This window comes from Erpetoichthys calabaricus, chromosome 3 (genome assembly GCF_900747795.2).
Source record: "Erpetoichthys calabaricus chromosome 3, fErpCal1.3, whole genome shotgun sequence".
Classification (NCBI taxonomy): domain Eukaryota; kingdom Metazoa; phylum Chordata; class Cladistia; order Polypteriformes; family Polypteridae; genus Erpetoichthys; species Erpetoichthys calabaricus.
The window spans coordinates 249,025,769-249,300,245 of record NC_041396.2 but is presented as its reverse complement, the minus strand read 5'-3'; the positions used below and the strand labels follow the sequence as shown (position 1 = coordinate 249,300,245).

Below are 274,477 nucleotides of genomic sequence, written 5' to 3'. Positions count from 1 at the left end.
CCATTTCTCTAAATACAGACAAGATAACACGTCTGTGTCTTTAATGAGCAGAGGGGCTTGAAGAAGAAGAACAATAAAATGTATTCTAAAACACAGCTTCATACAAAACATGTAGCTCAAAGTGCTTTACTAAATGTTAAAGAAAAAAATTGCAAGTAAAAGGAAACAATTAGAAATAAAAAATATATGGATGAATAAATAAAATACCAAAAACAGTAAATAAGAATAAATCAATCTGCACTTACTTAAAGATTAACAAATTGAGTCCTTAATTATGGATTAAATTAATCTCTGAAGATTACAATCAACCTGATGCTATGATCATATGGCCACGGAGGACAGGAAAATAAAAACTCCAGCTGGTGAGATGCTGGTGAAAATAAACATGTGAGGGGTTCCAAGACCAAAATGCTGCCCAGCCCTCATTGGGCATTCTTTAAACCCTAAATGTGCTAAAGTAATTTATTATTGTTTTCATGCTTTATCCTGGAAGATTCAATGCAGTGGATCTCACCAACAGCTGGAGGGTCCACATTTATTCCAGAATCACAGGTGGTCACAGAATACTTGGATTAAATGGCAAAACGGCAAGAAAAAATGGAAGAGAAAACAGAGAATAGTTGAAGTTAATGATTGCAAATCAATAAAGTATACGCATTTCCAGTACATGTATAATTAATGTGGAGGTATGAAAAAGCCAGCATTAAAAAAGTGGATTTTAGGATTTTTTTTTAATGTTCCACAGTGTTAGACTATTGTATCTTTATTAGTAAAGCATTCCAGATTGTTGTTGCATAACAACAAAGCACTTGAATCACCACTTTGTTTCTCCTTAGCTCTTGGAATAAGAAGCAGGGGACAGGGACTACAAAATATAAGGAGGGCTAAGATTTTCCAGAGCTATATATACAATTAAAGATTTTTTTTAAATTAGTGCTAAAGAGAACAGATAACCAATTTAATGATGCTAAGGCTGGTGAAAAGTGCTCAGATTTTCTTTTCCTGGTTAAAATTTTTGTTTCTGTATTCTGAGCTAATGGCAACTGATTGTTGTCTTTCTTATGCAATCTACTTAGAAGTGTATTACAGTAATCTAGTCACAATACAAGAGCGCAAATTATTTTTTCAGAATCTTGTGTTGTTAAAGGAGGTCTAACTTTTGCAATATTTGTTAAATAAAAAATTCAGCCCTATTCATATGGTTAATTATGCAATTTGAGGTTTAGGTCTGAGTCCAAAATAACATCTAAATTCTTTACTTCTTTACTTATTCTTTAGTTTAATTTGACTTGTACTGCCAAAGCAATAAAGTTTATCTCTAAGACTTTAATTTTTTATACTTCCAACAACCAACAACTAAGGTTTCAGTTTTTTCTTTGTTCAGCATCTATTCTGAAATGCAATTGAGTTCCCATATTTTATAAAAAGATCGTTAAACCAGAACTAAGATGACATTTGTATCAAATGATCTTGAAACTCATTCTACTGGGTCATTATGTCCTATTTTTACACACAAGAGCCATGTGAGATACTAAAAGCACCCTCATGAAGGTAGAAGAGCGTTCACCATCTCATACTGATAAGCATGGCTACCCTACCACAGAAAGACTGCCCACTACCATCAGTAATGTTGTCACAGCAATAACTAGGATGGACCATTCTTTCCTTTTTTGATCATTACTTTGTGCAGCGCCTTTCACAGTTGCTTTCATGTATTGCACAGTATCTGGCTAATATTTGTTGTAAATCCTATTGATCTCTGCCTCCTTTTTCACTTTGTGCTGGTCAAACATTATGAAACTCAATTCAATTATTGCTATATGCTGCCTTTTATTGAAGTCAGACTTATGACACATGCATTCATTTCTCACCATAAAGTTAAAGAAAAGGAGAAAACTATCCAACATTTACACACAGTATACACTCACTTCAATAGCAACCTAATTTTTTGTGTGCATGTCACTCGTATGAAAGCCATCTTGAGATCAGCTAATGGGGTTTGTGGAGAGCCACTTCCTAACATGCGTATTTCCTTCACTTTTGTCTATTTTTTTAAGCACATAAGTGAACTGTCCCACTTCTTGACTTACATTTTTTGCAACACTCAGACCACAGAACTAAAAAATGATTTTAAGAAGCTAGACCTTCAAGGTTATCCCAAGAGAATGGATCTGCCAGCTTTGATAGTGTTCCTTTAATTTTTTTGAGCAGTTTATTTTCGTACACAGAATGATCTCAAAATGTTTTATAGGATGCCCAAAGCAAAAGTTACAAGAAAGAAAATGAAATTAGTTAAGAATAAAAATCTGCAGGGCTTCCAAGGCCAAAAGGCTATCCTGTTCCCACTATGCATAAATATTCTTAAGTTGCTCCTCATTGTTTCCAGACTTCATTCCGGAACATTCAATGGAGAGGGCCTTGTGGGGCACTTGCATTCATCTTAGCATCATAGGTGGCAGCACAGTACTTTGACCAGGTTTTGGTGGGGCTGAATGCCACCACAGAAAAACTGGAAAAGAAAGCAGAGAAAAGGAGTGATTAGAAAAGAATGCAAATCCATGAAGAATGATAATTTTATGCAAGTATCGTCTATTAGGAGTACAACTAAAATGTAGTTACGAAATAGCCAAATTAAAAAAGGTGCTTTTTTAAAAACGTTGCATACTCTTATCCTGGTTATCGGTAAAGTATAACAGATTTTTGGTGCATACCAGGAAAAATCCACCTCACCACTTCTTTAATGCTGACCTCTAGGAAAAATAAGTAGGCCACTAATAGAGGATCCAAGGTTACAACTTGGAGTGTAGGGAGACAGGAACTCCAAAATACAGGAAGAAGTGTGACTGAGCAGGTTAGCTCCACTCTCCTGAAACCATATTGAGCGTCTCTTGTTCCCACACCGTCAATAACGTAACCAACAGAAGGGTCTTGGCAAATGAGGACACACATAGCCAGCAAGATGGGTGTAGACGTACAGGTATTTTCATTAAAACAAACCAAATAAACAGTGTCCCAGATAAACAGTGCAAGTGAAATTCTTCCTTAATAAACAAATAATCCAATAAATGTCATCTTGGTGTCCACGGTAAAGGATAAAAACCAGAGGCAAAAGCAATGTCAGGATTCCTTTCTAAAATCCCTGATGCAAGACATCCATGCTACAAATCTCTTGTCCTTTCCTCCAGCCACTCCCTGTGGCAGTCCTGTCTCTCACCCGTTTTACCTCCATTCTCTACCTCCCTCTCACCTTCAGCCCATCACGTCTTCCCCAACTCATCTCATTTCAGGTCACGCAGCCAGCAAATGTGGTTGCTTCCGCCTATGGTTTCAGACATGGCTGCCTCCATCAGCAAGTCTGTCGTAACTCCCCATTGTGTAAATATCTTACATTTTGCAGAAAAAAGTGGGGCAATATTTTTTCTAGAATAAGAGATACTTTTGTAGTCACAAATTTTTTTTGTTTTAATTTTTGAGACAACTTTCAAGGTGTTTAAAATTATTCTTATGTTCTTTTGTATATGAAAAGTATGTTCACGATAACAATGAATAGAAGTAGGACCTGAAGCACAATGGCACTGAATTGCAGTCACACGTGCTACCAACTGTGCTGTTCTTTAACCACAACAGACCACTACTAAAATTGCCCTTTCTGACTATTGAATGCAAAGCATCGCTGTGGTTTCCTTGAAACTTTACACAGAATGAGTCTACAGTGATGTCTGTAACTGACATTTTAGATGCTTCCTACAGTTCATCGACTAAATTATTCAACAAGTCATCGAGAATATTAATTCAGGATTAAACATCTGTTGGCGAAAGCACAGTAAATCAGGAAATCAAAAGAGGTTTAATTCAAAGTTCAAACAAAGCCAAAGAGTTACTGCAATTATGGAATCCAATCATACAAATTCTCAACTCATGAGGGTAGAGACATTGATAGAGGGGTAGTGTTGATGATGGTTTGGACACTTGTATTTCAGCCAGCAATGACAAAAGGGTTAACATTTAAAAAACACTGAAATATTTGTTTTCTTATTTCAACCCATTAAACAAATATATACTCTGACTAGTACAATATAAAGACATGCTTGTCAGGTTAATTGGAAGTTCTAAACTGTTCCGTTGTGTTGGTGTGTCTTATGAACTGAAGCCTTGCCCTGGGTTGATTCCTGCCTTGGACCCAATGCTATCAAGATAGGCTCCAACCCTCCACAGTATATTGTGAAACAGCTTTGGTCTATCCTGTATGCACTCATTTGTTTGATACAGAGAAGCCTAGAATCTAACAATAATAATTATAAATAGAAATATGGGGAAATATATTTATAAAAACTGTTAGGTACCTTTTGAACGATTCAAATCGATTTGATTGGAAGAACTGAGTTTCTTGTTGGTCAGCCTGTCAACATCTGAGGGCAGGACATTGAGGTGGTGCAGACTTATAAATGTCTAGGTGTCCACCTTGATGTCAGACTGGACTCGTCTGTGAACACAGATGTCCTCTACAGGAAGGTGCAGAGAAGGCTGTATTTCCTCTGAAGACTCAGATCATTCAATGTATGTAGTGAAATACTATCTGCGTCCAATAAGACAGTTGTTGCCAGCATCCTATTTTTGCTGTAGTTTGTTGGGGAGGCAGAATGACAGATAAGAACATGAAGAGGCTGGACAAGCTGGTGAAGAAGGCTGGCTTGGTGCTGGGTAGGACTGTAGACTCACTAGGAATTGAGGTGGAAAGGTGTGTGGAGAGGAAAGTACTGGCCATCCTTGACAATAGCAGTTACTCGTTCCACAAAATTTTGGCAGGTCAGAGAATTTACATAGCAGTCGTCTTATGTCACTGCACAGTAGAAGAGAATGCTTTAGAAGATCATTTGTTCCTACTGCCGTGAGATTTTATAATACTGTTGTCAATAGAAGTGATCCATGACCTGGTCACCACTCTACCTTAAAACACTGTAACAGCTGACCATTTGTACTTTTATCTATTTAATTATGTTTTGTTCTCTTTGCCTTTTTTCAATAATCTGTAACAATTTTTATTGATGTGCTTGAGCTACTGGACACCTGAATTTCCCCGAGGGGATGAATAAAGTGTCTATCTATCTATCTATCTATCTATCTATCTATCTATCTATCTATCTATCTATCTATCTATCTATCTATCTATCTATCTATCTAGACTTGCCTGCAATAAATTGCCAGTACTCCAATGACACTAATCAATGATTAACCTCCTTGATGTTAACTCAGAGAGTCTTTTGGGCTCAGAATTCTCAGAAGCTGAAGCCTTTTTGGGGTTTGTGAGTTATGATCCTTTGTAAAGTGTTAAGCCCAAATAACACTTCCAGCTGTATTCTATTGCCAACTGGAAAGAGAAATAACACCATGATGGAAAATAATAATAATAATAATAATAATAATAATAATAATAATAATAATAATAATAATAATAATAATAATGAATATTTCTGTTTGTTTTGCCACTTTATGGTAACTCATCATTTTTCATGAGTGGGGAGAGGCCTTCAAGTGAAACACACAATGGCTTGTAAACAGGAATCTGTAAAGTCAGTTTTAGAACAAACTGAAACTGAACCATTAGCTGAATCAAGTGATAGTGATGACAATGTGAAATGCTCATCAGACAACAATAACATTTATTTCTATAGCACATTTTTATACATTAGATGTAGCTTTACATGATTTCAAAGAAGTAGTTACAAGCAAATAAAAGCAAAAGAAATTAGATAAAAATAATAATGCATAAATAGTATCTAAAAATAAATACTGCACATTTACATAATAGAGATATATAATTAAGAGAAACAGAGTCCTTAAAAATAGATTTTTTTAAGTCTCTAAATGACAGTCCAATGATAAGGTCAGCTGGCCAGACAGAACCGAAAATTTTTATAAAAATCCTAGTGAAACTAAAGGAAAAAAATAAAATCTGTCGTGATTATAGGGCAAAAGACCACCCAGCCCCCAGTGGGCCTTCTGCCTAACATAAATGTTCTTAAGTAATTCCTTATTGTTTTTTTTAAGGCTTCATCTCAGGCATCACAGGTGGCTGCACATGACTTTAATCGCCACCACAGAGAAACTGAAAGAGATAACAGGGAAAAGTAAAAATTAATAAAGATTGCAGGTTCATTGAAGAGTATGATCATTCTAAGCATATCTCATTTATTAAGAGTAGAAGTAAATTGTAGTTATAAAAAGATCAAATTCAAAAAAGTGCGTTTTTAAGAGTTTTATTTTAAATGATCTATGCTGTTAGCCTTGCGTATCTTTAATGGTAAAGTATTCCTGATTTTTGGTGTATATACCAACACAATGCCACCTCACCACTACTTTCATGCTTAATTCTTTAAATAATAAGAAGGTCACCATTAGAAAAGCTAAGGCTACAACATGGAATGGAGGATAGGCACTCCAAAAACTATGAAGGAGCAAGATTAATGAAAGCTTTATATACTATTATTAGCATTTTAAGGTCAGTTCTAAAAGACACAGGTAACCAATGGAATGATGCTAAAACTAGTCAGAGGTGCTCACACTTTTCTTTTTCTAGTTAAGATTCTTGCTTCTGCATTCTAAACTAACAGCACCCGATTGATGTGTCTTTCTTGGGTAGTCAAGTTAGGACTGCATTACAGTAATCTAACTGACTAAAATGAAAGTGTGGATTAATTTCTCAGAATCTTGCAGCATTATAAATGTCTAACTTTTGCATTGTTCCTTAATTGGAAAAATGCAGCCCTATAGTAATGTGGTAAACATGTGATTTAAAGTTTATGTCAGTGTCCATGATTACACCTAAATTCTTTACTTCCACCTTGACTTTTAATACTAAGGGATCAAGTTTATTTCTAATTATTTCCATTTTTACTAATGGCTAAGAATTCAGTTTTTTTCCCTTATTTAGCTTGAGGAAATTACTGATCATCCATTCAGAAACACACGACAGACATTCGGTCAGAGAATGCTGGGGATATCAGGTAGTCTACAAAAACACAATGGGCATGTCCATCATGCAGATTATGCCATGACGCTCTACACCCTCATGCACAAGCAACAGAACAAATCTAAGTACAGTGTGCAAAGAAACACATTTCTACTGTCCTGAGTGTGACGTTGGGCTGTGTGTTGGTGACTGTTTCAAAACATATCTCATGAAAGACTTGAACTAAATCTACATCAGTACAGCAGTGCACACTATGCATACCTTTCATACTGAATTTAGGCTGACGCTTTTGGTATTTACATATTTTTGTTACATGTAATAACATTTTTTCTTGCTGAAGAAAGTTCCATTTTTTGGCGTATTTTTCCAGAAGTAAGCATAACACTAAGGAGGCTACACTTTAAGGCTGCCATTCATTGGTTAAAGAGGTTTGTTGACAATGCTGAAAATAAGAGAGCTACCCAAGGCCATCTTAAAGCTATTACCTCAAAAATGTACTTGATCATCTCCAGAGACCTTGGCATCCTTGGGTTCCTGAGAACATGGTGGAAAACAGAAATGTCATTAAAGACATCTTTGAACATTGGTGTGAACTGTTGAAAAAACATGATGTAAAGCACCCCTAGAGCTTAAAGCTGACCTGGAGTCATCTCAAGAGCTGAACAATCGCACCAAGTGCTCTGGACTAATGAGATAAAACTTGAATTATTGTGGCTCAAGTTTGTCTGCAGAAGAGCTAGAAAGTGCTACAGGGATGAACGTCTGCAGTCAACAGTGAAATATGGCAGAGAATTCCTGAAGATTAGGGATTGCATTTCTCTAAACAGAATAAGTAGTCTATATTAGAAATGATAAAATCGTAAATGTGTGGGATACAACACAATGAGGTGTCTAAACACTTCCATTTTCATTCTGCATTAGGACAATCTCCACAAACTCATGGCCAAGGCCACAAAGAATTAACTACAGCAAAAAGAAGAATGGGTAGTTCTGTAACAGATATAATGGCCTCCACAGAGCTTTGATCTCAGTATCATCGGGACTGACTGGGATTTGAAGAAAATGAAGCAAGAGAGATGGCTGAAGTGTGTAGAAGAGCTGTGACAACTTCTCCAAGATTCATGGAACAAATGACCAGCTGATTTTCTTACAAAGTTGCATGACAGTGGACCTAAGAGAACAGTTTTAAAGGCAAAGGGTTGTCACATCAGATATTGATTCTAGTTTTATTACTGTTTGCTTCTCTTTGCAGTGCATTCTGTGACATTTGGAAACTTTTATTTTATTATTTATTCTTCTAGTTTATTTTTTAAGAGATTTTTTACACACTTTTTATGTAGTATGTATGATTTTATGTAAGGGCGAAAATGGTCAGACCGTTTGTTTGACCCAGAGGACATCTTCTACATATGACGCATGCTGTGGATTGTTTTCATAATGTTAATGTAAAAGCCAGTTTCTCTGCATTTCTCTCACAGTGTTTTAATAGAAAAGAAACCGTGAGAGCCTAAATCTATCCAACACACTCATTCTATATCCTATAATATTATCTAGCGGCAGAGCTAGTGCTCATCTCCATCCTGTAGTATATGGAAAATTCCCTCCTGGCACAAAATCAGCATCGTGATCCGGAGCTCGGTGTTGTCATCTGAAGGATGAGACGAGGTTTATTTTCCAGCGTTGTAATCATTTTGATTGGTCGCTAGAGGGAGCGCACGGCCTGACTGCCCGACCCATCGGGTGTACAAGCAGTCGAAGAAGCCGCTTACTCTTATTAGAACTACAGTGGCGCAGAGCTGGGACACGAATTTGTCACCTCAGTTTTTTTTTAATGGTTTGCCTTTTCGTCGTAAGTTAGCATCGTTGCTTTTCGTTTGTTTTAAAATTTATATTTGAAGACTGGTTTAAGTTCACGACCTGTAGAAAGACGTTGCATTGTTCTTTATGTAGCTGGTGTGTTTTATCTTTCGAAAAACAAATGAGAATTGTGACATTGAAAACTGGATGAACGGGAGTGAACTGAGAGGAAAAGAAAAAAAGAGCAGAAATTTCCATTGCCGCTCTGAATCCGGTTGAGTCATCCTGTAGAGGAAATGATTACAAATATAGAGCAGAAATTCGGATTAATTTACGTGTCTACCCACAACTCATTTCCAACGTATATTTAAAGAGATTTTTTTTATTATTATTACTTAATTTTGCACAAAAGATTAATGTATTATTGGATAAATCATTTCCAGAGTAAAATCAGGAGACAGGCCTGCAAAGATTTAGTATCCCTTTGTGGTCTAGTCCTGCATGCGCCATTAAATGAGGTTAAGTCCAAATTCAATTTCCCGTCAGATGGCTGTGTTGCAAGGTAAGAGGATCATAACGTTTAAAACCATTACAGTTTCAGGTTCGTGTCTAACAAGGATTCTGACGTCAAATATTGCACTTCTTCTTTTTCCTTAATTTATCATTTCCAGGGCTTGCTTTCTACAGAGCATCAAAGGTAACTTTCCAAGTAAATATGGACGTCCTGCAAGCCTGTCTCCCACGTTCACTGTATGTGTTGTTTAGTGCCTGTATAATCCAAATAAATGCCCACTGTCCACCTTATCAAACTGATTTGACCCAACAAAATGAAAGGAAGCATGGCGGCACAGAGCTTAGCACTGCTCTATGGGGTTGGACTTAGATTTTGTGTGAGGACACATACCTCCCTGTGTGCCCATGGGTTTCTCTTCTGGCACTCCATTTTTCATCCTGCGTTCTAAAGATATGAATGTTAGGTGGACTAATCACTCTAAACTGGCCCAGTATGCGTGAGCATGCGTGTATGCATGAGTATGCCCTGTGGTGGACTGGCACCCTGTCTGGGACTGTTCTCTGTGTGGCACCCAGTGTTGTTGGGACCGGTTTCAGACCCCAGTATCTCTAATAAGGATTAAACAGATTTGTAATGTATTGAATACTCAAAACATAGCCTTATACTGCCCCCTCTTGAATGGGAAAACAATATTTGAGAGTTCCTTAAATTTAGAAAAATTATTAACAAAAAAGACTTTATTTATTGAGGGATCTTAAAACATATACACACTATTGGGCAAAGGTCTGGACACACCCAGACATTTTCAGTTTTTTAAATAGAAATTGGTATAAATAATAAGTAAGACATTATTAGCCCTCGTGTGTGGTTGGATGTGTGTGTGTGTGTGTGTGGCCTGCGATGAATTGATGTCCCATACTGTGTTTGTTCCTACCTTGCACCCTATACTAGCTAGGTTAGGCTCCAGCACCCCCTATGACTCTGTTCATGGCTAAATGGATTCAAAAATGACTGACTGAATGACATTATTAATTAATATTTCTAATGGCTATTACTGCTTGTAATGAATGACTTTTAATTATTTATTCACATATGACAGCAAAGCTCAGTTTTCAGTGATGCTAATGCAATTAGAACGGTTTCTCTAATAATCAACTAGCATTTGAACATGACTGATTTAGAATAAGCTAAGGAAGTTGACCAAGGACACTGAAGGAATGGCAGCTGAAAATGGGGCTTTGCACTCATCAGTCATTTCAAGCAGCAGTAGTCATTAGCAACGCAAGAAATGTGTTGGCTGTTTTTCAGCGGTGTCTTGATTAAAAAAGGTTTTGATTTGTGTTAAGATCTTCCACATTTCTGGGTTCATACAGACCTTTGACTGGTAGTGTACATGTATTGTCGCTATGGAATTTTTCCATGCTCTGGTACACACCATCTGAAAGGATTTCATGGCTTTCTCACATGCTCTTATGGGTGCTGGTTTTGTCGAGCGTGATGCACCACAGATCTAGCAATGACTGTTTAGAGGTTATGTTTGAATGGCTTTGAGTCAGTGGTCTCTGGGCTCCTTCATGCGTGTTGCATTGTACTCATATCTGTATCTCAGGACTATAATGTGGTCCACCAACTCAAAATCACTAAGTCTGTTGTAGAGTTTCAAATTGCAGGATTGTGGTTGTAAGTCTAGTGCTTTATCCCCAAGGCCACAGCACCTACTATTCATCTGCTGCAGCTTCTGTTGCCTTGGATATGATTAATTTCATAAAGTGAGGCTTAATCTTGAAAAATCATTTAATCCCCAAATGTCTAGTTCTGGGACAAGCGAGTAACAACAGCTCCCTTGAGCTCCCAAAAATATCCCAAAATTGCCCTAGACCTTGATGAGGAATGTCTGAACAACCAGAGGAACAAGAATCTGGGACACTGCAGCATACTGCTTGGGAAAGTGGAATTTGCGCAAACAACCTGTTGAACTGTCAGGTTATTATTTTGAAGTTTATTGTGAATGAGTCAGGCTTATATTGAAATAGAGATTAAAATTATAAATATGCATTACTGAGTAGGTCAAGTAATTTTTAAAATGTACTGACATGAAAGTTAGCACTAATGGGTGACTCTGAAATGACAGAGTGACTGAGGCCCTCTCTATTATATTATATTGTGAATTCAATCTGTCATTTTGCTGCATGAGTTTCATTTAATGGTAGGTCTTGGGAATATGGAAACTGTCCAGATAGTACCAGTTGTTACGCACGTGTGTTTTGGAGACAACCAAAGGGCTTGAATACATGTAATTCCATGCCAGACCAGGGGGTGGCGAAGTGCACTAACTTTCCCTCTCGATCTTTTGCAGACCAGTCTAGGGAAATCCCGTCCGGCTATTGGGCAGCCAATGACGTCCCTACCGGTTCCGGTGCTGATGACATCACTTCCTTTGCTGGCCTTTAAAGCCGCCATATTGCCTGAAGAGAGTCAGTTCTGTTGTGGACTCTGTTGAATAAACATGTCGCTACTTTTGAATCAGTTTTGCAGCCGGGAACTATTAAATGGGTGGCTGCCCCAAACCTTCGCAATGTCTCATGGTCGTTATTGCGACACAGTGTAATGCAGGAATCAACCTTGGAGAGAATGCCAGTCAAAAGAAGAACATTTTCACACTCACGCACCCACCCACAGTCACCCAGTTAATTTGGAGTTGCCCCTCACTGTTAACTATCATGTCAGTACTGTGGAAATGCATGGGATGTGAAAACTCTGCTCTGATTGAAGTTACTTTTTACAATTTAGTAAGTCGGAATTAATGTAAGATTCCCTAATTTGGGGTGTTCATAAGAAATGTAATGATTTACTTACTGAGGTAGAAGAACATAACTAACAAGAACAGTTGCATCATGTAGTTAAAATATTATATTGCGTGCTTCGGTTTAAATGTTTTAAGTCTAAATAGTCTCGAATGTAAAAGAAACTTGCCATTTTTCACTGTCTTATACAGTAGGGGTCCATAGAGGGATAGATCAGTAGTAAAGGATCAGAAATCAAAAATAACATCAAACTCATAATCACTGACCTTGAAATAGCCTAAAATGATACCCCACATGCTTATGGATGAAATATGTCATTTTTAGCCTTTTGGGTGTGGTGTTGAGATGTTAGGACCACCGGTAAAGACCCAAATATCAGAAATATTATCATATTCATGATCAGCAATCTCGAAATGGCATAAAATAACACTACACATGACTTTATTACTGATCTCAGTTTTTTTTTTAAATTAGGTGGTGAACACCTAGGATCACTTGATGTGGTCTGCACAACTTCAAGTCCTTCTTATCATTTTTCCAGAAGAAAACTGTTTTTCTCTTTAGGCCCAAAATGGCCTAAAAATTAGGGTTCATTGAATCTAGAGGGTCAAAAATAGGGTGGAACCCCTAAAAGCACAACATATTGTATTACAGTATGTGGAGGTTTTCTTGTACCTGTAAGTCTGGAGGCACAAGATGAAAAAAAACCTGAAGTGGTTTCAAAGCATTCACAAGTAATTCTTATGAACACAATTTCATTTTTCCTTATGTTGTAGTTAGTTGGGGAATGAGTAGTAAAAATGAACGTTCTCTCAGGTGTCACTCAGACCTCTACCCCCATGCTGTTTCCTTTTATGAGGACTTTCCCTTTCTCGTTGTTCAGCTCAGGTTAGTTTTCAGCAAAACCTATAGCAGTCCCACATTTCCTGTAGGTGACATTAGGAGTTGAGCTTTTCATCTACTAATTTTGAAACAAAAAACATTTGAAGCAGCAGCACTGTGGTTGTCATTAGCTAAGCTATTGCTTTTCTGCAGCTTGTGCTTTGAATTTTACATTGTAAGTGCTTTTTGTTTGTGGAGGTATAAAGGAAGTTATGGCCTAATTCTGCTACAGGATTTGGGTAGAACGTAACAAAAACATGTTGAGTAAATGGAAGCTTCATGTTTTCAAAACTTGTCCAGATGGTGTAGTAAAATGATGATTATAAATTATACACGTAGGTTATGTTAAATCGGGCTGTCAGTTAATTCTCGTGAGGGACCATGAGTACTTTTTAGATCATTTACAGAAAGATTATATGTTGTAACAAGCTGGGGGAAAGCAAGAAATGGAGGAATGTAATTAGCACTCAAGGCAATGCTAGTAGTAGTTGGCTTTTATGACCAATTTCTCCACGTGTCTCCGCCTTTTCTAACAGCAATGGACCACCTGAAAATAGTGTCCATCTCAGGTCTGATCCACAAATGTTCACTATGTATGATTAACAGCCAATCATGAAGAGACAATAGACAAGAAAGAAGAAAGTGTGAACAGATAGAAATGCGCACAAAATGAAAGAAACAAGTGCAAGTTATAAGCAAAACAAAATAGGAAGAAACACATTCATTCATAAACATTCAGGACAACAAAAAGCTAGAACTATCCATGCAAAATCAGGCTTAAATCAGAAGGCATTCCTGGCTGCCAGTTCAAGAAGTGCTGACTCACCAACACTTTCCTGGCTGCCAGTTCAAGAAGTGCTCACTAACCCACACTACACAGCCTGCAAAAAGGTAATGGACAACAGGGATTTTGTGAAGCCCAGAGTGGAGTGGATTATGTTACTGTATGTATTGTACATCTGTACATCATCAGACTGGCTAAAAGTATTTAGGGAACTATGAAGAAAAAGCACACATACACACATTAAGATAACTTTTATGACTAGTTTCCAGGATAATCCAGGTTGGCCATTTTAAGTTCCTCTTCTGCATCAACTTCGGTCATGCTTATCAGCCTCTTTAAGATGTGATTTTCTCATATCTCTCATTACCTCCTCAGTCTAACATCTCTTCGGCATACCTCTAGGTCTCTTACCATTCATCAACATATTAAGAGTTGCTTCACCCAGTCATCATTATAGGCTCAACATGGACTCTTCTGCATAGATCTACATTCTTCTGTCTTTCAGTGACACATCACGCATCCATCCTATCACACACATCTCGAATATCCCTAGCTTCATCAGGTGTTGGGTTTTATTTCACATGTCTCACTGCCTTACAGAATACGGGCACACATACAAGTGGAATAATTTCTCCATTTTATTTTTAGCAAAGGTACCTTGGACTTTAGTAATAGTTTTACTTCTCTAAACCTTTGGCAACCACACCTCAGTCTGGTGGTCACTGCTAAATCTGCCCCACTAGTAGATCCCAGCATACTGCCAAAATAACAAAACATATCAAGCCACTCTAAGTTTGTATCACCTTCAACCACAAAGTCTGCTGCATAACTTACTGTCTGTGGGGCATCTTCTGCACATAAAGTAGATAGATAGATAGATAGATAGATAGATAGATAGATAGATAGATAGATAGATAGATAGATAGATAGATAGATAGATAGATAGATAGATAGATAGATAGATAGATAGATAGATAGATAGATAGATAGATAGATAGATAGATAGATAGATAGATAGATAGATAGATAGATAGATAGATAGATAGATAGATGCTGATCTTTGTCAGCTTCATTTTTATGCCCCTGCACTTTCCCTGAACCCATTTCTCACATTCTTTGCAGTTGATAGAGTTTCACCCTGCGCCTCTACTACATACACTGTATGGGTAGATTCTTCTGCAGTTCCCTGTTTGGTACCTTCCATTATTGCCAACCTGAAGAAAGAGCACCAAAAGAAAAGAAAATCCTTTGCCTGGTCATTGTCCAAGTTGCAGTGATTCATACTTCCAAACTGGCCATGAGAGGGTATGCGTATAAGTGGAACATACAATGGACTAGTGCCCCAGCCAGGTTTGATTTGTGACTTTCACCCGATGTTGCAGGACCACTGTGACCCTAAATAGTTTGAGTGTCTTTCAGAATGTATGTATAAGTAAAAATGTTGCATTACTTCCAATGTTATGCCAAGGTGGTCAGCTCCTTAACAGCTGACTTTTAAGGCAAAGTATTAAACGGTGTTCCAATGACATATGGAAAATCCCCACGTTAAGTGATCTCATACTTTTTCTGTGATTATTTTGTAAATATTTTCAAAATGATGGACTAAATTAAAATTAAAATTGGTGAAATGTGCATTTATTTATTTTGTCAAAATCATGTAGAATTGTTTCAGACCATCAGTTGACCTTATGCACTCCATTCTGTAATTCTAGTGTATCCTAAATGACTGTAGCCTAAGAGGGATTTGAACTAGAATTTCTCACTCTGCACTGTTTCCTTTAAAAAGAAGTTAATCATCTGGAGCACAGTCATAAAGTGTTATATAAAAAGGTTGTTTTATATTTTTATGAAGCACATGAAAAGTAAACCCAAAGCAGTACAAGTCAACTCAAATTTAAAACAAATCAAAATGAAATTCTGAGACAATGGGAAAAGGTTGCAAATGTCCACACATAACATCCATTTTCTGAATTCACATATTCTGATATTTGGTTGTTAAGGGGTATTGCACATAACCGCAACGTCACAAACCAAGTAGGAACCAAATCTCCAGCACACACTGGTGCAGTAGTTAGTGCTGCTGCTTCATGACCTCCAGGTCCTGGGTTCAAAGCCCAGCCCAGACACTGCTTGTAGAGTCATACATAACGGCTTCTTTTCAGAAATCTGTTCTTTTCCTATGTCCTAAAAAGGGACAGGATAGTGTGGATGTGGACAGACTGTCACGTATTGGAGTTCTGTTTAAAGGTTGTTTTCTAAGTTATGTCTAATGTTGCCAGGACCGTTTTTATCTTCTCAGAGAGTTCAAAAACTGCTTTATTTTAAAAAAAATGGACAGGTTATTAATTTTATTGTCTGTCTGCCTATGTCCTAAGTTCAAATCCAAACCTAGTTACTGTTTGTGTAGGGCTCTCATAGCTCTCCACGTCTGCTGGGGGCTTTGTCCATACTCTTGCTTTCTTCCACAACCCAAAGGCATTTTGGTTAGTCTGATTGTCAACTCTAAATATGTCTGCTATGAATGACTGTGAGGGTGCAAGTGTGTGCCTCCTGCAATGGTGTTTTTCCCTCCAGTCCAGGGATAGTTCATGTATTATATATATAAATGTCCTGGTATGAAATTGGATTATAAAGTAATGAAGCAAAGAAATTGTATAAAGTAAGAATCAGCAAGCAGAATGTCAGAATGTTATGATTTAAATAAAACAATATCATTGTTGTTTAATTCTCAAAGCAATATGATCCAATTATGAGTCTTATCAAGCTCAATGTTAGAAGCAGCTCTAGACAGGGCACCAGTCTGACGGGTCCATATGTACATCTCCACAGTTAGAATTAGTAATTAACCTAAGAAACATATGGATATGGAATGGAGAGGAATGCTAGTGCATCTGGAGAAAACACAGAACATACACTGGGGAGAACATGCCATCTCCAATCAGACAATGACCAGGTATTGGATTCAAACTCAGAATCCATTAGACAACAGTGTTAATGCAGCATATAATTTATATGGCCTATGCCTGCAAATGATCTTGCCAGAACTGACCTGGACCTTGAATTTCGTTGACTTTGGAGAATCACTATGCTTTCATTGTGTAAATTGTTATTTGGACACTGGGACGCTGTGGTGTATCCAAGTTTCACCTTCAGTTATGAAATGCCCCTTAAATTTCCCTCCATCTGTATTTATTAGCTCAGTTCTTCTTGGGACATCAGATGTGGTGATCTTTCATTTCAAGAGTTAATTTTCAAGGCATCCAATGTGTACAGAATCTGCTCATTAAGAATTAATGTAGCTGACCCATAAGTACCCCCAATCCCTGCTATCCCTGCTACATTATTCACTGTCACTCCTTAATCATCCATTATGACTTACCCCATGCTGACAAGATTTTCTTTTGTCATTGCGGCTGATGGCCTTGACCTAGTTTGACTTCAAAAGATGTCCTGCCAAGACAGAAATCTTGACTGTGGCATATTAAAGGAGCTGCTCCTGGAAAACATTCACAAGGCGACATTTCATATACAAACACATTGTTCTCTAGTGTTGGAAGTTCTTTGATGGAATGATGATTGATTTAGTGTTGTTTTGGCATCCATACTGACTTGGTTCTGAAACAAATATATGCTATAAACCAGAAATAGTACAAATTGTAATTCACATAGCTAATTATTGGTCATTTTAAAAAAAAAATTAGTGCTGCTCAATATCTCTTTTAGGTGTAGACCAAAATATTTTTGATCTTCCCATAACTTTGTGTTCATTTCTACATTATTATACTTCAAATATGGTATACATTTGTGAGATATTTTACACATCTCTTCTTTGAACATCATTTTCAGAACCTGTTCTGCATGTGCCTCTTGGTATTTTTGAATAGTTCATTTATACTGCCATTACTACAACATTTTGCTTCATAAACACAACCCTCCTTAACAAATTTTGTTACAGATTTTTCTATTCTACTGCTTTGCTCTTTTATAATGTACAGTTGTACCAGGAATATTCTACTTTGGCATCATAAAATTATAATTCTCCTCCTAATTCTGTTTCAGTTCACTCTCAAATCTGAAGTCCCCTACTTATAGCCATTTATGCTAGAAATGTTATTCATCTGTCGTAGAAACTGAAAACTGACTTCTTTTCTCATTAAAAAAAAACAGAAAATAACTTGTATTCTGATTTTCCTTTTGTTATTATAGCTGCTTTAAAAATAACTTTTAGAGTTATGCAGTCTGCACTTCAATTGGCTGCTGCTTTGGTACAGATTGCCTAAAATAATGAGGTGTAATATAAGAATATATGGTCGCCTGCATTACATTTTTGCTGCAACCATAAAGGAGGAATAAAGAAAGATTCTTTTGAATTTAGTCCAATATGTTATGCTTTGGCCATCTGTTAATGCCAGCAGCACTCAACTGGCATCCTATGCTGCAAATTATCAAGTCGGGTACCACAAATCCAGTCTGTTGTCCTCAATACACAAGCTGTGTGGTTTTTTTTTTTTGGATGGCTAGTTTTCATCTAGCTATAAATCACACTATAGCCTGTGCTTCTTGTGCTTTAATTTAAAAGTTTGGTCTGTATTGTTATTCTTCCACCAAGAAAAGATGGTAGCAGCATAGTAGCAAGTGGACCAGAATATGAAACAAATGAGTTAAGTCATGCAAAGTTATAACCAGGAAGTCAAAACTACTTGTCATCAAGCCAAATTAAGAGAACCAAAAGTCAAAGTGAAAAGGAAACTACACTACAGAGTCAAGCAAACTTGAACAATAAGTATCTTGCAGTGTTGACTTATACTGTATATCATCATGACCTTGATGTCACATGACATGACTTCTGGTGACACCCCCTAGCAATGGCAATAGTTAGCCAGAAAAACAGCAAAACCTATATGATGAACAAAATGGTGTAATGGAAGATTCAAAACATTATGGAAAACAAAATTAGCCAGGCTATAATAGACAATTTGAAAACCACAGAAAAAAATTATACAAGCACCAATAAATAAGTTATTAAATCTCCATATCATAATATTTGGTTATTAACTTAATAATCTCTCAAATACATTTTATAGATTTTTTCTTAGATTCAGTGAATATAGGTGCCTGCTAAATAAATATTCATAATGAACAGGAAATAGTAGAAGAAGAATTTTAGCACATTAACTTTGTTTCGTCTATAAAAGACTGTCAGGTGTCTAATTTTAAATAAATAAATTTAAATAGATTCAGTGAATATAGGTACCTGCTAAATAAATATTCATAATGAACAGGAAATACTAGAAGAAGAATTTTAGCACATTAACTTTGTTTCGTCTATAAAAGACTGTCAGGTGTCTAATTTTAAATAAAACAGAGACGAGTAACCTGAGCGCATTACATCTTCAGGCCTATAGGAGTTAAAAGAAGAAAAACTGGAAAAAAAATTGACTAGTGAAGATCTTTAACATATTTGAGCAATCACAGGCCATTTCATGAGCATTTCTTATGTGCATTACAAGTACAAATTACCAGTGCTAAGTGTGTCTGGCTCTGCTTTCTTTTTGATTTCATCAGTTTGAGCAGAGAATTCCATTTTCATGAAGAGCTGTGTTTTCACATGTAACAGTCAATGAAAAGCTGTGTTTTTTTAAAAAAAAAACAACAGTGTTCACGTTTTAAGCACTTGATGCTTCACAAACATACTGCAAGTAAAATAGTAAAATAATAAAGGTAATAAATGTAAAAAACAGTACATACAGTATAAATGTACATATAGCATCCATTTATTCTTCTCGATGTCAAAGGGGAACATATTTTGTACAATGGGTGATTATTTTTTCTCTTAGGCAAAGAAACATGTAAATATTAAATTTAAAAGTCAGTAGATGAAGGGGCAATAGGCACCCATTATTGGGAAAGGGGTGATAAATTGAAACGCAAATTTCCTGAATAATCCTGTTACTGATTATTGTGATGATTGTCTACAGGACATAGATAATTGCTGTCTTGCAAAAGAGTCACCTGCTTTGAAGTTTGAACTGCTTAAACATACATACAATGTAATATTGTGATAACAGAACTGCCTCCTTCCTTGGAAAATGTTTGTATTTACCTGGCTTGAAAATGACTCCTTGACAGTTGGCAACAATACTTTTTGATTAACCTGTGTTTCTATTGGGAAATGAGCGTCTAGTGAACAGAGTGCATCTGTGGGCAGTTGGATGATTGTTGGGGTAATACAACACGCAAAATGGACTCCCACTAAAGGTTTATGTTTTTAACAGACTTTTAGAGTGTGGACTGTGTGCTTTTCTTTTTAATAAAGGGTTTTTGTTTCTGATATTGTTAGATTCTTAAGTTTTTTTATCTTTTTGGTGTACTTTATATTGTCTTGTGTAATACAAGTTAAGTTTGCTTTTCCTGAAATTGCTTTTGTGTCTTTCGTTACATGTTTACTCACTGCCCAATTTAAAGAAACCTGTGTGCTATTATCTGTAAATCTCAAGAGTTCCCAGTTTCTTAATAAAAACTTGGTGGCATAGTCAGATATTTTAACGGTGTCTAGGTTAGATTACCTGTAAGTGTGACCAGACACCTGTCACTTCAATTTAACCTACAGTAAGTCAAAGAGAAAAGAAAACTGTCCATTAAATCAAAAAACAACAGCAATTTATTTCTTGTACAGCCAAAAATCACACAAAGAATGTCTCAATGGGCTTTAACAGGCCCTGTTTTTTGACAGCCACCCAGACTTAATTCCCAAAGCAGACAACAAAATAAAAACTCTAATAAGGGAAGCCTACTAGAAGGCTATATAAATCACAAATTCTGTAGACAATTACATGGTACCCCAGAAACGTCAGAGCAAGACTCCCTTCCAGGTATGCTGGGCGTGTAATAGGTGTCAAAAAATGGGGTACAGTAAACACAATACACAAAACAGAATGGTTTTTAACCATTTTAATGTTTTAAGTAAAGGGCCATTGCAGCGTTACTGTTTGTGCTTGTGTTTTGGTCCCATATTTCAAACCAAAGTGGGAATAATAGGGTGAAGAAAGTTGCGCCCATTATCTCACTAGGTGACCTCCCTTATAGGTGACATAAATTTGGCGTAAGTCTGGTATCTGGCATTCTTTAATATAGGACACACAATGAACGTTGCAAGGGCAGAGGGAGAGGCAATGACAATGATGCCAGTATTTAAGGTATACTATTGTATACTGAAGTTTACTTGGTTTAGAAGTGAAATTACGTTGGGGGATTGGCAGTGGCAGATATAAGCTATGTTTAGGTTACAAGGGTTAACAGAATCTCAGAAGGCTGATATGATACTGCGTGATTTAGATGGGGATGCAAAGATGGAGATTCTTAATTTTTCATTTGTAGAGAGGTCACTGAGCTTGCAGGTTTTTAAAGTTTTACAAAATTTCTATGGAGTGAGCCAGTAGCTGTGTTAAGAGTGGATTTGTTTAATTGTCGTCAGGCAGCAAGGGGAAAAGGTGGGTTCCTTTGCTGTTAAGCTACAAGAGTTGGCACTTAGGTTACAGCAGCGGGATCAAACCTGAACAATTGTGTTTTAAGTGATCAGTTCCTGGATGGCCTACTATATAAATCAAGAATTCTATAGACAAGTATGTTGTACACCAGAAACGTCATTTAGAGACTTGTTGGAAGAGGGGAGGCATTTAGAGGAAGAAACATCATCTATTATAAGTCAAAAAGGCCTTTGTTGGTCTATAAAATCTAACCCCCAAGGTTCAGATAGCAATGCCCTAAAAAAGTAGAAGCAAGATTAACGTGCTGAGATCCTTCAAGAAATGCAAAATCAGACAAGTTTGCTTAGTAAAACTGTTGTGTAAGAAGTACGGAATCAATTTAATCTTGCCTAACTAATTGCCATAAAGGCCACCTGTATTATTCATTTCTAAGTAGAAGTGGAATGGCCAGGGAAGACCAATCTGTTATCATTGTCAAGGGCCTAGCCACATAAGTAGACATTGTCCTCAGAATAGTAATCAGGAGCAGTCTTTAAACTGTTAAATCTAGGCACTGTAGGGCAAGTGAACGGGAACATTGCCTAAGGTGGTATAAGATTAAAGCCCACAATAGTTGGAAGTTGCCGAACAATAGATGTTATCATTAACGGGCATGAAGTACAATGTACATTAGATACTAGGTCACAGTTGACATTATTTAATGAACATTTCTTTAAGAATTTTTTAGAGAATTGTCAGATGGAAACTTCAAAACTTAAATGGCTGTCCCTACAGACTGCAAACGGGTTAAAAATCCCCTGTGTGGGCTACGTTATCCTTAATTTTATTATTGGAGATGTAAGAGTCCTAGAAAAAGGTGCCCTGATAATTAAGGATCATTGTTTGGGAAATGATAAGGTAATATTGGGGATGAATGTATTGACTGATTGCAGAGATAAAATCTTCCAGCAGGAGTTGGGCACAGATGTAAGTGGAGCCATGCGATCTCATCCTGTAAGAGCTCTCAAAGAGGTGCTGTAATTTCAGACATATTTGGAATAAATTTTCCAAGATAGGTCACCATTCCTAAGAATCTTTCTAGATCTTTCTTGCAGTTTGACAGTGGCATATCTACTATTGTCATTACTTTGTCTGGATCTGGCTTTATTCCTTCACCAGTCAGTATATGCCCCGGTACTTAATTTCTTGGAGACCCATTTTGCACTTTTCCTTTTTCAAATTTCAAATTATTTTCTCTTGCTTTTTCTGGGACTTGGCACAGCCTGTCGTGTTCATCTTTGGAGGCAGTATTCAGATGACTAACTAAGTATGGGTTAAAACGTAAGCCAGCCAAGTGTTGTCTCTTTCAGAGACATGTGAAATATCTGGGACATGTTGTGAGTCAAGCAGGGGTTTCCCCAGATCCTGGAAAATTAGCTGCAATAAGAGAGTGGTCAGCACCCACTACTGTCGGGCAAGTCTGCTCTTTTGGGGTTTGCTGGATATTGCAGACAATTTATCCCCTTTTTTGTAAAGGTTGCTGCCCCATTACATGCCCTGCTTGCAGGCACAGCAGGGAAGATAAAGACTGCATCCATAGAGTGGACTCCAGATAGTCAAGTTGCTATTGAAGCTATAAAAAGTGTTCTGACATCTTCATCACTTTTGGCCATCACACGTTTTATTAAACCTTTTAAGTTGTATATAGATGCCTGTTTGGGGTGACTGGATGCTGTTCTTTCCCAGAAGCAAGAACGGAAAGAAGATGTAATTGCCTATGCCAGTCACATTTTACATCTTATTGAACAAAATGATTAGAACTATAACTCTTTCATGCTGGAACTATTGGCACAAAATGGGCCGTGACAGAGGAATTTAAAGAGTATCTATTGGGTGCTAAGTTCATAGCTTTCACTGATAATAACCCCTTGGTGCACCTTAATACTGCTTAGCTGGGGTCTGTAGAGCAACAATGGCTTGCTCAATTAGCTAATGTCACACATGAGCGCTTAGGAGGCAAACAACAAGTCCTGAGGCAAGTGAAATATCGCAAGATGAAGGGTCTATTTCAAGCATTAACACCTCTCTCCTTCTTTCACCAGAGTCACAGAAGAGAAAAAATGAATTAACTTACTCACGTTTATCATTTCCGGCTTCCCAAAATGGCGTTTCAAACAGGACATCACTTCCACTTCTGACTCCCAAAGATGATGTCACTTTCTGGTCCCATCCTGATGATGTCACCTTCCGAACCCTTCCTGATGACGTCACATCCGGTCTCATTCTGATGATGTCACTTTCGTCTCTCTGTTGTGACATCACTTCCTTCCGGTCGCCATTTTCAATAAAACGCCAGATCCAACCTCTGTCTGTTGTCAAATGCTTGTGTTTTTTGACCCATTGCATCATCTATTTTTTGCAAATTTGCTGGACATTATAAGGGGGCGATTCCTCAACTCTTCTGGAGTTTCCTTTTTCACTTATTTTGTCAGACTAACTACAATTTCAAGATAAAGTATAACCCAGGATTGGTGAATAAGAATGCTGATGTTTTGTCTTGATTTGCTCAAGAATTACAAGCCACCTGTGTAGCAGTATCTACCAGTGCTGGGGAAACAGTCAGGGCAGGCTACTGCTGTGAGAGCTAGATTGAGACAACACAGTTGGAAAGAATGGCAAGATGACCTCGAGGAACTGTGGTGGATGAAAGTACAGGTGATGCAGTGAAGTTTGCCTTCAAGGTTGGAGCGGAAAGCCAAGTCTCTGGGCTGTCAGAGACTATTGCGAGAATGGAAGAGGTTGCGTGTGGTGGAGGATGTGCTGGTAAGAGGTTGGCAAGATCCTTTAACCAGAGAACTACATGTCCAAGTTATTGTTCCATTGAACCTGGGGAAGAAGTCATAGATCAGTAGGCCATCTGGGAGGAGAAAAGACTTTGTCCATTTTATGAAGAAATTACTTTTGGCCAGGATTGGAGAAGGATGTTGGACACTGGATAAAAGTGTGCCTGAGCAAACCATACACAGTAAGGCATAGGCCCCCTTCCGCCCAATTGTCTGTTTTGCTCCAATGAAAGTTGTAGCAATTAATTATTTATCTTTGGGAAGAGAGGGTGATCCAAGGCCTAATATTTTGGCAATAACCTTTGTGAGAACCGCCTATCATCTGCTGGTAAATGGGTCTAGTGAGAGATTTAATAAGATCTTTTTGGGGCTTTTGGCCACCTTAGAGGAGGATCAGCAGGATAGGTGGGAACAGTTTTGTGAACATTGGTTCATGCCTATAATACTATAAATACTAGTACCAGGGTCACCCCTTTCATGCAATGTTTGGGCGACAAGCAAGATTTGGTGCTGGGAACTTTTCCAGCACTGAGAGAAGGCGTGAGGGATGTAGATACGTGGGTGACTGAGCATAGACAGAACTTGTTTAAAGCCTACGGGAAAGTAAAGAAGTTTGGGGGACAGAACAGAGATAAGGATAAGAAACATTACAATCAGCATGTAAAGGGAAGTCCTCTGTTACCAGGCACCCAGGTGTTGATTTACAATTTTCGTCAAAAGGATAAGTTGGCTCCTTTTTGGCCTAAACAACCTTGAATTGTGATTGGCCCTTTGTGGAACATGCATCTAGTTTATGGGATCTGACCAGAAGTTAGAGATTGGACAGTGAATCAGAAAGGATGGACTGTTCTGGGTGGCAAGTTCTTTGAACCTGGCCTATATTTCCAGTTGCCTCCATAGACCCTACATAGGAATATAGCGCTCAAACTATCCAGGCAGAAATATGAGTTGAGGATGTGACATAGACAAAAAAGAGGAATTCTTCCTTTAAGATATCATGAGAAATTTTGATAGTCAGGACAACTATCATTTAGTGGCATGGGAAATGTCACAGTATTATGCACAGAGGATTATTTTGTATTTTTAAAGTGTGTTTTATTGTTTGATAAGGTAGATTTGTACTTTGTGGTATTTTTTCTCTGGTTTGATTGAACACTTGGTTAATTGATTTCCCTTGTTTGTAATTGTTGCACTGTTCAATTGATTGGGTATTTTTCAAGTGTTTGTAATTGTTGTATTTAATTGGGTAGGATATGGATTGAAGTGGGTGCAGTTAACAAAATAGACAGAGGACTCTTTGTGGCAGAGAGGAAGACGGAAGGCTGCTGGATTTAGTTCAATGAAAGCAAAAGAACCAAAGTAAAAAACACATATATGGTTGCAGAACATCCTTGAAGAGCTGTGCGTTGTTACAAGGGAGCCAACAACACAACTTCAATTTCCAGAGGATTGCTAACAAGTGATCTGTGAAATTAAACTGGTGTGGTTTTCCATGTGAAAGCAAGAAGTCACTGGTTGAAAAGTTAAGTATTATTAAATCCTGGGGTTGAACCACATACATGGGCAAACTGGCACCCCGTTCGATCGGGTACTGGCGGCTCTGATTCAGCTATTTAGGCACTCCCTTTATGTTGCAGTTTTATCCTGGACAGGAGGATGATTTTTGAGTGGATGGCAGGAACATCAGAGTGGGAGGATCAGGCTAAAGTGATTAAATGTTTCTTGGGAACAGACATAAAAAAACACGATAATTTTTGCTTGGAATGGCTGTACAGCTTTCCCTGGGCACATGTAGAAACATGTTGTGTCTGTAAATAAGGAGACAACAGAAATCTTGGCAAAAATGAATATAGTGAGGGTATTAGAAATAAACTTGATCCATTAGGCTTTTAAACCAGAAGTCAAGATAGAGGTAATGAAGTTAGGGGTAACTATTTTATAAATATTACATAAAATTGAAATCATGTATTAATCAAATTACTAGGACAGCATTTTTTCACTTATGAAATATAGCAAAAGTTAGATCCATTATAACTTTGCAAGATGCTGAAAAATTAGTTCACGCTTTTGTTTTTATTCGACTAGATTACTGTACTGCACTTCTCTCAGAACTACCAAAAAAAACATCAATCGGTTACAACTAGGGCAGAATGCAGCTGCAAGAATCTTAACTAGGAAAAGAAAATCCAAACACATCTCTCCAGTTTTGATGTCACTACATTGGTTACCTGTGCTATTTAGAACTTTTAAATACTACTTATGGTTTACACAGCCTTAAATGATCTCGCTCCATCTTATATTTCGGAATGTCTTTCACCTTACACTCCAAATCGTAACCTTAGATCTTCAAATGAGTGTCTGCTTAGAATTCCAACAGCTAAACTTAAAAGAAGTGGTGAGGCAGCTTTCTGCTGTTATGCATCTAAAATCTAATACTAAAAGGCTAATAGAGTGGAGCACTTTAAAAAACTGCTAAAACCCCATTATTTTAACATGGCTTTCTCATAGCTACATTTTAGTGTAACCCTGATATTCTGTATATGCATTTAATTATCATTATCATTCATGGTGGCTCCACAATTCGTACTAAACCCTACTTTCTCTGCTGTTTTTTTTTCCGGTTTTCTGTGGTGGCAATCTGCCCCACCAATACCTGCTTAAGGCACCATGCAGTCCCTACATTCATGGATTGAAGGCTAGAGGTCCACATGACCACCATCATCAAATTCTTCCATGTGAAGCCTGAAAACCATGAGGACTGATTGAGATCATTTATTTTAGGTAGAATGCCCAGTGGGGGCTGGGAGGTCTCGTGGCCTTGCTTTTTTCTGTCCTCCCAGCCATCGGACTTTATTCTTTGCTATTTAGTATTACCTAGTCTTCTTTTTATATTTTTATTTTTTATAAACTTTTCTTTCTTCATCTTGTAAAGAACTTTGAGCTACATCATTTGTATGAAAATGTGCTATACAAATAAATGTTGTTGCTGTAATCACAGTAATAAAGTTTTGACCTTGAACAGTCAGTATCTTTTGTTGTTTTCTAGGAGTAAACAAGGCTGTATGTTTGCAACAAAGAAGAGCAGTGACTGAACATTTTCCAGGGGCCAAAATCTTAATTGGCTAAAGTCATGGTATAGACCTTCTCAATGTTGTTGTTGCTAGTGAAAGTGGATGAGTGTCTCACTCCTTCTTTGTGCTTGACATTTGTCCAAACTTTTTTTGAACTTTTCAATTCATTCATAAACACTCCACCATGGTAAAACACTGTTTCAATATTGTGCAGAAAGCCTTCTGAGGATTTTGGCCCCAAGTACACCTCCAAGAAAACAACAAGAGAAACTGAATGATTATGGTTGAAATTTTGCTACTGTGACCACAGATACACCATGTTTCCATATGTGCATGGGGAAAGCTGTATGGCCGGCCAAAAACAAAATGATCACAAATGTGTGGATAATTATTGATTTACCCTAGTGTAATAACTTACAACAATGCAGTTTCTCTAGGGTGCTTTACAGTTCACATGTGAGTATGAGTCTTGGTCAGACAAGAGAGTTTAAAGCCTCCTAAAAGCAAAAGAGTAATTAAGTTTAGAGGTTAGACATAATGAACAGCAAAGGGTCAAGTGCCAACAAGAAGTGACAAGAAGGAAGAGAGAGAAAGAAACGGGAGGTGGTACTTTGAAGTGGACGCTTGGCAAAGCCACCACACTAAGTTAACAGGAGTTCAAGAGCTACTGGTGTAGCATTAGAAAGACATCAGATTGTTTTCTTCTTGGTTTATTTTTGTACTTTATAATGTCTATTTTATATACTCCTCAGTTGCATGTTTTATAATAAATACAACATAATTCAAGACTTTTGACTTCCTTGGTGTAATTCTGGGTGCAAAAGCAGCCTCAGTGACTGTTTCCTATAACATATTATAATAATCCTTTCTAATGGTTACAGTGGCTCAGAAATTACCTTTTGTTTCTGTTCTTATTTACTATCAGAAAATGGGAGCCAAATTACATAAACTGCAATGTGAGGCTGTCCACAACAGATCCTCAGTGGTGAGCGAGAGAGCAAAAGGAAGATGTGGCAGATGGCACATAGCAGAGCTGGCATACAGTACAGCCTATGATAGAGCTCTCCCATCTCTTTTTATTGAAATCAGCATGCCCTTGGGGTTACTGAAAAAGGCATCATTCCTTGGAAAGAAGAATGAACCCCACTGACTGTGAAGATACAGTGCCAGCATGTGATTCCATAGACATGGTTTGTTATCTGAGAAAGAAGGTTGCTAATATACAAGATCTGTCCAGATAACCAACAGTTAAAGATACAGAAGAAGGTGAGAGCCATTGAAGACATGGTTATTGTGAGCCAGAAATAATCATCAAAGACCCCAAGAGAGGTGTCAGGTGCTCTCCCATGCAGGCATGAGTGCATAAGGCTTGTTGCAGCAGCAGCAGAGACTGTACATCAGAAGAAGACAGCTTCTAAATACTTGAGCTCAAAGTTGTATGTAGAAATGGAAAAGGTGGATTCAGAAAAATGATAAATAACTGGATATCAGCATGTAAACAATATATTTTGTAAAGTGCTTACTAAAATAGTCAAACTATAATGGTCACACTATCTTTACATTGAATTGAGTATGTAAAGGGATAACTTAGTTATATCTTTTTATATAAACATCTTGTTTTTTTTTTAATTGCCCCTGAAATCAATTTAAAAACACTGATAATGATATGTTTTACATATAGTCATTGATTTGTACCTTACACTGCCTTTGAGGAATCCTCACCTGCTCCTCCTTGCAGAACTGCTTTACCACATTGACATTTATGTGTTTCTGAGCCAGAACTGTCTGATTCATGCTCTGTTCCAATGTTTAAATGGTATTTAAGACTGAAGTTGAATAAGGCCTGGTGCCTTTACCTAGTCCTCTCACTGTGACAGTCCTTCTAGTAAATGGGACTTTGTGAGAACTGGTGACTTTAGATGTTATACAATGCATGATAACATTCTGGAAATTAATTTTTCATTTGATTTGATACACTTTATGTAAGACCATTTCTAATGAATTAGACCAGCCAGACATGAGAAAAAGAATGGATGTGAGCTTCCATAGTCAATAAGAACCCAGAAGACCACCTTTCAGCAGGACAGATTAGGACAATACATTTTGCCTGGAATGCGCTGATGTTAATGTCCCACTGGACATAAGCCAAAGAAGGTAAGACACTTCTGTTTAAACACAGATCTGATCAGTCTATATGCCATTATGTACAGAAACACTCCACGTGGAAAGTAATCAAATACTGTAACAAGGGTTCATGAATGCAGTGTAAACTAAATTCATACATTCATGTCTTAGTTCTCAGCATAAGCATTACTACAACATAATACAGAAGGTGAAAACAAACTATACCTTCCATGGTGAGTATGGCAACTCTAGTAAATAACTGTCATAGTGTGCATAATCACAAAACGTACAACTCTACCTTTCTCAACACAGTGAGCCTGATGCCTACCTGCAACTTTAAACCCAAGCAAATCTCATATCTAGTAAAGCCACACACAGGTATGACAAAAAGATTAGTCTTACATTTAAACTGTCACAAGTGGACAGTTAGGGCGGAGTGGTGACTCTGAGGCTAAGGATCTGTGCTGGTATCCAGAAGGTTGCCAGTTTGAATCCCCCTTACTGCCAAAAGAGATCCTAGTCTGCTGGGCCCTTGAGCAAGGCCCTTAACCTGCAATTGCTCCAGGAGTGCTGTACAATGACTGACACTGCGCTCTGACCCCAAGGGGTATGCAAAAACTAACATATTCCTAATACAAGAATTTGTATAAGGTGAAATAAAGAACAAAACAAGCTTTCCATGTAGACCACTATTCTCTGTGTCCTGGTTAATCACCTGCTCTGTGTTGGGAGGATGCAATAACTTAAATGCTCCCTTAGATACCTGTCTTCCATCTTGATTTTCAATGCAGAGACATAATCAAGGTCACACAAACAGTGAAATAACATTAGCTGGGGAGTGTGCAACATTTCCAAAAAATTCCAATTCATATGTTCAAATGCGGGTCACATTCATGTTCAGATTTAATGTAAGAAACAAAGTGGCCTAAGTCTAATCTGAAAAACTGCAGCACTGGAATTAGATCTGTACACATCCATACAGACTCCATGTGCATTGCCTCTCAGTAGTACCAGCCGACAAATATGCAGATGAAGAAGGTGAATAGGTCAGTTATTTTTGTACATTTTTGATGCAGCTAACTACAGATGTTATCTTTATAATTTTTAAGCTATTGCTTTTCCACACCATCTTCATATTTCTCTATTAGCTCTCTGAAGTTTTAAGTTACAAATAAAGAGGTGATATTATAATCTTAACAAGACATGTACTTTTTATCTTCAAAAGTAAATATATTCATATTTTAACACATACATAAAATTTCTTTAATAAATTAAACTTTGCTTTACTGTTTAAACCTCTATTTTTAATTCATTTTTATACTGTATAATACAGTGCAATGGCCCATGGCAGCTGCCGGCCCACTGGGAAAAATCCTGCTTCTCTTAAAAATCAATTCTCCCGCCTTGCACTAAATATTTTGGATTTAAAATTAAACACTTGCAAACAGCAGCTTTTATTTTCCCAACGAGATATTAAATATCCTTTCTTTTCAAAACTGTTCAAGGTTAGCACTGAGTTAGAGGTAATCAATGAAGCTGTAATCTTTCCTAAGAACACATGATATTTTACAGACAAGAGGTGAAAACCATTTTGTCTACCTGTTATGGATTAGCCAGGGTTCCTCCCCTGGCTGTTGTTCAGATTACTGTTTAATCTTTTTTTTTGATAATTTTTGTATTCTTTTGCCTCTGCTAATATTGTTATTATTGTTGTTTATTTGCATTACTCTGTTTTATTAGTTTTGCTTATTATATATTTTCTCTGTGTTTATGCTTGTTCTACTAGGTGTTTTGTGGTTGGTTTCCCAAAAAGGTAAGGCAGGCACCTTTCTGTCAAGGGACTGTCCTCAACTCTATATAGACTGGAGAAAACCCACAGTCCCTTGATGTTCATTGAATGCAGTGGTATTGGTGAGTTTCTCTTCCAAATAAACATATGTTCTTGTGGAATTGCAGGATTTTGTTGAGCTCTATGCTGTTATTGACTTCACCTTCTGTATTTGTGTGTTTGGGACTTGTTTGCCATGGATTGCCTTTGTTGTTTAAGGCAACTCCTTCTGAGCCTTTTGTGCTCTTCAGGGGTTCCTTGTTTCAGAGCATTTTTGAAAATATATATTTTTTATTTATACAGATTTTTCATCTGCTCTTTATGTTTTACGGGCAGATGGTTGACAGATCCTTAAACTTGTGAGACTTTTTGAAACAATTTATGGGACTTTTGTTTAGGCACTCCTATTTCATGATTCTACCAAGGTTCGATTGGCAGATAGATAGATAGATAGATAGATAGATAGATAGATAGATAGATAGATAGATAGATAGATAGATAGATAGATAGATAGATAGATAGATAGATAGATAGATAGATAGATAGATAGATAGATAGATAGATAGATAGATAGATAGATAGATAGATAGTGTCACGCACGTGCGCTTAGGGAGCAGCGTAAGGACCCAAACTGTAGCGTGAAATCGCATGCCAGAAGGAAATGGCGGGGTACTAACCTTTCTCTCTTTGTTCCTGCGGAAAGAAAGAAGCACTGACGCCATGAATCTGTCACGACTACCTAACCACGCACTGCATCTCCGCCTTCCCTCTGTCGACTCTTGATGACATCAGCATCCCAGCATCCATCTGGGTTCCTTCCCAGCATCCCTCTCTACCTATTTCCGGTCCCTCTCCATAAATGATCCCCCATTACGCCATTTTGACTGTCTGTTGTGATTTTAATTTTTACACTGATTTTTACTGGCAGGACAGAAAAGAGTACGAGATGTCTGAAGGACAGTACCTGAACGCTGTACTGACGAGAATGGTAACTCAGATCCAGACCCTGCAGCTTGAGCAAGCCTCAACGAAGCACGAGTTGGAGGAAACCAAAGCTCACCTGACTACAGCTGAAGCGGTAAGACCGGAGCCCGCCCGACCTCCGCCTCCTCCGATCGTCCCGCTCTCGGAGGCGGATGACATAGAGTCCTATCTGGGCATTTTCGAGAGGACAGCCTCCCGGAACCAGTGGCAGCGGGCGGAGTGGGCGTCCATATTGGCGCCGTACTTGAAGGGTGCCGTGCAGCGGGCCTATTACGACCTCCCCGAGGAGGAGACCGCAAGCTATGACCTCCTGAAAGTGGAAATACTCAGTCGCTATGGCATCATGTCGGATCAGCAGGCGAGTGAGTGGAGAAACTGGCAGTTCAACCCTGATCACCCTGCCCGAGCACAGGCTTTTGATTTCTGGGGTAAGATGGGTCGCTGGCTACGGCCAGAAGGTCCCCAGGCACGCCGAGTGGTCGAACATTTGGCATGTGAGGGCTTAGTGAATGCCATGCCAGGTTATCTCGCCCAGCAGGTCCGACAACACTCTTATAAAGATATGAAGGGCCTCCTAGACGTCCTGGAGCATCAGCTCGTGGTACACCAAACCGGGGGGCCGGAAAAGCCGGCTCGCGGAGCTCGACAGGGACAGACCGTCACCCCCGAGCCCACCCATCGCGCTGCGGAAGCTCCGATGAAGCCCAAGGAAAAGCCAGCCCCACTGCGCTGTTTCAAGTGTGTTGAGGTCGGCCACCTCTTGCCAACATGTCCTTTAAACCTAGAACCGATGGACTGCAGTTGGGCCGCCAGTTAGAGGTACTGTGCCTTGCCTAATCCCTTGGTAGTTCCAAATACGGGAGTGGTTTTGGTAAATGGACATTCTGTGCTTGCCTTTTTCAATACCGGGAGCAACATAACTATTGTTGCTCGCCGTTATATTCTACCACGACAGTGGTTTCAGCAACATGTGAATGTTACATGTGTGCATGGGGAGAGCAGATCTTATAGGTCCGCGAAGTGCTATATTTCCTGGAAAGGGGACTTAAGTCTAGTGTCGGTGGCTGTGTTACCCGAGCCCCCCTTCCCGGTAATTTTGGGACACGACTGGTCAGAAATTAAAAGCGGTAGAATAAAAACCACTCCTATAGCCAAGCTGGGTCTTATTATGGGTGGGCAGGGCGCCCTCCCCACAGCTCCCACACCATGCTCCTCGGCAAACCATGATGACGTAAGCGGCCTGGGGGAAGATTCTCAAGCAACGGACCCTGACCCAGAAACTCCAGGTGAGGGCCCGAGCCGAGTAAACAACATCCCCCCTGAGCAAGCCGATCCTTTAGACAACATGGACCACCAATTTAGGTCTACACCAGCCTCGTTTAAAAGGGAACAGTGGAACGACGATTCCCTAAAGTTTGCCCGGAATGCGATTGTTTCCGGTGATGGCCAGTTGTCAGACAGTCCCCTGCCACCGGAGCTGTACTTTGTACTGGAAAACAATCTGTTGTATTGGGTTGCAAATCACGAAGGCGAGGTGCGGAAATTGTTACTTGTGCCGCGGACCTTCCGGCGGGAGGTTTGCGAACTAGCCCATGCCCACTTCCTAGGCGCCCATCTCGGGGCCGAAAAAACTCTAGAGAGAATAAAACTCTGTTTCTATTGGCCTGGAATAAATGTGGCGGTCAGATGTTTCTGTCAGTCCTGTCCAGAATGCCAAATACGTCAGATACCTAGGAGGGACTGTGCTCCTCTTGTTCCTATCCACCTAATTGATATTCCTTTTGAAAGGATCGGAGTGGATCTTGTTGGACTCCTGGAGCCTTCGAGCCGTGGCCATAAATATATATTAGTCATGGTCGATTATGCAACCTGGTACCCAGAGGCGGTTCCGTTGCGCTCCGCCAATACAAAAAATATTGCACGGGAATTGGTCAACGTTTTTTCCCGAGTGGGAATACCTAAAGAAGTCCTCACAGACCAAGGTACTCCCTTTACCTCGGATACGTTCAGGGAGGTGGCCAAGTTACTCCGCATTAAGCATCTTAAAGCGTCTGTCTACCATCCGCAAACAGATGGATTGGTAGAGCATTTCAATCAGATACTTAAACAGATGCTGCGCAAAGTAGTCAGTGCAGATGGTAGGAACTGGGATCAGCTGTTGCCCCTTGTACTTTTTGCTTACCGGGAGGTGCCCCAAGCCTCCACGGGCTTTTCCCCTTTTGAACTCCTCCCATTCCAAATTACTAGCCCATTGGCAGGGCCCTTATGAGGTGAAGGAGAGAAAAGGGCTCGTCGACTATTTGGTGAAACAACCAAATCGTCGAGCAAGCGAGAGGGTGTATCATGTGAACTTATTAAAGCCATGGAGAGACCGGGAAGACCACCCGACCTCCGGTACAGCCCTCTCCCTTTTCTCAGACAAGTCGAACCTTAACCTCGGCCTGAATTTGACCCCATATCAACGGCAGAAGCTGGAACGAGCGGTCCTGGCCATCCCCGAAGTGGTCAGCGAGTCACCTGGCCGTACCTCCCTGATTGAGCATGATATCATCACCGAACCGGGGGTGGTAGTCCGGGAACGGCCCTATCACCTCCCTGAGGCAAAACGTGCAGAGGTGGAGCTGGAAATCCAGCAGATGTTGGACATGGACATTATTGAGGAGAGTCATAGTCCTTGGTCCAGTCCTATCGTCCTTGTTTCCAAGCCAGACGGCTCCTGGAGATTCTGCAACAACTTTAGATGTCTTAACCAGGTCTCTAAGTTTGATGCCTACCCTATGCCTAGAGTAGATGACCTCATTGAACATTTCAGTATGGCTCAGTATCTGACTACTCTTGACATGACCAAAGGGTACTGGCAAATTCCCTTAATGGCATCCGCAAAAGAGAAAACTGCCTTTAGTACCCCTAGTGGACATTGGCAGTATAAGGTCCTTCCATTTGGGCTGCACGGGGCACCAGCAACCTTCCAATGTCTGGTAGACAGAGTGCTAAGGCCCCACCAGTCCTATTGTGCCGCCTACCTAGATGACGTGGTCATCTATTCCGGCACTTGGGAGGAGCATATACTGCAGGTGTACGCCGTCCTCGCATCAATCCCCGCAGATGTTTCTTTGGCTTGAAGGAGGCCAAGTATTTAGGCTACCTAGTGGGGTGGGGACAGGTGAAGCCACAATGTTCCAAAGTGAAAGACATTCTTGAATGGCCCCGTCCAAGTACCAAGAGACAGGTGCAAGCCTTCTTGGGGTTAGCGTGGTGTTACCGCCGGTTCGTACCTCATTTCTCTGAGAGAGCAGCACCCTTGACTAACCTAACAAAGAAACGGGCTCCTCTGTATGTGGTATGGGATGACCAAACGAAACAAGCATTCAGTGACCTAAAGAAGGCCCTGACGATGGCACCAATATTGAAAACCCCTGACTTTTCTCTACCCTTTATTCTCCACACCGATGCTTCGGACACAGGCTTGGGTGCCGTGTTAAGCCAAAGTGTCGATGGTGTCGAACACCCCGTGATCTACCTGAGCCGGAAACTGTTGGACCGGGAGACCAGGTATGCGGCAGTGGAGAGGGAAGCCTTGGCTATCAAGTGGGCGGTGACTCATCTGCGGTACTATCTGTTGGGTCGCAAGTTCACTCTGGTGACGGAACATGTCGCTCTTTAGTGGATGGCCCTTCATAAAGAGTCGAACCTCTGAGTTACCAGATGGTTTTTGGACCTGCAGCCATACAAGTTTACCGTTACTTATCATCGGGGCAACCTTCAAGCCAATGCCGATGCCTTCTCCCGGGTTCACGACGCCTCGGTCCGGTGCGCCCGACCTGATGGGTCTGGGCTGAGGGGGGGGGGTCATGTCACACACGTGCGCTTAGGGAGCTGCGTAAAGACCCAAACTGTAGCGTGAAATCGCATGCCAGAAGGGAATGGGGAGTACTAACCTCTCTCTCTTTGTTCCTGCAGAAAGAAAGAATCACCGCCGCCATGAATCCATCATGACTACCTAACCACACACTGCGTCTTCCGCCTTCCCTCTGTCGACTCTTGATGACGTCAGCATCCCAGCATCCATCTGGGATCCTACCCAGCATCCCTCTCTACCTATTTCTGGTCCCTCTCCATAAATGATCCCCCATTACGCCATTTTGACTGCCTGTTGTAACTTTAATTTTTTACATTGACTCATTTAACTGATTTTTTACAGTATACGGGGCCAGAAAACCCCATACCTTTATGACATGTTTGTCTTTCTTTAACAATAGATAGATAGATACTTTATTAATCCCCAAGGGGAAATTCACATACTCAAGCAGCAGCATACTGATATAAATAATAATAGACAATAATCTTGTATAGTGTTAACATTTACCCCCCCCCCCCCCAAGGTGGAATTGAAGAGTCACATAGTGTGGGTAGGAACAATCTCCTCAGTCTGTCAGCGGAGCTGGACAGTGACAGCAGTCTGTTGCTGAAGCTGCTCTTCTGTCTGGAAATGAAAGTGTTCAGTGGATGCAGTGGATTCTCCATGATTGACAGGAGCCTGCTCAGCACCCGTCGCTCTGCCACAAATGTCAAACTGTCCAGCTCCATGCCTACAATAGAGCCCATCTTCCTCACCAGTTTGTCCAGGCGTGAGGTGTCCCTCTTCTTTATGCTGCCTCCCCATCACACCACCCTGTAGAAGAGGGCACTCGCCACAACCGTCTGATAGAACATCTGCAGCATCTTATTGCAGATATTGAGGGACGCCGTCCTTCTAAGGAAGTATAGTCAGCTCTGTCCTCTCTTGCACAGAGCATCAGTATTGGCAGTCCAGTCCAATTTATGGTCCAGCTGCACTACCAGGTATTTATAGGTCTGCACCATCTGCACACAGTCACCTCTGATAATCACAGGGTCTGGGACTGGCCTGGGCCTCCTAAAATCCACCACCAGCTCCTTGGTTTTGCTGGTGTTCAGGTGTAGGTGATTTGAGTCGCACCATTTAACAAAGTCCTTGATTAGTTTCCTATATTCCTCCTCCTGCCCACTCCTGATGCAGCCCACGATAGCAGTGTTGTCAGCGAACTTTTGCACTTGGCAGGACTCCGAGTTGTATTGGAAGTCCGACGTATATAGGCTGAACAGGACCGGAGAAAGTACAGTCCCCTGCAGCGCTCCTGTGCTGCTGACCACAATGTCAGACCTGCAGTTCCTGAGACGCACATACTGAGGTCTGTCTGTAAGATAGTCCACGATCCATGCCACCAGGTATGAATCTACTCCCATCTCTGTCAGCTTGTCACTAAGGAGCCGAGGTTGGATGGTGTTGAAGGAGCTAGAGAAGTCCAGAAACATAATTCTTACACCACCACTGCCTCTGTCCAAGTGGGAGAGGGATTGGTGTAGCATGTAGATGATGGTATCATCCGCTCCCACATTCTCCGGGTATGGTATGGTATGTTATGGTAGTTAGTTAGAAGCAAAGAAAATATGGTAAAGGTTAAAACATTTAAAACAATGACTTAAAAAATTACACTCTAAATCACACTGAACAGGATAAACCAATCATTTGTGGGGAAGAATATGGTTAAAATTATTGTTTGAATCATTCTTTTTGGGGGTATATTTATTACATGGCCAAAACGTTTAATCATTTATAATGATTAATAACATCATTAATGTAGAATAATTAAGAAAGGTCCTTAAAATATTTGCTTCAATGTCCATTCAAGTACTTATTTTGGAGTTGTAGACTTGGGATAAGATTGGGTTGAGGTGGGCAGAACTTGAGGTTTGTTATGATGTCTGAAAAGTTTTCATTATGTTAGTGGACAGCTAATATTAGGCTCTGAGGTACTGGAATGTGTCATATACTACTCAGTCTATGCAGATGTGGATTATTATGGAAAAGAAAAAGCAATTATCTCACTTTTTCTGTGTACATCAAAATCTGAAAATTAATCTTATAATGGCAGAAATACAAATGTATAGAAAAAGGGTGGTATCCCCAGGGAGAGAGCCATCATGAATACTACACATGCAGTATGATAAATACAATACAATATAATTTATTTTGTCACCCAAAATCACACAAGAAGTGTCGCAATAGGCTTTAACAGGCCTTGCCTTTTGACAGCCCCCCAGCTTTGACTCTCTAAGAAGACAAGGAAAAATTCCTTAAAAAAACCTTTGTAGGGAAAAAATGGAAGATAGATAGATAGATAGATAGATAGATAGATAGATAGATAGATAGATAGATAGATAGATAGATAGATAGATAGATAGATAGATAGATAGATAGATAGATAGATAGATAGATAGATAGATAGATAGATAGATAGAGGAGGGGTGTTTTAAATTTTAAATGATTTTTGAAATTTTTTTGAAATTTCAATAGCCAATTAAAATCAAATTAAAATGAAATACAATACCTAACATGTAGATGATGTTTTATTAAACAAGAAGAAAAGTTCCAATAATGCATTAAATGGCATTGTATAATTTATATACATTTTAAGTGACACCTATGCCACTTCTGTACTTCTGCTCAGCAATTCAAAAATAAAAAACATCCATAATAACAGCTTTGATAAAAATTATTATGATGCTACACAACTCATTTTCCTCAATTATGTGAAACAATGGAAAAAATAAAATTTTCAATGCCTACTACACTTCTATTTCCAAAAATGTTGTAGCAATAAATAGCACATTACCTTTCAGATCTTCCTCATCAATTGAGCACAGCATGCCTTCTACCCCCAAACATTTGATCAGCTTTCTTCAGAACAGGTCACATGCTATTGCTCAATATGGCTGCCAATCTGTGCTCTTCATTGTGTTGTCCTTTTCAGTTCATGGTGTGTGAGATGGTCTTTCATCAGTTTGGTAAGAGAGAGAGAGCGAGGTAAAGCAAGGAAATTTATCGGTTTTCTGTCCACCTTATACAGCCAATAGGGCATCATGGTACTTAAAGGCTTCTAATACAAGCCAATTCCAAACAGCCATACTTCAGACAAATGGGACCGAGAACATCTTCACACCTGCTCAGTGAAGTTTGCCAGTTAGGCAGTCTGGCTTTCCTGTGGAGGTTGATTGAGAGAATCCAGCAGAGAAACATTTGCCAAACTTGTTTGAGGCACGTCCCCCAACTCTGTCGTAAAAATTACAAAGGACTGGTTCTTAAAAGGGGGAAGGGGTTCTTAACCATCTTACCATTGCTGTTCTTATCAATGATAAACATTAGTGTTACAAGTTACCAATAAAGACATACAAAATATTTATCAACTTATATGCAAAATTTCACACCACAACAAATACATTGCTAGAATAAATGGAAAATCATTGCCTTTCGCCCATAAAAGTTACAGTTATTGTTATATAGCTCCCTCCAAGCAGATGCTGTCTTCCCTTACAATGTCTCTCCCCATGTTGTATCAATAAGAGCCATTATTGTATTACTTTTCATGCAATATTTTTAAAGATCCTTCTTAAACAGAGACATAAAATCCACAATTGTCCCTTTATGAAATGTTACAATTGTATATTCTGCGAGTGAATGAATATCAACAGTGGGGCAAACCTCCATTTCTGTACCCACAGTCCTGATGAAGTTGTTCAGCCTGTGGTAGCCTTTGGCCATAAATCAAAGAAGGCCCTGAATCACCCTGATTGACTTAACTTCCAAAACTGAAGCTAATACTAAGGATTCAATAAAAGACTTTCTGATGTCATCATAAATTGTGACACTTTTAGTATTCAATGTTTAATGAGTTCTTTAGCAACACTATTACTAAATAAGAAAAGACACGAAAAAGAGAATTAAAAATTAAAGGCTCAATAAGAAACCTTTCTGAAGTAATAAAGTTCTCCTTAAAAGCAGACTGCCATGGTAATAAAACAACCAGTAAAACTCGTGTAAACTGGAAAGGTTCATGTATATTCATGTCTAAGACTTCAAAATCTAAACTTCCATCAAGGAGAGACCTTAATGTCAGATCTCTCCAACTCAGGGGTTAAAAAACAATAAAGAGTCCCTGCAATAACTGAAGTGTAAATTGGGCGACTTTTTAAATGACTTCAATGAGGCCCAGACAACCTTCTTCCAAAGGTAAAAAGAGAAACCTTTGCTTTATCCAATGTACACCATCTCAAAAGAAACTAACCAGAAGTTTCTGAATCCTGTGTAAAAGACCAGGGGGAAGATCCCTACTCATAAGTTTGTACCAAATAATCGAGGCTATCAAATTATTGATGACAATCACCTGCCCCTTAAATGAAAGTTTAGCTACAATCCACTTCTATTTATTTAGTCAAGTGGCTACTTTATTTAATAGTCTCTCGGAGACTAATCATTAGGTTCATTAATCATTAGGTTCCTGTCCAGGAGGTTGCCTTGAAATACTTTTATGTAATGAACTACATACACAAGTGTATATGATTTTACATTATCTGAAGTGCCTATATTATATATTAAAACAAATTTCAGAAGAACTGTACTCCTAATTTAAAGACCACCTGAGACATTTTCATTGTTCATGAATGAATTTGGATTTTTTTTTTTTGTATATGACTTGGTGTATTAATTAAAATAATATTTTATTGGATGGGTGATTGTAATATTTATATAGACATAGAAATGGACCAATGTGTATGTTGTACACACCTGATAAACTTAGTAGGGTTTTGCTAAACTGTTAAATGTCCACCTCATTATTATAACCACACATTGGATCTAACTGAAAATTTTAAGAGTTTTATGGGGGAGGAGAGAAAGAGAACAAGCTGTTTCTGATCTATCCTTTTCATCCCCACAATTGTAAATGCCAACACATTAGGCTTCATAGCCATAACTCCTTGCAATATTGGAAATTAAGGTTAAAGCTATCATATGTAATAATGCACAATCTTAATTCACGATTATAAAATGAAAACAAAATATCAGAAGCAATGTCTGTATGACCAAACAGTAAACTTTGTGAGCTGGAAAGTCAAAGTATTCTCTCACCTAACAGATCTAAATGCCAAGATAGTATTTTTACAGGAGATTAATTTAATCAACAAAGATAAGTTTTGGTTGCAAAGAGACCATACTTGCCAAATTTTCCACTCCAGCTATACAAAGAAAACTAGAGGTGTGGGAATCTTAATTCAAAGAACAATTTCATTTGTGGTATCAGATGTAGTATCCAGACCCCAAAGGGAGATATGTGATGGTTATGGGTAATTTATTTATTTACTATCTATGCACCCAATGTGGATGATAGAGACTTCATCCAAAACGTTTTTGCATCCTTTCCTAACTTGAACACTCACACAAATAATAATAATAATAATAATAATAATAAATTTTATTTATATTGCACTTTATATTTTAGCAATCCCAAAGTATAATGGCCAGAGACTTTAATTGTGTTTTAAATCCAGACCTGGATAGGTCTTCAGCTACAGGGGTTACAACATCTAACACTGCAAAAATAATCACACAGTTTTTAATTCATCATAATTTATCAGACCCATGGAGATTGCTAAATCCATACTTAAGAGCACATTCCCTCTTCTCACCAGTACATCATTTTTACTCAAGAATTGATTATTTCTTTATAGATAATAATTTCTTTCCCACGATTAAATCTTGCAAATGCAATGTTATTGTTATCTCCGACCATGCCTGTCTGATCATGGGGTCCACATCACTATACCCCACATACTCATCTCGCAGCTGGGGTCTTAAACCCTTGTCATTAGCTGATGAGAATTGTACAGAATTTATATCCAAGCAAATTGATATTTTTACAGATAAATGCATCCTCTGAGGTTTCTGCAGGAATACTTTAGGAAACTCTGAAGGCATTTTTAAGAGGACAGATTATCTCATATCTTTCCCACAAAAATGAATTGGAAACCAAGAAGGCCTCAGAGTTAAACAGTGAAATTACCAGAATAGATTAAGAACACACTAGGTCTCTAAATAAAGTACATTTTAGGAAAAGACAGGATCAGATCTAATTGATAACAAAAGAAACAGAACAACTAATTTTTAAATCACGACATCATTACTATGAACACAGAGAAAAGGTTAACAAGCAACAAATCCATAAGCAGAAAGTTCACAATGCAATTTCAGTAATCACCAACACAGACGGAGATAGAATCATTGGCTATGAATCAGGCGGAGTGGTGGCTCTGAGGCTAGGGATCTGCACTGGCAATTGGAAAGTTTCCGGTTCGAATTCCGTAAATGCCAATAGGGACTGTGCTCTGTTGGGCCCTTGAGCAAGGCCCTTAACTTGCAATTGATGAGCGCTTTGAGTAGCTTGAAAAGCGCTATATAAATGCAAAGAATTGTTATAATGCACACATTTAGAGACTACTATAAGTCCTTATATTCTAGTCAGTTTAAAGAACACAAGACACAATCTAATGTTTTTTCATACATTACTGATACCACAGCTAAATACTCTATGTGCAGAGGAACTGGATAGGCCTCTGACACTATTAGAATTACTAGATGCTATATACTCATTTTAGAGTTGTTGTGATGTGAAAGTTTGCATACAAGTTGATAAATATTTTGTATGTCTTTATTTGTAACTTAGACAAAGCAATGTAATATTAGTGTTACATTATTGATAATAACAGCAATGGTTTGATGGTTTAAGAACACCTTCCCCCCTTTTTTGAGTAATTTTACGACAGGGTTGGGGGGAAGTGCCTCAAACATGCTTGGTAACTGTTTCTCTGCTAAAGTCTCTCTCTCAACCCCCACAGGAAAGCCAAGCTGCCTAACTGCCAAAATTTACCTTAACATATGGCTTGGAGAGCAGGTGTGAAGGTGTTCTATTCCCCCATTGGTCTGAAGTATGGCTGTTTGGAACTGGCTTGTATCAAAAGCCTTTAAGTACCACAACACCCTACTGGCTCTATGGGTTGGACAGAAAACCTATAAATGTGCTTGCTTTACCTCACCCTCTCTCTCTCTTACCAAACTGATGAAAGACTATCTCACACCATGAACTGAAAAGGACAACACAATGAAGAGCACAGCTCGGCAGCCATATTGATACAGGCATGCGGCCTGTTCTGAAGAAAGCTGACCAAAAATGAAGTCTTAACTAGAGACATTTTTAAGTAACTAACAAGTCTGTGTGCTGCCTGAAACTACACATTACCATTTATCAGGTTGTATGGTTGCCAATATTCAAATGTACTTTGCATATTATTATTATTTATTAATATTATCAACAATACATTATTTTATGTGTAACTTAACTCCTGCTTGTCTTTTACTAGACCTAATTGCCTGAGGTTATACATGTAGAAGGGAAGGTGGGGAGAAGTTATATGGTACAATACCTTAAAAGCAGTGGTAAGTCTACGAGATTTGAGGCATTCTGGCTACATATTAATAATACAAAAGGGGAAAGCAGAGTAATATATTACTCTATCTAACCTAGACAAAACAAGAGTGGGAAAGGACCAGGTCCTGATTGCTACCCTGGTAAATTTTATAAAAAATTTCAGTTAAGTTAGTTCCCCTCTTATTAGCAACATTTATAGAAACCAGAGACAAAAAATTCTACCTCAAACTTTTCACCAAGCATTAATGACTGTTTTTCCCAAGAAAAGTAAGGACTTATTACAATGTGTATCATACAGACCAATGTCACTTCTGAATAATGATGCTAAGATACTTTTTAAAGCACTAGTTTGAAGGACTGTGAGAATGATCCCTTCAGTAATATCACAAGACCAACCCGAATTTATTAAAGGTAGACATTTGGCTTCCAGTCTTTGACACCTATTTAACGTAATACATTCACCCATAAAGTCTAACACTCCAGAGATCATATTATCTTTGGATGCAGAAAAAGGATTTGATATGATTGAATGGGGTTACCTAAACCTAAATTGTTCACAAATTTGCATAAATTTGGATTTGGCCAGAACATATTTGCATGGATTAAACTACTGTATACCAGTCCAGAAGCTTCAGTTTGTATTAACAACATAATTTCAGACTACTTTAAATTAGAATGTGGTACTAGACAAGGATGCCCCTTGTCACCACTGATATTTGCAATCACTATTCAGTAATTAGCTGTTCACTTTCGAAATGCATCAGAGATAAAGGGGATTTTCAGAGAAGGACTTGAACAGAAAATATCATTATGTGCAGATGATATGGTACTGTATATATCAGACCCAGAAAATGGTGTGCCTATAGCCCTAAATGTACTAGCAGAATTTCAAAAGATATCTGGACTCAAAATTAATTAAAAAAAAAGTGTGCTTTTCCAATGAATTCTCTGGCAAACAACACTAGATTGAATAACTTCCCTTTTATCATTTCAGATCAGTTTAAATACACTAATGGTCAACATCAAAAGTAAATATAATGCTCTTTTTTAACAAAATTTTGCTGTTTGCATGGACAAAATTAAATAGGACCTGCATAGATGGTCTACCCTCCATCTTACTTTAGCAGGCAGAATTAACATTGTCAAGATGAATATCCTCCTTAAGTTTCTGTTCCTATTTCAAAACATTCCCATATACATTAACAAATCTTTTTTAAGAAATTAGATTCAATCATAACCTTGTTTATTTGGGATTCAAAAAACCCATGCATTGAAAAGGTGACTCTAAAATGACCTAAATCAGAAGGCATGGCTCTACCACATTTTTAATTTTATTAAAAATCCTGCAGTACTTCTTTATATTCCTTGCTTTCTACACCAGTAAATACAAGTTATCATTAATATACTAACAACCCAATTGTCCTTCATTCACTCAGAATATGGAACCAATGTGGGAAGCATTTCAAGTTAGAGAATATTTTATCTGTGGCACGTCTACATGATTACCACCTTTTCCACCCTCTCGCACGTACACAGTTTTTAATGTTTGGAAAACAAATGGGATTAAATCATTTATAGATTTGTATATAAATAATGTCTTTGCATCTTATAAACAATTACACTCCAAATTTAGTCTCCCATTAACACAATTTTTCTACTATCTCCAAATTAGAAACTTTGCTAAACAAAATCTGCCCAATTTTACTCACCTCCCACCTAATTCTATTCCAGAAGAGATATTGATCAGTCTTGGGGACTCAGATAGTGTGGAAGCGTAAAATATGCCAAAGATTCTCAGCTTGAAAGAAGGCCCTAGGAGTCGAAGGATAGGCAAACAGAGTAATTAGTTTATTGCAATAATCAATAACACAGACTCAACTCAATTAAGTCAAACTGAGCTGAGCCCTTAACAAGCCAAAATTTACAGTTTATATAATCATTTTTTATTATCCTGACCTTGCTCAAGACCTCTCATTCGCTGCTTATTTGATGCCCTTCTGCAGCTGGCCTTTTCAAGTTTTTATGGAAACCACCAATATTCTCTGTGGTTTGAGATTCACCTCCACCTCTTGCTTCGCTTATTTTCTGGCCAGCTTTCAACCCTCCTTGCTCCAGTCTCGGGCTGTCTCTATCTATCCTTTTCCCCCTTCTCTGTTCTTTGGGTCGATAAGATATTGGTGGTTTCAGCCAAGTTTTAATTAAAGAAGAAATATGGTGTGTGCCTTTATTTAACTATTTGCTTGGCATACCTAATTTGTGTCAATGCTTGCACTAAGTTTAATACTTATAAAGTTTCATATCTATTAATACTAATACAAGAATATAATAACTTTCATTTTCCATAAATCCCCTCTTTCAAGCTTAATCAAGCCTCACCATCTAACCTGAAATTCCAAAAGAAAGGTAGAGGATATCGGCTTAAATCTTCCTCGGAGCCTAATACGGGCCCCTTACTGTTCTTCTTAACCTTCCAACACTCATACTCCTCCTCTGGTGGCACAGGAGCCAAAATCTCCCCCCATTAATCAACAGAGAAGAGTAAAAGACTTCCTGGCTGTTGTGATGTGAGATTTTACATATAACTTGATGAATATTTTATATGTCTTTATTTGATTTTTAGGCAGAGCAATGTAATTTAGTGTTACTTTGGTGAGAGGCATTCGTGTTTGCCCCCCCTTTAACGGCTGAGCCTCTTTGAATTTTACAACAGGATTTGGGGGAAGATGTGCCTTAAACTGGTTTGGTTAGTGTTTCTTTGCTTAATTCATTTTTAACCCCCGCAAGAAAGACTTAAAGATATATGGTCTTGAGGGTGGCAGGTATTAAGATATTCTTATCCCCCATTGGTCTGAGGTATGGCTGTTTGGAATTGGCTTGTCTCAGAGGCCTTTAAGTACCATGATGTCCTATTGGCTTTCGGGGTTGGACAGAATATCTATAAATGTATGTGTTTAACCTCACAATCTCTCTCTTACTAACCAACATCTGAAAGAAGCATCTCTCTTGCTAACCTGATGATGAAGACAACACAATGAAGAGCACAGCTCAGCAGCCATTTTGAACAGATATGTGGCTGAAAGCTGAGCACCAATGATGCCTTAACTAGAGACATTTAACTACAAGACTGTGTGCCGCCTGAACTACATATCACCATTTAATCAGGTTGTATGGTTGCCAATATTCAAATGTACTTTGCATTTTGTTATTATTTATGAATATTATCAATAATACATTATTTTATGAGTAACTTAACTTCTGCTTGTCTTTTTACTACATCTAATTGCCTGAGGTTATAGATATAGAAGGGAAGGTGGGGATAAGTTATATACAATAATACCTTATAAACAGTGGCAAGTCTGTGAGATTAGACATTCTAAGGCTACATATTAATAATACAATAGGGGAAAGTAGAGCAATATATATTACTCTACCAAGACAAAACAATTGGCATAGTCGGCAGAATTTTGGGGTAACTATTGTTTTGCACCTTGTTAGACAAAACAATTGGCGTAGTCGGGCAGGATTTTGGGTAACCATGTTTTGCACCCTGTTTGCAAATACTGTTGATGTATATGTGTGTTTATGTATGTGAATTTTAGGGCATCCAGTGTACAAATGCAGTGGAAGTAAACATTGTTTGGTTGCTGAATGGAATATAACCAACAAAGTGTAGAGACTTCATGTGTGTCACGAGGACACCCGCATGTTTGTTAGTGCTGGTGGTAGTGAGTCCCAAATTAAAGTGCTAGAGAGTGGTGGAACATTGCATGCGTCATTCATACGGCATTTAAGTGGTTAAAGTGCTAGGGAGTGATGGGACATGCATACATCATTCATATGGCACTTATTTGTTTAGAATCTTGGTGTATGTATGTGTATGTTTGCTTACTGGGGCAAAAGTAGGCCAACCCATAATGAAGGTGGCAAATTGTATTAGAGTAAAATTGTAGACTCAGAAATGCCTAAATTTATATTAAAGTCAGCCATCTTCCAGTGGAGTGGCAGAGGTAAGCAGGCCAAAGCTAGGAAATGCAAACCTGTAGTGCAGGTAGAGAAAGCAGAAGCTGAGCTGAGCATGCCACAAAATGGTAGGGGGCTGGAAGGATTAAAAGCAGGAAAACAGAGATCAGGTATAAATAAGACAGCTGCTGTTATAAGAGGTTTACTATCTTGTATTACTGGTAATAAGGAAGATCAGTATGATAAAGAAAGTGAAAATGGAATGTGTGAAAGTTTTGAAAGACGTAACAGTTGGTGTGAAAATTGTGAAGTGCTAGCATGTAGAACACCCACTTCTGAAGTGGAAAGCACAGAAAGCAGGAGGAACAAGGAGAGAAAACCACCCATGGTGAAAGTTAGGGCAATAGTAACGGGATCTTACTGGAACCCTAAAACATGGGTGGGTGACTTACCTTAGACAGACGGGTGCTTAGAAAAAGAGTGGGAATGTGAGTGCAAGGAGATGGAGAGAGATGAAAGGAAGGGAAAACAGAAAGGGTGTTACCTTCCATTATTATTCTCCACTGCACCACAATCTCCAGGTAATTCTGAGGTCTGTCCAGTAGTTAAAGAACATGCTACACTGATAGATATTTCACCACTGTTAGGAAAAGTAACCAGTGCTGCACTGAAATTTGATTTGGGACAAAGAAATCAGATAGAAGGCAGAGGAGCTGGTGAGTGTGAATGGCAATTGTTGACTAGAGGGCATGAAATAGATAATGGCATAATGGTACTGAGTAAAGAAAGTGAGGAATTAAAACAAAGAACAATGGAAATTAAGGCAATTCAAGTGTTTGTGTGTGAAAGGTCTGAATGTATTAGTGCAAGAATGACTGAGTTGGAAAAAAAGTGCACCAGTTTAGGAGTTGGTTTGAATGAACCAAGACAAGCCAAAGAACAAAGGATGGGGGATGGTGCAGCAGGAAGGTTTCCAAGCTCAGGCAACAAGCCAGGAATGCACAGGTGTGTGAAGGTCCTAACAGCTGTGCTGGGGCCAGCAGCAATTAAAAAGCACACACACTTTGGTTCAGTAATTCGAAACCTGACTGACCAGTTGTTTAAAAAGACAGCCTATGAATCTCCCTGTAATAAAATGGAGAAAAGTGAGCTGGTCTTGGGTAAAGAACACAGGTCAGTTTTAGGAGAGATGCTGGATCTGGCACTGGGATTTTGGAGAGGTTTTAGTCCACACTTTCAGGTAGCAGTTACCGTACAATAAAATAAAAAAAGGACACACAGGCAATGAAAAAAATAGAAGGGTAACGCAGGAAGATAGGAAAGGGAAAATAATTATTTCTGTTTCAATTTCCTGGCCTTTTGTAATAATGCAACTTCTGTTATTTGAGGTTTTACAGACTTTGGGTTGGTGCAGGTAATAAATAGTGAAGGCAATTAGCAGAGTAAAATCCATGCAGGAGATTGGGTTACCATTAGCACATTGGAGCAGAGTGGCACTAGTGGCCAAGCTGTTCCAATGAATGCCAGGAAGCAAAGTTTGAGTGTTGGTACCAGGTTTAACAACTAAAAGGATGAGATGGACAGAAACATCTATAAATGTATGTGTTTAACCTCACAATCTCTCTCTTATTAACCAACATCTGAAGAAGCATCTCTCTTGCTAACCTGTGATGAAGACCACACAATGAAGAGCACAGCTCAGCAGCCATTTTGAACAGACATGTGGGTGAAAGCTGAGCACCAATGATGCCTTAACTAGAGACATTTAAGTAACTAGAAGACTATGTGCCACCTGAACTACATATCACCATTTAATCAGGTTGTATGGTTGCCAATATTGAAATATACTTTGCATTTTGTTATTATTTATGAATATTATCAATAATACATTATTTTATGTGTAACTTAACTTCTGCTTGTCTTTTTACTACATCTAATTGCCTAAGGTAATAGATATAGAAGGGAAGGTGGGGATAAGTTATATACAATAATACCTTATAAACAGTGGTAAGTCTTTGAGATTAGGCATTCTGACAAAGGCTACATATTAATAATACAATAGGGGAAAGTAGAGCAATATATATTACTCTACCAAGACAAAACACTGCCCCTATCCTAACAGTCAAAATATGCATAATCAATCATGAGTACATATAAAATTGAATAACATAGTACTTGAAGTTTACAGGGGAATAATGCTCATAAGGAATGATAAAGTAATAGTCCATACTAAATGCTTTCTGTTGATTTTGGAGAAAGTGTTTTTCCACAGAAATGACATTTTTCTTCAACCCAAGTACTTTGCGCACCATAGAGGGTCACATCACTGGGGAGCAGTTACCAGCACTTTACCCAGGGAACCTTTGGTTTAGTATTTCATTATCCACATTGTCATCAAGAAGACAATCAAAATCTGTAGTTGAAGATGTCCATGGTTCAAGAACTTGGATGTACATTTGTTTGACAGCAATTCTGGCAACAATTAATCTGAAAATTGGCAATAAGCAGCAAAAAACTATTCAAGGACATGATCCAATCAAGAGAATAATTCCTGCTTCGGCAAACATAGCTCCCTATGTCCCTAGGTTTAAATGAAGCCAATCCTAAGTGTACTGGTCTTACCTTTTGCTTCTAAGATTAATTTATACTAAACACATAATGTCAGAATTGTCCCAATTCCTAAATATAGTGAAATAACTATTTAATATACCTAGCTCTGTGTGTTCATCTACAATCAGACCTGTTAATAATACTGTTGGTGGCGACATAGATAACACAAATATTTATCTTAAAAACTGAAGAGTTCCCAATTTTATGTTGCCACTGATGTGCACAGTAATGATCAGAGATAAAGTCCTTACAGACATATCACTATGCTCACATTCTAATGCTTTCATTCATAAAGTTTCCCAAATTTACACCCAGCTGTGGTCTTAAACGTGAACCACCTTTGTCACATCAATGCAAACAGTTATTTTGTGGACAGTAGGTGTCAATCCTCCCTTCAGAAGATGTCAGCACCACTTTCCAAAATGCAAGTCACTGCACTGCACTGTTTTTTTTTCTTTTTAACAATATTTTCATCTTGATTTCTATTCTGCTTTTCTAGGTGTTCTAATTGTTTAATTAATCCATTATTTACTAATTAGTGGGTCTAGTGCTAAAGTGGTTGCAGCCTTTGATGATTCACTGTTGTTTACCTGCGTGTCTACTCTACTCATTTTTAATTGTCATTAATAAGATTCAACAAAGGGGAAAAACTGCACAGAGAAAGGGAAAAATATAATGAAATCAACAAAATAGAGTTAAGCATTTAAATCTATAGCAAAAGCAGATATATTTCTAAATGTCTTATAAATGTAAAAATCATGCTGCTGTGCATTTCTGAATGTAGAATAAAAGAAAAATAATACCAGCTAATTAAATAAGATCAGTGTTATCAAGTGTTGTCACTGATTAGAAATCTGGTTGGAACAAAAACCTGCAGTCACAGAGGGGCCACAGGACCGAGGTTGGAAACACTGGTCTAAATGGACATCAATGTATACCAGCAACCTCCAGAGAACATCTCTCAGTTAGCATAGCATAGCAAGCAGAAGTCAAGAAAGAAATCCAAACAGTCTGGACAGATAAATTCTTAATTATTTTTAGACATTAAATATAGCTAAAACAGTTAGGCACCACATCTCCTTTCCCATGTACTGTATCTAATTAAAAGGCATTGTTCAAATATGTCTTAAAAACATTTTTCCTTTTATGCAGACATTTATACTTGACTATATCTAAGATTAATAAGGTAAATGGTATAAAATACCTTATTTCTTCCAACTCAAAGTCCCTTAAATTAATTCATAGGTCACTTAAATCAGTAATAATTATCTTGGAACTCATCTATTAACATCTCGTAACATGCCATAGTTCATATGCATTATTTATTTCCTCTTTCTTCACTAAATGTTGTACTAATTGAAGTACCACATACAATTCTATTTTAAGGGTTAAAGGCTTAATAAAAATTGTCTTGAATGTTTCATGTAAGCATCAAATTATAAAAAAGAACCATTCGCAAGCTTTGTGATCATATAAATACCAGAATTAGTTCTCCTTCATATTTTAAAATGTACAAATAAGAAAGGGATGAGAAAAGAAGTTAATAAATCAAAATGCCTTTTAATGCAAAATCTGTGGGGGGTTTTTTTAAGCAGCAATTAAGCAGTGCATTGGAAGCCACTGATTGTCTGCAGCTCCCTCACTGTTGTAAAGAATGTCTCCTTCCATTTAATTTTACCCTTTCATTTATTTATTTATTTATTAATTAAAAATCCCCTCTCCATTTGAGCCTGGCTCAAAGGAAAAGGGTGCTCAGACATTATCATGCCTAATCTGGTGACCTTTTACACTACCTGTTCTTATCTTTTTAGAGATAAGAGCTCGTTTAATTTTGAACAAACATACATATTTCCATTTTTGCACACATGTTTATCAATCGTCTTATCTTTCAAACAGCAGTACATATGTTGACACAAACATGTCAAACACAGGGATCCCTTCAACATACATACACAAAATCACCCAAACCGTTTTAACACAATCAGACTCATCCTAGTATTATTACTATGGTATTTATATCATTAACTCGCCCTTTATCTCTCAGGCTTCTATTTGCTCTTGCTCAAATCACCACACATTAAGACATCTGTTTACTCACACACTATATTTAAAAGCAAACAAGAAACTGTGCAGTACGATACCACAGCAAGAAAGCACCCTCAGAGAAAGCTACACGGGCACAGAGAATACACCAACTCAACACAAAGAACATACAAGCTAAAACCTTCACTTTCCATTGTCAAACAAGTATGCTAGCCACTGCGCCCCCACGCGCTCCACCTTAATAGTTCATAAAATACACAACTTCACACACACACACACACACACATCAGAGACAAGAAAAGAAAGAAAATAAATTATCTCCCTTTTGTTTTGTACTTATCAAAAGAACATCTTTCCCTAAGACTTGATCAGGATCTAAATGAAAGATGCGTTGCTTATTTAGAAACATTTTAAAACCAAACGTGGACACGTATTTATTTTATCAAATTTTACTCAAAACTTATTTTAACCCAAATTTGCTCAGGGCTCTGGAAATTTATATGCACAAGGTAGTTTCAGCAAATTACAATTGAAATACATTACCCATAGGTCTCCATGTTTCGCTTCCATCCATCCATTTCCCCACCCGCTGAATCCGAACACAGGATCACGGGGGTCTGCTGGAGCCAATCCCAGCCAACACAATGCATAAGGCAGGAACCAATCCTGGGCAGGGCGCCAACCCACCACAGGACACACACCCACACATCAAGCACACACTGCATGTCTTTGGACTGTGGGAGGAAACCGGAGCACCCAGAGGAAACCCACACAGACAAGGGGAGAACATGCAAACTGCATGCAGGGAAGCGAACCTGGGTCTCCTTACAGCAGCGCTACCACTGCGCCACTGTGCTGCCCCGAGCTCATAACTAACATTGCTCAAATTAAAATCTATAATCTTGGACAGAGAGCTGAAGCATTGTATTGAGTTTTACTGTGGAGCATTCATGATGATGACTCCTGGGAGGCTTTCCTTAGCAACGGTGCAGTGTGTGTCCTAGCAACTTGTAAATGAAATGCTTACACTCTAAAATGGCTACATATCACACTTAAAATTAAATAACATAAATACTAATTTCTTTCTGAAATTAAAGGTGTAATTGAAAATATACAATAAAATTTTTAAAATATTCACAACAAATAACTAGAAAAATATTACAGTAAGATATACAAGGTTTACTGATTCTTCACAAAAACAGAAAAGGAAATCGCTAATAATTTCAAAAATTGCATCTAATATCTGTCGTACAGTTGCAGTCCCAAAACACGAAAAAAATACAATTGGTATCCAGACAGTGCCCTTTGTGAACATTACTAATAGGTATTGAGTGACAGTTTAGGCATAGCTCCTGCTGAAATAAAAGTGACAGTTATCAGGCAATTGCTGAAAAAATCTAAGCCAGACCCAAATATGATTAAAAATTACAGACTTGTTTCAAATTTCCCTTTTTTTCTGAAGTACATGAAAAAGTAGTTGCTGTACTGCAGCATCAATATTGTCTTACAAATCATAGTTGATTTAACAAATTCCAGTTTGGTTTTTATCAGTCACTGTAGAGAAACATGCTAACACATGTTGTACAGTAAAATACATTTTAATATCTTCTAATGAAGAAAATGCTACAATGACTATGTTGTTAGATTGAACTTCAGCCTTTGACACCATTGGCCAGTCTATTCTTTTACATGGGATTGGATATTACTTTGTGCGCTCAGTCACAGTCCTTGCATGGTGCAGTTAATTTATATCAAATGGATACTTTATCATTATCTTCTGAAATCAGATATGGTAGGCAGGGCTCAGTATCAGTATCAGATATGGCAGGGCTCAGTACTCAGACCGTTACTGTTTTTACTTTACCACTCCACCTGTGGCAGATGTAAATGGATAATCTATTATTTACTTTTACTTGTATGCAGATCGGACCTGGGTTCGATTCCCGGGTCCTCCCTGCGTGGAGTTTGCATGTTCTCCCCGTGTCTGCGTGGGTTTCCTCCGGGCGCTCCGGTTTCCTCCCACAGTCCAAAGACATGCAGGTTAGGTGGATTGGTGATTCTAAATTGGCCCTAGTGTGTGCTTGGTGTGTGGGTGTGTTTGTGTGTGTCCTGCGGTGGGTTGGCACCCTGCCCGGGATTGGTTCCTGCCTTGTGCCCTGTGTTGGCTGGGATTGGCTCCAGCAGACCCCCGTGACCCTGTGTTCGGATTCAGCGGGTTGGAAAATGGATGGATGGATGTATGCAGATCATACTTAATTATATAATTCTTTCAGAACAAATTATGTTTCTCCAATTGTGTCCTTAATTAATTGTGTCAGTGAGTTAAAAGAGTGAAACAATGGTTACAACTTGTTCTTGAGCACAAAAATTGCATAAATGTTATAAACTGTAAGGAACGATACAGTTTGCAACAATATTCTGTCACTTTTTAACTCATTTGGTTGAAACATTAATTTTACTAAATTAGCATGGTATTGTGAGGAGGAGTACCAGACAGAGATCTGCCCTGAACAGTCTAACTTTAAGTCCACTAGACCCAAACTAATACTTGCTGGCTTCAACCAAAGCAGGCCCAAAGCAAAACTATGAAACTCTCACTGGTAAAGTCACTTTCAACAATAAATCCTTATAAATTGAGAGATTTATTTAACAAAAATAGATCAAACACATAAAAAAGCAAAAAGGAATTGCCTAAAAGGTAATCCAAAGCAAACAAGTCCAAAATCACTGTCCAAAGGCAGAATCCAATAAAAACAAGAAAATCACAGAAAAACAGTAAAAACAATACATTCAACACAATAGAAATACTGATAACTGTACAATCTCAATGCTCTACTAGTTTCTCTTTCCTGGCTGAATATAAAGGTAGGAAGAGGACACAGCAATACTTATACCATGGTGGCCCTGATGTCAGGGGTTCCACTCACAAAGAACTGTACACAGAATGGCCATACATTAAAAGAAACAATTTCTAAATCATAGAAAAATACCTAAGAAATAATATTAAACCATTAAAAATAAAAATTCAAAAATGACAATAAAACAACAAATAAATACAAGCCAGAAAAAAAGTCCCTGGCTGTACCATAACATTCACAGGTTAAGTGTTATCTTTGACACCCATATTTTTTTCAGTTTAAAAATATTACAAAATTAAAATGTTTTATTATTCATTTTGTACTTGAAGTTTTGTTGAAGCTTGTGCTTCAATTGTAGATGTGAAAAACAAAATAAACCCTGTTTCAATTGTATGGTTTTGTCAATCAAGTGTCACACGTGTGCACACAGGGGTCAGTTTAAGGGCTCTGGTGACAGAAATTCCCCAGCGTACCAGGGGTTGGCACTAATTGATGACTCCTTTTCTTTTCCACCCTCTTCAGACTGGATGACTGATGCCTTTTCCTCCACTAATGTCACTTCCAGTGTCCCTCCATCTGGACCCAGACTCCCGTTTGAAAAGACGTCTCTTAACGCTGTTAACCACATTAATTATATGGGGTTTGCCTAAGGGTGCCTCAAAATGTCTTACTGCTTCTGCTTGTTTATTACACAAGACATAGCTAATAATCTTAAAATCTGATTATTCTAAATGTAGGTGCCAAACACTGTATGCAAGATTTGACTTTGTCATTATTTATTAAGCAAAAAAATTGCCAATATAGCAGGTTTTACTTCCACCATTAGCAGTAGTTTTTGCATTTATAAAAAGCTGCATTGTGCCTGAAATAAGCTTTTGGTGCACAATTTTACAAGTATTATTTTTTTAACGGGAGCTAATTAGGAATTTGCAAAAATAAATTAAAAAATATAAAGATACATGAGTTCCTCTTACTATTCCAAAAGACCTGTTTGGCCACGTTTCACAACAGTCATTTCACTTTAAAGCTCTGTTAGTATTCTCTCTTTATTACCTGCCATTTTAATCACCTGTGCTTCATCCATCCATCTCCTAAGTTGCTTATTCATTTCGGGTTTGTGAGAGGTCAGCATCTATCTTGGTAGCATTAGAAAAAGGGTGGAATCCTGCCCTGGACAGAAAGTGCATGAATGGATACTCTCACACACACCCACACTCACTGGACAGGGTCTATAAAGAGTCAATAATTAAACTAACTCTCCTGTCTTTAGGATGGGGGATTTGTGAGATATTACTAGTTTGGTCTATTCTTTCACCTTAAGAGTAACACACACAGAGATGCACATCCTCACACTCAGAGGTCTTGTGTAAACAACTATGTTTGAGTGATACCCTAGTGCCAGTCACTTTGTAGTATTCCACAAAGGACCACAACCCTCTCCCTCCCACAAACACACAGATCCAAGTCACACAATAACATATGAATGATGCTCTACTGCCAGTCATTTTGTAGTATTCCACATAGGATCCCTACCTCATAAGTACGTAAGAGTGATGCCTCAAGCATATCACTTCTCAGTACTCCTCATAGGGACTGACTATCACCAGCATAACATACATATGAGGCACACAAAAGCTAAACACTCTTTCTTTATATGCCACGTATCAACCAATGGGTCTTACTACTGCTGCACTTGTTCATCTGTTGAGATGCAGCCGTTCAGCCTTGATAACCCTTTAGGGCAAGAAAGCGGCAATCATCCCACACCAGGTGCCCTAATATTCCTTTATTGCTTAATTCATTCTAGAGATAAAGACAAAGTATAAAAACGTAAAAGGAGCATGGTATTTGTTGAAGTATAATGCCAACAGAATAAAGTACAATAGAAAATAAAACAGATAGCAAGAGTCAGGATATAGTCTTAGAAAAGCTTGCTGAAAATTAACATTGTCAAGTATGGATGTTGTCCTGAACAGCTTTTTAATTTAGCAACCAGCGTAATACATAAGTTTAAGTTCACCAAAGTTCAGATGAAATGGTCTCTTTTTCTCTGTCTGACATGTCTTTTGTTCTTTGACGTTAATTCCTATGTCATTCCACTCCTTCACCTCAGTCCTTCAGATGGGTTTAAATTCCACATAGGGGCTCCAGGATATGTGATATTCTATATATTTGATTGGTTACTTCTCATAGAGATTGATGTGATGATTTTGATAATGAAATTCTTTCTTCCTGTGCAAATCCATTTTACTATTAAATTGTAAACTGACTTAAATAGCTGCAATCCTGTGGCAACTGCACTGTTTTTCATTCCTTCTACAATTAAGTTATAAGCTGACTGAAACAGATGCATTAAAGTTATAAAATACTGGTGCAGCACCAGATCAATATATAAGAGAATGCTTTCAATGTGAATTGCCCCTGTAGTTAAATTGTTTTGTAGTTCATCCTGATTAGTTTGAGCAAACTAAAATTTAACATATGCAGCCTATAATTTCAATTTGTAATGATTTTGCATTCCAGAACATGGAGTAAAAATGGAGTACCTGAAGAAAAGAACACACAAACTGCTCATGCACTCTACAGGATTCAATTCCAGGACCCTCATCTGCAACTACTGACTCTTTTGTGCCCCCAGATTGATTCTGATTCTATTGGACTATGACTTCATTCTGTCAGTCTCCTTATTTCTGTTCATGTTTAATTTTCAAATCTCTTCAAAATGTCTTTCTAAAACTGCCTTTTGTGGTCTTCTCCATGAAAGACAATTTGGAAAATCAGTCAAACAAACCTTATTTTCTTCATCTGTTTATTAATAATAAAATAGTTAAATGAGGGATGGTTTGAAATATTAGCCCATGGCATTTTAAATTTGAAATTTCCGGTCATACTTATTCTTTACCAAAGGATGAAATTCCTATGTCGGAATTAAGTTTTAAAATTTTACATAAAGGAGCTGTGAAGAGATTTCATGTAGACTTTCATGGAAATTCAGTTTTAAAATTGTTTTGGCATTTTATGATCAAACACAATAAAGTGGGCATTAACTGTTGAAATTGAACTGACAGTCAGTTTTCTAATAAACTTAATTATTTAGGATGCTAACAATCCATACATTCTCCAAAAGCAATATGTGTCAAAGGAAACTTTCCTCCACGTTTTCAGTATTTTGGAAAAGAGAAAGGAAAGCCTGCTTTTTTTGCCACTGTAATAGTACATTTTAAATAAACTTTAGCAAAAACATACTGCACGCTGTCAGTATACATACATTGAGTTACCAGTTTATTATGTACATTTTCCTAATAGTATGTTACTCCTCCTTTGCTCTCCAGAACGTCATGAATTCATCTAGGCCTGATTTCAATTAAATGTGGAAAACATTATTCAGAAATACTGTATCATGTGAAAATGAATTCATTGTGCAATTGCTATAAAAGTGGACTGCTGCAGAGACTTGCTTCAAACAGCCCTCTCCACCTCATCCCAAACATGCTTGATAGGGTTGAGATCTGAGAACTTTAAAGGCCACTGAAGCAATGAAAACTCTTTGCCATATTACAACTGAACTATACAGTGATGATGCATTCCTTGCAGTAGTGTTTATGACAAGAAAATTCTATTAGACATAGGTGTGTTGTCAGAAGAGGCAGAGCCATTGTGAGAACCCAGCAGTGTGTGTGTGAGTGTGAGAGAGATAGAGATGATTAGGCACATGTGTCACCCAACTGAATACTCAACTGATCCTGAAACACTGGTCTGGCTGATTTATACAACACATCTACATCATGTGAGTGACATATGACATATTAAAGGTGGGAAGTGTACCTAACAAGCTTTCAGCAAACATTATGCAAATAATTCAGTTGCTTAACATGAAGTAAAGTGAAAGACAAAGATTGACAAACAAATTATTCAGAATGAGTCTAAAGTCAAGACCAGGGGTGGGCAGATTCAGTCCTGGAGGGCCGCAGTGGCTGCAGGTTTTTGCTCCAACCCAATTGCTTAATAAGAAGCACTTATTGCTCAAGTAACACTTCAGCTTCACTTTAGTGGTCTCGCTCGTTAAGATTTTGAACCCTTATTGCTTATTTTAGTCTTAAACAGCTGTATTCTTGGTTTTTAATGGCTCCTAATTAGCAATACCATGCAAATGACAAAAGAGACCAGCATTTCTCCATTTAGCTTGTTACCATTTACACCTGTGTGTATTTATCATGTACTATTGGGTTTAATTAAATACTTGGAAGGAAAGTGAAGAGAAAAAAGTGAAGCACTGAGAATTACTCATCTGTTTTAGACTTCAAATCATTTGGATGATATCCTTAGAAAGGAAAATAAATCTAGGATATGAGAATGACCTGACATGGCAGAGTTAAAGCACTAGCAAGCCATGAAATTAAATAATTGACAAGGATTGGTTTTTAATCAAGCAACTGGGTTGGAACAAAAACCTGCAACCACTGCGGCCCTCCAGGACTGAATTTGCCCACCCCTGGTCAAGACTACGCTTCCAAATGGACACCCATCAGTCTGAGTACAACAAAAACATTGTAGTTAACTACGACTTCACTGGTTACCTGGCTGGAAGACCCACAGATGGCTGGTGATGGAGATGATATTCAATAAGGTGCACACAGTAGGCCACACAACCAATTGTGCATTGAAGGAAATGTCATCAACACCATCTTTTTGTGAAGAGTCCCAATAAAATGAGTTGGTGACTGTCACATAAAAAATAAATAGCTGATCTCAACTTGTGTTGCACGGAATGTATAAAGATTTGATGACACTCTGTCCGTGTCTGGGTTGGTGCTCTAATTTCCTACTATATTCCATAGGGAAATATTTGCAGTGGAAAGGAGGATGCAGATGGACAGGCCTCCAGGTCTGGCTGGTTAGTGGTATGTTTCCTGGTTGGCAGATCATTATACTGGGACAACAGAGAGGGACTGCCTTCCAGGGCTATGTTTTTCCCCATTACACTGGGTGGCAGCATCCTTCTGGTATTGCTCCCATTTGGACACCTGTAGGGCTGCATTGAAGTTGTAGTTCTGGTGGGCAACCCTCTTGGCATCCTCAGGGGCTCCTAGAGTTAACTGTTGGGGCAGAAGTGCTTCCAGGTATTAATCTCGTTGCATAGGAAGTACTCCTAGGTCTATTTTGTAAAGGAACCGCTCCACATTCCCCAAGTAAGTCAGGGTTGGAAGTATAGCTCACCAGGGAGGAGTGGAGGTGAATACAATAAAAAAAAAGAATTGTGTATTATGAATCCTGGAAGGAGAAAAATGTGTGTAAAGTATCTGAAAATAAATAAAAAGTAATTATTTGAACCCAGGACTGTGTTAGTCTACTTCTTTCTGGAGTTTTGGGGCCTCTACAGGCCACAACTAATGAATGAGTGACTGTGGGTCTATGGATGGCTGAGCTCTACAGCAGACTGACTAGACGTCCAGGGATATTTCTACATTGAGCCCTTAGCTTTCAGGACAAGATAAGAATCGTATGGCACTTTGAAATTAAAATTATATAATTAATAAAATTCTATATGTAAAATATTAGATGTGTTCATTCAGGTAAAATACCTTTAAATCTGATTTAATATTATTATACATCCTCAAGCTGTGGTTTTATTCATTAAAAGGGTAAAAACAATCGTTCCATTTCTAGAAAGAAGCATCTTTATCTTATTGAGGATACACCCATATCATGAGCTGTATTATTCTTAGTCTCAGAAATGTATCTTTTTGTAAAGTAGTATTAACCTTTGAAAAACTGAGAATGGGCTTTTAAACCCCAGTTCGGGGGTACTCCAATGTTTTCTGGTTAATCTTTTTGCTTTATTTCTGCCCTTTTTCTTGTATTATGCTGAATGTGAATCACAGACACCTTGTTAAATATGACTACAATTATGAGGTGGAATACTGCTGCACTGGTTACTACTGCTGCCTCACACCTGCATAATCTAGGTTCAGATTTTCAGGACTGGTCATTGTCTTTGTGCGTTTTTCCATATTCCTTATGATTGCAAGGCTTTTCTCCAAGAAGTCTTGATTGAAGAAGGGGCCTGAGTTGCCTCGAAAGCTTGCATATTGTAATCTTTTTAGTCAGTCAATAAAAGGTGTCATTTTGCTTGACGTCTCATTACATCCATAATGGCTAACACAGTACAACACCCTAGTACTACAGGTTTGCATTCTAAACTCATGTCTGTTCAGTTAATAGATGACCCCAGGTTGGGCTGGTTTAAGTGAGTAAATGAATCTCCAGTGGATAGGTGCTCCTCTAGTGTTGCCTCCTACCTTGTGCTTCTGCTGCTGGCAGGATAGCCTCTGGCCTTCTATAACTCTAAATTTGAGTTAAACAGGTTCAAAAAATGGATGGATACTTCAACAAATGTAACGCTTTAATCAGAAAGTTAAAAATGAAGGGCAAGAATGGAACAGTGTCTACTTTAAATATTGACTTTCAAAGGGAAATTAAAATCCCATTACATTAGAACATAAAAGTTTCGACAAACAAGAGGAGCCCATTCAGTCCATTGTGGACACTATAAGGCACTGCAGCTCCTCAAACCCTGAACACAAGTGCAGTCACACAGTCAAAAGGCTTCAATAAACAGGGTTTTATTAAATCCATCCATCCATCCATTTTCCAACCATCTGAATCCGAACACAGGGTCACGGGGGTCTGCTGGAGCCAATCCCAGCCAACACAGGGCGCAAGGCAGGGAACCAATCCCGGGCAGGGCGCCAACCATTTTATTAAATCCAGTATATTATACAGGTTTCAGGAATCCTTAAATAGACTTTTCCTCCATTCCTCCAAGTGGCATTCCATACTTCTATTTCTACAAAACAAAAATGCAAATATGATTTCTTTTATTCTCTTTGTTTTACTTTCTTGACTTCAAAGTTCCATTACAATGCATCAGAAAGACAAACAGTACTGCATCTTATTCAAATCAGATACTCCTTTCTCTACTGATACAATGAGCACATAAAGAAAATTATTTAATATGAAGTAACTGACTAGATGTTCTGAACTAGTTTAGCAATGGCTCATGTGTGTTTAATTGAGGATATCACTGATTAATGTTCACCATGTTCTTAAGAACTTCAAACTGTTATTTACAAAGTAAATAAACTTTTTTCCCTATTTTTATTCAAAACAGAACAACCTGTTCTTATTGTGCTATGGTAGAGGAGTCAGGATTCTTCAACTTAGCAAAAAAAGATGGCATGTCAGCAGTGTAGGTTTTTTATTAAGAATTAAGTAAATAACTGAGTATTAGGAATTACTGTAATTCCAAACAAATGTTCAATTCCAATAAAGCCAGACATTTCCAAAACATGTTAGTGAAGCAGGTACCTGACCACTTTTCTCAGAAGTCGACTCTTTACACACACTGAGGATGTGTTTTATTGAACACTAACTTTCATCCATTATCTAAATATCAAATTGAAACTCCAAACAGTCCCAGAATATCTAAACAGTGGCTTCATTTGGAAATGCTGCTTTATCACAGAAAATTATGACCTGTAATTTGTACAGTTAATACTTAAGTTTGTTGTCTTTCACTGAACAAAGTCTCTAATGTAATAAAACAAATGTTTTAATGTAAGATCACATTTGAAGCAGTTAAATAAAATATACAGTACAGTTGTTCATCTATGCATGATCTCTGTGATGATTTGTACAGTAAGTACATGTATATGCCTTATATTAAATAATAGCCAAGGTACCCGGCATTGCAACACTATGTTTGTTTATTGGTTTATGGTAAGAAAGCAAATATTTTTGTGTTTTTTAAATGTTGACTCTTCTGTCATTGCTAATTGAAATGTAAGTGTGTCATTCATCAACTACACTGCCTCTCTATCAATGTCTCATCTCACAAGTCAAGAAATTATTCTTTTTGTGTGTGATTGGAATCTATAATTACAGTAGCTTCTTGTTGGACTGGAACCAGGAAGGCTACTTCTTTGTATTTCCAGGTTTAGTGTGTCTTCACAAATAGATGTTTAATCCCACATTAATAAACTGGAGGGCTTGTTGAATAACTGCATTATTCATGTGGCAGGTGATCTGGGCAAAGCTAATTTGTGTTATCCCATCTATTGAACCATTATTCATGAAGAAACTTTTCAAAACTTCATAAACTCTGTATGTTAAGTTGAGTTAACTGTAATATACAGTACATGCAAAATTTCATTAACATCGACTCAGCTGATTTGCAGTAATGTATGATTTTTGTGATTTTCACCTTCCCATTACAGCTCTCCAATGAAATTCAGGAAACTCCATGATGCCTACATTTTAATTTGCATGAACAATAATGTAAATACAAAACTATCTGGTTTTGAGTGATGCACCATTTTTATTTTGTTCCCCCCACACACACCATAGCAACCCATACACTCTCACAGTCATTTACATTGAACCACTGACATGGAAGTTGCCTTCACTGTAAGGGCCAAACCTAAACAATATGCCAAATTCATTACCATCAGCTGAAATATTTTAGAGTGACAGCGTGGTTTTAGTTTTTACTCCATTGCCCATTAGATCTCTGTTTCTTTATGTAACTTTTGAAAGACCTGAGAGTCTACATTTTAAGTTTTATCAACAGTGATGTGCAAGCAAAATTTCAAGAACTCCACTGGTGTGATGCATTTTTTGACCCTGATTTTCAACTGTCCTTTCCAGTGAAATGTTTGAAATGCCATTACACGGTTCTTCAAAGTAATTCCATAAGGGAACCATTTCTGGTCCCTAAAAGAACCATCCAGATGAAGGTTCCAGAAAGAACCTTTATTTATTTATTTATTTACCAGTAATGGCACACTGTACACACTTGACTTGAGCATTCATAGTTTTCATCCCCTTTCTCTGTACGTTTGGTATTCGTTTGCTCAGAGGTTGATGTGCTTGCTGCTCCTGACCAGCTCTTCTTTTCTTCACCCTAGCAGCCCGCTTCTTCTCTTCTTTCCTAGGCATCTTTTCATGTTAAAACTGATTAAGTCAGTGTTTTTGTTGCAGTTACTTAGTATGTTTTCCTTAATTTTTCACATAAGCTTGTACTTAAGTCTTCAATCTGCATCAATAATGATTTAAGATATGAAGAGATAGCGGAAGTGACAGCGAAGGTGGAAGGGATGAGAATGGTGCCCCTACACATGCACCACATGGCCTCCCTGCTGGCCACTGCTGAGAGTTTATTCTACAATAAAATAAAATAAGAATAAAATGAGGAATAATCTTGGAGGTCAATCATCACCCTGAAAGTTGATAGTAGACATCACGTAGTATATGTGTACCAAATTTCAGGTCAATAGTTCAAATGGTTTGCGAGCTACAGGTGATTTAAAATCCTGGACAGACAAAAGGACAGTGTATTATATAAGAAGATTTTCATGTTCCATAAATAACCATGAATAGATGATTAAAGTTTTGTGGAACACCAAGCTGGCGAGTTTAAGAGGACTCTTTCTACATACAATAACAAACAAAGTTCAAGTGTTCTTGATCCATCAGTATCTATTAGCTAGCTTAAAGATTTCTGTTTTATCCACATATTTGGGAGCTTTTCATAGTTCAAAGGACACATTTTTTACATGTCAAGCATTGGCTTTATGAGGAACCTAAGTCATTCCACTCCTTCACCTCAGTCCTTCAGATGGATTGAAATTCCATATGTGGGCTCCAGGACATGTGATATTTTATATATTTGACTGGCTATCTGTCATAGAGATTGATGTGATGATTATGATGATGAAATTGTTTCTTCCTGTACATATTATTTTACTATTAAATTGTAAACTGACTTAAACAGCTGTAATCCTGTGGCATCTGCACTGTTTTTCGTTCCTTCTACCATTACATTATAGACTGACTGAAACAGACACATTAATGTTATAAAATACTGGTGCAGTACAAGATCAATATATAAGATAGAATACCTTTAATGTGAATTTCCCCTGTAGTTAAATTGTTTTGTAGTTCATTCTGATTAAATTTAACATATGCAGTCTACAGTTTCAAATTGTAATGATTTTGCATTCCAGAACATGGAGTAAAAATGGAGTACCTGAAGAAAAGCCCACACAAAGTTAACACACAAACTGCTCATGCACTCTACAGGATTCAATTCCAGGACCCTCATCTGCAACTACAGACTCTTTTGTGCCCCCAGATTGATTCTGATTCTACTGGACTATGACTTCATTCTGTCAGTCTGCTTACTTTGCTTCATGTTTAATTTTCCAATCTCTTCAAAATGTCTTTCTAAAACTGCTTTTTGTGGTCTTCTCCATGAAAGACAATTTGGAAAATCAGTCAAACAAACCTTATTTTCACCATCTGTTTATTAAAAATAAAATAGTGAAATGAGGGACGGTTTGAAATATCAGCCCATGTCATATTAAATTTGAAATCCGTGGTCATACTTATTCTTTACCAAAGGATGAAATTCCTATGCAGGAATTAAGATTTAAAATTTTACATAAAGGCGCTGTGAAGAGATTTCATGCAGATTTTCTTGGAAAATTCAGCTTTAAAATTGTTTTGGCATTTTATGATCAATGAACACTCAAGGGCAATAAAGTGGGCATCAGCTGTTGAAATTGAATTGACAGTCTATTTTCTAATAAACGTAATTATTTAGGATGCTAACAATCCACACATTCTCTAAAAGCAATATGTGCCAAATACGTGTCTTCAGGAAACTTTCCTCCACACTTCCAGTATTACGGAAAAGAGAAAGGATAGTACTGGTCAGTTTTTACTGTGTCATCTGCCTGCTATTGCTGCCACTATAATAGTACATTTTAAATAAACTTTAACGGTAACACACTGCTCCCGGTGAGTATAAATACATTGAATCACCAGTTTATTACGTACTGTGACCGCTGCCACCTTAGGACACACTGGCACTTCAGAAACCCACTCTTAAACAATTTTTCAAAGGAAAAGAAACACTCTTTCAGTACCTCTTTGCGGGAGCAGCTGCTGGCTTGCTGGCTTGTCGCACGACTTGCTCATCGCACAGGGCTACGAACTTCTTGAGGTCTCTCACTCTCCTGTCTCTCTTCCCCAAGACTCCTTCCGCTCCAGCTGCAGGTACTGGCCTGTTGGATCCTCTTGGTGAAGAAAACTTTGTGTTCTTATGAGCAGGTGTCAGGGCTGATGCATCACATTTGACAGCTGTTCCTTGTGAGGCCAGATCGCCTCTGTAAGAGACTTGTGTTTATAACTAGCAGAACAGCAGTGCTTGGAAAAAAAAAACATAGACATGGACACAGGATAAACATGCAAGGTAGGAATTAACTTCTTCTTCTTACTCTTCATCTTTTCACAATCTATGAGGTGTCAAGGTTCTTGATCAATCATCTCCAAACAGATCAGTCCCGCACCTCTTTGCCTGTTAAGCCCTTTTCCTTCAGATCTTCTTTTACTTTATCAAGCCACCTCTACTTTGGCCTCCGTCACGTTCTCTTCCCTGTACTTCCATTCCCATCACTCTTTTGCCTACATATTCATTGTCTCTCCTTATCATATATCCATACCGCTTCAACCCACTTTCCTGTATTTTCTTAGATATCTCTTCTATTTTTGTTGTACCTCTGATTGTCTCATTTGTTATTCTGTCCTTTTTTTCAACTCCACACATCCACCTCAACATGCTTATTTCTACCATATCTTACTTCTTCTCCTGTACTCCCTTTACTGCCCATGTCTCAGCTACATACATAGTTGCTGGTCTTACCACTGTCTTAAAAAGTTTACTTTAACCTTTACCTATCACACAATACTCCTGATACCTTCTTCCAATTGTTCCATCAATGCTGCACTCTATGGGTTATCTCTGCATCTAGTTTTCCATATTGGACTACCACTGATCCTAGATTTTTCAATTTATCCACTCTTTTCAATAGTTCTCCCTGCAGGCTGCCTTCTGAATTCTTATCATTATTAAACCATTGTCACACACGTGACACGGACAGCTAAAGGGCCTAAATGAGAGTAATTTCACACCAGACCTGGGGGTGGCGGAGTGCACTGACTATTTATGTGACTTCTCTGTAGACCAGTTGCAAGAAATTCTGCCTGGCCCTGATCACTTCTTGTCGCGGGCCCAATGTTGCCACTTCTGGTTCCAGGCCCATTAACAACATCACTTCCAGTTCCAGTCCTGATGACACCACTTCTCATGCTTGCCCTTAACACTAGAATTACCAAAGCCTACAAAAAATCTTGTAATCCCGGCCCACCTTTAATCCCTTCGCACCACTACATCAGTGTCTTTTGTTTTGTAAATGTGTTGATCAGCACAAGCAGCAAGCAGCCTGCTATCCCATCCCCACCTTGAAGGAAGGGTGGTGTGCTCTGACAAATCCCCTGACGATTTCACATACAGGAGTGGTAATTGTAAATTAATTTAAAACCAAGGTCTTATTGGATTCCGGCAGCAACATTTCCATTGTTGCCCACCGATTTGTGCTACCGCGACAGTGGTTAAAAGTTAAGACTAGTTTAACCTGCATCCACGGAAAAACCCAATGATACAGTTCCACCACCTGTGTCATCAACTACAAAGGATTGCTTAAAAAGTTGTCTGTAGCGGTCCCTCCAAATCCACCATTACCGGTGATACTGGGGTGGGACTGGTCTAAAATTAAAAGTGGTTGTGCACCTTCCACTCCTAAAGCAAATTTGGGCCTAATTATAGATGGGGATGATCCTTCTCAAGCTGCCACAACGCCATGTAAACAGCCGGCAGAGAGAGACGATGCAGTCACTCAGTGTGACGTGGCAATTCTCAGGCCATCAGGGGCAGAAATGTCATGAACCTATGCTGCGATGGAACTGTTGGAAAACACACCCCTTGAGGTTGGTCCTGCCCTCTCTCCATATTACTGTATCAGTTTAGAGCTTCTTTTAAAGGGAACAGTTGAATGACCATTCCCTGAAATTGGTTAAAAATGCAGTTGTTCTTGTCAATGGCCAGCGCACTCATCAGCCCATGCCACAGGGTCCTCACTTTGTTTTAGAAAATGACCTTTTGTATTGGGTAGTGGAACATGAGGGGGAGGTGTAGAAGATGCTGAAAATTCCATGGACTTTCCGGCGGCAGGTTTGTGAATTAGCACATGCCCACCTCCTAGGAAGCCATTTGGGCACCGAAAAAACTTTAGAACTGATTGCAGTAATTCAAAAGGTGAGAAGCTCCAATTTTATTGGCCGGGAATCAATGAGAAGGTTCTTCGCTTTTGTACATCCTGTCCGGAATGTCAGTTTGCAACAAATTCCTAAGAAGGACCGTGCTCCACTCGTTGCCATTCCACTGATTTGAAAGAATTAGGGTCAAATTAGTAGGAACCCTGGAGCCCTCCGCTCAAGAACACAAATATATTTTAGTCCTTGTGGATTATGCTACTCAATATCCGTTGTTCCATTGCGCTCAGCCACTTCTAAAGCCATTGCAAATTACTTAAAATAAAGCACTTGAAGACCGCGGTGTATTATCTTCAAATTGATAGTCTAGTAGTGAGGTTTAATTAGACTCTCAAACAAATGCTTCACAAGATGGTCAGCAAGGATGGAAGGAACTGGGATAAGTCCTTTTTACATATCGAGAAGTCCCACAAGCCTCTACGGGCTTCTCACCTTTTGAATTACTGTATGGATAAAAACCCAAGGCATACTGGATATTTTAAAAGAAGGATGGGAAGAAGAGGCTCTCTCCTCCAAAAACATATTAGAATATATCGCCCAATGACACGATAGATTTGGAAAGATTTGTCCATTACTCAAAAGTCACATGGAAGAGGTGCAAGCAGCACAGGCCCGATATTATGAGAGAGGCACATCTCTCTGGGAATTCCACCTGGGAGATCAGATCATGGTTCTTGTTTTTACTTCCCATTCTTAACTGCTAACCCATTGGCAAGGCCCATATGAAGTTAAGGAGAGGAAAGGACTCGTTGATTATTTGGTAAAACAACCCAATCGTCGACCGAGCGAGCGAGTATATCATGTGAATCTACTGAAGCCGTGGAAGGACAGTGATCCCAATCCTTCCTCCACTCAGCCCCGGTCACTCTATGCTCACAAAAATAACCTTAACTTTGGATTTCAGTCCCCGACAAAGCTGGAAGCAGTTATCCTGTCCGTCCCAGAGGTAGTGAGTGAAACACCTGGAAGGACCTCTTTGATTGCACACGATATTGTGACAGAACCCAGGGTTATAGTTTGAGAATGCCCATATCAATTTTCTGAAGCAAAAGGAACTGAAGTGGAACTTGAGATCTTGCGCACGCTGGAACTAGGAATGATAGAAGAAAGTCATAGTCCCTGGTCCAGCCCCATCGTCTTGGTCAGTAGGCCTGAAGATGAAGGTTTTGCAATGACTTCCGTCAACTTGATCAAGTTTCCCAGTTTGATGCCTATCCAATGTCACGAGTGGACAACCTCCTTGAGATGCTAGGACCACACTTGACATGACAAAGGGGTACTGGCAGGTTCCTTTAACCGTTTCCGCAAAGGTTAAGACTGCGTTTAGCACCCCTAGCGGTCACTGGCAGTATTGTGTCCTTCCATTTGGGTTACATGGGGCACCTGCGACTTTCCAGCGCCTAGTGAATAAAGTACTCTGGCCTCATAACTCATAAAGTGCTGCCTACCTGGATGACGTGGTCATCTATTCCAGCACGTGGAAGGAACACCTACAGCAAGTCCGAGCGGTATTACGGACACTGGGTGAGGCCAGACTTCGGATTAATCCCAAGAAATGTTTCTTTGGATTAAACAAAATCAAGTGTTTAGGCTAGCTGGTGGGTCAGAGTACAGGGAAACCACAGTGCTCCAAACTAGATGCCATACTGAAATGGCCCCGCCCATGAACCAAGCAGCAGGTCAAAGCCTTTCTCGGTTTAGCGGGATACTACCACCAGTTTGTGCCCTGATTCTCAGAGAGAGTAGCACCCTTGACTGATTTGACAAAGAAGAGGGCCAAAACAATGTGGTATGGATTGTTAAGACAGACACTGCATTTAGTGACTTGGAGTAGACCTCACATCCGCATCAGTTTTGAAAGCACCTAACTTTCTTTACCGTTCATTCTCCAGACGGACGCTTCTGACACAGGCCTGCATGCCATGCTGAGCCAGAGCATTGATGATGTTGAACACCCCATTATGTTCCTGAGTCAGAAACTATTGGAGCAAGAGACCAGGTATGCGGCAGTGGAGAGGGTGGCCTTGGAGATCAAATGGGCAATTATGCAGCTGAGGCACTACCTCTTCGGCTGGGAGCTCACCCTTGTTACAGATCATTCGCCCTTACAGTGGATGACCCTACACAAGGAGTTGAACCCGTGGGTCACCAGGTGGTTTCTTGACCTACAGCCTTACAAGTTTTTGCTCATTCATTGTTGAGGTTCTCTTCATGCCAACGCTGATGCTCTTTCTCGGGTTTACAACCTCTTGGTCAGGAACACCCGACCCAATGAGTCTGGGCTGAGGGGGAGGCCTTGTCACACACGTGCACATGGAAGGCAGCTAAAGGGCCTAAATGAGAGTAACTTCATGCCACATCAGGCGGTGGCAGAGTGCACTGACTCTTTATCTGACTTCTTTGCAGACCAGTTATGGGAAATTGCACCTGTCCCTGATGATGTCACTTTTGGTCCTGGCCAGGATGATGCCACTTTCAGTTCCGGCCCCATTAATGACGTCACTTCTGGTTCCAACTCTGATGACACCACTACCTCTGCTTGCCCTAAAAACCGCCATGTTGACCATCTCAAATCAGTTCTATTCTGGACTCCAACCTGTACACTTCAGTACAATTATTTTCTAAATTTGCAACTGGGAACTAATATATGGGTGGCTGCCACAAACCTTTATGTGACTCATTGTCAAGTTTGTGACACCATATATATTCATATATTCTGTTTTATTCCTATTTATCTTCAATCTTCTGTCTTTGAAAACTCTTCTCAATTCTTCCAACTTTCTTTCCACATCACTTTTTTGTGCTACACAACACAGCATCATCAGCAAAACACATGCACCACACGGATTGGAATTTTATCCCATGACTCAAAATATCCATAACCCAAGTTCTCCAAAAGTGCTAAACAGCAGTCCATACCTCTATTTCTACAAAATAAAAATACAAATATGATTTACTTTATTCTCTTTGTTTTTCTTTCTTGAGTTAAAGGTTCCATTACACTGCATCCATTACCTATCAGAAAGACAAACAGTACTGCATCTTATTCAAATCAGATAATTCTTTCTCTACTGATATAAAGAGCACATAAAGAAAATTATTTTAGATTAAGTAACTGACTAGATGTTCTGAAATATTCAAAGTTTAGCAATGGCTCGTGTTTATTTAATTAAGGATAGCACTCATCAATGTCCACCATGTTCTTAAGCACTTTGAACTGTTCCTCACAAAGTAAATAAACCTTTTTTCCCTAATTTTATTCACAACAGAACAACCTGTTCTCATTGTGGTATGGTAGAGGAGTCAGGATTATTCAGTTTAGCAAAATAAGATGGCATTTCAGCAGTGTAGGATTTTTATTAAGAAGTAAGTAAATAACTGAGAGTTAGGAATTATTGTAATTTCAAACAAATGTTCAATTCCAATAAAGCCAGACATTTCCAAAACATATTAGTGAAGCAGGTACCTGACCACTTTTCTCAGAAGTCGACTTTTTACACACACTGAGGGTGTGTTTTATTGAACACTAAAATCCATCCATTATCTAAAAATCAAATTGAAACTCCAAAAAGTCCCAGAATATCTAAACAGTGACTTCATTTGGAAATGCTGCTTTATCACAGAAAAGTATGACCTGTAATTTGCCCAGTTAATAGTTAAAGAATTTTTGTAGTCTTTCACTGAACAAAGTCTCTAATGTAATAAAGCAAATGTTTTAATGAAAGGACACATTTGAAGCAGTTATATAAAATATAAAGTTGTTCATCTATGCACATCTCTGATGATTTGTACACTAAGTACATGTATATGCCTTCAATTAAATACTAGCCAAGGTACCCGCCATTGCCACGGTATGTTTATTTAATGGTTTAAAGTAAGAAAGCAAATATTTTTGTGTTTTTTGAATGTTGACTCTTCTGTCATTGCTAGTTGCAATGTAAGTGTGCCATCCATAATCTTCATTGTCTCTCTATCAATGTCTCACCTCACAAGTCAAGAATTTGTTCTTTTTGTGTGTGATTGGAATCTATAATTAGAGTATCTTCTTGTTAGACTGCAACCATGAAGGCTACTTCTTTGTATTTCCAGGTTTAGTGTGGCTTCACAAATAGATGTTTAATTTCACATTAATAAACAGAGGACTTGTTGAATAACTGCATCATTGATATAGCAGATGACCTGGACAAACTTGTGTTATCCCCACTATTGAACCATTATTCATGATGAAACTTTTCAAAACTCCATAAACTCTGTATGTCAAGTTGAGTTAACTGTAATATACAGTACATGCAAAATTTTATGAACATCGACTCAGCTGATTTGCAGTAATGTATGATTTTTGTGATTTTTGCCTTCCCGTTACAACTCTCCAATGACATTCGGGAAACTCCATGATGCCTACATTTTAATTTGCATGAAAAATAATACAAATACAAAATTTCATGAAAGTACACATATCTGGTTTTGAGTGATGTACAATTTTTATATTGTTGACCCCACGCACACCATAGCAACCCATCCACTCTCACCATCATTTCCATTGAACCACTGACATGGAAGTCGTCTTCACTGTAAGGGCCAAACCTAAACAATATGCCAAGTTCATTACCATCAGCTGAAACATTTTAGAGTGACAGCGTGGTTTTAGTTTTTACTCCATTGCTTATTAGATCTCTGTTTCTTTATGTAACTTTTGAAAGACCTGAGAGGCTACATTTTAAGTTTTATCAACAGTGATGTGCAAGCAAAATTCCAACAACTCCACTGGTGTGATGCATGTTTTGACCCTGGTTTTCAACTGTCCTTTCCAGTGAAATGTTTGAAATGCCATTACATGCTTCTTCAAAGTAATTCGATAAGGGAACCATTTCTGGTCCCTAAAAGAACCATCCAGATGAAGGTTCCAGAAAGAACCTTGAATTATTTATCCATAACTGGTTCCTAAATAACCATGATGATAAAAGGATTTGTTGTAAACCAAGTTGGTGAGTTCACGAGGACTGTTTCTACATATAATGACACCCAAGGCGGCACGGTGGCGCAGTAGGTAGTGCTGCTGCCTCGCAGTTGGGAGACCTGGGGACCCGGGTTCGCTTCCCGGGCCCTCCCTGCGTGGAGTTTGCATGTTCTCCCCGTGTCTGCGTGGGTTTCCTCCGGGCGCTCCGGTTTCCTCCCACAGTCCAAAGACATGCAGGTTAGGTGGATTGGCAATTCTAAATTGGCCCTAGTGTGTGCTTGGTGTGTGGGTGTGTTTGTGTGTGTCCTGTGGTGGGTTGGCACCCTGCCCTGGATTGGTTCCTGCCTTGTGCCCTGTGTTGGCTGGGATTGGCTCCAGCAGACCCCCGTGACCCTGTGTTCGGATTCAGCGGGTTGGAAAATGGATGGATGGATGACACCCAAACTTCAGGTGATCTTGATTCATCGGTATCTAGTAGGCAGCTAAAAGATTTGTTTTATCCACATATTTGGGAGCTTTTCATAGTTCAAAGGACAATTTTTTACATGTCAAACATCGACAGGAGGAACCACACAAGCCAGAAAAGTGTCACTAAAGAGCCATTCTTTTCAAGAGCAAAGTTGGTACAGCTTTACTATACACTCTTAGAAAAAAGCCAAGCAAAATGACACCTTTTATTGGCTAACTAAAAAGATTACAATATGTAAGCTTTCAAGGCAACTCAGGCCCCTTCTTCAGGATCTTGCCTGAAGAAGGGGCCTGAGTTGCCTCGAAAGCTTGCATATTGTAATCTTTTTAGTTAGCCAATAAAAGGTGTCATTTTGCTTGGCTTTTCTCTACATTCATAATGGCTAACACGGTACAACACCCTAGTACTATACACTCTTAAAAACACTGGTTCTTAAATGGCATTTTAGGGATCTTTACTACAGTAGGTTGTGTGGCTTCTCGTGGAGCCGTTGCTTGACAAAGCACCATTTCATTCTGGGAAGGGTTCTTTACATGTGAAGTTGGTTCTTAGTTCTTTGAAAAGCTTCTTAATATGTATAGAAAAAACTGTCATAATGTTTGATAGGCTATAGCATGATATTAACTGATTAAGAAAACCTGGACATAGCCTGTGTTATTGTATGCAGCAAAAGTTATTTTAAAATAATGAGCTATTTGTTTTTCACAGCTTTGTTACTATCTATTCATGGTTATTTTGTATGAGCCTCTTACGGATCTAAATAAAGGTTGTTTCCGGAACCTTCTTGTGGATGGATCTTTTATGGGAAGCAAAAATGCTTCCCCTATGGCATTGCTCTGAAGAACCACTCTGGCACCTTTATTTACATGCTAAATTCCACTAAGATTGACTCCCGTTTAGGGAGTTAAGATCGATCGCCAATTTGGAATACTGCACAATTATTGGACTGCAAGACCCCAACCCCCCCGACTTCGATTACATTTTTGAAACGTCATATAGCCTGTATTTTATATTATTCCAACAGCAACTTACTTGCAAAATTTTCCTGAAAATCATTTTAGCCATTTTTCCGTGATTGGTGAGCAAACAAACAGACAAAATCAACAGACCAGGTGTGGTCTGAGGGTTGAAATGACGCCCTTAGAGTGCAAAAAGGATAAATAACATTAAAAGATAACCTGAAACACAAACAGGGAGAGGTTGAAATGTTATTTACATAGATTATATGTTTCTGGGATGGTCAATATATGATTTTCTCACAAGGGTACAACTTGTAGCGGTTGGAAGCGCTGTGCCGATGTAAAGACTCAATTCACACGCACTGCAGTGTGGGAGGAGGCGGGGTGATGAGTAGAGAGGTAACAGTTATGTTTATAGATGTATATAGTTTAAGCACGTTCAGTAATAAAGTCATTTCTTTTTGCCTGCATCGAGAAACCGTTATCTTGCGTGTTTTCTTACCTCGCAGGGCGCTACAAAGTGACGACAACTCAGTCAGCCTTCATGTATCCGTCACTGATTCCGCATTCAAAATGACTAATTTCTGCTTAGCAATCACTGGTGCCGAGAGTAAAGCATAATGAAAGGAATTACGTTAGGGTCAACCCCCCGTGGAAATTCACATGTCTGATTAATTTTAGGGCAAATAAAATATGCCGGCCACTTGTACCAAACAAAACATAACCTTGAGCTTAACTTTGACAAAAATGCGACTTAAATGTCACCATCTGCTAATATATGGAAAATTCTCCGACAACGTCGTTTTTTTACATTTTAAATCCTCAATATTCAGATTGCGGGGACAACGCTTGTGGAGCTCCGTCTGTGTATACACCAAGGAAATACATATCTACTGGAAAATGCTGTCACAACGACCAAGTTATTCGGTCTCCAAAGCCTTTTACATTCTTGTTTAAACAACCCTGTTGCTAATTTCTGCATGTGTTCAAAAGTGTGACATTCGTTCATCCACTTATTATCCAGATCCAGACAGCACTGCACTCAAGGCAGAAACCTGACTTGACGGACACATGGGACACTAACAGCGCTAAACCCGCACACTCGGATTTCCTATAAGCCATGTGTTCTGCATACGGATAATCAAAACGACACAATGCTCCTAATTTAAAAATGATTAAGAATATTACCTTAAAAAACTGTCAATCTCATGTTTCACTACTTGCACAACAGAAACGATCAGTATTTGTAATTTAACATTAATGTCTGACATGTAGCCTCCATTAATCTTCTCTGCTATATCGAGTCGCGCGCTGTCCAGGGTTGCTTTCTGACGCGACGCTGAAACATGTAATTTAAGTTTGTAAAGTATGGCCGTGGCGGAAATTGAACATGCCAGTTTTTTTTTTTTTTTTGGTTTAAAGCCAAGTGCTGGATCCACCTGGCCACACTGTCACTAAACGTGTAAATGTTATAGCGTGTGTAGCGAGTATAACAGAACGGTTGGTGTCTCGGACTGATTGGAATGAACCCCTCAGAGAGTTGACACCGAACGAGCAGTACAGTACAGTATAGTGTCAAAGGTTTCACATAGCAAGAACTAGCCATCAGAATTTGAAATTGAACAGTAGTGGTTACCAATCAAGGATCACGTTAGTGAAAACAACTGAGACTTTCACTGCGTATACATGACACGAAACTTAAATATTAAACACACGCGCAGATGAAGACACGAATCACGTCGCTAGGGCTGCGCGTAGTTTCAACACACGGTATATGAGCTAATGCAGTAGGTCAAGTTCAGACATTTGCGCGGGTGTACCTTGCGATAGACTGGCGTCTAGTTCAGGTCTGCATTCGATGTTTCCGAGGATAGGCTCTGCCTCCCCGAGACCAGAGTTAGAATAATCGGATCGGATAATGTATAAGAAGGGTCTAGCTGCAGCCCGCTCTCTGTTAGGAGCGTATGGAAAGATGGAAGAAATGTGCGATACACTGACAGCGGTCATTATGCGTGTTCAGTACATCAGTTTGTTTCAAGTACGGCAATAAATTTATAGATCTAGTTTACTGCGAGTGGCTCGATGAAACACTATTATTATTATTATTATTATTATTATTATTATTATTATTATTATACGTGCTTGTCGTTGTCAAATTAAACCAAATAGTTCTCTATCTGACGTTCTGAATTTGAAGCACTTGCATCTGCTTGCCACCCCCCTGCCCCCATCACGCGTATATACAGACACAAATATATATCGCTACATTACCACCACCCTAAGCTCGCCTTTTAAGGCACGACTCTCCCGGTGGGGCGGAGGAGGGGCTTGCGCCCCCCTCATTTATTGGAGTGAAGAGACTCCCGTTGACGGAGAGCCCGCGGTTCACAGCACAGCGGCCGACGGAGTGGAGCTGATCACACCTGCAGCAGGTACAGCCCTCGGTGGTACTCGGTGGTGGACAAATGGGTTTGGAATGACAGTAGAGCAAACCTGGGGGTTTGTGAGCTTTTTTGTTGTTCTTGTTGTAATTTCTGAGCACGGATCCTTGCAACCCTCTTATCTTTTGTCTTATTTCTAATGCATGATGAACCCCCTCCCCCACAGAAGATTCATTTCCCTAATTCCACTGTCATTACCCCGCCGTTATCAGCCATTTTACGCGTTATATATAAAAAAACGATTTAAAAAATCGCGGGGGTCATCGCTTCTCTTTAGCATAATTAATTACTTGAATGATGCTTGGATAAGTATGACCTCCTTTTTGGAGTCGCGGTATCAAACGATGTCTATTTAGCGACACTCCGAATTTAAATCAATATTAACGTGTTCTGATGCCCAACCGGTGCTTCGACCTTCTGCCTCTCCCACCTTCCAGCCTTCCATGTCTTATTTTCTTTCTGGCCTGATCCAATTTCTTCTGCCTGAATCGAAATCGCGATCGCGGTAAGCTTGCATCCATTTATCTAAACCCGTTAGAAGCTTCGAAGGGCAAGAAGCACTGCCGGTTGTCATGTCGCCCATCTCGTGCCACCGTCTTTTAGGAAATAGTGAAATTAAATGGTGTGGAGACGGCAAGCATCAAAGAGCCGCGCTGCATGTCAGAAATAAGTTATGTGATAAGGAGACATATCAGAATAGAGGACATCTGCCCACGTACTCACGAAGAGGTGAGGGTGTTGGGGGCATTTAATTTTCTATCTATCTATCTATCTATCTATCTATCTATCTATCTATCTATCTATCTATCTATCTATCTATCTATCTATCTATCTATCTATCTATCTATCTCCAGTTTAACATGTGATACCCACCAAGTCCATAGTCCAGATATTTAGGTGAGGATTCAGGCAATGCAGCATGCTGTTGTGAAATACCTTTAAACATAACTACCTGCAATGACAATCATTAGAATAAAGATTCCTACTTTTAATTTCACAGTGTGCACGCATTCTGATTTCCCAAATAAAAAAAATATGATTTGCTTCTTTATAAATGCAAGTGGGTCACTCACCCTGGAGAACTGCCACTGGAGTCCTTTCTATTAGGCTAGAAATTGCCAATTTCTTTGAATTCACAAATGACCTCATTCAGTTGGTACTTCTCTCACAATGAGATTTAATCCTTATAAATTCACATGGGATTTGGCTCATTGAATCCCATTCCAAAAACTTCCAGAAACCAATTACTGTTTGAATTTGAAATTTTAAACTTTAGGTGCAAACTGATATGTCAGGAAAGCTAAATATCCAGAGATTCATAACCTTCTAGCTCAGTCCTATCTGAGTGTCAATCCCCCAACCCCCCTCCCTCCTCCTCACTGTTTCTGAAGCTGTTGGTATTTTTCCATTTCAGCTCAATACAATAAAGTAGGTCATCTATAGGTCAGCTTCACCATCAATATAGGGTGTTTGCTAATCATTGTGACACTCAAGAATATGACCCATTGAATTGGGAATGAGGTCTGAAGTTTTTAATATTACCAGTAGTGTTAATTTTGGTTGAATTACCCATAGAAGCATTCTACTATTGCTTTGACAGTTTTATATAACATAGCCCTAGGGGGGTGCTGTAATATCATTTAGATCACATGTATTGCTGAAACAGTATGACTTGTCTGATTGGATGAATAAGAGAGTGCTGCTGTTCCAGTTTCTGTCTTTAAAAATCTGTCAAATAGTTGCTTCCAAAATAAGCCTCATGTAGGCACTGGGGGGTGGGTAGAGTCTTAGATTTAAGGGGATTACTTCATTTATTCTGTCTGAGAAAAGGAAAAAAGAAAAAAATGCAATGAAATTTTTATATTTATTGTGATAGGACATCTCAGAAAGCAGTATTTACAAGAAGGTACATCAGAACTATATCTGGACAGGGCTGTTCAAGTTCAATTTTGTGTTCACCACTGACAAGAAGATAGAAAAGCTGTGCCCTACTTCTGAACGTCCTGTAGTACATGAAAACAAGGTGGGTAAATATTTAGCAAAGGTGAAGAAGAAGAATAGAGACACATGAATATGTTTAAAGAAGGAGTTAATAAGGAATTGTTCTGCTTTTGTTAGTTCAAAATCTTTTCTACTGTCCCTCAGTTACAAGATTTATCTTAACAGGGCTTGTAAAAATCTTAATGCAGTAAAAGTCACAATTTTCAGGTTTTCTTTCTAAATGGTGTATTTATATGAGACACATTCTTGTTGTATGTGTTACATATACAGCTTGCTTCTGCTGTTTGTTCAGATATTTTCAAAGGTGTGGATGTTATATCTCTACTATCTTAAAAGTTCAGGTGTTCAAATTTATTGTGATATGTACATTGTGCAAGGAAAATACAACTTGCATGTCTTTCACAGAACAGTGAGAGTAATAAAGGAACACGAAAAAAAGGACAATGAATGTAGCACCATATATAAGTTGCTTAATTCAGTGTTATGCTATAGTGCATGGAATTTGATTCAAACAGTTTTTATTAATTTTCGGGTTTCGTTACTTGCTCATATGAATAGTTCTTTGTGTTTGATGTATTGTGCTTGTTATACTATTTTTCTTGAGCTTGTGAAAAGTTTTAATCTATCTATCTATCTATCTATCTATCTATCTATCTATCTATCTATCTATCTATCTATCTATCTATCTATCTATCTATCTATCTATCTATCTATCTATCTATCTATCTATCTATCTATCTATCTATCTATCTATCTATCTATCTAAATTCTTTATAACAACCCTTTGATTATAAGGGTTAGGGTCGGGGTTAGGGTTTGGAATGAGATGCAATTGAAGGGCATGCAAAACTAAAGTATCATCTGAACCTTTGTGTGTATGTTTACCAAAAAGGAGCTTTAAATGCATAACACTCAAACAGTTACAAGTGCAAAAAACAGTTATAGAATTGTATACTAATCCACTCCATTCCACAAAGTTGTTTGACTTACTTTGTCATAAAGTAAAGTATACACAATTAAAAGATTTTCTGTTTGGCAGAACAACAGCAGGAACCATCTTTCCAATTGACACCTTAAGGAGAAACAACTAGAACTGGTATTTGTTAATGAAATTGTCTGAAACAGAAACATGGAGCCATTCCAACCTTCCAGCAAATTAGTTTTTATTAGACTGAAACATCACAAAGACCTTTCTTTTCTGTCTTACATGAGAAAAATAATTTGCAATATTGCTGTCAGTGACAAACAGGGTTGCTTGGATGTAAATTTCTCAACTAAGATATTTCTGATGTGAATGATTTCATAAATGAAGGGATTTGTAGATGTGAATAAATAATTACAAAACAAGTAAAAATCCTAGTTAAGTTAAGCAAACACTGCAAAGAAAGTCTTATTGGAAGAAATAGTGAGCAATTCATTGCATTTTAGGTAATAATTAAAATATTAAATGAAGTCAACAGATCTCCACATTAGAGAAAAGATTGTTATTTTGTGTCATTATGCACATTATGTTTTTGTTATGAAATTCTAAATTTTAGGTTGAACCCTTCACCTTGAATTTCCCTGAATTCAGAGAGCCTGTAGAAATCAGAGAAATTGCTAATGCATAGATTACATGAACATGCACATCATACATATGAGAGACAAGACAAAAAATCAAGGCAGCACAAAACTTTAAAAGATATTTTAAAGTTGACAGAAATCATGAAAGCAAAACCATTTAGTAACTATGAACTGGGAAGTTAAAGGCCATAAATGTGTAGTTCTGTCTTGTTGGCTTCCTATAGTGATGTTCAGAGGAACACATTTCAACCTGTGTCTGCATACCAATATATACCCTGATTAGAAACTTGAGGCCATTTTTTTAATGAATATATATCTGAATGACTTCACTTTTGCATGATAATGAAAGCTGCATTACTAAAGAGAGCTGTCTTTAAAGACACTAAAAACAGTTGGATGTAGGAATTTATAAACTGAAAAAGTACCAGTGGTATAGGTCACTGTCACTATTACAATGTGTTTGAATAATTAAGACTAATACATAGAGAAAAGTAGGTATGAACTACTGTGTTTTGAAGAGTTCAAACCAATTGCAGAGAAGCAAAATTGACTGTGTTTATCCAGCAACTTTGTATCTTTAGAAAAGCAAGGATTTGTGGGAAAATGTGGCATCCATGGTCAGTGACTTAGAGGTTCCCTTTCAAATTTTTGTTCTTTGTTTTGTCTTAAATGAAACATAAGTGTCTCAGGTCAGAAAATTCTGCAAAAAAATCCAAATGCTGTTTTAAACTTGTACTCTCTGACAATTATCCTACAGTTTCGACTATTTAGCTCATTTACCGAAAATCAAGAAGTAGCCTTGTATTTCAAATTGCTTGTGTGATGGAATGTGTTCCTGTAATGGAAGTGTGGCTAATAATACAGTATTGTTTTTAATACAAAACAATATATTTCTTTCCTTCCATTAATTTTATCCAGTTTAGGTTCAAGGGGAGCCATAACACCTCCTGGCAGCAATTAACACAAAACAGAAACCAAATCTGGATGGAGCACCAGTCCATTACAGAGCTGATTCAAGCACTCATCTATACTAACTCACATTGAACCATTTTAGAGTTGCCAGTTAGATTAATCTGCACATCTTTAGGATAGGGCGGTACGGTGGCGCAGTGGGTAGCGCTGCTGCCTCGCAGTTGGGAGATCTGGGGACCTGCGTTCGCTTCCCGGGTCCTCCCTGCGTGGAGTTTGCATGTTCTCCCCGTGTCTGCGTGGGTTTCCTCCGGGTGCTCCGGTTTCCTCCCACAGTCCAAAGACATGCAGGTTAGGTGGATTGGCGATTCTAAATTGGCCCTAGTGTTTTCTTGGTGTGTGGGTGTGTTTGTGTGTGTCCTGCGGTGGGTTGGCACCCTGCCCAGGATTGGTTCCCTGCCTTGTGCCCTGTGTTGGCTGGGATTGGCTCCAGCAGACCCCCGTGACCCTGTGTTTGGATTCAGCGGGTTGGAAAATGGATGGATGGATGGATCTTTAGGATATGGGTTTGAAGAAGAGTCATTGGAGAAAAACCCACCAGAACACTTATTGTTTTACTTTTATTTTCAAGATAACAATAGTACCACATAGTACTGCAATGTAAATATTTATTCCCCAGTTGTTTGTGCCTTTATTACAAATTGTTATTTGTACAATGATCGGGACTGCTATAACAAGATCTTAAGTGTCCTCTGAAACTATAAATCCCGTTCAACCTTGTGATTGTCCAAACTGGGGCTATATTCCAAAGGAGCACCACCACCTATCCTACTGGGGGATGAAATTTTATTGATAGTTTCTCCCAGTCCACTCATTATTTCTTCTCCCTGACTAGGAACCATCCTAGCTGGGATGCACCTCTACCTGTGCCATCTTTCCGTAATGGCTTCCCAGCCAGTTAAGGCTCCACTCTGTATCCCAGTCAGGATTCCAGTCCATTCATTATGTCTCTCACACCTGTTCTGTTTTGCTTTTTAGCCTTGTGATTGATGTTTTCAGCATAGGCTGTGAGCAATCCATCAAACCTATGTTAAGAAAAAAACGTGGTTTAGAAAGTGGAACAGTTTTAAAAATTAGAAAACATTAACACAGAAGACAGAAAAGCATTGGTGATTTTTAATGCCTTATGTATCATAACAACCTAGAAATGTACACAACCATTATAGGCTGTTACTGACTTTGAACATCTTTCCCTTCCGATATTTTAAAATCCCTCATCTCTCAGTTTAGTCAATATATTTCTATGAATATGTGCATGTGTGTGTACATGAGTTTATTGCATAAATACCTCAGCCTAAAAGGTGACTTGAATGTGTGAAATGAGGTGGAGAATGGTGCAAAAGGAAACAGAGTGAGATAGAGGTGATAAAACTCCACAAATGAATCGGTACAATAATCTCCCTCTTCGTTTGACAAACAGAGGACAGATGGGCTTTGCACCACAGTAGGCAAAAGTAAATAAAGTGAGGTCCCAGCACCTGACAAAACCACATGCCGGAGGCCAGTCTGTGCAGTTGAAAGAGCCAGGAAGTAGTTAGTCATATGCTGATATGAAGGGTGCCAGAGACTGAGAGTGGCAAGAGGCCATGAGAGGGAGCACATGCCATTCAGTGGTCAGGAGAGGGGCTGGGATGAAATGTGGGAATAGACAAAGAATATATATCCTGCATTTGGCATTCACATACTCCAGTTCTTGTAGATGGACTTGCCAAGTAAGGAAAAAAGGCTGTGATTTCAAAAATAATTACAACATTTGAAAGGGCACCTTTAAATGAAAGTAGGCTCTGCTTGTCTTTTATTACATGCAGAGCTCTTTCCAATATACAACTACATTCTCAAAATACATGATTAGGAATGAGCAACAAAGAAAAAGGCAGGATGTTAACCAAATAAAAGAACGAGTGGAAAAGAGAGATGAAAGCAGTCATTCAGCACCTGGACAGCTCCCACATTTTAAACCATTTTTCTATGGCATATCATAAGCTCTTTTACTTCATCCTTAAGTGACTTGAGTAATATGAGAACTTTTAATAACTGAACATCTTTGTGAAATGCCTAAAACTTTTAACAAGCATCTATGTGAAAAGATGCTGCAGATGGGTCTTGGGGGCCTCTATGTTATTCACCAGTCCATTCATCCATTTTCTTCTACATCATGTTCAGTCTAAAATTCAGGAGATCAGCAGTATCTGTCAGCAGACTGATCCCACCTAAGTGGATGCATTGCAGTTTGCCCACGATAATGTTTATGGTTTTGGCATTTATAGAACTTAAGCTGTGATTACTGACGTCTGGCTTAAAGTCAGACTAATAGCTTGGGAGGTAGAAAGTAGAAAGGACTTCCCAGAGAATACCACCTATATGAATGCTGGGAAAGAACACTGCAGTCTATCCAAGAACTGAGCTCAGTCTATTACCATCCATTGTGCCACATTAACACCTCCAAAAATGTAACTAACCAGTCCAGAAAAGTCTTGAAATCTCAAATAACTCCATTACAACTGAGCCCCGGGCTCGTCCTTTTCAAGCTGCATGATTATCCCTCAGTCTGGAGGGACAACAACAAGAATGCCAATAGCTTCTATTCCAGAAAGCTTGTGAGCTTCATTAACGTTTTCGATCTTTTACCTAAAGAATATCTCAACTAAAGTTGAAGATTAGTAGCAGCTAATGCTGGTTCTGAGGTGCCTATTTTTGAAAATGCAAATCTGCCCTGCTGTTCAGCACTAACACCCACTTTCTTCTCCCTTTTAATTAAGGCATGCCAAATCACATGCCTCCTGGCATCTGACATCATTTACAGTCATCTTCACAGGATGTGTGGAAAGCTGCAGCTGCTTTTGGGAAGAACAAAAAGTCTGCATTATCAAATGGCAGATCTGGTATAGTCTGTATGTAGAAGAAATTAATTCAAATGCCTTACTTTTTCTTTAGAATTTCTTGGTTGCCTTGCATATTACTTTTCTTTCTCAATTTTTAATTATGTAGGTTACATGCATTTAACTTCATCAGTAGGACAAGTTATATGTGGAGCTTTCTATATACAATTTACAATGAATCCGCATTATAGCAAATGATAATTCTTTATTAGATAATCCTTGTGGACATATCAGTTAATTACAGTAGTCATTCCCAAACCTGAGAACAGTATGCCCATATCTGTAGAGTTTGTGGCCACTAAGGGGCACTCCAGCTCCCCAAATACCGAAAACAATCAGGCTTGAACACAAATGTAAAATGAATAAAGAGATTTTGTTCATGGGAAACTCTTCTTGGGCAAGTGTTTCCTACCATAGCCACAAGTACAATTAAGCACAAGCACAGCACTTTGTCTTCTTCCTGTCTCTGTCACTGGTCACTGCCTCCTCCACTCCCCCTCTCAAGCTTCGTCCACTTTCCTCCCAACTCTGGCTCCAACCAAGGGAGGCAGCAAGCTTCCTTTTAAACCAGACTCTGGAATAGTTTCCGGACTTCTGTCCAGGTCGTCACGAGCATTGTGTGCTTGTGTGAAAACCAGGGTAGTTTGTTCCTTGGCATTCGCCGTCTGGTGGTCCTCAAAAACAACATGACAGGGCTGCATTTCTTGGCTCTAACTCCCATGCCACCCTGCAGGTGTCCTTTTCATGTTTAGCTTGGAGGGACATTGCCATCTGTTATGTTGGGGAATGATCTGTTCCTGGTAAGTTCATTTACTGGCTCCTTCCATCATGGCCTCCTGGCTGGGCATGCAATCTTCCTTTATTTTGGCCAGGATGCCTGTCCTTCCTCTCAGGCACTTATAATGTACAACTGAATATAAACTGTGTAACGTACCTCAACCTGAACTTGTTCTAATTTCTAATTTAATCTCACCTAAATAACTCTGCATCTTCCTTTTCAGTCCACATATAAAATCTGTGGCTGTTAAGTTTAATTGCATTCTTAGCCTAGCTATTGATCTCTCATCCTCTGTTTCCTACTCAAGACTTAAAGTGTTAGACAGATTTTTTTTTTTCATGTTGAAGGTAGCTGAGTTCAAAGCAGTTACTTGGAAAAAATTTCCTCTGTGCAACTCACAAGATGACAATGCCTTCTTTGATGCATTGTCAACGCATCTTCAATGCCATCTTTCAGTGTTGCCTTAATCAAGTGTAAGACAAAACACAAACAATGATGAAGTGTTGGGGCACCCAAAGGCAACCCCATATAATATGAACAAAAGACGGGTATAAGCGTGGTGAAAAATGAAAAGAAAACATTGTGTAGATATGAGTCTCCAAATAGACTGCCTCAAGATGGCAGAGCTACGGGAAATAAAGACTCCTGACAGGAAGAGGCAGATCTAAGTAGGCAGACACCGGAAGTGATATCAATGGTGTTAAAGCCATCAGTTTTTTGGTCTACAGGAAGAAGAAGAGAAATGGTATCAGTTAACAGTGGTCACTTGTGTTCTCATTGGAAATAGACATTATCTGAGCTTTTAAGCTGTCCCCATTGTGCACATATGTGACAGAAGCTATTGTAAGCTTGTATCTTCTGCCTCTTCTTAAAAAATTGGCAAATACAGACAAATGTTTCTAACACTGCTCTTGGTGTTTTAATTGTCTACTACTCAAAAGTGACCACTTTGTGAAATTTGTGCCCCTACAGAGAAACTGAGATCAGTTCCACTTTGGATGCTTCATATGTGTCATTACTGGAATCTTTTAAGAAGTTCCTAAGAGGGCAAATAATGTCCTACTCCATGCATAACAGAAAGTAATACACAAGCAGGGAAGAATAATTTTAGAGGTGACATTGTCAAGGTATAAAAAGGAACATGCACAGCATAATTGAATACCACTGATCTTTACAAGGAAGTGGATGTGGTCCAGACCTTTTACTGTATAAAAATACTGAATAACCAATATTTTAGGAAATTTTATTCATATTAGGAATGGAGGAAAAGTCAGCTACAGTATGTGCTTTCACACAAGTATAATGGAAAGGTACATATGAAAGTTATTACAATGATTATAGCCATTTAATTGAGCATAAGGTTAGAACTAATAAGTTGGCATAATTAATACCATAGGAAACAATCAAAATCACTTACCAGTGCTGTTTCTAAGTATATGCAATGCATTTTATAGAGCTATAGTTAAAAAAAATATTTTAAAATTAAAAATAAAACTTCAAACTTGTTCAATCCGCAGCTCTGAATAAATATCTACTGCAAAGTCATATAGTCAGCCTGTACTGCATTTGTAAAAAAAGAAAAAAATATTACTATAGCTCTGTGCTAATAAAGTGCTTTGACATGGTGTTCACTATCGAAGAACTCTATATAACATAATATTTGTTTAGTACATGTTTCTGAAGCAACTCAACAAAAAAGGAATATGGTTGTGTTGTAACCAGGGTCTTATGTGCCTTGCTCAACAAACCTTTCAGACTGCAACACAACTAAGGTACTGGTGACCTTGAAGTGCTGTCAAGCTGCAGGACATCTGCAAATGACTTAGCACTTGATTCCTAATGAACAAGTCGCATAAAAGAGGAAGAGGAAGCGGCTACTCATTTGGGCCATTCCCCCGCCTTGTCTTAAATAATCTATTAGCTATTCTTGGCCCACCAAAACTCCACAGCACTCATTCAATCATAATTGGACATTCTGTAGTTTCAATCCATTAGTTCCTCAGCCAAACATAAATACTAAATGTCTGGACCTGTGCTTTCTCTTTGCTCTTTGACTACTGTGACAATAAATCATCAGTGGAGTAAAACTAACCTGCCTTACAACAGTTATCCCTGTGACAATCTTTCTAACACCTCCTGATTAAAATTCAAAAAGCCTGAAAGATCATGGTGTCCAGCCTTCATAATCTGTACACATACCAAAAGTCAAGATCATGTGGGCTTTTCCCCCACTGCTTCACCTCCCTGAGCTCACCTTAGGACACTTATGTTACGCCTTGACATATATAGAACCTGCATTAAACTCTCCACTTGCCATTGTCCTTAAAAACAAGAGTACCACAGCAACCCCACCTGACTGGCTGAGTGAAAAAACAATAAGACCTTTACATTCTTAACAATCAAGTTACTTCTGCCTTTGTGTCTGAGAGTAGCCGATGCTTGATTACTTATGTTGTGATGACCTCTGATCCCTAAACGGTTTCACATTACTTGCTATGCCAAGCCTGCCGTTTTATGTCAGTCTGTTCACAGCTCAGTTATCTCTTGTCAAGTGTTGCCCATCTCCTGGTGTACAAGCTTTAGAGGAGCTGGACTCCAGTGTTATCTTTCAGTCTGTATTGCTGATAACTGAAAAGAATTACACAGTCATGCAGGCAGGTCCACTCCATTTTCTTATGAATTTCATTGGATTAACCTATTCACCGGTGACATCCACCTTAACCACCATGGTAAACACAGTCGCCCTAAAATTAAAAAGTAAATGAGGAAAATGAGTGACTCTTAACAATTGAAAAAGATATTTTTAATAATGTATTGTGCAAATAAAAGCAATGAACTACTCGTTTAATGAAAAAAAGTATGGCTCTGCACTATTAGAGATTTAGTTGTTTATCTTGGCTCTGAGTCCAGTCACCATCATCATACAAAACAGACCCCTGATCAAACCCACAATTAACACCTTTTTCAAAATCATGTTTTGTACCGTATGTATCACTTTTCTTAAATAAGTCATCTGTTAATTCAATTACAGCTACGTATATTAAAGCAAATTATATTGCCCTACTAAAATTATACTCACATCCTTGTTACTGGCCAGTGTACCTTGATGCATATGGGATGATGATAACACATAAATCAAATATTTCAAACCCTGACCGTACAAGGCAATAATGGTTAAGCAGACTATGGCTTGAAATCAGTAACCCCAATTTTGCAGGTTGCATAAAAGAATAAGAAACAACAACTCTCATAAGGTGGGGGATTTTTAGACTATTCTTGTGGATATATTACTTGATACTAATGGTCATATTCCCAAGTGTTGAGGCGAGTGTGTCCTACTTTATAGGTGTACAAATTACTGCAGACTTTATACCACAGCTCACTCTGACTATTTTTATAAGCTGTTACCAGAAGTTTTTGTTTGACCCAAAGAAGTCTGTATCTTTGTAACCTGCACAGTATTTAAGATCTGTGATTTGTAAGTTTAATTACATTCTTAATCTAGTCACTGGTTACTCATCATGGAAGCAATTGTCTTTTCAAGTATGCTCTGGTAATTCAAAAATATTGAGATTTTTTGCATCCATATTCACACAGTACTGTGAAACACAGTTATTTACAAACTGACAATGTTTTCCATTGTACAGTTTTGCCATTATCGAATTATTGTAAGTTTGACTCAGGCTCCTGTTGTTATACAACTGACAATAACAGACAACGGGTTTTAAAGCAACTCCTGCTCAAAGATGACAACTGTGTTAAATACAGAGAGACTGTTTCATTTAGGTCAGTTCCATTCTGGATATTTCATGCAAGACTTTTTAGAAATATTTCAAGATGCACCCAAGAAGCCAAATAATATCCTACTTTATGCTTAAGAGGAATAACCAGAAATAGGCAAGGAGAGTTTGGAGCTGACAAACTTAATTGCAGGGCTTAGTAAACAACATGTTAAGACTGAATAGTACTCAACTATACAAAAAGCAATTTTCACTCCAGACTGAGTCTGACCTTTCATTCTGTAAAAATACTGAATAGAAGCTCTTTAAATAACTTAATTTCTGTTATGAATAGAGAAAGGCTAGCTATGTTCTAACCACAACAGATAGATATGAGCTGGAAAGCTTCAAAAATTATTTTAGTCTTGTGACTGTTATTACCACAGATAGCATGCAAACTGCTAAATAACATTTAAATGTTTTTTTAAGAATTAATGTATTACACCATATTAATCAGAAATAAATAACTAAGTGAAATAGTTTTCTCAATGAGCCTGACATCCTGGATCATTAATTATTAAGAATCTCTGGAACTGTATGTGCTCTAATATTTACACAGAGTAGGAAATCCCAAGGACTATACCTAGGCAGAAAAATGCCTGGCAGCTTTTACATAAAAGTTGTATCAAAACGAACACCGCTGGTGCTTCAAGGTACTCTACAGAACAAGGCATTACCAAAAAAAAATTTCATCAGGATTCTGTATTTGATTTTCTGCCCAAAATTAAATGTTACAAATGTATACATGATGTAACATTAACACATCATGAGAGTGTTAAATGAACATTGTGAAAGTTGGAGCATTTAAAATTTTTTTTTATTTAATTTATCTATCCATCCATCCATCCATCCATCCATCCATCCATCCATCCTCTTCCACTTATCCGAGGTCGGGTCGCGGGGGCAGCAGCTTGAGCAGAGATGCCCAGACTTCCCTCTCCCCAGCCACTTCTTTTAGCTCTTCCGGGGGAATTCCGAGGTGTTCCCAGGCCAGCCGGGAGACATAGTCCCTACAGCGTGTCCTGGGTCTTCCCTAGGGCCTCCTCCTGGTTAGACGTGCCCGGAACACCTCACCAGGGAGGCATCCAGGAGGCATCCTGATCAGATGCCCAAACCACCTCATCTGACTCCTCTCGATGCGGAGGAGTAGCGGCTCTACTCTGACCCCCTCCCGGATGACTGAGCTTCTCACCCTATCTTTAAGGGAAAGCCCAGACACCCTGCGGAGGAAACTCATTTCAGCTGCTTGTATTCGCGATCTCATTCTTTCGGTCACTACCCATAGCTCATGACCATAGGTGAGGATAGGAACATAGATCGACTGGTAAATTGAGAGCTTTGCCTTACGGCTCAGCTCCTCTTTCACCATGACAGACCGATGCAGAGCCCGCATCACTGCGGACGCCAAACTGCTCCGCCTGTCGATCTCACACTCCATTCTTCCCTCACTCGTGAACAAGACCCCGAGATACTTGAACTCCTCCACTTGGGGCAGGATCTCGCCCCCAACCCTAAGAGGGCACTCCACCCTTTTCCGGCTGAGGACCATGGTCTTGGATTTGGAGGTGCTGATTCCCATCCCAGCCGCTTCACACTCAGCTGTGAACCAATCCAGAGAGAGTTGAAGATCACGGCCTGATGAAGCAAAAAGGACAACATCATCTGCAAAAAGCAGTGACCCAATCCTGAGTCCACCAGACTGGACCCCCTCAACGCCCTGGCTGCGCCTAGAAATTCTGTCCATAAAAGTTATGAACAAAATCGGCGACAAAGGGCAGCCCTGGCGGAGTCCAACTCTCACTGGAAACGGGTTCAACTTACTGCCAGCAATGCGGACCAAGCTCTGACACTGGTTGTACAGGAACCGAACAGCCCTTATCAGGGGGTCCGGTACCCCATACTCCCAGAGCACCCCCCACAGGATTCCCCGAGGGACACAGTTGAATGCCTTTTCCAAGTCCACAAAATACATGTAGACTGGTTGGGCAAACTCCCATGCACCCTCCAGGACCCTGCTAAGGGTGTAGAGCTGGTCCACTGTTCCGCGACCAAGACGAAAACCACACTGTTCCTCCTGAATCAGAGGTTCGACTATCTGACGGACCCTACTCTCCAGGACCCCCAAATAGGTTTTTCCAGGGAGGCTGAGGAGTGTGATCCCTCTGTAGTTGGAACACACCCTCCGGTCCCCCTTCTTAAAGTGAGGGACCACCACCCCGGTCTGCCAATCCAGAGGCACTGTCCCCGATGTCCATGTGATGTTGCAGAGGCGTGTCAACCAAGACAGTCCTACAACATCCAGAACCTTGAGGAACTCCGGGCGTATCTCATCCACCCCCGGGGGCCCTGCCACCAAGGAGTTTTTTGACCACATCGGTGACCTCAGTCCCAGAGATGGGGGAGCCCACCTCCAAGTCCCCAGGCTCTACTTCCTCATTGGAAGGCATGTTAGTGGGATTGAGGAGGTCTTCGAAGTACTCCCCCCACCGACCCACAATGTCCCAAGTCGAGGTCAGCAGCGCACCATCCCTACCATATACAGTGTTGACACTGCACTGCTTCCCCCTCCTGAGATGCCGGATGATGGACCAGAATCTCCTCGAAGCTGTCCAAAAGTTGTTCTCCATGGCCTCCCCAAACTCCTCCCACGCCTGACTTTTTGCCTCAGCAACCACCGAAGCCACATTCCACTTGGCCTGCCAGTACCTATTAGCTGCCTCCAGAGTCCCACAGGCACGACAGGCACTGACCACCTTACGGCCACATTTCCAGTCAGCTGCCTCAACAATAGAGGCACGGAACATGGCCCATTCGGACTCAATGTCCCCTACCTCCCTCGGGATGTGGTCGAAGTTCTGCCGGAGGTGGGAGTTGAAGCTACCTCTGACAGGGGACTCTGCCAGATGTTCCCAGCAGACCCTCACAACACGTTTGGGCCTACCAGGCCTTACCAGCATCCTCCCCCACCATCGAAGCCAACTCACCACCAGGTGGTGATCAGTTGACAGCTCCTTCTCTCTCTTCACCCGAGTGTCCAAGATATGTGCCCGCAAGTCCGACGACGCGACCACAAAGTCGATCATCGAACTGAGGCCTAGGGTGTCCTGGTGCCAAATGCACATATGAACACCCGTATGCTTGAACATGGTGCTCGTTATGGATAATCCGTGACAAGCACAGAAGTCCAATCACAAAACACAGCTCGGGTTCAGATCGGGGGGGCCATTCCTCCCAATCACGCCCTTCCAGGTCTCACTGTCATTGCCCACGTGAGCATTGAAGTCTCCCAGCAGTATGAGGGAGTCCCCAGAAGGTCTGCCCTCTAGCACCTCCTCCAGGGACTCCAAAAAGGGTGGGTACTCTAAACTGCTGTTCGGTGCATAGACACAAACAACAGTTAGGACCTGTCCACCCAACCAAAGGCAGAGGGAGGCTACCCTCTCGTCCACCGGGGTAAACCCCAATGAACAGGCTCCAAGTCGGGGGCAACAAGTATGCCTACACCCGCTCGGCACCTCTTACCGGGGGCAACTCCAGAGTGGTAGAGAGTCCAGCCCCTCTCAAGGAGATTGGTTCCAGAGTCCAAGCTGTGCATCGAGGTGAGTCCGACTATATCTAGCCGGAACCTCTTGACCTCGTGCACTAGCTCAGGCTCCTTCCCCTTCAGAGAGGTGACATTCCACGTCCCAAGAGCCAGCTTCTGTAGCCAAGGATCGGACCGCCAAGGTCCCCGCCTTTGGCCACCACCCAACTCACACTGCACCCGACCTCCTTGGCCCCTCCCATAGGTGGTGAGCCCATGGAAAGGGGGACCCACATTGCTTCTTTGGGCTGTGCCCGGCCGAGCCCCATGGGTGCAGGCCTGGCCACTAGGCGCTCGCCATCGAGCCCCACCTCCAGGCCTGGCTCCAGAGGGGGGCCCCGGTGACCTGCGTCCGGGCGAGGGAAAACACCGTCCATATTTTTTCTTCTTCATACGAGGTTTTGTTGAACCTTAATTTATCAAAGACACAAATATAATATTCTTTGTATATTAAGAGTTTTTGGTGATAGAAGGTAATCACATGTATTGTGATCAACATACTATTTCTTGTTCATGTCAATGACTCACAGTTCACACTCACCTATACCTATATAACTACAGATGAGCAAGTGCAACTCTAGGGAGATGGCAAGTTGAAGTGGAACTTCAAATATCAAAGAAAATTAATTTATTTCATTAATGAAAAACCCCTTCATAAATCATATACTTGAAGAAAAAAAGAAAATAAAGGAACTTGGACCAGGCTCACTTGACCTAAGAATTCAGCAGTAGGCAAGTGATTGGGGCAGAGCTTACATGTGAGTGGTCGAGACCTGTCTGAGAAGAATAGGGCAACCCGGAGAAACTGGCAAAGAAGCAGCTCCGTGATCGCCATGTTAGAGCACTTTGGATGTTCTCCTGGCTGCTAGAGTCATTCTGCCCTGAGTGTGTGGTTACCAGTGAGTCTCACTGAGCTAGTGGATAGTGGGTATATGAGTTGCCTCTGAGGCAGAGAGGGATGGGCAAAGGAGCCAAGCAGCTTGGAGATGCTACAAAACTGCTCACTAACTGCCTTGTCTGCAAACACTTTTCTTAAGTTCCGTTTTTACCAGCTTCTCCGGTAGTCCCACCCCTTTGGGCAGTTAAGCAAGTGTATGAAATATATATCTGTTTGTGGTTAGTAAAATAATGGTGTGCCTTAGGATGATTTTGGTTACAAAAAGTGTGCCACTGCAGAAAAAAAGGTTGGGAAATACTGATCTAGACAAAGTACAGGCTACATTTTTTGACAAGCTTAGTGTAATGCCTCAATTTAATCAGAAAATAACCGAGAAATTTTCAGGCCTGAAGGAAAGGAGAGCAAAAATTATATTCATGGAAATATATGTATCCTGATTGTAAAAGCAGAATAAGATATAGGTTGGACGTGTCCTGTGGGTGTAGTGCAAGTCAGATTGGGAGGGCAAGTTATGTCTTAAGATGTGGGATTCTGTTGCTCTTACAATGTGAATTCATGCCCAGGTGACATAAGCCTGACAAACTTGCATAGGACTAGGCAGATTGGCAATATGTGTAGAATAAAATTAGGGTGGGAATGACTCTGTGGAAGTCCATCCATCCATCCATTTTCCAACCCGCTGAATCCGAACACAGGGTCACGGGGGTCTGCTGGAGCCAATCCCAGCCAACACAGGGCACAAGGCAGGAACCAATCCTGGGCAGGGTGCCAATCAACCGCAGGACACACACAAACACACCCACACACCAAGCACACACTAGGGCCAATTTAGAATCGCCAGTCCACCTAACCTGCATGTCTTTGGACTGTGGGAGGAAACCAGAGCGCCCGGAGGAAACCCACGCAGACACGGGGAGAACATGCAAACTCCACGCAGGGAGGACCCGGGAAGTGAACCCAGGTCCCCAGGTCTCCCAACTGCGAGGCAGCAGTGCTACCCACTGCGCCACCGTGCCGCCCTCTGTGGAAGTGATAAATGATAAACTGGGATGCAAGACTTGAGAGAAATCAGAGGACTAGTGATTGTATGATTAGAATTTATGAAATACAGTGGAAATGGCCAAGGACTGGACACTCTATTAGCAGAGGCAGCATAAGATTTCGATTGGACGTATGCTGTAGATGTGTTATAGGACAGATGGAAGTAGATATTATTGGAAGATTACGGAGGTGGCAGTGCTGACATTATAGTGTGAGTTTTGGCAAAATGGGGAACTGGACAAGTTGGCAGAGAATTGGGCAATTTAGAGACATGTGTAATATAAAATTGAAGTGGCAGATGCACCTGTTCCTTTTCACATCTATAGGACAAGTTATGGGAAGAATAAGGGGGCTGTGGATGTCACAGACAAAGCTTTGGAGCACAGTAGAAATGGCAAAGCAGCCTTTGTCTTATGGGTCTGGTACTAGACAGGCCATGATGTGCATTGACATCATGATGAGGACCTCAAGAGAATGTGGAATGACCAGATAGATAGATAGATAGATAGATAGATAGATAGATAGATAGATAGATAGATAGATAGATAGATAGATAGATAGATAGATAGATAGATAGATAGATAGATAGATATGAAAGGCAATATACAGGGTGGTCCAGATCTAATTATGCAGATCCAGATCATCTGGATGACTTTGATTTATGCGGGGACGATTCCAGTTCAGCACAGAGACAATTCTTCATGTCGTCAGTTCACACACTTCTCGATGGTCCGGGATTTTTCGGGTGATTTTCTATGTAATAAACTTAAGTTATAGCGTAATGAAAATTGCATAATTAGATCTGGACCACCCTATATAATACATTGATGAGAAACACACTATATAACAGATAACTGCTGCTTCAGTTTGTCCCCCCAGAAAATGTGGCAACACCCAAAATTATTCATCATTTGCCACAGTTTATTTTTAAATAAATTTGCAAAAATTACTCAAATCCTGTTTTTGCTTTGTTATTCCGTTGTATTGAGTATTCTTTGATGTGGTCAAATAAGGAATTTAAAAGATTTTAACACAAGGCTGCAACATAGCTAAATGTGAAAAAGTGAGGTAGTCTGAATACTTTCTTACCCAATGTATGTTTGATCATCTGAACTATTTGGTTAACCTAACCAACCTCCTATTTTGGGTGGCACAGTGACATAGTAAATACCAAATGGATCCAACAGTCTAGAATTCCAATTAAATGCCTGATCATTGTCTACTGTACACTATGTGAATGCATGCATTCTTAACACATCTTTGTGTGTGTTTGTCCTGGTAGTCCAGTTTTCCTCCTACATTCTCAAAGAGGTATCTGTTAAGTTCATTGGAGAGTTCAGATTTGCTTTAAATGAGTTTGAGTGGAGTTCTGTGCCTTATTGGGCCCTGTGATGGATTAATGCCCTGTCCAGGACTGGCTCCAACCTTATGCCCAATGATTCCGAGTGGGCTTCAGTCCTACTTCAACCCTAAAGTGGATTAAGAGGGTTTGACAAAGTTATGTAGTTCTATTTTTTCATTGTATACATTTTTATATAAGTAAATTTATCTTTAGATTTTACATGGCATAATAAATGGCCTTATATGGGAGAACTGCTGCTTTATAGTTCTAAGACAAAGGAATGATTAGCACTGCCAGACTTTTAAGAGTCTTACTGGACAATGAATGCTTATGTAATTGTACTGTGGTGTGAATTTTACTGTGTATGTATCAGCTTGTGTTAATATGCTGTGCCTGGGTGGGGGTACCCTGACCACCAAGAAGAAAACAGAAAAACCAAGAAAATACTTTTTATTAAAGGCATTTTTAGTCAACGTAAGCCTATTAAACAGACTACAAGGCTTAGTAAGCTTTTCAAAGTCTTTAGAGCTAATCCTTTTAGAACTTTATCCAATGAAATGTAGCTGTTACATTCACCAAAATGTGGAGTTTTTTTTGGCTGCAATTCTATGTGAATGTCCGTGCCCATTCTTGGTTTCTCTTTTTATTCATTTGGTCTGATCAAATGCATAGAAGAGGTACACCCAGAAGCATCTCTATTTGACTGCATGGATCATGGCATATTCCTGGATATCTATTTGACAGTCTGTGGTGTGGTCTACATATGATAACTTCTAGTCTTCACCTGGGATAAGACAAAGAATACACTTTGAGGCATCTAGAACTCCTCCACATATGCCTTTGTTATTTCCCAGTGAACCTGACCTGGATTTAACAGGGAGGCATAGAAAATTGTGACAATGGGTTAATATGAAAAGGATACATGTTGTATGCTCACCTTTGCGCACCACTATCCAAAATGTTTCATAGTTTGAACAAAAAACAGTGCTCCGGTCTCTTTGAAACTTTAATACACATAGAGACAGCACTCTGACTTTGCATCATTATTATTCACTGCACCAGTAAATCAATATCATGGTACATGGCCATGGAGCATGGTACAATGCAATACAATACAATACAATACAATACAATACAATACAATACAATACAATACAATACAATACAATACAATTTATTTTTGTATAGCCCAAAATCACACAAGAAGTGCCGCAATGGGCTTTAATAGCCCCTGCCTCTTGACAGCCCCCCAGCCTTGACTCTCTAAGAAGATAAGGAAAAACTCCCCAAAATAAAACCTTGTAGGGAACAAATGGAAGAAACCTTAGGAAAGGCAGTTCAAGGAGAGACCCCTTTCCAGGTAGGTTGGGTGTGCAGTAGGTGTCAAAAGAAGGGGATCAATACAATACAATACAATACAATACAATACAATACACAGAACAGAACACATCCTCAATACAGTATAAAAATAAAAATTTTAGAAGTACGGAGCAGAATTTAACAGTAGATGATATCCCATAATATGATTTGGATTTGTTTAGAGTCCTGGAGACCTCATCCATCAAGCTGCCTCCCCCATTTGGCCATTCCATGGCTGAAACAGCGCTGGGCCAGCCAATCCGATGAAAGGACCCCTCTTTCCCATGATTCCTGCGATCCTCCTTCAGGGATGACTTTACCTTAGGCAGGCAAAACAACCTGGCAGGTGGGCCGTGGCACCAAGTGCCACATTTGAGTACCGAGAAGAGAAACAGAATAGGTGAGGGTTGGTAACAAATTATAACTATCATGTTACTTATGTTTTAGTGCTAATGACTAACAACAGAGATACAGTATGTACAGTTAATCAGCAGCTCTAGTCAGGATATGCTAAACTGAAGTAGTGAGTCTTCAGCAGGGATTTAAAAGCTGAGACCAAAGGGGCATCTCTTATAGTAACAGGCAGACCATTTCACAGTTTAAGGGCCCTGTAACTAAAAGCTCGACCTCCCACTGTTATTTTATTAATCCTTGGAACCATAAGCAGACCGGCATCTTGAGATCTTAATGTGCACTCTGGTTTGTAAGTCATGATAAGTTCAGACAAGTAAGCCGGACCTTGGCCATTTAATGCTTTATATGTTAAAAGGAGGACTTTGAAATCTGCCGTAAACTTAACCGGGAGCCAGTGTAAGGATTTAAGAACTGGAGTTATGTGGTCATATTTTCTTGTTCTTGTAAAAATTCTTGCAGCAGCATTTTGGATTAACTCCCACAGTCCAAAAACATGCAGGTTAGGTGTATTTGTGAATTTCCCATTGGGATTAATAAAGTATCTATCTATCTATCTATCTATCTATCTATCTATCTATCTATCTATCTATCTATCTATCTATCTATCTATCTATCTATCTATCTATCTATCTATCTATCTATCTATCTATCTATCTATTGGCGATTCTAAATTGGCCCTAGTGTGTGCTTGGTGTGTGGGTGTGTTTGTGTGTGTCCTGCGGTGGGTTGGCACCCTGCCCGGGATTGGTTCCTGCCTTGTGCCCTGTGTTGGCTGGGATTGGCTCCAGCAGATCCCCGTGACCCTGTGTTCGGATTCAGTGGGTTGGAAAATGGATGGATGGATGGAGGCTGTATAAAGAACAGTTTGAACATCCAGTGAACACCGCATTGCAGTAGTCAATCCTACTAGAAATAAATGCATGAATTAATTTCTCAGAATCCTGTTTATTTAGAAAGCACCTTAGTTTCCTAACATTTTTAAGATGGAAGAAACATGTTTTGGACAATGTTGTAATATGCACTTTAAATGACATGCTAGATTCAAAGATAACTCCTAGATTGCGGGCTGATTCAGTAAAATTAATGGGGATTCCAAATGAGTTACAGTAAATGATGACAAAATAGTGTTGTGATCAGCGTCATTCCCTCCAACAATTAATCAATACACTCTACAAACAAGAAAAATAAATGGTACAAGAAATATAGTAAGCAAGTGAGAAATAGAAATTAAAATAAATAAAATCAATGTTAAAGTGAATAATAATACAATTTGTCATCATGTTATGGGATGATAAAAATGATAATGATAAAAAAAATGTTTAAGCATTTAAGAGAATGTTTCAAGATGATAGACATCACCTGAATTCTAAGGCAGCTTGTAATGAAGGGAGTTAAGGAGTTAAGGTAAGCTTTCAGTCTTGATTTAAAAATATCAACTGAATGTGCTTCTCTAACACATAATGGAAGACCATTCCAAAGATAAGGTGCATGACAGGCAAATGCTCTGTGACCAAGTGATTTTTTTAGAACTGGGGGAATGACCAAGAGACCAGCATTAAAAGAATGAAAAGAATGTACCTGAGCGTATGGTGTAATTAGCTTAGCTAAATAAGGTGCAAGTCAATTTCAGTGACAGTGATTGGAAAGCCACTCTCCAGAGTATTTACACCTCTTCAATCTGTATTTATTTAAATCTCTACAAAATGTTTTATTTTGTTAGCTCATGTCTTTTCTTAGCTCACAGGATTAGACCCAGCCTACAAGAGATGTGCCCAAGTGCCAGCCTTCAACTCTACTACCTATTCATTTTATACTTTGCTGTCAGTTGCCTGTGGAGTCCCTAGAAACCTTCATCCTCTTACCACCCTCTTTAGAATTGTCCCAAATTGAACACTCTCCATTAATAATCACTTTATTGTAGTTGCCATTTTTTCTATTAAATATTTTCTGCCAAGTTTTTCTCCACTAGAATAGTTGAAATGGCTTATAAATTTAATTGAGTGGAACTGAAAGTGTCATTGTTTCAAATTGGAAGTATTACTATTTCCTGACTTGGAACAAACCTTGCTTTTCTACAAAATATGGCGTCCTTTCAGCTATTCAGCTATTTCTTTTCAGCTTGCAGAATAATTAAGAACTTTTTCTCTTTTTGCTTCATAACTTCTCACTTACTTTGAGAGGAATACTTTCTGGCATGGCTGCACTCAGGTCCAAATTTGGGTGGTTTGTCGTGTGGTGGGTGCAGCAATATGCTGTAATCAGCGTATGCTCCAACCTTGGAGTAATATCTTAAGGAAAGAAAGAAAGAAAGAAAGAAAGAAAGAAAGAAAGAAAGAAAGAAAGAAAGAAAGAAAGAAAGAAAGAAAGAAAGAAAGAAAAAGATATTGTTTTAAGTATACAATTTTAACGTTCTGTTTTATTGCTTTACTTTCAAAAACCAGTTAAGCCATCACTTGCCTCTGTAGTTACAGCCTTCATGGTGACAAGTGAATGGTCCACAATGCAACTGGACTCTGGAAACATTACCTTCACTAGGGGTGTTGGGGATGTTATGGAGCTGGTGGTGATAAGGCAAGTTCATTGAAAACAATGTTTCCCAATCCAATCAAAGTAGCTGAAAATTTACAAAAAATATATAGAGAGAAAAGAAACTTATTATTTGTTTTTTTCATTATGTTTTCTTTAGACATCTGCAAAAAAAATGAAGATCGAAAACACTTTAGCAATGCCTGTCCCGTCAGCCTCAGATTTAGAACAGCACTCGGACCTGGAGTTCTACATAGCCACCAAGGATGACTTTGAGGAGATAATGTCCATAAGCAAAGATATTTATGGTGGGTTAGACTATCTGCCCAGCCGCTTTGAATCGTGGCTGAAGGATCATAACCGAACAATCATTTTGGCCCGAAAGGAGGGCAAAGTGGTAAGTGGTTTCTTTGCACAAAGAACCATACACACATGAAATAAGTTACAAAATAGTGTGGTAGTATTTGGAGAACCTTCAAAGCTTGCTTTGATGTTATTTTTGAGAAATTAAGGTGAACTGGACTGGTGGACTTGGTTGGGTGAGTGGTTTGTTCACATCAAACGTTTTCTAATGTTCTTCAGCACAATGTTGTAGGCTTTACATAGGAACCTGATGAATAAACCCAAAACATGTTGTCAATCCTTCCGAATGCTTGCTCAGCATTTGGCATGTAAACAGGATCTTCTACTTTGCACTGTCCCCAGCATATGTATGTGCTTGGACTTAAGAAAGCCAAACTGAATTAGTCCTCAGAGGGCATGGGGAGCTGGTTTGAACCACCACAGGATGACATATCGGGATGTTGTTAATCATAGGCAAACTGACATGAATACTACCGGATGAGGTGAATGCCAGGTCTGAGAAAGGTGATCTAGGTAAAACTTGTTGAAAGACATCAGCCATCATACTTACTCACCAGTTCAGATTTCGAGAGGGAGGATTGAGTTTAATAAGAGTATAATAAGAAATTTAGCTATTCAGCTTCACATAGCTAATCAACCCCTTACTCACTTAAATATTATAAACAAGCATCATTTTCAGATTTGAATTTCAAAATACTCAGTAACTTATTGCACATGTCTATGATATGTCATGGGTCATAGAAAGGAGTTTTTGAAGAGGTTTTCCTTTTGAAATTTATTTCGTAGTAATTCCTACTGCTATCACTTTTTGTGCATTATTTATTAGATTGGTGGACCTATATATGCCCTACTCATCCTAATCACCTCACATTTACATTTTATAAACTAGAGTGCCATTCTTAAACTGTTCTCATTGTTATGTAGATTGCCTTGGAGTCTGTGTGCATAATTGATGAAGGAGAGACTGTGCTGGTCGAGGGGCTGCGCGTCGCTCCTGGAGAACGGGGAAAAGGAGTCGCAAGGGTTCTGCTAAGATTTTGCTCCCAGTACATTAAGTCCAAATACCCTGAAGTCAAGGTGACACGCCTGACCCGAGATGACAAGCTGGGGCCTAGGGATTTCCAAAAGTATCGGCTTATTACCAAGCAGGTGAGTTTTAACTGTCATAAGTATATTTTCATAATATATACTATAAGAGCCCAACTGGCTCATGGGTACAAAGTGCACTGGCATATGAGATGCTGAACTATTGCTCTCTCATTTGGTTCCTGCTGTCAAGTTTCAATTTCCTTTTTTGCGGCATCTGTGTCATTATTGCAGGGCATTTTGCTTATGCGTTTCTGTGCTGAGGATCTCAAGCAGCGCCTCCAGCAAATACTCAGTGGCCTGATTGACATGGATGCCAAGTTGAACCCTCCTCCAGTTCTTCTAGACCCTAATGAAGTCCATCGTATTTTCCTCAATAAGACGGTCATCAATGAGGTGCTTGCCAACAAGACTATTGTCCAAGACTGGCAGCCATTCAAACCCATCCATAGCAACCTGGAGGTTCTGCTAAAGAAGGACATCGACTGGATGGTGGACAGCATGAAGCACACCAGTGTAGCCAGCCTGTGCACCTTCCCCTTTCACATCCCCATTGGCGAGGATTGGTACTATCTCAATATTGATATTTTTGGAAAGGATGTATCTCTGGTGCGTAGCCAGTTCCTAGCACATCTGAAGCGGCACATTGAGAATCTGCATGGCCATGTGATGTGCCAAGTGTGCATGGATCCAGCCCTCTGGGAGACCATGGCTGATTTTTGCAAGCGGTTGCTTGAAGTAGAGCTGGTGAAAGGTTACACTGAGCAGTGTGTGGTGGAGGCTGATATGGTGTAGAGAGAAGAATATAGCAAGGTTGCAAATTTTGCAGAAATATTAATATTGTGTGAAATCTATTCGTATAGCATTGTGTTTTAAGTGGCAGTGCTCTGTAAACCTTATATTCCCCTTCCGCCACTTGCAGACCTTGCGTACGACTGACATATTGCACAGGAGAATTTTGGAACATTTATTTTTGTTCCACTTTCATTGTAGATGGGCAGTGGCACTTTAAACCTGCTTGTGTCCTACCCAAATATATCTATAAAAGCCTAATATATATATATATATATATATATATATATATATATATATATATATATATATATATATATATATATCAATCTCATTTAGAGTGGCTTGCAATTTTCATCTTTATTATTCTTATTGTTGATGTTGTTCTTAATATTCCCTGTTGTAAAGAAATCAGGGCCATTCAGCACTTTTACTGAGACAATTTGGCCTCCGCCGAGTTGGTCTGAATGAATGGTGAAGTGTTTTAGATTGTCTTTTCCTTTTGGAGAAGAAATGCACACAGATGGTAATTATAGCCATACTATGGATTTGTGTGGTTAATATTTAACTAGGCACTTGAAGCTGACAACTTGAAAGCTTTAAATAGTTTAATTACACTGTACACCTAGATGTGTAAGTTGTGTAGTTAATATTTTGGTTCATGCTGAATTGCAATGCAGCTTAATGCCACTTAAAACAATGTGTGTAGCTGGACTCCTCAGTTTAAGCACTCTCCCTCTTGTCCTATTGCTGAAGACGTAGTGTGAATATATTTACCCAAATTCTGTCCCAGAGTCAAGTGTGTGACCCTTGTAAATAATAAGTGTTAATCTGTAATGATATAATTAACAATACTAGTGAGCATAACCAATGGCAAAAAAGAGGGAGGAGCGTTAGGTTGCTTCAGGAGGTGTCTTAATATGTACATTGTGGTATGATCACTACAAGCACAGATAAGAGAAAAAGATTTTGTGTTCTACTAGAGGCCAAAGGCTTGTGGATTGATTCTCCTCAGGGCTTGCAAATAAAGCACAAGTCCTAATTAGTTTTAACAAAGGGTTCTTGAAATCTTGGCATCAAAGTTTTTGTCATATAAAAATTTGGAAAACAGGAAAATAATGAAGTTAAATACAGTACTGTAGAAAAAAAAGAAAAAGAAAAAAAACTAGTACAAATGGTAAAAACAAGGATAATTCTTAAACTTCATATACAGACTAGAAGTGAAGTCAATTCCAGCATTATGGAACTGGATCCTGATGAAGGCTGAGCCATTCTGAGGCTTCTAAGTCTTGCATGTGTTTAATTTCCCAACCTCACCAACCTAAATTAAAACAGCCTGACTCTAATCAGGTTTTAAGATGAGACCAAACCCCCTCCCTTCTGATTCTTTTATTTATTTCTGAGCCATAAACTCAGACCACAGACCCAGCACTCTGAGCCTCAGTTCTAAATGAAGTCTAACTGCAAATCTCTGCAGCCCTACATGTGAACTGCTTACTTGAATCTGCTCAAAGTGCCTACTCCTAATTTGTGAGTCATAAACTGATTCCTAATAAACTTGAATCGCTTTAACCTTGTATTTGAGCATCACATCTCCACATTCATGTTTTTGGCTAAAGATTATAATGTAGATTTTTATCCTAAGTATGTAATATTTTTAATTGTATAGCACTGTTTAAGAAATAATATATTCAGTAGTGATGAGCAAATTGATTAATGCAAAACTGAATTCATAACGAAACCTAAAGAGTTTTGCTTCACAAAAATACTTGCAAAACAAAGTAGTGAAATTTAAGCCATTACCACATATATTCTGTTCCATTTGACACCTTTTTCTCTAGGTACAGAATCATAAGAAAATTTATTCTGGTGGAGAGCGCGAAAGTAAGGGTTTGGCTACAAAGCAATTACCTGCAGCCACTGCAGAGGCAATTCTCGGCTGCTGAATTCCAAAATGTTGTCTGGTGTGTGGCCCCGAGAAAATGTCCATTAGGAAATCTCTGAAAGGATCATGGCTTTGATCAGTTTACAGAGATGGAGAAAGTGAGTTTAGATGGTTTTACCTCTCACCCGAAATGAGTGGTGCAAAGTAAAAGGTAGGCAGTGTGTGATACAGATGAAGGCTCATGGGGCCACATAGAAGAAGCAGTGGAAGCAACAGCAGCATGGAGGGAAACTGAAGAAGGAAACAGAAGCTTTGACTGCAGAATAACCTTTATGGAACAATATTCCTTACTTTACACTGCAAACAATTTAATAACTCATTTTAGTGAGTTTCGAATTTCAGAATTGCAAAATGGCATGCCAAGCAAATTTTACGGACAATTTTGCAATGCTGTATGTGAAGTGAAACACACTTGTTTCGCTAATTACTAATAGTCAGACGTATACACAATTAGAGGGAATTCATTGTAAATGCTGTTTTTTGTTTTAAAATGAAAGCTGAGCTCTATCATAGAGCAGTAGTAAGAGAAGAGCAGTAAAAGTGGAATTTATTGCCTTAGCCTAAGTCTTCAAGGCTACCCATTAGCCTGTTCTTTATAATTTCCTACAATTCTTTGGCAATACAGTCAATAGCAATTTATCACTGCCACCTTGCTGTTTTCAATTTTTGAGAAACTTACTGTATGTACATTTAAATTGCCCTAAATAGCTTGGGGCTCACAGCTGTCTCTGTAAGAGACTACCTAGCATTGGCACTACTCTTCTAACCACTGTTTCCCTGCAGCAGGCCTGCAGATATGCACAAAGATGTATACTTGTATGAGAGGAAGGCTCAGGACTGCCAGAGGTTCTCCTCAGTTTTTGCTCAGGAAGTCTGGTGCAGAAGGTCAGAATTTAAGGGTGTTGTAACATTCCCCCAACTTGCTTAGACATGGCCATGTTCACTTATACTAGAGTAATGTGTAGTTGACTAAAAATCCCATTTTCATGCTAAAATATTTACCAGAATAATCATAAGCATGTGACTAATCTCAATTATCAGAGGAAAATACCATTTCTAATATTTAAGGAGGACTCTAAATAATACCTTGCTGGAGATCATGGGTTCATGTCCCAGGTCCCCCTGCGTGGAGAACGCTTTGAGTAGTGAGAAAAGCACTATATAAATGTAAAGAATTATTATTATTATTATTATTATTATTATTATTATTATTATTATTATTATTATTATTATTATTATTATAATCTTCAACCAAATTATTTTCCACTGACACTGGTATTAAATTTAAGCAGTTACTCTTGAGGATTATTCTTCTACCTCCATCTCACTGTCTTTATTAGTATACACATTTTTCTAATTATCCTAATGAAAAACTCTAGAATAAATTTTGATAATGAATAAGCATGTTGTTCAGAGTATACATAATTTCATAATATAGAAGAAGGCAATGGAAACATTGGAATAATGACCACAGTTTAACTAAAAGGTAAATGCTGAAAGAAAATCCCCAAGATATGAAGGGAAAGGGAAATTCTCCAGAGCACTACATGGTAACAATGTTTTAGATACTCTTTCTGAGACATGGAGGATAGCCTTACAGCATTTAAGTTTGTATAGGTTTGTTTGACCAGTGCACTCAAAAAAGAATATGACACAAATCTCCATCATGTGTCATCTACTTTGATGGGTTTCGATAGTCAATTCTAGGAGACAGCGAGCGAGATCAGGTATACAGTAGGTTTAGGTCTTCTCCAAGAACTGTAACAACATCAGACTCTCTCTTAATGCAGTACAGATATTAATTGGGTAAAAGAGAGCATACGAGTCTACAGACTCACCATTGTAAGTCTCCTTTAATGGACAGGAAGCAGAAGCTGAAGTGGCCATGCAGGACCATTTCCAGGTCTCCCATCTGCTCCTTCAGTATTACATCTTTCAAAGCTTTCTAACGAAGGTGGAGGTCTATTTTTTCTACATGTGTTCACCATGGGCCTGATGGCTAAGTGTATAATTTTCTGATTGTTAATATTATTTAAATTAGTTTGGGAGGAGAGGAAGTTCATTTTACATTCTTCCATCATCTAAACAAAGAGTTATATGAGCATTTATTTTGTAAAGCTGTATTAAAATATTTTTCTAATCATGGTTATAAAAACCATGATTAATAGCTGATGGAACCCTGTTGAATTATTTTCTGTCTGAACATTTGGGTGCATATCGACATTTCTATTGTAATGTTTTCTTTCTTGTGGCTGAGACATTTTCTATAATCTTACATTGATTTTCCTAGAGTCTCCACCCAGGAATTATTTGATTTATTTTTAGTTTATTTTTCCAAACTCAGTATTTCTAAGTTTTGGCACAATTTCAGATTATTTTCATTATAAACAGTATGAAATTCTAGTTTTTTTTTTGGAGGGGAGGAAGTAGTGGACATAAGTAAGGTTCAAGTTTTATCATTCCAAAGAGCAAATAGAGAAATGGAGTGTTAGTCAACTACTTCCTCCAATCTTATGATCTCTATCTTCTCCAACTATGGCATTTCCTGTTTTGTTTCATGGGCGTTCAAATCCATATGCTTTAGAAAGTTTTTTCTAAGTGTTTTGCAACAGACACCAAAGGAGACAATAGCTCAGCTCAAAGCATATAGAGGAAAAGGATGTGCTGTGCTTTTGTCTTTCTTTCTTGCATCTCTCGTGAACATTACATTATGTACATTAAAATATTTACAGAATATTACATGAACCGTTACAAATGACACAAATCAGAATCTTTAATACCTTTTATTGAGATGTAATAAGTGTGTGGATGAAAAAGAACAGATTTACACTTGTTTGTCTATCAACAGATCCTAACTACTTTCATTTAGTATTACACTTTGCATTTGTTTTCAGGGCATTGTCATAACACTATGATGTATTGTGCCGTTCTTTGAATTAAAACAAATAGATTTAACAGTTTTTTTGTTAATTTTTATTATATATATATTTTTTACATGCTTGATTTGTTCTAGGGCACAGTGTTCACTTTCAGTATTTGTTACCATTTAGTGTCACATTCTCTTGACTGCCTCATTTTTCTCTTAATGTTGTCAGACAACCTACAGCTTACAGATGCTGGCGCTACAACAGACTGGCATCTGGATTTTTTTTTTCTTTTTTCTTAACAAGCGCATGTGTTCATTTTTTAATAGTAGCTCAGTTTACCTTTTGGATGCATGTAGTAGCACTTGAATTGAACCAGCCCAAACTGTCCTGAAGATGGTGGTCCCTTAAAGTCCAAATTTAAAACAAAGAACAGAAGAAAATGATACATGTGTATAATTCAATGCCAGGTCTTCAAAATTCTCAAAGGTATTGATGAAGTGGATCTAGCAGAATTCGTTTAGTTAGAATAACATGGAAATAAGATAAGAACCAGGACTCCTTTCTTCACACAAATAGTTGTGGGATTCTAGTAGTAGTTAAAGCAGAGACACTAATGAGTGTTCAAAAAGAACTAGATATGGGATTAACTATTAAATAACCAAACACATTGTATATACTGAATGGGTCTCCTTGTTTGTAAAATGTTGTAAATTCTTAATTACTGGCATTAATCCATTTGAGGGCTTTTTGTGAAATGCAGCCTTCTGAAAAGAGGAAGGGTGTAGAACACTGCACTCCCTAAAGAAGCGAAGACAAGCTGACTTGTGAGAAATGTCATTGCAGTGTGCAAACATACCTGGTTGCTGTAAATGTGCAGATCCACAGCAGAGATCAATCAGTGCTGCGAATATAATTTATTTTCTCCCAAGAAAATAAATTCTTCTTTCCATGCTTGGTTGTCTCCAAGAAAAGTGTGTTATCTGTGGGAGGTGGTAAGCGACTGCCCAATGTAGAGGAGTTTGTGAGGTTGAGGTTTTATTCTCTAGTGAAGGAGGAGGATATTGTGAGGCTGCTGTATTTCGATATTCACAGCAGAGCTGTGGGTGTTGTACAGAAAAGATGTGATGAAGTGAGAGTTAAATCCTTACCAAATCTTGTCATTTAAATATCACTTTACCTCCCTATCCTTACCTGTTTTTACAGGGTGCATAGAAACTGAATGTAACAGCAAAATTGTAAAAAGAAGTAGAGTTTGGTGCTCTTTTTCCAAAGAAGCCTGAAAATCCATGAATTATTTTAAGTACAGTAGATATACTGATAAAATTACTAGACAGAAATGGTTTGATAACTTAATATGAATGACTCCTCTACCAAGTGAATGCCCATTAGGAGGTGATCTCGGGCCAAACCCAAGAAACCCAGAGAGATTATGCTTTTCAACTAGACTGGGGCTACCTAAGAACTCCCCAGGAGAAGCTTCATCTGTTGTTGAGAATTGGGAAGCCTGTCGTTCACTGCTCGTCCCAGAAATGTGCAATGTAAATGATATGAAATTAATAGAATTATTTTTTCTACATAGTTACTCTCACTGATCAAACCCACTGTATATCTGGATGTCTGTCAGTTTTATTTACCAAATATAACACTCTTCACTTCATAGTCCGTAGCATCCCACTACATTATAACAGTCCAGTATGTCAGAATAGACTGAACAAACCACCCCTAACTAAAGACTTCTGCAGCCTAATATGCGTGATGTATGCATTGATGTTGTGAACTTCTTTGCTGAACAACCCTATTAATAAAAGTTTCTGTTTGTCTCTTGAATGCCTTCTGTCTGAAGTCTCATTATTGCTGGATAATTTAATTCTCCTTATGCCAAAAGAGCAAACAAAATATAGATTATAAGTAATATAAGTAAAATTTAGGTATAAGTAATATAAGGAGGACTAGAGGATGACCAGTCTGGTACTTCACAGTAAAAGTCTTGTTACAGAGAACATGCACAAACACCTGGTATTGAGAGAGGGAACTCCTCATTGGCCCCATCAAGACTCTGAACAACCACCAGATAAACATCAATAAAATTGGAAGGATTAATCAGAGGTGATCATGGACGTGGCCTTTAAAACCCCTTCTGACCAGTCACACTTTGACCTTTTGAGGTAGGTGGTACACATAGGGTTCAACTAGCTGGAGGAAAGAAGGAAGGAAGGTCAGAGAATTGGAGGGCAGAGTGAGTAAAGAAGGTGAGAAGAAGAAAGTGTACAACAGTGGGTAAGTGCACCAGCCATCTCACAGAGTAGTTTGGTACCTTTATTATTGAGTTAAACCTTCAGGCTTAGGTTTGGATGTTTTACCCCCTTTTGTGTATTATATTAATTTCCATGTTTCACATTGTTTGTTAATAAATATCCACATCTTATTCCTACTTTCTACCCCTTGGACATTATCTGTGTTTGGAGGTTGAATCTCAAGTACCCCCTAAACTCCACAATGTGGACGATATAGCAATATAAAATATTGAAGATGACTATACATAAACAATGATATAAAAATACACAATCAAGTGGACAGGGAGGAAGAACAGGAGTAAATACAAAGATGTTTGCAAGAACATCAGCTGGATGATAAATGTGGGTCAAACTAGATCTAAAAATAGAAAAAGGCATAGCTGTGCAGATAGACACTGGAATGCAGTTGTTGAGTGTAGAGATTATGATAGTTGAATGAAAATTTTCTAAGGGTTCTGTAGCCAAATGAATAGTAAGACGAGGATCTTAATTGTTACACAGTTTATCCAGGGTAAGTAGAGCAGAAATGTATACTCAAACGTTTAGTTTTAATTTATTTTTGGCAAGTACACTAAGAGCTTTGAGGATTATTTGAAATCTTGATTAGAATGAAAACAGCATAACATATTTAAAAAACCCACAAAAATTAATTATGCTTGGTGTCCAAAAAAGGAAAAACTATTTTTTTTTATTTTAATAAAATAAAAATAAAATACTTCTAAATGAGTGATACTATTGTTCTCTCGAAAATATGTGAAGAAATGGTGGCTTCTTGTGTTTAAGTCTATGCCTATGGATTGACTTCTTCCATTCAAGTTAAGTCTGGACACTCGGACAGCAAGTGCAGAATATTAATCTTTTAAGTGTGACTTTGTAAGACTTGGAAGGAACATAGAAAGAAAAATGTTAAATAGTTAGAGTTTGGTCCATGGCAATAAAAATGGATCAGCGTCATTTAGAGGACTGCATGATGGCTGTAGGCACCCATTAGAGGGTTACCCTAATACAAATAGATGTGAGTTTAGGACTAGAGCTCCATTAGAGGATGTCTATCCCAGGAATTCTATTAAATGCCACTAAAAATTACTTTGGAGGCACTAGACTATTAGGAAGATTGTGGGGAGGTGGCAGCAGATAGTCAGAAATGTTTCCTCAAACCATGAGGTATAACACAGAGATGTTGTGTGCCCTTTGTTAAAGAGTTGGTGCGAGAGAAGAAAAGAGAACCTGGCCCTTTAGCAAATGCTGAGGATTTAGGGATGTAAGGAGACCTGGAGGTTCCAGAGGAACCATTGCCAGTCAGGCCATGGGAATTTCTGGAGGTCATTCCTGACCCTGAAGGGACCGAGAAGTATAAAGCCACCACTTGTCCAGATAAATAGATTCTAGGAGGTGGGAGCTGAGTTAATGGCAACTGCTCACACTGGCAGGGAAGTGATATGGCAAGTTATTTAAGGTTTCCAGAGGTGAGTGGGAAGAGTTTCTTGGCTGCTTGTCAGTTGTAACTATTAAATTATTATATTAAATTATCCATTCTAATCATTATTTTGTGTTTAATAAATCTCATGTTATTGATGAAAATTTCTTTTTTTCAGGCAAGGGTGCCATAAAGTGGTACAGTCAAGCTTTTAACCAGAATATACTTTGTTGATACTTTGTAGCTATTGCCTTTGATCTAAGGATGTCTTAAATAGCCTCAGATTGTAAAATTTGACAGTTGATTGTTGATAATGCATATAAAGTTCTCTCTATATATGCCTCTCATGCATATAGTTTGTGTTCAGTTTTAATATTATATGGCCATAGCACCTTGCTTCAGAAAAAAAATCATGGAACACTCCTGCCATTCTGTTGTTGTCAGTAAAGTCTTTATTCTGACATCCCTTCCCAAGTCCCATTTGTGTGTTGGATTGTTGAGAAGCAGACACTACAGTTCACCATTAGTGACCTAGTGACCTTTGAATTCTTCTTTACCTCCTTCAGCACCTTCTTCATAATATCTGGAAACATAATAAACCTGTAAGTTTGAAGTTTGGTTTATAATTTAGTAGTTTAACATTTTTAGGGGCATCTCTATTATTATTTCTTATTATTTGGCTGATCCCTTTATCCAAGGTGACTTAGAACATTTGAGATACAATTGTTTACATTTCTTTTCAGTTAATTAAAATTCTAGAGACAAAGAACTGGATACAAAACAAGTACCATGTTCTGAGGTTTTGTTGAACACATGATCTTTTCCTACCATATACAAGTAAATCATTATTTGTGCTGTGAATGCTAGGTGGCACTGTTGCCCCTTTAAACCCAACAGATAGACATTCAGAACACAGGGTAAAAGCACTAAGAAGATATTTATTAAATATTTCTTCTTTCACAATGCCCTTAAAGCACCACAGCCACCAACAGACGATTAAACAAAATAATATTCACAATTCTCTCCTCCACACCTCCCAGCAAGCTTTGCCCAACTCCATTGACTCCACCGAAGTGCTTGTGTTCTTCCTCCCACGTGACTTGCCAGCACATCTTTAATCAGCCCAGAAGTACTTTGGGCTTCCATCCTCATGACTTCCTAGTACTTCTGGGCCACAAGGGAAGCATGACTCCCCAGATCCTTTCACAGCTCCCCCAACAGCACGGCACCCAAAAGGTTGGGAAACCAAACTCTAAGTCCAAGGATGCCCTGCGGGAATCCGGGGCACCACTACATTCCAGGGAAGCTGCCATCTATAGTTTTGGGGGAGGCAGTGTCCACAAGTAGCTGCCTTCCCACATCCTTCCATTTCAGGGCCATCCCATCCAGGCTGAGCTGCCAACCGTCTCTCACAGTACGTTATGTCATAATTTTAATGTAGAATTTTGTCACCTTTCCATTTGAGAAAAAAAATTACTCATTTAAAAATATTTTTTATGTAATAGAATAAACATATATACTGTTTGTGCTGTGTACTTCATCTATCAACAGTGCCACTGAATGTTGCATCATTGTTTTTAATATTTCTGCTTCATATTTGAAGTGGGGTGGTTGCAGAGTAGTGCAGTGCTTAGTAAACTCTAACTCTCTAAATCCTAGAATAAAGGACTAAGATGGCTGGATTGTTATGTAGCGTGGATAAAACTGGAGCAACGCCAGTTTATGGCATTGATAGCATAAATAAAGTAAGAATCTGCTGGTAAACTTATTTAGAAATCATCACTGGGTCTCTTGCAATTATCATCAAGGTTACTTTTTCACTGGGCCAGAAAAGCCTGAGACAAACTGACAGCAGCCTCCAGCATCACCACATTTCATTTGTAAATTAGCTGTCTAAGCTCAACATTGTATCCAGTTCAGGGAGAAACACAACACTATCACAGTGACTAAATGTTAAACTCTAAACAGCCCAGATCCCTGTTTTTCACAATAGCAATATTGGTTAAGATGTGGGAGTTATTTTTAACATTCATATATTCAGAATATAACATAGATGTTCTGAAGTTCAAATATTCAGTAATTTGGTTTTCCAAAATTGATAGACAAATAAAAGTATAGATGGAGTTTAAGGGGGACAGGGGGGGTAGTATTTTACTAAAATAAATCTCTAATAAAGGGATAGATAGATAGATAGATAGATAGATAGATAGATAGATAGATAGATAGATAGATAGATAGATAGATAGATAGATAGATAGATAGATAGATAGATAGATAGATAGATAGATAGATAGATAGATAGATAGATAGATAGATAGATAGATAGATAGATAGATAGATAGATCGATCTAGGATTATGGGCAACTTCATACTAAGTACCAGCTTACAATACAGTAAGTCAGCAAAGGCTATACACAGGCAAAAGGGATCCAGTTCCAAGAGCTGTCTGCTGACCACCCTACTCACATTACTTGTTTAATAAGTAATTAGTACTGAGTGAAACTGCTCCCAGGAAATTGCCCTCAAGGGGCTTTTAAAATCATCCTTGGATTAAGTGCTCACAAGGGGAATCTTAAATGAGTCTGTAACTGATCCTGACGTGATTGTTGCTTTTAAATGTCATTAGCTACAAACTTTAAATAAATAAGCCACCACAAAAAAGAAGCCAAATGCTAATATGCTGAGCATGTCTGACATAAGTGAGGCATGGAGGTTTTTGCAACATTCCTACCCCATAACTGATGCTTTTATAGCCTGAGGTTAAATAGAAATTCAAAGTGTAAGTGGTCAGTGCATATACTGTAGCTACCAAACCTTGTTATTTGAACTCCTCCCTAAATCTGACATCTAACTGGACAAGGCAAGAGTTGATGTGTACATTCTTTTCCCTTCAATTGCTTACCGACCCATAATACCTGAGTGGCTTTTAACCAACTAAAAACTACAAGACAGCTGAAGCCTTTTGTGACCATTTCTAATCCTGAATTTCTCACAATCAACTTATAAGTAAGTAAATAACTTAAATGCTTGACTGCCAAAAAGGATTGAAGTGTATAAGCTATGAGAAAAATTGAGGAAGTTGAATCTTTTCCATTTAAGCGATCAGAAGTTAACAGGAGAATTGACAAAAATGTTTAAAGTTATGAAGGGAATTAATACAGTGGATGCCAGTTGCTACTTTAAAATGACTTCTTCACCTAGAATATGGGAGGACATATGGAAGCTCATTAAAAGTGAATTTTGCACAGATGTTAGGAAATTTTGAATTTAAACAAAATAAGTGTTATGGTAAAAAGCAGTAATCTGAGGACTTTATAAACTCCATTTGATAAAGTTTTGTAGAAGATAGGAGAATAGGTTGCTTTGAGATTCTGAGTGAACAGCTAATTTCTAAGTCCAGCCACAAATTCATAGCTGCATTGAGATCTGGACTCTGACTTGACCATTCCAGAACATCTCTTATATATATTTCTCTTCTGGTTCATCCTGCTTCCACTTCAAAACCGGTCCCGCCCACACACAGCCGACACGGCATTTCTCGATTCCTAATTGTCCTCTTCCAAACCCTTCCCCATGCTGCCTGCGGCTCCTGTGTCTTTACAACAGCTTCTTACACAGCAAATACCAGAAGCTAAAAATTATCGTGAACACATTCAAGAATACAACTCTTCTCTAGCGTTTGCTTCCATGGGTGCACAGATAACTCAACCTCCTGGCCACAGACCATACTGTTTTAAAATACACAGGCAAATTTATCACCAAATCTCTCCACTATACGCTAACACTTCTACCTCTCCAGGATATGGACAGTTGTATGTTTTTGAGACAGCGCAAGCTACTGAAGTACGCTTACAAAATAAAGCAAACTCTGCATGCAGCGAAAATTTACTTCTCCAGCCAGATTCCATGCTCAGAACCATCAACCCCTTCACTAAATCATACAAACACATGCATGAAATCGCTTAGTCCAATCCAACAGCATCTGTACGAATGGTTTTCAAGGAAAACCCTAGGCAGGATTTACGACAATACAATGCCCCGACATGTCACACCGATGTTGCAGCGATTTTCGTCGGAGAAGATGGCGAACCGCCTGCCGAAAGGGACATTTGCATCTATCCCATAGGCAACTCCTGTAAACAGATTTCCACGCTCAATATGAATTGCGATCCTATGATTTACCCACTTTTATTCCCTTACGGAGACATTGGCTGGCACAAAGATTTACAACATGTTCCTGATAAAAGAACCGCCAAGCGAATAAGGCTTACTCAATGTCAATTTTACGCGTACAGATTAGCAATGAGGAATACATTTAGTATTTTGCACTCCAGCAGCAAACTATTCCAACAGTACGTCGTAGATGCATATGTTAAAACAGAGGGCGCGCGTCTCAACTATCTCAGATTACATCAACAAGATCTGCACGTGGAACAATACAGAGGACTATCAGACGCACTGCAAGCAAACGCTGAAAATAACAACGTACGTATAGGCAAAATGATCATATTACCGTCCACATTTCCAGGAAGTCCAAGATACATGCAACAAAACTATCAGGATGCCATGGCCATAGTACGTAAATTCAGAAAGCCTGATTTATCTATCACTTTCACATGTAATCCTGCTTGGCTGGAAATTCTACATGCACTGTCGGATACCCAAAGACCAGAGCACAGACCTGATACCAGTCTTCAGCCATGGTCAGTTGTACATGGCTTTTTCTAGAGTTAGATCTTTCGACTCATTATCTGTCTTCTCGACCAAAACACCTATGCACAACTGTGTCTTTCAAGAAGTATTTATTTCTTCTTGATTTCTGATTTCCTTTCACACCGTTTTCCATTCCTATTCTTACACCGATGTATGCTACAGCGGGCTTCGGCTAGTTGATATTATTGTTTTCAAGCCATTCCCATGTAGCTTTGGCTTTATGCTTTAGGTTTTCATGGAAAACAAATCTTCACCCAAGGAACAGGTTTCTTGCAGACTGCATCAGATTTTTTTCCAGGATTGCCCCAGTTGTTGCTGCCTTCATTTTACCCCACAAACCTATCAGGACCTACTGCAGAAAAGCATCCCCATAGCATGATGCTGCCACACCATATTTCATGGTGGGCATTGCGTGTTTCTAATAATGTGTAGTGCTTGGCTTACACCAAACATGTTGTTTAATTTGATAGCCCAAAATCTTAATTTTAGACTTATCACACTCTAGAACCTTCTTCCAGCTAACTTCAGTGTCTCCCAAATGCCTTCTGGCAAACTGAAACTGAGATGTCGTGTGTGTGTGTTTTTAACAGTTGCTTTCTCTTTGCTACTCTCCCATAAAAGCTGTGACTGGTGTAGCATCTGGGCAACAGTTGTTATTTGCACAGTCTCTTATATCTTAATCGATGTAGCTTGTAACTCATTCATTGTTCTCATAGGCCTTTTGGTGGCCTCTCCAACTAATCATCTTTTTCTTCCACCATCACTCAGTTTTTGTGGTCAGCCTACACTAGGTATATTTACAGTTGTACATACACTTTCCATTGCTTAATGATTGATTTAACTGGACTCTAAAAGATATTCATTGACTTGGATAATTTCTTGTCTCCATCCTCTGACATGTGGTTTTCAATGACTTATTCAGAGTTTCTTGAAGTGGCCACTTTATATTCATTGTGTATGTTAGACCAACATATTGTCTCTCCATAAGTTTGACCATTGAGATAAGAAGATAAGCTACAGTTACAGTACTGTGAACTGAGACCCCTTGCCTACAGACAGATGATCTCCATCGAACTAATTCTGTGACTTCTAAAACCAACTGGCTGCTCCAGTGATGATTTAAATGCGTCATATTAAAGGGGGTGAATGCTTAAGTGATGAATGATTTTGTGTCTTGTTATTTGTAATTAATTTTGGCAACTTTACAGAGATCTGCTTTCACTTTGACATTAAAGAGTCTTTTTCTTTTGATCAGAGTCAAAAAAGCCAAAATGAATCCACTATGATTCAATATTGTATAACAATGAAATGTGAAAACTTCCAAGAGAGTGAATGCTTTTTTACAGGAACTGTACCTATTAGGGTCAACCATAGGTTTATCACACCCATCCTACAGAAGATATATGCTGTCAGTGTTGCCATCTTTAACTTTATTTCAATAAATTATGATTAAAGTTTATTTTATTTTAATATTAAGTCATTTGTGTTACTTCTTGATGTAAACCGTCTTTCAGTTTCTTATACAAAATAATCTGCATTATTATTATTATTTAAAAAATGTTTATCACTTTTTTTATATTCTATTCAATATCACCTGAAAATAATCAAAGCTGAAGCAACGCTAGAAAAAGAAATTTATTTTAAACATCTACAGCAGATGATATTCAGTTTTTATCCCTTATAAACTATTGCTGAGTAAAGCAGTGGTAACTGCTATTTCCTATCATTTTCAAAGATATGAGTCTAATTCCTAACCCTATTACTGCCTGTCAGTAGTTTATAGGCGTCCTTGAGAGTCTTCTCTAGTTCTCCTAAAGTTATGCACATTAATTTCAGTGGCAAGCCTTTCCCAATATGTGAGTGTATAGATGTATGTGCATGTGTGCTTGCTGTCCTGTCCAGGTTGCTTTCTGCCTGGATAGTCTCCTACTCCTCTAGATGCTTTTATGCAAACAGCACAGTGCAAAAAATGCTTGAACAAAGAAGAATATATGTGTGTTGTTTTCAATTTCAAAAATAGAATAATAGAAGAACAGTTAAACTCACAATCTACCCTACATGTTTCCTTTCTAAACAATCAAAATCAAAAACAAGCTGACATGCTAATTATTACGTCACAGTAGTTTTATGGAGAAATAGGTCACAGAAATATAGGATCAATACAAAATGCCTCATAAAATCTGCTCACTCAATTTGCATTCATTGATTATATTTGTTGTAACTTAATTATAGTGCAATAAGTGCCTCTGGGGAGTTCACTTTTTCAATCTCCTTTTTCCTGTCACTAAACAAAAAGCTTTTTCATGCTGAATACAATGTGAACTGATTTTCTTCAGATAATAATCAGCATAATATTTTCACTTGTGGCATTTCTATGAATGCTAGATGGTTGTACAACTTAGTGAGAAAGACATTCATTTTCCCTGAAATATATTTTGTGCTGATGCTGGTTTTGACATTTGAGATAAAGTGACATGTAACAATAGCGGCATTAATCAATAACACCCCTGTGGGTTGATTTTTCACTTGCTGGTACCAGGAATGGAGAAGGGTATAATGCTTAAATAAATTGATTTTGTGGTCTAGTTTACTCTCCTCAGATAAACTCCAGAGAGTAGTGAATGGATAAAAAGTAAGACTAGCTAAATATTTAAACACTACAGCATATTACTGTACATTGAATAAATGAATCTAAATGTTATGATATCAATTGCATTTTGTTGCGATATCCGTAGACGCATCTGATATAATAAACTAGGATTGAAAACACAACACAGGAGGAATTTTTTTTTCAAAATAAATTAAAGATCTTACTGCTGCTTAATGGTGAAGAACTTAGAATATTTTACATAAACTTTAAGTCACATATTTGAGATGTGCTGTGATATGTGTAGGAAAGAAGGGTTAATCACTCAGTTAATTAATTATCAGATTTGCCTTCTGCAAGACTGGTAACTAATTAGAACAATCAACAAGACACCAACAAAGTGGTACGCCAAATCAATGTAGGCTCGAGTTTCACTTTCTAGCTGAGACACTAGAAATGTGAAGAGACCTGTACAATTTATGAACAAGGTTCATAAGGCACTTAACTTCTGAATTCTGATCTTAGAGTTCTTGTGTCTAAAACGGATAAGTTCTTCATTTAGTCATGAAGCCTGTATTGCTTGCGCCATGGTGTTCATTTACTCACTGCTAGTCTCTGCTCTGGCCAACCTCACCCTCAACATTAATTTTCTGTGTGGCTGCACTTTCTTACTGGATTTAGGGAGATATTTATAAAACAGCTAGAATTTACACTTCACAAAGGTTATTACCTTTAAATTACAATGACACCAATACCATAATATTTTATCTGGCTTTGATCTATCTATTAACTTACAATTAAGAGTTATCAAGATCAATGTGGATGTACTTATAGTTTTGGTGTAAGTAATGCTCTTTTCCTTTCCTACTCAGCTCTCTCTAGAAATGTAGAAGAATGTTCAACATGCTTCCTTTCTTTCTTTTAGGAGCTCATCTCCTTCTTCACCTTAATCACACCTTCAGCAGTTACTTTTGAGGTTCAGGTACACCATGCTGCTCATCTTGTTGCTAGCAAAATCACATCTTCTGGACAACTGGTGATTAACCAGTTCCTCTTTTCTGCAAAACGAATGTGTGGCTTTTATGTATATCATCTTCCTCTTCTGGGGGCTCACCTTCTTAATAAGGTTTGGACTAATTACACTGCTTGTTCAACTCTTTCATTTTCCCAATTTATCTCTGGCTACCCTTTGAAATAGAAGGGATTGCTTTAGCCTTTGTTATGGCCACACCTTATAAGTATTGGATCTCTGCTATTGAGCAGAAGTTACAGCCAGGCTGAGTAATGAACTTGATGAAGAAAGCATTGAATTGGGATGTGTAAGAGTTTTTTTAAAGGCAAGAGTGGACATCTTGCCATTGGTTTCTTGCGTGCACATAACCAAATACTTCTTGGTTGACTGATTATGCAAAGTCCTGTCAATCAAGGTCGCCAGTCTTTGAATTATAGCTCTTTGTTTGAGCAAGTATTTAGCTGGTACCTGAAGAAGATATCTCTGAGATGGCACTTGGTGATTAATTATTTTATCAAATGAAACACAAAGGCCAATATTCCAAAGAGTCAAACAGAAACTCATATTAAAAGTGCCTGATGGCAATTTGCTAAGCCACGACTTGTGTTTCCAGCCTGGCCAAAATGGACAATCCTGGTATATTCTATATGTGAAAAGTTCATTGAAAGTCATTTGTTATCATTTTAAAAATAGACAAGACTTAATTTCAAAATACTACATACAGACAATATTAAAATTTCACTTACCATAACTGCTAAGGGGTATTAAAATTTCACTTACCATGATCGCTTAGTGGCTTTGCTGTATGTATAAATATGAATAAAGTAATGAAATGGAGTACAAAATATGAGAAAATGTTACATGTTTGAGGAGTGCACTGATACAGTTCATTTGCTGTATTAAAAATACTCAGGTGTTCTGTTTGGTGGATCATGAGACAAGTGGTTAGAGATAAATTTGTTATATTTTAATTAGACGACTGAAACACTTAACAGTGTATTTTAGTTTTCAGCAATATTTAGAAAAGATGTGTCAGTTTTGTGATCAACTTACAAGATTCAGTAACTTAACAAAATTAATTTTACGTATTTGTGTTACTAATACCCTTCTAAGAAAATATAAGAAATGAACTGTTTTTTTTTTCTCTTTTACTTCTTTATTCCTCCTTATTCTGATAAATGCCTCAAACTGAATTCACCTTCTCTATAACTTCTCTTTTACATTAATACAATGTACCCATGTTTGGTTGTACTATATGGTGGCATTCTGTTACAACTCTGTGTCATACAGTAGACATATTTTCTTCTCAGAATACTTGAGAATCTTTATCAATTAGAGTGCTGTGTCAAAAACCCACAACACTTTCCTTCAGCAGCAGAGGGCATCTGTGAGTTCAAATGGAGAGAACACACCTGATCATTATTTAAAAACAGCATATCAACGTTTCCTGAGTGACCCTTTTCACTTCTGCCATTTTCACTTGATTTTATCTTCCTAAACCTGCTTAACATAATTCAAGACTGCTGTGAGCCAGAGCCTATACCAACAGCATTGGGTGCAAGGCTTGAATCATCCCTGACATAACAGATGACTGCAGAGCACACTGGTGCTGGTCACTTTAGAATCAACAGTTAAATTAACATGCAGGTCTTTAGGATATGAGAGCAAAACTGAAATATCTAAACAAAAATCTCACTTATACACAGGAAGAATGTTTTAGCTTCACATAGACATTTAATGCAGGAGAGGGTTGAAATGAAGGAGCTGGATCCATAAAGTAACAGCTGTAAACACTATGCCACCATGTTGCCTATAACTAAACACATATATTTAAATTCAGTTTCGGAATGTGTCATTTTACATACTTGAATGTGGGTAGTGCAACAAGAATTCTAGCAGTTATGGAGTTTAGTTCAGCTGTTTAGCACTCTTGAATGCTTGTTTTTTGGCAGAAGTGCAAATGTCTGGGAAGTACTTCAGGTCTAATAGGGAAATGATCTGCGACAGGAACTGAAAGCGAATAGATTTTCATAATAACTTATGATAAACAAGTCATATAGGTACAGGTGAATATACATATTTTGCAATGCTGGAGACACAATAACTTGCAGTATCTTCCTGAGAAGTAATAGTTAAATAAATTCTTCTTCTTCTTTTTATTATTATTATTATTATTATTATTATTATTATTATTAGCTTTTTTTTTTCCTTTTTTCTATTTTTTAAATATTTTTTAGCTTGTTCTGCTTGCTTTTTACCCGGAACCTACTGGGTTCTTTAAGTCTTACTGCCTGATGGTCAAAACTTTATCAATTATGTGGGCAGTTCCAAGGAAGGCAACCTTCTGTATCTGGGTAGCACTCACTTGCTGACAGTTTACTCATAAGGTACAATGCACCAGAGATCACACTTTATCTGACTATTAAGAGACAATATAATATTGACTTGTGATGATAATTATTCTTAAATACAATAACAAGTGAACAGATAAATTATTATTAAGAATCAAAGGGTTGCTGACACATTAATTTTTTTGTCATGCTGTCAATCTAATATATGGACAATAGGAATATCTAAGATTTTAGATATGAGACTGTCCTCCCTGCGTGGAGTTTGCATGTTCTCCCCGTGTTTGCGTGGGTTTCCTCAGGGTACTCCGGTTTCCTCCCACAGTCCAAAGACATTCAGGTTAGGTGGCTTGGCGATTCTAAATTGTCCCTAGTGTGTGCTTGGTGCGTGGGAGTATGTGTGCACCCTGTGGTGGGCTGGCACCCTGCCCGGGTTTGTTTCCTGCCTTGCACCCTGTGTTGGCTGGGATTGGCTCCAGCAGACCCCCCGTGACCTGTAGTTAGGATATAGCGGGGTGGATAATAGATGGATGGATGGATATGAGACTACTATACAATGTTTAAATAGTTATGTAATTTCTAGAATAATTCACATTATTAAAAACAAAATCTGAGCTGAGAATGTAACAATAATACAAATCAGCTATCTAACAACCACTACTCATATACAAAGCAGAGCTTCCAATTGAAAAGGATTTGCAGTGGTTTAACAAAAACACATGCCATCTTAAAGTAAAAAGCAAAAAATTAGAACAGAAGTGGAGGTCAACAATGCTGAATTTTTACCAATATGTGTGGTCTGGAAATAGTAAATAAGAAAGCTCCCTGTAAATAACATTGTGATTGGTATTTCATTTTAATGGTAGATACCATCAGGTTTGGTTTGGTTTGGCTTGAAAAAAAAGGAATCCAAATACATAGAGGCGATTCAGAAAATGTTCAGACCCCTTCACTTTCTGTACAATTTATTATGATGTACACTTGATTTTAGACAGATAAAACTGCCATTTTTTTACCCATCACCCTGCACTCTACACCCATAATAACAAAGTGAAAACATGCTTTCAGTAAGGTTTGCAAATTAATTCAAAATCAAAATATGAAATCTCTCATTTAAGTATTCAGACACTTTGCTGTGAAACTTCAAATTCTGGTTAAGCGAATCCTATTTGGTTTAATGCTGTGTTTCATTTGAACTGGCAAGTCAGAATTTTTGAATTACCAATAGGAAGCTTTAATTAGAATGCCTCCACAAGTAGGATTTCCTACTCAGAAAATTGGGAGGGCATCACCCACCGTAACCTCATAATCCAAGATGCATCAACCACAAGTAAGTGTGGAACTTGATCAGGACACAGACAGGCAGACACGTTTAAATTACCCCACACACGTTTATTCAGGGTCTCCATTGTATACAAATTACTCACAAGCCCCAATACCCCACAGTCAAGGCCAATCAACAATGCCTTCTCTCTCTGTCTTCAGACCACCTCCTTCTCTCCTCCAGAGACCTTGTCCTTCTTCCATCTGACTCAAGTCATCCTCTGAAGGGAGGCAGCCCCTTTAAATAAGCACCCGGATTTGCTCTTGGTGTGTCCCCAGCAATCTCCCACCAACACGCCCCAGTGTGGCGGAAGTGCCGGCTGTATCCCCGGAAGCACTCCGGGTGTCCCTGTTCCTCTTCCCCCCAGCACTTCCTGATGTGGCGAAAGTGCTGAGGTCCAGTGTCCTCCAGGTATTGGGGTCCCCCTGGCGGTGACCACGGGCCCCTACAGGGTCGAGCTTCCCAGCTCTATACCCGTGGCCCCCACGGCAGTCGCCCCCTTGAGGTCTGGAGGAGGCACAAGCCCTCCTCCGGTCTTCTCTGGCGTCCCAGCAGGGTACCACCTCCATCCGGGTACCACATAAGAAATGTAATATTACACTATAGTATTTGTCTATTTATGCGTTATTAAATCAGTCTTACACACAGCAGTACTGTTCCATCTGTGGACTATAGAACTATTTACAATATATCATACACATTTCACCAGAAGAAAAAATATATACAAAATACATATCCTCACACAATAAAAATATTTCAACTTTATAATCTTATATTTTTTTAACAAAAAATATAAAAACAGCATATCTTTCCAGAAATACAAAAAGGAACAGGGTATCATACAAACAGGTTTTCGACACTTCCTATTAATCAATAAATCAAATCAACTACTAATTATTACAAACACAAACAATTAATAATAAAAAAAAAGCCGAAATATACAATATATGTTTATGTTGTACACCACATCGAAGTATGTATATTAAAGCAGTTTCGCCCATGATAAAACAATAAATGGTAACTTTTATTAGTAAAACGTAAATCATAACTCATACACAAACTACATGTAAGAACTAAAAAAAAGAAACATAACTTATTAAATACTAGAGCATTTCCACATAATATACATTTCAAAAATAAAATCTGAAAGGCTTGGAGAGGGCTCAAAATACATTAGTCACCCCTACGGAGAAGCCCGGTCTGTGGGGTGTAACAACAATCTGTGCCCTCATTACACGTATGACCTGTATGCTACTAACTATATGCCGGAACAATTGATTTTGGGAGAGTTTATAACTGAAAGCTAAAAAAATTGCAAAAGACAAAATACACTTTAATACACAAGCACAAGGTTTTCCTGGAAGTGTCCATATTGGTTTTCCAAATGTTTTACTTGAATATTCAACTTGGGCTGACATTATCTATCTATTTATCTATCTATCTATTTCCAGCTCTGACATCTGACTTCAGACGGAACACAGCATTATTATCTTTAAAATGTGTCTAAAACTTTTGGAGTCCACATGTCATAAATTGAATTGACTGGACATTGTTTAGAAAGACACAGACTTGTAAGGTTCCATAATTCACAGTGCATGTCAGGACAAAACCAAGCCATGAAGTCCAAGGAGCTCTCTGTAGACTTCTGTGATAAAACTGTGGTGAGGCATAGATGAGGAAAATAGTATAAACCATTTCTAAAGTTTTAAGTATTTGCAAGTGGCTTTTGGAACCATTAGAACTCTTCCTAGAGTTGGCCTTTCAGCCAATCTACACAACCAAGGCAAAAATGGCCTTAGTTAGGGAAGAGTACAAGAACCCAATGGACACTCTAACAGAGCTTTATACTGTAAGTCATGTGCTGAGTTGAAAGAATCTGTCAGAAGGTTATGACAGAGTGTTTTAACGGAAGTCACTATTGAGTAAAAGGCATGACAGCCTACTTGGAATGTACCAAACTACACAAGTCAAAAATTAAACTCTTAGTGCTGAACTCCAAAAGCACCAGGCACTGCCTTTTAGTTCATCACTAACCTTCAAACACTCTGTTCTTGACATGTGTTGCTAAATCTTTTCCTTCATAATTTCCTCCATTAATTTACCTGTGAGGCACATTAAGCTTACTAGCCTATAGTTACTTGGATCAGCCATATCACCCTTTTTATACAACAGGATAATATTTGCTAGGACTTCAGTCTTAGAAATTTTCCTGATGTGGCAGAGATTATCAAAAAATATGTGGCAAGGGTTGTGGCCAGGTGTGAAAATGACAGCTGAGAACTGCAGCAAAGAAATTTTGGAGCACCAACCAGGTTGTCCTTTTAACCCAGCCACAGGGGATGCACAAACCAGTGTGTTTCTTTGTGCCGGTCCCAAGCCCGGATAAATGGGGAGGGTTACATCAGGAAGGGCATGTGGTGTAAAAGTTTGCCAAATCAATATGCGGACAACAATACAAATTTCCATACCGGATCGGTCAAGCCCCGGTTTAACAACGACCGCCACCAGTACTGTTAGCCAACAGGGTGCTGGCAGAAACTGGGCTATTTTTGGCCGAAGAAGAAGAAGGAGAAGAAGAGGGGGGAGACGTGCACGGAGGCAGGAGGAGAAGAGGAAAGTAAAGAGAGTGGAACTGAGGTTAGGAACTTTGAATGCTGGCAGTATGACTGCAAGGCGAGAGAGTTAGCAGATATGAAGGAGAGAAGGAAAATTGATATATTGTGCGTGCAAGAGACTAAATGGAACGGGAGTAAGGCCAGGTGGATTGGAGGTGGATTGAAATTGTTCTATCATGGTGTGGATGCTGCGGTGGGTTGGCACCCTGCCCAGGATTGGTTCCTGCCTTGTGCCTGTGTTGGCTGGGATTGGCTCCAGCAGACCCCCGTGACCTGTGTTCGGATTCAGCGGGTTGGAAAATGGATGGATGGATGGATGGTGTGGATGGGACGAGAAATGGGGTAGGAGTTATTCTGAAGGAACAAAATATCAAGAGTGTTTTGGAGGTGAAAAGAGTGTCAGACAGAGTAATGATTATGAAGCTGGAAATTGGAGGTGTGATGATGAATGTTGTTAGTGAATATGCACCGCAAGTTGGCTCTACAATGGGTGAGAAAGAAGATTTTTGGAGTGAATTGGATGAAGTGATGAAAGTGTACCCAAGGGACAGAAAGTGGTGATTGGAGCGGATTTCAATGCACATGTTGGTGAAGGGACAGAGGAGATGAGGAGGTGATGGGTAGGTATGGTGTCAAGGAGAGGAATGAAGAAGGTCAGAGGATAGTGGATTTTGCCAAAAGGATGGACATGGCTGTGGTGAATACATATTTTAAGAAGAGGGAGGAACATAGGGTTACATACAAGAGTGGAGGAAGATGCACACAGGTAGATTATATCCTATGCAGAAGAGTTGACCTGAAGGAGATTGAAGGCTGCAAAGTAGTGGCAGAGGAAAGTGTAGTTAAGCAGCATAGGATGGTGGTCTGTAGGGTGACATGGAGATCAAGAAGAGGAAGAGAGTGAGGGCAGAGCCAAGGATCAAATGGCGGAAGTTGAAAAAGGAAGACTGCAAGGTTGAGAAGGAGGTGAGACAGGCACTGGGTGACAGTGAAGAGTTACCAGACAGCTGGGAAACTACAGCAAATGTAGTAAGGGTGACAGCAAGAAGGATGCTTGGTGTGACATCTGGAAAGAGGAAGGAGAAAAAGGAAACCTGGATGTGGAATGAGGAAATACAGGAGAGTATACAGAGGAAGAGGATGGCAAAGAAGAAGTGGGATAGTCAGAGAGATGCAGAAAGTAGACAAGAGTACAAGGAGATAAGGCGCAAGGTGAAGAGAGAGGTGGCGAAGGCTAAAGAAAAGGCATATGATGAGTTGTATGAGAGGTTGGACACTAAGGAGGGAGAAAAGGACCTGTACCAATTGGCTAGACAGAGGGACCGAGCTGGAAAGATGTGCAGCAGGTTAGGGTGATAAAGGATAAAGATGGAAACATACTCACAAGTGAGGAGAGTGTGTTGAGCAGATGGAAAGAGTACTTTGCGAGGCTGATGAATGAAGAGAATGAGAGAGAGAAGAGGTGGGATGATGTGGAGATAGTGAATCAGGAAGTGCAACAGAATAGCAAGGAGAAAGTAAGGACAGCTATGAAGAGGATGAAAAATGGAAAGGCCGTTGGTCCAGATGATATACCTAAGGAAGCATGGAGGTGTTTGGGAGAGATGGCAATGGAGTTTTTAACCAGATTGTTTAATGGAATCTTGGAAAGTGAGAGGATGCCTGAGGAGTAGAGAAGAAGTGTACTGGTGCCGATATTTAAGAATATGGGGGATGTGCAGGACTGCAGTAACTACGGGAATAAAATTGATGAGCCATAGCATGAAGTTATGGGAAAGAGTAGTGGAAGCTAGGTTAAGAAGTGAGGTGATGATTAGTGAGCAGCAGTATGGTTTCATGCCAAAAAAAAAGCACCACAGATGTGATGTTTGCTCTAAGGATGCTGATGGAGAAATTTAGAGAAGGCCAGAAGGATTTGCATTGCATCTTTGTGGACCTGGAGAAAGTATATGACAGGGTGCCTCCAGAGGAGCTGTGGTATTGTATGAGGAAATCGGGAGTGGCATAGAAGTACGTAAGAGTTGTACAGGATATGTACGAGGGAAGTGTGACAGTAGTGAGGTCTGCGGATGTGACGGATGCATTCAAGTTGGAGGTGGGATTACATCAGGGATCGGCTCTGAGCCCTTTCTTATTTGCAATGGTGATGGACAGGTTGACAGACGAGATTAGACAGGAGTTCCCATGGACTCTGATGTTTGCTGATGACATTGTGATCTGTAGCGATAGTAGGGAGCAGGTTGAGGAGATCCTGGAGAGGTATAGATATGCTCTAGAGAGGAGAGGAATGAAGGTCAGTAGGAACAAGACAAAATACATGTGTGTAAATGACAGGGAGGTCAGTGGAATGGTGAGGATGCAGGGAGTAGAGTTGGCGATGGTGGATGAGTTTAAATACTTGGGATCAACAGTACAGAGTAAATGGGGATTGTGGAAGAGAGGTGAAAAAGAGAGTGCAGGCAGGGTGGAATGGGTGGAGAAGAGTGACAGGAATGATTTGTGAAAGACGGGTATCAGTAAGAGTGAAAGGGAAGGTCTACAGAATGGCAGTGAGACCAGCTACTTTATATGGGTTGGAGACGGTGGCACTGACCAGAAAGCAGGAGACAGAGCTGGAGGTAGCAGAGTTAAAGATGCTAAGATTTGCATTGGGTGTGACGAGGATGGACAGGATTAGAAATGAGTACATTAGAGGGTCAGCTCAAGTTGGACGGTTGGGAGACAAAGTCAGAGAGGTGAGAGTGCGTTGGTTTGGACATGTGCAGAGGAGAGATGCTGAGTATATTGGTAGAAGGATGCTAAGAATACGGCTGCCAGGGAAGAGGAAAAGAGGAAGGCCTAAGCGAAGGTTTATGGATGTGGTGAGAGAGAACATGCAGGTGATGGGTGTAACAGAACAAGATGCAGAGGACAGAAAGATATGGAAGAAGATGATCCGCTGTGGCAACCCTTAACGGGAGCAGCCGAAAGAAGAAGAACAAGAACCCGGTTGTCCCTTTAATTGTCTGGAGTCAGAAAGTTAAACAAAAAATGAAGCAAAATAATGCTTGTTGGTGTGCAACTCCACTTTGCTCTAACCACTGAGTGGTGGTTGCTGGCCCCCTTTTATCAGGCACCCGGAAGTGCTCCAGGTGGTTGATTGCTGACATCCGGCTGCACTTCCGGGTAAGGCGAAACCAGTGCCCAAAAGGGGCCAGCTGCTCCTGTTGCAGCACCCCCTGGTGGCGCCTGTGGAACCCCACAGAGCTGCACAAAACTCCAACCCTCATGAAGCCCTGGAGGAGTCCAAGGCACCGCTGCAACCCAGGGATGGTGCCATCTAGCGTTCAGGGGGATATACTGGGCTTCCTACCCTTGTCCCCCTGGCAGAGGTGGTAAAGGGGCGTCCTGGCCAGGCATGGACCTCGGCCATCTGTCACACAGCAAAGATAATAACTGGAAAGAAGAAATATAACTTGACTTCTTAAATAATTTTACTGGGTTCTAATGAAGTTTTAAAATCCTTCTTCTCTCATATCAGGTCATTAATGGATTAGGCACCCCTCTTACGTTAAAGAAATTATGCATACCTTTAAAGTAAAAAAAAATGGTCAACAACCTTTTTAGCCATAAGATCACTTTAGAAAGTAACAACAAAGATCTACTGTAATATATGACAGACCTACTCTATCTAGAATAGGTGTGCATTTACTGTTGCTTATTCTCACTTTGCTACAGCTGCAATTACGGTACATAAAATATCACTTTTTACTTACTTTATTAAGGTGCTGCAAATTGCTGACAATCTTGGCATTAATAGACTGTAAGATGCCTGTTACTGCATTTTTTGTAGTCTGGAGTATTGCTTGGGACAGCAAGTCTAATGGAGTCATTCAGGTGATCATCTACTGGGTTGGGTTCTGTCATAGCTCTCTATCTTCCAGAACATCTTCTGCTTTGGATTTCTCCAAAATATGCTCTTTTCTGATTAGATTGTACAGCCAGGTAATGCTTACCTGGCTTGAACTTTTGGCTTTTGATTTCCATTTTGAAATTTTGACATTTATGCAGAATTTTTATTTCATTTGCACGTTTTCAGCTTTATATATTGTATTTGCAATTTTTTAAATTTACAACATACAAATTTGGAAACCTTCAAGCCATTTTTCATCTAATCTAGCTACCAAGGATGTAAACCAGCTGAACTCAGTGCCTGTTCCAAGCCCAACTACTGTAAACATAGAGTATTAGCATCACGAACTGCATCCTGCTGCAAAACCTTACCCAAAACCATTAATGATGAAATCAGTACAATCAACTTCATAAAATACTAGGAAGTACCCAGTAGGTGACCCTCAAAGACCTTGCCTAACCCTTGTGGGAATGGAAAATGGGCTACTGGGTCAAGGGCAAACCTGCTTAAAGAATTTAGTCCAGAGAAAACAGAAGAAGAATATGGAAAAGGAGAAAGAGAAGGCTAAGTTGAAGGTAAGAGTGGGGACACTGAATATAGGGCCATTTACTTGGAAAGGAAGAGAGCCGGAAGATTTAATGGACATGAGGAAGGTGGGAGTTTTCTGTGCACATGAAACTAGATAAAAGTAAAATAAGGCAAGAAAATTTGGAAGAGGTTGTAAGTTGTTGTATAGTGAAGTGAAAAAGAGAAATGGTGTAGGTACAGTAGTACCTAAACAACTTAAGCATAACCTTGTCAGTGTAAACAGGAGGAGTGATAGGGTAATGAGTGTGAAGCTGAACATTAATAAGACTGTAGTTAATGTTATTTGTGTATATGCTCCTAAAGTGGGCTGTGAAAAAGAGGAGAGGAGGTTTTCTGGGCATAAATGGATGAAAAGCTTAGGGTGGCACAAGAAGGAGAAAGGTGATTTGTTGTGCTGATCTAAATGAGTACGTGGGAAGGAGTAGTGTTGACAGAGAAGGTAGTGAAGAAAATAATAAGTTTTATTATGGCATTTAATATGGTTATAGTTAACACATTTTTAAGAAGAAAGTAAATCAGTTAGTGGACTTACAATAGTGGAGGAAAAGAAACACAAATAGATTTTCTAATGTGTCAAAGATTTTATTTTTAAATAAATAAAGAATTGCAAGCTCATGAATGGGTAAAAATGTGACAGTGCAGCTTAAAGTGGTGGTGATGGACTGAGAGATCAGAGTCAGCAAGAGAATAAAATCATAGTAAGCAACACCATGGATTAAGCGCTGGAGATTAAAGAGAAAAGACATAGGAACAGGTTTAGGTTTCAATGAAGTGTTATCATTTGAGAGTGTGGAGGAATGGTGGGAGAAGAGTAAAATTGTATTGAGAGTATGTGAAGAGGTTTTAGGTAGGATGACAGGAAGATTACCACCTGGGGACAAAACAAACGTGGTGATGAAACAGTGAGGTGCAGGTTATGATAACAGCTAGGAATGAGGCAGAGAAGACATGGTACCAATCTGAGAGGGAGGAATATATAGAAATGCACAGGCAAACAAACAAGGAGGCAAAGGGGACTGGGAAGAGCCAAGGCACAGGCTTTATAGGAGATGTATGAAAAACTACAGACACATGAGGGAGAGGAAGTGATTTTTAGAATAGTGAAGGCTAGGAACAAGGCAAGGGAGGATTTTAGTTGGATAAAGCAGGTGAAAGATGAGGAAAGTGAGCACGACAGGATCAAGGATAGATGGAAGGGGTACTTTGAAAGATGTTGAACAAAAAAAATCTACAGGTAGTATTTAGGGGTGGACTCCCAAATGACGAACTACTATAAGGAATAAGAAGAAAGGAAGTGAAGCTGGCACTGAAAAGAATAACGAATGCAAAGGCAACAGGGCCAGGTGAAATACCAGAGAAAGTCTAAAAGTGTTTGGGGAAAGAGGGAGTAGATGTGCTGTGGGATTTAATGCCAAAGGCCTATGAACAGAAGAAAAGTATCTATCTATCTATCTATCTATCTATCTATCTATCTATCTATCTATCTATCTATCTATCTATCTATCTATCTATCTATCTATCTATCTATCTATCTATCTATCTATCTATCTATCTATCTATCTATCTATCTATCTATCTATCTATCTATCTATCTATCTATCTAAAATACCAGAAGAGTGGAAATTTGAAACAAGAAAGGACATATTTAGGATTCTGGAGATTATACAGAGGGATAACGCTGATGTCACAGAGATGAAAATCTGAGAAAGGGTTATAGTGAGAAGGCTCAAGAAAGAGACCATAATATCGGAAGAGCAGTTTTGTAAGAGGCAGAGGAACAGTGATGCAGTTTTTGCATTGACACAGCTTATGTAGGAGCATTTGATTCGGACAAGGCTTATGAAAGGGTGCACTTCAAAAGGTCTCGAAGTGCATGAGGGAAAAGGAATACAAAAAAAGTATGTGAAGATTGTCCAAGATATGTATGAGGGAGTGAGGACTCACATTAGGACAAAATTAATGGTAGAGTAGATCTGCACAAGAAACCTTTAAGCCCTTAACACTTTGATCTAGTTATGGATGTGTTGACTCATGGGATAAAAAATCCAATCCACCTGGCGATAAATACTTTTTTCTCATAGCATTGTGTTGTGTAGGAAGTGACAAGAATGTTAGAAGAATGGAGAAAAGATTAAAGGATTAAAGAAAAATAGGAGTAAATGGGAATATCCAAGGTCTGATTATGACCAGGATTCAGAAGTTAGCCAACAGAGAGCTATTGAAAAGTTGGATAAGTTTAAATACCTAGGATCAGTGGTAGCCCAAGATGGATGCAAAGATAATGCTGAATTACGATAAATACGAGTTTGTGAGTCAGATTACACATAAATGCCCTACAAACTTGGAGCCACAAGTCAGACAACACAGAGAAAACAAAGCTACTTGAATTCTTAATTTTGCCATTACACTGAGCTTTCACCTTGGTCAGTTGTATAAAATAAAAAATATAACCCTGTGAACTAGAACTGTAATTTTTGCGGTAGAATTGCATGTGGAACAAAGTTATACACATTTACTATATTTATGTTTGCTGTTTATTTACATGAAAAATACACAGTTTATCTTTAATTGCTTTCTTTACAGACCAAAAAACAAATCAACTGTAACCCTGAATTTCTCTGAATACCCCAACTGGAAATTCACATGAGCACACTGAAGTGGGAAGGTGAAATGTCACAACTCATAGCTCAGAATACTCCAATGCCATATGAATGTAGCATAACCCTCTAGGAAAAAGTGTGTATTGCCCATTCTGCTAAGCTTTAGTGGCAAACCAGGCCTGTAAGACAGCAGACTTAATAGACATCCAGCTACACCTTCCCCCAGTTATATTCCAGACTAAGTGACTGAACTCCAGTTTGTACCAGAATCTGCCTGTACTTCATCTGATAATAAAGGTGTAAATCAGAGTGGAACTAACATCTTTCCAAAGGCCCCTATGTAGACTTCTTGAGCTAGAAGGCAAGAAATGGATTCAAGAAAGAACTAAGAACTGTAAATCAAAGAATAACAACTCTGATGGACAGATGAACTCACCTATAAGCAGATAATGATTTTGTAACAGGAAGTGACTTTAATCCAATCAGGAGAGGTTATTCATTCCCTTAAAACTTGCTGCACTATCTTAAAGATTCTGGAGAAAGGGGGTCATGCTTTGGCTCTCACAGGCGGCTCTCTCATTGGAACTCTGAAGAAACTCTTCCTAGGGCAGTCTGCCTCAGAGGAAAGCTCTGCTTTAATTTTGAAAAATGACCTTGTGAAACTTCTCTCTAAAACTAAGTGCTGATAAGCTATTTTCTGTTTGGGGAGCAGAGAACTGACAAAATCTTTATCTTTATGGATCAAAAAATGACAATTTCTGTGCCAAGCCATGTTGTGGACAAGTGGGCTCACTTCATCACTTCAAGAAAAATATTTCAGCATCTAAACTCTTGTGCCAGAAAAAGTAATGTTTTTCCTATGGAGATACAGACGACACAGCAAAGGACCTAAGTTAGGAAAGCACTGCACACCACAAACAAAGAATAATGCAGCAAAGAGAAATAACGTACTGCAACACAAGAAGAATCCAGCGACAACAAGGCAACAACTCCGCACAGCATCGGACATCATCTTTTAAGACTTGGTATCATAAAAATATGTGTACCAAGATAAATTGGAACTCTGAACAGCAAGTAAACAGCCAACCTCTCGATTTCATTTGTTTTCCTTGCTAATCTGTCTACATCCTGTATTTTATATCTCCATCTCTATCTCTATCTATATATCTATATATGTGTGAGTGTGTGTGTGTGTATGCGTGTGTGCGTGTGTGTGTGTGTGTGTGTGTGTGTGCAGTTAATCATCTTTCTATAATACTTGTGTTTATCAATAAATTGAATTACTCTGTTCCTTAAAATATGTTTGCTTCAACTACCTTGATGAAAGTCTAAAGGCCAGAGACCTTGCCTTCTACAACAGAGAAGGGTTAAGGTAAATAAAGTAGAAGCCTTGGCAAATTATTTAAGTAATTACTGGTATTGCCAAAGGCAAAACTGATTATTAATTAACAAAGTTAAAACTCATCTTTCCAATACCTACATTTATTGTTCTCTTTCTGAGTGGGCATGATAAATCACACTCATTCCTACAACCCACAGATTGTAGTATAGATGGAACAATTGGAAAAGGTATCAAAAGTTTTTTACCATGGAGGAATCAATGATGTATGTAGCTGAGGCATGGGTAGTAAAGGGATGTGTGAATCTTCAAAGTAGAAACAAGACAATTAGACAAAAATAGGACAGACATATTTAAGAAAGTACAGGAAAGTTGAAGTGGTATGGATATGCGATGAAGGGAGACAATTGATATGTGTGCAAATATGTGAGCAAAAGAATGATGGTAAAGGAAGTACAGCAGAAGAGAAAGTGGGAAAGGTCAAATTGGAGTTGGACGGATAGAATAAAGGAAGATTTGAAGGAAAAGGGTCTGACTGGGGAAGAGGTTCTGGACCAAGCTGTATAGAGAAAGTTAGTGAAACACATTGACCCCATACAGAAGTGAGAAAAGATGAAGAAGAAGAACAAGTGATTTTTCAGTTTTTGTATCTGTTAGTTGTCATATTTTATTTATCTTCTTATGGAAATTTATATATTTGAAAGAGAAAGCACATAAATAACAGTTCCTCAAATGGCATTTTTAATAATCTTTTATCAGTTTCAATTCCAAACATACTTTAGTATCCTTAATCCACATACGAGTGGGACATATTTGTTGGATGGCCACAAGCTGTCAGAAGGAGAAGCCAGCCATAAATTTACCTCCTGATTGCATGGAAAAGGGGGCACAGACAGAGTACTAAAGAGATGTACTTACAGAAGACTGCATCTCAGTTGCTAAAGCCCATGGGCCTGAGTGAGAGGCCACCATTGATGCTCATATAGAGTCAGCTTAAAGACTGGTGAAAGTGTTGTAAATGGTGATGTAATTAACCTCAAGTTAGTAGTATGAGGCAGAGCTGACGTTGTTGGAGAGCAGCCGAAACAGACAGTAAGTCTGACTGCAAAAGACATCAACTGTCCTTCTAAGGGCCAGCTACCACCAACATTACCAGAGTGCTAAGTCAACTTCTCTATCTCTCACTACACCACCATGTTGTTTCAATACCCTTCCAAATGTTTTTTGGTGTTGTAGTTTTTGTGTTTTGCTTTCAAATTCTGCATTGCTGTCTGGAAAGCCATAAAATCTGATAAAAATCATCCTGTTTATATACAGTATATCTGTCACATATTGCTTCTCTTCCTTTTGATACCAGTAAAATATGATGACACCAGAAAAATGTGACAGGGCAACAAGAACTGGTAGACCAACTACATCACTGGAATAATGTATTATAATGGGGAAAGACAGTGTCTGGAGCTCAGAAAGTTAATTTCTTTCTCTGTTTTAATATTTCCGTATAAGCACAATAAAAATGTGATAGTTCTGTGAAGTGCTCACTGTCACCAACCCAATGCAACTTCAGCCACTTGTCTGCTTAAAATGGGCGGCTCGCTTCAACCACACTAGTTACAAATTCAAATGTGGCGGACTTGCCTTTTCTATAGGGCACCCCTGCAGCTGTCACTGAAGCTACCCATGTAAATGATGGATTGACAGCTCATAGTTTTGATGACTTATTGCTGATGTCTTCCACAGCCTGAAGTAACTTGCCACAATGTATATAGTGTATTGTGACAGAGATGCATTGTAAATTAGACTGTTATATTTGTAATGTAGTTTCTTGGTTTTTGCTTGGTGTAAATGAGTTATTTTGCAGAGTAATTTTGCTGTGTCAAGTGAACTCTATGCTTCCCTTCTGTGTGTTTTCCTTTACTGAGCAAAGGGTGTTCTCCTGCCTCCAATATATCTTGTCTTTTTTGGGACTGGTTTTTAATAGGTGGAGAGTCTGCTGTGTAAGATGTGAGGAGTCACAAAATTTTCAAACTTCTCTTGTAACTTAAGGTAACTTTTGAATGACAGCATATTTCTCACTACTTTTCTATGGAAGAATCATTCATACATACATACATACATACATACATACATACATACATACATACATACATACATACATACATACATACATACATACATACATACATACATACATACATACATACATAACTGTATTGTGCTTGCCTTGGGCTCATAAGTATGCTCAAATCTGTGAATGTATGTGTATGTGATGGATATGATTACAAGAAGTAATCACCTGGAATTACTGCATGGAGTGGCTGCTTAAATTCAGGAAGCTTTGAATTCATTTTAAGTATCTTCTGTAGTAGACTACGGAAGCTTATTCCCGCCACTCAAAAATAGTATTATTGCACTGTTTCACAAAAGTATTGCATTATTTTGCAATAGTACCTGCACTTGATGGTTGGAGATTTATGTTCACTCTACCAATAACTTAACCTCTCAATTTTGATGGGTGAAAATGACCATTTTCCATTTTAGGGTGTATTACATTTTGCATGTAGTGTCACTAAAATGAAGAAATTATTAAATAAATATATAAATATAATAAGCAACAAAAACATATTTTAACAAAGCAGGGCTGATGTCAATTGACTTAGCAGCATCTACAAGGTCAGCCAGTGCCAATTAACTTGCTGGTGACCACTACACTAGGACATAACATTACAATTTCGTTACAAAAACCTGCTTAAAGTTCCAAGGATAATTAAAAGTACCCAGCCCTTAGTTATGACATTCTCAAAAGCCCAGTTAATCAAATTCAGAGTTGGCATCAGGTACACAAGGCAGGACCAAACTTTGGAAGGGGAACAAGTCCATTATATGGCATACTCAAACATACCCCTTCTTACACTCAAAAGAGGTCAATTTACATGCTAAAAAGTATATACTGTATATGGGCATCTTAGAGGAAAACACATGCAGATACAAGGTGAATATGCAAATGCCAGATAAAAAATTAACAGACTCAATATGAATACTGGGTGTGGCACAATAAGGCTTCAGTTATAGGGCACCCAATGTCTGAAATTATTTACCTACCAATATTAAAGACATCCCTTTAGTTCAAGCATTTAAATCAAGGCTGAAGGCTATTTCAGTATAGCACTCTCTTGTTTACACTGTTTGTATAACTTTTCTGTATTGCTTTTTATTTACTACTAGCTATTGTTTTGATTAGTCATTACAATGTGTTTTCCTTTTTACCTTTTCTTTGCATCCATAGTGTGACTAGGTCTGCCTTGAAATGTATCATCATTTTCACTCTGCTAATTTTGTTGAGGGCCTTAGTAGCAAAACACTGATCTGGGCTGACAAGGTTTTCTTGTTCTCAGCAGCTTGTTCCAAGTCTGCTGCACACTCCCACATGCTTAGAGGTCAACTAGTGTGTCCCTGGTTATGGGTCTTCCATCAATTAACCACATAAAATGAGCATTCTAACTACATGCTTGAGAATCCTATGAAGCAGCGGTAACACTTGAAGATCCTTCCATTTTGTCCAGTTCCTCACTCATCTTGGCACTCACAATCTAATTTTTTCAGTTGCTATCCTGAGGTTGTGTGGTAGAAGTTTAACATCTTATTAAAGAAAGAAATATCCCCTAACATGACAAATCAGTTATCAGGCAAGGGAAAAGCAGTTAATTGTATCTTTTAATTACTTCTCAACAAAATGCCTTGGAGGGAGCATTCTTTAAAACCAGTCTGTTAGAGCACGGTCAGAATGGTCACAGAAACAAAGGATAGAGGTTAACTTTATAAACTATTGAATTTACATACAGTGTCAATCAATGCATACATTTACTCTGGTTGGTTTGTTGGTTTACACCCAAACGACTATAAAATAAAAGTCTGTTATATTATATTCTGGTTCTTCTTATACGTTGAGTTGCGCCACCTCCCTTGAAAGTTCTGTGCATATAACAACTGTCCATTCTAGTTTATAGGACATCTGCTGATTTCTTAGTCATCTCTTAGTCATTCTTCAGTACATTTTGTATATTACATCAACCTTTCTTCTGGTACATTTTTTATTTACTTGACCATCTCAGTATTTTTTTCCTAAACCTTTTTTTATATTTTAATGTACATTTTGTTGTTTCATGTGACCATTATCTGGTTTCCTGGTGTGCCTGAACAGGTTTCTGACATTTATCAACCCTTTATTGCTAAAACAGGTTTCTGACATTTATTAACCCTTTATGCTATTTCTTTAAGATGAATGCTATGTTACCCTAAGATTATTCTTTCATAGTAGTGAATACTTCCAACATTTGTAAAACTATCGCCATTGCTGATTTGTTGATAAATTTCATAATTACCTCTTATCTCACTCATGAAGAATACCTGAGGCAATTGAACTCCTACTTATGAGGCAGCTGTTTCCCTTACCTAAAGAGCATATAATCTTTTTCAAGGAAAAGACTATAACCTCAGATTTGAAAATACTGTTTCTCATCCCAACCACATCACATTCAGCTACCATTCGTTCCAATGTATACCAGAAATCACATTCTGACAGAAGCTATAATGACAAGGATAAACAGAATACACATTGTTCCTCCTGGATCTGACGTTCAGCTCTGTGATTGATTCTTCTTTCAACTATACCAGAATAGTCTTTCCCAGGGAGGTTGACAATTGTGGTCTGTCAGTAACTGAAATGCAGTCTGTTGTTCCTACTTTCATAAAACGACACTACTACCACACTCAGACAGTCATAAAGCATTGTCCATGCATTTAATGCAACACTGAAGAGCATTATAGCCAAAACACTCCACAGTATATAGTACTTTCAAAATACCTGGTCAGATCTCATCCACCTTGCTACTGCTAACTTTTTTAATCAATGCATTGACCATTAACCACAGAGAAGGACTTAACCCCAGCCACTGCATTTACGAGTTCCTCAAAATGGTCCTCACACCTCTCAACAAAATCCCCAGTCAGAGCAAAGACATATTTTTAAACATAGAGACATATTTCAGAAATGGAGTGATCTAGTAAAACTGTAACCTCACCTGAAAAAGGGAAGCCCTGGAGGAAGGTCAGGGAACTTGTCAGCAAAACCCTAGTAGTCAAATTTACCTATGTGGCACAGCCCAAAGTAGCAACATGGGTTCATCCTTCAGTGGGCCCACCACCTGCAGGAGGAGCCATAACGGTTTGTACATTGTGACTTGGATAATCCTTGGATACTGAAACTGATTCTAGGGACAAGGAGTGTGACCTCTTTGGCAGTAAAGGAGCCCAAACTACTGCAGAAGATAGAGGGTACCATATAGATATAGTCAGGGTCACCTCTGTCCACAGCAAGGGCTCTATAACCAAACTCCTGCAGAGGGGCTGGACTCTAACTCACTCTGGACATGCCCTGGGTGACAGGCATTGGGAGTGTCTGGGCTTGCATAAAGCCCCCTAGCTTGGCATGTGCATGTTGGAATTTTCCCTGATCAATGAGAGGGTCACCTTCCTGTGACTTTAAGTCGGGGGTTGGGGAGCTCTGAGTCTTTTCTGTGCTTATGCCTCAACAATTGGGTCAGAGTATTTGGCCTTCATGGAGACCTTGGAGGGAATGCTGGAAGGTATTTCCACTGGGAACTCAATTTTTCTTCTGGGAGACTTTAACACATATGTGGATAATGACAGTGAAACCAGGAAGGATGTGATTGGAATGATCAGCCTACCCAATCTGAACCTGAGCGGTGCTTGTTATTGGACATCTGTGCTAGTCAGAGTTTTGTCCATAATGAACATCATGTTCAAGCATAAGGGTGTTCATAAGTGCACTTGGCACCAGAGCACCCAAAGGCTAGAGGCCAATGATCAGTTTCGTAGTTGTGTCATCAGATCTATGGACCATATTTCTTGGACACTTGGGTGAGGAGAGGAGCTGTCAAAAGATCACTACATGGCGGAGAAAGATATTGGATATACCAGGCAGACCTCCAACATATAGTTACGGTGTGCTGGGAAGGTTTGGCAGATACCCCCATCTGAGAGATCTTCAACTCACACCTCTGGACAAATATATAGCAGCCATAATCTACTCAAAAAGAATATCAATTAAAGGGTAGTGGAACTAGAAGAGCGTGGTCCTTGTGAGAAATCTGGTGTAGCTGACATTCCAGACAAGAGCTACAAAAATGGTAGACTACCTTATTAATCCCTGACAAAAAGAAATGTAAGTAGTTCTTTCTCACGTTTTTATCGGAGCCTAAATGGGGTTCACAGATACTGCATGGCAATTTTCTTCAGGCATATGTGTTACTCCGATTTTTTTCTTAATATCCAACTGGTTCAAAAATTCTTCCTACTTTCCCTATCCATCCATATTACTAAACGAGAATGGTAAACCGGATGGACGCAGAGACATGGGCCGTGGACGCAAAAGACGAGTGCGCAGGCGCCACACAAAGCCCCCCTCTAAGCACCGGAAAATGAGAAATGATGCGCCACGCCCATACCCAACAGACCCATGCAACAAAGCGCCACACGAAGGCCATACCACACGAACAGGACACACACAAAAAAGAGGATTCAGACCCACGACACACAAAGCACCCCTCCACTAACAGAAATAAGAAATGAGGCAACGCGCCCCTAGCACACCAAAACCAAAGGAATCAGACACAAGCGCCACATAGCACACAAAACGGTACGCACACAAAAATGAGGATTCAGACCCACGACACACAAAGCCCCCCTCCACTAACAGAAATAAAAAATGAGGCAACGCGCCCCTCAAAAAAAACGCACGATTACTTATCCATATTACTAACGATAAAGAACAAACAAGTCATGAATTCCATATTAGCAGTCAGTGCGATCGTCCTTATTACTTATCCATATTACTATATTACTATACTTATTACTATATTACCATATTATAATGAACAAACAAGTCATGAATTCACGATCACGGGTACAAAATGATACGGCTCGAGTAACGGGACCACAAACACGAACCCCCACGAAAAAAAAACAATACACGTCGGTGCCTACAACGCGCTTCTGAAACCGTGGAAGAAAAAATGTCTCGGCTCCAAAAACACATGTCACTCCTTATTCAAAATACCGGTCCCAATCACAGAAACATCGGTATCCACTATGAAAATGAACAGTAACAATGCACGTGACATCCGTCTTGCAAAACTATTAATTATAGATGAATGTACAATGGCATCCAGTCACTTACTCAACACCATTGATAAACTTCTACAAACGTTGATGAATAATAATATTCCATTTGGAGGAAAGGTACTTTTATTAGGAGAAGATTTTAGACAGTGCTTAGCTATTGCTCCACATGCCATGCGCTCAGCTATTGTTCAGTCCACCTTAAAATATGCGAACGACGTCATACATAAACAACAAGAGACCGGACTCCAATACATATACAGACGCATTACCTGATAGGTAATGATACGAAGAAACGAACAGTCCGCATATCAACAATGAGTGCGATCCTCCTTATTACTTATCCATATTACTAATGATAAAGAACAAACAAGTCATGAATTCACGATCACGGGTACAGAATGAGACGGCTCGAGTCACGGGACCACAAACACGAACCCGCATCAAGAAAAAAAATACACGTCAGAACCTACAACGCGCTTCTAAAACCGCGGAAGAAAAAATGTTACGCGGACAATTGGCATTGCTTTCAAAAGACACAGTTGGTACAAAACATGCGATGTCCAGATCCAAAATATAACAATTGGTTATTACAACTGGGAGATGGTACACTCACCAATACAGATGGACCTTCACCCAGATATTATTACAATTCCTCAAGCCTTTATCTGCGACGACTTAGTTAAGGAGATATTTGGAACAGCAATCTCATTAGACCAAATACCCCTTTTAACACAACGGACTATATTATGTCCAAAAAATATTAATGTTGATCACATAAGTAACCAAGTCATTGCATTACTTCCTGTAGAGGCACGGCTCTTTCTAAGCTCTGACAAAGTTGACTCTGATGACAACAATGGACCATCTCAATTTCCCCTTACAATATTTGAACACTATTAACCCAACCGGATTACCACAACACAATCTTAACCTTACAATCGGAACAATAATCATGCTATTAAGAAACCTTAACACTAAATCAAGGTTTATGCAATGGTACACGTTTAGTCATCAACACCATGACACACAATGTTATTGAAGCAAAACTTCTTACAGGATCACATGCTAACAATACTGTTCGGATTCCTACACTTGACCTTACAAGTTCTGACCTAGAATTACCTTTTACACTTAAACGGCGACAGTTCCCCATTAAACCTGCATTTGCCATGACCATCAACAAATCACAAGGCCAAACCATGAACAAGGGTTGACATCTACCTCTCTGACCCCGTTTTTGGACATGGACAACTTTCGACGTTCATCTGACCGTTAAAGTTAAGGTTATAAATGATCCATGCCAAGAGAAAACTCATTCAAGAGCAAGACACCATCTTTACTACTAATGTTGTGTACAAAGAAAATTTTCCCATAAATCTTTACACTGTGCCTTGCAATTTATTCTTGGCTTCCTATATGCGTCATCTACACCTTCACACTATGCTATAGCTCATACATACATCACGCTATTTATAATTACCCAACACCAGGGGTTGGCGAGCAAAGTGAGCAGGGGGCGGAGCCCCCTAGTATTACATATTTTCTCTAAATTTTGAACTCATTGTTTTGTAAAAGCACAGCATTTGTAATCTAGTTTCTTTAAGATGTATTCTTGCAAGGACTGTAATGTGCAGTCTTAACATTTGCAGGTATATCAGGGCTACCTGTATTGTGATAATACATTTTTCAATCAAGACTTTTTCTGTGGTAAGACAAGTAAAGGGGTATTAACTGTTAATCTATTTTAATGGTGGCATATCTTGTTTGAAGCTTATGTTGGTGTGGGGAGCACACATGCCAGTGTGCACAAGTTCTAATTGATGATTGCCGATAGCAGCGTGGCAATCAAGAGGCACCAGATGAGTGCTATTTTAGAATTGTAGAGAGTGGGGTAGGGCAAGAGAAGGAAGAAAGAACAAAAGGAGAATTGAAACTGAAAGAGAAAATGAACGCTGGTTTCGGGAGAGGTAAATGAAGGAGGATGAGTTAGGAAGCAACCATTAGGCTGACTAGTTTACAAAGAACAGCATAGAGGACTGGGTGAGCTCCAAGACTTGGATGCACGTTCTGCAGCAGAACAGCTGAGAGGCAGGGTTGGCAAGAGGGCCAGAGGGACATGAGAGCTGGTGCAAGGATGGGGTCCCAATGTAGTGGCATCTGAGAAAGAGCACAGAACCCTGGGAGCTCCAGTTACTGATGGAGGTGGTAGCTCCTGGATCCACGGGTACCCATTGAGGTGGGACTGCATCTGGGGGACTCCAATGGTCCTGATGAGGACAGAGAAAGAGAAGAGAAAACAATTAGTGATTTTACTTCTCCACTTGGGATTTTAACATATTTATCTGATTATGTATTTTAAACACCCTGAGACAATGCCTTTGTCTTTTGTGGCACAATGTTATGAATTATTAATGTATTTATTGAACTATTTGCATGTTTTGGGACATGCACTGTTTACACCTCTTGGGATTTTAACATATTTATCTGATTATGTATTTAAACACCCTGAGACAATGCCTTTGTCTATCTGATTATGTATTTTAAACACCCTGAGACAATGCCTTTGTCTTTTGTGGCACAATGTTATGAATTATTAATGGTATTTATTGAACTATTTGCATGTTTTGGGACATGCACTGTTTACACCTTTTGGTCGCTAGAGGCGCTCCGCTGTTGCCCCGTGAAACCCCACAGACAGACGTCCAGGACACATGTTTAAAAGCACCAAGAAGAATTCTTAATAATTCCCTTCAAATAAAGTGCACAAAGCACCGCACACCCCACAATTCACCAATAATAATACAATAATCAATAATAAATCAATCCTCCACTCTCAGCAGCTTAGTCACCCAACCTCCCAACTCCGGCTCCCTTTGCTGGGTCTTCACCAGTCCTTTAAATAGTCCATGACTCGGAAGTGTTTCTCCCGGGTTCAATCCCACATCATCCTTCTCAAGTAGCCCAGAAGTACTGCAGGCTTCTGCCCTCATGACTCCAAAGTACTTCCGGGTTGTCATAAGAGTAATAGTCCCCAGGTTCTTTGTGAGCTCCCCCTGGTGGCACCCACGGCACCCAACAGGGCCTGAGGAAATGGACTACACATCCCAGGATGGTTTGAGGAAATCTGGGAAACTGTTGCCGTCCAGGGGAGCTGCCATCTAGCGTCCCGGGGGATGCAGTGCCCTGAAAAGGCTGCTTTCCTCCACTGTTTTCTTTCAGGGACGTCCCGGCTGAATTGAACCACCGGCTGTCCATCACAACCTTTATGAATGCACTTTCTATTCTGTATGTTCTGAGTAAACACTGTTACCCTATAGACAAGTAAGTCTCTCGCTTGTCTGCTATCTCGCCATGTGGTCTGTGGTCATGGCCTCAATGACCTGGGTTCGAGAAGATTTTAAGGCTGCAGGCAACCCAGGGTCTTTGTTTTCTCTTGTCGTCTAACTTCAGGGTAACTGGTAACTTTAAATATATTAGCATGCTCAAATGTGTGCTTCTTCAAACAGAATGGTAATTACAAAAATAAGTTGTACAAGTGTCACCCCTAGTGCAATATTTTAATTTCTCTTTACAATTAATGTTTAAATGAACCTGAACTCGAACAAATATAAACACAAACAAAGTAACTGGCTGCCCTCCAATACACAGCTCCAGGAAATCAGGTAAATAAAACACTGCACACAGCACATACTTACCATAGCTTTATACTCCAGTTTGCAGACAGAAAATAATGCTAGGTCCTTACAGTGTTTGCTTTGGCCACACTCTGTGAGTGCAATTTGTCCTTGTTCTGCCTTTTATTTTTGGCTGCTTGGCAGTTGCAAGATAATCATATGATGCAAGTTCACAAGCATTAATAATGGCTCAGACTCTAATTCCTGTGAATTCCTCCTGGCTTTATTCTTTGTTTATGCTCATTATGCTCAATCTGTCTTTGATCTTCCAGCAACAGATTCTGACTTTCAATATGTACTCCTGACTAAACCCTCATCTACTCATTTAAATTGTTTAGGAGTTCAACTTAGACCACTTACCGCAGCATTTATTACAGATCATAATTCCTCATCCATCAACTGGTAAGGATCACCAAGATTAATCAAACTTTCAAATCTCTGACAAACTTTTAAAATCTTTTTAGGTAATACCAGACACTTAATTCTCATAAACAGTTTAGTCTTAAGTGAGGTGTTAAAGATGATTTATAATATGGCATTGGTTGTAGTGGATCTGACAACAGCACAACATTAAGAAACACTAAGTTTAACTCCAAAACAAATAGTAAATCTAGCCACCAAGGGAACAAGCCAGCTCAACATTGTGCTATTCCCAGCCTAGATAAAAAGAGAGTGTTAGTGTCAGGAAAGTTATCCTTCTGTAAAGCATTAGCCGTAGTACTAGGGTGTTGTACCGTGTTAGCCATTATGAATGTAGAGAAAAGCCAAGCAAAATGACACCTTTTATTGGCTAACTAAGGTGTCATTTTGCTTGGCTTTTCTCTAAAGCATTAGCCAAAACTATTAATGATTAAATCACTTCAAGTTTAACAGCAATGAAAGAATTTTTTTTTTACATAGCTTGTTTTTTGCACATATACTCTATTTCAACCCAACAATCTTACAAACATTTTCAAGTCCACGTTTCATTTTCAGGTTCATGGTATATCATAGAGGATACATGACAGAAACCCGTCACACAAGGGATGATTTTTCTAGTTGTTTAATGTTCTGCCATTCTGCCCCCATCAACAGGGAAAAAAAGCTGAAGGATTTGTATCGTGATGTTTCCACAATCGCCTGGATTATGGACTACCAGACCAACAGGCAGCAGTTTGTCAGGTTCATGGACTGTGTATGTCAGAAATGGTGGTGTATAATACTGGAGCACCTCTGGGAACTGTCCTGTCTCCCTTCCTGTTCACTCTGTACACAACATACCTCCAGCACAATACCAGTCTTTGCTATCTATAGAAATTTTCAGATGACTCGTCCATCATAGACTGCATGAATGGAGATGAGTCAGAGTACAAGAAGTTGCATGCAGAAGCACCTGCAATTCAACACTAGCAAGACAAAACAGCTTGTAGTGGACTTCCAGAATGCCAAGGAGTTTCTGAAACCAGTCACCCTTTGGGGGAGGATGTGAAAGTGGTGCAGAGCTAGACTGGTCTGACAACATAGGGCGCTATACAAGAAGGGTCAAAGCATACTGTACTTCCTAAGGAGACTCAGGTATTTTTGATATGCAGTAAGCTGCTGGAAATGTTCTATCAGTCCATAGTGCCCAATGTGATGTTCTACGCTGCAGTCTCCTGGGGAAGCAACTTCAGCTCAAAAGATGCACAATGCCTAAACAAACTTATCAGGAAAGCCTGCTCCATCACAGGGCTAACCCTGGACACACTGGAAGCTGTTGTGGAAAAGAGGATAGTGGCAAAATTGGATGCCATCATGAAAAATCCCCTCCATCCCCTCCAGGAGGCGCTCTCTTGGAGCACTTTCAGCCACAGGCTAATTCAATCATGGTGAACTAAGAAGCGCCTCTTTTCTGCCCACAGCTGTCAGGCAATTAAATGCTTCCTCCCAGTGTGCTCTTTATGTTCATTTTGAAATTTCTGCACAATGTGCATTTATTTATTTATCGATTGATTGAATGGCTGTTTTATCTCTACTGTAAGTTTGTATCCTTGTTTCTGTGTTTATGCTACTGTATGCATCTGAATTACCCCTTGGGAATAAAAAAAGTATATATAATCTAATCTAATGACATGTAGTTGATTATTTAACAATACTATTTCTATTCTCTTAATTAAATTTTAGGAAGGGCTCTATGCAAGCAGTGTTTAGGGTGGCAATCTTCCTAAGAGAAGTTTACAGTTCCGAAGAGTTCATTAAATGTCCTCTCTGTTACACACATTAAATAAATTCAACTAAAGTATAAATTCAGTATTTGCATTTTTACAATTTAAACAATACCTCAAGGACTATGCCAAAATGAACATGAGGGAAACTAGATCTTTTGGGAGAAAAAAAACACTTTACTGCATTTAAAGTTTTCTCTACACATAGTATCATTATTATTTAATGTTCTACTAACTTAATTAAGGAGCTATGCATCTAGGATGTTGTTTCTTATATTCTTATATTCACATGTTACGTGGGCATCCCCTTGGCCTGGTCCAACTGCTTGGGTCCTCAACAATGAGGATCCTGTGAGCCAGATCATGCTCAGGGAATCATGCCACATGGATATACTGCCATAACTGATGCTCCCTCACAATGCAGGTAACGTGCCTCATTCAGGAACAACTGCTCATTCGACACAAAGTCAAAACAGCATACCCAAGGATTCTCCAAAGAGACACAGTATGGAAGGATTCCAGTCTTGGTCTCAGGTCACTGCATAGCATCAAACTCTTGCAACCATGTAGCAAAACAGGAAGCACCAGGACTCTAAACACTTGGACCTTTGTCCTCTTGCAAAGATATCGAGAGCGCCACACACTTCTATTGGCCGTCATAGGAAGAGTCACCAGAGACATGAATGTCACTGCTGAGGTAAGTAAACCTCTCAACATGGTCGACACTCTGTCTGCAGACAGACACGCTGCTGATGGCTGTGCCCAAGAGGTCATTAAAGGCCTGAATCTAGGTTTTCATCCCGGACACTCGCAAGCCCAGACACTCAGACTCCTTGCTCAGTTTTTTGAGAGCCCCAATCAGAATCTTCATTCACTCCACAAAGATCAAAGTTTCACCAGCAAAGTCAAGATCAATGAATCTTTCTTCATCAACAGATGCCACACAGCCACAAGACCCCAAGAACCTGCCCAACACCCAGTCTATGAAAACAGTAAACAGAGTAGGATCAAGAACACACCCTTGACAACCTCCAGAATCAACTGGGAAAAATACAGAAGTTCTGCCTCCACTCTGCACAGCACTCACAGTACCAATATACAGGCCGGCCATTACAACCAGCAACATTGGGGGGATCGCACAAAGTCTCAGGATGTTGCACAGGGCAACACGATGAACTGAGTCGAACACTTTCCAAAAATCAACAAAGGCCGCAAAGAAACTTTCCCGACAGTTGCGTTTGTGATCAATGAGTACCCTCATTGCCAGGACGCGGTTGATGGTAGACCTCTTAGGCGTAAAACCAGACTGCTCTGGTTGCTGGTAGGTGAACAAGTGATCACGGATCCTATTAAGGATGACCCTAGTGAGGACCTTACACAGCACTGAAAGTAGTGTTATCCCCCTGCAGTTACTGCAGTCCAGGTGATCACCATTCCCTTGCCAGATAGGGACAGCAAGTCCTGTTTTCCAGTCAGTTGGGATGATGTCCATCTCCCAAATGAAAGCAAAGATAGATTGCAATGCCAGGAGGACAGCTTTACCACCAGCCCAGAGAAGTTCACCTGGGATACCACAGATTCCTGCAGCCTTCCCTACTCTCAGCTGGTTCAGCACCTGTGCAATCTCAGTGAGATTGGGTGGTTCAGAGCTAATTGGAGGATCACCCTCAAGAATTAGTATGCACACTTTATATTTTTAATTGCCATTTCTAACATCTTGTTAAACAAATGTTAATGAAAGCATTAATTAAAAGAACATAAAAGTTCATAATCGTGTTTGCCAAGGTGGATAAAATCTCTTTCAGGAATAGAAAGATTGGATGGAGACAGATTTCTTTTTCGAGGGAGCTGCATTCTCTGCAGTGGATAGCACAAAGCAGGGCCAAATCATAAAAATCTAACTTTCTGTCACATGTCCTCTAAGATCGTGAATGCCCAACTTTATAAAACACTACTTTCTAGCACATTACAACTTAACAGGGTAATGAGGATTGCAAATCTAAATGTAATTTTTTTTTTAATTCTAACTCCATTTTCTGTCAGCTGTGATCAAAGATACACCACAGTTTTTCATGTAATTTAACCTTTAAGTGGCTATTTTACATTACTCCCTCAGGAAAGAAATTCCCTATTTTCTATTATTGCAAATGTACAACCTAGAAAATGCAGAAGCGAGTTAACAATGTTATAGTTACAAAACACTTTGGTAAGTCAGTAGGATGACTAATTCATCCCTGATCTGGCACAGCTGGAACGTCTTTAGCAGGAGAAAGTGCTTCTTCATTCATCCCAGCTTTCAGATGAACAACAGGATTTTTACCCGAATGAGCTTCAGCTTTTTGTGGTATATTAGTAGCTGGTACATAGGGGAGTGAACCAGATAGTTTAGTCAATTCAACTAACTTTCTGTTAGGAGATGTTGGAATGAGTGGCCTAGTGGGCAAGATAGTTGGGAGTAGAGAAGTATGTCTTTTCAGACGATTATAATGGAAAGCTTGTAATTTCATATATGATAAAGGAGACCCAAGTCATCCATAGAACCAATGAGCTCCATAATTTAAAATGCTTCTTTCCAGTGAGAGGACAGTTACTTACGTTTTAAGTAGGATCATGCTGCCAAATAAGACCTCTGACAAGAAAGTCATAAAAATGTTTCTGTTGTTCCCAAACCAACTGGTTATTCCCAGCAGCAGTCTGGAAATATGGTTGGAATTTATTTCTGAGTTGGGAAACACTGTCTGCAGGTATCGCTGGAGCAACTGTAGCTGGGGTCTGTTGGGCCCAAAGAAAGCAGAAGGTCAGCAGGTACTAGAGCTTCTCTAACATGAAAAAGTAACAAGGTTTGAATAAAGATATGTTTTATTCTAATACAATGAACATTTATTCCTCTAACTCAACCTACACGTAACAACATAATAATACAGTACACTCCCTTTAAGAAATTTGAGAATAGTGTTTTGAACGCAACGTTCACCTACATTATCGGTAGCTCAGAAATCCTGAAAAGTTTTAAAACCCATGTAAACCAAAGGGCATCATTATTCCATTCAATATGTATACTTTTAATTTAACCAGGACACGCTTCTGCTTTGGACCTCCTTAAGTTCTACCGCTTCGCGCTACTACAAACAAAAAAGCTAGTGGAACGTAGCGTGACGTAAGTGACGTCATTACTGTAAACACGGAAATAAATAACACCGATTGACGATTTGTAAAATAAAAAGGTAGTTGGCCGCAATGTTTAAATTTTCGATTGGCTGATCAGTGAAAATGATATTCACGCCCATTTTACTCCGGTCTACAGTAATATCTACTTGGAAGATTGAGTTAAAGTTTCACAGTGCGTTGACGGTTACAGTGATACTGTATTCACATTCTACTGGCGTGAGTTAGTATTCGTATACTGTCGAAATATCTGTCACCACCTGTTCATGGGGAGGATTCGGGGAGATTTAGTATTCCAGTCAACGTGGTAAGTTATGCTGATAAAAAGTTTTTTGCGAAAGATGATGGCGTACATTTTTTTAACCGTTTCCTAAAATATAATTAAAAGTAAGAATTTCGTATGTGTGCAAGTTAGCGCATATATTTATATCGATGTAAGCTTTTGCATATCCAGTATATTTATTAATATCCTAGTGGCATTTTTCAGTAATTAAAACTAATATGGTGTGTATAATGTATTGTACAGAAGCAAAACAGCTGTAGCAGAAACGAAAGAAAAAATAAGGTTGAAAGCAATGGAATTGCAAAGCGAATTACAAAAAAAAAGTATGAATCTCAGTAAACTGGTGTTTTCATGAAGTACTAAATGTTCTGGAGCTCTAGTTGCCACAACACTAAATGGCACCTGTTATGCAAAGATATTTGGATCTTTACAAAGTTGGGGCGAGAACAAACGCAACGGTAGTATTAGATTTTCATGGAGGACAATATGTGATTGAATCCACAGTATTGTAACGAGCACCGACAATTTTCTGTATTTTCAGTTCACAACGAATATATCAAGAGTGTGTACACATTCGAGAAGAGCAGACAGAACCTCGATGTACACAACTCGGCCGCTAAAGACGTAAGCAACACGCACACAATTAACAAGAAAACTCAACACACAACATTAGCCAAACAGAAGATCATGAAATAAAGTAAATGTTTACTTAGCCGACAGCCCAAAGCAGAAAACAAGGCTGTTACAAAACAATCACTCAACGAAACCTTTTGCAGTGCAACTGATTGTACTGTACAGTAGTCCATTAACTTACTTGTATATTTATTATGTACACACATATATAATAAAATAAACAGAAATTGAATCAAATGAACAACTTATATAATATTTCATTTGACACTAAACACATTGAGTCAAATGAAGTAAACATGCTGCATGCATAGATGAGTACACGGATGGCTTCATTTCTTTCTCTTTATCATTAAGCACATGCTGTGACAGGACACACAATCTGTCTGCTGTTTTCACTTATAAGTTTATTTGACTGTGTCAAGGTGTATGTACTGTATGTATTTCCACTTACTTGTGTTTGCCTCCATATGTGCATACATGTACAGTGCAATCCATAATGTTTGGGACAAAGACATTTTTCCATTATGTACTCTCAATTCCACAGTTTAAAACTACAAATCAAGCAATTCAGACCTAAATAAAGTACACATTACAGAAATTTAATTTAAGGGTATTTGCATACATTTTGGCCACACCATATGACAATGACAACACTTTTTTTACATAGTTCCCCCTTTTCAGGACACCAAAATGGGTGGGACAAAGTAATGGTAGGTATATTAACGCGGTCATATTTAGTACTTTGTTGCATATCCCTTGCATGCAGTGACTGCTTGAAGGCTGTGAGCATGTTCTTTAGTGGTGTTCCACCAAGCCTCTCGTGTAGCCATCTTCAGTTCCTGCTTGTTTTGGGGGGGTTGTCCTCTTATGTTTTCACTTCAGCATATGGAAGGCATACTTAGTTGGATTTACATGGGGTGACCAGCTTGGCCATTCAAAAATTGGCCATGTTTTAGCTTTGAAAAACTACTTTGTTGTCTTAGCAGCATGTTTGGGATCATTATCTTGTTGTAGGATGACGTGCCATCCAATGTGTTTAGAGGCATTTACTGGAACTTGAGCAGATGATGATGTTTATACACCTTGGAATTCATTGTGCCACTGTTGCCAGCAGTTCCATCATCAATGAAGATAAGTGTGCCAGTACCTGTGGAAGCCATACATCCCCAAGCCATAACACCCCCAACACCATGTTTAACAAATGAGGTGGTATGCTTTGGATTGTGGGCAGTTCCTTTTCATCTCCACACTTTGCTCTTGCCATCAGGTTCATCTTTGTCTCATCTGTCCACAACACCTTTTTCCAGAATTCTACAGGCTCTTTTAAGTACCTTTTTACAAACTGTAATCTGGCCATCTTGTTTTTGCGACTAACTAGTGAGTGGTTTGAATTTTGCAGTGTGGCCTTTTGTTTTTGTTCATGAAGTGTTCTGCGGACAGTCACCTCTAGTACATCCAAATCTGCCTGCTGAAGACTGTTTCTCGGCTGTTGGACAGGCGTTGCTTTTTCTTTACCATAATAATGAGGATTCCTCTGTCATCAGCAGCATCATCTCCTTGGCCTATCAGTCCCTTTGTGATCACCGAGCTCACCATTGGGTTCTTTTTTTAAATGATATTCCAGACATTTGATTTAGGAATTCCTAAGGGTTTACCAACATCTATAATGATTCAGGTCTTGTTTTTCGGCCTCATAATGGCTTCTTATAATTTCATTGGGACAACTGTTGTCCTCATGTTGAATAGTGGCAACTACAGACTCCAAAGGAAGTCTGTAGGTAGAAGTAAGCCTAGGTGTCTTATGCCTGCACTAATGAAGCAATGAAACTCGCCTGTGTAATTACAAACACCTGTAATGCCAATTGTCCTAAACATTATGGTGCCCTGAAATGGGGGATCATGTATAAAAAGTGTTATTTCTATATGGTATGACTGAAATGTAAGCAAATACCCTTAAATTAAAGTCTGCAATGTGCACTTTAATCACGTTTGAATTGTTTGATTTGAAATTTTAAGCAGTGGAGTAGAGGGGGTAAATCATGGTAAAATGTACCTTTGTCCCAACCATTATCAAGGTCACTGTAGTTCGAAATAAATATTGTTTCTCAAAAACAAGTGCAAATGTTTTGCAGATGTTATTTTGGTTTCATGACTGAATGGAGCAGACTGCAAAAATTCAAGTTAAATATTTCTACAGCAGTTTTGTTGGATTTAGATCATACTGTTTTTGAAGGATATGGGAATAAGTACTGAAAGAAACTGGACCAAAAAACAGTAGACCTGGAGCCTGTAACAAGGCAAACATTGTGCAACTCGTTTGATGATTGATTAACTTTATTTCGAAGTTATCATTATGAATGCATCTCCACATTTAGTGTAAATTTACTTTTTCTAAAATGTTTTTTCATTGGTAGGATATAGGCGGCATCCAGGAGCTTTACATAATCAAAAAAAACACAATTTTCAGACAGAAGTTGAAATTTTAAGACGTGAAAATCAATTTTGACTTTCCAAACACACACACACATGAACTGAAACCAAGCTACAATTAACTTTTCTCGATGAAAAATCTGAAGTTTACTTGAATGCAAATTTTTGACTCCACCATCAATGAAATTAAAATTTTACTCAAGTAAAAATATTGTTACTTAGACAAAATCTTATTTAAATAAAAGTATACAACATAAAAACTACTTAAGCGGCTCTGTTCTTCTTCAATTGTTTCACTTTTCAATGGATGTTGACATTTTATGCTACCCTTCCTGTAAGAAGTATTAATGACTTTTCTGAACAGTAAAGTACACCACGGGGGAAAACAGCCACATCTTCCCACAGTGCATTCTTGAACCTCACCCAGTGTCTGTATGCATTAACATAAGCACAATTACGTGCCTTCAGAGTCAATAAGACTGAAAACTTGAAATTTGTTTCAAAATAAGAGACAGTACTGACAGTACTGACTTGAGGGCATGTGGTAGCATACTGGACCTAAGCAGGATATTCAGTGTAGCAACAACATGTCTGTGGTCAAAATTCACAAACTGGGCACTTCTATACACCCTGCAGTTCTGTAGGAGCCTCCAGCATCTGCCCACGAGGTAGTGATTGATTTCCTTCCTTGCACCACCAGTATTGGAGTACCAAGTACAAACAATGCAGCTCTGGGTGCTATAACCAGGATCTAGTGATCCACAGCCTCTGACCTTTTGCCACTTTCACCGTGGGACTGGCACAATCCTCATAGCCATCCCTGTCAGTGCCAGTGGTCACATTGAAGTAGCCCATGACTACAGGAGTGTCACCTCGTGAGCACCCATCAGCCACTGAATGAAGTTGCAAATAGAATGTCTTTATCAACAAGACCGCTATACACTAAGACAACAGATAAGGCTCCCAGAGTGTGCCTTAAACTGTGTCTCATATTATGCTCATTGAAAGTAGCGACATGGGACACCATTGGGAGGGGCCAATCCACCTCAGCAACAGATACTCCCTGAATATGATAGCCATCAGAGCAACCAGACATTAATAAAAGGTGTACCCACCTACAGACCAGTCCCAGGTCTGAGCACCTCAGTGACTTATTTTTTTTAATAACATTAATAAATAATCCAAACTTCTTGGTAAATGAGTATACAATTACTGGATGAGTGTTATAATGGATAACAAAATGGACTCTGTACTTAAAAGTTGCTGGTTCAGCCCTCACCTTTAACTAATTGTTTGTCCCTGTGCAAGTTACTTAATTATATACAGTTGACACCTTGAAGAATACAGAGTACACCTTCAGAAGTTATTTTCTTTAGAGCAAATTATTTAAGTATAATAAAATGAAGAATTTTAACTTTATTCATTTTGTAAAGTCATTGTAATAAAAGAAAATACTTTTGGGAGCTGTAAACATAATGTGTAAATTCTTACAATGGTTTTCTTTGATCCAGTGCCTAAAAGGATGAGTGCAAAAAAACTGCGAGTTGCTGTAATTGGTGCTGGAGCTTCAGGCCTCTGCGCTGCCAGACATCTCCTACTACACCAAGACATCTTCTTTCCTCCAGTGGTTTATGAAAGGACGAACCATGTTGCAGGAATTTGGGTGTATAATGAACGGTTTGGCCAAGATGAAAGTGGTCTGCCTGTTCACAGTTGTATGTACCGTGACCTCAGGTAATTATTTGTCAATCTGTTTGTGGTTTTTAAATACAAGGTAACACAAGCTGTTTTGACTTGGAGCATTCGTTTTCACTCTGCAGTTAAAAAAAAATAATGAAATATCTGGAAGAGTAAACTTAAATGCTAGATAGTTATACATTTTAAGTAAATTAGGAAAATGACATGACCCGCTTAATTAAACCAAGTAATTATGCTATTCCTTATTCACTGTTTATTACCAGATGCTTTAAAAATGTAATATTTTTATTTCTGAAAATACCAAAGACCAAATTGTGCAAAACATAAAAAACACATGTTGCTACAAGAACAAGAGGAAGTGGAAAGTTTCAAGTTTATTTGTGAAACTGACGAAATGTGATTAATCAATTGTCATTATGAAAAAAATTACCAGACATAATCATTTGATGTTTTTAATGCTATAGAAAGTCCTATGCAACAAGTCATAGGGCACTTAAATCTATACTAATAAAAGGCAAAGCCCTCACTGACTCACTGACTGACTGACTCATCACTAATTCTCCAACTTCCAGTGTAGGTGGAAGGCTGAAATTTGGCCGGCTCATTCCTTACAGCTTACTTACAAAAGTTAGGCAGGTTTCATTTCGAAATTCTACGCGTAACGGTCATAACTGGAACCTACTTTCGTATACTGTATACAGCCATAGCGGGCAGCTCGGTTGCCGTGTGAGGTGGTTGCGTCTTGCATCATGACGCCTCCCACGTGATTGAGTGCCTGTCCATATAAGGTAAATATTCGCGGGTGATGGACTGTGCTTAGCATATTCATAAGTGCGGCTGCTGCGGACTGTGCTTAGCATATTCATAAGTGCGGCTGCTGCGGAAATCAGCACTCTTCGCTGCGGTGTGTTCATTCCTTTCCTTGCTTCGCCAAGGAAGCAGAATTTTCACAGCTTCTCCACTGTTTTATAAACGAACAACATATAAGGCCGTCCTTTTTCCTTCCTTCACCAAGGAGCCAGCCTTTTTATTTAATCCACGGGTTCTCCGCTGTTTTATTGTTCATTTGTTAAGATTGTTATAGTTATTGTGTAGGTATTTTACACTTAGTTTACTGTTCAGGTACCCATTTCCTTTATTTAATCCGCGGCTTCTCTGCTGTTGTTTTGTTCGTTTATTACAATTATAGTTATTTGAATCCTTTTCTTTGCCTGACTGCCTGCCCATATAAGGCGCTCTGCAGTTTTTTTGTGAAGCGGTCTTTACACAGCATCTTCGCTGTGTTATAAACGAACGCCATATAAGGCCGTCCTTTCTCCTTGCTTCATGGTTCTCTACTGTTTTATTGTTCGTTTATTACGATTGTTATGGTTATTGTGTAGCTATTTTACACTTAGTTTACTGTTCAGGTACCCATTTCCTTTATTTAATCCGCTGCCTGCCCATATAAGGCGCTCCGCTGTTTTTTTGTGAAGCAGCCTTTACGCAGCTTATTCGCTATTTTATAAACGAATGCCATATAAGGCCGTCGTTTTTGCTTGCTTCGAAAAGGAAGCAGCCTTTTAATTTAATCCACGGGTTCTCCGCTGTTTTATTGTTCGTTTATTACGATTGTTATAGTTATTGTGTAGGTATTTTATACTTTGTTTACTGATCAAGTACCCATTCCCTTTATTCTTCCAACTGTACCCCTATTAACATGTCTATCGAGGTGATCACCACCAATCAAAGAACTATCACTTACCGAGTGGTGTCCATGCCCAGAGATGGCGCCTGCCTTTTCCATTCTCTGTGTTACATATTGCACGGACATATCAGGCTCACTTTTGATATCCACAGGGACATTGTGTCTTATGTATTAAATGACTGGGACAGGTTCAAAGTGTGGACTGATGATGGTACAGGAGATAATTATAGTACACAGGAGCACTATAAGACTGAAATGCTTAAGCCCTTCACATATGGTTCTGCATGTGAGTTGATGGCTGCTGCTGAATTGTTTGGTTGTCGCTTTCAAGTGTATCGAAATGGCCAAATATTTTACACCTTTGGAGAACCGTCAATGCCTCTTAAACATCTTAGATTCACAGGTGACGATTTGAGTAGTGGACACTTTGATGTTTATGAATATTTCAACTCTCAAAAGATCGATGCGAAGTTATTGATGAAGCCAGTTGTATGCTTATATCGATTGACACATACCGAATGTCAGTTCAACACAAATCCAGCTCGAGCCGATTATGACAGCAGCAATCCAAGCTGTGAGAACACAGTAAAAAGGAGGCGTATCAAACGTCGTGGTAGATTTTCTCATGCAGCTAGACGGAAGCAACTTCGTGCAGCTGCCGCCAAATACTCGCAGAAAAATCCACAAGTTCATAAACACGCTGTGGCTAAATACTCAGAAGCAAATCCACAAGTTCAGAGGGACGCTGTGGCTAAATACTCGCAAGCGAATCCACAAGTTCATAGAGACGCTGTCGCTAAATACACGGAGGCAAATCCACAAGTTAATAGAGCTTCTGTTTCTAGATACGATCCCAATAATGAAAAGCGGCCCATACGAAAACAACAGGTTTGGCTCAAAAAAGCCAATTGTGGATTTGCGTACGACCCAAACATACATTATGAGTCTGACAAAACAGTACACATTGGATCCATGGATGTTCACTGTGACTATTGTCAAGCTCAGAAGTGGAAATGCGAGTCTCCTGGTTTGTGCTGTAATGGTGGTAAAGTCTCTCTCACTCCTTTACATAAGCTTCCTGACCTTCTTGAGGGCCTGTTAAGTGGCGAACATCCTCAAAGTGAGCATTTCTTGAACAATATTCGAAAGTACAACAGCGCATTTCAAATGACGTCATTTGGTGCTAACCAAATCGTTGAGGGAAATTTTATGCCTTCATTTAAAGTTCAGGGACAAGTGTATCACTTGATTGGCAGTCTTTTACCTATGCCAAGTGAGGAACACAAATTTTTGCAAATTTATTTCGTCGGGGACGATGAAAAGGAAGCACAAATCCGCTGCGCTCATTTTTCTGGACTTAACATACCCCTGGTCAAGCAATTACAAAAAATGCTCCATGACTGTAACACTTACATCCAGGACTTCCACTCCACAATGGACAGTATTTCATATGATGACAAAGACTTCAAAGTTGTCATTCACGCAGACAAAAAACCATTACATGCACACAAAGGCAGATTTAATAAACCCACAGTTCATCAAGTTGGTGTTGTCATCGTTGGGCAAACGTTCAACAATAGAGATATTGTCTTGAAAACCAGAGACAATAAACTACAACGCATTAAGGAAACCCACAGATTCTATGATGCACTTCAATATCCTCTCATGTTCTGCTATGGTGAAGACGGCTATTCTGTGTCTATACCTCAAGTTCATGCTACCAGTAAGTTACCTATGAACAAAACCGTCTCTGCAGCAAACTTCTATTCATACCGGCTTATGATCAGACAATATCATGATAATACTATCCTTTTCTTCCGAACTTTATTAAATCAGTTTTTAGTTGATATGTACGCAAAAATTGAATCCGAAAGATTTATATCAGACTAAATCAGAAAAAACTACAAGCTGAAAATTACGTTCACTTAAAAGATGCTGTTGACAAAAATGACACTGATTTAATAGAACTTGGTCAAGCTGTGATATTACCATCTTCCTTCACTGGAGGACCTCGCTATATGCACGAGTGTACACAAGACGCAATGACATACGTACGTCATTATGGCCGCCCTGACTTATTCATCACATTTACTTGCAATCCTATATGGCCTGACATCACTGAAATTCTCCTTCCACGTCAAAAACCTCATGATCGCCACGACCTTATCAGTCGTGTATTTCATCTCAAGATTCGCAAAATGATAGACTTGCTCACGAAGAGTAATATTTTCGGCTGTACAAATTGCTACATGAACACCATAGAGTGGCAAAAGCGAGGTATTCCCCATGCACACATTCTATTGTGGCTAAAGGATAGGATTCAACCAGCTCTCATCAATCAAGTCATCCGTGCAGAAATTCCTGATCCACAGACTGACCCTGCCCTACACAAAATAGTAAAATCCACCATGATTCACGGCCCATGTGGACCTCATAATATCAACTCACCCTGCATGATCAACAGAATATGCACTGAGAAGTACCCGCGTCCGTTCATCTCAGAAACTCAGACCGGAGAAGATGGTTACCCTCAGTACCGCCGGCGTGCACCTGCTGATGGAGGTCATACAATTAACATCAAAGGAGTAGATATCGACAACAGATGGGTGGTCCCTTATAGTCCTGTGCTGTCCCGCTTCTTCAATGCTCACATCAATGTCGAATTTTGCAGTTCAGTAAAATCAATCAAATACATCTGCAAGTATGTTAACAAGGGAAGTGACCAGGCAGCATTTACAATACAAAATCAAAATGACGAAGTACCTTGATACGAAGCTGGTCGTTACATTAGTAGCTCTGAAGCAGCCTGGCGCATTTTCTGTTTTCCCATTCACGAACATTTCCCTCTGGTCGTTCATCTTGCTGTGCATCTTGAGAACGGACAAAGAATTTATTTCACAGAAGGCAACGTTGCCGATAAAGTACACAATCCACCACAAACCACACTTTTAGCATTCTTTGACCTTTGCAAACACGATGATTTTGCAAAACAACTTCATTATAATGAAATTCCATCATATTATGTGTGGGCAAACAACATGTTTCGTCGAAGGAAACAGGGCAACCCTGTACCAGGACATTCGGGAGTGAAAAAGGATAATGTACTGGGACGGGTCTACACTGTACACCCAAATAACTCTGAATGCTACCATCTTCGACTGCTGATCAACAAAATCACAGGTCCCACATCTTTCAAATCTCTCAGAACAGTTGATGGTGTCCTACATCCGACCTGTAAGTCAGCCTGCAGGGCACTCGGTTTATTACATGACAATATCAACTGGGACGAGACTCTACAGGAAGCTGCTCTGTCTCGCTCACCTCAAAAGATCCGTGAACTGTTTGCTGTCATGTTGGTGTTCTGCCAAATGGAAAACCCCTTAAACCTATGGGAAAAACATAAAGACAGCATAGCAGAAGATATTAGGAGACAGACTGAAAGATCATATATGAACAGAAGTCCACCAGTGGTTAAATTTGATCTATAACAACTGTCTACAGTTGCTTGAGAACTACGTAATTGGTATTGAAGGTCAATCTCTTCATCATTACGGTTTGCCTTCACCTTTAACAGAACTGGCACAACTTACGTCAAATCCTGAGTACTTGAAAGAGACATCTTACAACACCTCGCAATTGGCCAATATAGTCACAAATAACGAGCGCTTGCTAAATAGTGACCAAAAGTCAGTTTATGAGCAAATCATGAGCAGCGTTGCGTCAGCCACTGGCACGGTGTTTTTCCTTGATGCTCCAGGAGGAACTGGTAAGACATTCCTAATAAACCTTCTCCTTGCAAAAATCCGAGCAAAACGTAATATTGCCATAGCTGTGGCTTGTTCTGGCATTGCTGCAACTCTTCTAGAGGGTGGCAGAACTGCTCATTCAGCTTTCAAGCTGCCTCTGAACCTCAACCATACTGAATCCCCTATGTGTAATATATCAAAGCAGAGCAACATGGCTGAAGTGCTGCGACATTGTCAGCTTATTGTCTGGGATGAATGCACTATGGCACACAGAGCAGGTATTGAGGCTTTAAACAGGACCCTCCAAGACACCAACACCAAACACCAACAAACTTATGGGAGGCTTGACAGTGTTACTGGCTGGAGACTTCCGCCAAACCCTACCAGTCGTGCCCAGAGGAACACGCGCTGATGAAGTTAAAGCATCTCTGAAATCTTCATACCTATGGCCACAAATCAATGTTGTTACTTTAAAAATAAACATGAGAGTTCATTTGAAAGGCGACAAAAAAGCCGAGGAGTTCTCTGCTCTTCTGATGAGTATAGGTGATGGCACCTTCATACAAGAAAATCGTAAAATAAATATTCCTACAAATATCTGTCTCATCGTGAATACCTTACAAAGCCTTCTTCAAAATGTTTACCCTGATCTACGAAATCTCCACCAAAATGACGTGTCATGGTTAAGAGAGAGAGCTATCCTGACACCAAAAAATGACATGACTACGACTATAAACCACATTTTACTTGAAGAACTACCTTCATAACCAAAAACATATCAATCTGTTGATTCAGTTGTAGAAGTAGAAGACGCGGTACATTATCCGATAGAGTTTCTCAACATTCTAAATCCTCCAGGCACTCCTGAGTATAATCTCATTTTGAAGGTTGGGGCACCAATAATGTTACTGAGAAACTTACAGCCACCGAAACTTTGTAACGGCACGAGACTTCAGGTCACATCTCTACAAAACAACCTAATTCAAGCAACTATTTTTACTGGCAGTGCCTCAGGTGACACAGTTTTTATTCCTCGCATCCCCGTTATACCATCTAATCTCCCATTTCAATTCAAACGCGTTCAATTTCCAGTAAGGCTCTGCTTCGCAATGACAATTAATAAGTCTCAAGGACAAACACTACAAAAGGTTGGCATTGATTTGAGGCAGGATTGCTTTTCACATGGCCAACTGTATGTTGCATGCTCAAGAGTAAGCTCAGCGCACAGCTTGGTCATATTACAACTGGAGGGACGAACTGACAACGTGGTATACAAAGAGATCCTTAACAAATAATTTTTTGTATATTTTCCCTCAGTTTAAAAATTTTTACTTTTTTCTTAATAAAAATTTTCAGGCAGTATTTCGCCTCTGCGAAGCGCGGGTATTTTGCTAGTTATAGATAAATTAAATGGGATAAGCTTATAAATAGCAGAGCACAAGAACACAATCTCATAGACATAATCAATGACTGTTTTTGGTGTAGGTTAGATTTACCATCTTGAAATAATAAGGATAGAATTCAGAGGTAAATGTGATTGGGCTATTAGGATCTAGGTGAACATGCAGGTAATATATTGCATTTCAAAGTATTTTGGTAGATTGGATATGCAAAAACTAAATCTATTAAATTTAATTTTAATAGAGATGATTTTGAGCAGGTCAGTATCTACAAGAGGTAAACTTGGATAAACGTTTTAGTGTAAAATCAGCTGGGAAGCAGTGGGGCAAGATCAATACAGGACAAGTTCATGTTAAAATTTAGTAGCAGTTAGAATTTAAATATTACTCTACAGTGGAGAAAAAAGAAGCTAAAAAAAGAACCTGGAAAGATGGACATTATGATTAAGCTATATAATTGGTTTTTAAGGCTTCTTCTGGAGTACCATATGCAGTTTTGACCTTCACATTACAAAAAAGACAGCATTGCTCAATAAAGTATTGCAAAAAGCAGCTACACTGATTATAAAGTTGGTTGGTATAAGTTATAAGGAAGGACTAGAAGAGCTAAACCTTTTAGTTTAAGCATATGGAAATTACGATTTATGATTTAAATGTTTAAAATTGAAAGAAATTTGTTAAGCAGATCCCAGTTGATCAACAAGAACTTGTGGGCACAGATAGAAACTTGTTAGGATAAGGCTTTCTATAACTGTAAGAAAGTTTTTCTTAATGTAGAAAACCACAGGTATATGAAATAAACTACTAAGAGTTTGCTAGTATGCAGCACAAGTCAAAAGACTTTTTGGGGTCACAAAGATGTTATAATGTTTTTGATAGAAACTGATACCTTTTTTATTAAGTTACCATTAAATTGATATAAAATAAAGCCAAGACATTACTAGGTTGTATAACGGCTATTACTGCTTGAAATTAATCATTTTAATTTACTATTCACATATGACTACACAGCTCCACTTTCAGCAGCAGTTTCTTCAAAGTTCTAATGGTAAACACCCTTAGCTTATCCTTAATTAGTAATATTTATATTCTAATTGGTTATTAGAGAAACCGTTCTAACTTCATTAGCACCCCTTAAACCTGCTATCCTGTTTACTTGTGTTACAAGGTATTGGCATTTCTAAAATTCAGTTCTGGGTTCAAAAAGGGCCAAAGTGAAACAGCTTTCTCAAGAAACCTGTCAGTCTATTGTTGTAGAATAAATATTAGTCAATGTGTCAGATTGCAAAGAAACTGAAGATTTCATACAAAGGTGTTTATTACTATCTTGAGAGAAGTGGAAGAACTGGATCTAACCAAGATAGAAAAAGGACAGAAGGGCACAGATGGGCAACTGCATAACAGGATAAGAACATCAGAGTGTGCAGTTTGAGAAACAAACCCCTTACAGGTTCTCAGTTGTTTTCTTCACTTAATACACACCAAACATCAGTACAATGGAGACTCCAGGATGCTGAGTCAAATACTCTTCTACTAGGCATTTTCTGTCCAATGCCTGTGTTCTTTTGTCCATTTTAATCTTTCTTTGTATTTGCCAGTTTCATATTGTCTTTTTCTTTAAACCTCTGCCTTCTAAGGCCAGCTCAGAATCATCTTTTCCCTGTTGCAGATGACACTGGTATTTGGAGTGTATTAAAAGACTAAATCAACTGAGGACCAGTAAGGTGATTGTTTCTCAAAGTACAGATTCTAATTTCCTTATCCTCTTACGCAGTTAGATTTGGTTTGCCCTCTTATACTAAGGTATTAGACAAATTTGCCTGAAATCTTCAGTTTTCTGGAAATCTGTTACATGGAATAGCCTTCATATAATATACAATGGATTCAGAAAGTATTCAGGTCCCTTCACTTTCTGCACATTTTTTTGTGTTGTAGATTTAATTTTAAATGGATACATTTTACATTTTTACCTATCAATCTACATTTAATAACTTACAATGACAAAACAAAAGCATGTTTTCAGAATGGTTTGTAATTGTATTAAAAATTGTAATGTGAAGTCTCTAATTTCTAAAAGTCTTCAGACCATTTGCTGTGGCACTCAAAATTGTGGGCAGGTGCATCCGGGTGATTTAGTTATCTTTGGCATGTGACTAGAACTTGATTAGGGTCTACCTGTGGCAAATTAAATTGATTGGACATTGTCTATATACACAGGTGTATGCCCCTCTTAAAGGTCCCACAATTCACACTCTATGTCAAGACAAAAACCAAGTAATGAAGTCTAAGGAACTCTACGTTGACCTCATAATATTGTGGTGAGGCATGGGTCAGGACAAGGGTATAAAGACATTTCTAAGGCTTTGAGTGTTGTCAAGAGTGTTATTGTGAAATAGAAGAAGTTTGGAACCACCAGGATTCTTCCAAGAGTTGACAGTCCAAGCAAACTGAGTTACTGGGTAAGAAGACTGTTAGTCAGGAAGGACACCAAGAACCCAATGGTTACTTCACAAGTCGTCTGCTGAGATGGCATCCTTCAATCAATCATGCGTTTATGTCGGAGTGGTTATAAGTAGGACAGTCTTAAGTCAAAGTTTTATCTCAGCCTGCCTGGAATTTGCCAAATGGCATTTAAAGAACTCTAGTCTGATGGGACAAAAATTGAAATCTTTGGGAAGAATTCCAAGCATTGCTCTTCACTTGCCTAACATCCTTACAGTGATGCATGGTCGTGGCTGTTTTATGCTGTGGGGGTGTTTCTCAGTGACAGGGAAGCTGGTCAGAATTAAGGGAAGCATAAATTCAGCCAAATACAGAGAGATCCTCGTAGAAAACTTTCTATGGAGTGCATGCAACCTCAGACTAGGGTAAGGGTTCACCTTTCGGCACAGCAATGACCTGAAGCATACAGCCAAGACAACTCTGTAGTGACTTTAGGGCTAGTCTCTAACTGTCCCAGCTAAAGCCCACACTTAAACCCCACAAAACGTCTGTGGAAAAACCTGAAGATACCTTTATAGGGTTATTATTTTCACAAACCGAGTATAATGAAATTATTACTTGTACTGAATGTGCTAATTAATACACATCATATTGCCAGACGCTTCCAATCCAGTCTAACAAAGCTTTAGAGGATCTGTCAGGAAGAATGGCAAAAACTTTCCAAATCCAGGTGGGCAAAGCTTCTAGGGACTTTCCCGAGAAGACACAAACCTGTAATTTGCTTCCAAAGGGACTTGTACAAAGTACTAAGTTAAGGGTCTGAATACATATATAAATGAGAGATATCAATTTTTGATTTCTAATAAATTTGCAAACTTTCTGAAAATATTTTCACTTTGTCATAATGGGCTATTGAGAGCAGATTAATGGACAAAAATGTATGTATTTAAAATTTCATCTATGACATAATAATGTGTGCGAAAAGTAAAGCGATCTGAATAGTTTCTGAATACACTGTTCATACATACGTATTGGGGTGATTAAAAAAATTTGACCCTGAACCTGAAATTGGTATTCTACAGCTCTGATTTTAGTAAATGAATGACTGATAGGCTGTGCTTTATTAGTAGCCAAAGATTAACCCTTGTGTACTGAAGTACAATGTTGGGCGATATTTCCCCTACCTCCTGATTTCTTCTGTTGTTGCACTTTTTTGACACAATTCAAATCTAATATTAGGTAAAAAGAGCCTGAGTGAACAAATAACATAGTATCAAAAAATATTCAATACATAGGCAGTGTGTGTGAATTACAAATTTATAGCATTTGTGGTTTATCATGAATATTTCTTGTTAATATGGATGTGACAAACCACAAAATCAAATTCTGAGTTACCAGTAAATTTATAATCACTTTATTGCATCTTTCATCGAGAATTGCAAATTAATAAATTCACACTGGGATATATTTATTCCAGAGTACAAACAATAGAAGCTTGGTGATTTTCCAACACCAAAGAAAATTCAAGGTTTAAGTCATTGTCAACAATGTCACGTTCAGAACGTTTTAAAATGAGAATGTACTGTAGTATATATAGATTACCTACATAAAGTATCTATCTATCTATCTATCTATCTATCTATCTATCTATCTATCTATCTATCTATCTATCTATCTATCTATCTATCTATCTATCTATCTATCTATCTATCTATCTATCTATCTATCTATCTATCTATCTAAAAGACCCACAGAACTGTTCAGCATTATTCTTTTTTCTTTTGGTATTTTCAACAGTAAATACGGGAAAAGAAGTAATAATAATAATAATAATACATTTTATTTATACAAGGCACCTTTCAGAGAACTCAAGGACACCGAACAAACAATAAATAAATAAATAAATAAATAAATAAATAAATAAATAAACAAACAAAACCACTGTAATCAGAAGGAAAAAGAAAAAGCCATTTTAAACAGTTTGCATTTGAAAAATGAATATGATTTGATTTTTCGGAGCTCCGCAGGTAATGAATTCAAGAGCTTGGGAGCAGAACGGCTGAAAGCTCTGCTCCCCATGGTGGTTAGATGGGCGGGAGGGACGGTCAGATGGGTGGAGGAAGAGGATCTAAGGTTACGGGATGGAATGGCAACATGAAGAAGGTCAGACAGATATGGAGGGGCGAGGTTATGAATGGCCTTAAATGTTAATAGCAGAATCTTAAAATCAGTTCGAAACTTGATCGGGAGCCAGTGAAGCTGCTGCAAGACTGGAGTAATATGGTGAATAGATGAGGTTCGAGTGATGATACATGCTGCAGAATTCTGGACTAACTGAAGCTTATGAAGAGATTTATTAGGGAGACCAAAGAGGAGTGAATTGCAGTAGTCCAGCCGAGAAGTGACAAGACTATGAATAAGAATGGCAGTGGTATGAGGAGTGAGGGAGGGGCGAATGCGAATAATATTACGTAGGTGGAAGTAAGCAGACCGGGTGATGTTATTAATGTGACATTGGAAAGATAGAGTACTGTCGAGGATGACACCCAGACTCTTGACCTGAGATGATGGGGAAACAACAGAGTTATCAATAATAAGAGAAAGATTATTGGTTTTGTATAATGATGATTTTGAACCAATGAAGAGAACTCAGTTTTGTCACTGTTTAATTTAAGAAAATTCGAAGAAAACCAGGATTTAATTTCAGCAATGCAGTCAATAAGCGAGGGTGGTGGAAAAGAGGAGGTATGTTTACTAGCAAGGTAGAGCTGGGTGTCATCAGCATAACAGTGAAAATTAATGTTATATTTGCGAAAAATATTGCCAAGGGGAAGAAGGTAAATAATAAAAAGAAGAGGTCCCAGGACAGAGCCCTGGGGCACAACAGAAGTAACAGCGGTGGGTTGGGATGTGAAGGTTTTAAGCTGTATGAACTGAGTGCGAAAAGTGAAGTGAAAAAAGCAGTCGAATGTCTCATGTCTGCTCCATGACAGTGTCCCTGCTAACACTGCGTGGGATGAAAAAGCTGCTTTCTAAAACTGTGGACTTGAAGAGAGGCTAGCCCACCCTGTCAGTTTTCTCCTTTAGTGGCTTGACTCAAATTAAATAAACTCATTATAATGACAACTTTATCCTTTTATTTGCAGCTGCAACAGTATCATTAACTTCCAGGTTCTGTGGTCCATTCCCAGACACCTATGTGCTGGCAATTTTTATATACTGTTAGGAGGAGGTTTGAGTCTTTTATTGGACTCCTAGATTAACTGACATCTTGTGTGTTAGTTTATTTTCTTCTTCGATGCAATATTCCATCTTTACATGTCCAGTAAAGTAAATTACATAAAACTGTCAGCTTGGGATATTTATCATTGATAATAGGGAAGCAGTATGAAAAAAGTGGAAGTTCATGTTTTTTTTAATAATTCTTTACGTTGCCTTGCAGAACAAACCTTCCAAAGGAAGTAATGGCTTTCCCAGATTATCCATTTGATCCATCGCTACCTTCCTTCATGCACCAAACTCAGGTCAGGCAGTATCTGGAAGAATACTGCAACAGTTCTGGCATCACTGAACACATAAGGGTAGGTAGTCTGTACATGGGCAGAGTACAGTTTCTTATCCATGCCGTTTTGACTCAATGTAATGAAAAACAAAAATCATTAAACACTGAACATTATACACATATAACTCATGTAAAACTGAGTAAAATGTACTAAGGGCAAGGTCCAACTCTTTCTGGTAAAAGTATTTGTATGTGTGTCTGTTGTATAGCTATAGCCTTGGATCTAAAATCATGCCTAATAGCTTTAACAGCAATATTTGAAGTAATACCATTTCTATCATTGTGCAATGAAAATCTGTTTTAATATCCTATTATATTTTATTTTTTTTTTAGAAGACTCCTTTATACAGGGAGACTTAACAAAGAACATTGCAACAACATTCCATCCATCCATTTTCAAACCCACTGAATCCGAACACAGGGTCACGGGGGTCTGCTGGAGCCAATCCCAGCCAACACAGTGCACAAGGCAGGAACCAATCCCGGGCAGGGTGCCAACCCACCGCAGGACACACACAAACACCAGGGCCAATTTAAAATCACCAATCCACCTAACCTACATGTCTTTGGGAGGAAACCCACACAGAACATGCAAACTCCACACAAGGAGGACCCGGGAAGCGAACCCAGGTCTCCTAACTGCGAGGCAACAGCACTACCACTGCACCACCAACATTCATTTAAAAGAATTCTAGTTCACCTTCTATAACTCTGGGAAAGTGATCCATATTACTAACCGAGAATGCTAAACCGGATGATGGACGCAGGCACATCCGGCCATGGGCCGTAGCTGCAAAAAGACGTACTGCGCAGGCGCAAAAAGAGTCCGAGAGAGGCGGATGAGGAGCCGCGAGAGGGGGACAAAAGAGGCCGTGAGAGGCGGATGAGGGGCCGCGAGAGACGGACAAGACCACAGAAAAAAGGAGTGAGCACAGAAAAAAGACAAAAAAGGAGAAATGACGCGCAACGAGCACCGAAAAAAGGAAAAGGCACATAAAAAAGTAGTCAAACGCAGGCAAAGCACGAAACACATTGCACACGAAACTAGACCCAAAAAAAAAAAAAAAAAAAGAGGCTCGCGCACAACAGCAAGGCAACCCCCCCCCCCTACAGGCACCGGACGGGACACACACCAAGAGGGGGATTCAACAAGCCCATGGAACACAAAAAAAAGAACACAAAACCACCCCACAGACCCTACAAGCAAGGGACGGGACAAACACAAAGAGGGGGATTCAACAAGACACAGGAACACAAAAAGAAAGAAGACGCTCGCGCAACAACAATCCTCACAACCCCCCCCCCCCCACACACACACACACACACACATCCATAAGAAGTGACACCCAAAGCCACATATTCTAAAGTGAACGTCAACACCTTCACACTAGACAGCATAGGTGTCAGCATAGGTGGATCTCCTTACAATAAAGTACTATTAACCGTTCAACTGCAGAAAAGGAAACATATTAACAGTGACTGCGATCCTCCTTATTACTTATCCATATTTCGCATGCTGAGAAAGAAACAAGTCATGAATACACGGTCACGGGTACAAAACGAAAAGGAAAGGATAACAGGAACAAACACACGAACACGAAAGAAACAACAAAATAGACGGCTATGCAGCATAGGTGGATCTCATTACAATAAGGCACTATTAACCGTTCAACCGCAGAAAAGGCTCCATATTAACAGTGAGTGCAATACTCCTTATTACTTATCCATATTTCGAAAAGAAAAAATGTCTCGACTCCAAAAACGCAAAGCTCAACTAAAGCTTCTAACTAACGATGTACCTAAAAGTAAAAACTTTATGAACTGCATTAGATCCTACAATAGTTCATTTGCACTGCATCGCATTGGAAAATTACAACCTGAAACAAATCAACAACGCAAATATGCACAAATCTACATCCTAGATCCACATGACGCAAGCTATCAATCAAAGTGCTGCATCGCAACAGTCACGGATTCAAAACGAAACACCTCCCGTCTCAGACATACGTTAACGGCAAGGAAGGCTACAACAGGCTTCTCACACAGCACAGGCAAATCGATTACAGCTCCAAAACAACACGTCCCAAATACTACACATGCAACAACGCGCCTCTCAAACGGCACAAGCAAAACACACAAGGAAAATTCATTCGGATTAATGAATGTCATTTGCAATCATTGTCATTCAGTTCACTTCCATGAAGAAACAACTGGCAATACAAGTAATACATTTACACGTTGTTGTCAAAAGGGTCAAATTAGACTGCCTTCTTTACATTCATATACTGAATATCTACAAAAGCTTCTAACTAACGATGTACCTGAAAGTGAAATCTTTATCAACTGCATTAGATCCTACAAATCGGTATCCACTATGAACATTAACGGTGGCACTGCACGTGACATCCGTCTTGAAAAAATGTTAATTATTGATGAATGTACAATGGCATTAAGTCACTTACTCAACACCATTCATGAACTTCTACAAACGTTTATGAATAATAATATTCGATTTGGATGAAAGGTACTTTTATGAGGAGGAGATTTTAGACAGTAATTAGCTATTCTTCCAGATGCCATGCACTCAGCTATTGTTCAGTACACCTTAAAATACGCAGACAATTGGCATTGCTTTCAAAAGATACAGTTAGTAAAAAAGATACGATGTCCAGAACCAAATCATAACAATTACTTATTACAACTGAGAGATGGTACACTCACCAATACAGATGGACTTCAGCCACATATTATTACAATTCCTCAAGCCTTTATCTGCGACAACTTAGTTACAGAGAGATTTGGAACAGCAATCTCATTAGACCAAATGCCCCTTTTAACACAACACACTATATTAGGTCAAAAAAAAATATTAATGTGCAAAACATAAATACCCAAGTCATTCCATTACTTCCTGGAGAGACACAACTCTTTCTAAGCTCTGACAAACTTGACTCTGATCACAACAATAACCATCTTCATTGACCTTACAAGTTCTGAGCTGGAATTACCTTTTATACTTAAACGACATGTACAAAGAAATTTTCAAATAAACCTTTACACTGTGCCACACACTTTATTGTTTGCTTTCTATTTGCATCATCTACACCGTCACACTATTCTATATCTCATTCATACATCGCGCTCTTTGTCATTCCCAACACCAGGGGTTGGCGAGCGAAGCGAGCAGGGGGCGGAGCCCCCTAGTATTCTATATCAGGGGTGTCCAACTCCAGTCTTGGAAGTGTACAGTGGCTGCAGGTTTTTCTTCACACCACTTTCTTCATCATTGCCGCTAATTAACTTTTGCCTTAATTTTTAATTAATACTTGTTATTTAAGACTCTGAACTTTTTGGCTTTTTTTTCCTTAATTAGCAGCCAAACAATAATGAGATACAAAGTGAGCCAACACATGATCCGCTCTCCTGTGTTCATCTTACAATATTTCAAAGTAAAGAAAGGTGAAGGTCTCAGAAGGGGTCCATTCACACTTGAGCAATGTACATTTCTAGTGTTTGTGTAGCTGTTGTGTTGATAAGTTGATAAATATTTTGTATGTCTTTATTTGTAAGTCACACAAAGCAAATTTAATAGTGTTTGAGGAATATTTTTTTAACTTAATAATAATAATAATTCATTACATTTATATAGCACTTTTCTCAGTACTCAAAGTGCTATTCACACAGGGAGGAACCCACAATCTCCTTACTGCAAAGCAGCAGCACTACCACTGCACCACCTACTTGTCTTTTTAATCTGCCTAATTGCCTGAGGTTACAGATGTAGAAAGGAAGGTGGGGAGAAGTTTTAAAGTACAATAACTTATAAACAGTGGTAATGTCTGTGGGATTTGAGACATTCTGATAAAGTCTACACAATAAAAAATACAAAGGGGGAAAGTAGAGTAATATAGAACTCTACCAAGACAAAATAGTAGCATTTTTCAAGTTTTTAATGACATTTTACACAGATTTTTCTGAGTTTTTTTCCAACCACTTTTCAAGCATTTTTCTAGTCTTCAGGAAGTGTTTTGTAGGGAAAACGTGATTGATAACCTTTCCATTTTGTTGGTTGAGGTGTCTTTTATGATTTTAGTGCTTTTAACCCTGGTAATCAAAGAAAAGCAGTTGTCGTCTGCATTATGATCGCACATATTATTCTTCACCTTGTTCTGCAGCAAAGGGAATCAAGAGGACAATTATTGATGATCTATGAAGCAGGCAGCATCCTGACAATTTTCATGATTACACATGGGTCTCTATAAGCATGTAATTAGTGATATTTGTGGAGAAAAAAAATAGGTTATTTCACATAAAAAAAGAAAGAAATTGCATGCTTCTCTTAGTGCAATATCTTCCAGTTGTCTAGAAACAGAAAGGGCTATCATGCACAGCAGTAATCAACTCAAAAGCATTGAAGAAATGTTATGTTCATGTACATAATCCTGCATGTGCTGAGGAACAAATGTATTTGGCAAAGTTTTAAATCTCAGAGTGGCAGTGATTATTGCAGCTGCACTTGAGTATAAGGCAAGAATTAAATTTGCTGGACGATGAACCGAACCTTTTCAGGGATCAATCACAAATCCAAGCAGGAAGGAGAGTGATGCTTGCATCCAGCAGCAGAAACCTATTATTAAAGTATCTGTTTAGTTTTAATTCAGTTATTTCCTAATTATATTTCGGAACAATTTGATCTGGTGGTGCAGTTGCTAATGTTTAGCTGGGGGCTGAAACTTGGGGATGGAAGACACAGATTGATGTTATTTACTACATGAAGGACCAAGCATATTTTTTTTAATTTAAAGGTATTACTGTCGTATTTCCAGTATTCAGTGTTAAAACAGGCAATACTACTCAGTTAAACATACTCGCTAATAATGATCAATGCACAAATACACAAGGAGAGAATAAGTAAGCCCATACGATTGGCGCTGTAAGGAAGGAATGTCAGGTCTGTGCTGACACTCTGTCTATATATTAAAATATCTGTACCAAACTTTAACCTGATTAAAACTAAATGTATACCTGAAACTTTTGTTCAATACTTGTCACTTGATTGCGAGGTACATGCACACTTGACCTCTTCCTCAGTAACTGTCACTAGATGACTGAAGCACACATGTGCAAGATGACACTGGCTTTTTTTGTTTGTTTGTTTGTTTTGATCAATAGCTTCACTCCTGGCTTGCTTTCTTTTACCAGTGTTTTATGAGTGTTACCATTAATTTCAGTGGAACAAGTGTTTGACTTAAAATGCTCAAAAACTGATGCATACAGAAGTTCTCAAAGTATTTTGTGTGAATTGTGTCATTGAAAATAATAGGAAATAACTTTTCAAGTGTTTTAGGAGCGTTCTGGTATAGCGCTAAAACAGTTGCATGATGTTGCAGCAACATCAGCAGGCAAAATTTTTTTTTTTTTTGCAAAAATATTGCAATGATGTGTTTCTGCCATATATCACTGCTCACATGCTTACCAACATCCCTTTGAAATGGTGGAATTTTTCAAGATGCTGCCTGGTTCATAGAGAGTCCAGAACTGTCCACTCAACTCAATTTGCTTCGAAACAGAGTGAACCCAATATGTGCGCTCACGACATGGACAAAACCTGCTCTTCAGGATTGTGATTGCTAGGATTAAAAGTACTAAAGTCATAGAAGACATTTTGGAAATACAACAATCACCTTACAACATGATAACCCCTGACAAGCTACAGAATGAAATGAACTCAATCATGTTTTCTGTACAAAGTGCTTCTTTGAAAATGCTGAAAAATGCTTGAAAAACACAAACAAACCTGATAAAACACTTTCAAAAATCCATTAAAAATGTTAGAAAACACTAAACAAGTGCTAGAAATTTACACTCCTCAAGTGTGACTGGGCCCTTGTATTGACAGTGCTCTTAAAAAAGTAATTCCACAGTTTTTTAAGTCTCTAGTATGCCAGAAAGGGAGCACCAACAAAATCATGGAATTAAGTAAAGTAACAACAAGAATTGGCATCTAATTAATAAACTGCTTCAAAATTGGTTGGTGTTTGAGGGCCCAACTTAGATGGTCATCTTTTCACATCTCATTTTTGTTTGGGTACCATTTGAGGAAAAAGGAAGCAAATCAGTGGACTAATTGCTTAAAAACAGGACAATTAAAGGCAAGGGTGAAAAGTCAATAACTATAGAAACTGGTCACTGATTAAGTAGGTTGCAGGAAAGAAAGCCTGTAGCCACTGTAGTCCTCCAGGATCGGACTTGAACACCCATGTCTGTATTAACTCAGGTTGGGGAAAAACAAATTCTGTTTACAAGAATCTGATTACACTTTTTTCAGAATTTAGCAAGGACATGTTAATTTTATTGTAAAACTATGGGGCTTCGCCCCCTGCTTGCTTCGCTCGCCACACGCCAGCAACTTCGCATCTCTGCCGCTCACGTATGTGGATTTTACTTTCACCAAACAACAAAACTTTTAATTCTCGCAGATATAGGCCTCTTCATTGGGAAGAAACACTACCTTTCCCTGATGGCAGCACGAATTAGACAACCTACAAGTCTCCAATTTAAAGTTTAAAGCCAAACAATACCTACATACTTCTGTCATATCTCTTATGTCCATATATTCAATCTCTTTTTGCTTTTTCCTTTTTGTCAATATGTCATTGAATTTGATTCCATGTTTGGGATTACATCGTGACAATGCAACATATAACTGCCCTGAGTGATTATCGTTTATTTCTTTCTACACGAACTGTGTCTGACAGTAGCATTCACACAAATGAGAAATGATTGAACCGTGTGCATGGTTGTAAATGTTTTAGATGTGGGCAGGACTTTTCCAAATCTCTTTGCATAAAATCTTGTCTCGCGGGGCTTGAAATTTTCTCTTGCGGGATTTCACTTTCATCAAACAACAAATCTTTTAATTCTCGCGGATACACCTCTTCATTGGGAAGAAACACTACTTTTCCCTGATAGCAACACGAATTAGGCGATATACAAGTCTCCGACTTAAAGTTTAAATCCGAACAATATATTCAATTTCTTTTCGCTCTTCTGTTATTTCACCGAGTAATAATTTCAGTTTGTTTGCGCTAATGCGATCTTTGAATTACTTCCATTATCTCTAATCTGCTCTGCATGTGTATCGCGCCAAGGTTTTTGAATTCTTTAAGACGTTCTACTTTGACATCTACTGTTTGTCTTTTATTTCCGGCCCTGGACATGGTTAAATCTCTTGGCACAAAGTCTCGTCTCGCAGGACATAAAAGTGTCTCTCTGAGAAGTCATGTCTCATCTCTATTCCCAAGATTTTTTTTATTATAATAGAGAGATAAGCATTATAGGCCTGTGATAATTGTTTTCATTCAATTTGCTGTTTTATTCAATATGAAGAGCTATATTGGGCTCTCTTGTATAGCTCTCTGAATTATGTGGGGGTTGAGTGCTGAGTTTCATGGGCAGTCATCAGAACTTATTATTGTATTGGCTTTTTGTTAGATTTTGTTTTATTCTTTAATAAAAATACTTAAAATAAATCAAAATGTGGTAAGCGTAGCTAGTTGTTTCTGCAAGGTCAATCTTAACAGCTAAACAATTTAAACAATGTTATCTGTAAAGCATCTGCTACATTACACTGGTTCTCAACAGACTTTCTAGCATCAGAGCCAAGCAGTAAGTATAAATAAACTCAGTGTGACCAAATGATTATATTTAGCACCTCACGCTTTGATTATGTTAAATGCATGCTTCGCCTTTGTTGAAATCTTGTCAAATATTTGGAAAAATAAATCTCTGTTGAGAACTGGGGAAGGGTGGAAGTATATGTGTTATATAGGGTGATGTGTTACATGTCAAGTATTTGGTACACTGTATTAATCCCTGAGGGGAAATTGTCTTTTACCATGACCTTTGGTCAAAGTGCAGGACATGAAATTGTGACAGTAATTACCCTAAAAATGTGTAATCATGGAACATGCTTTGATTTTGCCTACTATACAACAAATAGTGCCTGTGCACCTTTGCTCCTTCCTCCCTCTTGGGTCTCCTCACTTATTAAACAGTAAAGCCATAAGTGACATATTATTGGTTGTATTCTTTCTGCAAAAAATATAGGTGAAGTTCCTATTTTGAAGTTAATGGTGTGATCCCTAGACTAAAGAGTGGTTTTCATTTTTGAAAACTAGGAATGGTTAATATAATTTTAAATACCCACTTAATGTAAAATATGACATTTTCAGTGATCTTCCGAACTACCTTAATGTGATTATAGAGATGAGTATCTTAGCTTCCTTGATATCTAGTCAAGGGACCTATTGGAGTTTATGACCTGATACATAGCATTAAAGTATCAATCTGTGACATAGCTAATCCAGTGAAATAGGCTTTCTCACTTATATGCACTTATGTGCAGTGACAAAGTAACAGTTGTGTAGTCAAGACATCAAGCCAGACTAGGAGAATTAGCAAAATTGTTGCAAATGCCAGGTGCAACTCAACTTTATATATACTGTAAATATATGTATGTGGTATCCATATTACTAACCGAGAATGGTAAACCGGATATGGACGCAGGTACATGCCCATGGACACAGGAGACATAGTGCGCAGGCGCCACACAAAAACTAGGAATTAGCCCCCCGCCCCAGAGTGAAACGGGAGAGACTACGAAAGACACAGCCACACAAACAAGAGGAGTCAGCGCCCCGCCCCAGAGTGAAACAGGACAGACTACGGACTCCACAAAGGTTCACAAATCAAACCCGAGGTAGTACGTAAAGCGGTAACGACACTACAGAGTCCACAAAAGTCCACAACACACAGCATAATCAAACCCGAGATGGTATGGAAAGCACAGGCGCCTACAACGCGCTATACACCGCCAACACCGAAAGAGCTCCACTAACAGAAATAAGAAATAAAACAACAAGCCCAGAGAATACAGAACCCTAAACGTCCACACCACACAGCAGGGGCAAACCCGACATAGTACGGAGGGTGCAGGCGCCTACATCGCGCGTTGGAAGGCGCGGGAAAGTACAAAAGGCAAAGGCGCCTACACAGCATAGTGAAACCCGACATAGTACGGAAGGCGCAGGCGTCACCGCCATATTGTGAGTGGCAGTACTGCGGAGTGAAGGCACAGGCGTCACCGCCATATTATGAGTGGCACTACTGCGGAGTGAAGTTATGAATAATGTGCTGCTTGGGATTGTACAAACCGCTGAACGCTTTACACCAAATTCAAATACAATACAGCTCAGTGATACAAACACGAGCCCACCTGGATAAGATCAATGAACGCAGGCGCCTACAACGCGCGTCTGAAACTGCGGAAGCAAAGCAGGCACAGGTTCAAAATGAATGAGCTCGACTGACGGATATACAAACACGAGCCCGCCTGGATAAACTCAATGAACGCAGGCGCCTACAACGCGCGTCTGAAATGCTGCGGGAAAAGCGGGCACGGCTCCAAAAAGAACGAGCTCGACTAATGTATTTCAGGATAGATACGGACTCCACAGCATATGTGAATCATGGAACACGATATATAAAGCACATATAAAGCGTATAAGGACAATACGGAGAGTAGAGACCCAGAAAGCAGTGGAATTCGAAAGGCTCCAACAAACGATGGCGCGATACACATGCAGAGAAAGGTACAGAATATGAAAGCAGTAAAATCCAAAAGTATTGTAGCGTCCCAGCCAGGTTGAGGGCTGTTTGGTTTTAAGTGACTGTTAGGTCCGATGGAGGGAGGGCGGAGTACAGCAAGGAAGACTGATAGCGGGGTATTGATTGATGTGGTAAGGGGGGGCGTTGGAGAGGGTGCTAGAAAGTTGTGTTTGGGGTTAGGAAGTCGGCGATTGTTCAAGTAAAACTTTTGTGACACTTTATCATGTCATTCGCTACAGTATCAAAGAAAAGATAGAAAAGATCGCATTACCGCAAACAAAAGGTGATTAATCATCAGAGCCAGGTGTAATTGAAAAGATCGTCATATGCCATTCGTATTAAAATGTTTACAGTTTACCGTGAGAATAGCATTAGCTATGACAATCGATAAATCACTGAGACAAACATTAGAAAAAGATTATTTATTAGAGAAACAGAAACAACATTCACTTACGGGCATTGTCACAATGTGTCTTCAAATAAAATAGTTTTTAATGAAGCTTTAAAGTAAAAGTGCAAATAATGAAATTGAAACAATTCCAAAGAAAAAAAAAATGTAAATTGTATATCAGATTAACCAAACACGGGGGTTGGTGAGCGAAGAGAGCAGGGTGTGAAGCCCCCTAGTTTGTAAGATTGTGTGAAAAAAAAAATATTTATATATATTAAATATATTTATAATATTCATATATAATTGTATGTTAATTATATATTAATTATGTTAAGTGGATCATTATGCTTTTAATATAGTTCATTTATAACGATACCTTTGATTATACACAATTGAAATGGGGAATACAGTTTTTGCTTTATTGTGCTATAATTCAAATCATAAATACATAAAAACACTCATAGGTAAATGGTCAATCTGTTTTTAATTTTTGTATACAGCAAAAATTACAAATGCTGGAGAATATTTATGTGCATAAAAATTACAATATTTTCATTAATAGAAGTAATTAGGATTACATTAAAAGATGTGTAGGGAAATTTTTTGATGTAAAAGTTCAAAATGCTACACTTCACATCACATGTCTAAGTTAACCCAACACTAGATGTGAGCCAGCACCAGTTAGATTCATGTTTTCACACAACACAAACTCAAACCCAAGTGTCAAAATAAAGAGAAGTCAAAGTGTTTGTGTTCGCGATTAGTGTATTAAGGCTTTGGAATTATTGTATCTGTGCTATTCAAGTGATTAATGAATTTCCACTTGTGACTGTTTTTATAAAGTTAGATTGTATTTTTTATGTAAAACTCAAAAAGCCACTTGGCAGGTAACAACCCTTCAAAACAGCCTACATTTTATACTGGTTAACCTGTAAGTCTACCGCATCATCCTAAACACGCTATATTGTTTTATTGTAGTTCAGTACCCTGGTAGAAGATGTGAGGCCCATCATTACAGAACCATCCACTAGTGGAACAACATGGCAGGTCTCCTCCATCAAAGGAAAACAGACTTTTACAGACTGCTTTGAAGCTGTATTTGTTTGTAATGGGTAAGTGGCAATTGTCTGTTTTTACAGCAGTTAGAAAGTAACAGTGGCACTGAAAAAGAAAATAGTGAACACTTTGGTCACTGCTGCTCAAGCAACTAGCGCAAAACTATTTGAATAGTATTTCAAACCTGTTCCAGTTGAAAATGGCTTTAATAATTAATTAATCAAAGGTGCCAAGACAGAACAGAGTTATCCTTGTCCATACAGCTAAGAAGGTGACGAATACAACACTCTTTCCTTTTCTCAAGCACTAGTTTGTAAGATTAGGTATCCTTTCTTAATAGTATGCCTTCCAACTGTATCAGTAGGAGTTAATATCTGTATTACTAACCGAGAATGCTAAACCGGATGATGGACGCAGGCACATCCGGCCATGGGCCGTAGCTGCAAAAAGACGTACTGCGCAGGCGCAAAAAGAGTCCGCAAGAGGCGGATGAGGAGCCGCGAGAGGGGGACAAAAGAGGCCGCGAGAGGCGGATGAGGGGCCGCGAGAGGGGGACAAAAGAGGCCGCAAGAGGCGGATGAGGGGCTGCGACAGACGGACAAGACCACAGAAAAAAGGAGTGAGCACAGAAAAAAGACAAAAAAGGAGAAATGACGCGCAAGGAGCACCGAAAAAAGGAAAAGGCACATAAAAAAGTAGTTAAATGCAGGCAAAGCACGAAACACATTGCACACAAAACTAGACCCACACCAAGAGGGGGATTCAACAAGCCCATGGAACACAAAAAAAAAGAACACAACAAAACCACCCCACAGACCCTACAAGCAACAGACGGGACACACACAAAGAGGGGGATTCAACAAGACACAGGAACACAAAAAGAAAGAAGACGCTCGCGCAACAACAATCCTCACCCCCCCCACACACACACACACATCCATAAGAAGTGACACCCAAAGCCACATATTCTAAAGTGAACGTCAACACCTTCACACTAGACAGCATAGGTGTCAGCATAGGTGGATCTCCTTACAATAAAGCACTATTAACCGTTCAACTGCAGAAAAGGAAACATATTAACAGTGACTGCGATCCTCCTTATTACTTATCCATATTTCGCATGCTGAGAAAGAAACAAGTCTTGAATACACGGTCACGGGTACAAAACGAAAAGGAAAGGATAACAGGAACAAACACACGAACACGAAAGAAACAACAAAATAGACGGCTATGCAGCATAGGTGGATCTCATTACAATAAGGCACTATTAACCGTTCAACCGCAGAAAAGGCTCCATATTAACAGTGAGTGCAATACTCCTTATTACTTATCCATATTTGTAAAAGAAAAAATGTCTCGACTCCAAAAACACAAAGCTCAACTACAGCTTCTAACTAACGATGTACCTAAAAGTAAAAACTTTATGAACTGCATTAGATCCTACAATAGTTCATTTGCTTTTGCATCTAACGGAGTAAATATCAGGCCACCAAAAGGCAATGGCCCATACTGCTTTCGCATATGTGCACAAATACTGAATCGCATTGGAACAGTGCACCCTGAAACAAATCAACAACGCAAATATGCACAAATCTACATCCTAGATCCACATGACGCAAGCTATCAATCAAAGTGCTGCATCGCAACAGTCACGGATTCAAAACGAAACACCTCCCATCTCAGACATACGTTAACGGCAAGGAAGGCTACAACAGGCTTTTCACACAGCACAGGCAAATCGATTACAGCTCCAAAACAACACGTCCCAAATACTACACATGCAACAACGCGCCTCTCAAACGGCACAAGCAAAATATACACCAGGAAAATTCATTCGGATTAATGAATGTCATTTGCAATCATTGTCATTCAGTTCACTTCCCTGAAGAAACAACTGGCAATACAAGTAATACATTTACACGTTGTTGTCAAAAGGGTCAAATTAGACTGCCTTCTTTACATTCATATACTGAATATCTACAAAAGCTTCTAACTAACGATGTACCTGAAAGTGAAATCTTTATCAACTGCATTAGATCCTACAAATCGGTATCCACTATGAACATTAACGGTGGCACTGCACGTGACATCCGTCTTGAAAAAATGTTAATTATTGATGAATGTACAATGGCATGAAGTCACTTACTCAACACCATTCATAAACTTCTACAAACGTTTATGAATAATAATATTCGATTTGGATGAAAGGTACTTTTATGAGGAGGAGATTTTAGACAGTGCTTAGCTATTCTTCCAGATGCCTTGCACTCAGCTATTGTTCAGTACACCTTAAAATACGCATATATTGGCATTGCTTTCAAAAGATACAGTTAGTAAAAAAGATACGATGTCCAGAACCAAATCATAACAATTGCTTATTACAACTGAGAGATGGTACACTCACCAATACAGATGGACTTCAGCCACATATTATTACAATTCCTCAAGCCTTTATCTGCGACAACTTAGTTACAGAGAGATTTGGAACAGCAATCTCATTAGACCAAATGCCCCTTTTAACACAACGCACTATATTAGGTCCAAAAAATATTAATGTGCAAAACATAAATACCCAAGTCATTCCATTACTTCCTGGAGAGACACAACTCTTTCTAAGCTCTGACAAACTTGACTCTGATCACAACAATAACCATCTTCATTGACCTTACAAGTTCTGAGCTGGAATTACCTTTTACACTTAAACGGCGTGTAGAAAGAAATTTTCAAATAAACCTTTACACTGTGCCACACACTTTATTGTTTGCTTTCTATTTGCATCATCTACACCGTCACACTATTCTATATCTCATTCATACATCGCGCTCTTTGTCATTCCCAACACCAGGGGTTGGCGAGCGAAGCGAGCAGGGGGCGGAGCCCCCTAGTTCTCTCAGAACTGAGACTAACACTAGAATCCCAGAATCCTACGAAAAAAGTCGTAATGCTGGGCCACCTTAAATTCCCTTGCATAAATATATGTTTTTTTTATATTATAGTAATAATAATAGCAGCACACCACTCAAAACAGGGAAAGCCCAGGCTCGAACCTGCAACATTTGCCTGGGGGGTGTTCTCCTATAGAGAATAACAAACCAATTCGATGTGGGGGTGGTGGGAAGAAAGGGTAGCCTGTCATAATAAAAGTACCCATTACAAAAGGAAAGAATTTATATAGGCCTCTAGGATCTCTGCAGTATTTTAATGTTTTCGTAAACAGTAGTGAAGTGTAAAATTAAACTTCTCTGGACTACATACTAGATGCTGGTGTTAAAAGTTCTGCGATGTATCATTAAGTACAAGTGTGAAAACTTTTATAATGTATCATTATAGACACTGATCCTAAAATGTCATTGGGAAAGTACTGTATACCTGTACAGTCTGATTTCAGAGATATTGGAAAGGAGGTAAAAATTGAGTGTTGAAACTGAGGTATTTTAACATTTAAACAGTATAAATCTCTCCCTCTGCAGACATTACTCTGTCCCTCATATTCCTGAGATTCCTGGTTTGGAGAACTTTACAGGTATTATTCAAAATTTGGTATATATTTATTTGCTGTTCTGTAATGTCAGTATGAAACACTAATTTAACAGACTGTTGTGGAGTAAACAATTATCTATTTTGGACATTTCACAAAAACTAAAAAAGCCTGAAATAAACATCAAAATAATTTTCAGCCCATGTATTTTTAAGTTCTTCTATACAGTCAAGTTTAACCTGAATCCAAAACTACCATCATTTTAATGTAATCCATCCTGCCTAAATGAGCCCTAGAGCATTCACATGTGTACTTGTGACATGTTACACTGAAGTAGTTGTGTATATGTTTGTTGCAGGTATGTACGTTTATAAGCCAAAATGTAATGTTTTAACGATTTCAAGTTTTCATGGCTTTGAACTCTGCAAAAAATACAGGCAAATGTGACAGTTTATTACAAAATGATATATCTTGTAGGCCCCTAGAATAATGACTAGGACCATAGTGTGGAAAAATGTTTGTTTCACTCCAGCTGAAGTAAGTACTATCCTATATGCCAATAACCACATCTTTAACTTTAAATGAGCTTAAACCTTATACTACATTACTACAAAATCACACTTCATAAGTTAGTCTTAAACTAGGGGGCTCCGCCCCCTGCTCGCTTCGCTCGCCAACCCCTGGTCTTGGGTAACCCGAAATACATTTGAAAGAGATTACTGTCTGTCTCGGTAATTGTTACATATGTATCATGTCCACTGTCACGATATCTGTAGGTCTATGTAATATATGTAAATGAGAATAGCAGTGTAAGTGTTATGTTATGCAAGTATAGAATGTCTTTTGAGTTTGCGCAGATCTATGTATGAGATATATTAGAGTGTAAAGGTGTAGATGACGTACATAGGATATCTTTATACACAACGTTTGTAGTAAAGATGGCGTGTTGTCCTTGAATGAGTATTCCTTGGTATGGAGTTATTATAATCTTAAAATCACTTATTTATGTTAGTTGAGCTCTTTCGTTTCTGAGCCGTGGCTCCTTCGCTTGCGGTGTATAGGCGCATGTGCCCTCCGTACTATCTCGGGTGTGACTATGCTGTGTTTTGTGGATGTTTAGGGACTCCGAACTTTCTCTGATTTGACTGTGGGGCGGGACGCCGAAGCCTCTTCTGTTTGTGTTTTCCATGAGTACATATAGTATTGTATTACTGTAATGTGATTCACATATGCTGTGGAGTCCGGATCTTTGGGGCTTCTGTACTATCTCGGGTTATTGCTTGCGGTGCTTTAGAAGCGTGTTGTAGGCGCCTGCACCTTCCGTACTATGTTGGGTTTGACTATGCTGTGTAGTGTGGACGTGTAGGGTTCTATACTCTCTTTTTGTATCTCCGTCAGTCAAGCTCTTTCTTTTTGGAGCCGTGCCTGCTTTGCTTGCGGCATTTGAGACGCGCGTTGTAGGCGCTTGCGTTCATTGATTTTATCCAGGTAGCTCTGTTAGTCGAGCTGTATCGTTTTGGAGCCGTGACCGTGTCTCCATTAGTTATACGTTGTTTACCGTTAGTAATATGAATATTTGCACTTACTGTTAATACGGAGCGTTTTCTGTCGTTGTACTGTTAGTAATGCATCACTGTAATGTGATTCACATATGCTGTGTAGTTTGGACGTGTGAGGATGCCGTATGTTTAATACGGAGCGTTCGTTTATTCTTATTACCCATCTGGTGTTGAGCCTGTGTTTTCTGTGGTTGTACTGTTAATATTGTATTACTGTAATGTGATTCACATATGTTGTGTTGCACTTACTGTTAAAATCACTTATTTACGTTAGTTGAGCTCTTTCGTTTCTGAGCCGTGGGTACTTCGCTTGCAGTGTATAGGCGCATGTGCCCTCCGTACTATCTCGGGTGTGACTATGCTGTGCTTTGTGGACGTTTGGGGACTCCGTACTTTGTCTGGTTTGACTGGGGGGCGGGACGCCGAAGCCTCTTCTGTTTATGTTTTCCGTGAGTACATGGAGCCGTGACCGTGTCTCCATTAGTTATACGTTGTTTACCGTTAGTAATATGGATATTTGCACTTACTGTTAATACGGAGCGTTTTCTGTGGTTGTACTGTTAGTAATGCATCACTCTAATGTGATTCACATATGCTGTGTAGTTTGGACGTGTGAGGATGCCGTATGTTTAATACGGAGCGTTCGTTTATTCTTATTACCCATCTGGTGTCGAGCCTGTGTTTTCTGTGGTTGTACTGTTAATATTGTATTACTGTAATGTGATTCACATATGTTGTGGAGTCCGGATATTTGGGGCTTATGTACCATCTCGGGTTTTTGCTTGCGGTGTTTTAGACGTGCATGGACCATACTGTAATGTGCTTAATATTGTATTACTGTAATGTGATTCACATATGTTGTGGAGTCCGGATCTGTGTGGTTTCTGTACTATCTCGTGTTTATGCTTGCGGTGTGTTAGAAGCGCGTGGACCATGCTGTGTAATGTGGACGTTTAGTTCAGAAGCGCGTTGTAGGCGCCTGCGCCTTTCGTACTTTCCCGCGCCTTCCGTACTATCTTTGTGGACCTGTGGGGCCTCCATAGCCTCTTCCGTTTGACTCTGGGGTGCAGCGCAGAATCCTGTTTTCTGTGTGGTTGTGTCGTTAGTCGTTAGCTATGGGCGCGTTGTTGCTTCATTTCTCATTCACGTTAGTTGAGCTCTTTCGTTTTTGGGCCGTGACTCCTTCGTTCGCGGTGGATCAGACTTCGCTTGCAGTTTATGAGACGCGCGCTGTAGGCGCCTGCGCACTATGTCTCATGGTCCCATCGCCGTGTACCTGCGTCCATGCCTTCCAGTTTACCATTCTCGGTTGGTAATATGGATTAATGAAGATGTTTTTATGTAATCTTTTTGTATGTTTTTTTTTTTTTTTTTTTTTTAAATATATAGCTGCTTGGGGTGGCGGGTCAGGTTCATAATTGTCCTTCAGAATATACTTATCTTCAATATTAACTGAAATTACTTCCCCACCTACTGTATTCTGTGCCGATAGATAGATAGATAGATAGATAGATAGATAGATAGATAGATAGATAGATAGATAGATAGATAGATAGATAGATAGATAGATAGATAGATAGATAGATAGATAGATAGATAGATCTTTATTGTCATTGTCACTTTTACAAAGGAACAACGAAATTGAAGTTGCAGTCGACTCAGTGTGAGGCATAAGAGTTAAAAAGACAAGAAGAGAGAAAATAATAACAAACCAAATAGTAATTAAAGTACTTTACAAAATATACAAATTGCACTCGTTATGTATACAGATTGCATTACCACTTTTCTCCTCCTTGGGGCTAGGAGTCTGACAATATGTACAAGAAAACAAAAGCCCTGGAAACAAGCCCAATCCTTCATGGAGCATGCTCAAAAAAATTTTCATCCTGATCCACAGGTTCACTTTACACTCGATAATCAACCTATCTTTAGTTCCTGAGCTAGTGAGGGCATTCATAAAGCAAGCAGAATGTTAGATCATTGTCCAATATCTAATAAACTGTTCACAAATGTTCAGAATAACAATATTTACAATATCATTTATATACAACCTTTACTAAGAGACTCTGTCTTACCCTTAAAGGGTGATGTGAGCGGTTTCTGAGGAGGACAAGTATTCCAAGCAGATGACAAGCCCTCCCAATGCTGCCTTTCCCTAGCTCCTCTCCAAAGCCTTCACACAACCACATTGGATCTCCAGGGATATTGACATGAATGAAAGTTGTACACGCTAAACACCTTGGTCAGTTATTTAGCCAGTGTTCTCTGCATGGGTGTAACACTGTCCACTAAGAGTGCTAAGCTTAAATGAACTTCATTCTACTCAAATGTACTGTATGTTCAGTGGGTTTTCATTTTTATGGCATCCTTGTTAAAAAAATTAAAATTTCATGTAAACAGAAGAATGACAAACAGCTGATAGAGCAAAAGATGCAGATTGTTTAGTATATTCTGAAATTTGCTAAGTGATATAAAAATAAATATCTAATCTTAAGCTTTCTACTTTGAATGACAATATAAATAAATGTGTTGTTTCCACACACAGCAAAGAAAATGGTAATGGAGGTTTAAAAAAATTAATCCATGGTTCAGTTGACTTGGTGACCTCAACCAGACAATGCAATTCCCCAAGTATTCTTATGAAAAATTAGACATGCTATGAAAGACAAGAGGAACTACAAGTAAAAAAAATAAAGTCATTGGCTATGTACACCGTCTGTGCATTTTGTGTCAGAAAAGGAAAATATTTAACAAAAGTCTCATACCACCATGAAATTATTGATGGTTGTTGTTTTGCCAATCTCTGGCCCTAGGACTTTCGTTAAGATCACTGAAAACAAATATGATTGCATCAGACTGAATGGTGTGAACTGTTTGCATGTAGACATTCCAGGGTGATTATCATCACCTTAAACATACATTAAACCACATTTATTTTTACCAACCTCTGGCCCTAGGACTTTCGTTAAGATCACTGAAAACAAATATGATTGCATCAGACTGAATGGTGTGAACTGTTTGCATGTAGACATTCCAGGGTGATTATCATCACCTTAAACATACATTAAACCACATTTATTTCTATAACACATTTTCATACAAAAAGTAGCTCAAAGTGCATTACATAATGAAGAAAAGAAAAATAAAAGACAAAATAAGAAATTAAAATAAGACAACATTAGTTTACATAGAAAAGGAGTAAGGTCCGATGGCCAGGGTGGACAGAAAAAACAAACAAAAAAAAAACTCCAGAAAGCTGGAGAAAAAAAATAAAATCTGCAGGGGTTCCAGGCCACGAGACCGCCCAGTCCCCTCTGGGCATTCTACCTAACATAAATGAAATAGTCCTTTTTGTAGTTAGGGTTCTCACAGAGTCACTTGATGCTGATGGTCATACAGACTTCTGGCTTTTAATCCATCCATCATTGTTGGAACATCATGGTGCTTTGGGTAGACGGTGGTGGCGCAAGCAAACAGAAGAGAGAGTAGGGATTAGTACAGATTTTAGAGCTACCATGAATAGTTATTATAATGAATTGGATGTACAGAGTATCAGGATTTAAATTACAGTGAAGTTATGAGAAGGCCATGTTAAAGTAATGTGTTTTCAGCAGTTTTTTAAAGTGCTCCACTGTATTAGCCTGGCGAGTTCCTACTGGCAGGCTATTCCAGACTTTAGGTGCATAACAGCAGAAGGCTGCCTCACCACTTCTTTTAAGTTTTGCTCTTGGAATTCTAAGGAGACACTCAGATGAGGATCTGAGGTTACGATTTGGAATATAGGGTGTCAGACATTCCGATATATAAGATGGGGCAAGATTATTTAAGGCTTTATAAACCATAAGCAGAATTTTAAAGTCAATCCTGAATGACACAGGTAACCAGTGTAGTGACATCAAAACTGGAGAGATGTGCTTGGATTTTCTTTTCCTGGTAAGGATTCTAGCAGCTGCGTTCTGTACTAGTTGCAAACGATTTATGTCTTTTTTGGGTAGTCCTGAGAGGAGTGCGTTACAGTAATCTAGTCGACTGAAAACAAACGCGTGAACTAATTTCTCTGCATCTTTCAATGATATAAGAGGTCTAAATTTTGTTATGTTTCTTAAGTGAAAAAATGCTGTCCTAGTGATCTGATTAATATGCGATTTAAAATTTAGATTACAGTCAACAGTTACCCCTAAGTTTTTTACCTTCGTTTTGACTTTTAATCCTAATGCATCCAATTTATTTCTAATAGCCTCATTGTATCCATTATTGCCAAGCACTAAGATTTTGGTGTTCTCTTTATTTAATTTGAGAAAGTTACTATTCATCCATTCTGAGATACAAGTTAGACATTGTGTTAGTGAATCAAGAGATTCGGGGTCATCAGGTGCAATTGATAAATACAGCTGTGTGTCATCAGCATAGCTGTGGTAGCTCACGTTGTGCGCTGAGATAATCTGACCTAATAGAAGCATGTAGCTTGAGAAGAGCAGCGGACCCAGGATAGAGCCTTGTGGAACACCATGTAGAATATCATGTGTCTTTGAATTATAATTACCACAACTAACAAAGAATTTTCTCCCTGCCAGGTAGGATTCAAACCAATTTAAGACGCTGCCAGAGAGGCATAATATTTCTAAGAATATTATGATCAATGGTGTCAAATGCGGCACTCAGATCTATGAGGATGAGAACAGATAAATGACCTCTGTCTGCATTTACCCGCAAATCATTTACTACTTTAACGAGTGCAGTTTCTGTGCTGTGATTTGTTCTAAAACCTGACTGAAATTTATCAAGAATAGCATGTTTATTGAGGTGCTCATTTAACTGCATAATGACTGCCTTCTCTAGAATTTTACTTAAGAAAGGCAGGTTAGAGATGGGTCAATAATTTTCAAGAGCAGAGGGGTCGAGATTATTTTTCTTAAGTAGGGGTTTAACTACAGCAGTCTTAAGACAGTCTGGGAAGACCCCCGTATCTAATGACGAATTTACTATGTCAAGAACATTATCAATTAGTACGCCTGATACTTCTTTGAAAAAAATTGTTGGTATTGGGTCAAGGACACAGGTGGAGGGTTTCATTTGAGAAATTATTTTATGTAAATCAGGTAAATCTATCCTAGTGAAACAGTTTAATTTGTTTATAACGGAATACTAGGGTTTAGGAGGATCCATAGTGTTGGGGAGATATACTATGCTATTTCTAATATCATTAATTTTTTGATTGAAAAATACAGCGATAGCCTCACAGGTTTTACTGGAAGTACTTAAGAGGCATTCCTTTGAGTTACCTGGGTTTAACAGACAATCAATCGTGGAGAATAGGACTCTGGGATTACTAGCATTGTTATTTATAATCTTAGAGAAATAGCAGCGCCTCTCAAGATGGACTGTGTTATTGTATTCTGTTATTTTAACTTTTAATATTTCATAGTGGATAGTTAGTTTAGTCTTCCTCCATTTACGCTCAGCTCTACGACATGTTCTCTTTAAATCAGACACTCTTTGGGTCTTCCATGGTATAACAATGCTAGAAAATTTTTTAACTGTCTTTTCAGGTGCAACTATGTCAACAGCAGCTCTCACCTTAGTATCAGATCTTTCCACTTTACTATTTACATTATCCTCACTATTATAGTTGGCACTATAAACGGACTGATTGCTTAGAATGTTTGTAAGTTTTAAAGCTGCTGATGAGTCAACGAAGTGTTTTTTAACAATATGCTTCTCATGAGTGTTTTCTATCATTATTTCTATATTAAAAAGTAGACCTGCTTTATATCAACTTGTAGTCCTTTAGTAATCACAAAGTCTAACGTATGACCTGCTTTATGTGTAGGCTGATTAACGAGCTGTCTCAAATCAAAAGAGTCCAGGAGGTTCATAAATTCTTTTACTTTTTGGTCACACTGATTATCTATATGAAAATTAAAGTCGCCGACTATTAAGAGTGTGTCATAGTTCGTAATTAAAATTGACATTAAGTCAGAGAATTCCTCAAAGAAAGACGCGTTGAATTTAGGATTAATTAGTAATTAATTTAGTATCAATTCTTTAACCCTCCAGTCTTTTATCAAATTCTTATTCAATTTGTTTTTTTTTTTCTTTTTTGAAATCTTCTTCTCCTAGGACGTATAATGCACAGCCATGATTATCGAACACCAGAACCATTCACTGGACAAAGTGTGGTCTTGTTGGGTGTGGGACATTCAGGACTGGACATCGCACTGGATTTGTCTTCTGTCACAGCCCATTTAACAATAAGTCACAACAAAAGTCCTTTATCTTGCCCACTACCCAAAGGAGTGTATCAAGTCCCTGGAGTGAGATCAGTGAATAAACAGGGGGAACTTGTGTTTGAGGATGGTACACGAACCAAACCTGACATCTTCATGTTTTGCACAGGCTATAAATACACATTTCCCTTCTTGTCACAAGAAGTTGCTGTGCATGTGCATGAGAATTACATTACCCCCCTTATACAAGCATCTGGTGCACACTGCCTTCCCATCTCTCTTCTTCATTGGCCTTTGTCAGATGATCTGCCCATTCCCATTTTTTCACTGTCAGGTAAGTCTACAAAGGGTTTGAAAAAGTCACCATAGCCATATACATTACAAGGATTGATTAAGTCACTTAACATTTACTTGAAGGTTATTTTAAATATGACCTTTCACTGTCAGAATAATTCTGTTTCAATTTACTTTAAAATCAACTACTATCTGCAATAATAAATATACAAAGTAACCTTTTAACTGTATGTGCTTTATGATACTGATTGCACATTTCAAATCAAAAATAAACCCAGAAATGTCATGTTGCATCTTGACCTTTTGCTGTAAATTCTATAATCTTTGATGTTGTCTCAATTCCCCTGCTTTATTTTCTAGGTGTTGTTTGCCTTGGCCGTGCTGAATGGTTCATGCAAATTGCCTACTCGTGATCAAATGGACCAAGAAACAGCTCAGGAAACTTTCTCTCGCCTTCAAAGTGGGATATTACCACGCCACCTTATTAGAGTGGGTTCTGAACAGTGGAACTACACTGACAAACTGGCACAGATGGGTGGGTTTCCCCCTCTGCCATGTTTTACCAGAAGTCTATATGAGGAAGTTGGCAGGTGCAGAAAAGCAGACCCCAATATATATAAGACGCAAAACTATGAAATTGTGAATGAGCACGAGTGGAAGCACAAACAAAAATCTAGTGTAGATAAGAGCAATTAGAACATGTTGTGGACATTGGATTCCTGATCATCTTAGCCTAGAATGGCTATTTCTATGAATTGGAGCTGACCGGCCAGACAGATATACTGAACATTGTTAAGCATTTCAGAGAAAAGGAAGTTTATATTTAAACAGGTAGAAATTTATTGTCTGAATTTCTATAGCGCACATCAGCTAAAAGTTGTCTTTGTTAGAAGATGTGTAATACTGGTTCCTAGGACTGATCTTTGGTGCTCAGTGATGGATTAATTGTTTTTTTTTTTAATTAAGTCCATGTTACATTGTAGACTTCATCTGCATGATCTTAGAGAGTAAGGGACTGGCAGTGCTGTGAATACTAAACTTGTGTAGTAAGACATACCCAGTGACTCAATCCGAATAGTTTGCAATTATCCCTGATAAAATTAAACAGATTTGATTTTGTCTTGAATCGTAGGGAAGCAGTGCACACTTGCCCTAAAGTACAATGCATATAATACACTGATAAGAAATAAGGAACATTGGCGTTTAGTACCTGACATACATGAGACAAGCTCGTCTGTCTAATGTTGCATATTTTATGTGCATGGCAAAATGATAATCAATAAGAAAAACAGGATTAGATCGTGGCTGAACTTGCTGTACCCAAACCCTTCGCATGGGCACCGTGCGCCAGTCAGGTAGCATGTGTTTGGCTGTCAGAAAAAGGAATAAGCTCCCAGTACATTGGAAATGTGAAAATGTGCTGGACAGCCATCACAAAGTTTCATAATTTGACATACTCTGTAATGTGTAATTTGGCATGTTTGGGTGACAAGATTAGCAGCTTTCATCTTCAAGCCTGACATCCCTTCTGACTAAACGTTGTGCAATGGCTGATCATGACATGACATTGGCTTTAGAAGGTCTTTCTTACCTGGCCTTCCAAATCAGCATACATTTGCTACTCTTGATAGCTTGTATGCCTTTATTTTTTTTTCTTTTATATCTTTACCACAAAGAGGAATTCACATAATTGAGATTACAGTTGAACTGTACATTGATTTGTGAGAAATCAAAATACACAGAAAATTCATAGTGTTTGCTGCCATTTTTTAATCTACTGAATTTTTGCTCATTTTTAAGAATACATGCCATGATAAATTTTAATTTTTATGTGATCTATCTGTACATTCATCTGTCTATTAAATAGTAGTAGTAGTAATAATAATAAATAATAAGTGTTTCAAATATTTATTTTTCTTTTCATTCTTTTTTTGAGATCTGAATGTGAATGGAAGTACATGTTTGATAACCATAAATTAGGGCTACCAAAGATTTGCAAATCAAATCAGATCAGTTTGTCATTGTGTTTTTTTCACATTATGTCTGTAACTACTGATGTCAATGGCAAATACAGTTAGGTCCATAAATATTTGGACAGAGACAACTTTTTTCTAATTTTGGTTCTGTACATTACCACAATGAATTTTAAATGAAACAACTCAGATGCAGTTGAAGTGCAGACTTTCAGCTTTAATTCAGTGGGGTGAACAAAACGATTGCATAAAAATGTGAGGCAACTAAAGCATTTTTTAACACAATCCCTTCACTACCTGTGCAACCTCTGTAGGGTCCAGGTATCGCCTCATACTACCAGTAGTGACATTGACCGTAGCCAAATGTAAAACTAGTGAAAAAACAGTCAGAAAAGATGAGGAGGGAAAAAAATATCAGTGTCCTCCACCTGTTAAACTATTCCTGTTTTGGGGGTCATCTCGTTGTTGCCCCTCTAGTGCACCTGTTGTTAATTTGATTAACACCAAAGCAGCTGAAACTGATTAACTACTCCCTCTACTACTTAACTGACCAGATCAATATCCCATAAGTTTCATTGACTTGATGCTATACCCTGATTAAAAAGTGTTCCTTTAATTTTATTGAGCAGTACATTAATGTATAGGGAAAAAAAAGTTATTTCCACACTGAAAAAGAAAGAAGGTTAAAGACAAAATATTTTAGCTGTATTGCCTTCATCACGTGTACAACTGTAAAGGAAAGAGCAGGTAACATATATAGGAGTGGAACAAGGTAAAGGTAGATGAAAGAAAAAGGGTGAGATGAGAGTAAGACAACGTTGCCATTAAAGAAGATAAAGCGAGAGATTAAAATATTAGGTGGTCATTAAATTTAAAATAATGGATGAAAACATACGACCTGAACAATTCAAATCAGAGTTGCACAACAAACGTGTCAGGATGCTTTTCTTTGCCACAATCTTCTTCTTAGGCCAGGTCTTGTTCTCTCTTCTTCTCCTGTCATGTGCCTCTTTCTATGCCAGTTAAAATGTTTTTCCAATTCTTTCCTTTAGAGAGTACCTTGGTGCTGATCATGAATAACATCCGACACTGGGCCGAAGTATTCTGAAAGCCCAGTATTCTGTAGACGTGTTTGTCGAATACTACTGCTGCTAGCAAAGTCATAAACCACATAATTCACAAGCGACCGAGAAAAAGAAACAATTTGGCAGCGGTGGGATTCGAACCCACGCCCCCGAAGAGACTGGAGCCTTAATCCAGCGCCTTAGACCGCTCGGCCACGCTACCACATGAAGCAAACTTATGAAACTGTTTTAATAAATACTTATTTATACATTTTTGTCTGTTATTTTATTTCAAATGTACTCAATTTGATTCGATTTCCTTGGCTCTGTTAAATATATGATCTATGTTTATTAACGCAATCATATTACTGTACTTATTGAATTACTGCTAGCTATGAAAAGCACTTCGAATCCGTAACGTAAAACAGACCCTTTTCCTGTCTAACAACACATACCCACCAATTTTTTATATAATTCTCATTAAAATACATGACACAAATAAATCAAGAATACTATCATCACTTTACCGCATACGTTTTTGCTTTGTCAAACAAATCTCAACATCCTGCCCCCCGCCCAAGTCGGAAATTCTCCCTCGTATACAACAAAAACGTTAACAGAGACCCAGCTTGATTACTTTAGGATAGTAATAACATTTTCTTGCCACTACTTGTAGAGATATTTGATGGTTTTCTTTAAATTTTACCTAAAATAAGATAAATAGCAATGTTCTCTGTAACTTCACCATAACATTGAACACCGCGGGCTGATGGGTATTTTTCCGTGAAACGGATATTTTGAAGGTGCTTGCACAAATGTATGTGGCCGTAGATGTCTGCATCACAGTCGCATGTACAAATAGGTATTAAGAATGTGACAATGAATATTTGGGAGAATCCATGGTTTTTTTGTTCTTTTTAATTTTACGTAGTAAAATGTGAGACGATTATAAATAAATGCCGGGAAAAAAAGAAAAAGGCACCGCTGGGATTCGAACCCAGGATCTCCTGTTTACTAGACAGGCGCTTTAACCAACTAAGCCACGGCGCCACCGCGACAAATTTGTTCAAAAATATCTTACACAATGGAAACGGAACAGACATTTTCCAATTTGTTAAGTCCTGAACGGGGTCTCGGGTGTCAGTTGGCGTCTATCATTGCCAGCATAGGACGCAAGACAAGAAAGAAAACCTTGGACAAGGCGCAGAACAAGCACGCGCACACACCACACTAAAGCCAGTTTAGAATCGCCAATTCACCTAGCCTGCATGTCTTTGGACTGTGGGAGGAAACCCAGGCAAACAGGGAGAGACTACGCAAACTCCGGAGGCGAGGAGCGTTGGAATCGTCGGCTGGAAACGTCCAAGCACAGACTCCAATGTAGAAAACCGACGAGCGGGTACGCGGCCGAGGTCTTCGGGACTGTGACTTTATTTTAAACTTTCACTTTTACAGTTGTAAACTATCCTTGTATTTTAAAAGAGAATTATTGATAGCGCCCTTCGCCTGCACACAGTGAAGAGCGCTATTGATAAAAATGAATTGTATTGCATTTAAAACTTTTACAATAAACGATAATATAGGAAGAACCGTTCATTGCTACGTTACAGTGTCCTACATGCTTATGTTACTATAAAGATTACTATAATAAATACATTTTTCTAATAACATTACAAGGGGGTGCCAACTGTGTAACAATTGAACAGTAAGTATATAAAACTACAGTCTCTGTGGCGCAATCGGTTAGCGCGTTCGGCTGTTAACCGAAAGGTTGGTGGTTCGAGCCCACCCAGGGACGGGTAGTGTTTTGTAATTTTAAATAGATAAATATATGACATACGTAAATCAAGTAATTACGATGCACATATACATTAACACAAAACACAGTGGAATTCAGCAAATTCTTGTGTACCCATATTCATTACATATAGGTTATACAGTAATCCATTACACAGATTTCCACATATAATAACAGTAAATACATTCATTATCTAATATTTACAGTCTATCATACCTCTTCTTACTTGTGGTCCACATGTTATTTAGCTAAAAGCAGCTTCACCAATAAGTAACAAGTTGTCTGATTTTAGCTGATCATTATCCTGCTGTAGGATAGATAGATAGATAGATAGATAGATAGATAGATAGATAGATAGATAGATAGATACTTTATTAATCCCAAAGGGAAATTCACATTCTCCAGCAGCAGCATAATGATACAATAAATAATATTAAATTAAAGAATGATAATAATGCAGGTGAAAAACAGACAATAACTTTGTATACGTTTACACCCCCGGGTGGAATTGAAGAGTCGCATAGTTTGGGGGAGGAACGATCTCCTCAATCTGTCAGTCATTCTTTAATCTATTATATCTGTTCACAGTTTTACAAAAATAGTCCCTAAACCCTGCTATGATTCTCTTTTCCCCTTAAGTGCAATTATTCCCCAAACACTGCTGAAAAAATACTTATCTTTCACGTTGCCTCACAATAAAAATCCCCTCACATGAAAAAGTTATCATATAATTATGAATAAGTGGTAGCTTATAATGTATTGTAGTGTCATGGTGCTGAGGCATTCTTGTTGTTTAGGAGTCCAATAGCTACAATTAAATTCTTTAGTACTATCACCACACAATAAAGGTAACTAGAAAATTTTAAAAAACATAGAACCTGTAAAAAAACATTAGGCCGAACTATAAAGTAACCTTAAATCTAACAAAGTGTTAAAAGTGTGTAGCAGTCAATAATACCTATACATTGAAGGAAGTCTTTATAAACATATAAAAATAGCTACTACCTTATACATAACCAGTGCAAAGAATATACAGGGAAGTATATGTAATACATATACTAAAATACAATAAGACACAGTGAAAATATCAATTAACCATAAAAAATAGTAAAAAATAGAAATTTAGGTCAAGGCCTTAAGCAATACAATAAAATAAATATTACAAAATTATGAAACAAATGGTTTCAATAGTTGGAGTAGTTTTTAGGATCAACAAAAATAGATCAATAGACAAAAAACAACCAAAATGGGAAAAAAAGACTTGTGAGTCAGTTTGACAGGCAAAATCAGTTTTGTTTCAACAAGGATACAGTTAGTTAGCTGTACGACACAAACCAGATTCTAAAGGTGTGGTGTTGAAGGAGTGGCAAAGAAATGTGAAGAAAGTGGACAAAATGAAGACAAAACTTATATGAAGAACCAAAGTCCCTGCTCAGAATTTGGCAGCAAAATTATGTACTTTTGAAGTAGACTGTGTTCTTTTTGCACCCTTTTTTACAGGGCAGGCAGCAGTTATGAAATTTTTAGCTAATTTACCATCTTTACAGATTATTACAAGTATATACTTAAATTAAGTTATAACAATTAACTTAATTTAATTAATTAATTAATTACTTAATTAATTAATGGACTTGGAAAAGGCATTCGACCGTGTCCCTCAGGAAATCCTGTGGGGGGTACTCCGAGAGTATGGGGTACCGGACCCCCTGATAAGGGCTGTTCGGTCCCTGTATGATTGGTGCCAGAGCTTGGTCCGTATTGCCAGCAGTAAGTCAAACCCGTTTCCAGTGAGAGTTGGACTCCGCCACGGCTGTCCTTTGTCACCAATTCTGTTCATAACTTTTATGGACAGAATTTCTAGGCGCAGCCAGGGCGTTGAGGGGGTCCGGTTTGGTGGACACAGGATTGGGTCACTGCTTTTTGCAGATGATGTTGTCATGTTTGCTTCCTCAGGCCGTGATCTTCAGCTCTCTCTGGATTGGTTCCCAGCTGAGTGTGAAGTGGCTGGGATGGGAATCAGCACCTCCAAATCCGAGACCATGGTCCTCAGCCGAAAAAGGGTGGAGTGACCTCTCAGGGTTGGTAGAGAGATCTTGCCCCAAGTGGAGGAGTTCAAGTATCTCGGGATCTTGTTCACGAGTGAGGGAAGAATGGAGCGTGAGATCCGGAAGAGCTAGAAGAAGTGGCCAGGGAGAGGGAATTCTGGGCATCTCTGCTCAAGTTGCTGCCCCCGCGACCTGACCTCGGATAAGCGGAAGAGAATGGATGGATGGATGGATGGATAACAATTAATTATTAAAATATAAGGAAAGGAATGAAGCCAACTAAATGATTAACTAAATGTAGCTTAAAGCTTTAGCATGTGAGGTTTGTCTTATCTTAGAGAGACCATTAGCTTGATTTCCCAAGTTGAAAATGAGGTAAATGAGTAATGAACACCCATCCAGAAAGTAAGGATAAACTAATGGGAAAGCCCAAAGACCCCTCCTAGGAAGCAGAACTAAGTCAATAGAAAATTCTGCATGACTCCCGTTTCAGTGAGGCAGCATTCGGGTAAATGGAAGAGTCTACAGGAGTCTGAAAATGTTGATGGCATCAGATTATTTGATGAGCTAATAATGCATACTAAGAGTCAGATGACATGATGTATTAGATAGATAGATAGATAGATAGATAGATAGATAGATAGATAGATAGATAGATAGATAGATAGATAGATAGATAGATAGATAGATAGATAGATAGATAGATAGATAGATAGATACTTTATTAATCCCAATGTTGAAATTCACATTTTCCAGCAGCATATTAGGTGAGGTAATGTAACAGAAAGACAAAAAAGCAAGGGGATTGTTTAATTAATTGCTCACTCCATTGACTGAGACATCTGTGCATATCTATGTGCAAATAAAGAATTGTTCTGCATTCTCATCTGGTCTCTGTGAATGACTTCTTTGAAAACAGAGGAAAGTTTTTTCCACAATATAGTCAAACTTGGTCTATCACTTTGTTCATTTGTTTTCATTTACAACCTTTTTGTCATCTCAAACTGATCTTGTTCAATTAACTTGTCTTTTTCCTCTTCTTACTCTGCATTCAGAAAAGCACAGCAGTGTGAATTTTACATTTACAAAACATTTAGAAATACTCATATTTTTTCTATAGCTGTAAATGCTTAACTCTTTTTTTGTTGTTTTTGCTCTTAATTCTATTCTAATAATGAGAACTACAATGCATAGAAAAGACACCTGGGTAAACAACCCTACAAAGTACTTTGGCGCCAAAGCCACTGAGGTGCCCATTAGTAAACAATAGGGTATCAGAATATCTGGAAAGGCACAATGAAGGTGAAAATCTTGTAAGCAAAGAAATACAAAATTATACCCATGTAACATAAAAAATTATTGGTATTTACTTATTTTACTAAACTTGATTTTGGAGTTGGGGGCGGCATGGTGGCGCAGTGGGTAGCGCTGCTGCCTTGCAGTTAGGAGACCCAGGTTCGCTTCCCGGGTCCTTGGAGTTTGCATGTTCTCCCTGTGTATGTGGGTTTGCTCCGGTTTCCTCCCACAGTCCAAAGATATGCAGGTTAGGTGCATTGGCGATCATAAAATTGTCCCTAGTGGGTGTGTGTGGCCCAGAGATTGTTCCTGCCTTGCGCCCTGGGATTGGCTCTAGCAGACACCCTGTGTTAGGATATAGCAGGTTGGATAATGGATGGATGAATGAATTTTGGGGTTCATACATTGTCCCCAAAACATAGAAAGTGGGAAATAACAGGTTGCTTAATTAGGTCTGGAGTCCAACTATAAACAAGTTGGTTGAAACAAATCCTGCAGCCATATGGACCGAGTACTGAGTTTGAGAACTATTGACTAATATATCAAAAGAAATGAGTTGTCACAATAAAAGTGACTTCTGTCCAACTCCCTTCCCTTCAGTATTATCACACAATCTCTTATTTGCACAAATAACACATATCATATGTATATTATGGTTGGATGATTGTGAAACCCAGATTCAAGAGGAAATGTTGGGACACCCACCGGGTTGTCCTATTTAATTTTTTTAACAAAGGAAACAAAACAAGCCTTTGATAGCAATACAGACTGAAACTATAGGCAGTAGCCTTCTCTATTTTAAAGGTGTTGCTTTGATTGAGCAGGTCTTGGCTTCTTGCGAATCTCAGACCTCTGAGTTGTCTCAACCCAAAGTGAAACACTTCTTTCCAGGGATGCCCAGTTTTACAGGATTTTACCTGACACGGGTAGAGTGAGTTGCCTTTACTGGGTGTCTTCTCGAAATGGTGGAGACAGAAACAGTTGACAACATTAGCAACAACACCCCTTCTCATTTTGGGGTGGTATTACATTCATTAGCTGAGCCTAGAAGGCGACAACACACTGACATGCATGCATGACAATATACTACTATTTATTTTGATGCCAAACAATTTGAACCGCTTTACACAAATTTGTTACAGTAATGACATATTAGCATACATTATAAAGAACAAAAATAGACAGGGGTGTCACTTACAAAAACACATACACACAAACTGACTTCTCTCCAGCTCCTGTTCAAATAAAAATACAAATTAAACATTCTGTGTTGAAAAAATATAAAACATTAAAATAGAAAGCCATAAGGAAAGCTGAATCTATTCCATTACAATGTGCCAATGACACTTTGACGACATGGGCCTACAGTACTGACCTGGCAAATAATTACTAATAACATAAATTAATTACTGAACCTTAATTTAGATATTACAAATATTAAATTTCCTAACTTTTTTACAAAAAATTAGTTAATTGAATAAAACATTTAAGCAGTGGGATGGGGAGACCTCTGTGTTCACACAGTGTCTGATGAGCGGTTTCACACAAAGTGCAGGTGCACGTCTTCCTGAGGTGCCACATTAACTATTGGAATGTTATGGATTAACTATATACATAGAGGCAGAACCAGTGGCTGAAAATCCATATCAAGTCCATTTAGAGCCACTAATTACCATACTAGTCAGTTATTTGGGGTGTAGCATAAAAATGATTTTTTGGGATGTGAAAAGAGACTTTGTAGATGGAATGCCAGTGCAATGTAGGCCATATGTTTTGTATTGTTTTTCTACATATTGATCATATCACTCAAACAGTCACAGTGTAGTTTGTAAAAATTGCATCAAATCTTAGGCTAAGGAGTTCCGAAAAGCTATTTGGAGTTAGGAGTTAACAAAATCAGAGTCCAATTAATGAAATGAGATTGGAGGTGTGGTTCAGAAATACTTTGACTTATAAAAAAGACTCAAACATTTTGAATTTGATATTCACAAAAAGCAAATGCTGATGTAAAGAATGCCTGGTAAAAAAAAGATCTCAGATGCTCTACTATCAACAATTGTTGATTTGCATAAAGCTGGAAAGGTTTACAAAGTCATTTCAAAGAGTTTATATTCATTAGTCACCAGTGTTAATGGAGTACTTTGACTGTTCTGACTAGAAGTGGGTACCCAGCCATGATGACTTGAAAGATGCAACACAGAATTCTCAGTGAGGTAAAAAAAAAGAACCAAAGCATTATCCATCCATCATCCAACCCGCTATATCCTAACTACAGGGTCATGGGGGTCAACCAAAGCATAACAGCTAAAAAGTTGAAGTAATCACTTGAACAGGCTAATGTCTCTGTTCATGATTCTATCATACAGAAAACATTGACCAGGCATGGTGTCCATGACTTGATATCAAGAAGAAAGCCACTGCTCTCCAAAAAACAAAAAAAGAAATATATCATTTCATGACTGAAGTTTTTCAAAGATCACCTTGACACTCTGTAGCAGTATATATGATGTAGAAAGTGTACAGCATTCCAATATGAAAATATCATCCCAATGATGAGGGAAGGTGCAGATTTCCCATGAACTGCTAGGAAAGAAGTTGTATCTGCTGCAGCAATATGACACCCACAATCTATTTCATTTATTAAAAGTAACTAAATTATCTACTTTATTATTATAATATGATTATTTTAAAATAAATTATGATTATTATAGAAATACTGCTACAGAGCTTAGAAGTACTGTTGGCATCCAGGTCAGGTTCCTGGCTTCTACTCCGTTTTTTCCCCACTTTATGTGATAGTGAAATTGATTTATCACTGCTGAAAAATTTTACTTCTAACATTTCTGCAGTTGAAAAATATCTGAAACGTTCATTTATATAACCACTTACTGTCATATTTAAAGATGTGTTGGAACCAGTGGCCCTTACCGTTAAAACGCCGTTCCGTTTATCTATTTCTTCCCTCGGCGCTGTCCGTAGTTTGTCGGATTTATGATCTTGCGTAGACTGACCGTGATACAAGCATGGGTGCTGTAGCTCTGGCTGTCGGGTGGTATTCTGAGAGTAGTTCATGCTTTACACGGTGAAGTAATCGAAATACTTTGCATCTTAACTGTTATTATATGTATAAAAGATTCACCTCGGATTAGATTTCTTTCTTCGTGAACATAGGGCAATTTATACAGGAGGAAGTGGTATGTTCTATATACGACACAGTTACAAAGGTAAGTCAATGTATTCATCAAACGTGTTCCGTTAAAGTGTTGCGCGTTGACTTCAGTAGCTACATTTACAGTGACTGGGCTGTAGTGAGTTGTGCCATCAGAATGTAAAAAATCACTAAATATTTGGATGATAATCTCAGCTGTTTATTACGAATTTCCACCTTGATATCTGCTTTGGATTGAGTGTTAGTGGCGTTTTAACTTGAAAACTGTCTTTTGCCGTCTAATTGTCTGAACCGGTACCCCTCTGAACAGAAACCCGGTTTAATGGCGGTTTGGTTGAAAAAATGACACGGCACAAAGAGTGCAGATATCCATTCTAATCAGCGATCAGTTTAAAGGGATAAAATGTTACAATAATGTTCCGATTGGCTTACTATGTCATAATTCGTATTTTGTGTGTGTGTTTTAGCATTAAAATGCTTTTGAGCAGCAAGCATTTATTTTATATGGTGCATTTCATAATGCCATATAGGAGGTTTTATGAAATTGAAGTCAAATTTGTTTATATGGCACTTTTAAAATGCTGAAAGATGGTCAAACTACTTTACAAAAGAGAAAAAAAGTCAATTGAATAAAATAAATAAACTGTGATTTTAAAATAAGCAATTGGTGCAGCTGATCTTATTGAGCGGGGTTCCATAGCTGAGGACCCACTGCAGTGAAGGCAGGGTCACCCCACAGCTTTAAGCTTGTGCAGGGAGCAGACAGTTAAAATTGATTAGAGAGACCTGGTGGTTAAATATGGGAATGAGGTGATCTGCAGGATAGTGTGGAACAAACCCCATGAAAGTGTTGAACACAATAAAATCTTAAAATCCACCATTTATTTCACAGGGTGCCAATGGAGTGAAGCTGACAAGAGTGATGTGATGGTTTTTTTTTTTTTTGTACCAGTCAAGATTCAGGCTGCAGCATTTTTAAATACTGTAGTTGTAGTCAGGACAGAGATGTGTAAAACACCAGTGCTGTACTGTACAGTAGTCTAAACAGATTGAAGCATAAACATGAATAAACTGCTGTATTGTTAAAAGATAGGTAGTTCAACCCTAAGCTAAAAAAGCCTGTTTTTGATCCCAGAATTTATCTGTTCATTTCAAGTCTGAAATTTGATTCAAAGATAACCAAGGTTTTTAGCATAACACCTGATGTTTGAAGTTAACATCAACAGAAAACTTGGTCTACTATTAATGGAGGATGCAAGGCCCAAATGGAATAATCTGTTTTTGATTAGTTTAGTTGGAGAAAGTTTGATGCAATCCAACATTTTAAAATCCTCAAGGCATGAGTGTAGTGAGAGTAATCTTATCATTGGGTTTCAGAGGCAGTTGCATTTGGGTATGATCAGCATAACAGTGATACGGAATGTTATACTTATTAAGAATAGTGGAAAGTGGCAGCATATACAAAGAAAAAAAGAGATTGTCCCACAACAGACCCTTGTGGTATGCTTCAGGTAACGGGGGTCAGTAGGAGATGTTGAATTACCAAAGCTGACACTAAAGAACCAGTGATTTTGAGTAAAAAACAGTGAATGCTGGGTATTAATGTGAGGAGCAATAATTGGAAACATGTTATGTACCAACGCTGAAAGGCTATTTGGAAAATTTTTAATTGGATATGTTAAAAATAAAGCAGCCTAAAGACAGTGTTGTTAATATATTGGTTTACAAAAGACATAAATTTGTATTATATGATTAAGCACATTGAAAGTGAATGAAAGGATATTACTTACAGTATATTGTAAGTGAACTATAAAGAGAGCCCAGCTAGGGTCATAAAAGAAATCACACAGACCATAATAAGGCTGCATATAGCAGAATGAATTGTTACACAATTATTACACACATACATTTTGTAGTGTAATTATTTCCTTTCACATCCCAAAGAAGTATATTTTTCTGATCAATTTTTAAAAATTAATAATTCACAAAATAATTGTAATATTTTAATAACTATACAGTACAATAGTAAGTATAGTAAATCAGAGAACATAGTAAAATATTAATAATAAAATATCAGAGTTCAGACTATAGCCACTCCACAGTCAATATCCAAAACAAGTAAAATAGATTGTTAATACCCACTCATCCCACCCAAGTGTCCTGTGTTAAATTAATCATGGTGTGTCAAGGGCCACATGTGGGGAGTAATCATTTAAACCAAGAGATAAAGAAATAGGTAAAGGATTGTGGCATTAAAGCAAAGAAAGGGTAGAAATAAAGTATTGATAAAGATGTAAAGAAAACAGGAAAAAGTAAATAAGAGGAAAATGCCATGGCCTTGTCTCTCCTTTAGTTCACAGTCTTGGCTTTAACCATACTAGCAGCCTTATCCCATACGGTGTTGGTATTAGTTGTAGATTTGTTAGTTTGTGGTGCTGGAAGATGTAAAGAAAACAGGAAAAAGTAAATAAGAGGAAAATGCCATGGCCTTGTCTCTCCTTTAGTTCACAGTCTTGGCTTTAACCATACTAGCAGCCTTATCCCATACGGTGTTGGTATTAGTTGTAGATTTGTTAGTTTGTGGTGCTGGCTGTTTTTTAAGTGGATAGAGTTTTTGAAGAAGATCAATGTTAACAGGGTTAACCTGTTTCTGAAAGTTTCACATGCTAATCTAAAACATGTTGAGAGTAATCATCCTTAAAGTTTTGTGCTGATAGGATAAGTGTAGATGTATCTACTAAAATAAAAATATTTGGTGGATTTTTCAAAGTCCAAACCATAAGATAAAATGTGACATATACCAGATCCAAAAGAACACAAAGACAGAGCCAAAATATATGTAATAAAGTTCAAAGTTTGTTATGGGAGCAAAAACAAGGGACAATGTTGATTTTGCCAGTTGCTAAGCAGGATTAAAAGAATACATGTAAATGTGACTAGAGACTGTCAAGATTAATCTGCAAAAAAAAAAAAAAATGTATCTAAAGGTAATCATATTTTCTTAAATCAATCAATCAATCGTCTCTTCCCTTCTCTCTCCCAAATTGCACACTGACCTGCTACTATGTACAGTTTTGAGTAATTTTATCATAGGGACAATTGCACAACATTCTGCAAAGGAAGAACCCCCAAATATCAGCCATAATCTCCTCTGCATGAGAGTATTGCATTAGAAAAACGAAAACATCTTTCTTTGTTCATTATGTAAAGCAGAGACGGTGTTCCACAATAGTATTAGTTCCATGCATGAGGAAGGAAGCACTCCGGAACTTTAGCACAGAAAAAGACAGCAGTACCATAGGTATTTAAAATGCTCAGTTAGCAGTCCAACCAATTGCTCTTTTAAGGATCATACGTTGATTAATTTGATAAATTCATGCTAGTCACTAGCATTAGGACAGAATTTAGAGACCTGGGATTTCTTTGAATAGTGTAAATAAATACAGTCTGTCTGCTAAATACACCTAATGTTTGCCACCTTTAGCTAAATACAACTGAAAAGTCTACTAAATGCTCTTGCTTGCTTTATTATGATGAAGTTGCATTTTCATTCTTTGCCAGATATTTATGCCATGGATTTGCAACTTGTAACTTTATGTTTTGATCTGGAAAGATGCATTTTTAAAATCTATTGCAGCTGATTCAACAGATCCAGACAGAAGGGGTTTGAGGTAGAGCAACACGCAGCTCTCAGCCTGCAAACAACCTGCCTTTTTTTAGAAGAAACACTGTTTATACTGCAGCTCATATTGGATCAACTGTACAGACTGCAGAGCTCAGTGAAACTGTTGTTCTCATGTTAATGCAGAAAAAAATCATATCTAAAATAAATAAATATGAACTCTGGACAGCAGATCTCAGAATGACAAATAGAAATCGGGAAGTCGGTAGTTCATACCTGGTGGTTTTAGTTTTGCTCTCACCCTTTTCCTCTGAGAGTTCATATCCTCTAAAACAGCGGTTCTCAACCTTTCTAGTGCCACGACCCTTTAATAGAATTTCCCATGCTGTGGCGATCCCAACTGTAAAATTATTTCCGTTGCTTCTTAATAACTGTAATTTTGCTACTGTTATGATGTTGTTGGTGGTACTTGCCGCCAGTGTCAAGTCTGGCTTTCTTGACTCCATCAGCTTTGCTTCTAAAATACTGGGTATCCTTGCCAGCAAAGCTCAGATGCTTGCTATCAAAATGACGTTTCAGTTTGTTCGGCTTCATAGATTCGGCTGATAGAACTTCATTACAAATAACGCATTGCGGTTTCTCAATTCCTGCTGTAACTATTGAAGTAAAACTATATTGTAAAAAATCATCACTATATTTTCTTTTCTTAACGTTCTTCTCTACATGATCCATTGTCATGGGTTGGTTCGCTAATGAAAATATTATATAACCATAGCTTCAATAACATGAACTATAAAATGTGTGTTTATGCTTTACTAATTAGAAATGGATGTGATTTCAATTACGTCACGAAGTGCGTAAATCCCCGCAACGGCCCTTTCGATGTACTGTACAGTAATGTAAACAGTTAAAAATTATAAAGTTACGACAATTAAAACGTTTGAAAGTATTCTGATTCAATTGTCTGCAACATCTATCCTCAAATGACAATTATAGTAAAAAACTAGTAACTACCAATGGAAAAAATTTGTACAATAACAAGTTTTACACATTAGAATAGACAAAACCCATATTTCCAATGGTTTTAGGTGACCCCTGGCAAATCGTCATTTGACCCCCGACAGGGTCGCGACCCACAGGTTGAGAACCGCTGCTCTAAAGCTTCTTTTAGTTCAGGTAGATTTATGGGGCTGTTAATTCCGCAGCCTTTTTAACAGACAATTTGTAGTGTTTAACCTTAACAGAAAGTCCGCTACATGGACAAGAGCAGGTGTTTTAAGATTTATAAAGCAAATTGGAGTAAGAATCATGGAATTCATTGTTAATTGTATATGATCGTCAATTAAATTGTTAGCATTAGTTTCAGCATAGTATTAAAAGAAAAGGATTAAAATCTGCAGAGTCTCAATCCTAAGAGCCTGCTTAGATCATACATTCAGCGTGATACACTATTGGAGAATGACTTAAGCTCTGATCTTGCTAAAGTAAGTTTTGCTTCATAATGAAGATTTAAAATACTGGGTCTTGTTAGTTTAAGTTGAGCAGTGAGCCAAGTGAGATGCAGCTGCTTTTGTAAAGTCTCTAATGAAACCCTTAATGGTTTGCTGGATCATACAGGGAGAATAGCATGAATTATATGTTTTATATTGTCTGCATGTTGTTCATAGTACTGTATATTACCTAAAAGAGCAGTATTTAGGTGCCACCTGTTTCAGAATACACAACTTTCACAGGAGATCCCACTTTAAATGAGGCCAATATTTACATTGGAATGAGTAGGCATGAGGTAAGTATAACTATTAAATTAAAATAAAAATGACAGAATGATTTAAATATTGAAAACTGTACACCAAATTCAAATTGGTACACAATTTATGAAGAGCTAAAGTGAAGGGGAGAATTAAGGCTGGAGAAGAACAATTAATAAATTTAAACTGACAACTGTAATTTGACCCATTGTTTGAGAGTGAGTGTGTCATGTGGTGGTCTGGTGTCCTGTCAAGTTTGGCATCCATTTTGCACCTAAGGGCTGTTGGCATAGATACTAGATTCCCATGACATTGAGCAGGATATATTGGTTAGAAGATCAATGAATTAATGTATGTTTTCTTTCAGAAAATTTTGAAGATCAAAATACTGACACTCTTTATTTGAGCATATAACCTGGATGCCCACCACACAAACAAGAACAATATTTGAATAGGGACAGTAGGAAAAAATCTAACAATGTATAATATGGGTAAGGATGTACTTGCCAGTAGAGTTACATTTTGTGTTGGGTTGTTCAAAAAGTGATAGTGACTGGTACAGATTGGTAGTTTCACTGGTATCAGACTATCCTCATATTCTATCCTTGCCAGTGTTTGCTTGGGTGATTAACAGTGCAATACTCTTTAGCAAATCTTAAATTTTCATTTTTTACCTTTATACCTAGGTGTTTAATTCCTTGGTTATAACGATGAAACCCCCACCACGCCGGCGTGTTGCACCAAATCGCTTCTCTGGCGTTCAGGCAAAACCTAATAACAAACCAGTCTGGTCCACATGGACCCAGCAGGAAAGGAGGGCTCTGCTGGCAGCTTTAAAGCAGCAGAGAGATCAGAAAGAAATTGACACTAGCGTAATCCAGGAGAAACTTCCTACCCGCAGCCTGGAGCAGGTAGGTCTCAAAATAAAAGCAATGCACAAATGGGAACAGTGCTGAGAGTCTTGACTTTTTTTTTTTTTTGTAATTATGCTATGTTTTGTTGGAATGTTTCGATTAAGATTTCAGTTAGTTTGCTTCAAGTACTTGTTTTCCATTATTTTAATGGCATTAAATGAGTGGTGGTTTAGCTTTACATTTGACATGGTGCATATTGTGAAAGTCAGAGGTGGGAGTGTTATGATTGTTATGGTTATTTGTTTGTTTTCTGAGCTACAATTTTTACAAATATTTTGTTGAGAGCTATAAAATACTTTTTTTTTTTTTTTTGTAAATATAAAGGACATGCATGCTTTCATACAGTTTTATTACAAAGGACAGCAGTGTCAAAATATAAATCCATTTATAATAGCAAATTGCAAAATAAATCTTTTAAAGCCCTCTTATCTGTTTTTATTACACTAATAGGAATATGGAAGAAGTGTACACTTTCAGTATGTCTAGAAGTCGTTTCGTTTTGCTTTTTATTAAATTAATACTTTCTCCCAAAACAGTATTGTAGTCAGTTCTAGTCATCACAAGGGCAGTATGGTGCAGGTTATGGAAGTAGGGGTGGGTTGGGGGGTGGTAGAGGCATTCTGTTTCTTTGTGTGTGGGGGAGCTGGCTGAAATAGTTGCCTCTATCTTTGTAGGAAATGTACAACAAGCATTCTGCCCTGTCCTCTATGTAAATGTGTTCTTGGTTCCTATAGCCAAAACTGAACCTAATTTTATTTGGATAGCTTTTTTTACAGTATGCTGTGGAATAGCTGAATTAGTAGATCTTTCAAAAACGTTACTTCATTTTAAATATCATGTCCATTTCTTTTTTTAGCCTGACATAAACTTATAAATGACTTTTGCTATTTTCACTGCTGCTTGCTTTTATTTGTTACACGTGATCTAATCATTGGTTTATGGAACCAGATATGAACACTAATCATGGGCAATGCTAGAAGCCAAATGTAGTAAAGCATGCTCTTTTGAAGTCATATACCTATATGCATGGCTTATATTTGGCTTCTAACCAATATAAAGCCTTGTAATGTAAGACTTATTTGTAATATTGATAATGAGATCTGTCTTTTTAGATCACTGAATTTATTGAGTTCTTGAAAAGCAGTGTCAGCAGGCATGTTTCAAAGAAGTTATACAGCAGACTTCTAGAGGAAAAGAAGAAGGTAGTCCCGATACAAGTAAGCACTTACACCATGGACTGTGTAGTTAGTCTGTAAGGAAGCAAATTAGTATTTTCTGATTTTTATAATAGATTTGTGTTTCATCTTGTAGATGTGGACTGAGGTGGCTGAGAAGCTGACAGGACAACTAGAAACATCAATGTCATCAGCATTTTCACAGGTGGGCGGTAGCTGTGTTGGGAGGAATTTAATTTTGTTTGACATGTGTACAATTTTTTAAATAACAAAAATTGCTGTCCAGGTCAACATTCAAAAATAGTCAAACCTATCTATATTAGTTACAAACTTCTAAATCAGTAGCTAGACTACCAATAACACTTTGAGGTGATTTGCTTACCAATCAGCTGTACTGTCTGTATCTCATCCAGTAATTTTCTCAGCTGTCTTAGCTTTTACTGCAAATCTACAGTACAATAATTTGTTCTAGATTCTCATGACCCCTTGATTGAAGAACTATTTTCTAGTATCCGTCTTAAATACAGTGCATCCGGAAAGTATTCACAGCGCATCACTTTTTCCACATTTTGTTATGTTACAGCCTTATTCCAAAATGGATTAAATTCTTTTTTTTCCTCAGAATTCTACACACAACACCCCATAATGACAACGTGAAAAAAGTTTACTTGAGATTTTTACAAATTTCTTAAAAATAAAAAAATTGAGAAATCACATCTACATAAATATTCACAGCGTTTTCCATGAAGCTCGAAATTGAGCTCAGGTGCATCCCGTTTCCCCTGATCATCCTTGAGATGTTTCTGCAGCTTAATTGGAGTCCACCTGTGGTAAATTCAGTTGGTTGGACATGATTTGGAAAGGCACACACCTGTCTATATAAGGTCCCACAGTTGACAGTTCATGTCAGAGCACAAACCAAGCATGAAGTCAAAGGAATTGTCTGTAGACCTCCGAGACAGGATTGTCTTGAGGCACAAATCTGGGAAAGGTTAGAGAAAAAATTCTGCTGCTCTGAAGGTCCCAATGAGCACAGTGGTATCCATCATGCGTAACTGGAAGAAGTTCGAAACCACCAGGACTCTTCCTAGAGCTGGCCGGCCATCTAAACTGAGCGATCGGGGGAGAAGGGCCTTAGTCAGGGAGGTGACCAAGAACCCGATTGTCACTCTGTCAGAGCTCCAGAGTTCCTCTGTGGAGAGAGGAGAACCTTCCAGAAGGACAACCATCTCTGCAGCAATCCACCAATCAGGCCTGTATGGTAGAGTGGCCAGACGGAAGCCACTCCTTAGTAAAAGGCACATGGCAGCCCGGCTGGAGTTTGCCAAAAGGCACCTGAAGGACTCTCAGACCATGAGACAAAGATTGAACTCTTTGGTGTGAATACCAGGTGTCACGTTTGGAGGAAACCTGGCACCATCCCTACAGTGAAGCATGGTGGTGGCAGCATCATGCTGTGGGGATGTTTTTCAGCAGCAGGAACTGGGAGACTAGTCAGGATAAAGGGAAAGATGACTGCAGCAATGTACAGAGACATCCTGGATGAAAACCTGCTCCAGAGCGCTCTTGACCTCAGACTGGGGCGACGGTTCATCTTTCAGCAGGACAATGACCCTAAGCACACAGCTAAGATATCAAAGGAGTGGCTTCAGGACAACTCTGTGAATGTCCTTGAGTGGCCCAGCCAGAGCCCAGACTTGAATCCGATTGAACATCTCTGGAGAGATCTTAAAATGGCTGTGCACCGACGCTTCCCATCCAATGTGATGGAGCTCGAGTGGTGCTGCAAAGAGGAATGGGCGAAACTGGCCAAGGATAGGTGTGCCAAGCTTGTGGCATCATATTCAAAAAGGCTTGAGGCTGTAATTGCTGCCAAAGGTGCATCGACAAAGTATTGAGCAAAGGCTGTGAATACTTATGTACATGGGATTTCTCAGTTTTTTTATTTTTAATAAATTTGCAAAAACCTCAAGTAATCTTTTTTCACGTTGTCATTATGGGGTGTTGTGTGCAGAATTCTGAGGAAAAAAATGAATTTAATCCATTTTGGAATAACGCTGTAACATAACAAAATATGGAAAAAGTGATGCACTGTGAATACTTTCCGGATGCACTGTATATATTACTTCCCATAGTTTCCTCTTGGGAGTCACTGTTTTGCTGAAACTGTTCTGCTGAATTAATTTTTTCAATATATTTGGGATTTTTGGATTAGGTCTGCACTTAGCTTTCTCTTTTCAAAACAGAAGGGGTTTAATTCACTTAGTCTGTCACAGCAGGGTCTGCATTTTATCCAGGGAAATGCTTGGTTTGGCTTTTCTCTGTCTTTGCAAGGTACACTGTTGCATTCCATCTACTGAGGTCATGAATATTTAGTGCAGTTATGTGGAGTTGATAATGGAGATAATGTTGCACATACAACTGTTTTATAATATGTCCAAAACAAATCCAATTCATTTTACTTTTTTACTGTGTGTTTCCTCTAACTTTGTGTATTTTTTTAGTTTCTTAATCTTTGTACTTCAATACTTTATTATAAATATGTACCTTTTCTGGTATTTAATTTAAATAGAATTAATTGTAAATAGAATTAACTGTAATGAACCTAAAGAGAAAATGTTATGTTATGAAAAATTCAATTCTTATTGAACCTTTGACATACCATAGGTTTAAAAAAAAAAAAAAAAAAAAACATTATTCAATACATCTATTAATTCTTTTTCATACTGTGTTTCACTATTATTGGGTTTCCCAAATATGCCTTTTGTTAAAAATTAAATCGGCCAAGCCAGTATTATTCATCTATCCATTTCTGAATCGTCCTAATCCAGTTTATTGTAGTAATATTCAGAGCCTACACAACAATTAGTGAGATGGCAAGAACCATCAAAGTGCCTGGTAGAAACAGTGCTGGTCAGGGCCATTCACACACATTCATACTCGTACAGGGGCCAATTTGGTATCGCCTGTTACACTAACCAACAAGTCTATGGTAATTTTGGAGAAAACCCCATATAGACAATGCAATAATGTGTTGCCCAGAAGGGCAATGACTGGGTGTTGGCTTAAAATCTTGAATTCTGAATCCATGAAGTGGTGCCATATTTCTGTATTTGGACATAAAAGATTCAATTTTGGTTATTTTGGTTTCAGCACCAGGCCTCAATTTTTGTAAATATTCCTTAATATCTGCCTTTACATTATTTGAATTGTTAAGCCTGGCATCACCTCCTTCTCCTCCTAGTTTAAAAAGTACTCCACTAACCTATGCATACTTTTCTATGAGACTTTGGTGGTTCCTTATTATAGGTTCGATCCATCCTGGGAATACAGAGCCTACTTTTCTAAAAATAATGCAAATTCTTTAATTTAGTAAATTTGATTTCCTCTGTTGTTTGCTAACTTGAAGCCTCATACTAAACCTTTTGATCTGTTCAGTCTTAAGCTCAGAGCTAAGAGTGTAGTATTTTCCATGGCTATGTTACTTGCTAGTCCAGTTATCATTCAGAATTGGCAACCTATTCATACTTTGTCATTATGTTAGAGTGAACAATAACATCTGTATCCAACTCCGTAACCAGGAACCTAGCTCATTACCAATAATGTCTGCTGCCTTGTCTATTCAACACAAAATTCTCTAATTCTAATCTGTCCCTTGCTACAATTTTCTGTCTTTCTGTTGATACATTTACAGGTGACTTTTTTCATCTCTTTATCTCTGCGTCATACCCTGGTGCTATCAAAAGTCATCGTTTAAGTTTGTAAAGTGTTCAAAACTGTTGAACAGAACAACCTTTGAGTTCAGATCACTTGTACAAAGTGCACTTCTTCCATACTTATGTCAAACCATAATTCATTTGTATCTACCTACTATCGCGTATAGTATGTGTTTCCTCTAGAAGAAACTTTCTGGGCTTCATCACTCAAGCTTTTGATCTCTGTATATTGTGCTATATATATTTTTCATGCTGGTAAAAAAAGTCACTTTTATTTCTGTAGCGCTAATTTAAATCTGTAAAATCTGACCAAACTGCTTCACAATTAAATCATCTATTATAATCTAATTATAAAACCATCCCAAGAACCACCAATTGCTTTTGAGTAAAAAAGTTCTTCAGACTTCTCTTGAAACACTCTAAACTAGAAGACCTAATGTACAGTGGATGACTGTTCCACAACTTGGGGCCAGCTGCAGAAAAGGATTGGTCACCCTTAATTTTATCTTTCATCCATGGGTCAACTAAATGCAATTTGTCAGAGGATCTCAATGACCTTGGCAGGGTGGGAATGTAAACAGTAATGAGGTGTAAGATATGTTGTGGAGCAAGATCATTCAGTGTCTTAAAAACAAATAATAATATTTTAAAATCAACTCTGTATTTAACAGGTAGCCAGTGGAGAGTAGGCAAAACTGGCGCAATGTTCTCATACTTTTTGGTCCCAATTAATAGACAAGCTGTAGTCTGCATTGCAAAGTCTGCCTAACCCTGGTATAAAGTACATTATAGTAATCTAGCCTGGTTGATATAAAATAATGAACCAGGAGTCCACAGGATACTTCAGAGTTGAGACCATTCTTAACTGATAGAAAGAAGTGCTAATAATAAAATTAATTTCTTTGCCAAATTTTAAAATTAAAAAAAAATTAACCTTAGGTCACAAGATCTTGTGGGAATCTAAGTTTACCACAAGATTCTTTAAAACAGTTTTACAGTAAGAAGCAAGTGAACTGAAACAAATGCATTCTACCATACAATTCACAGTTTCAAATAAATAACTTTGGTTTTGTCTTTGTTTATTCTAATTAGGCTTTGATGTCTCTCAGGTAATCATAGACTGGCTGATGACAGTTATTGGTAATAGATTTCACAGGCATGAAAGGCTGAGTGTCATCTTCATAGCAATGGCATGAGAGGCCATACTTTTATGATGGAGCTAAGAGATAGCATATATAGACAATAAAGGAAGGGGTCCAAAATTAACCCTTGTGGAATTGCAAGAGAAATGTTGTATCCTTGATGTAGCTCCAGCATATTGACTCCTATTTGACAGATAAAGAATCAAATCACTGCACAGCTGTGCCCTTCATTCCAGCACAATATTTAAGATGTTTTAGGAGCACATTATGGTCCATAGTATCGCATGCAACACTCGCATCTAAAATAATTAAAACATAAAATAAGTTGGAATCAGATGTTAAAAACAAATCAATGGTTACTTTTAAAAGAGCTAATTCCGTGCTGTGTGGTTGGTAAAGCCCTGACTTGTAAACATCAAGAATATCATGAGATTGCCACTTGATGACAAAAACCTTCTTAAGTGTTTTGGACAAATATAGAAGCTTAGAAATAGATCTAAAGTTGATAGGAGATTCTAGGTCTAGGATTCTTTAATTAGGATTCCACTACTGCATGTTTAAAAGATAATGGCACTACAGATAGCAGAGACTCCTTAAAAAATCTAATGTACTGCCACCTATAACCAGAAAAACTTCTTTCAGAAGTCTAAATGGATTACAGTCTAACAAACATATAGTTGGTTTAAGGTGAGACTATTTTCATGTCATTAAAATGATCCAGTGTAATGTGCAGATAAATGAAATGTCTGGCAGTAGCACAGAATTATCTTATGTGTCACAAGTGGAGCCATTTTATGTACAGTTGTTTGGCTTGGATATATTGAATTAAATTCTGATTATTTGTTTATTGTTTTTAACAAACTAAGTACTGTGATTGAATTAAAAGAATCAATAAAATTAAGAAATTTCTAAGATAAAGGCTTCTTGGATCAACATTATGAATATTTAAATCTCCAAGCATTAAAATTTTGTCCCATGTTGGTAAAACAGTTCCTAAAAAAATCTCAGAACTTCTCATTAAAATTGTTTTCTCCTCTGAGAGGTCACCAGAGCACAGAGAAATGGTTTTGAATTTAAAAGTTGCATTCTCATTAAGTGCAGTTTGTAGGTACTATACATTCGTGTAGATTAAAAGACTGTACTGAAATGACTGCTTAAAAAGTTTCTACGTCTCCATTGCAGACCTGGAATCTCTGGGAGTTAAAATACATACATTCAGTGGACAAAGTTTGCCGAGTGAAATAGACTAACCCACAGGCATCTGAGTCTCGTCACAAACATGAAATTCAAGACTTGCAATGTAAAAAAGTCTTGTAAGATTATAAGGTTGTGTTATTTTTAGAGCAAGCACTGATCAAAACCATCTTTACCCTGGAGTAGTCCTCTGAATGGTCTGTCTATTGGACCCTCCTCCGCAGCTGCAAAATACTATGATTTATACCTCCGTTCCGAAAGTGCAGTATGGACAACAGTGATTTTTTTTTAAAGCAACTTGATTATCAGAGGTCCTACCACTGATATCTCGGTTCCAAGTTTGTCTTTGAACTTGCACCACCTTGTCTCCCCCGTCTTCTCTTCCATCCTGGGCATTTATTTTGTGGTGGAATAAGTGAAACAACACTTATCTTTTGTACAGTTTTGCATGAGAACTTAATATTGTCGATGTAATTTCTAGCAAACTTAGGTGAACTTACATAATCGGACGATTTTGATCGGAGGTTGATCGAGCAGAGTATCTCTCGTGTGTGTCGACATGTCATAAACAGAAGCTTCAATAGAAGCTTCAGTCACGAAGAACCACATTGGTTTTTGTAACTGCAATGCACTACATGAACGTCTGGGGGCAGTATCATTTGTTATTGTTTGTCAAGACTGCACACAGTCCTACCAACTAAGAAGAACGTTTGAGAAGAAGAAGAATGTAGAGGAAAATAAACGTGGTTGTAATTGCGAGTTAGATAGAGGAGGGGGAAGGAGATGGAAAAAAAATTGAGACAGAAACTTTCTAAAGTGTGGGAGCGCTTCACCAAAAAAGAAGAAAGTGGAATGTAGATTATGCAAAGCAGAGATTTCTTTTCATGGCAGCACCACCATGATGCATGCACATCAGAAACGCAAGCATCCTGGAGCTGTGATTCTGCTGTCTCTTGAGAGGTAAGTTTTAGCGAGTAAAGTTAGTGTCACGTGTTAACGTTGTTGTTTGTACTATAATGTGTATATCAAGGTTTCAACAATGATAGTTAACCCTTAAACCGACACATGCTTGGGGGTTAGTGCACCCCTGGACTCCAAATACTTTTTAGCTGCACTTTTTAAGTAAACGTCACAATTCACAAAGAAAATGTGAAATTTTAATGGAACACATTTTTTTCATTCAAAGAGCATCACAATTACTGCAACACTGATCATTTTACACACTGCAAATGAACTGTAAAAACTATTAAAAAAAACTACTGCAATAAAATCTATTATTATATGTTCAAGGTGCAACTTGAAGTCATTAATGAAATTTACACCGAGCCAACTGTGCATGAACTGGCAGCACGCAGGCACACAGAGGTAAGCGCTGATGCTTGCAGGCCAGTCTAGTGCAGTGGTTGAATCCCAGGGACAGTGATGCTGCAAGGCGCCAGTGGTCATGAGCTGGCTGCTCAACGAATATACGGCACTGACTGATCAGCTCCGGCGTGCTGGCAAATTGCTTTGTGAAGTGACTATAGCCGGATGCAGCATTCAATGAATGTACGTCACCGAATATACTCTGCTTCGGCGTGCTCCCAAATTGCACTGGAAACCGACTCTAGCCAGTTGCGGCGTTCAATGAATGTACTTTTCCAAATATACTCGGCTTCGGCGTGCTGGTAAATTGCGGTGGTAAATCGGCGGTTTAAAGGTTAAGTGATTATAATTTCAGTTATGTTTGCTAAGTGTTTGGAGCGATAGTAAACGAGTGAATAGGAGTAGCTGAGCCATCCTAGTTTTTTTTTTCTTCTTTTTTCGTATAATATTTTGAGTTCATTTGAATAGTAAACCATCCCTAATTAACGTTAGGTAACTTGTGTTTTGGAGTATATCAGTAATTAGCTTGTTACATATTTTAGTCTGTTATTTTTTTTTATTTTGGCATAATATAGTACATGATGTGATAAACTACAACACTGTTTTCCTTCAGAGTGTTATGATTAAAACATCTTTCTCTGTCTGCAAAATCATTCTTGTATATTCCTGCTACCTCTACTCCCTCTGAGCGTCTCTTCTCAGCAGCTGAAAATAATATATATATACACATATACATATATATATATATATATATATATATATATATATATATATATATATATATATATATATATATATACATACATACACACACAGTGGTACCACTGGTCACGACTGTAATACGTTCCAAAACTCTGGACGTGACCCGATTTGGTCGCGACCCGAACATAATTTCCCCATAAGATTGTATGTAAATAAAACTAATCTGTTCCACACCGTACCAACTGTATGTAAATATGTATTTTGTAAGCACAAAAATAGTTAAGTATACCGTAAAATGCACAGTGTAATAGTAAACTAAATGTAAAAACATTGAATAACACTGAGAAAACCTTGAACAACAGAGAAAACTAACATTGTAAGAGTTTGCGCTAGACCCTTATGAACCGCTTGCTGTAAACACTTTTTTTTTTTTTTAAATGAGTTTTAAGCACAGGGAAAAAAGATTAAATGCCACTTCTCTTGCGAAACTTTTCAAACTATCCTCTACTGGTTTTAAATTCCTCACCTTCATACTCGGAAGGACTTTTTTTTCAGCAAATCGCCATGAATCTTCCTGGCTTTCTCGCATATGATCGGCTCACTTACACTATCCCCTGCAAGTTGCTTCTCGTTCAACCACACTACCAACAGTTTTTCCACCTCTTCCAGCACTTGAGGCCTCTGCTTGGTTAACATTACAACTCCTTTTGCAACATCAGCTGCTTTGTTAGGCCCTGTATACGCAAAAAAAAGAAAATGGGAAACGAAGAATGGGAAATCACTGTCGCATATGAACGCGCATAGGGAAACTGGCCGCCAGTATTTTTGACTGAACAGATGTATCTTTTCCATTCTGCTACCTTCTTCTAGTGTAACTTTGTAGTCCACTGGCTGTTCACCTAAAACGTGTCTCTTATCACCTTTTTAGTATGGGAATAACCTTTTTATTATTTCAACATGTTTTATTCACAAAAATACACTTTAATTTCTTCCGGCTAATTTTTTTTTTTAGTGTTTTAGCTGATTTTGTTTAAATGAGCACTGTAACCTCTAATATTTAAAGTAAAAATGTGTTGGAAAATATAAAATTGTGACTAGGGAGCAAAATACTCCATTTCATACACCAGATGCACAGGAAGACTAAATTTAGAAAACTGAAATTACTTCTTGACAAAAAGTAAAATGGTTCATTGTCAATCGACATTATGTAATTAGGAACAGAAAAAAGTAGCAGTACATCCCTGTTTTATGGAACACACCCCACTTACTGTAGGTTACCACCTGCCTGTGTCATGCAGAGCAGACACTGACACAACTTTGGTGTAACATGGAAAACTAATCTTCCTACTTGGGAAAGTATGTCTTGATAAACTCTTTACCATTTCTTTCAGCCAATTAGTAGGAGGTAGCTTTCTTGATTTTTAACACAAATCAAAACAAGTTCAAGAACACTCTCTATGTGTAGAATAGTCTCATTACAGGATGATCCTTATAAACTGTTAACACTGAAAGGCCAACAAATTGAGGTGTTTCATTAAAGGGAGATGAGTCTAATTCTGAGTCTCACACTGTTGTTTTTTTTTTTTCTTTTTTTCACTCGCAATATCAAAGTGGTCTTTTTGGTTAAAAGTGAATCATTCTTATGTTTTCCAATTTAATATCCATTTAAATTAACATATTAAGGATCATATTGGTTTAGCATGCCAGAAGGGGATACTTGAACCATATGGAAATGGCCGCATAAATACCAAAGATGAAATGATTTGGAACCAATGATTATGTACATGTGCCTCATGCTTTATTATAAGATGCAATAAAATGCTGCAGATGTTCTATCAGATGGTTGTGGCGAGCGCCTTCTTCTATGCAGCGGTGTGCTGGGGAGGTAGCATAAAGAAGAGGGATGCCTCATGCCTGGACAAACTGGTGAGGAAGGCAAGCTCTGTTGTAGGCACGGAGCTGGACAGTTTGACATCCGTGGCAGAGCAACGGGCACTGAGCAGGCTCCTGTCAATAATGGAGAATCCACTGCATCCACTAAACAGTATCATCTCCAGACAGAGGAGCAGCTTCAGCGACAGACTGAGGAGATCGTTCCTCCCTCACACTATGCGACTGTTCAATTCCACCCGGGGGGTAAACGTTAACATTATACACAGGTATTGTCTGTCTGTATACCTGCATTGTTATCACTCTTTAATATTTTTCTTTCTTTTCTTTGTTTTTTATGTGCATATGTTATCCTTTTAATTTTTATATACCATATTTTCTATATTCACCTGTTCTATAAAAATATCTGTAGAAATTACCTGCTGTGTGCATCATGGCAGGTTTGAGAGAAAAATCACAAAACAAAGTCTAACACAAAGTATGATACAAATTTTGTTTAGAATTGTATAGAAAGCAGGAAGTGAATGGTTTTGAATACTTCATACTTCTGCCCTTCCCATAGCTGTTTTTTATTTTGATTTTCAGTCTTTTGGAGAGAAACACACTTTAATAATTTGTTAGAGTTTTTATTTGCAACTATTTAAAATTAATTGCACAGTGATTATTCAGTGCTTATTCAGATTTTAAATTTAAATTCACTCTTTGTAATTGCAGATGCTGACAATTGCATCCACTGAGCCATGCAGTCTACTTCACTCTTTACCACCAAAACGTACGTTTGTTACTGAAAGACCTATTCTTACTCGAGTAGACAAAAACCAGCAAGAACTGCATGCTCGAAATCAAGGAGGATTCAGCCCACCAGTTTCTTCCAGTCTGAATCAAGTGCTTTCTTTGTGCAAGAACAATACAGTAATCTCTCCTGCATCACACAACCCTGTTACACAAAATCCAGAATTGCCACAAACCATTTCTTCAGATTCCAGGCCAAATCTCGGAATGGCACACATTACTTTGTCTCCTTCCAATCAGGACAGCGTTGGTCGGGATGTTTTACCTTCCTCTTCTAGTGAAACATCCGTTTCATTACCCTCTGTTGTCAGCATTTCCCACCCAAGCTGTAATACACAGAATATTCTTACCACAAACTCCTCTGATGTGTATCTTCCTCCTGCAATCAGTACATCTAGTCTTTGCACGGCTACCCAGCAAGTTCAACCAGTCAAATGTGTGCAGGCATCAGGAATGTCGAATGAAAATGGTAACTCCTCCATAATTTACCCTAAACCTAATTTAGCAGCCACCCCTAGTACTTCTAATGTGGTATCTAATCAAACCCATCCCCAGACTTCTAATACCTTTCCTGCAACAAGTGTTCAACAAGATGCTTTAAATCATGATTCAACAGCCCAGCAAGCATCATTACCTCAGTCCTCCAATAATGAATCCAGTTCTGGAATGCCATCACAAAATTTTAATGTTGACTTTGAAAAGCTGTACGGATACCTAAATTTTGCATGTAAAGGAGGAAATGAGCCTCGCATGACTGCATTAGGTGAGTCCATCTTCTCTTATACTGAAAATATTAGTCAAAGCATTGCAACTAAGATAGAAACCAGTTTTTTATGGAAGATTAGCTTAATGAAATGAGTAATACACGGGCACGTCCAACCGGGAGGAGGCCCCGGGGAAGACGCAGGACACGCTGGAGGGACTATGTCTCCCGGCTGGCCTGGGAATACCTTGGAATTCTCCCGGAAGAGCTAGAAGAAGTGGCCGGGGAGAGGGAAGTCTGGGCATCTTTGCTCAAGCTGCTGCCCCTGCGACCCGACCTCGGATAAGCGGAAGAGGATGGATGGATGGATGTAAGCTATTATGAGTTATACTGTAAGTAGTCTTGTGGGGCCAGGCATGGTTCTCAAACAATCTATTAAAAAGTCTGTAGTGAATAGTGGCTACACCCACAGGGCTTCTTCCTAAAACACCTGCCCCCAGTATTTTCAGTCCGTGCATTTTAAATTGTTGCCAGGTTTTTGAGGGGGAGAGCAAAAGACTTGACTCTTAAAGAAAATAAAAAGCTAAAATTGCTGTTATCCATTCAGGTGTACAAGGTAACTGAAGCTTAATAATTAATTTACAGGTTGTAATGAGTGCTGCATCATTGGAGACAGACTGACAAACACACACATACATATACGCACATGTAGAAACAACCATAGCTCTTGGGCTCCACATGTTTCAGAATTTTCTCTGTCTGCTACAATATCTTTATGTCATTTTAACTATTGCATCCCTACATGACATAACAACAGCAAATAGAGCTTAGGTGAACATTGTGCTCTATGGATATCCAATGTGTTAAAACACTAACTGTTTTGCCATGGCATGCTTGCATTTCAAAGTAGACAGCAATTTCTTTAATTACTTTTTTACATGTGCAGTCAGAAGGTAGATACTGTTTAGTGCTTTACTGGTGTTAGGCAGATTTGTTGATTGAGGTGTTTTGAGTAGTGAAATCTGCATCTCTTGTGGCTTTTTTTTTGTGTAATCTGCTCTTCTAATGGCAGTCCTTTTAATGGAGTGTGACACGCCATTTATTTCAGATGTACATTTTGCAGTTCATATTTTCATGAATATACTGTAGCTGCCGATTCTTTTAAGCCTACATGGACTCCTATACTATTGTAATGCTGAACAGCAGAGAGCACACACAGCACGTGCAACAAACTATCATTGATATATACCATTTGCCTATTGATGTCTTCACATGCCAATATATAATCTGATGCTCAAAAAAGGTTCTTCCCTTGCATCAGGTTATTTTTTAAAATGTGCAATGTGCTGTCTACATGCAGGTCAAATCCTGTTATAGTGAATACCAAAGTAAGAAAATTTTCAGAATGACGAATACTTTTTGTGGGCCCACAAATCGCCTGCAACCCTGGTGACAATAGTACAGTAATCCCTCCTCCATCGCGGGGGTTGCGTTCCAGAGCCACCCGCGAAATAGGAAAATCCGCGAAGTAGAAACCATATGTTTATATGGTTATTTTTAGAATGTCATGCTTGGGTCACAGATTTGCGCAGAAACACAGGAGGTTGTAGAGAGACAGGAACGTTATTCAAACACTGCAAACAAACATTTGTCTCTTTTTCAAAAGTTTAAACTGTGCTCCATGACAAGACAGAGATGACAGTTCTGTCTCACAATTAAAAGAATGCAAACATATCTTCCTTTTCAAAGGAGTGCAAAGCAAGCAGTCAAAAAAAAAATCAATAGGGCTTTTTGGCTTTTAAGTATGCGAAGCACCGCCGGTACAAAGCTGTTGAAGGCGGCAGCTCACACCCCCTCTGTCAGGAGCAGGAAGAGATAGAGAGAGAGATAGAGAGAGACAGATAAAAAAAATCAATACGTGCCCTTTGAGCTTTTAAGTATGCGAAGCTCCGTGCAGCATGTCCTTCAGGAAGCAGCTGCACACAGCCCCCCTGCTCACACCCCCCTACGTCAGCGCAAGAGAGAGAGAGAGAGAGGGAGAGAGAAAGTAAGCTGGATAGCTTCTCAGCCATCTGCCAATAGCGTCCCTTGTATGAAATCAACTGGGCAAACCAACTGAGGAAGCATGTACCAGAAATTAAAAGACCCATTGTCCGCAGAAACCCGCGAAGCAGCGAAAAATCCGCGATATATATTTAAATATGCTTACATATAAAATCCGCGATGGAGTGAAGCCGCGAAAGGCGAAGCGCGATATAGCGAGGGATCACTGTATACATATTTCCCACCATGTTTGCTGCACTCTGGTTCCAATTCAGGTGGTTCATTGTGTGACGGGTGTGGCAACACGCTATTAGCGCAAGCTCCCAACCTCTCTTTATAACGTAAAATTCATGGAGACATAAAAATATTGTTACAACAGGACTGTAGACTGTTCATCATAAATAGAAGCTTGCCATCTGTCAGACCAGGATGAGTTGAATGGTATTTCATATTTTGATTTTAGCAGTTCAAAATCACTACCCCTACTTTGAGTGCCACCTTCATGAAGCATTGGATTAGTTTAGAAATGTAATACTCGGAGAGCAGTCTAATTGTTCCCGCCCAGTTTTGTGCAAAATTAACTCATGGTTGTTTCCAAACGTATAGATTATGCATCTGGTTTCAGTTAGACTGTACTGTAAGTCACCAGTAGAACGTTGTTAATATTTTTAAGTTTTCATGTAAGAGCCTTGCAACAGTCCCCCTGTGTCATCAACTCCTAGCCTGTTAGCTGTCTAATCTATATTTACTTGTGTGTGCTAGCACTTGCACATATGTAAAGCAGTTTCAATTGGTGCTGAGCGTGAAAGGTACACATAAAATATTATTTTTGAAGATGTTTCAATATAATTGCTCTCATCTTCTGCTGTTAATTCTGTTTTACTATATTACTAGCTGAGTTACCCATTTATGAGAGGTAGATTAACACTTCAGAACTGTAGATGGATAAACACCATTTGATTTAATTTTTTAAAGAAATAATTATTCAATTTTATAATACATATGTGAATAAATGTCATATGTGAAGCAACTGGTTCTTTATAAACAACACTTCTTTTTTATTTTGGGGAGTGTATATAAGCAAAGACCTGTTTGATGTCACTTATGAGCAATTAACATAAAGCTGTACACTAGAGGAAACAATTTGTTCTTAAATCAATGTCTGCAGTTTTCAGTATCTGAACTTGTGATTTGTTTATGGTCGTAGCAAAGCAGATTCTACTAGGAAATTGCAGATGTTTAAAAGAGAAAAGAAAATTGTTGGGAATTAAAAGTATTCTTGGGATAAAAACATTTGACTTGTCAATATTTCAGCCTCTATGTGGCTGTGAAGAGCCACAACATTAAAATGACCTGCCAAATATTAAATAGGCCTCCAAAACAGCTCTGACACATCAAGCATGGACTCAGCAAGACCTCTGAAGGTGGTCCCATATTATCTGGCAACAAGACTTTAGAAGCAGATTCTTTAAGTCCTTAAGTTGTGAGGTGGGGCCTACATGGATCTCTCATCTGGCATCAGCAGATATTGCATTTAAATTGATTTTCTTTCTAGAAGGCATATTGTTTGAAAATGAATTTAAAAAAGCAAAAAATAAGGAGCAACACATAGTGACTTTATTCCACAGAATTCAATTAAAGTGTTTATCTGTCTTAAGTTGATGAGGTTGTCCCTGGGGTAATGCGTACACAGCTTTTTAAACAGGTCTACCTTTAATTTATCCCTAAACTTTGACAGTTTGTCTTTTTGTAAAAACTTTTTGTATGTATCATTGATTTAAAACTGAAAAAGTAAAAAAAAAAAAAAGTTTTTAATAGCAAAATTTCTCAATGAAGCCATTCCTGAGGCCCCCCCTGAGTAGACTGGGGACAGAAAAAGGTAGCCTTTACCGTGAGACCACAACGAATATACATGTCAAATGTTGAGCTATTCTTGAGTGATTTCTTGACTTGCAGACAGATATTCATAACTTTATTTATATTGATTATAAGTTCACATTTAGCTGATTCCTTTATCCAAGGTGACACACAAGATCAGTTTATACAGCTACATTTGGGACCCAGTTGGAGAGACTAAGTGACTCAGGATGACAGAGTTAGTTGGAGGTGGGAATTGAGCAGGCCACTTTTGACTTTCAAGTCCAGTGACTTAGCCACTACATCAACCCGGAGTCTGTATAAGTAAAATAAATATATACTGTACTATGAGAGTAACAGAGTGTTGCACAGGTGAGAAAGTGTAAAGGTCGAATGGAATCACAGATTATTCATCCATCTTCTTAAACCACTTACCCAGATTAGGTCCACGATGCAGCTGGAATCTATCCCAGCAATCTGTGTGCACAAGGCAGGAACAACATCTGAACAGGGCACTAATCAATCACAGGCTGAGCTCACACGCAGACAGTGGCCTCTTTAATGACATCAGTTCACCTAACTTGCATGTCTTTGAACTGTGGGAGGAAATGCACATGGACATGGGAAGAACATGCAAACCTCACACATGGAATGCCTGGGACGTGAACCCTAAGTCTTACTACTGTTAGGCTGCAACACTGCCGCTGTGTCTCTCAATTACAAATATATATACATTACCGAATCTTTATAACCCTCAGACGTGTTGCATTTCATACATAACTTCATTTGAAAGTGACTTTGTACAAAATGGTCTTGTTTCCTTCTGATGCAAAGAAACCTAGATTGTGCAGATTGGAACCATGACAAAAAAGGAGAGGAAAGTGCATGATTAAAGAAGTAGAATGGCAATACCACCACTTCCATGAAGGTGTTTTTATGCCTATAGATAACAATGTAATATTTCATACCACTCACGGTTTTGAAATTGTAGCGCTTGCTTTTCTGTCCTTGCAATAAATAACTGTGCAGACCATGTGGCTCCAGCTTGGGCAGTTTGGGACCATAACAAAAAAAAAAGTCCATTAAATGCTTAACTAAAGAAAAAAGTAAAATGTAATAGGCAATAATTAGCCCCAGATATCTTAGTTGATATTCAAGCACGCTAGCGATCACACCACTATCAAAATCTGCATGGATATTTTTCTCCATTGATAGATCATGCTGTTGTATTCTTAAAAATTATAAGAGTTCATAAGAAAGCATAAGAATTACTTACGAATGCATTGAAATTACTTTTTTTTTTTTTTTTTTGTGTTTGGCACATCCTTACTCACCGGTATGAGAAAGTCACCATATATGAAATACTATTCACCTCATCTTGATGTCTAGTTATGCAAGATGTCAAGCGTTTTGGGGTTTCCCCTGTTTTTGGTTCTCAAGACCAAAAACGCCTAATATTTTGGACCATAATTTTTGGAGGAAATTACACCTTTATATGATAAAGAGTAAACTGATACCTGTCTAGCAAAAATTATCAAAAGGACTTAAAACTGTGGATGCCACATCATTGGATCCACAGGGGTTCACACCCAAATGAGATGTGATGGGTTAAAGTTACTCCTTTTCACAAAATGTAGAAAAAATTAGGGATTGGAAATATGGAGGGTCCTTTTATGCTATTTCAAGGTTGCTAATCACAAATATGATAATACTTTAGATATTTGATTCTTTACCGGTGATCCCAGCCCTCTAAGAGCCACTCCCAGAAGGTTAAAAATGAAACATTTCAAACATAAGCGTGTGGGGTATTGTTTTAAACTATTTCCAGGTCAATTATTACAACTGAGAATATTTAAACTTTAAACATTTGAACTGAAGAACCCGTTAGTGTTTCAAATATTTGATGCATTCATTACTGTTTATTATGGGCGGCACGGTGGCGCAGTGGGTAGCGCTGCTGCCTCGCAGTTGGGAGATCTGGGGACCTGGGTTTGATTCCCGGGTCCTCCCTGCGTGGAGTTTGCATGTTCTCCCCGTGTCTGCGTGGGTTTCCTCCGGGGGCTCTGGTTTCCTCCCACAGTCCAAAGACATGCAGGTTAGGTGGATTGGCGATTCTAAATTGGCCCTAGTGTGTGCTTGGTGTGTGGGTGTGTTTGTGTGTGTCCTGCAGTGGGTTGGCACCCTGCCCAGGATTGTTTCCTGCCTTGTGCCCTGTGTTGGCTGGGATTGGCTCCAGCAGACCCCCGTGACCCTGTGTTCGGATTCAGCGGGTTGGAAAATGGATGGATGGATGGATGGATTACTGTTTATTATGTACTTTTACCTCATGTAGTTAATCATTACATTTCTTATAAACACCCCGTATTGGGGTGGTTTACTCTTAATTCAGACTTTTTGTATTTCCAGCCACTTCCTCTCACCATGAGCAAGGCTAAAAGTTCTACTGAGAAAACAGTGTGCATCAAATTTCAAGTCTGAGCTTGGAAAAAAGATTGCATATAGCACAAATTAGTTTGTGTATTTCTCATAAGAGAAACTTTAATTTTAAAACCTGGCAGGATCTAATTAATAACATTTTAAAATAAACATTTGTATTGTGGAAATTGTCTCCCCATTTTTCTACTCTTAAAAGTTTTACTCTGGCTGTTGGCATTCCTCTCTTTCTCATTGGTGGGGGATGAATTGAATTAGTTTTGTTAAGTTTGAATTGCTTGTATGGAATGTTACTTTCTTTTTAATAAAGTCAATAAAAGAACAAAGAAACCTTCATTTTAGGCTTCCCATTAGACTGATAAACATTTTATTAATATCTTTTTTCTTCATGCTTTTTTTTTTAGAGTCTGCTGTCATTTTGGATCTTATTTTGTCTCTGCCTGAAGAGCTTTTATTGCTTGATGGGAAAGAGTTGCAACTCCAAGTGCGCCAGTGTTACGCTATGTTAATATCTGCTCCTTCAGCCTGTCGGAAGCAAAGCAGTGATGCCAGTACCAGAAAGGTTTGCAAGACTCCTCTAGTTTCAAGTATTTCAGAAGGAAATGAGAGTGCAACTGTTGGCCATGAAGTGCCCCTTTTAGGAAACCCCACTAGTCAGACTAACAATGAATGTGGCATAAATCCAGAGAGCACAGTGACTTGTAGGTCAAAAGAAAATGAAAAAGATGGGTCAGCATGTTCCAGCACTGCAGAACTTTGCCAAGAAGAAGACGGAACCATGGCTGCAAAAAAATCTCCAGAAACCAATCAATCAACAAAGAGCACCCAATCCTCATCTGAGCAGGGTGTTCCAGGTACAAGTAAGAAATCCTGGTCTGAAGTAGGGTTCTGCCCACTAAATCCATTTAAGTTTCCAGCTCAACTCTTGAAACGAATTGAGACAAATGGGGAGTGAAGCACCCTTGATGGATTTTTTTTTTCTTCTAGCATGTTTGTTTTCCATTGTTTGTTTATTTTATTAAGTCTTGATATGGTTGTAGTTTGCTTTGGCTTAGTCAGATATGGCCAGTGTTGTCTGTACTGACCAATCTTATTCATTAAACATGTTTCGCTGAAATTATACAATGCGGAGTTTTTGTTACCTAGTTTGCTTTCTAGTTATAAGGCAAAATTACTCAATTCAACAGTTTTGAGTTTTATTAGCATATTATCATTCTTATATTGACAGAATATTCTTAAATAATAAAGTAGCAGTATTTTCTTTTAATTTTCTTATTAAAGTATATTTTGAAACTGAAGGTGTTATATTTGCTTTATCAAACTGGCATATTGATGCCCAATTACATAAGCTTGTTGATCTCATTTGGCATGTTTTAATTTATTTGAAACGGAAGCAAACCTAATTTGATGACCATGCAGCCATAGGATGCTACACATTGTCCATAGAAGTGTTGAAACTGTATACTAATCTGTTTATCATTGTTTGCTAGCTTCAACAGCATATTATGGATTGTTGATTTAAATGTGTTTGCCGGCATTAGAAGAGGCTTTACCTACCAGACACCTGCAGATGTCAGTGTTGCTTCAAAGAAAGTAACAACTGAAAAGCTTGTTAAAACTAGGTACTGCTTTTAATATGTACTGCACACCACTAAACATTTTAAATAACAAAAAATAAATAAAATATTGAGGTTAAATATACAAGGTGACAAGTAGACAATAGAGAACATGAAGAGTAATGCAAATAAGTTGCAGCAAAATGTAGTTTAAATTTGTCTCTTTACCAAGTTGTTGAATTAAAAAAAATGCTATAAAGTGAAACACTGAATCCAGCTTATTACACATGTGTTATTTCATTCAATGACATTCCAACTGCTGTTTGGTAAAACTGCAGATTGTTGTACATTTTATGAAAAGTTTCAAATATTCACTCAAGTGTACACACAAGTATTTAATTTGTTTCCTTCATTTAAAATGCAAGAAATGCAGTGCTAAACCATTAAGAATGAATAAGCAACCAGCTATCATCATATAACCTGTATAGGTTAATTTATCAAAGCTTTTAGCTACAGATAGACAGTAACACATTAAGATCTTGTGTCAAATAGATCAATCCATAGACCGTGGTTACTAGCATTGTATTGTGGGTTTTTTATTACTAGAGTCCACCATTTTAAACAGTTCATAGGAATGCCAGGTAATGTTACAGTCCAGGTCCAAGTGTTGTGAATCTTCCATGTTTCAAGATATTCTGTTTCACTCAAGCACAACTTTTTTCAGTGTTCCTTTCTGAGGTCCAATCTGCACTGTCGTTGACATCTTTTGCCCATTTTATTCTGTCTCAGTAGTAAACTAAAATATACATATATATAAAAAAGCATGAATTGTTTAATACAGGTCTTTTAAACAGCATCATTAATGTTGTTTATACACTTCATTTTTTGGTAAATCAACATTGTTTAAGTGTTTACATCATTTTTAATGTATGATTTCAATTTACAATGACTTGGAATAAGTATGTTTGGGTATGTATAAGGTTGACTGACTTTGCTGACAACAAAGGGAATGATAGTCCACTGACCTGAAGTTTCGAAATGCCTTGGTAGATAGAATATCAAAATGTTATTAGACTATAGATGGATAATTCATTTTAATGTACTTTTGGAGAGAGTTTGTGTCAATTAGAAAACCTGTCTTTTCACCAGGCACTTCCTTCTATCATCTTTCTGCTTTTTAATATCAATATTCTTGTCTTTCTCCTCATTTTGCTTATTTGGTCTAGATATGAATTCTATAATGAAATGTCTTTAATTATTAACTCTCTCAGATCTGCTATGCTGACCATTTATTTTATTCTTCTGGCTTTTCTCTGTCTACTGCACATACTCTGTTAGTTTTATTTCAAAATAGTGTCCTCGTAACAATTTACAGCATAACTCAACATTGTGAGCCCTTTTTGAATTAGTACATGTTCCAAGAGACTAACCATACATGACCTTATTTAGTCTAATACTAACCAGGACTTCATGGCTTGAGCCTTCCATTGAGCTAGTAGTACCTTCATCAAGCTGTGTCCAGTTGCTTTCACAAACTGAATAAAAAGAGAGAATAATGTTTGTTTAATTTTAATATCCAGTCTAGAGCAAAAGATCATCTTCAAGCTCTTTTTAATTATTTCAAATTGACCTGAATTCTATGATCATATGATCACACTGAGAGTGTAGTGTAGAGACCAATAAAATAGTCAAGCATTTTTTTGGTTTAAAAGAAGTATAATTACAAGTTTGGAAAAAGTGTTGAAATAGTGTAAAAATCTAAAAAGTACAATACAGACTGGAGATGTTTACCGTAAGAAAAGCAGTGTTGGGTTCATATTGTGATATTGTGGTGTTTATTGTACATTGTATAAGGCAGCAGGAACAGTCAGCTTCAGTAATGTAACAAGTATTTTGGTGCTAGACAGTTTTGGATATGAAGGACTGCTAGGTAGCATTTCCCACATGAGAAACATACATGCCCTTTTCTATTACTATTTAAAATCATGATGTAAACTATTACCTTGAGTAACAGTTGTGGTCTGCACATTAGGATTGCACCATACAAAATCTTCCTCGTACCATTTTTCAGTCCTGTCTACATTGCTATGGTGAATCCTGTTGGTACAAAGAAAAAAGCAAGAGCTACAAATATTAGGAAATAGAAATAAAACCTAGTAGTACTACTGCACCTATTTGGTATATTCCCAAAAGTATTACATTGTTTTAATAGACTTAAAACTCTCAGTTTAAAGGTATATTACTGTCATCTACTAATCTTGCTTTCTAACATCTTTTTCACCCGTGTGTGTGTGTGGAACTCCAATAATGAAACCTGTATTCTGCTGGTGGTCTCATTTCACACTAACACTTTCTCTCTCTAACTACCTGCCGCCTCCAAACAACACGTGAAACAAAATTTCACAATTTTGCAGACTGATACTCCTACGGGAGCCTTTTTCCTAACCCTCCCTTGATCTCCTTCCATCTAACACCCAACTTACACAAACTTGTGACTCTCCTCTGTGACGTGAGCCGTGGAAGACATTCTCCACAAGACACTGAGTTGTAACAGGAGCTACTGTGTCATTTGCAAAAATTGCACCAACACCCAAAAAGCTAAATGCAGAATACTTCACATCCTTGATCATAGCCACAGTGATCTCCCTGTTTGTGTTCTTTCACAGGGCTTCAAAAATACCTTTCAAAGAAAAGCAGATGAAGCTAAGCTCATTGTTCACCATGGATCACATATATCTTCAGGTCTTAATCTGTCTCTTCATCTTCTCTAATAGCAGCTGTTTCTCACCTGCTCTCTCACCTTTTGTTTTCATCTGTCCTGGCTTTGTTCCATCCTTCTCCTCCTATGTATGTTACTTGCTCTTTCCTTTTCTGTTGCACACCTGATGTAATCCTTGCAGCCGAAACATTGTGTCTTTAGTCTTCTTTCCTTTTCAGGTTGGAAATAATCTTTAACCGACCAACCAACATACCTACCTACATTAGTTGTTGTTCCAAAAAAATTGTCTAAAGAGCATTTATTCTGGAGTTTCTGGACAGCTGAGTTAGATTTTAAAAAGTTTCTTGGCAGAGGGTTTCATTAGAATTCCGGCAGGCTTGAAACATCTGGTGATGCCGGATTCTGCAGCTCTTTGTGTTTTGTGTAGAGTACCTCTGTTTATTTTTTAAATTTTATTGATTTTATTGTAATCATTCCATACAAATAGATACATTTTTACAAAAAATAGGATTGGAAACAAATCAACCCCCACCCCTGAGAAGAGAGCATGGCCAATGGAGTAAAACTTAAATCTAGTAAAAATAAATAAATTGATGAGTTTAATAGGCAGATAAAGATAAATGGAGAAGAAATGGGAAGAGAATCTGCTTCCTCGGTGCTTTAAGAGCTTATTCTAAAATATTATTGATAAGATCCTGCCAGGTTTTGAAAAAGTTCTACACAGATCCTCTAAGTGAGAATTTGATGTTTTCCAATTTCAAATAATATAAAACATAAGTTACCCACTGACTTAAAAGAAGAGAGTTAGGATTCTTCCAGTTTAGCAAAATAAGTCTGCATGCCAATAGTGTAGTAAAGGTAATTACAGTTTGTTTGTCCTTCTCCACTTTAAGCCCATCTGGAAGAACACCAAACACGGCTGTTAGTGGATTAGGAGAGATTGTGACACCAAGGCTGTCTGAAAGGCACTTAAAAATGTTTGTCCAGAATGATGTTAATTTGGTGCAGGCCCAAAACATGTGACCCAGTGAGGCTGGGACTTGATTGCAGTGTTTGCAGGTTGGATCTTGCCCTGGAAACATTTTGGACAGTTTTAAGTGAGATAGATGTGTTTGATATATAATTTTGAGTTGAATAATTGTATGCTTAGTGCTGCTGCCTCGCAGTTAGGAGACCCGGGTTCGCTTCCCGGGTCCACCCTGTGTGGAGTTTGCGTGTTCTCCCAGTGTCTGCGTGGGTTTCCTACGGGTACTCCGGTTTCCTCCCACAGTCCAAAGACATGCAGGATAGGTGCATTGGCGATCCTAAATTGTCCCTAGTGTGTGCTTGGTGTGGGTGTGTGTGTGTGCGCGCGCCCTGCACATATTTAAGCAATAAAGTTATCCAACACCTATATTGTCTGTGTGAAAAGATAATTGCCCCCTTAGTTACCCAATCAAAAATTGATGATAGACCTCATTATCGGCAGCCCTTTTGAATCTAAACCTCACCATATGTTGACCCCTTACTCTGAGATTGAAGCTGTCACCACAAGGTGTGTAGAAGAACACAATGCCTAAATCAAAGGAAATTCCAGAAGAAATGCAGGAAAAGATATTGACAATTGCCAGTCAGGAACAGGTTACAAAACCAATTCTAAGGCTCTAGGACTCTACCGCACCACTAGCCATTTTCTCCAAATGAAGAACATTTTAAACAATGGTGTAATGACCCCAATGACACAGAGACTATTCATTCAAGATGTTGTGTTCAAAGAACTGCAGGCCTCTAACCTAATCCAAGTAAGTGTTATTGACTAAACAGGAAAGAGACAGAGTAACAATATTCTATGGACAGATGAGTGATAATTAGAAATCTTTGGATGACACAGCTTCCACTGTGTCTGCCATAAAGCGAATACAGTGTTCTGACAGTAGGAATAAAATAGCTACGATAAAACATGGCGATGATTTGCTGCCTCAGCACGTGGAGGAGTTGCCATACTGAAGGAACCATGAGTTCTGCATTTTACAAGAATATTCTTTAGGAGAATGTTTGTTTGGTGACCTGAAGCTGATGTGTATTTGGCTTATGAAGGAGGCAAGGATCCAAAATACAAAAGCAAGTCTTTAATTCAAAGTCCTGTCTTGAACAAAATGGAGACACTGTGGCAGGACGTGAAATAACCTACCCGTGCATCTGAATTAAAGCAGCTCTGCAAAAAGAGGGGGCTAAAATTCTTCAGCAGCAATGTGAAAGACTGACATCATATTATAGAAAGAGTTTAGCTGAAATTATGCTGCTAAAGGTATGACAAGAAAGTATTGATTATTATAGGGGCAATTACGTTTTTCACATGGGTGTTAGGGGTGTTGGATAACTGTGTTCCTTAAATGAAGAAAAGAACACTTTTAAAAACTAAAAACTTAATTTGGGTATACTTTCTTCAAAGTTGTATTTGGTTTAAAGGTCTGATGTCCTTCAATGTATGAAATATACAAAAACATGATATTGCTGTTTTTTACAGTAATGTAAAACTGTACTGAACTGTAGGTTTTAGCAGAAGCTTAAATTACTCTTAATGATCTCTGATGCCTTTAACAGTGTTAAAAAAAAAAAAAAAAAAAAAAAAAAAAATCATACTTTAGCAACTCATTTAAGGTAATCATAATTTTTATTAATGGAATTATTTAGTAATTAATAAAAAAACCTATAGTTGTACTGGATACTGCTGAACTTCATTATTTTACACTAAACTAAATGACAAGAGGGTGAAATCATCTACTACTATCATTTTTATATATAGCTGTTAGTAATATTCTTGTACTGCATAGCTGTTTTTAGGAACGCTGTTGTGTGTTTTTTTTTTTTTTCATCCATCCATCCTCTTCCGCTTATCCGAGATCGGGTCGCGGGGGCAGCAGCTTGAGCAGAGATGCCCAGACTTCCATCTCCCCAACCACTTCTTCTAGCCCTTCCAGGGGAATCCCAAGGTGTTCCCAGGCCAGGTGAGCGACATAGTCCCTCCAGCATGTCCTGGGTCTTCCCCGGGGCCTCCTCCCTGTTAGACGTGCCCGAAACACCTCACCAGGGAGGCATCCAGGAGGCATCCTGATCAGATGCCCGAGCCACCTCATCTGACTCCTCTCGATGCGGAGGAGCAGCGGCTCTACTCTGAGCCCCTCCCGGATGACTGAGCTTCTCACCCTATCTTTAAGGTTTTTTTTTTTTTTTAAATGAAAATGTTTATTCTCTGCACATGGCTAAAATGTTACTTTTATTTGAGTTATCAGTCTGTCACTGACTTAAACATGTCATAATTGCCCTGCAGTTTGAATTACCATCAACAGAATTCAAATCCTTGAGCTGCAGTCTTTTCAGTCGGGTTGTCTTCAGTTTTTAGTGCAAGGGTGGCCAGTGTCGGTCCTGGAGAGCCGCAGTATGTGCAGGTTTTTGTTCCAACCCAGTTCCTTAACGAGAACTCAATTATTGCTGATGAAGCACATATTGCTTAAGTGACATTTTAATGCTTCATTTTAGTGGTCTCGCTTGTTAAGGTTCTCCATCCTTAATTGCTTATTTCAATCTTAAACTGCTGCATTCAGTGTTTTAATTGCTCCTTATTAGCAATAAGATGTAAAAGACAAAGCAGCCAGCAGTTCTCCAGCTAGCTTTTTTCCAATTACATCTGTGTGTGTTCATCATGCACTGTTTGATTTAATAAAACACTTAATAGAAAAATGTGACAGACTGAAAATGATCTGTTTTAGGCTTCATATCATTTGGATGATATCCTTGGAAAGGAAAAAAATCTACGATATAAGAGTCTTACATTGCACAGACTAACAAGCCATAAAATTAAATAAGGTCTGAGATTGGCAATGATTGGTTTCTAATTAAGCAATTGGGTTGGAATGAAAACCTGTAGCCACTGCGGCTCACCAGGACTGACATTGCCTACCCCTGTTTTAGTGTTTGTCTCAGACCGGTAACCAAAGCATTTTCAGCCTAGCCCTAGCAATACAGATTTTATATGTTAAAAATCATCATTTATACTTAGTGGAGAAAAACTGGTTAAACAGAGAATTGTAATAGGATTTGAGTAACTTTGTCATTATGTTCATTAGAATTACTTCTGAGCACTTAAACATCACTTTTTTTGTCTCATGCCCCCTGACTCCGTGGTACAAAAAAAACTGACGTGTTTTTTGCCGTTCCCCTACATATTTGTCCCTCTACACATGAAAAATCAGTTATGCAGTTTTTAAGACTATTTTTGGCAGAAAATTGCACCCTTATGATAAAGGGTATACCAAGAGGTGTTTTCAGCAAAAATAATCAGAAGGACTTGAAGTTGTGCATGCCACATCAACTGACCCAAGGCGGTTTGCACCCTAATGGGATACAAGAGGTCAAAACTTTGAAAAAAATGGAGATTGGCAATACAGACATGTAGAGTGTCGTTTTATGCTGTTTTGAGGTTGCTGATCATGAATGGTCTGATCCCAAGGGGATGAGTTATGAGGAAAGATTAAAAGAGCTCAGCCGTTTGTTTAAGGAAAAAAAGATTAAGAGATGACATGATTTGGAAGTTTTGAAAGAGAATTAGTTCAGTTTATCAAGACTGATACTTTATAATGAGTTCATCAAGAACACGGGGACACAATTGGAAACTTGTTAAAAGTAAATTTCACACAAACATTAGGAGGTTTTTCTTCACACAGAGGAACCACAGACCAATGGAATGAGCTACCAAGTTGTATGGTGAACAGTAGGACTTTAGGAACCTTCAAAACTAGACTTGATGTTATTTTGGAGGAATTAAGTTCTCATCTAGATTGCTCTAATCTTCTAATCTAACTCACCAGGCAGCAATGCACACAAGACAGGAATTTACCTTAGTTAGGACATCCATCCATTGCAGGGTCTGTTTGTACATGTACATGCTAAATAAAGAGAAAACTGAAATCTTAGTGATTGGCAATAATGGATACAATAAGGCTATTAGAAATAAACTGGATACATTAGGATTAAAAGTCAAGACGGAGGTAAAAAGCTTAGGGGTAACTGTTGACTGTAATCTGAATTTTAAATCGCATATTCATCAGACCACTAGGACAGCATTTTTTCACTTAAGAAACATAGCAAAAGTTAGACCTCTTATATCATCGAAAGATGCAGAAAAATTAGTTCACGCGTTTGTTTTCAGTCGACTAGATTACTGTAACGCACTCCTCTCAGGACTACCCAAAAAAAGACATAAATCGTTTGCAACTAGTGCAGAATGCAGCTGCTAGAATCCTTACCAGGAAAAGAAAATCCGAGCACATCTCTCCAGTTTTGATGTCACTACACTGGTTACCTGTGTCATTCAGGATTGACTTTAAAATTCTGCTTATGGTTTATAAAGCCTTAAATAATCTTGCCCCATCTTATATATCGGAATGTCTGACGTTTTAAATTCCAAATCGTAACCTTAGATCCTCAAATGAGTGTCTCCTTAGAATTCCAAGAGCAAAACTTAAAAGAAATGGTGAGGCGGCCTTCTGCTGTTATGCACCTAAAATCTGGAATAGCCTGCCAATAGGAATTCGCCAGGCTAATACAGTGGAGCACTTTAAAAAAACTGCTAAAAACACATTACTTTAACATGGCCTTCTCATAACTTCACTTTAATTTAATCCTGATACTCTGTATATCCAATTCATTATAATAACTATTCATGGTGGCTCTAAAATCCGTACTAACCCCTACTCTCTCTTCTGTTTCTTTTTCCGGTTTCTTTCTGGTGGTGGCTTGCGCCACCACCATCTACTCAAAGCACTGTTATGTTCCAACAGTTATGGATTAAAAGCCAGAAGTCTGCATGACCATCATCATCAAGTCCTTCCGTGAGAACCCTAAATACAAAGAGGACTATTTCATTTATGTTAGGTAGAATGCCCAGCGGGGACTAGGCGGTCTCGTGGCCTGGAACCTCTGCTGATTTTATTTTTTTCTCCAGCCGTCTGGAGTTTTTTTTTTTGTTTTTTCTGTCCTCCCTGGCCATCGGACCTTACTCTTATTCTGTTAACTAATATTGTCATTTTAATTTCTTACTTTGTCTTTTATTTTTATTTTCTTCATTATGTAAAGCACTTTGAGCTATTTTTCTGTATGAGAATGTGCTATATAAATAAATGTTGTTGTTCATACAGGGGCTAATTAAGTATCCTTAATTAACCAAACATGCATTATTTTTTTTTATATATATATATATATTTGCCATATGAGAAGAAAATCCATAAAGACAAATGGACGACATGTGAACACCATGCATGATATGTACAGAGGTGGGATTTAAACTTGGTGAGAGGTGAGTCTTTAGTTCAAAAGCTTCATCATGTGACTCCTTTGTAGGGGATGATTTTCTAGAAATGGTTTATTTCACAATATTTTAGTATAAATACTTGTATTGGGCATTGTGAGCATATGACTAAATACCTAACATTTGTATTAGGCACCACAAGTAATGTAAGTTAATTTTTTTTCCATGGATGTTTTGGCATTGTTTGTTGTTGTTCACTTTGAGTCTCCATTGAAGCTCATTATATGAAGAATATTGTTATCTCCATTCTCTAAACGTGCTGCTAGTCTTTTGTTTTGACTTTATCCATTTTTAATACGTTACTGAAAGATTTTGAAGTAGTAATACATCCTTATCTTATCTCTTTATTTGCAGTTATCATGAATGGAACACTCATCTTTAATGATTATTGCAATGTAGTTGTCATTATAGATTACTGCATAATTATGCTCATTTAAAACAACCCTCTATTATCCCCTGTTTAAGTGTAGTATGTGCTACACTGTCTGAAATAGGAAAAAATGTATTTAGTATAGATTAACCTGGCATAGCTGTTGACCTTTCATCTCCCTGAATATTCATTGTCTTAGACATTTTGCTTCTGCTCTTGCTTTCCAATTTGAATTTTATTGGGGGTGAGGAATGATTGGGTACAACAAATATTGGTGGAAAGTATAAGTATTATTAGATAATAAAAAAGCTCAACGTTATTATAACACAAGAAAGTACAGTATCAGTGGCATTTTTGACCACTGAAAATTCTAGCATGGCTATGCATACCTGAAATGCTGTCAAAAGATATAGAGCCATCCTGAGATCAGAGTAGAACTTTCAAGACCTGTGCCTTTATTTGTCAAGCATCTCAGAAGTACTCCCAGGAACTGCATTAAAGGTCTGACTGGGATAAGAATTTGTCATACCATAGAGTAGGAAATGACAAGTAACTATGAAGCATCCTACACCCTCTCCCAGTAGGAGGAGGCCACATTTTAGAATGAATGATGCCATACATGTGAATTTTACAAAGCCCCAAACTGCATAGAAGCCACTCATGAAGCCATTTAATACTTTCCTGGGAAATCCTGATGCTGTTTTGTGGTTTTACTAATAAGGCTTCAGTGCAAAGACAACAGTAATATTCAGATTATTAGGAGAAGAATAAGGAAAACATAATAAGGTGGGATATTTGCTAAGCTGCCCATAATTGTTGTCACTTTGCAACAACATGAAGAATAATAGTGTAGTAGCTAGCATATTACCCAGAAGATGAGCAGGGCTGGATGGGTGATTGCCAGCAAAATGCCACACAGGTACACTAAAATCTGTATTCTACAAACTTCTGGAACATTCATGTTACTTGTTACAAGCCTGCAAAGGTGCAAGAAAGTAGATGGAGAGTCCACGACATTGAGTAAATAGAGCCTCGCAGAAGATAAGGGAAGTTCATGGAGAGAGGTATTGCATGCGACTCTGGAAGACAATCAGGAACACTGGAAGAGTGAACATGAGTTCAGAAATGGCACAGGAATAGTCGTAGCTGGATTCAGTAACTGTTACTTTACACTGCATTTCCCATTGTCATAACAGCTGGAAGGAGATTGAAAATATGGTTGTGGATATCATGCATTGTTAAATAAATGCACCTGTTGTTGGGCTTAACTGTGACTTGGTGTGTGCCTCAGTCTTTCCATCTCAGAAGTCATTAAAATACAGTTTGCATCCATAACCGTCTGTGTGATGATATTGTGATATTGCTTGCAATTCATATATGCATGCTCATCCTCACTTAGGTTAACAATCTTTGTGTATGCTGGCAATCGCACCAACAACTCCAAGAAACCCAGTGATCTGCGGGAATGCAACTTGGTTTAAAATTACCGCACGTTGGGGAGGTGCTGAAATGTATAAATCTTCACTACCTCATACGTTGTAAAAATATTCAAATTTTGGTGCACATTTCAAGAAATGGGTGGTTGTGACATACCCAGATCATTACAGTCACAAAGTTGCATTTCCTCGGTGGCTGAAAAACTTAATGTTGCCATCACTTTCAATTTGGCTGACAGTGCATGGCTTCCTCACATAGATGGAGCCATAACATGATGTGCAATATTTGTTATGGGAATTACCCCATCTCTATCAAATATCTTTTTACGAATTCATTGTTGTCCAGTGTTGAAACATTCTGCCTTTACTGTGATGTATGTGACCGGGATCTTCTGGTAGCACCTACCAAGTTAGGGCAGTTAGGAGTAGTTTCCTAAATTACTAAAATTGATAAAATGCTTTTACTCCTAACACTAAGAATGGCACTAGATTTGTGTCACTGTCATTTTTGAGTAAGTTAGGATAGTTTTCCTATTTTGAGACACTTGATAAATATGGACACTGCTCCTGTGCTTAATTCCATTGCCCTGACCACATGGCCATCACAGAGTCTTGGAAGGATCCTGTCTCATGGTGTTAGGGAATGAGAAGGTGGGTCGTGTTGCCTCTGGCAGGACCAGCAACATGGTTATGCAGGCAGGAGACAGCAGAAAACCTCTTTGGAGCTACTTAAGAGATTAGAGCAGTAGCAGCAATGGCATTGAGGGGCAACCAAGAAAGAAGACTGTTTCCAGTAAATGTCTTGTGAGGGAGAGACACTCTATTTGATAATATATTAGGCTACCAGCACCAGTGATGATAAAGCTGAATTATTCAGCTGAATAAAGCCATAAAAATTACACAAAATGAAGATCTATCAACATATAGTACAACTGCCAAAGTAATAAAAGACATCTTAACATTAACCACTCAACAGCAAAGGCAGAAAAGCAAATGCATGTGATTACTTCAAAATAATGAGATGCACAAGTTTGGAAAAAGTCTCAGTTACAGTTATGCTTTATCCTAAACTTAGTATATCTTTCTAAGTATAATATCTGTAATAAACAGAAGAATTTACAAATGAAGCTTCCAGCTATATTGTTGTAAAATACTCTTCATATTTTCTTTCTCTGTTCCTTAGCATGGTATTGCTACTACTGTGTATGAATTAAACAATGGAGATACTTTTATAATGTAATAACTCCCAACACACAGTGGAACTGCAAGCTGACTATGGTTAAACAATATAAAGCTTCAAAGACTGATTAACCAAAAAATGATACCTGGAAAAAAAATGAAAATTTCAAACAGAAATCCACATTTTTGAAACTTCTAAATGTACTTACATCCTGACAAACTATTTTAAAGATGATAGATGAATACAAATAAATAGTTATTGGGTAAAAGAAAACTTCAAAATTAAATTTGAGCCAACACATTTTGTATACCACTTGTGTAGTCTGGCAACTTCAGATAAACATCTGGATCATTGGAGGAAATGTGAGGCTATTTAATGCACCATGACTGTTTCTTCTATGTAAGTTTATTTTGAGTACATGGACCATCTTTGACTTTCAAGGGTTTTGTTTCCTGTAGTTAATAAACTACTCCAACCCGCATCTGGCCCAACTACCTCTTCTACTGAAGTCTGTGAGCAATTCCTGCACTTTTTCCGTAACAAAATTAAAGATCTAAATAATTCAACTAACATAAATATATCGTCTGTTTATATCTCTCCCTGTTTTCCCACTCCATCCAGCTCCTTCTCTAAGTTCTCACCAGTCACATCTGCGTCTGTTAATAACCTGCTTTGTAAGATGAGGCCGACTACTTGTGTACTGGACCCCATCCCCACCACACTACTTAAATCCTGCCTTCGTGCCATAATCCCGACTGTTACAATAATAATAAACTCATCCCTTGACACTGGCTCTGTACCGCTCACTTTTAAAATTGCTTCTGTAACCCCAATTTTAAAAAAGTCTGGTCTTGATGCTGACAATCTTATCAATTTCCGGCCTATTTCCCACTTACCTTTCCTGTCAAAAGTTCTTGAGCATGTTGTAGCTTCCCAACTCACCAATTACTTAACCTCTAATAATTTGATGGAACCCTTTCAGTCTGGTTTCAGGGCACAGCACAGCTGTGAAACTGCTCTGCTACGGGTAACCAATGATTTGCTTATGGCAGCAGACTCTGGACAAACCAGCATATTAATTCTATTAGACCTCAGTGCAGCATCTGACACTGTCAGACATGACATTCTACTGTCTAGAATGGAGAACATGCTGGGTATCTCTGGCACTGCCCTCCAGTGGTTCAAGTCCTATTTGACTGATAGGCAAGTGTTTTTTAGTCTTGGCAACAGCAGATCCAGCTCAGCGCCAGTCATACAAGGAGTTCCTCAGGGCTCTGTTCTTGGCCCTCTTCTCTTCTGTATTTATATGCTTCCCCTTGGCCATATTACACGTAGCTATGGACTGGGTTATCATTTTTATGCAGATGATACTCAACTCTACTTCAATGTTAAAAGTGGAACTTCATCAGAGCTTTCTCAGCTCACAACCTGCCTTAGTGAAATTAAAACCTGGATGAATCAGAACTCTTTAAAATGAAATTGCAACAAAACTGAACTCCTGCAAATTGGGACTAAAATGCAACTTAATAAAATGAGCTCCTTCCCAGTCCATCTTGACAGTGATCTCATCAGACCTGCCTCTACTGTAAAGAATCTTGGTGTCATTTTTGATTCCTCCCTCTCTTATTCCGCCCACATAAATCACATTAAGAAACTTTCTTACTTTCACCTCCGTAACATATCCCGTGTTCGCTCCTTCCTCTCCTTCTCTAATGCTGAGAAACTTGTCCATGCTTTTATCACATCCCGCATCGATTATTGTAATTCCCTACTGGCAGGTGCCCCATCTAATCTTATATCACAGCTCCAGCTTATTCAAAACTCAGCTGCAAGAATCCTTACTCGAACCAGCAGCACATCACACCCATCCTGCTCCGTCTCCACTGGCTCCCTGTGTCTTACAGAATCGAATATAAAATCCTACTAATAACCTACAAAGCCTTAAATAACCTCGCACCAAACTACATCAGTGACCTTCTCCATCACTATGTGCCTGCCCGCCCACTAAAGTCCTCTGATTCTGGCAATCTTGTTGTGCCCCACACTAATCTACATTCCATGGGTGACAGGGCCTTCAGCTGTATAGCGCCCAGACTCTGGAATGACCTACCGAAATTAATTAGATCAGCTGACTCCATGAATTCTTTTAAAAAACAACTCAAAACTCATCTGTTCAGGAAGGCTTATAGCTCTGCTTGACTTTATTACCCTTCTCTCAGTTTACCTCTCTGTCAAGATGCTCATGTAACCTGTGTGTGTGTGTGCTAGACCATCAATTATGTTGGCTGTTAGGCTTTTTCTCTGAATTCACTGTCGTAATCTTCTTTATTTATTTATCTGGTTTGTACAATGCTATATACTGTATACCCTGCCATTCTTTCTTATAGTCTGTAAGTGCCTTGAGCATGGGAAAGGAGCTATATAAATAAAATGTATTATTATTATTATTTCTGTGTTGCAACCAGTTTCATTCAAGACCAAACACATTGCTGTCACATTCCTGAAAAATCAAGAATGTTCATAAATGTCTCTTGTATGGAGCAACCCAGCCTAGATTGTTTCAACCATTATAAAATGTGAATTTAGCTCAGCAGCTCACAAGGTCTTTCTCGTTTGTGTATGACCCACCTGTACATTCTGTTCTTGCACCTGTATAGGTAAACAATAAGCACTGCCAATGCGGTCAGGATCACAACCACTGCAAGGCTGAGCCCAATGTACAGTCCAACTTTATTGATCACAACTTGGCAGTGGCTTCCTGAATACCAATATGAGCTTGTTGAATGGCAGCTGAAAGATACACAAGTGAAACATGAAAATATAAGGTTAGTTGGTTTGTTTCATCAAGAAGGTATTCAGTAAAAAGCTCTTCCTCTCTGTCTTGCACTTTAGTCACACAAGTACTACGTTTCCAACAAATGGATTTAGACTTTGGGGGACTTAAGGTCACCAGAATTATTTGTAGCAATATGCCGTATGACTAAGTGACTTATTTCTAAAGAAATGGCCTGTCTGGCTTTTGTCTTTAAAAAATGATAAAGAATTAATGTACTAAACATTTGAGTAATTTTTTTATTTGTGGAAATGACAAAGGAGTAAAGGATTAAATATCCAAGTGGAAGCAGAATACTGTGGTACTTAAATGCTAAAGATGAAGAGCTTTACATTATTCTGTTTGTTCATTGCAAAGATCAAAGGCAAAGAGAGTAAAAAATGATGTTATATGCTTGACCTGATTAATGTAGTATTTTATTATTTCAAATGAAACAGACTTTGCTAGCATCTGTTATGATAATGGTAATGACAGAATTGGATAATTTCCAGAAATGACTATAGTCTGCATTCTTAAAAGGTAAGTTTAGTATTTTTCAAGTCAATGTTCTTTCTTCACAAATATGGTACATAAACATTTGCCATGTAAAATTGTGTTCTAAAGTTGAGCATTTTCTGTCAATTTTTAAAAATATATTGCCTGCATTTGCATTTTAGAATGGAGGCTAATGGGACCTGGGGCATCACCAAAAAATTAAGAACTTGCCTAATAAGTCCAAGACGGTGGTCGAGTATTGATCCGTCTCTTGAGATTACACACAAATTGTAAAATGCTTTGAACGAAGAGCACCAATATAATGAGATTCAGCTATTTTAAATGAAGACAATCTGTGCATGCCATTTCAGCATTTTTCTTCTTCTGCTATAATCTCTCCCAACCCCCCAGGGCATGCCTTTATCTTGAAAGACCAAATCACAGTAAACATTTCATGCCTCATGGCTGGTTTTGTTTTGCTTTATTTCTGTATTTATGTGAGAATTCCCCCAAGTAAATAGAAAAAGTAACCTTACCATGAGGATAATAGTACCAGGAATACACAATAAAATAATTATTTCCAGGTTTCCTTATGTTTTCTTATATCGAAACTTTTGCTGCCTCAAGTGTAACTTTTTAGGCTTTCAAAGTTTTAGGCTTTCAAAATCAATAGTATGGGCAAGATTATATATATATATATATATATATATATATATATATATATATATATATATATATATATATATATATATAAAATATATTTTAGTTTATAGAAAATTCTGAACTTTAGAGCACAATTTTACATGACAAATGTACAGTATATACCTTTATACCATGTTTGTGAAGAAATAACTTTGACTTGAAAAACTTATCCTTTAAAAGGCGTATTCACTAAGCAAAAAAATATCAATAGTTTCAAACCAACAGATGAAACACAGATTCTTGTAGTATAATGATGAGTTTGAATGTTAGTGAAGCATCAAGAAAACAACAAATGGAATTTAATTTAAGTGCAGGATACTAAAAGTAATTGGGTATCACAAGGTGTGTATGTCCCCATCTTGCTAGAGATTTCATAATTTCTTTTGTTAATTGAGGAATTTTTAAAAACAATGTAGATATTGTTATTCCAAACTTTTGAAATAGTTTTTTTCAATGTATGGTAAAAGTAAAAAGAAAAACCTTTGGAAACATTGAAAATGATGTAACCAAAATTGGTACATATTTTAATTTTCTACCTTTTTCCTGAAACATATCTTCAACATTAACTGGAAATTAACTTGAATCGATTTTGTTCCAAATCAAAGATTTCAGTACACCAGTTGCATGTAACAGACTCACAGCTTTGTTCAGACACCTAAAACCTGAAACCCCTATTTAAAACTAAATAGCAAAGCTGAAAAGTTCAAAATGTTAACTCATTTTCAGACTTAAATCATTGCCAATTGAACATTTGAGACAAATTTAAGCTTTATTTAAGTCTCTCTTTCCTTGTTATTCAGTATTCCTATCTTTGCATGCACAGTAGGTTTTAGTTTTTACAACTGTCATTGCTTATTCAAACTAAAGAAAAACATTTTTGGTCCTGAGCTGTCTTCTGAGTTTGAATAGTAGACATGACCTTTAACAAGTTCAGAATCTCTCACACCCTGCAGATTTAATGTTTATACAGTTTATAGAATACCACAGAAAGCCTCATCAAGCTACCTTCTTAGTAACCTGGATTGTCATTGGAGAAGCATTATGACAAATGTTATGACCAAAAATAAGAAAAAGTTACTTTTAGATTATTCGTACCTATTCCTTGTCCCACTTACATATGCTGTCTGTTCATACAGAATAAACAGATTAGTCGACTTACTAGCACACAGGGCCGGAGTTCTCAAGCTGACATTGTCCATTGTTGCAGTTTCTGTAGTCCTTGTGTCTCACATCACACACTGAAATGCACTGCAATGGTAAGTCCTGGCTGACACTTGTGTAATACAGAGCTATCTCTGGAGGGACAAGTGATTTGCACAATTCTAGGAAAAATGGATAAAGTAGGTTAGGTTTACTTAAAAGCCTGATACAAGTGGAATAAGAAACATAAGCAGTGTTAATACACTCTTAAATACACTTTCAGTTTGTACTGTAGTCTGTTTGCTCAAAGCAGTTTCTATTTACTTTCTCTGCATTAATGGCTTCCCAGACTGCACTACATGATACATTTATTAACATCCTCATTTTTATGCAGTGCTAACTGGCATCCTTTATTGTTACTAGTAATGGCCTAAGTGTATAGCTATGCAGTTTGTCATAATAAGCACACCCCAGTCTGCATCATAGCTGGGCAGTACCTCTACAAACATCTTGGTCTGTTCTACGGGTCCCATACCAATTAACTGTACAGTTTCTATGCTGTCCACCCCATCCAGTTTACTTATGCTGTATTTATATTAACTAACCACTTCCAGCTATACTGTAGGAGTCATTTGTATTACCATAACTTTATATGGTGTCATGCTATCTCTGTACTACCAACATCAAGGACTCATAGTGTCTTTGCTGACACTGACTCATTGCACTTTGAAACTGGTATATCATCTTTTGCCAAAGCATATGTATATACCCTATATGGCCAAAAGTATGTGGTCACCGCTCCAAATTATTGAGTTCAGTTATTCAGCTGCACACATTGTTAACTGGGGCATTAAAAAAAAGCACATAGCCATAAAATCACTATTGACAAACACTGGCAGTAGAATGGGTCATGCTCAGTTTGAGCTCAGTTTGCTTTGAATGTGGCACTGTCATAGGATGCCACCTTTGCCATAAAATCAGTACATGAAATTTCTAAGCAGCTTGACCTGCTCCAGTTGACTATTAAGTGCCATTATTGTGAAGTGGAACCATCTAGGAGCAACAGCAGCTCAGCCACGAAGTGGTAGACTACAGAGTGGGGCCGCCAGGTGCTAAAGCATGTCGCTTGAAATGTCACCTGTCCTCTGTTGCGTTACTCACAAAAGCATTCCAACTGCCACTGAAGGCAACATAAGTAGAACCGCTGTACATCAGAAGCTTCATGAATTGGAATTCCATAGCTGAGCAGCTGCACATAAGCCCAAGTTCACCATTAGCCGTTCCAAGCATTGGCTGGAATAGAGCAACGCATGCCACATTTGAACTCGTGAGCAATGGAAAGGTGCTCACTGGAGTGATGAATCATGCTTCACTATCTGGCAGTGTGATGGGTGAATTTGGGTTTGGTGGAGGAGGGATAATAATCCAGGTCTGGTTCCAGTGAAGGGTATTATTAAAGTTACAGCATACAAAAACATTTTAGACAAGTGTGCACTTCCAACTTTATGGTAACGTTTAGGGAATGCCCTTTACTGTTCCAGCATGACTGTGCCCCTATCCACAAAGCCAGGTCCATAAAGATATGGTTTGACTAGTCTGTTGTGGAGGAACTCGAGTGGCCTGCATGGAGCCCTGACCTCAGTGCCTTTTGGATGAATTGCAATTGTGAGCCAGGTCTATCCATCCAACATCAGTACCTGTCCTCACAAATGATGTTTTGCTTGAATTGGCACAATTTCTCATAGACACACTTCAAACCTTTGTGGAAAGCATTCCCAGAAGAGTGAGGTCTAGAGTTCAGTGATTGATTGACCAAGTTCATTTTAATGCCCATTGTTTTGCAACGGGAAGTCTAAGCAAGTTCATAGAGGTATGATAGTCAGATGCCAGAAACTTTCTTAGAATTAAATTTAAAGGGCAATCATGAAAAAAATAATACTATTCAAATATTGTACTGAGATGTGTGTGTACGTATTTATGTATATGTCAAGTGGCTTTGTCATACCGTCCATACACCTAATGCAGCATAGAGTGGTATGAAATAACGTTCCCCAGGACCTGGTGCGACAGCACTGGGCAAGTGCAAGTTGTAAGTAAAGAACTATAATAGATAATAGGTAAATGAATAAATAAATAAATAAATAAATAGGTAATGAATAGATAGTAATATATTGCAACAGATAGTAGTAAACAAATAATAACAACAACTATTAATACATACCTATAATGGAGTGAATAAATTGTTTAAAAAAAAAAGCACAAAATCAAAGTCATCTAATTATTATGAAATACAGTTGCATCATTTTATTTTGTTTAATTTACATTTAACTATTGCAGATTTTGTTTCAAAACTGCATTATTTTTAAAGACTATTTTCATTTACCATTGAGACTTTTTGAAAGTGTATATTTCCAAATGTTTCCTTTTTAATGCTAGTGCTTTTTACTTCACAGTGTCTTTTCATGATGGCTTTGTCACCAATCAGTCAAGACTTTTTGTTGATCATGTATTCAGATCTAAACAACAGTACATTGACTCCTAGCCAGTAACAGTCATATTTTTAGTTTTGGAATTGCATCGCTGTAATATTTCTGCTCATTCCTCTTCCTAGCACCTCAGTCTGTGCTCCATACAGCAGATTTAGCTACCACTTTTGTATATGCATTTTTTACACTAGCACCATTTCAGTTTAGTGTACTAAAGCCTCTCTAGTAACGATACCACACTTCAGATGTCGGACATCCTCAGTTTGATCCTTTATATTTTATTGTAATTGCTTTGTTTATTGATATGTGCCTGCTGCCTTATGCCACTGTCCCATGTTCTATATTACTGAAGCATTTTTGATACTTTCACACCAGAAGGTACAGGGAGAAATAATCTTTTGTTTGTACTGTTTGATGTATACTGACAAATAAATGAGATAAACTTAATAGCTGAAGGGTTATGTTGACCATACCAGGCTCTGCTATGCAGTCTGTATGCTAACATCCTCCAGTACGTCATAAAGTTTGTATATTCTAACACCAACTGAGATGATAGAAGACATTTGCTATGCTAGTCACGCTATCCGATTTGTATATGCTGTGATCAAATTAACCTACTTGTTCTATCCTGGCTAAGCTGTATACAGTAAAGTAATAACAATCTCAATCTACAGTATACTAAGTAATAGTCTGTGTACTAAAACTACCCTGGCCTATACTAAGCTCTTTTCGGACAACAACCAACCCAATTTTTGTAACGTAGTAGTCAAATTAATGTAATCATTATTTTATAATCTCTATAATTCCTATCATGTATTGAATTCACTATCTCAGTATTACTGTATGCAGTTTGCAAACTAATACCATCTCTACCTTTGTAATGTAGTTCTTACTGTATACCATCAGTACCACATGGTCTTTACAAAAACCCCAATCCAGTTTGTGTGTGCATTATTGGCAGTAACCCACATTGTTTATATCATATAGTCTCTATACCAGGCATTTCAGTTTGCATTTTGTAGTTTGTGTACTAGCACAACATTATTCTGTGCTATATACAGTATGTCCTATACTGCTACAGTTGTTTAGTTCTTTACTCTCCATACTCATTTTTCTAAACACGGACCAGCTAAAGGGTTTTTTTTATTTGTTTGTCTGACCTAACCCTTTAGAGTTTATAGTGCACCACCCTTAGACTGCAATACACTGGTCATTCAGTATTTAAATCCAGTTATGTTCGCTCCCACCATTCTGTACACACTTTAAACTATGATACTGTTTATTGAGTTTTTAGTATCTTTTATCAGGCTGTATTACTCTGTTTTATAGCTGTAGTTAAAAGTACTTCTTTGTAAACCCAACAGGAAATGCACAAGGAAAATAAAAGCTAGGGCAGGTAATAAAATTGAGCAAAATGCTGTTGCACATTTTTAGTTTCTTAACAAGCCTACAAGTTCAAATGAAATCATAACATTCTCAATTCCACGTAATCCACTTCAGGGTCACATGTGACTTGGAGTCTATGCTGGAAGCACTGGATGCAAGTTATGAAGCAGCCATGGACAGGGAGTCAGTCCATTACAGGGTCCACTCATAAACACACATGCCCATATTCTCCCTGTAACTGGAGTTGCCAGTTTAACCCACATGCACATCTTTAGGGATTCAGAAGGAAAACCCATGTGCACAAGGGAAGAACGTGAAAAATATATACTAAACAATGAAGCACCTTGGAAATTAGGAAAGTATAAATCTCTCTTTTAAAATGATTTAAGAGTCTTACCACTGTTATCAACTGGAATACTCTGGACAGATATATTGCCACCAGTCAGATTCAACAATGAACAGCTTCCTGAGTTGCTTGTTCCTGTGAAGAAAGCTGAATAAAGTGTATTTATTTATTTTTTGGAGTAGGGCAAGCTGTGAAATTAAAATATATTCATTTAAAAAAAGAAACATACAACAGATAGGTTTTTGGAGAAATTTTTTAACAATTTACCAAGAAATAAAGTGGCATTCATCAGGGAACCTTAAGTTGAAAAATATTGTGCCATCTGATAGACAATGATGGGTCATAATCTCTGAGAAGATGTTATACCTGAAGCTTGGATTTACAGTGGCATGCAAAAGTATTCAATCCCCTCGAAAGTCATTATAATTTTATGCATGAATAAAGGTTTGTACACATTATTTATCCATTCACTATTTTTGATGTGAACTCTTATGCTGTAACAATACATTACCAAATTCAAAAATAAACCATTTTCTTTAGATATGTAACTGAAGAAGAAAAACTCGAAAGCTAGTGTTTGCGTTAGTATTTAAACCTCAGTGCTTTGGAAGTTTTAGGTTAAAACAAATCACAAATGGCACAAAGGTGACAGTCACTTCACCATAATTAAACATGAGTAGGTACTACTTGTGAGTCCTTTATGTTTCTCTGAATATAAAAAGCCTCCATTTGTAAGGGCCACAGTCTTTGTTGGACAATCACTGCAAAAATGAGCACAAAGGAGCATTCTGCTTATGTGAGAAACAAACTCATTGAAATGCGCAAGATAGGAAATGGCTACAGAAAATATCATAGTTTGAATGTCCCCTGGGTGGCACGGTGGCGCAACGCAGTTAGGAGACCCAGGTTTGCTTCCCGGGTTCTCCCTGCGTGGAGTTTGCATGTTTTCCCTGTGTTTGCGTTGGTATCCTCCTGGTGCTCCGGTTCCTCCCACAGTCCAAAGACATGCAGTTTAGGTGCATTGGCAATTCTAAATTGTCCCTAGTGTGTGCTTGGTGTTTGGGTGTGTGCGTGCGTGCGTGCGTGCGTGTGTGCTCTGTGGTGGGCTGGTGCCCTGCCCGGGGTTTGTTTCCTGCCTTGCGCCCTGTGTTGGCTGGGATTGGCTCCAGCAGACCCCCCATGACCCTGTAGTTAGGATACAGCGGGTTGGATGATAGCTGGATGAATGTCCCCTTAAGCATTGTTGGATCCATCATCAGAAAGTGGAAGGTTCATCACGGCACCCAAACTCTCACTAGAACAGGCCGTTCCTCAAAGCTAAACATCAGAACAACAGATGTTGACTGGTGAGAAAGGCTACTAAAAATCCAACCATCACTGTCAGAAGTCTGCAATACTCATTGGCTGAAACTGAAGTAAAGGTTCATGGGTCCACAATTTCAAGAGCTCTCCATAAAACAGGCCTCTTTATGAGGGTAGCAAGAAAGAAGCCATTCCTTAAGAAGGTCCACATAAAAGCACATATGGCATTTACTACAAAACATGAGAGAGACCCAGTTAAGATGTGCGAGAAAGTTTTATGGTTGGATGAGACCAAAACAGAACTTTCTGACCAGTCTTCAAAGAGATATGTGTGGTGTAAAACTAACACTGCCCACAATGCCTGAAGAAACACCATACCTATGGTGAAATATGGTGGTGGCAGCATTGTGCTATGGGGATGCTTTTCATGTGCTGGGATTGGGAATCTTCTCTGTGTTGAAGGGACGATGGATAGACACAAATACCACACAATATTGCAGGAGAACTTGTTCCAGTTTGCTATGAACCTACAGCTCAGGAGAAGATTAATCTTTCAGCATAACAATAACCCTAAGCATAAGGCCAAAGCAACACTGGAATGGTACAGAATGGAAACAGAAAGGTGAATGTTTTGGAATGGCCAAGTCAAAGCACTGATCTTAACCCTATTGAGAATCTGTGGTACTGTTTGAAAACTGCTGCCCAAAGGCGCCATCCCACCTATCTAGAAGATCTATCTAGTCAAGAACAATGGGGAAGAATCACTCCTGAACAATCTGCAAAACTGGCACATACTTACTCCAGAAGAATTAAGGCTGTCATTGCAACAAAAGGATTCTTGACAAAATATTAATGTGTAGGGCTTTTGAGTTTTTCTTCTTCTGCTAAATATCTACAGAAAATAGTTTAACTTTGGAAATGTGAACTCTTATGCTGAAACAATACATTAAAAATACTGAATGGATAAATATGTGTACAAATCTTTTGTCATATAGAAAAATATGATGACTTTCAAGGGGATTGAATACTTTTGCATGCCATTGTATTTTAGTCAGAACTTATTTCTGTGCTCAGGGCACAAACATAATTTGCTGTCACATTTCATGCCATTGTTATGTCTTTATTGGAACTCAAGGATCTTACAGCATTAAGTAATGATACAGAACAATTGGTTATTACTGTAATCAATTAATTCAATTTATTTTTTATATCTCTGTTCACTGAGTGTAGGCTTAGAGTGCCATATGCAATTAAGACTCCTGACTAGGATCTGGTGCTGAACCCTGCTGGCTTCCCCTCTTGTTTTAAAGTCATTTTCAAAGCCCTATGCTTACAATAATCTACCCTGTATATAATTAAGGCATCCAAGATCTCCTTTCTGTACTAAAGCACCACTGCACATCTGTCTTTCAGCACTCACTCCTACCTGTCGCATCCACAATCTGTTTCCATATGTCACTCTCCTTCAGCCAATATGTTAATGATGGTCCACTTTCTTTCTCTACTGTGTGTAGTGGTGGTACTGCCCAGAAGATGGGGGCTGAGTGAGAAAAAGAGGCTAGCTGACGTCACCAGGAAGTGCTCTGCTTGTAGAACGTACAGACAGTCCCTGTGCACATAAGCATCAGAGTTCTGGTGTTGCTCTCGCTGCAAAAGAAGTGCTTCTGAGGGCCCTTGTAATCCAGACATCATTTAAAAAAATATTTTCATGCAATGCATCTGTAACTGAATTTACATTTTTGTGTCTACTGTTTTCTCACGTCTGTGCATCTTACTCAATCATTGTAAATCAGACTGGCATTTGTTCTTAATGTATATTTTTGTATATTTTTCTTTTAGGTGTTGATGGTGTATAGTTCTTATTGTTAAAGTTTGCAGGTAAATCAGAGGATGATTTTTTTACAAGTATCTATTTTTCAGCTCTTGGTAAAGTTACTATTGTAGTATCTAAAGTTTTTGGCACTTATTCTTTTTTATATTGTGACGTGTGAGTCCCTGTCTTTCACCCCAAAACACAAGGCTGAGTCTCAGTACTTTAGACAAACCAGCTTTATTCAACTTGAAACAGCAACAGTACGGTTATTTATTGTAGCGGGATCTACAACTCTCCTATGCACAGACGCAGCAAGACACAGCAATCGGGCAGGGTCGTGACCAGGTTAATGGTCAAGTAATACTGTGCCCTGCACTTATAATATTCCTTGCATCACCCATTGATGGCTGGTGCTCATAGCGCGACTGCAATCTTTTAGAATATGTTTTCATGGTGAGCTGCTACAGCGTTGGGAGCTGTATACAAGTATAGTTTGTTTCCCCAGCAACTGATATGCTGTCTTCCACAGATGCAGCGATCACGCTTCGGGATGCTCTTCGGCGTGTCGTCCCGTTGGGGGAATCCCCAAAAGTGTTTAGAAACCTTACAATATATACAAATATACATATAAGTCTAACTTAGACTGAGACAACCTAATTCCGAAGGTTAATAGGAAATGTGATGATTTACTTCATAAGTTAAAACTACATAATAAACAAGATTCATTAGATATTTAAAATATTAAAATGTGTTCTTTGTTTCCAATACGTAAAGTCAAAATATTCTTGATTGTAATAAAAACTTGAAAATTTTCACTTTCTGATAGAGGTTCATGCAGGGTGTTATGGCTCTGCAGCCTCTTCTATAATGATGCAATCTCGAGTCAACCCTGTTGGGATAGAACCTTGGGCAATCCTTAATGATGTACTCACATTCAGTCCTCAGCAGTACAATCTCATGCCATACTCAATGATGGAATCTCACTCCATTCTCTCACACTGAGCCTTTAAAGGCATCGGCTCCTTTCTCTCTTTACTACTCTTAACGGTTTTGCTCTGGTTGTTGGCCTTCCTCTCTTTCTCATGAGTGGGGGTTGATTTGATTTTAGTTTTGTTAAGTTTGACTTGATTGTATGGAATGTTAATAAAATCAGTAAATTAAAAAAAAGCATTGGCTTTTACTAATGTGATGTAGTTTTCTTCCAGCTCTCTATACTGATCCTTCAAAAAGCATAGCTTTTAAGTAAATTGACAGCATTATTATCATTAATGTTTGAACCTTGGTATAATGTATGTACAGTATATGTGTTTATATCTTTGCATATGTTTTTCATATTAAATTAGCACAGCCAAATCAATAGTTAGGTTAGGTGGTTATACATGCTGCTAGTTTTTAAAGAAACAGGTATGTGATTTATTCCTCTTACTTGATACATTTTAATTTATCTGTAGTGAGTGAACTTCCTTTGTAATGTTACTTCAAGGTCATTTGATTTTATATATGTTTTCACAGTTTCACAATATTGGTGATTCAATACAGAACAAGACTTTCAAGTATAGTTTGTTCATTTTGTTTCAGAGCTTGTCACTCAATCTATCTATCTAAAAATTTGTCTTGTTTCTATGAAGCTGCTGTATCTGCAAGCACAAATAATGTGTTTGAAGCCCTTCAATGAAACCTTACCAAGCAATGAAAGTAGATGTTTTAGCTGGGATGTTTGTGAAGGCCTTGTCTGCCTGGAAATATTTATACAGGCTGCTGACTGTTCCAGGCTTTTTTTAATGTCCACCAGAACTTCATCATACTCGGCATTTGATGCTGCAGTATTGTTCACCTGGAACAAGACATCATGGTTGACAATAATGCTGCCGTTCCTGGGAAGGAAAAAGAAACCATATTTTTAATAACTTCATACCCTTCAGATGACCTGTGTTTTGTGGAATTTAAACTTCCAGCACATTTTTAAATAAATAACTGGACATTGCTCAAACACATGTGGCATGAAACATTCTATAGTTCCTGGATGACCACTATGTATTACTTCATCAGTGGCCTGCATTGTTAGTAGTTTTGACTCCCATTAAGCACACATTGTGACACAGTCCAACAACAACTGGTGTGCCAGAGACCATCAGCAGTTACCGGGGATACACTCTGTACATGTATAGAGAATGTACAGCATGCCATTCAACAAATACACATCCAGTACCTCTTTCTGTCCATGCCAGACTCTGTCCATCCATTAATGCTAGACTGTGTACAAGTGGTTATTTCTTCCTGTGGTTGATAGTGATAAGTCCACTACGAATCCTAGGTACTTCTAATTTGGTGTGTTTTCAAGTTTCAAACTTCCAATTGTGTCTTTAAATATGACTCTTTTATGGCCTATATGTAATAATTTACATATACTTTAATTAATCCATCATCTGCCACAAATCTACCCAAGATGCTCTATAATGATTTACCTAATTCTATATTATCTGCCAATTCGCCTAGTTTGCTATCATCTGCAAATTGAATCAGTTTGTTATTTATATTCCTATCTACATTTTTTGTATATATAAAATAGCAGCAGCCCTAGCACTGATCCTTGACAGTTCGTTTGGTTTTAAATAATCAGAGGACATGCATGCACTCATCCATATTCAAAAGTATACCTGCTGTTATTGGAAAGTTATCCAGCAGTATTTTGTAACTACTGTATTACAAATAAGAGCACAGAAAATTTGAGATGCAGTTCGGGAGATGGATGTAATCAAAACAGGTAAAAGTCAAAACTGGGAGCCCAAAAGAAAATCCGAATTGGAGTACCAAATGTGAAATTAAAAAAACCCACACCAAAAATCCACACCAGAAAACACTAGAAAAAGGTTTAGAAATAATCAAGATTTGATGGAAAAGGACAACATTTCTGTCCTCAACCTTGGATGAGGAAGTGATCTAACTGATGCCCTTTTAACCCATTCTGGGAAATAATGACCTCCAAAGCCCCGCCCCTAACAACTGCTGCAGCATCCTAGCAATGGTTAGACAAAATGGCGGCATCCATCATAAAATGGTGTCTAACCCATTTCAAAATTAAAAAAAGGAAATCAAAATAAAACATTGAATCAAATTACTGATTCTTAAATCAGTTTCCTTGGTATTTAAAACCCCAAATAGAGTGTTTACCTGATCAAAAAGTCCCCAAAACAGATGCAAAATATATTTAAATAAAACTTTTATAATAATAATATGGCCAACAGGCTACTGCACCAGAATCAATTCTGTAGTTTGCATATTTATGTCTCTTTTCTCTGGTTGCATCACAATGTGAAGTGTGCATGATATTGGAATCATATTAAGGACTATTTCCTGTGTTGTAACTAATACTTCTGTGATAGGCTGCAGGTTTCCAAGAATCTAATAGTCAAAAAAAGGATTCAGGGAGTTCATAAAAAGAAAGCTGTGCAACATTTAATAGTGAAACCAGCCCCTAACATTAACATAGATTGAGATGGATAGAGGTTGGGAGCATGCACTGATACAGCACGTTGTCGCAACCAACACATGACTTTCACCTCAGGATCCCAAATTAGGACCCAACAGCAGCCATGCAATGGGTAATACCTCAGCATCACACTAGTATGAATGGCGTGGAACAGTGTGAGGTTTTTTACAGAGGCTGGAGTGCCAATCCTGCCACCAACCCCCATGTTTTCCCATAACACTGGTAACATTTAATAAAAGTGAGTTTTTATACTTTTCCATCCTTCACAGATTGCATAGATGATGGTTGATAATGGTTGAAAAATCAGAAAATAGGGAAAAAAGATAATAAATACCTGATGCTCCTTATTTTTACACCCAAGTAATGAGGAACACCTGCATATATCTTTCTCATCTGCAAATACAAATAGAGAATAAATTAATGCTTTTCATATCAAATCATATTTTTATATGCTGTATCATTTATCAATGTTAGGTAGAATACCCAGTGTTTTTTTCTGTCCTTCTGGCTATTGGACCTTATCAATGGAATCATCTTTAGAGATTTAGAATATGACACTATATAAAGAACACTACCTGTCTACTAATTATAGATCTATGATGTGTAAGCTATTATTTATTTAGTATTATTTTTGCCTAACTTAATTTGTTTCTCTTTTCTTGTTACTATTTCTTTGACATCTTGTAGAGCACTTTCAGCTACATCTTGTTTATGAAAATGTGCTACAGAAATAAATGTCTTGTTGTAAGTTAGTTGAATGTGCACTTGTGTAGTATAAAATTATTTATTACTTCAGTGTGTACACATTAATGGAAATCATTAGGGTCAGATGTTTCATTCCTTTGGTTAAGAATTAAACCTAACTTAGGCCAGACCAGGGGCCTCATGTATAAATGGTGTGTACGCACCAATATTGCGTAAGCCCGTTTCCACACTCAAATCGCGCTGTATAAAACCCAAACTTGGCGTAAAGTCATGCACATTTCCACAATAGCTCAAACCCTGGCGTATGCAAGTTCTCCGCTCGGTTTTGCAAAGTGGCGACACCCAGCGTCAAAGCAGTGGTACTGTTCCTGTGTGGTTACCCATTCTTTTTTAGATCCATATCCCTGACGCAGCTGTATAAATACTCTGAAGTTAACCGCATATTGTTTATTAGTTTAATGCATCTGATTGTAATTAACCTGTAACAATATAATGGTCCAAAGAATGGTCAAACTATTCTAAATCCCATAGCTGCTTTAGCGTTGTTAGTCTCACTGCACCACTCAGAGCAGCTGATCGGAAAGAGAATTATTGGTATACAATATCAAGCACACGCTGCCTCAGCCATGCACACAGTCTATTGTACTGCTCTCATCCGAAAAACGCTTCAAAGCCATTCTTGTACGGACCTCGTGGTTCAGAAACAGTTTCATCCCAATAACTATAAATGCACTCAATCAGTCCATCAAGTGCTTCTTATAGAACTGTTTGTACTTACAAGTACAATTACCTCACTGTAAACTTGCAATACAGTTATAATATTGCACAACCTGCGCCACTTTATAAAGCGCGTATTTACATATGATGATATCATTTTTAAGATGAAATGCAGCAAAATGTGTTTATTACATTATGCAGATAAAATGTTAACATCATTTAAATAATCTATATTGTTAATAATTAAACATGTGAGGACACGGTGTCGCAGCGCTAGCGACGAGCTGGCACCCCGATTATTCCTGCCTCGCGCTGTATTCTTGCTGGGGCTGGTGCGACACTGTTGAAAGACAGATGGATAGAATAATTAAACATGTACTACGAAAATATTTCAATGTTCCTTTAAAGTTTTGAAGAATCGGCGTTCTAAGTTTACAGATGGCTTAACGTCAATTGCAGAGCTGATTGTGTGGTGATTGGTCACTTGGAGAATGAAAAGGAAGGACAGGAATTGGGGGTTAGTACATTTGAAAGAGACAGTGCGGCTGCAATAAATTATTTCATCGACGGTCACGCACGGCACGTCAAGCATCTTGCGGGAGACAGGAACAATCTGTGGACGAGGCGCCTGCTCATCACTATCACTGCACCACTGTGTTTCCATGTTTAATAACACGTTTTAACTCCTATCATCATGAAAATGATATCACGTATACATCTCAGTATTTTAATTATTCAGAGAGCTGAATATTACGAATGTAATGGATTCTGTGTCCTGTCGGAGGAAGAGAAAGCCGGTTTAAGAAGCACATAGTGATTCACACACACAGAGCACATAGAAGATCAAATACAAAACAAAGCATTTAACGTGCTACTTTAGTTATGATGGGATTTGAGAAACTAGTAAATTAAACGATTTAAAGATGAAGTTTATGATGTTCTACTTTTAATGACAAAATGAACTACGTGATTAAAGTGGACATTTTGAGATTAAAGTTGACATTTCGTGCTTATTTACCACTGTGTGCCTATTTTTTTGTCAGTACCCTAATAAGCTTTCATATGACACTCAGACGGTGGGCTACGACTCGCCTTTTCACGGCGACTTTGATATCTGACCGCTTCTTTTTTATTTCGGGCACTGTGCAACTTTGTGAACTTGAGCTTTTGAGTTTCTCTGACACTCTGTTACTCGATCAACTTCCTTTTGTTGATTATATCACTGTTTAAACCAACAAATAGTACATTTTTCCTTGCCTCCACTTGGTATTCACTGAAATTCTTCTACTTTCCCCCGTGCTTTCCCCATTGTCTTTTCACAGAAGTCTGAGCTTAAGGGCTATTTATATTGATTTGCATATTCAAAGAGGTGTAATTCTGGGAGCTGTTGGGGCGGGACAGCAGGTGCGTGCACGTGCGTTACTTTTCACGCTGACCTGGATTTATGTAGCGGAAGAAAGTGGAAGTTGACGTACGTATAGATTTATGCATCTGTATTTTTTTGTGCATATGCACATTTCTGCTTTTGTCCGTACGCCATGTTATAGTGTGAACTCTACGCATGGCGTTATACATGAGGCCCCAGCTCTGTAATTATCTGAGCTCCTTTGTTTCTTAACCATTGGAATGAATTTGTCAGGAAATCGATTCTAGTGACACGTATTCCAGAAGTTTAAGAAGTTCATAAAAGCCTGGAGAAAAGTTTCTGAAATCTATTAAAGGTCTCTAGAGTCATGTGTGTGTGGCTAGGAGGCTCTATAAAACCACTTTCAGAGCTATTTTATCCAACAGGAGAACATTTTGAACAATAATCAATCTTCCCAGAAGTCGTCCTGCCAAAATCTGTCTTGGATCAAAGAGGAACCCTAAACAATGTTTAGGAATTGGCCAGTCTCATTCACATTGAATTTAACCATTGAGAAAAAATAGAACGCTCACCACAGGGAGCAATGACCTTTTTGTGTAGGTCTGGTACTGAAAGTGGTGTAACCTTCTTAAACCTTGTTAGTTATTACAAAAAGCATCCCATGAAAGTAAAGTGAATCCATGCCAGTAGAATTGTTGGTATTACATTCGGATATAACATGCAAGGTCTCTATTGGGTAGATTTCATATTTGAGCATCAGACATTTGTGTAGAATATTCAGAAACGCCAGGCAAAAGGAATAGGCATATTTGCAGCTAGGGTCTTTTTGTGCAACGTCTAAATATTAACCATCAAAATTGACAAAACTAACTGAAAAAAAAAGTCAAAAGGCGAATCTTTTTTTTTTTAAATAAAATTGTGTATCTTTGACAAGGATTTTCCTTTAAAGGCTTATATTTTAGGAATCTGTGCAATGCAAGCAGTGTCTTATACTTCATGGCTGTTATGTTACAGTCACATGATATATGCAGAATGTGCCTAGTAACCACACAGCATCATAGCAACCAGACACACAAAATGGTGTTGCAATGCCCATAGAAATGAAAAATCAAAAAAGAGATCTCCTTAATATCTTTTTGGTTTCTCCTAGACAACAATAAGATCAGAAATAAATAAGATGGAGGCATTTTCTTTTGTTTTATGCTTCTCAGATTTTTCTGAAAGCATGCAACATTAAAAGAAAAATACCCCACAAGTGTCTCTTCTTGAGTTTCTGCAGAGATCTTCGCAAAGTCACACAATGGGCTCAGATCTTCCAAGGTATCACTTTGCCGTCATCTAATAACCTAAAACCTGAGGTAGACAAAATGATACACTGGAAAGAGGGGGGGCGATGTCAGACTGGGAGGGTTAGGTACATACGATCAAAGTCCACTGGTGTCCCCTTAGAGGTGTTTCAAAGTGATAGAATGGGTATATACCATTACACAATGGGGGGATTTTGCAACGGTAAAGAAGATATACAATTGCAAATAGCCATGAAAGAGGAGGCAGATGGATAAAAAATATGGTAAAATGCAGTGAGGGATAACAAATGGCACAAAATACTGCATTGTTTTAAAAAAAATACCCTAAAAAACTACAAACATTGAAAGCGATCAAATATAGCCCAGTTGGACAAGAAAGCCGCAGACTTGATAACACTGCTTTTTACTCCATGGTATATATGACGCCTGCTTTTACCTACATCTACATGAGTGCATTGAAAACAGCAAGAGACATCTATTTTCTTTTGCTGGCAGTTACCATGGCTCACTAGTAATAAATAAACTGGAGTGGGGGTGTGCTGGTCTGTTTCATGTCATTCCAGTTGATCACACTCCGCACCTGAATGTATAATAATAATATAAAAAACAAACGGGAAACAAATATTATCCCTTCTTTAATTTGTCAAACAAACATTTCAAAACATTTAAAAGGTGAAAACAACACGTGCAATATTAGATAAACTACTGAAAAGCATAGAATCATTACCTCTTCAGAAAAAATCAATTCAAAATCTTTGTACTCTTCTGATGTGTTGTTTTCCAAATTTTTTGTAAAATTTATATTCCATATTTTTAGAGTTATATTTGCACTCCGGTTGTATTTTTCTGTTATAAAGAAAAGAGAGAATTTTCAATAGATTCAATAAAGATATATATGCTGTACACATTTTTACCTTCCCAAAACAAAACCAGTATTTATATACTTTAAACTTCTTTTGTGCAAATGCAAATTAGGACAGTAAGTGCATCAGGAAAAGTATTAAACAGACATGCAAATAAACAAGTTCATGAGTATAGAAAAGAAATGTTAAATTTCTCGTTCTACTATTGGGCACGGACTGATAATCTCTAAACAGAAAATAAGGAAGAATGAGTCAAATTTACTATTAAAAAAATAAATAAGGAAATTGATACTGACCCACAGAAAATGATGAACTGACAGTTTCACAGTATGGTTCCATATAGATTGGTGGACAAATGCATTTGGATCCATCGGGTGTGCCACCATTATAACATTTGACAGGAGGCTCCTCTGTTGAAGTTGTAACTTTAGATGACAATGATGAAGACATCAAAGATGTTGTATGATCAGAGCTGTACAGATGACTTGTGGTTTGTACTGATTGTGTTGATAAAGATGTCCGGGATGTTGAAAGGGGAAAAATTGTTGAAGATGTTTCAAAAGTTCCTGTTATTGAAGAACTCGATTTGTCAAATATGGATGTGGAAGAGGTACCAGACACTGGATATAAAGTTGATAAAATGCTACTTGATGTGTCAGTTGTTGTTAATGTAGATGCAGGGGCAATGGACGTTTCTGATAAGAAAGAAGTGGTAAATATAGATGAGGAGGTTGTCAACAGAGGAGTACTAGCTGTTTCTGTTTTGCTTGATGAAGATAAACTTGTAGTCAGGGCAGAGGTGCTTTCCACTTGGCTAACTGTTAATTCTTGTGTTGAAGCAGTTGTAGACAGTGCTGAAGTGTGTGTCACATGAGAAGAAGTTGAAATTGATTGGGTGGTCTGCATTATTGGAGTTACAGTTTCAAATGTTTCTGGAGATGTAGCAATTGTGAGGACTGATGTTCCTGATGACACCGAAGTAGAAAGAGTGGAATGTGAGGCAGTCGATAGAGGAGGAGAACCGGTTATTTCACTTTCAGAAATTGAAGGGATTGGAGTGGTCAATAAAGATGTAGTTTCTGTTGGGGTACTAGTAATTGGCTGTGATAATGAAGTTGCAGATAGCCTTGACTGTGTTGTTGCCTCGGGAGAAGTTGGATGTATTTCTGTTGTATGTGACGTGGGAGCGGTACTGTCTGTAATGGGAGATGTCGGCTTGCTTGCTGACTGTGAATGTGAAGTTGGTGAGAAGGTCGTTGCATTTTCAGAAGTTGCTGGAAGAGTTGCCTGTGTTAAGGTGGATGTTTCTGATAGAACAGAAATAATAGTTGTTAACAGTGAGTCTGTCGGCAGAGGACTACCAGATGTTTCTGTTGCAGCTGAAGATGGTTGTGCCATGGTAACAGAAGTGGTAGTTTCTCCTTGACTGCTTGTTATTGCTTGTGATGAAGCAGTTGTAGACAGTGTTGAAGTGTTTGTCACATGAGAGGAAGCTGAAATTGATTGGGTGGTCTCCATTATCGGAGATGTCGTTTGAGAACTGGAAAATGTTGGATTCGGCGCTGACTGTGAATGTAATGTTGAGGACAAAGTGCTTGCAGTTTCAAAGGTTTCTGGAGATGAAGCAGTTGTGTGCACTGATGTTTCTGATGACACCGAAGTAGAAAGTGTGGACTGCGAAGATGTCGATAGAGGAGGAGAACCGGTTGATTCTGTTTCAGAAGTTGAAGGCATAGCAGTGGTCAATGAAGATGTTGTTTCTTTTGGGCTACTAGTTATTGGCTGTGATGATGAAGTTGCAGATAGCGTTGACTGTGCTGTTACCTCGGGAGAAGTTGGATGTATTTCTGTTGTATGTGACGTCGGAGCTGTACTGTCTGTAATGGGAGATGTCGGCTTGCTTGCTGACTGTGAATGTGAAGTTGGTGAGAAGGTCGTTGCATTTTCAGAAGTTGCTGGAAGAGTTGCCTGTGTTAAGGTGGATGTTTCTGATAGAACAGAAATAATAGTTGTTAACAGTGAGTCTGTCGGCAGAGGACTACCAGATGTTTCTGTTGCAGCTGAAGATGGTTGTGCCATGGTAACAGAAGTGGTAGTTTCTCCTTGACTGCTTGTTATTGCTTGTGATGAAGCAGTTGTAGACAGTGTTGAAGTGTTTGTCACATGAGAGGAAGCTGAAATTGATTGGGTGGTCTCCATTATCGGAGATGTCGTTTGAGAACTGGAAAATGTTGGATTCGGTGCTGACTGTGAATGTAATGTTGAAGACAAAGTGCTTGCAGTTTTAAAGGTTTCTGGAGATGAAGCAGTTGTGAGCACTGATGTTTCTGATGAAACCGAAGTAGAAAGAGTGGACTGCGAAGCTGTCGATAGAGGAGGAGAACCGGTTGATTCTGTTTCAGAAGCTGAAGGCATTGGAGTGGTCAATGAAGATGTTGTTTCTGTTGGGCTACTAGTTATTGGCTGTGATGATGAAGTTGCAGATAGCGTTGACTGTGCTGTTACCTCGGGAGAAGTTGGATGTATTTCTGTTGTATGTGACGTCGGAGCTGTACTGTCTGTAATGGGAGATGTCGGCTTGCTTGCTGACTGTGAATGTGAAGTTGGTGAGAAGGTTGTTGCATTTTCAGAAGTTGCTGGAACAGTTGCCTGTGTTAAGGTGGATGTTTCTGATGGAACAGAAATAATAGTTGTTGACAGTGAGTCAGTCGACAGAGAACTACCGGATGTTTCTGTTGCAGCTGGGGATGGTTTTGCCATTGTAACAGAAGTGGTAGTTTCTCCTTGACTGATTGTTATTGCTTGTGATGAAGCAGTTGTAGACAGTGTTGAAGTGTTTGTCACATGAGAGGAAGTTGAAATTGATTGGGTGGTCTCCATTATCTGAGACGTCGTTTGAGTACTGGAAAATGTTGGATTCGGCGCTGACTGTGAATGTAATGTTGAGGACAAAGTGCTTGCAGTTTCAAAGGTTTCTGGAGATGAAGCAGTTGTGTGCACTGATGTTTCTGATGACACCGAAGTAGAAAGTGTGGACTGCGAAGATGTCGATAGAGGAGGAGAACCGGTTGATTCTGTTTCAGAAGTTGAAGGCATAGCAGTGGTCAATGAAGATGTTGTTTCTTTTGGGCTACTAGTTATTGGCTGTGATGATGAAGTTGCAGATAGCGTTGACTGTGTTGTTGCCTCGGGAGAAGTTGGATGTATTTCTGTTGTATGGGACGTCGGAGCTGTACTGTCTGTAATGGGAGATGTCGACTTGCTTGCTGACTGTGAATGTGAAGTTGGTGAGAAGTTCGTTGCATTTTCAGAAGTTGCTGGAAGAGTTGCCTGTGTTAAGGTGGATGTTTCTGATGGAACAGAAATAATAGTTGTTAACAGTGAGTCTGTCGACAGAGGACTACCGGATGTTTCTGTTGCAGCTGGGGATGGTTTTGCCATTGTAACAGAAGTGGTAGTTTCTCCTTGACTGATTGTTATTGCTTGTGATGAAGCAGTTGTAGACAGTGTTGAAGTGTTTGTCACATGAGAGGAAGTTGAAATTGATTGGGTGGTCTCCATTATCTGAGACGTCGTTTGAGTACTGGAAAATGTTGGATTCGGCGCTGACTGTGAATGTAATGTTGAGGACAAAGTGCTTGCAGTTTCAAAGGTTTCTGGAGATGAAGCAGTTGTGTGCACTGATGTTTCTGATGACACCGAAGTAGAAAGTGTGGACTGCGAAGATGTCGATAGAGGAGGAGAACCGGTTGATTCTGTTTCAGAAGTTGAAGGCATAGCAGTGGTCAATGAAGATGTTGTTTCTTTTGGGCTACTAGTTATTGGCTGTGATGATGAAGTTGCAGATAGCGTTGACTGTGTTGTTGCCTCGGGAGAAGTTGGATGTATTTCTGTTGTATGGGACGTCGGAGCTGTACTGTCTGTAATGGGAGATGTCGACTTGCTTGCTGACTGTGAATGTGAAGTTGGTGAGAAGTTCGTTGCATTTTCAGAAGTTGCTGGAAGAGTTGCCTGTGTTAAGGTGGATGTTTCTGATGGAACAGAAATAATAGTTGTTAACAGTGAGTCTGTCGACAGAGGACTACCGGATGTTTCTGTTGCAGCTGAGGAAGGTTTTGCCATTGTAACAGAAGTGGTAGTTTCTCCTTGACTGCTTGTTATTGCTTGTGATGAAGCAGTTGTAGACAGTGTTGAAGTGTTTGTCACATGAGAGGAAGTTGAAATTGATTGGGTGGTCTGCATTATCGGAGACGTCGTTTGAGTACTGGAAAATGTTGGATTCGGTGCTGACTGTGAATGTAATGTTGAGGACAAAGTGCTTGCAGTTTCAAAGGTTTCTGGAGATGAAGCAGTTGTGTGCACTGATGTTTCTGATGAAACCGAAGTAGAAAGTGTGGACTGCGAAGCTGTCGATAGAGGAGGAGAACCGGTTGATTCTGTTTCAGAAGTTGAAGGCATAGGAGTGGTCAATGAAGATGTTGTTTCTGTTGGGCTACTAGTTATTGGCTGTGATGATGAAGTTGCAGATAGCGTTGACTGTGTTGCTGCCTCGGGAGAAGTTGGATGTATTTCTGTTGTATGTGACATGGGAGCTGTACTGTCTGTAATGGGAGATGTCGGCTTGCTTGATGACTGTGAATGTGAAGTTGGTGAGAAGGTGGTTGCATTTTCAGAAGTTGCTGGAAAAGTTGCCTGTGTTAAGGTGGATGTTTCTGATGGAACAGAAATAATAGTTGTTGAAAGTGAGTCAGTCGACAGAGGACTACCAGATGTTTGTGTTGCAGCTGAGGAAGGTTTTGCCATTGTAACAGAAGTGGTAGTTTCTCCTTGACTGCTTGTTATTGCTTGTGATGAAGCAGTTGTAGACAGTGTTGAAGTGTTTGTCACATGAGAGGAAGTTGAAATTGATTGGGTGGTCTGCATTATCGGAGACGTCGTTTGAGTACTGGAAAATGTTGGATTCGGTGCTGACTGTGAATGTAATGTTGAGGACAAAGTGCTTGCAGTTTCAAAGGTATCTGGAGATGAAGCAGTTGGATGCACTGATGTTTCTGATGACACCGAAGTAGAAAGTGTGGACTGCGAAGCTAGAGGAGGAGAACCCGTTGATTCTGTTTCAGAAGTTGAAGGCATAGGAGTGGTCAATGAAGATGTTGTTTCTGTTGGGCTACTAGTTATTGGCTGTGATGATGAAGTTGCAGATAGCGTTGACTGTGTTGTTGCCTCGGGAGAAGTTGGATGTATTTCTGTTATATGTGATGTGGGAGCTGTACTGTCTGTAATGGGAGATGTCGGCTTGCTTGCTGACTGTGAATGTGAAGTTGGTGAAAAGGTGGTTTCATTTTCAGAAGTTGCTGGAAGAGTTGCCTGTGTTAAGGTGGATGTTTCTGATGGAACAGAAATAATAGTTGTTGACAGTGAGTCTGTCGACAGAGGACTACCAGATGTTTCTATTGCAGCTGAGGAAGGTTTTGCCATTGTAACAGAAGTGGTAGTTTCTCCTTGACTGCTTGTTATTGCTTGTGATGAAGCAGTTGTAGACAGTGTTGAAGTGTCTGTGACATGAGAGGAAGTTGAAATTGATTGGGTGGTCTGCATTATCGGAGACGTCGTTTGAGTACTGGAAAATGTTGGATTCGGTGCTGACTGTGAATGTAATGTTGAGGACAAAGTGCTTGCAGTTTCAAAGGTATCTGGAGATGAAGCAGTTGGATGCACTGATGTTTCTGATGACACCGAAGTAGAAAGTGTGGACTGCGAAGCTAGAGGAGGAGAACCGGTTGATTCTGTTTCAGAAGTTGAAGGCATAGGAGTGGTCAATGAAGATGTTGTTTCTGTTGGGCTACTAGTTATTGGCTGTGATGACGAAGTTGCAGATAGCGTTGACTGTGTTGTTGACTTGGGAGAAGTTGGATGTATTTCTGTTGTATGTGACGTGGGAGCTGTACTGTCTGTAATGGGAGATGTCGGCTTGTTTGCTGACTGTGAATGTGAAGTTGGTGAGAAGGTGGTTGCATTTTCAGAAGTTGCTGAAAGAGTTGCCTGTGTTAAGGTGGATGTTTCTGATGGAACAGAAATAATAGTTGTTGACGGTGAGTCTGTCGACAGAGGACTACCAGATGTTTCTGTTGCAGCTGAGGAAGGTTTTGCCATTGTAACAGAAGTGGCAGTTTCTCCTTGACTGCTTGTTATTGCTTGTGATGAAGCAGTTGTAGACAGTGTTGAAGTGTTTGTCACATGAGAGGAAGTTGAAATTGATTGGGTGGTCTGCATTATCGGAGACGTCGTTTGAGTACTGGAAAATGTTGGATTCGGTGCTGACTGTGAATGTAATGTTGAGGACAAAGTGCTTGCAGTTTCAAAGGTTTCTGGAGATGAAGCAGTTGTGTGCACTGATGTTTCTGATGAAACCGAAGTAGAAAGTGTGGACTGCGAAGCTGTCGATAGAGGAGGAGAACCGGTTGATTCTGTTTCAGAAGTTGAAGGCATAGGAGTGGTCAATGAAGATGTTGTTTCTGTTGGGCTACTAGTTATTGGCTGTGATGATGAAGTTGCAGATAGCGTTGACTGTGTTGTTGCCTCGGGAGAAGTTGGATGTATTTCTGTTGTATGTGACATGGGAGCTGTACTGTCTGTAATGGGAGATGTCGGCTTGTTTGATGACTGTGAATGTGAAGTTGGTGAGAAGGTGGTTGCATTTTCAGAAGTTGCTGGAAAAGTTTCCTGTGTTAAGGTGGATGTTTCTGATGGAACAGAAATAATAGTTGTTGAAAGTGAGTCAGTCGACAGAGGACTACCAGGTGTTTGTGTTGTAGCTGAGGAAGGTTTTGCCATTGTAACAGAAGTGGTAGTTTCTCCTTGACTGCTTGTTATTGCTTGTGATGAAGCAGTTGTAGACAGTGTTGAAGTGTTTGTCACATGAGAGGAAGTTGAAATTGATTGGGTGGTCTGCATTATCGGAGACGTCGTTTGAGTACTGGAAAATGTTGGATTCGGTGCTGACTGTGAATGTAATGTTGAGGACAAAGTGCTTGCAGTTTCAAAGGTATCTGGAGATGAAGCAGTTGGATGCACTGATGTTTCTGATGACACCGAAGTAGAAAGTGTGGACTGCGAAGCTGTCGATAGAGGAGGAGAACCGGTTGATTCTGTTTCAGAAGTTGAAGGCATAGGAGTGGTCAATGAAGATGTTGTTTCTGTTGGGCTACTAGTTATTGGCTGTGATGACGAAGTTGCAGATAGCGTTGACTGTGTTGTTGACTCGGGAGAAGTTGGATGTATTTCTGTTGTATGTGACGTGGGAGCTGTACTGTCTGTAATGGGAGATGTCGGCTTGTTTGCTGACTGTGAATGTGAAGTTGGTGAGAAGGTGGTTGCATTTTCAGAAGTTGCTGAAAGAGTTGCCTGTGTTAAGGTGGATGTTTCTGATGGAACAGAAATAATAGTTGTTGACAGTGAGTCTGTCGACAGAGGACTACCAGATGTTTCTGTTGCAGCTGAGGAAGGTTTTGCCATTGTAACAGAAGTGGCAGTTTCTCCTTGACTGCTTGTTATTGCTTGTGATGAAGCAGTTGTAGACAGTGTTGAAGTGTTTGTCACATGAGAGGAAGTTGAAATTGATTGGGTGGTCTGCATTATCGGAGACGTCGTTTGAGTACTGGAAAATGTTGGATTCGGTGCTGACTGTGAATGTAATGTTGAGGACAAAGTGCTTGCAGTTTCAAAGGTTTCTGGAGATGAAGCAGTTGTGTGCACTGATGTTTCTGATGACACCGAAGTAGAAAGTGTGGACTGCGAAGCTAGAGGAGGAGAACCGGTTGATTCTGTTTCAGAAGTTGAAGGCATAGGAGTGGTCAATGAAGATGTTGTTTCTGTTGGGCTACTAGTTATTGGCTGTGATGACGAAGTTGCAGATAGCGTTGACTGTGTTGTTGACTCGGGAGAAGTTGGATGTATTTCTGTTGTATGTGACGTGGGAGCTGTACTGTCTGTAATGGGAGATGTCGGCTTGTTTGCTGACTGTGAATGTGAAGTTGGTGAGAAGGTGGTTGCATTTTCAGAAGTTGCTGAAAGAGTTGCCTGTGTTAAGGTGGATGTTTCTGATGGAACAGAAATAATAGTTGTTGACGGTGAGTCTGTCGACAGAGGACTACCAGATGTTTCTGTTGCAGCTGAGGAAGGTTTTGCCATTGTAACAGAAGTGGCAGTTTCTCCTTGACTGCTTGTTATTGCTTGTGATGAAGCAGTTGTAGACAGTGTTGAAGTGTTTGTCACATGAGAGGAAGTTGAAATTGATTGGGTGGTCTGCATTATCGGAGACGTCGTTTGAGTACTGGAAAATGTTGGATTCGGTGCTGACTGTGAATGTAATGTTGAGGACAAAGTGCTTGCAGTTTCAAAGGTTTCTGGAGATGAAGCAGTTGTGTGCACTGATGTTTCTGATGAAACCGAAGTAGAAAGTGTGGACTGCGAAGCTGTCGATAGAGGAGGAGAACCGGTTGATTCTGTTTCAGAAGTTGAAGGCATAGGAGTGGTCAATGAAGATGTTGTTTCTGTTGGGCTACTAGTTATTGGCTGTGATGATGAAGTTGCAGATAGCGTTGACTGTGTTGTTGCCTCGGGAGAAGTTGGATGTATTTCTGTTGTATGTGACATGGGAGCTGTACTGTCTGTAATGGGAGATGTCGGCTTGTTTGATGACTGTGAATGTGAAGTTGGTGAGAAGGTGGTTGCATTTTCAGAAGTTGCTGGAAAAGTTTCCTGTGTTAAGGTGGATGTTTCTGATGGAACAGAAATAATAGTTGTTGAAAGTGAGTCAGTCGACAGAGGACTACCAGGTGTTTGTGTTGTAGCTGAGGAAGGTTTTGCCATTGTAACAGAAGTGGTAGTTTCTCCTTGACTGCTTGTTATTGCTTGTGATGAAGCAGTTGTAGACAGTGTTGAAGTGTTTGTCACATGAGAGGAAGTTGAAATTGATTGGGTGGTCTGCATTATCGGAGACGTCGTTTGAGTACTGGAAAATGTTGGATTCGGTGCTGACTGTGAATGTAATGTTGAGGACAAAGTGCTTGCAGTTTCAAAGGTATCTGGAGATGAAGCAGTTGGATGCACTGATGTTTCTGATGACACCGAAGTAGAAAGTGTGGACTGCGAAGCTAGAGGAGGAGAACCGGTTGATTCTGTTTCAGAAGTTGAAGGCATAGGAGTGGTCAATGAAGATGTTGTTTCTGTTGGGCTACTAGTTATTGGCTGTGATGACGAAGTTGCAGATAGCTTTGACTGTATTGTTGACTCGGGAGAAGTTGGATGTATTTCTGTTGTATGTGACGTGGGAGCTGTACTGTCTGTAATGGGAGATGTCGGCTTGTTTGCTGACTGTGAATGTGAAGTTGGTGAGAAGGTGGTTGCATTTTCAGAAGTTGCTGAAAGAGTTGCCTGTGTTAAGGTGGATGTTTCTGATGGAACAGAAATAATAGTTGTTGACAGTGAGTCTGTCGACAGAGGACTACCAGATGTTTCTGTTGCAGCTGAGGAAGGTTTTGCCATTGTAACAGAAGTGGCAGTTTCTCCTTGACTGCTTGTTATTGCTTGTGATGAAGCAGTTGTAGACAGTGTTGAAGTGTTTGTCACATGAGAGGAAGTTGAAATTGAGTGGGTGGTCTGCATTATCGGAGACGTCGTTTGAGTACTGGAAAATGTTGGATTCGGTGCTGACTGTGAATGTAATGTTGAGGACAAAGTGCTTGCAGTTTCAAAGGTTTCTGGAGATGAAGCAGTTGTGTGCACTGATGTTTCTGATGACACCGAAGTAGAAAGTGTGGACTGCGAAGCTGTCAATAGAGGAGGAGAACCGGTTGATTCTGTTTCAGAAGTTGAAGGCATAGGAGTGGTCAATGAAGATGTTGTTTCTGTTGGGCTACTAGTTATTGGCTGTGATGATGAAGTTGCAGATAGCGTTGACTGTGTTGTTGACTCGGGAGAAGTTGGATGTATTTCTGTTGTATGTGACGTGGGAGCTGTACTGTCTGTAATGGGAGATGTCGGCTTGCTTGCTGACTGTGAATGTGAAGTTGGTGAGAAGGTGGTTGCATTTTCAGTAGTTGCTGGAAGAGTTGCCTGTGTTAAGGTGGATGTTTCGAATGGAACAGAAATAATAGTTGTTGACAGTGAGTCTGTCGACAGAGGACTACCAGATGTTTCTGTTGCAGCGGAGGACGGTTTTGCCATTGTAACAGAAGTGGTAGTTTCTCCTTGACTGCTTGTTATTGCTTGTGATGAAGCAGTTGTAGACAGTGTTGAAGTGATTGTCACATGAGAGGAAGTTGAAATTGATTGGGTGGTCTGCATTATCGGAGACGTCGTTTGAGTACTGGAAAATGTTGGATTCGGTGCTGACTGTGAATGTAATGTTGAGGACAAAGTGCTTGCAGTTTCAAAGGTTTCTGGAGATGAAGTAGTTGTGTGCACTGATGTTTCTGATGACACCGAATTAGAAAGTGTGGACTGCGAAGCTGTTGATAGAGGAGGAGAACCCGTTGATTCTGTTTCAGAAGTTGAAGGCATAGGAGTGGTCAATGAAGATGTTGTCTCTGTTGGGCTACTAGTTATTGGCTGTGATGATGAAGTTGCAGATAGCGTTGACTGTGTTGTTGCCTCGGGAGAAGTTGGATGTATTTCTGTTATATGTGATGTGGGAGCTGTACTGTCTGTAATGGGAGATGTCGGCTTGCTTGCTGACTGTGAATGTGAAGTTGGTGAAAAGGTGGTTGCATTTTCAGAAGTTGCTGGAAGAGTTGCCTGTGTTAAGGTGGATGTTTCTGATGGAACAGAAATAATAGTTGTTGACAGTGAGTCTGTCAACAGAGGACTACCAGATGTTTCTGTTGCAGCTGAGGAAGGTTTTGCCATTGTAACAGAAGTGGTAGTTTCTCCTTGACTGCTTGTTATTGCTTGTGATGAAACAGTTGTAGACAGTGTTGAAGTGTTTGTCACATGAGAGGAAGTTGAAATTGATTGGGTGGTCTGCATTATCGGAGACGTCGTTTGAGTACTGGAAAATGTTGGATTCGGTGCTGACTGTGAATGTAATGTTGAGGACAAAGTGCTTGCAGTTTCAAAGGTTTCTGGAGATGAAGCAGTTGTGTGCACTGATGTTTCTGATGACACTGAAGTAGAAAGTGTGGACCGCGAAGCTGTCGATTGAGGAGGAGAACCCGTTGATTCTGTTTCAGAAGTTGAAGGCTTAGGAGTGGTCAATGAAGATGTTGTTTCTGTTGGGCTACTAGTTATTGGCTGTGATGATGAAGTTGCAGATAGCATTGACTGTGTTGTTGCCCCGGGAGAAGTTGGATGAATTTCTGTTGTATGTGACGTCGGAGCTGTACTGTCTGTAATGGAAGATGTCGGCTTGCTTGCTGACTGTGAATGTGAAGTTGTTGAGAAGGTGGTTGCATTTTCAGTAGTTGCTGGAAGAGTTGCCTGTGTTAAGGTGGATGTTTCTGATGGAACAGAAATAATTGTTGTTGACAGTGAGTCTGTCGACAGAGGACTACCAGATGTTTCTGTTGCAGCGGAGGACGGATTTGCCATTGTAACAGAAGTGGTAGTTTCTCCTTGACTGCTTGTTATTGCTTGTGATGAAGCAGTTGTAGACAGTGTTGAAGTGATTGTCACATGAGAGGAAGTTGAAATTGATTGGGTGGTCTGCATTATCGGAGACGTCGTTTGAGTACTGGAAAATGTTGGATTCGGTACTGACTGTGAATGTAATGTTGAGGACAAAGTGCTTGCAGTTTCAAAGGTTTCTGGAGATGAAGCAGTTGTGTGCACTGATGTTTCTGATGACACCGAAGTAGAAAGTGTGGACTGCGAAGCTGTTGATAGAGGAGGAGAACCCGTTGATTCTGTTTCAGAAGTTGAAGGCATAGGAGTGGTCAATGAAGATGTTGTTTCTGTTTGGCTACTACTTATTGGCTGTGATGATGAAGTTGCAGATAGCGTTGACTGTGTTGTTGACTCGGGAGAAGTTGGATGTATTTCTGTTGTATGTGACGTGGGAGCTGTACTGTCTGTAAAGGGAGATGTCGGCTTGCTTGCTGACTGTGAATGTGAAGTTGTTGAGAAGGTGGTTGCATTTTCAGTAGTTGCTGGAAGAGTTGCCTGTGTTAAGGTGGATGTTTCTGATGGAACAGAAATAATTGTTGTTGACAGTGAGTCTGTCGACAGAGGACTACCAGATGTTTCTGTTGCAGCGGAGGACGGTTTTGCCATTGTAACAGAAGTGGTAGTTTCTCCTTGACTGCTTGTTATTGCTTGTGATGAAGCAGTTGTAGACAGTGTTGAAGTGATTGTCACATGAGAGGAAGTTGAAATTGATTGGGTGGTCTGCATTATCGGAGACGTCGTTTGAGTACTGGAAAATGTTGGATTCGGTACTGACTGTGAATGTAATGTTGAGGACAAAGTGCTTTCAGTTTCAAAGGTTTCTGGAGATGAAGCAGTTGTGTGCACTGATGTTTCTGATGACACCGAAGTAGAAAGTGTGGACTGCGAAGCTGTTGATAGAGGAGGAGAACCCGTTGATTCTGTTTCAGAAGTTGAAGGCATAGGAGTGGTCAATGAAGATGTTGTTTCTGTTTGGCTACTACTTATTGGCTGTGATGATGAAGT

General features: G+C 38.6%; 4 protein-coding genes and 3 non-coding genes across 7 annotated transcripts; 4 read left to right on the top strand and 3 right to left on the bottom strand.

Moving 5' to 3' along the window:
* The first annotated feature begins 76,801 nt into the window (after positions 1-76,801).
* Positions 76,802-102,541, top strand: LOC114647577 (histidine N-acetyltransferase-like). The gene is made up of 5 exons (XM_028796193.2): positions 76,802-76,927; positions 78,813-78,959; positions 100,229-100,465; positions 101,356-101,580; positions 101,752-102,541. The coding sequence occupies exons 3-5, from the start codon at positions 100,244-100,246 to the stop codon at positions 102,310-102,312; spliced, it is 1,008 nt and encodes a 335-aa protein (XP_028652026.1). The 5' UTR covers positions 76,802-76,927; positions 78,813-78,959; positions 100,229-100,243; the 3' UTR covers positions 102,313-102,541.
* Positions 102,542-150,089: 47,548 nt separating this feature from the next.
* Positions 150,090-191,906, top strand: LOC114648765 (uncharacterized). The gene is given in 8 exon segments (XM_028798006.2): positions 150,090-150,382; positions 154,933-155,155; positions 167,837-167,975; positions 178,995-179,128; positions 182,543-182,595; positions 190,230-190,573; positions 190,575-190,670; positions 190,991-191,906. Coding segments are annotated over 7 exon segments (1,314 nt in total). The 5' UTR covers positions 150,090-150,382; positions 154,933-154,943; the 3' UTR covers positions 191,327-191,906.
* Positions 191,907-193,808: 1,902 nt separating this feature from the next.
* On the bottom strand, positions 193,809-193,890 carry trnal-aag (transfer RNA leucine (anticodon AAG)). The gene has a single exon. It is a non-coding gene; the product is annotated as a tRNA-Leu (tRNA).
* Positions 193,891-194,643: 753 nt separating this feature from the next.
* On the bottom strand, positions 194,644-194,717 carry trnat-agu (transfer RNA threonine (anticodon AGU)). Its single transcript has one exon. It is a non-coding gene; the product is annotated as a tRNA-Thr (tRNA).
* A 674-nt stretch (positions 194,718-195,391) lies between these two features.
* Positions 195,392-195,465, top strand: trnan-guu (transfer RNA asparagine (anticodon GUU)). The gene has a single exon. It is a non-coding gene; the product is annotated as a tRNA-Asn (tRNA).
* Positions 195,466-201,804: 6,339 nt separating this feature from the next.
* On the top strand, positions 201,805-229,637 carry snapc2 (small nuclear RNA activating complex, polypeptide 2). The gene is made up of 6 exons (XM_028798005.2): positions 201,805-202,030; positions 208,032-208,256; positions 209,372-209,476; positions 209,571-209,639; positions 220,158-220,998; positions 227,676-229,637. The coding sequence occupies exons 2-6, from the start codon at positions 208,056-208,058 to the stop codon at positions 228,224-228,226; spliced, it is 1,767 nt and encodes a 588-aa protein (XP_028653838.1). The 5' UTR covers positions 201,805-202,030; positions 208,032-208,055; the 3' UTR covers positions 228,227-229,637.
* On the bottom strand, positions 229,481-272,905 carry LOC114649531 (uncharacterized). Its single transcript, XM_051924766.1, has 15 exons — positions 272,680-272,905; positions 271,318-271,638; positions 268,606-269,907; positions 266,575-266,919; positions 264,532-265,839; positions 262,105-262,773; positions 261,673-261,791; positions 257,185-257,243; positions 255,044-255,234; positions 250,297-250,380; positions 246,047-246,209; positions 243,507-243,668; positions 230,830-230,924; positions 230,289-230,362; positions 229,481-229,623 (listed from the first exon to the last, which is right to left on the bottom strand). Exons 1-15 carry the CDS (start codon positions 272,834-272,836, stop codon positions 229,603-229,605), a joined length of 5,070 nt encoding a protein of 1,689 aa, XP_051780726.1. The 5' UTR covers positions 272,837-272,905; the 3' UTR covers positions 229,481-229,602.
* Positions 272,906-274,477: the final 1,572 nt, after the last annotated feature.

Bases quoted from the DNA above. Each gene is read 5' to 3' on its own strand.
- LOC114647577 (XM_028796193.2), top strand. From the start codon at position 100,244: ATGAAGATCGAAAACACTTTAGCAATGCCTGTCCCGTCAGCCTCAGAT. The intron at 100,466-101,355 runs GTAAGTGGTTTC...ATTGTTATGTAG, and splicing joins CCCGAAAGGAGGGCAAAGTG to ATTGCCTTGGAGTCTGTGTG. The intron at 101,581-101,751 runs GTGAGTTTTAAC...TCATTATTGCAG, and splicing joins ATCGGCTTATTACCAAGCAG to GGCATTTTGCTTATGCGTTT.
- LOC114649531 (XM_051924766.1), bottom strand. From the start codon at position 272,836: ATGCAGACCACCCAATCAATTTCAACTTCCTCTCATGTGACAAACACT. The intron at 271,639-272,679 runs GTAGTCCTCTGT...CTCTATTGACAG, and splicing joins AGCTGCAACAGAAACATCTG to CTTCGCAGTCCACACTTTCT. The intron at 246,210-250,296 runs GTAAGACTCTTA...CATTTTTCCTAG, and splicing joins TATTCCAGTTGATAACAGTG to AATTGTGCAAATCACTTGTC.
- snapc2 (XM_028798005.2), top strand. From the start codon at position 208,056: ATGAAACCCCCACCACGCCGGCGTGTTGCACCAAATCGCTTCTCTGGC. The intron at 208,257-209,371 runs GTAGGTCTCAAA...CTGTCTTTTTAG, and splicing joins CTACCCGCAGCCTGGAGCAG to ATCACTGAATTTATTGAGTT. The intron at 209,477-209,570 runs GTAAGCACTTAC...TTCATCTTGTAG, and splicing joins AGAAGGTAGTCCCGATACAA to ATGTGGACTGAGGTGGCTGA.